At 40.7% G+C, this 280,172-nt stretch overlaps 20 protein-coding genes, 1 long non-coding RNA gene and 2 other non-coding genes across 26 annotated transcripts; 10 read left to right on the top strand and 13 right to left on the bottom strand.

Annotated features, from left to right (window-relative positions):
• Nucleotides 1–6,027: 6,027 nt before the first annotated feature.
• trnaw-cca (transfer RNA tryptophan (anticodon CCA)) lies at nt 6,028–6,099 on the bottom strand. The gene has a single exon. It is a non-coding gene; the product is annotated as a tRNA-Trp (tRNA).
• Nucleotides 6,100–10,840: 4,741 nt separating this feature from the next.
• On the top strand, nt 10,841–17,622 carry LOC139295786 (uncharacterized). Its single transcript, XR_011598429.1, has 2 exons — nt 10,841–11,020; nt 17,080–17,622. It is a non-coding gene; the product is annotated as an uncharacterized lncRNA (long non-coding RNA).
• Nucleotides 17,623–20,704: 3,082 nt separating this feature from the next.
• Nucleotides 20,705–21,550, top strand: LOC139295442 (trafficking regulator of GLUT4 1-like). The gene is made up of 3 exons (XM_070917635.1): nt 20,705–21,106; nt 21,276–21,411; nt 21,537–21,550. Exons 1-3 carry the CDS (start codon nt 20,705–20,707, stop codon nt 21,548–21,550), a joined length of 552 nt encoding a protein of 183 aa, XP_070773736.1.
• Nucleotides 21,551–22,521: 971 nt separating this feature from the next.
• LOC139295241 (Golgi SNAP receptor complex member 1-like) lies at nt 22,522–32,345 on the bottom strand. The gene is made up of 9 exons (XM_070917389.1): nt 32,303–32,345; nt 31,353–31,470; nt 30,819–30,894; nt 30,269–30,376; nt 30,015–30,106; nt 28,172–28,246; nt 23,623–23,652; nt 23,322–23,404; nt 22,522–22,991 (listed from the first exon to the last, which is right to left on the bottom strand). Exons 1-9 carry the CDS (start codon nt 32,343–32,345, stop codon nt 22,867–22,869), a joined length of 750 nt encoding a protein of 249 aa, XP_070773490.1. The 3' UTR covers nt 22,522–22,866.
• A 2,103-nt stretch (nt 32,346–34,448) lies between these two features.
• Nucleotides 34,449–35,649, bottom strand: LOC139295076 (beta-crystallin A1-like). Its single transcript, XM_070917156.1, has 5 exons — nt 35,550–35,649; nt 35,254–35,372; nt 35,015–35,156; nt 34,774–34,916; nt 34,449–34,596 (listed from the first exon to the last, which is right to left on the bottom strand). The coding sequence occupies exons 1-5, from the start codon at nt 35,586–35,588 to the stop codon at nt 34,449–34,451; spliced, it is 591 nt and encodes a 196-aa protein (XP_070773257.1). The 5' UTR covers nt 35,589–35,649.
• Nucleotides 35,650–40,573: 4,924 nt separating this feature from the next.
• Nucleotides 40,574–55,682, top strand: unc119a2 (unc-119 lipid binding chaperone a2). Its single transcript, XM_070917555.1, has 5 exons — nt 40,574–40,832; nt 53,086–53,199; nt 54,231–54,330; nt 54,474–54,646; nt 55,570–55,682. Exons 1-5 carry the CDS (start codon nt 40,574–40,576, stop codon nt 55,680–55,682), a joined length of 759 nt encoding a protein of 252 aa, XP_070773656.1.
• Nucleotides 55,683–60,084: 4,402 nt separating this feature from the next.
• On the bottom strand, nt 60,085–69,874 carry LOC139294915 (solute carrier family 13 member 2-like). Its single transcript, XM_070916909.1, has 12 exons — nt 69,773–69,874; nt 67,766–67,894; nt 67,117–67,253; nt 65,679–65,935; nt 65,407–65,584; nt 65,170–65,292; nt 63,484–63,693; nt 62,777–62,874; nt 62,467–62,582; nt 61,366–61,527; nt 61,135–61,272; nt 60,085–60,216 (listed from the first exon to the last, which is right to left on the bottom strand). Exons 1-12 carry the CDS (start codon nt 69,872–69,874, stop codon nt 60,085–60,087), a joined length of 1,782 nt encoding a protein of 593 aa, XP_070773010.1.
• Nucleotides 69,875–73,198: 3,324 nt separating this feature from the next.
• vtnb (vitronectin b) lies at nt 73,199–76,902 on the top strand. Its single transcript, XM_070917828.1, has 8 exons — nt 73,199–73,262; nt 74,328–74,444; nt 74,549–74,791; nt 75,045–75,184; nt 75,607–75,763; nt 76,020–76,178; nt 76,288–76,617; nt 76,766–76,902. The coding sequence occupies exons 1-8, from the start codon at nt 73,199–73,201 to the stop codon at nt 76,900–76,902; spliced, it is 1,347 nt and encodes a 448-aa protein (XP_070773929.1).
• A 1,250-nt stretch (nt 76,903–78,152) lies between these two features.
• trnat-agu (transfer RNA threonine (anticodon AGU)) lies at nt 78,153–78,226 on the bottom strand. Its single transcript has one exon. It is a non-coding gene; the product is annotated as a tRNA-Thr (tRNA).
• Nucleotides 78,227–86,476: 8,250 nt separating this feature from the next.
• aldh3a2b (aldehyde dehydrogenase 3 family, member A2b) lies at nt 86,477–97,749 on the top strand. Its single transcript, XM_070917133.1, has 11 exons — nt 86,477–86,519; nt 88,087–88,249; nt 88,842–89,073; nt 92,440–92,525; nt 93,139–93,347; nt 93,483–93,600; nt 93,879–94,020; nt 94,184–94,350; nt 94,461–94,560; nt 95,408–95,646; nt 96,969–97,749. Exons 2-11 carry the CDS (start codon nt 88,088–88,090, stop codon nt 96,981–96,983), a joined length of 1,470 nt encoding a protein of 489 aa, XP_070773234.1. The 5' UTR covers nt 86,477–86,519; nt 88,087; the 3' UTR covers nt 96,984–97,749.
• A 665-nt stretch (nt 97,750–98,414) lies between these two features.
• Nucleotides 98,415–103,786, top strand: ca4c (carbonic anhydrase IV c). The gene is made up of 8 exons (XM_070918099.1): nt 98,415–98,568; nt 102,011–102,058; nt 102,195–102,359; nt 102,483–102,628; nt 102,776–102,868; nt 102,956–103,022; nt 103,155–103,318; nt 103,598–103,786. The coding sequence occupies exons 1-8, from the start codon at nt 98,415–98,417 to the stop codon at nt 103,784–103,786; spliced, it is 1,026 nt and encodes a 341-aa protein (XP_070774200.1).
• Nucleotides 103,787–105,574: 1,788 nt separating this feature from the next.
• Nucleotides 105,575–111,611, bottom strand: asl (argininosuccinate lyase). Of its 2 annotated transcripts, none has more exons than XM_070917152.1 (16): nt 111,368–111,611; nt 111,035–111,229; nt 110,404–110,487; nt 110,004–110,060; nt 109,768–109,865; nt 109,592–109,669; nt 109,403–109,480; nt 109,262–109,314; nt 109,062–109,124; nt 108,805–108,919; nt 108,233–108,317; nt 107,692–107,751; nt 107,497–107,580; nt 106,654–106,734; nt 106,097–106,203; nt 105,575–105,942 (listed from the first exon to the last, which is right to left on the bottom strand). In XM_070917152.1, the coding sequence occupies exons 1-16, from the start codon at nt 111,380–111,382 to the stop codon at nt 105,792–105,794; spliced, it is 1,404 nt and encodes a 467-aa protein (XP_070773253.1). In that variant the 5' UTR covers nt 111,383–111,611; the 3' UTR covers nt 105,575–105,791. The 2 variants fall into 2 exon arrangements, with proteins under 2 accessions (XP_070773253.1, XP_070773254.1); XM_070917153.1 differs by having other exon boundaries at nt 110,004–110,057.
• A 743-nt stretch (nt 111,612–112,354) lies between these two features.
• On the top strand, nt 112,355–116,617 carry LOC139295619 (serine protease FAM111A-like). Of its 2 annotated transcripts, none has more exons than XM_070917834.1 (4): nt 112,355–112,423; nt 113,111–113,224; nt 113,381–113,443; nt 113,795–116,617. In XM_070917834.1, exons 2-4 carry the CDS (start codon nt 113,171–113,173, stop codon nt 115,700–115,702), a joined length of 2,025 nt encoding a protein of 674 aa, XP_070773935.1. In that variant the 5' UTR covers nt 112,355–112,423; nt 113,111–113,170; the 3' UTR covers nt 115,703–116,617. The 2 variants fall into 2 exon arrangements, with proteins under 2 accessions (XP_070773935.1, XP_070773936.1); XM_070917835.1 differs by having other exon boundaries at nt 112,408–112,423; nt 113,385–113,443.
• Nucleotides 116,618–117,669: 1,052 nt separating this feature from the next.
• crcp (calcitonin gene-related peptide-receptor component protein) lies at nt 117,670–121,106 on the top strand. Its single transcript, XM_070917722.1, has 6 exons — nt 117,670–117,687; nt 118,239–118,275; nt 118,387–118,485; nt 118,602–118,696; nt 118,818–118,875; nt 120,303–121,106. Exons 1-6 carry the CDS (start codon nt 117,680–117,682, stop codon nt 120,447–120,449), a joined length of 444 nt encoding a protein of 147 aa, XP_070773823.1. The 5' UTR covers nt 117,670–117,679; the 3' UTR covers nt 120,450–121,106.
• Nucleotides 121,107–126,736: 5,630 nt separating this feature from the next.
• LOC139295560 (protein-tyrosine sulfotransferase 1-like) lies at nt 126,737–132,221 on the top strand. Its single transcript, XM_070917764.1, has 5 exons — nt 126,737–127,144; nt 127,442–127,600; nt 127,766–128,019; nt 130,266–130,467; nt 131,691–132,221. The coding sequence occupies exons 1-5, from the start codon at nt 126,737–126,739 to the stop codon at nt 131,724–131,726; spliced, it is 1,059 nt and encodes a 352-aa protein (XP_070773865.1). The 3' UTR covers nt 131,727–132,221.
• Nucleotides 132,222–132,984: 763 nt separating this feature from the next.
• On the bottom strand, nt 132,985–138,078 carry LOC139295168 (pinopsin-like). Its single transcript, XM_070917291.1, has 5 exons — nt 137,736–138,078; nt 135,523–135,691; nt 134,765–134,936; nt 134,451–134,684; nt 132,985–133,143 (listed from the first exon to the last, which is right to left on the bottom strand). The coding sequence occupies exons 1-5, from the start codon at nt 138,076–138,078 to the stop codon at nt 132,985–132,987; spliced, it is 1,077 nt and encodes a 358-aa protein (XP_070773392.1).
• Nucleotides 138,079–142,412: 4,334 nt separating this feature from the next.
• On the bottom strand, nt 142,413–147,875 carry htatsf1 (HIV-1 Tat specific factor 1). The gene is made up of 10 exons (XM_070917794.1): nt 147,699–147,875; nt 146,888–147,052; nt 146,302–146,545; nt 146,019–146,066; nt 145,737–145,891; nt 144,312–144,475; nt 144,054–144,150; nt 143,864–143,953; nt 143,617–143,754; nt 142,413–142,814 (listed from the first exon to the last, which is right to left on the bottom strand). The coding sequence occupies exons 2-10, from the start codon at nt 147,050–147,052 to the stop codon at nt 142,575–142,577; spliced, it is 1,341 nt and encodes a 446-aa protein (XP_070773895.1). The 5' UTR covers nt 147,699–147,875; the 3' UTR covers nt 142,413–142,574.
• Nucleotides 147,876–148,114: 239 nt separating this feature from the next.
• LOC139295441 (stanniocalcin-2-like) lies at nt 148,115–159,778 on the top strand. Its single transcript, XM_070917634.1, has 7 exons — nt 148,115–148,307; nt 148,576–148,700; nt 149,808–150,018; nt 155,194–155,272; nt 156,994–157,136; nt 158,537–158,748; nt 159,445–159,778. Exons 1-7 carry the CDS (start codon nt 148,173–148,175, stop codon nt 159,776–159,778), a joined length of 1,239 nt encoding a protein of 412 aa, XP_070773735.1. The 5' UTR covers nt 148,115–148,172.
• A 620-nt stretch (nt 159,779–160,398) lies between these two features.
• Nucleotides 160,399–164,276, bottom strand: bnip1b (BCL2 interacting protein 1b). Of its 2 annotated transcripts, XM_070917487.1 has the most exons (6): nt 164,178–164,276; nt 163,487–163,579; nt 163,298–163,389; nt 162,938–163,045; nt 161,850–161,968; nt 160,399–161,654 (listed from the first exon to the last, which is right to left on the bottom strand). In XM_070917487.1, exons 1-6 carry the CDS (start codon nt 164,259–164,261, stop codon nt 161,458–161,460), a joined length of 693 nt encoding a protein of 230 aa, XP_070773588.1. In that variant the 5' UTR covers nt 164,262–164,276; the 3' UTR covers nt 160,399–161,457. The 2 variants fall into 2 exon arrangements, with proteins under 2 accessions (XP_070773588.1, XP_070773587.1); XM_070917486.1 differs by lacking the exon at nt 162,938–163,045 and having other exon boundaries at nt 164,178–164,261.
• A 12,149-nt stretch (nt 164,277–176,425) lies between these two features.
• Nucleotides 176,426–186,709, bottom strand: crebrf (creb3 regulatory factor). The gene is made up of 9 exons (XM_070917571.1): nt 186,638–186,709; nt 185,270–185,395; nt 182,845–183,020; nt 179,182–180,335; nt 178,829–179,026; nt 177,651–177,840; nt 177,375–177,448; nt 176,969–177,088; nt 176,426–176,729 (listed from the first exon to the last, which is right to left on the bottom strand). The coding sequence occupies exons 1-9, from the start codon at nt 186,644–186,646 to the stop codon at nt 176,611–176,613; spliced, it is 2,166 nt and encodes a 721-aa protein (XP_070773672.1). The 5' UTR covers nt 186,647–186,709; the 3' UTR covers nt 176,426–176,610.
• A 15,587-nt stretch (nt 186,710–202,296) lies between these two features.
• Nucleotides 202,297–207,988, bottom strand: LOC139295646 (prenylcysteine oxidase-like). Its single transcript, XM_070917865.1, has 7 exons — nt 207,880–207,988; nt 206,272–206,478; nt 205,501–205,675; nt 204,424–204,635; nt 203,900–204,040; nt 203,073–203,484; nt 202,297–202,546 (listed from the first exon to the last, which is right to left on the bottom strand). Exons 1-7 carry the CDS (start codon nt 207,986–207,988, stop codon nt 202,297–202,299), a joined length of 1,506 nt encoding a protein of 501 aa, XP_070773966.1.
• A 647-nt stretch (nt 207,989–208,635) lies between these two features.
• Nucleotides 208,636–222,245, bottom strand: tcerg1b (transcription elongation regulator 1b (CA150)). The gene is made up of 20 exons (XM_070916787.1): nt 222,214–222,245; nt 220,798–221,029; nt 219,075–219,227; nt 218,354–218,636; nt 218,014–218,256; nt 214,869–215,069; nt 214,524–214,627; nt 214,151–214,239; nt 213,756–213,916; nt 213,385–213,466; nt 213,081–213,216; nt 212,902–212,991; nt 212,677–212,795; nt 212,244–212,394; nt 211,843–212,007; nt 211,131–211,313; nt 210,559–210,738; nt 210,257–210,340; nt 209,975–210,075; nt 208,636–209,431 (listed from the first exon to the last, which is right to left on the bottom strand). The coding sequence occupies exons 2-20, from the start codon at nt 221,026–221,028 to the stop codon at nt 209,230–209,232; spliced, it is 2,958 nt and encodes a 985-aa protein (XP_070772888.1). The 5' UTR covers nt 221,029; nt 222,214–222,245; the 3' UTR covers nt 208,636–209,229.
• A 5,059-nt stretch (nt 222,246–227,304) lies between these two features.
• On the bottom strand, nt 227,305–240,023 carry LOC139295399 (clathrin interactor 1-like). The gene is made up of 12 exons (XM_070917593.1): nt 239,983–240,023; nt 235,656–235,760; nt 233,669–233,765; nt 233,002–233,110; nt 232,623–232,820; nt 231,612–231,780; nt 231,091–231,307; nt 230,931–231,006; nt 230,727–230,804; nt 228,957–229,279; nt 228,349–228,532; nt 227,305–227,663 (listed from the first exon to the last, which is right to left on the bottom strand). Exons 1-12 carry the CDS (start codon nt 240,021–240,023, stop codon nt 227,305–227,307), a joined length of 1,956 nt encoding a protein of 651 aa, XP_070773694.1.
• Nucleotides 240,024–280,172: the final 40,149 nt, after the last annotated feature.

The following is a 280,172-nucleotide window of genomic DNA, read 5'->3' as shown; positions in this document are numbered from 1 at the left end:
CTTAATATTTTTTATTATTTCAGTAGATTTCATTTTATTATTATTATGGCTTTATGTCTCCGGGGGTATTTCAGTAACAGTCCAGAGACATGACATTTAAGATGCCTCAGTATGTTCTCTGCTGTTAATATTTAAAAGGCGGTGGATGGGGCTGCTGGAAAAACACAAGTGACCTTAATGCCCACTGCGGCCGTGTACGTGGCCCGGTCAGTGAGTCGGAGGGGGGTTTAGGAGAACAGAGGGGGAGTGTTCAGCTCTTTGAAGCAGAGATGCTGAAATAGGCAACGGTAACAAAACACACCAACAGGGAACAATAGGCCTTTCGACAAACAGCACACAAAGGCAGCGTGACAAAACCCTCACAAAAGAAATGCTGTGTTTTCCTCTCGTTCTCCCTTCTGCCTCTCTGCTGGTGTATCACTGTCTTTACCTCACACCTCTCTCTTTCCACCTCCACATTTACTCCTCGCTTCACTCTCAGCGCCCTTCCTGTCAACAGCACGCCTCAGTTCGCTGAATCCAGGGTTCAACTGGTGCAGACTTTTCAAGGCCAGTACCAGTTATGATATTTTAGGGTTGAAGGTGCCAGTGGTTTATATTTTGTACTGATGTCGTATGTAAAATATTTGAAACTTTAAACTTTTTTTCCAAATATATCTTTGCGTAGCGCAAGTTTAACAATATTTAGATCATGATCAGCATTTAAATTCTAAATACTTCACACCCTTTTTAATAGGGGTGGCAGATGTGGATAAAATCTTCTTCATGGTATATATAGTTTTATATTTTCAGGATAATCAATCCCAAAATCATTCATGGAAAAACTAACCAGACAGGAAACTCTTATTTATTGACTAATAGAGCAAATTCAATACCTGACAAATCTTAACGTAAGTTAAAAAACAATATTTATATAGATCCAGATAATCACAATATTTTATATTGTCTACTGGTATATATTGTCATACATACTTAATTAAACTGTTATGCTCACAGATCATTAAGGATAGCCTTCGACTCTCGAGGCTAATAGTAAAATAATTTCCATCTTTCTGCTTCTGCTACTAGCAGAAAGCAACACTGACTGCGCTGATAGTCCTGCAACCTCACATCTCTGGGAGAATTGCATTTACAGCATTTTACTGTCAAGTGACAGCTCCAAATTTAAAAGTATCTACCAGGAACAGCTTTATCCTTTGCACCCGAACACATTGTTACAGCGAGTAATTCAGCATATCATGAATTCTAGGAAAGAAAAAAATGATCAGTTTTGTTCTCCTGAGGATTTTAAGTGAAAGAGCTACGATGCTGAATATAAGTCCTCTTGTTAGTAACAGCTTTGTTATAAATGCAAAGTGAACCCTGATGCCCAGGGAGAAACAACAGGGATGTACTTGTTAAACTTTTTGTCTTGTGTTTCACTTCGTTCATGCATAAAAGAAAAAATCTCAGGCACAACAGCACTGTCTCTTTTGCATTCATTGACTTGTCAGTGTTGGAGCATCTGATTCACTCTGGGAATACATGACTTCTCTGCCATCTATCGTCCAGCAGCGGTGGTGTTTGTAAAATTTACTTCAGCACAGACAGGAACAACAAACTGCAAATAATCTGTCCCACAATAAGTTTTCTCACTAATAGATTAGATACGATTAGATTTGAAATCTATGACTACATTTGAATAATAGCTTAGATTATTGCACAAAAGAGGCAAACTACATCAATTACATTAAAACTGAAGTAACACTGAAAAATCTTATTAACACACCACTGCTACCTACCATTCAGTCAGGAGTTCAGGCTGCATATAGAGATTCTAGTCTTTTTGAAGATTTACTTTTCATTTGCCTTTTATAGTAAACAATATAAAGAAGCAAGAAATATGTAGACAGAGAGAAGAGTATATCCCTGGCTGGATTCAGGACTTTGTACATTAGAACAGCCAATATGTTCAACATTTTATTAGATAGTTTTACAGCACAGTAGCACATTGTTACAGTAACATTTCAAGTTTAATTAAACAAATCCACTCACTCTGGTGGATGGCTTTATGGGAAAAGAAAAGAAAAAATAAACAGAAAACTGCTGTAAAACCTGTATTTTGTTCTTACATTGTAGTGGTGAAACAAAAGTGTCATGTGATTCCTCATCTATTTAACCCTCCTCTACCTCAATGACCTGTGGACATGCAGATGAAAGGGGGGTTCAGTGGAATTATCCTGATTGGGTTTCAGTCCTGAAAGATCAACTTTGGGTCTTTTCTGGAAGTGTTACATAATTCAGAAGCACAAGAGAAACCGTGCAGATCCTCTATTAAGTTTTCAACAGGCAGCAGGACGACGTCCTGTCCTCATCCACTGACAGTCGCAGAACTGTGGACACATATTTTGTACCTGACAAAGAAAGCATTTCTACCGGGTGCTTTAAAGCAGTGGTTCCCAATCTGAGGGGTTACTATATGATTAAGAAGATAGGACAGCAGAAAAACATATATCTGCTACACCAAATTATATGTGACTTTCTTGTAATCTTTGCTTTGTGAATTACTAGATAATTTTACTTTTAATAATTATTCAGTAAAACAAAGAAAAGAAAAGTTACTCTTTGGTTAAACTAGTGACAACCATTGCACAAATGCAACCTGTGAAGAGGGGTCTCAAGCAGACATTGCATCGTTTTAAGGGGTCACAAGCTAAAAAGGTTGGGAACCACTGCTTTAAAGGGTACTGAATTGGCAACATGCTCAGTTTCTCTTCAGTCCGACGTCTTAGCGGCGCCCAAGGACCTTCACTCTGTGCCTCACAGTGAATTTGTTTTAATCTGTGAACAAATAAAGCCTGAGATGCCTAACAGCATACACCTCTCATTTGCTTCTTTAATGCTTCAAAAGCAGGAATGATGCAGCCTCCTGTTGGTCAGATTCAGTCAAAGCCTTTCTCTCTTTGCTTCTCTTTCTGTCTCAATGCATCCTGGGTTTCTTTTACCAGAACCTCTCTGTGTGCGATGTAACGCTGCCGCCTGTTGGCCCTGTACAGCTGCAGCCTCTTCTCCTCAGCCTGGGGGTCCTCCAGCGCTCCCTCCCACCTCAGGCTCTCCCTGGCCTGGGCGCTGAGCTCTGCCAAGTACCCCTGCGCCGGAGCTCCACTTCCACTTCCGCTTCTTTTGTTCGTCGGTGAATCCTTGGGGTGTTTTCCGCTCCTCCGGCCGCTGCCAGCGAGCCTCTCTCCGTCCGTCTTACTGGTAGCTCTAAGCTTGGGCAGCTGGCCTTGAGGCTGACCCAGACTCTGTGGGGGCAGCAGGGACACCGGCAAGGTTTCAGGAGGCAGAGATGCAGCCTGAGGTTTCTCTGCATGGAGGCAACATAAACATGTAGGCGCACCAAACAAAGCTGAGGGTTTAGATTACTAATGACTCCCTCTGGAGTTGGAGGGCTAATGGCTTAGTTTACAGTAATGAGCTGTAATAGGCCGGTGATGGGAAGTGACACTGGAGACCTATTCTCTAATGACCTATTCAACCCTGCAGGGAAGCCTTTACCTCCACCACATGATCCTCATACTTGTATTTACATTGTGTACATTTACTGTGACCTTCCTTTGAACTGCCAAAGCAGTGAGACATTAGGGTCACTTCAGATAATTTTCATTCTTCAGCTCTGCAGCATGACTAATTATAAATGCAGTGCTGTGAGTGATATTTGGGAGCTTTCAGGCTTTTCATTATGTGACAGTTAACATGAGAATACTTTCTGTATTCGTTGGCAACGTTTCCTCCATCAGGAATTCGAGAGGATCTGCTTTTAATAAGAAATGTGGCACAATAATTTAATTTCCTTTACTGTAACAAATCCCAATCCTGCATTTTTGTGCGGGGAATGCATGAGGATTTCATTTCTCCAGATTCCAAGCTGGTTTGTCTTGTCATGTCGTTGGCAGCGGACTCTTGACATGGAATACATGTTAATAAATAATAAACAGAATTTAGAGCTTTAAGACTGCATGAACCAGTAAATGTGCTCTTTTATAGCTTATAGCAAATGCATGGGCTCCTCATAAAGTGCCCTGGGGGTTTAAGGCGCAGACCATGAAACACAATGTCCTCAGTTTGAGTCCACAACCCTAACCTTAACAGTAACATGTCTATAACGTATTGATAATGAATGATGTCAATGACCATGATGGAACAGTAAGCAGGCCTGTTATATGCATTTCAACCTCCTTTATAATACTGTAGTATAATACCATGAAAAATGCTATTCCTGCATTCAAATCTTTCCTTTTACAGACGATTGAAATGTCCTTTTGCAGGCTTTGAAAAGTTAATTTTGAAGAATGGCCTGTTTCAGTGGCTAATTATTGTTGATGCAGTACTGTGTTGATGGTCCAGGTTCATACTTGGTTAAGCCATGCTGTTGCATATTTTAAACTTGTTCAAGCATCATGTTTTTTATTTGAGTTGCATAGTATGTATTGCATGTATAATTTTAATCTGAACACTAACTACTCTGCTAGGGATATACATTACAATATTACTCCCTGAAAGTACAAATGAAAATAGTTTAAAGAAGTGCCATTTAGGACAGCAAATAATGATAATTTTTATTATTGATAGATCTATGTCAGAAAATAATGGAAAATTGTTTACATTTCACTAGTGGTGGAATTTACTCAAACACAGTACTCCAGTATGGTTTTAAGGTACTTGTACTTTACAGACTGCTTCACTACACTTCAGAGGCAATTACTGAGCTTTTTATTCCACTACATTTATTTGACAGCTGTGATTAAATTGTACATACAAAACCTATTCTGAGTTGATAAAATATGATGCATTATTACAGATTAAACTACCCAACAGTGACTGAAGTAGTTAGAATTAGCACCACCACAACCAAAAACAACAGTAACATGCTGTTACACATTAATGCATCAGTAATAATTAAAACTATAATATAATGTAACACTGACCGTGGCCATTTTCCTACACAATGAGTACTTTTACTTTTGAAACTATGAGTTTTAACACAACTTTGAATGCAGGACTTTTACTTGTGTTACTCTTACATTGTGGTATTGCTACTTGCACTTAGAAGTAAGAATGGATCTGAATATTTCTTCCACCACTAAACAGTGTATTTACCTGTATTTTCTGGAGGAGTGGTGGAAGCAGTGGTTTTCTTTCTTTTGTTCTTCTTCTTTCTCTTCTTGTCAGAGCTCCGGGATGGCTGGAGCACCTTACAGCTCTTGTCCTCTGGCATGATGTAGTCTTGGCACACACGGTGCGGATGAATAGGTCTGTGCAGGCTAAACAAGTTAAGACGCTTGTGCCTAAGGATAAAATGCGTCTCAGATGAATCCTCTCACTTACTGCAACACCCTTAAATTGGCACATTTACACTGACGGTAAAACAACTGTAAACTGCACAGAGACCTGGAAATCTTCGTTTACTCCCTAGTAGTAGGGCTGTACAGCGAGTATCGGCGGCTGTTGTTGCCCTCCAGTCCTGAGACAAGCTGCTTTATCGTTCGTGGTCTAAAACGCGTTTGTATAATCCACAAAAAGGCAGAAAAAGGGTGGGAAAGGCGGGATGCTACATTGCTACCTTTGATATTTCGTATTTGTTCCGGGACACGCTTTTCCACAATCACGCTTCACCGCCTTGTTGCCAAGTGACGCGTCTCCATGGCAACAGGACACACTTTGTGTAAGTGTACAGACGGGTAACTCTCACTGTTGTGAGAAAATGTCTAATTTGGTCAACATTTCGAGAAACTAAATCGTTTTCTTAACAGTTTCATAAATTCACGAAGGTTCATAAAAGTGTGAAGAAGTCAACTCAGTGTGCAAACTCTTCAGACAATCCACGAACTGTTTGTATCAGTTGGGATGCTTCGTATGTTATCGTATGTGTTTTGGCAAAGAAAGACGGTTATACCAGTGGATTGAGCAAATGTTGTAGGTTTGTACATTATCCGCAGTGTTGTGCAATCTAAGCGTAATATTTTCCCCCTTTCCACGGCAAATAAATGACCCCGACGTGATTTGAACACGCAACCTTCTGATCTGGAGTCAGACGCGCTACCGTTGCGCCACGAGGTCGACAAACGTGTCTCTCTGACCTGACCTTACAATAACTAGGACAGGTGTGAGCTAATTAAATACAATATCTGAAGAAACTAAAGTGAATGTCAATGACAATTTTCACAGCTATGGAATACTTTGAATATATCTACAGAATAACATAGCACTACTCCAATTACAGTCACTGCTTAACAACAAACAGCAAATGTACTGTTTTTATCTCTACTTTACCAAATGATCTCATTAGTCGCAACAGGATTTATGACATTGTTGGACTTGGACTAATATAATCCTTTTGCATCTATTTCTACAAATTGTTACCCATTATTTATTTGTATTTTGTCATTTGGAGTCTATATATCTTCTATAATTTCTGGTTGTCTTGTTGGTGAGCTTGATCTCGGTTGGGGACTGTTGCTGTTGTGGGACTGTAAAGCCCCTTGACACTTTACATAAATATGTATATGTGAAACTGTGCTATACACAAGACGTGACTGTCAGCAGTAATTGGGGCTAAATAATAAGTGATCTTTACTTCTGGGACAGCTGGACAGATACTGAAGCCCTCTGGTTGACAGAAAACGAATTTGATCAATGCAAACATAAAATTTCAACTATATGCTTCATGTTGTCGCAGTGAAATGAAATCTCAGCACAAGTGAGAGCACATGATCATCAGATGAAACCAGAGCAGTGTGAGTTTGTTGGTCTAAGCTATTTTAAGCCCTTGGATAAATTTGGGCAATGGTCCTTCAGTCATTGTTGAGTTCTTTGAGTGAGCTGGACAGAGGTAGCTGGCCTTGAGCTGAAGCCACGGTAATAAAGAACAAGGAAGAGATGATTGTCAGTGCACACGTGAAAGATTATAATAATAATTATAATTATAAATTTAGTGAGTCTTGGTGGTCTGCAAAGGTTTAAAGTGAGAGTATGTCACATACAAAAGAAGAAATAATACACTCTTCCTTTGCAAATGAAGATAGACTCACAAGCTACAAAATGCACCATAGCTCAATTCAATACACTCAGAGGTTTTACAGCCTTTGCTAAGGTCAGATAGATATTGTGTAACTGACATCACAGAGTCAGTTTACTGACTTTATGACTCTTCTCTACTTGTGCTACTGTTACACTTGGCCCTTGTAGCCATAGTGGCAGCTGTTTAGCAAAACTTCCATAGTCTAACTTTAAACCATATTCAAAGCTGCAATTACTTCTGATTCTTTGGCCACTTGGGGGGAAACAAGCTGTAAATACAACATTCACATATTATAACCTTTTAACAGTTGCTAATTTGCACATCCAGTAGATATACAGAGCAACTCAAGCATTCATTTGAGACATGTTTCTGGCCAGTTGATGAATTTAAGTCCAATATTCACTTTTAGCTCTGTTGTTGATTTCTACCAACTCCTGAAGGAAATATATGGCTGCTAATTGCTCCTATAAGTTCCACAGCTAGTCACTAACTGTGTCGGCATGCTGTGTGGCGCTGAGCAGGTAGGGTAGAGTGGGGGGCCGGAAACCAAAACAATGAGCCGAAACTCGCTAGACTCTGTAGAGAGATCTCTGATTCTCTGTGGGTTTGTACACAAGAAGTCATGTGATCCATGGTTAACATTAAAATATTGATTATAGCAGCTTAACAGGCAATTTCAAGGCAAATATGTTCCTACCCTCATTTTAGAAACTGTTGCTTTATCTGTTTAATCTGTTTAATCTCTGGAAACTGAAGTATCTTTATTAGTCTTATTACTATTTTTATTTCTGTATCAAAAGAAACTTTATGGGCTTGGTACCATTATATGATGGCTGTGTGTTTTTTTTATATTATCTTTATTATATATATGTATTATCTTTATCCATTATATATTATTATTATTATCATTACAAGTTATTATCTTGCACGCACAAGATAAAAACTTTAGGGTCTCTGTACTAATGTATATTTACTGATGTTCAAGGAACTTATTTGTGAAACCATGTCCTTTTAAATGGCTGCATGGAGATTTCATATGTCACCTCTGACAACATCCACAGCATGCAGCCTGGTATTTCCCAGGGAGTTTCCATCCTATTCCTGTCCCACAGAGTCCAGTTCCCCACAGGTTCCTCAGTACTGTACAGGCATCACATGCATGTCCACACAGAAACAAACACACACATGTTGAACTGGTTAAGTGGGCAGCACCAAGTATTACACACACTGTAACCTTTCTAATAATTACTAGGTAACTAAACTTGGATGGTATGTTTCTGTCTGCTATTTAACCATACGCCCACCACTGCTAAGAATAGGCTCGCTCTCTGAGCTCAAACTAGTCTGTCCTGCTTCTGCATTCCCCCACATATCTGAGCTCTTCCAGTAAGAACTACAGGAAGAAAGAGGATAAATCATAATGCTGAGTCAGAGACGACACGCAACATTTATCCATGCAGAAGTGACAAAGTTCACAGTCAGATGCAGACAGGTGTTTTTTTTTAAAAGAGTTGGCTGTCAGGATATCACAAGGACAAATTTCACGTTTGTACAGGTGAAATGGATCATGTATGGCCAACACAGAGCACATGTAGCTTCGACAGCTGAACTTGTTTAAATTTTCACACAACCTTCGACCCACTATTGACTCTCCAAGGTCACGTGTTTTTATGTGTTGTTAACCTTGCCCCTGCTCACGTCCTGTTCTGATGAGCTTGCAAGTCACGGACAGCAGGTGGGGGAAGATGTGACTTGCACGCTTTCTCCATCTGGTGCGCGGGCATCGTTCTACAAACAGATCTTGGGTTGCAATACTGGCATCTGCTCGCAAGACTGTTTTCAACAACAGCTCAGCCGCTTTTTACAAACACGCCACATAAGACTTTGTTTGGAGGGGAATTGCACACAAAACGCCCTAGAATTTTCAATCCAATCACGATTTACATAAGTGGGTTTAACCTTACTGGTATACCTGCAGGCACTCTGGAGACATACAGCAGTTGGTGCACACAGTTTTCAGAGAGCAATTAGATCATCTCACATAGTGAAGCAGGTCATTCTGTAACAGATGTAGAGTACAGCTTGTTCTTTGGGCTGTTAATGCTATATAAATATTAAACCCTAACAAATCAACCACCAACTGTTTGACTGGTGAGCTCATAACAAAAGATTTCCAAATAGGCACATGACGAGAGGTAACGAGCTACTCATACCAAAACACTGTGAGCAATATGATGAACTGGCTTTCCTTTATTTTCAATACTGATCCTAAAGAACGTTGCCTATTAGTGTTATACTGATGATCACTGATTCATAACGACTTCCACCTCCACAAACGCCTAAAAAAGGACATTGTGGCTGAATCAGTAGGCAGTGAAGGTTACAGGTTGCCAGCTAGCAATGAGCAACTTTGGAGAGATTAACATTTCAACAGAAACAGCATCATATCCGTGTGTTGGGAGTTCACTATGAAGTCTCATGGGAAGCGTGGTAATTCTCAAAGAAGTTTGCCAACGTTGAAATCAGACGTGGTTTTTGCTTAATCATATTCCAAATCTGGTCACAGTCACAGTAAATCTACCTTTAGTAATATATTCTGTGAAACTAACCTACAAAAAAAAGGAAGGAGTAGACATGGGAATGAGACAGCGGTTTTTAGTCTTGTGAGGATTTGGTGCGTGTGCTCACTGTGTCAGGTGACAGTGAGCAAGCAGCTTCTCAAAGTGCAGCAACCTTAAAGCTGCAGAGTGACAAGCCCAGGTTCACAGGAGAGAGACAGAAAGAAAGGAGACCGGCCTCACAGTCCTTGCTGTGTGAGCGCCTGTGTGCGTCAGTGTTGAGAGAGTAACAGAGCTCATCTTGACTCGTGTGCTGTCTCAACACAGCTCAACTTTTGTGCAATTAGTTGCGGGTTCAAAGTGAAACCTCAACGGCTGCTTTGTCATAAAATTCCGACACAGAGGGCCTCGAGATAAAATTATAGAACAGGACTCACCTTAAAGCGAGGCTGTGTAACTTTTAAAAGAAGAAATAAGACAGTCTCAGTTCAGCTCATGAGCAATAAAGCGCACCATTGCTCTGTTAAGTATACTCAGTGATTCTGTAGCTAAACTGCCTTACTTGGTCCAGTGTGACCAGTAGCTAATGGTGGCTAATGTTAGCTTTTGTGGAAGTTCTTTGTTGGCGCTACTGTTACACTACTTTTTAGCATGTTAGACATTTCAATAATCTTGTTTTACTTTTATATATGAAACATTTCAATAATAGGCCTATAAGATAAAAACATTAATAATAATAATAATAATAATAAAAAAAAACAGACAAGACATTTTGGAAATAAACAGTGTGCCTGCATTAACACAAAGATAAAAGATTGTTTTTAAAGATAAGAAGGCAGACATGTTGCTGTACTTCCTGAGCTCCGAGGCTGCTGCTAATAAAACTTCCTTTACCTTTTTGTGTGTGTGAATTATTACAAACAGGTCGACCTGCTGCCTCGTGGGCTGCATAAAGTAGACCTGCGTGTACACGTCAGATCCGCGCAGATCCTGACGTCCGACTCTCGTGGCTTCTACGTCATTACGCTGCCAGCTGATCGGAGTGGGAAGCCGGGTGTGTGTCTGACTTGGGTGTGTGTGTGTGTGTGAGAGAGAGAGAGAGAGAGAGAGAGAGAGAGAGAGAGAGAGAGAGAGGACTGGGGCAGGAGTTGTGTAAAAGGGGCTGAAGTCCTGCGCTGCGTCCTCCACTGCTGCTGCTGGAAAGTAGGCTCACCACCAGATCTATTATCGCTGCCAAACCGTTTTATATCGTGGACGTAAAACAAACAAACAGGCAGACAACGACACACCCCGGTGGAGATCCAGGACTCGGCCGAGCGGGGTGGGCGAGGCGGCCTGAACTCCGCTGCTGGACCCGTTCAGATGTGTTGGCCGCGCAGGAGCGACCCGGCCAGCGGTCAAGGTGGGGCGTAGCACTGGCTGCGAGGCTGTCTGTGCGTTTCTGCTGGCTAAATGCTTGTTCCTGTCAGCCTGATTTAGCCCGTGGCGGCTTCATGACCCAGTTTGCGTTGAAACGGCAACCGGGGAGGCGTCCTTAACGCGACTTTATTCAAGTAAAAGAAAAAATTCACCTCTGCAGGTCTGATTGCTGCTTTACAGCCGCAGGTTTCTGCACGATTTCGGCGTCGTCAGATTGTCGAGAATATATATTTGCTGTTATAGGAGTTCTGGCTGAAGGCCTGTCTGTGTGTCATTTAGATCACATCGTCCAGGCCCACTGACACAGGGGAGCTGAGAGGAAATTTGACCACAAGCTCCTGCAAACATTTAATCAACATTTAGATGATTGACACAGTGAGATTATTAAAAGCATTTGCACATGCATTTATTTTACAAAGGCTGATAGCAGCTAAAGGGCTGGATGAAATGTGCTTAAAAGTCTAAATGAATACAGAAGGGAACAGAAAAGCCAGCAAAGGTGCCCAGACAGCTTGTTGTCAGTGCGAAAAGATTTACAGATTTGTTTTCACACTGTATTTTAATCTATTACGCATCATGACTACCACATTTAGAAAATCAGGAAACTTGGTGCTCAGGCCTCTAGAGAATTCATTTATAAGTCATTTGTAAGCACTTAACTGCCAAATGTTGGATTTCTAGGCGATAGCAAGCTGTTGCAAGTTGCAAGTCTGCATTTATATAACCCAGACTTGTCAAAAAGAAGTGTCAGCATTCATATAGCCCTTTGAAATGTGCTGAGTTCATAATAGGCCAAGGAAAAAGCCTGTGCTCAAGTAGGGGATAGGTGAAAATCAGGAAGATAACTAAGGGCCGAGTCATTCTTCAGAAATGCGGTGACACCAGCGGACATCTGGCAGATCCTCCTTCAAATGAAAGATAAGTTTATAAACGTGAGTATGTTACTGTAGATGTTTGTAAGGACCAGTAACACATTCTTAAAGTATTAGTAGGCCTCTCTGTCCAGCTTAATGCTCTGGAGTCTCAACTCGTATATATCTTTATAATCTTTTACACTTTTATAAAACATTTTAAAAGCAAAGTGCAGTAATGTACGAGGTGTCTGTCTCTGGGGTGAACAGTTGGGAGAGGGGGGGTTCTTACTGTAGTGTATGTTACATCGATGGAGGCTGTCTTACATAATTGTACAGCCAGAGTTCAGTGCACCGGCGGTAGGAATGCGCAATGGGCTGTGTCACGAGCTGCATTTGTGCCATTGCAACCCGAAGCGTGACATAAGCCACCCTGTCAATGAGGATCACATGGCAATAACAGGGTGTCAGTTAAAAAGCAACTCATCTTGTGTTGCCAACATGTGTTGTTTGCCCTGCATCCAGGCAAAAGAAGCCCCCCCCCCCCCTCCTGCTCTGTGCTGTTTTATTGCCTACATTTGCAGAAGTGAAGCCATCTTGCTCAACTTGGGTTACACCCTTCATTCCTATTGCGTGCCTTGTCAAGGGAGGATGGGGCAAGAAGGGATGTGTTATGTAGGTTCATTTAGAAAGAAAGAATCCAGTTCTTTCAAACAAAATGGCACAGACTGCCTGAGGACTGGCTTACAGGCCTCATGCAGTGCATTACCATCTCCCAGGATGTCATGAATTCAGACTGGCATTCAGATACTCCTCTTAGCTAGTGAAGCAACCTACATGCCCTCTACATGTAGCGATCTCAGGGTTAAAGTCAGATAGCCTTTAAAGTCCAGCAAACAGCCAGCAGCAGAGCATAAGAAGAGGCTCTCTGATCAGTGTGTTGCCAAAGCCGCCGCCCTTTCCCTGTCTTTGTCCCCATTCCCAGTCTAAAATGATCAGTCTATATTACAGACTACAATCTGGGGCAGTAAACACTCTTCAACTGGGCCACACCCACGGCAGAGGAATGTACCTGAACTGATATATGTAATGTAACATTTAATTATCGTGTGATTCCAATCACAGAGCTGCAGCAGCAGCACGCGAATCTGCAACTCTGTCATGTTCATGTGATAATTCTGCAGTTCTTGTGTCGTTTCAATGGTTCCCAGTCAGACCGATGATTGAGGTATCTTATCTCGTCTCCTCGTGTGGTATTCTCGCATAATAGCACGACCCTAAACATGGAAAAGGTCAAATGAGTGGGCTCGTAGCACGGAGAGAGGTCTGTCTCTCCATCGTATGCCCTTTCTTTTTGTTTTTCTTCAGCAGAAGTGTGCTGCTCCTACCTGTTCACATCTCATCCGTCTTTTATTAGTTATCTTTTCCGTGGTACACAAGCTCTCCTGGATAAATACATTCAAACTCCGCTTGTCTTGCAGCTAAGGCTCGATAAGACAATCTCCTTAAGAGTAAAAATTTCAATAATTCCTCCTTGCATTGAATATGGTTCATTCGCAACCCTCCTGTTTACACACCATAATTCGTTTTTCTCTCTGACACGCACATCCTGCCCGTTCAACTCCAGTGTGTCTTTCCTCTTTCTTATCCTCCCCGCCGTGGCAGAGAACGCACGTCCACAGTCCCAGATAAGCTCAGTCTTTTGTGCATTAGACTGTGTGTTATCTCTTTTTACAGTGTTGCCCCATGTATAAAAGCCTGTCTCAAGGCCCTCCACACTGGCTGTCACGTGGCTCTGTCTGACTCCCTCGCTCGGATACAGCCAAGACAGAAAGAAAGAGAAGGAGAAGGAAGAGGTACGAGGTGTGGAGAAAATACAACGAAGAAGGAAAAGGCAGAAGGGAGGTGAGGGTGAACCCGACAGTGAAGCCACGTCCGCCTCGCCCAGTTCAGACCAGATGCAGACGAGTCGATGTAGAGGAGATGGGTGAAGGACAGAGGGATGGAAAAGAAGGAGGGAAGAGACTGTGCGAGCCCACAGCAGCTGGATGGAATTTCTAACATACGCAGCTGGAATGTCAGGAATGCAGGACAGTCTGATCTGACCGAGAGAGAGAGGGTGGAGAGGACAAACTAGTCAGGGGAGAGAGAAGAAGAAGAAGAGATACGGGAAAGAGTGGCACAGCAAAAGAGCGAAAGAGTCTGGGGAATCAACACTGCCCGTATTGTGGACATAAAGATACAGAGTCACTGTTTGTGGAGGGACTGGCACGCTATGGAACAAATAACTAATTCAGTTTCAGTTTGAGGTTGTGGCAGCCATAGTCAAAAGTTATGACTGTCAGTGGTCCTGTGTGTGGCCCGAGGACTTGTACTGTACGTCCTCCTCTCTCTGTGCCTTCATTCAGACTAACGCTGGCAGGCCTGCGTGGGGGAGGAGGGTGGTGGTTCACTTTATGATACTGACGTGACAAATGATGGCCTTTTTTAGCTAAAATCCTAGTTTTTTGCAATGTACTCTGCAAAAAGTTACGTCGATTCAGTCTTGCTGCCGTTTTTATTAGTCATGCTAGTGGCGTGTCTCACAGGATGGAAATGTCGTTCAGTCAGTTTGTCGTGACTGTAATATCTCAACAACTGTTGGACGGATTGCCATGAAAGTTGGTGTACACATGAATAATAATAACTTTCATGATCCCTCAACTTTTCATCTAGCGCCATCATCAGGTTGAAATTTTGTTCACTACTTTGGTTTGTGACCAAAAACCTATAAAACTAATGACATTCCCATCAGCCTCAGCTGTACTTTGTGTTTAGTGCTAATTAGCAAATGTTAGCATGCTAACACACTTAACAAATAGTGAACATGCCAAACATTATACCTCCTAAACATCAGCATGTTAGCATTGTCATTGTGAGTGTGTTAGCATGCTGACATTAGCATATAGTTCACAGAAGCGAGAGCATGTCTGTAGACTCTAGTCTTGTTTCCTGCTGGCCAACAGTGGTACTGCAACAATTAAAAAACGTTTAAAATACCTCTGTAGCACAAAAGAGCGTTTCCCCCATAGACTGCTACTATAAAAGAAACTGATGACCGGACATTTTTAGTGGCATGGAAGGTAATTTATTACTATTTGTAAAACGTTTCAAGAGTCTAGGAAAGCCATAACATCTTGATGTGAAGTTCATGAGATGATACAACATCACACATGGTGCATTGGGCCACAAACAGTCGAAGCAAACCAGGAAGAGAGAACATTTTTAGTTTAAGTGCCAATGAATGTCTCATTTTAAATATACAAACTTAACTATTTATAAAAATATAAACATGGGGTGTGGAGGTGAGCTGCATCAGTGGTGTAAAGCAGCAAAAAAAAGTGAAACAAACCAAATACTGGAGATGTGGAGCCTATGAGAGAGAGAGCAGTGCTGGTTTAAATAGGCCTGGTAGATGTACGAGCCTCAGCTCTGACTGCAGACTCCTGAAAGAGAGGAGAGGTGAAAATATCCGCCATTTTGGAGTCCAGTTACATAGAGTTACAGTCACATGACTCTCATGACTTTAAAACTTATGTGACTTTGATTTGATTGGAGAGCAAGTGTAAATCTGGCTCAGCACTGGCAGACTTCCTTTAGTGGTTTAAAAAAAGATAGGTGTGATAGATTTGATTATGGATACTTTTTTCAGTGTAGTCAGTCACAAGCCAGAACAAGCCTCTGCATGCTGACTCACCCACTTCAAAAAGATTCTGACATTTGTCATGTAGACAAATTTATCAGGAGGTGGAAGTGTACAACCTCTGTATTTTCCATATTGATCACATGTCTGAATGGAAATGACTCTCTTGCCCTCTCAGGATGATGCTGAAGTAAAATCCAAACTAAGTGTGAGACAAAACGATCTCTCCCTGCAGCGGTGTCTGTAAAATTTTCATTAGTCCATGTTATCCCCCGCTGTGCACAGTCTGCAGGCTACAGGACGCTCAAATACCTGAGATTATTCTGGTTCTCTTTACTGCAGGAATGTGCAGCATGTGTTACTCATCGTCAACCAGAGAAGTGGAGCATGTCCTCAATATCTCAAGATCACCGCAAGATTACATTCTTTGAAGAAAAACACAGACCTGCTTTAGCTTTACATGTGTTCATCTTCAAGTGGCCAGTTTTCAGTTTTTTCACGGTATGTTTAAACTCAGTGTGCCTCACCGCTGACCGTCAACCAAGCTAGAGGAAACGTCAGGTGATCACTAAAGTCAGATTCAAGATTCTTCTGGGAAAACCATGAATGTTCGTACAAAATTTCATTGCAATCTATCCAGCAGTTGTTGAGATATTTCAGTCCGGAACAACCGACTTTGCCATCTCGCTGCTAGCATGGCTATTATACATGTAGTGGCTTTAATTTAGACACAATTAATCTTATCTATATTTAACTATCTTGTGTGAACATGTCAGTTTTAATTTGGAGAGAGCTGCCTGGCTACAGCATTTATTGACAGGACTACTGAACACACCCCACACTCCAGGTTAAGCTGTTATCTGAAGTAAGCTACTCCATTCTACTAGCCAATAGAAGCTACTCTACTTGTTACTTACATGTAAACTTTCAAGTTAGTCAGACAAAGTGTGTTTTGAAACAGCTGGAAGACCCTCGTCAACGCGTTGAGAACATAGATCAGGTGTGGCAACAGGTTTTCTCTCTGGGAAAACTCCTGAACATTCATTTTATTAATTAAGACTTCAAAAACAAACATTTCTTTGGACTTCTGAAAGGATTCCAAGATCTCATGTAGAGGCTGTCTACTCCTCTTCATCGCCTCTCGCTCAGGCTTCGTAACCACGGTAACTGACAAAAAAAAATTGTTTTTTTCCAGAGACTGTGATTTTGAGCATCAAAACTAAGAGTTTCTTGCTGGCACCGTGTAACGTGTGCAGAGGCAGCGTTGAGCTGCTGATGCATGTATCCCTCCTGGTAATCTGACGCATGATCTTTTGTGCATCTCTCCAGTCATTCTTATATATCGGCTCATTTCACCCACTTACTCACAGCTGATCGCACACACTGTGGCTCGACTGCACCCACTTACTGTACGTGTGTGACTGGCTGCGGGCCACGTCATACCCACGCTACTGGAGTTTAGAGGGGAAGTTAAACCATCTCTTCTTCTCTCTCTCTCTCTCTCTGCAGGAATATGTGCACCTAAAGCAGACGAAAGGAAGGAGAAGAAGGAGTCGCCATTTGTGCCTTTTTAAACCGGGCTGTCTGTCACTCCAGGCTGTCTGGGTCGAACTCTCACGCTGGCTGGCTGACTCCCAGCACTCCCCTCACCCTTGGCCCCAAATGGCTGACACACAGCAGTTCTTCACTGGCAAGCTTTATGTTCCTGTACACATGCTAAAGCTGCCAGCTGAAGAACTGCTCTGGTCAGCCCTGCCCCGGATGACTCAAGAAGAGGAAGCGGATGGAGGGAGGGGAGGGGGGTTGATGGGAAGAGGACGGAGGAAGACGGTGTTTCACACGCTTAGTAGTCAGACTGGACTTTAATAACCTGCCAGATTTGAGCCACCGTTGTTTATATTCCTGCGTTAATCACATGTAAAATATATTTCACTTCACGCATGTTTGTTTATTTTGTGGTCACACGTTGACTTTTTCCTCACAAAAACCTGCTTAGATTTATTTCTGTGATGTGGTTGTTTTTTTTTTCTCACAATAAAGGACAAAACATTGTCTCAGACTCAAGGTTTATTGTTGTGGACAAAACTGCACGCTATGGACAATAAAACGCATACCAGCATTGAAGGCTCTCTCGTCCAAAAATAACAACACACACACACATACACACACACACACACACATTGAGGCACACAATAGATGTATGAGAAAATGTGTCACACTCATCCCTTTTAACTTCTAAGTCTCTGGTGATCCCATTTAAAGAGGAACAAGAAAGAGTAAATTAAGATGCTCTTTCGAAGTCAAATGGCCTCAGATATGCAATAACTTCCTGGTCTTTGCTCTTTTAAATCGCCACATTAACAAGTCAACAAGCTGACATTTAATCTGGACTCTATGAGTCCATTTAGATTGTTGTTACACATAAGATGTGAAACCAGAGGGAGAGAAAAAAAACATACTTAATGTCTGTTCTTTGGGGCCTAAAAGCATCACCAGCTGCTTCAAGGGATTCCTTCACAAACTACAAACTTTCACATCACGTTCAAAGGGGACAAAATCACAAGATTATCAAACTGAGGGAGGTACTGAGATAACTGAATGTAAAATAACTGACCAATATTCACAGCAATGCTTATTACTGTAAGCTGAATGGTTAAATAAGAGAAACATTTAAGGTCAATCAATGAAGCCAATCAATTTAAAAAATAGCCCAATCATCATACTTGTCAAATTAAATAATTTTTTGAGTGGCCCTCCTGGCTGAATAGATACTGGTATGAATATTGTTTTACGCCGATCATTAGGAAATTTCAAAGATAAGATAGGAAGATAAGGAAGTGTTGCACTTAAAAAACACAACTTCAGGGTCTTGGTGCAATTTCCCCAAAACCACCACTAGATGGCGTTATAATATCTGCAAAACTAAATAACTGTTACTGAGGGCGTGAGAGAGCCCGTCAAGGGAAATAAAGTCAGACTGGATCATTGCCTGTGTTGAGGTGAATTCTCAGTTGATTGGATTTTTTTCATGAATGAAACGTTGGCTTATCCAAATTAATTAAAAGTGTATCCAGGATAAGATACGATAAAATAAGAGAAATAAGATAAGATAATAATAATTACAAGTACATAAAATAAGAAATAAGAATAGAAATAAAAAGAGAAACTATACAAGAGCAATTAAACTCAACAATACAAGGCAACTACTAGTGCAGTACCATCTCAAGCACAGTGATATGTAATATACCATCTACTATACACCAGAATACTATACAATATGATTAATTATACTGAATCATACCCTAACCCTTAATATGATGTAGTGCATTATGTGATAAAACAGTACAACATAATATAGTATAATATAGTATGGGATATATAATATAATATATAAGGTGAAATATAGTCATATAGTATCAAATAATATATATCAGCAATATAGCATATAACATATAATAATAATTATATAATATAATGTATCATACAATAAATATTGTCTCATATATAATACATATTACATGTATTTGGTGTACAAAGGCTGTGTCTTTTAGTCTTTTTAAAATAGGGGGGAAAGGGATGATATTCAACTCTCAAACCAAGTTTCCTGATTGATCCAGTGAGACTGAGAGTGTGTGTGTGTGAGGTCTTCACAGTTATTTAATGAATTAATTAGCAGCCGATAGTTCCAGTTCATTGATCTTACAGCTCACATTTATTTCAGTATGAACTGTTTGACTTCATGTACTGTTGGGTAGTTAATCTACAATGATGCATCAGATTTCCCAGTGGTGGAATGTAACTAAGTACATTTACTCAGGTACTAAAGTACAAATTTGAGGTACACTTTTTATGTCACTTTATATTCCTACTTGATTACATTAAACAGGGAAATATTGTACTTTTTACTCCACAACATTTAGTTACTAATTAGTTTACAGATTAAGATTTTACAAAACATATGATGCGTTTATTTTAAACTATTCACAGTATATTTTCGTGCATTATGAGTACTTTTATGTTTGATACTCTAAGTAGATTACGTAACACTGACATTTCCAATGCATTTTAGTTGAAATGGGGAAATTGAGTATTTTCATATTGCAGTACCGCTACTTTTACTGAAGAAAAGGATCTGGATTTTTCCTCCACCACTGCTATTGTCTAAACTGATAATATGTTTTGTAAACAAAATCAATAATCAACAACTAAGGCGGTCAAATAATTGTAGTAGAGTAAAAAGTAGAATAATTTCCACTGAAACGAAGTGGAGAAGTACAAAGATATAAAAGTACAAGTAAAATGTACTTATGCAGTTCATAGTTCCACCACTGCTGATGGGTGTTTATAGCCAGATATGTGATGGGCCTAATTTCAATTAACCAACGTTTTTATAAACAGGCAGGAAGATTTAGAAAGTTTTATGTGGCACCTTGTAAAGCTTGAATACTGAGACAGACAGTTAAGTTCCTGCTGTAATATGGCACAACATAACTTTACAGGAGGACCTGAGTCAGCAGGGCGTGCTTGTGTTGAGAGGCTCGAGCTCAGTGTCCATCCACACACACACACACACACACACACACACACACACACACACACACACACACACACACACACACACACACACACACACACACACCCTGTGCGGCGTCCTACGTGCTGATCCAGCTGATGCCGCCGTGCGTAAATGGAAAGCTTTTACGCACCGCGCGTATTCACTTCAAAAGAGGTTTAATTGTTGTTTTTGCATTGTCACACGCCTCGCCCGGTGCATAAGTAGGCCTCAGACACTGGGGATGTGCTGTGGAGATGTAAGGGATGCGGTAATACCTCACTACATTATAGAGGGGGGGTAAAAGGCAAGGCGTGCGTCCGGACGCTCACCGCCAACTAAACGCAAGAGGGACTCAGACATCAATAACATCTCGCTCATCAATAAGACATTTTGATGGAGTTAGACTGCTTAATTAAATAGGTTGCATTGACTTGGTATTAGGCTCTCTGAATTTATAATATCTGATCTAATGACCCCCAATGGAGAACATCTGAAGGAAGACTTTTCAGCATCTCCATCCAAAGGAAAGCGGCTCGGTCAGACACAGAATAAGACTTGGAGGCTTCTTATCTTTCAGTGATGGCTATCAACACTGATGCTGCCTTCGGGAAAAGCGCCCTCGGCGAGAGGGAAGTTTCCAACCCCACCGACTTCCAAGACACGGAGAAGCTGCTGAGCACCGCGACCACCGAGCCCACCGGGCAGAGCAACATCAAGCCGTCCGACTCCTTCTCCCTCAACATCAGGGGGAGCGTCCGGTCCCTGGATGCGGAGCAGAACGGACACAGATCACCGCTGAAGTCGGGCTCCATCGGGCAGCTGGCGGCCCCACCCAAGTCCTTGTCCCGGCTCAGCCTGGGCCCGCTGCCCTCCCCGGTCCCGCCCGGATCCGTGCCCCCGAATTACCTCTGGCTCGCCGTGTTGTCCTGCTTCTGCCCCGCCGTGCCGCTCAACATATGCGCCTTGTGGTATGCAAATGTGGTGAGTGTTACATTTATTTACAGCTTTAACTTTCTTTATAATAACACAGTGTAGATGCTTGGGTTTATTCTTATTCTAAGCTTAGTCTTGTCAAACAGGTGTTTTGTTTCTATGTTGCATTTAAATAAGTGATTGTTGATCACCTCCTTCCCCTTCCTTCCCCCATTAGTCGAGGTCTGTTCTCCATACAGGAGATATTGAAGGAGCAAGGAAGTACGGGCGTCTGTCTATGCTGCTCAGCTGTCTGGCAATGCTGCTGGGTGTGGCTGTCATCATCTTCATAGTGTTAACAATAGGTATGGAAGAAAGATGGAAAACACACACACACACACACACACACACACACACACACAGACACACACACACACACACACACACACAAGGCTCGGTGTAAAGCTGTATATGTTCATTTCTCTTTTCTGTCTCTCAGAGTTACAGCCGTAAACGGAGGGACAGAGGGAGTCTCCTTTAAATTCATCTGAGCTCAAATTTGCACAGAAGACAGAGGAGGAGGAGGAAAAATGTTGTTTTGAAGATGAAAAAGCACAAAATTGTTGAGTTGAAAACAAGCTGAAGAGACTCTTAACGTACTGCTTTTTTTTCTGCTATGGACGAGAAAAAAAGGAAAGAAGTCACAAGAAGCCGTTTCTCTTTTTCTGGCAACACTCATGCCCAATAACCCCACAAAAACTCAGGAAGCAAAGGAAGGAAAATGTCGGCTGCACACATGTTGTTGTGTCGGATCATCAGACAGCACATTCTGTGGAGAAAGTGTAAACTACTCATAGTCCAAACTAGCGGTGCACTGAAGTACACACCTGCCTGACACACAGACAATTGAATGGCACTACATTTTGCTTATTAAAAACAAACAAATCATGTAGCATCGTTAGATAAGAGGATGTCCTAAAGACTAAAGAAGACAACACATACCATCATCATCACCAAATAAAAAACAAACACACAAGTAAGATTTGTACGTGAAGACTCAGTGCACCTCTAGTCTGTTATGCCACCACTGCCTGCCCTGTTTCTCTTTACATTTGCAACAAATTACGGACTTTTGTGGCTGTGGGAAGATGTATAAACTGATTTCATACACCGTTTACATCAAGTTTAAAACTCATGTGTTGTTTATCACAACAACAACCTGCTGCAGTCATAGTGTGATGTCTTGCTTTGCGTGCTACTATGATAAACTGAACAGATACTTGTTCGGACTCTACTGAACTGCCTGGATCTCTGCACCTCATTACGTTTACGATATACTGCAAGATATGAATGGGGTTGTTCTCCCTGTATGCATTGTTCTTGGCACTCTGATGTTGATGTTTATACATTTATACTGTATGACTGGTTTACTGTGCCATAGTTCTGCATGAAATAAACTTGAATGAGCATGACGAACTTGAAAGTGAGTTCAACACCTTTATTTTATCAGGCACGGTAGATACTATATAAAGAAGTACGACATCAACAGTACACAATCCCAATAAAATATTACTTCATACATTTATTAAGAGTTAAAATCGCAACAGGATATAAGCATCAATATAGAAATCCCAAGATGGAAATTATATCATGATTCAAAAATAAATAAACTCTCCAATCTGAGAGTTGAAACCCTTTCACTTTAATAAAGAAATCCTTTCCTTACTGTGAAGTAACTGAGTAAATTACAAAGGAACATATGAAAACATAAAAAACTGGTCTGAGTTACAACGAATATTGTTTTAACGGTCAGTCAGTTGACCAGTGCATCAGTGGAAAGTGTAGAGCAACAGGAGTATAGTGCAGACGCCAATCACCCCGCCTAGAATTAAAGAGTCCCGCCTCTTGCGCAAATTGATTTTCTGGATGAGACTGTTGATGGCGGGGAAACGATCTGAGGGGCGGGGAAGTGTGGTGAAGGAAAAATAATTAAGAAGGGTTTTCCTGCCATGCAGTGAGTAAGAGACAGAAAGCATCAGGGAAAATACATCAGCAGGAAAAAGACTAAATGGAGCCTAATGGTGTAGTCCACTGTCTGCCATACCAGCTTTCACTGTAAGTGAGGTTGTGTTATTCCTGCTGTATGTCGATATGTTAGTTCAGCACAGATGCACCTGAGACAAATTTGTGCAAATGTACTGCACATGTAAAACTGACATTCTAATTTTAACACAGAGAAAATAAAAGGAGGTCAAATGATTAAAGTGATAAAAAAAAAGGATACTGGCCAGAGTCGTGACCCTGGTTTGAATGGACTTCAACATCCCACGCTGAAATGTGATGTTCTCTTTGGTAGCCATGGCGATGCTGAAGGGAGAGAAACCATGAGGGATTAGTGGCAGGAACAGATGCATATAGCCCTCTTTACAGCATCACATTAAGGTGGTTTTAATGTTTCAGCTGAGGAGACAAAAAGTAGAGGGGTATGATGGTCCGTTTTAATAGACCTGAATGTGCTGCATTTGCTTATGATGTGTGTGTGTGTGTTGAGTGAATAAGAGTTAAAGGAGAGATGAGAGACTTACGTTATTGCATTGTCAATAAGACTATCTGAGCTGTGGACACAAAACGGAAAAAAAGAAGAGAAAAGTCAGATCAACTCAAGTGAAATACCATCATATACAAAGATTTAAACCACCTGAAATCTTTTTAAAAGTACCATAATTTAATGAATGGTTTGCTGCCCATCGTTTAGCACTTTTAGCAGTTGATATAATTTCAAACATACTGTATATATTTCCTGGTTTAAGAGTCATGAAATAACACTAGAGTACTCAGGGAAAGCCCGTGCCATGAAACCACACAGCTCTTTGGGTCTATTATCATAAAAGGAGCACTTCCTATGATTCCTGCGAGACGGGAGAGAAAGTGCTGGTTAATGGAGGATTTTTGGGGATCTGATTGGTCAAATCCAACCGCCATCGTAACAGAAACCAATTCATGTCCATAACATAACCGCTCCGAACAAACACACACACACACACACACACACACACACACACACACACACACACACACACACACACACACACACACACACACACACACACACACACACACACACACACACACACACACACACACACACACACGTACACACATTTCAGGATGGTAAGCTGATCTCTGTGTTATTTGTTTTATGTGCAAAACAGACACATAGATGGACGACACTCAGCCTGAACACACACAGATGAGTTTACATCAGCCGCCATTAGCTGCTGAGATAAGTGACGGACAGAAAAATGAAGCATTCAGTACAGAGCTGAGCAGAGCATATAAGGGCAGCACCATGCATCCTGGCGGACTCCACTGGAGACCAAAAATCAATACTGCGCTTTATACTTCCTCCATCTCTTCGTCCACCTCTTCCTCCATCTATCTACTGCTGTCTTCTGCCTTTTCTCTCTATTCTTCATTAGCTGGCCACAGGCGAGGCAGCTTCTTGCTTTTGTTTATGTTCTTTCTTTGTTCTTTCTTTACTTAGTTACTGTCTTTCTATGTGAAACTACTTTCTTACATATAAAACTACACAAAGCAGTGTCATCACTGGTTTGTAAACCCAGTTTGTATGGCCCTGCTTGGTTTCATGGTGACATTATGGCAACAGTTCAAAGTTTAAAGCTTCAAAAGTCAAATCGAATATAAGTTGTACAGTGCTACAGTCTGAGAATGACAGTCTGCTTCAAATTAAACACTACAATAAGTGAGGCAGCAGAATGACATGTAGGCTGGACCTGCAGTGACGTGCATGGTTAAAAGCTGAGTGGCACTGAATGTTTTAAATGTTTAAATGAGACATTGTGCCACGGAAGGGTCCATTTAAAGGAAACACTTCTGGTTTGTTGTGGCTGAGAGGCTGAACAACAATTAGTTATAATTAGGGTTATTTACAGTCAGTCATAGAGCTAATGGCTCACTGTGAAACACACCAGGACTGTCTGCCACAACACAAATACCACAAAGCCACACAAATAATTACAAAACTAATAACTCTCAAATAATTGTACAATTGTACAACAATACCACTACAAGAGAAGCTTCCAGTGACAAAAGTAAGAAAATACTACTTTTCTTTGTGGAAAGAAATCTATAACATTCAAACCACAGAACTAAATCCCAGCATGTCACAAACAATCATTTTCCCAAGAAATTGCTAAGTATACCTCTTCTGGCAGAGCTACAAAGAGGTGGTTTCAGTATTTTGGTAAATGTGTTGATGTAGCACTGTTAAACAAACACTCTCTCCCCCTTTTATATTCTGTGGAAAGGAGGTGATTAAACAATTTGGCAAAGCATAGCACTGTTTCTTCATATAAACCTCACAGCACAGGTCAACCATCTCAGGCACACACACACACACAACACAGCATGTCGGAGTGTCGAAAAGCATCTAATCTATGGCTGCAAACATACTAAAAGTTGGTGGTTTATTTTTGATTGATGTTAGAGAGATAATTACAAATATACATATCTGAGCGTGATTCACTTTCTGTACTTAATTTCCTGGTATTTTAACATGACCAATCGCAGCCAAGTCCAATATTGACAATGTCAGTAATGGTACTGTTCATAAGAACTCAGGATTAATAGGTGCATTCTGAAAGTGTTGCTTATGGGTTGAGATGCAAGACTTTTACTTGTAGTGAAGTATTTTCACAGTGTGGTATCAGTACTTTTACTTCATTAAAGTGTCTGAATACCTCTTCCACCACTGGTGACAATGTGAAACAGTCCTACATTAGAAACATTATAGCCACACAGTAGTAAAAAGCGTGCAGCTTTTCTTCTTCCTCTCTGGTTTATCTGTCTACATTTCACCATGACTCAGCTAAAAATCGCTCAGCTAAAAATGATGTCTTATACTGGAAATGTCTTATGACACAATAATAATAAATATTAAATTCATGCTTTGAAATCAGCAAAGATCCTTGTGAGTCATCAGTTTAAATATTAATCTCACATATCCCCTTCAGATTCAGTTTTATTGGAACAAAACACCTGTTGACCATATTCGGGTTCCTCCTCTTAAATCCTGAACACGCATGTGCAGGACACTTATAAAGGCAAACTCCTCCATTCAACAGGCTCACCTCAAAACACAGGACAAACACCTGAAACCAGTGGTAAGATAAAGACCGCATGTGTTTCTTTTTAAATTATTTTTTAAACCAAGGGAATATTGGTGATAACAATACCTGCGTGTGACTAAACTTTTCTGTCAGGTTGTCTTGACTGTTTCATTAAATCTCTTTCTCTCACAACTGCTCTCACATCAGTTCCTGGTTCTCTGGGAGACATTGCTGGCGTCAATACAGGACACATTGGATCAGGGAACACCTATCAAGGTGAGTTATTCCTTCTATAGCTGGTATGAATAGTCTATTTTCATTCATCATTCTTATTCTTAGCTGAGATTGGCTTCAGCCCCCCGTGACCCTGAGAAGGATAAGTGGATACAGAAAATGGATGGATGGATGGATTCTTATTGTTGTCTCAATCCTCATATTTCAACAGGGGAACAGGAAGGTAAAGCACTCCTTGGCAACATTACTAATGTTAGTGCTGCTGATAAGCCAGGATCCATTGGTTCAAGGAATCACTATGCCATGGGATGAGGTAAGAAGTCAGAGATTTCACAGTATCAGATGTGTGCATATGACATGTTTACCTGTTCATTTTTCATGTGAACGCATTATTGTAAAACTATATCATCTGAATTTTCTCATCAATTCTTTTCTACTCTCCTCGTCTTTCTCCCTTTTAGGAAATGGCCCTCCAACAGACAACTCCTCCAAAAATGATTTTACTTTTGCTTCACTATGTCATATGATTGAAATGTCTTTCAACAAGGTTTTCACATATGTTAAATTCATGATTTCAAATTGGCAAAAATGACTGTCATTCATTACTTGAATGTAAAAGTGAAAATAAACTCAACCTGCTGTGATACTGTCTTTGGTGGATTTACCTGAGGGATACTCAGTGCCTTGAAATGCATGCATGTGCACTTATAAAAGCAGAGTCAACAACAAGTTCACCTCATAACACAGGACAAACAACTGAAACCAGTGGTAAGATAAAGACTGCATGCGTTTCTTTTTTAAAATGTATTATATACTGAGGCTTACACTTTGTGCTAAAATAAAATAATTCAAGAGAGAAACAAGTGTAAAGCATTTTGTTTGAAAACACCAAATGCGGGAATATATATTGGAAGAATGGTGTCCATCTCTCCAGCAGAGTTTACAGACTTGAAGTATGTACAACACAGAGCACTGCAGTTGTTCTGGAGACTCGTGGTGGCCCTTAATACCTTACTAAGACACCTAAAGACTAGAGATGTCCCGAGCCGATCCTCTTTTCATTCTGATGATCAAATTGCTAAGCTGTTCCACAACTCATTGGGAACATGCTGCTGCGAGCAGCTGTATTTCACTTGATGTCTTCTGCTTTATTGTCACCATATCCCCTGTTTTATGCTCTTTGATGTTTGTTAATCTCCCTGAGTGCAGTCATGAGAAAGTGCTAGAGAAATATAATATCAGCCACAAGGAAACATGATTAACAACATATGCATATGTCCATGTATACACAACCACTGGCATATATAGTCATGTTTCACACCACACTAAACACTCAGTCACCTTAACCAGGTAACCCAACGTCTTCCTCAACAAATTTCAAATTCCGGTATTAGAACAAAATCTACGTTGTCTAGGTTTCATTTTAATATTAGGATTACAGGTACACTGTTTTATGTAAATCACTGTCAGTATGGACTCAGATACCAAATGATAGAATAAAACAGAAAACTACATACAAGCTACAACTCCCCTTGGGAGTTCATTGTGAGAATTTTTGAGGGCAATATGTCACAGAGCATAAACTTCAAACATGAAATTCAAACAATCAAATAAAATGGCGAAGGGTAAAGACGATGCACTACGTAGTAAATAGGGAGGGATTTCGGATGTATCCCTGCGCCTTCTTAAAAACACAAATATTAACTTCCGGCAGTTCTGTTTCAGTTTCTGTTTCTAAGTGATAAATTGTTTTTTTTATGAATTTTCTTACTTTCTGAGATGTTCATGTTCTTTCAGGAAGAGCTCGGTCCTTCTGTTATTCACTCCTGAGCTGCTCTTGTAGGACCTGAGTAAGAAAACAGAAGAGAGAGAAACATCAAATGATGGGGAATCGGACTGACAAATGGTAATTTTTTGCCTTTAATTGACAGAGACAGTAGAGATTCAGACAGGAAATGTGGGGTGAGAGAGGGGCTTGTAACAAAGGACTAGGACTAGAATCAAACCGAGGACACGTCATTACCACATGGCCATCGGACGCTTCAATGAAGCCAAATTTATATAACAAGACTAAGAGTCTACAGCCATGCAGGTCAGTACTGAGGCATAGGCTCACAATGACAATGCTAACAGGCGGATGTTAAGTAGGGGATCAGTCAGGGGAAAAGTCCAGGTATCATTAGGATTGATCTTCTGGGGCAAACAACATTTCTTTTCATACAAATATGTATGAATTCCCCACAAGATCTGACTCTGTTTGGTGGTGCAAACAATATAGTTTAACTTCTTCATTTTTGTTTGGTTGCTTCATGCAAACCTAAAGCAACACCATGATAAAAAAACTCACCCTATTAACTGATGCCTGGATGCTGATTATGTACTTCCTGTGTTAAGGCTTTTAAGTGATTCGCTCTGCTTAACCCACAACTCTGTCCTGCATCTCTTATTTACACCATCTCCTCCCTATTTGGACTGATCATCAATTCATCAACCATTACCTCTTCTGTTGCCCCTCTCTCTTCACTGTTCCTCCACACTTCTCTATGGGAATAATTACAATTCGCTCTCATTATTTATGTAATCAGTCAACATCAGATCAGGACAATGTCTCTCCCTCTTTCTCTCGCTGTCTGACTGTCTTGCTCTCCATCTCCTTCCCTGATAAAGCATTTCTCTGTATCAGACAGGCCAGATGTAACCATTCTCCCTCAGCTTCGACTGAATGAAAGCCTTGCGGTTTGATTTACTGTAGAAGGCACTTAGGAAAGATATCCCCAGAGACAGAGAGAGATACACACAGAGAAGGATACAGACACAGAAAGAGAGAGAGAGACAGAGATACAGACAGACAGAGAGAGAGAGAGAGAGAGAGAGAGAGAGAGAGAGAGGGAGAGGGAGATTGGCTAATAAGAGGAGGAGCCTTATATTAGAGGATGAAACATCATAGAAGGAATGGAGACAATTAAAGGGGGGGGGAATTCAGCAACAAACTGGACATTTCTGCCTCCTCCTGGTTAAGGATAACATAGCAAAAGTCCACAAAGGAGGAGGAGGAGGAGGAGGAGGGGAAGGAAGAGAAAGAAAGAGAAGGGAAGGAAAGATGAAAATATAAGAAATGGTATAGAAAAGAAACAGGGAAGTAAAGATAGACTGTGCCAACATAATGCAGACTTAAGAGAGTTGATTTATTTAGTACTGCGCTTCCATAAAGTTGGGGGACTTACGAGAGACTGATTTTAAAAAAGAAGAAAGAAAAAGAAAAATATTATATATTTCCAGAGCTTTTCCTGGGTGAATCATTTTAAACAACATATGTATTGCATTTAGAGCTGAAATTACCAATTGATTATTTGATTGACAGAAAATGCAACAATTTTGATTATCAATTAATAGTTTAAGTAATTTTATCTGCAAAAATGCCAAAATATTCACTGGTAGAGGAACAGATCCATTAAAGGCCTTACAGGTCAGAAGAAGGATTTTGAAATGAGCCCTTGCTTGTTTTGGTAGCCCATGCAAAGACATCAGGGAAAACCATAAGAGGAATACGTTGCATTTGCTATAAATATACAATGTATTTTATTGTCGAGAGATGTATGAAGCTGCTCACTTACTCAATGTCTCTGTGAACAGAACCTAGAAGGTCCTCTCGCTCTCGCAGGCTGAAGAAGTTGCTTTTGGTTTTGTGGAACTCATGAGTATAGTCCTACAAGATAAAACATTATGAAAAGTCAACAAGACATGATGATACTGACAGAATGACAATGGGAACACACTTCTTCAAAATATGGAAAATACTTGAGATGACTTTCATGAGGAGCTGAAACACTTTTCAAGTAATACAAGAGAGTGAAGTAACTGTATGTACCTGTAAAATGTCTCTGTGTCTCTGTAAGGTGTGCATCAATGCTGCGTTGTGTGACGAAGCTCCCGGCGTGTTTGTGTATTCTGCCATTTTGTCATTGACTGCTGTAAGCTGCAAAAAAAAAAGATACAATTGATATCAAGTAGCCAAAAAACTATGATTTTTGGGGGGTGTAAGTGATCTTAAAACAACTCAGGAGAATTTGAATAACTTACAAGAACAAGATTATAATTTAGAATATCAGACAACGATAAAATTATTTTTAAAGTAAAGCATGAATGCATTACAATAAGCATAAACTGCAATGTTAATAGTCTGTACAACCAGTAAAATAAAAAGTATTTCTCCAAGCATATATAAACCCAGGATGACACAATCAGATTTGGTTGGCATCTCACTTTTTTTTCTACTGGAGAAGGCCAATTAGAAATCCCTTTGATATTTTTGGCATTACATCACCTGTGCTTTGCTTCAACAGCTGCTACTGAAGGGAACCCTGAAACCCCTTCAACTATGGCTGTTAGCGACCATACATGTGTGATATTTGACTTACATTGGCCAACAGCTGCTCCAGCTCAGTAGTCATGGCCACGAGCATATTGTCTTGAGGTGAGCCAACAGAATCAGACCTTATTTAAGAATAAAACAGGGAAAGGATGTTACAAGTTCAAGCTCATTTTTTTCTCATTCCAACTATAAAAATACATTTTAATGTCAGACAAAAAATAATAAGTGTACACACTAGTGCAGGGAAACCTGAAATTTCAACACCGATTTCTATATTGCATGAAGATAAAAATATTCTATCAGAGTGGCCGGTGCTCAAAATAGTAAACACTGCCTTCCTGATATTCTGTTTCCAGATTAATGGCCAACAAATGAAATTGCTAATTTTTATTAAATAAAAAATATCAAAATAAACAATTAAGCACTGCCATCGCATTTAAAGATTTTACACAGATTCTGAAACCACAAATACAATTCATTTAGGCCAGATGAGTTCATACAGGTTTGTAAATTGTATATCCAAGGTAAGGTCCAAGGTACATCCACATTGTTAAAGTGAAATGAGGAGTGAGCTGCTGACCTGCTGTCTCTTGTCCGCTGGTCCCGGTTGCTGCTGCTGTAGCTGGTGCAGAGCTTACTGAAGGAGACCAGCTTGAGGTCCAGCTCATTCTCCAGTTGTCTGGCCTGTTTACGCAAATCTGAGTGAAGAAGAAAAAACATTCAAGACAAACATTTCAGTATAGAATAATACGTTTTATATCTGATATCTGGAAAACTAAAATCATAAAAAAGAGGCAACAAAAAGCAGACACGCTAGAAGTCTTCATATAGACATCAAATCATAAAAGACAACCCACAGACTGATCTGGCCCAGATGTGGCTTCAAGATTGCACTGTTGGCATTCGGTTGGCAATGTCATAAGGCATACAGGCCAAACATGGCATAGTTTGATGAAGATGGCAAACAAGTCATTGGCTGATATAAAATTACATCATTTGAGCCACATTGTTATAACCAAAGGGAGTCTCTCACATTTCTGTAATAATCTTTTTTTTTTGGTTTTAAATAAAACAAAACAACGATTTAAGATATTCACATTATCTTTATGTTACTGTTAACGCTGCTAGACCTTCGGTTGTATAAAACTTTTAATGCTGTTGCTTTGTTATACTTCTTTCCATTTCTCCTGCAAACAGGTAGCAGGGGGTCAAACAACCAAATTAAGTCCGGTTAAACACACCTCTTTACAATTTCAGTCAGATGGAGGGAGAACACTTAAGCTAGCAGTATGACCGTTAATAAGTGACAACTGCTGATAACTTTTCAAGTTCGACGTTAATGGCTAACAAGCTAACGTTAACAGGTTAGCTTCGAACCAGCTGAAGACATCTCCTATACAGACTGCGTAAAGTTTATTAACGTGACGTATCATGGACAATGTTAAATGTGTTTGATCTGACTCGACGAAGAACAATAAAATATGTACAAATAGACAATTGTTTTAAATTAGATGCCGTAACATCATTTACCTTCCCAGTAGTTGCTGCTGGTTGCCATGTTTGTTGTTGACATGTCATCAACAGCCGTCAAGAAGAAGCCACTGTCGCAATATTCATTCGACGCAGAGCGGCCCCTAGTGGTTTCCGGCCGCAAGTGTACCACTTAACTGAATCAAATCAATAACTCAGCGAGGACATTTCACTCATTATTATTATCCCGAGGGCTGAAATGTGAAACACGATAGCAGAGGCCAAATAGGCTTATTGCTTAATGATTTAAGTACACTCATCGCTGGACAAACGGTTTTGAATTGTTTTCCCAGATGTAGCGTCTTGATGATGACGACTGTTCTTCTGCTTAAGTAGTAAAAATACCTAAATGAAATAGGCCTAGCCCATTACTGCATTCAAACCTACACACAGATGTCAAAGAAGAGCAGTATTATTCGTAAAATCTATTTAAAGTATCAAAAGTCAGTGTTATAGCTATTATTATATGATATTACTTGGTTATGGTTCTTTCGTGTTGTTGGTGGTTGAATTGGAGCTAATTGAACTACATTATATTCTCTTGTAGTTTAATCTATTACAATGCATTATATAAGTTCATCATATGTTTTTACGTGACATCTTAATCTTTAAAGTACCTTTAGCTGTTAGATAAAGTAAGTGGAGTAAAAAGAACAAATTTCCCTCTGAAGGATTAAGCAGCATGACATGGAAACACTCAAGTGAAGAGCAAGTGACAAGTGAGAAGTGTGCTAAAATAAGTAAATGTACCTGGGTGCTTTCCACTACTGGCAGGCCTATTATTAAAAGGTTATCACAGCATTCTTCTATCATAAATTTTCAGCTAAGATCAAAGTGAATTAGTTTGGGAAAATAGCAAGTAAATGAAAAGGCATGTCAGCTTATATGAAGGTGGATCAAATTGAAATCTTGCTTCTTGATAACAAAATAATTCTGATACAGTCTACTGTACATACAGCCAGTTATGCATTGATTTTAATTCAGTTTTCAGTCAATTGCCCCTTTATGCAAATTATAAAAACTCTACTATAGATCTGGATTCTGGATCTTTTCCATCAATAGGTAGGATGGCGAGGCAGACTGAGACTTATTCATCCATTTTAGTTCATTCCCCTTAAAAAACTCTGTTTAAACGAATTTATTAATTTTAAACTGGTAGTTAAGGTGTTACAGTGTATCAGCACAGTTTGTGAGGGTATTTAACCCCATAATGTCAGTTTTCTTCCCTTTAATTTCCCCTTAACAAGCTTTAAGGTTATTAAATCATCCAGTTCCACATTGTTAAACAGTATCTTATATATTCGGTATCAACTCTTCATGAACTTTGCAGAAATCTTCAATACTTTTATACACATTTCCCCAAAATTCAGCCTGACATATTTGTTATTTTTGGAAACTTTGAGACCTCCACTGATTAAACTTAAGTTCTTTGGATTTCTGTGTGAATTCTCATCCATACCTTCCCCTTTTGCCCCATAGGATTCACCTAATAAGTTCATGTTTCGAAGGTTGATTATTATAATTTGAGCTGTTTGCTGCTCACCGGTGGTGTCAAAGTGTCAATAGAGAAAGACAAGACACAGATGTGATTGACGTACATGTCACTCGTATTGTGAATTTCTCTGTTTCTTTGCTCATTCTCTTTATTCATCGTCTTGAACATAGGCAATCATGGATATCACAGTAACAGCAGGACTGGTGATCATGTTGATGTAGAAGACAATGACGATGATGATGATGCCATCGATGGTGGAGATGAAAAAGAGCAAAAACGTAGAGGTGTTTTCACCGTTCTGCAGCCAACCTCGGCAGATGAGGCCTCTCTTTCACACTGATTCAGCTTTTTCTCTCAATTCTGTCATTCCTGTTTTCTGTCTTTCTTACATCTTTCCTTTCTTTTGTGATGTTTCTTTAAAAAAAAGTGCTGTGAACAACTGACACCAGTAAGCACCTGAACTCCAGCCCAGGATCCTGCTTAGGCTAGCCGGACCAATGGAGCCGGGGAGATGGAGGTTGGGGGAGAGGAGGAAGAGAAGGAGGGATGGAAGTGCAGGAGGAGGGAGAGGAGGAGGAGGAGGGGTTGGAGGAGGAGGAGGAGGGGGTGGAGGAGGAGGAGATAAGGAAGTGTGAAGGAAGCGCTCCCCTCTTAGTGCTGGATCCTCCTGACGGACTGAATCTGGGGAGTCTGGGAGTGGGAGCCAAACTCACGGTAACACTTGTACTCTCCTCCGCGACAGTCACACTCCATGATGTACTGGTGGCCACGGTAACCAGGGTACTGGTAGCACACGAAGCTGCAGGAATACACAAGAAAATGCTAATTAAATAAATGCATACACTTAAATAAAATAGTTTAAAATAGTGAAGTAAGTGGCTGAAGATGCCTAAAGCAGATTCCCGTGCAGTATTTCCAGCCAGCTGAAGGTGTGTAAAGCTTCGGTGTACATCTAGCATCATGATGTTGGACTTACGCTCCACTCTGAATGTGCATGGATCCGACCTCATTGTTCATCCAGCCCATGGCCTGCAGAGAGGGGTAGTCATCACACAGCTCGAACTGACGACCCATCATGTTCTCCATCTCAAAGATGGTCATGCGGGAATCCTTGTGGCTCTGTACAAAGGAGGAGAAAGAAGGTTTAGCACAACTTGAGATGAAGCTCAGCCTAAAGTGAACTAAGGGAACTTTACTCTGTTGTATGTTAAACCTACAGCACAGCAGATGGGCCTGAAGGAGATCATCCTCTCGATGCGGTAGGAGTTGCTGCCACTGTAGGCTTCAAAGCGAGGGTAGTCTCCCTTCTCCAGGACAAACTGCTGGCCGCAGAAGCTGGAGTGCTCGTAGCCCACCCAGCTGCAAGCAGAAAGTTTAAAAAAATAAAGTCAGAAACCAAGAAAATATCAGAATCTAAAGAAGAAGTTGCTCCATTTTAAGATCTCTGGATACGTACGCGCCACACTCAACCTTCAGGGAGCGGATGTTCTCCATCCCGCACTCCATGATGTTCTGGCAGCTGGCGGTGAACTCCATACGCCTGCCCTGGAAGTACTCCTGATCGTACACAGTGATCTGTAAAACACAAAAGGATGAATGAAGGTGAGTCTAGTACAACTGAGTATAAAAGTCAGCCCACACAAAAATACATAGCAATTGAAACACTACTGTGCCTAATCATGCATTGAAACTTGTAGCTGCTCCCTGTGCTGTTGGGTAATGTAGTGTTATGCATGTCCGCCCTATGCTTACCTTCCAAGGGCCCATGGGCATAGGGTTTGTCTGAGCCATTTTGTCCTTGTTTTCAGTAGTACCTGCAGGGAAATAAACAGACAGTCAAGGCCGGGATGGAAGAAAACACTAAAAACAAACCTGTGTAAGAGTTAAACACCGTCTTACTCTCTTGTATCTAAATAATCACCTGACCTTCACTCTGTCTGTTACTCTGGGTGGCATTTTAGCTTTCTCTAAGTCCCACTGTGTTGCACCCTTGACTCCCAGGTTTCGCACAGGAGACTACATCATAAACCTATAACCTCAAGCCTCCTATTTCCTTTTCTTGGTTTGTTTTAACCCTGTTTTAAAATGACTCCCGTATTAGCAGTAAAGGTAATAAATAAGCTTTACTCATCAGAGACCCTCAATACATCATGTCCTTAGATTGGGAAACTGTACTGTATTGTTAACTATAGTTTGACCTACCCAAACTGGTGAGCTGTGTGTCGCAGTGTTCCACTGAATGGTCTGCAGAGACGGTGTGTATGGGGGTATATATACACCCATGGGTGCCAGGGGCCGGGGGGCAAGCAGGCCTGGACTCATGTCAGCACTTTGCTTTGGACTCCATTGTTTTGTTGTGTGAGCCACAGAGGGGTTAACACACAGAGACACATGGTGATTCATGCAAACACAAAGAGGGCACACGGCTAAACTCCATTACCTACGCCTCTGTGGTAAATCTATATGTTGGGGAAAAAACCTGGGTAGCTTTCCCCACCAGTGTGTAGATCTATTATCAAATACGCCTATGTGAAACTGCAGTTCAGTGATATAACACTTTATGTTGCTGTTTTGATTTATTTTGAAAGTAAAGTCCAGGATTCAGTCTCATGTAGGATTGTTGGAAGCTTTTTTTTAGTAATCTAATTACACTCACAGCATGTTTTAAAGCGATATTGTGATTTATTAGATTAGAAAACTTCACACACGATTCACAGTCTTGTGTCACATTTTAATGTTAGTTTAAAGAGGTAAATTCTCCATAAGACACTTTTCAGGCACCCGTGGAAAGTTTGTTGCAAAAACTCAAAATAAAGGATATACACTATGCTAATCAGTCAGTAATCAGTTAGTTACATGTACTCAGCCAATCACATGCCTGACACTCAATGTAATAAATATATTTGAACATTTTATATTGTTTTACTTCTGTTTTTACTGTGTAGTACACTGTGTTTGTGGTGGGATAGAGGTTTTATTTTCTTAGTTTTTTATGTTTGTATTGTAAAACATCATCGTTTGTTCCTGCTCATTAAAACATGTGCAGCACGTGTATCAGACATCATCATTTTGTCTGTCAGGACTCAGATCAATTGTTTGTCTCCACCCTGTGTTGGCTCATACCAAGTTTCATGACGGCTGAACAAAGTGGATCGATGACATTAACACGGGATTTGAAATAGGAAGATGGCGGCCATGTTGGAGATCTAATCAGGCTGTTTTATTGATCATTAAAAACAGTCTCTTTGCAAAAGAGTCGAAGCTGAGTTGAATTTAAACAAAATTCAAATGGCTGCAGTCCATCATGATGGTCTGGTGGGTTTCCAGAGATATACTCTCTTTCTCTGTGAACACCAGCAGAGTTAAAACATGGCGCTGCATTTGTCCTGTTTTGACTTTGTGGTTTAAATGTGAGTTGTGAATGAAAGTACCTGTTGCTATTTTTGGAAAACCTGTAGTGCTTGTGAATAAATCAACAATGAAGGTTAGCAGGGGGCAATGGCACCGCTTGAAAGGCCTCATTGGCAGGACTGGCAGTGCTTTGGCATCGACTAGTGAGCTGTAATTGGCAGCTTCACTTTCAGGTGGCAGCGTGAGTGGATTATTATTACACAAGGAAAATATTGTGGACAATGTATGAAAGAAGAGGGAGCCAAAGTCGAGCTGTTCATTACCTTTTATACTTTTGATTGAGCTCATCAAACAAAGCACACAAGCATCTTTTAAACAAACTGTTTTTGTTGCAGCCATTTCAAGTTCTAATTTAATTCATTCCATTCTGAATTAAAAGGTGTGTTTTACAGTATTTTACAGTGCTCTTCATTGTGTCGTTAAAATGAGCATGCTTAGAGCGAACATAACAGAGAGAGCAGCTGGTAGGTACATAACTGACACCCTCCTCTCTCCTCTAGCTGCACTGAACAATAAACATTTAGGAATGGCTTACTGAGGTCAGCACATTGCCCAGACTCTCTGTCTGTGTGTGTGTGCGTGCATGTAATTCCCTGATTGTGTCTCCAACAAAGAGAGAAAGACACACACACACACACACACACACACACATACGTGAACATATTACAAATAATAACACAATAAAAATATTTTTGTGAGCACATTCCTGACCAACATGGATTTGTTCAGATCAGAATGTGAGACATGACAGGCATATATGTCTCGTCTGTGTGTGTGTGTGTGTGTGTGTGTGTGTGTGTGTGTGTGTGTGTGGTGTGTGTGTGTGTGTGTTTCTGCTGATGGTAGCAGCAGCAGCTCAGACATGACAAAGGGATGCGCAAACTCAGCAGGCCGATGTGAAGAGCCCACAGTGACCATATAGCCGCCTCTCAGTGTGCACATACAGATGTCACACACACACACACACACACACACACACACACACACACATACACACACACATAACAAAACCTCGGTTTCTTCTATACATGTTTAACAGATCACCCAGCAGCACATACAGACACACACACACACACACACACACAGCAATTTACAAAGAAATAAGCTAAAACGTACAAATCTGTCTTGACATCTGTTTGGAAAATAGCCATCCTTAACACTAAAATGTTTTACAAGCAGGACTTTGTGAACTTGAGAATTGAATATTGATGTTTGGAAGTAATTTTATTCCTCCCTGTTGAACTTTAGTGCCTCTTCTAAGCCAGAAGAACCTGTAACAACTCTGCAGGTGATATTGGTCAGTATATGAACCAAAACAACATAGTCACTTCTTATTTTAATTGAATGACATTGCACATTCAGGGTCAGGGGCACCCATCAAAAGCTAGTGTAGTAATAAAAATCCTACTTATTTCTTCCTCAGCTACCCAAAAAAGGACAAAACAAAGTTAGAAACTGGTTTTGCAGTAAATGCAGACTGCCTCTAGGGTGCAACATTTCCACATAAACCCTGAGTTTCTAGGTCTTTTCATGATGATTAATTTAGGGAATCGTCACACTCTAGACAACCTCTGACCCTGCTCATTGACCTGAAATCACCATATACTCTGAATATTTATGTCTTTGTTGTTGTGGCTGCTGTTAACTGCAGTTACAGTTGGTTTGGCACTGTTATCACCACTCAGTGTGTGAGCTGTGATGGACAGTCATGTGTGACTGAGATCTCCATTGAGTCATGCAGACACTTTCCACGCATCAGTAGAGAGTGAAAGAACGACAGAAATAGGATAAAAAAAACCTCACAGAGTTGTTTTCATTCTGCTTTCTCCTCAGCTTCTCCAACTGGGTTACAATGATCTGATGATGCCTGTTTGTTTTTTCTTCAATGCAGCAGGCGCAGTGCAGTTATGATTGTTTCCAGCATGAGACAACAGCTGTAAATGTAAAGTCTGGATAAAATGCAGCTGATTTGAGCTGAGTTTAAAACTGCATATTTGCTGTATGAGGATGCAGATGTAGCTTAGACTAACAACCCTTCATTTTAGGGGGGTAATTGCACAACAAGCAGTGGTGGAGAAGTATTAAACACAGTATTTGGGTACTTAGTTACTTTCCAGAAGTACACAAATTGGCATATAAGAGACAAAATAAGTGTACTTCAGTACTATGTATACAGTGTGATTTAAATGATTTGTTTTTATCTTATTTCATTATTGATTATGAAGGGCAATAAAGTCACTGAACCTCAGAGGGGATAAAAGGGACTGGAGCACCCTGATTTATCTGGAGCCTTTAATTGTGCAAACAGACTAATGTTTCGTGTCTTGTCAGATTCAAAATGGACAATGACAAAAGGTAAACACACCTATAGTCTAGAACTAGAAATGTATTACACTTGATGGATGCAGTACTTGTATTTTTGTACTTCTATCTTTGTAACTTTAAGACAAATCTGTGCTCTGTTGTGTCTGATGTGATTGTAGTGCATGGGGTGTGGCAACTCCCCCTTGGAGTCATTATCCAATAGATTTAAAATCCAGTTCAACCAATTATCCAATGATAATTGTACACCTGTTCTAGGTTGGTTATATATGCGTTTACTTCATGTCCTTGCTCATTTTGACTCTGGACACGGCGCAGTAGGGTCGAAACTTCTATTTTCATAATTAAGGGTTCAAGTCAATCAGTGTGCTCCAGTCCCTTTTATTCCCTCTGAAGTTTGCTGCCCTGCCCACAAGTGCTGTTTGGTTTATACACAGGCCTAATGGTGATATTTAATTGAGTTTTCCGCTGTGTTTAGGGCCCTTAACCTAAATAGAAAACACACAATGAAAATATTAAGGGTGTTTAATTAATCGGCAGTTTTGTCATCTTGATTGCTGCGCGCATTCGTCGGTTGTAGCGCAGATTGCGCGCAGAGGCACCAGCCGCTTCCTATCAGCCGCACAGGGTGCTGCGGAGGGCTGCCGCTGAGACCCCCCCCCCCCCCCCCCCTCCTCCCTCCTCGACAGCAACGGCCATCTGCCGCCTCTTTTTCAATTTCAAACCCAGCAGATTATTTCCGACAGACTTGGCTTCACTTGACACGACCGGAATATCGTCTGGGAGAGCAGCTGCGCAGAGAAGCAGCAGAAAGCAGCCCGCTCTCCGCATATTGCGCTCAGCCCACGGGAGCCGGGGTCGTTTGCATGCAACCCGTCTGCGGAGACAGACTGCAGACTCATAAAGACGAAGCGGATTTGAATTAAGCACCGGATAACGGACAGCAACTGTGCATCCTTTGGTGAGGGAGGGAGGGGGAGAGGGAGGCAACTGTTTTGTATCTTGGAAGCCCTGGGTTAGGAGAGAGGGAGGAGGAGCGGAGAATGAGCTATTCTTGTACCAGCAGAGGCAACAGCCAGGACCCATCAAGCGCTAAGAAGCCTGCCGGCAATAATCCAGGCAGAGACACCGGAGGCGCAGACAGCAGCAGTAAGGGCAGTCCGAAGCAAACGGCGGCGATGAAAGTGAAGAAAGGCTGCAACTCTACCGACGTGGGAGTCCCGGTGACCACGGAGGAGGACCTGCTCGGCAGCACGGTGATCACTCCGGAGGATGTTCTGGGTTTGCAGAAGATCACAGAGAGTAAGTTCCCCGCTGCTGTGTCCGTTGTTGAGTGTCAAAAAGGAGGACAAAGGTGCTGAAATGTTACAGCTCCTCTGTGAGTCATGTATCACGTCATTACCGTGTCCCCTTATTTCTGTAATGTATAGCCTGCAGGCCCCATTCAAACACATGATAATGCATCATTGGTGATTGTTGCCCACCTGTCTGCAGATGTGCATGAAAGCTCCTCTGTTGGCGTCTTAGTAGCCCTGTGACCTGTGCAGGCGAGGTGTCAGCCTACCGGGAGGTTAAGGTTAGCACGCAATCATGGAGGTGGATGAGTGATGTTTAAAAACACCATGTGTGTGCAGTTTAAGTGCAACAAGACTTGGTGGGAGCAGTGAAAGAATCCCCAAATGCAGATGACATGCGTGACTTGCATTGTATCCTCTTAAATTACATCATCCCTTGAGTAGCATGTTCTCACTTCAGGGTGATCTTATTTGACTTGAAAGGTGCAGAGTGAGGTGCTGGGGTGACTGAGGGGTCACCCTTCAAAACAGCCTGTAAGCTTCCTTTGCACAGTTCACATTTAGTTCAGCACTGAGGTTTTCACCTTTCTCTTCATTCCTCTCCAGAGGATTAAAACACCCAGGCATTATGTTCATGTGTGTAGCTGCTCAACTGTTTGTAATCCTAAATTGTGTGGGGTTGTTTTTTTTATAGATATCTAAATTACCTCTTAGTGGAACTGTTGTTGAAATGTTGTAGCTTGAGTTTACGAGTTAATTCTGCAGTCAGGTAGCTTGGGATTCAAAACTATCAAACTAACTAACAGAGTCAGGTAAGAGTGGTGTTGTATCAGCAGTAGAAGTATTCAGTGCTTTTACTACAGTACAAGTAGCAATACCACAATGTTCAAATACTCCATTACAAGTAAAAGTCTTGCAAAAGTAAAAGAACAATAGTAAGTAAAACAAAAGTATTTGTTATGCAGACAAACAGTCTGCCCTAGTGATTGGTATATTGTTATATTATTGCTTTATTGATGCATTCATGTGTAAGTAGCATTTTGAGCTGGAGTTAATTTTAACTACATTATATGGCGTTGTTTGGTAGTTTTATCTGTAACAGTGGGCCATATTACAGTAGCTGATCATTTGTTTTGTTTTGTGAAATCTTAATTTGAAAAGTAACTAAAACTGTCAAATGAATGTGGTAAAGTAAAACAACAATAACTTTCAGTAACATCAACAACACATGGAAGCACTCAAGTAAAGTACAAGTACCTCACATTTGCATTTAAGTACAGTACTTGAGTAAATGTACGTTTGCAGTACTCCACTGTATTGTGTTATACTTTATGTCAGAGAAAAGATTTGCAGATTAGAGATCTAACATTCAAATTGTTGGTCTTTTTTAGTTACGAGACACCATAGTGATTTCCAAAGTAGTGTTTATACCCTCTTTAAACACAAGTAGAGCTGCTTATTCACTGATAAACAAACCAATTTGATGTATATATTCATGGCAGAGGGGCCTTTTGTGACATCTGATTACCATATTTGCTGTTGTATATTCATAATGTCTCAACGACAAAAAGGCTGCTGATTACGTGGCGCACCACTTAATGCAGTTGCTTTTTTAATTATGTTACACCTCTAAATCTCAAACAAGCCTCTTATAGAGAAACACAGAGGAGAGTTGGCAGCCAGGAAGCTCTTATGTGCACAAGAACACCCACATCTATCTACCAACTCAGGTCTTAAACTAGTAGTTAGCTAACAGGTGGCCGGCAGGGCATTTGACTATTTAAAGGCCAGTGTAATACCTTACTTACACAACACGGTTACATTAGCCGTTACGAGAGATACTGACTGAGACAACATGCAAACACTGTCGGATTGTCTCCAAGCTACTGAAGTTTAAAAAAATTAATTAATTAATTAAGTTTGGGGCATTGGGCACAAATTCACATTTTTCTTTATTTCTACATGTACTGATGGTCATGTACCTTTTCATGAACATACTTCCACATGAGACTGTGAGATGCAATGACGACACAATGAGCGCTTGTCTTTTTTTAGGATACCTTCCCTCAAGTCATGTTTTTCACATTTCTCATGCTTTTTTCCTTTTATTTTGCATTACGTTTTCATGCAGCTCAAGATAATACAGGAAGTTTATGTTGTGATGAGGAACGAGATCTTGCTTGTCCAGTCCAGCATAATCACAGCTTACTGAGAAGAGGAAGAGCTCTGGGAACATCCTTTGGCTCGGCTCGTCCTTCCTCTTTTGCTGACAGTCGGCGTAAAGTCTGGTAGCTTTTTAAAATTTTCCTTTCACCAGTCAGTCATAAGGAACTGGAGTATAACTGCAGTTGTGTTTTGACTTGATAGCACACATGTTCGAGTGTCTATGGTTGTTGTTGGTGATCCCCATGAGTGAGTCTATGTGGGGATCGTTGTCCAGCTGCACTGCGACGTGTACGGGAGCATCGTAATGATTCTGTCTCCCACGCTGGACCCTATTATGGTCTTGGAAACTCTTACTTTCCTACCTCGCAGCGTCATCGCTGGAGGCAAGAGGTGGCATGTGTGAATCACCACAGCAACGTGGATACACGCTTGAATCACTACGGCAACGTGAAGCATCTCCCTGCGGTTACAGCCAGCGGAGCGTGCATGCTCTGTTCTCCCACACACTTCCTCCTCTACTTTCTTTCCTCCCCTCTGCTCCTGTGTTTAACAGTGTAGTTGTGCTGTCACATGATGGGTTACATAGACAGATACATATGTACACACACACTCACACTCGCTTGGCAGCGTTTCTGGCGGTCAAACAAAGCAGGAAACAACCTGAGCTCTCTCCTGAGAAGACACTGAAGCCCTTCTGTTGTTTTGTGACTCGTCTGTCTGTTTTTTTCCCTGCTGCTGCTACTCATCCTCAAGTGGCTGAAATTGATTCCCATGGCAAGGCATGATACACAATCGACAACACTCAGCACAGCTCAGCCAGACTTGACAACAGTCCTGAGTCAAAACGTTTCTTTGTTTTACTCAGCGCAGATGTCTCACAGGAGAGGAACCTTCACTGTGTGTTTGATAAATTCTCAGAAAAGGGATTTTCAAATAGCCATAATCAAAGCAAGCTGCTAAGATTGATCATGATTTGCATCGACCAGAACAGGCTTTCTGCTCAGTTGACTGATCTGATCCAAACTTATGTTCTTAACTGAATCTTAATCTGTCGTGTCAGTGCGGAGCTCATCACAACCCTCAGAGCTACAAGAGAGGCTCCGCTGCTTGTTTCTATGCAGCTAACAGTTTGTGTCAGTATGGTTGTTTTGTTCAGAGTAACCACTTGTTTTATGTAGAGCTGAAACGATTAGTCAATTAATCGATTAGCTGATCGACAGTCTGGCTGATGTATAAAATGTCACAAAATTATCATCATCACAATTTTCCACAGCCCAAGGTGACATCTTAAAGTGTCTTTTGTCCGACCAATTGTCCAAATCCCGCAGATATTCAGTTTACGGTTATAAAGCAGAGAAGAGCAGAAATGTTTGGCTTTTTTATGTCATTATGTTTTGCGGGTTGTCTGTCCGTTGGTCCCGCTCTTGTGAACTCGAGGATGAACTGATTTAGAATTTGGCAGACAAAGGTCAAAGGTCAAGGTCACTGTGACCTCACAAAACATGTTTTAGGCCATAACTTAAGAACTGATGACCATATAGTTGGTCAGACAACCTTTTTAACTCAAAGGTCAAAGGGCACTGTGACCTCAAAATTACCTTGACAAATAAGTTTTTGGCCATAACTCAAGAATCAATGAGGTAATTATGAAAGTTATTAGTTAATACTTATTCAACACCATGATTTAGGAACAGATGGGGAGATTGTGACCATATTTCTCTGTTGGTCGGACACTGAGAAGGTGACACTTTTGACTCAAATAGGTTTTTAGCCAGAATTTAAGAATGAATTGGGCGATTCAAGATTTCACACACATGCTGACTGCGGCGACACAATGAGTAAACAATAATTAGCACGGTACGGGCATCCCTCCATCTCGTCCATTCTGCCAATACATCTATGATAAGTTGAAGTCATAACCACAATAATAAGTGTTTAAACATGTTTTGTCTACTTTGAGTACTTTTGATTTAACTGCCAGTTAGTTTTAGCGAGTTTAACTTATTGAGGGTAAAGCATTAGCTTTGTTGCTATGGTTTACGGGTTTAACAGACGCCTTCAAGCCAATCAGAAACAAGTATATTCTGTAGCCACAGTACATATTTTAACTGGTGCTTTAACTCAATTTCGGAAATAGAAATTTAGCTCACAACCAGAACTTTGGTCAGTGTTGAGCTAAATTCAGACAGTCTAAGGACAACCAGCAAGTAATAAATATGCTGTCACTGTCAGTCGTACTCATGAACAGCAGCAGTTTCACAGCTTTAAATGACATTTCCTGAACACGACTCTGTGAACCTGTCCGAGACCTGCGAGGTCTTTGGTGCGAAAACTAAACAACCAAGTGATGATCTGTGAGAATAAACTGTTTTACAGCCCACGAGGTCTGTTAAGCACCCAGAGCTCAAATAACCCACTTAGGCCTGCAGTCCTGTTGGCTTGTACTGCTTCAGCAGTGTGCTGGTGCAGATCTGGTGCATTTAAAAGCTCTGTGCTGTGAAGTTAAATGGGGTAGCAGGTGATGAAACTTCATTTGCTTGTCAAGATCATCATAAGCTGCCACAGATGGGTCATATAATTAGGGAAGGCCCAACACAGACATCATCTATCTTTCATTCAAAGACAAACAAGAACAACTCAATTTCAGAGCCGGCTTTTTCTCCCAAATGTGTTTAAACGTGATATTTTTTAACCTTTCTTGACATTGAATGAAGGCAAACTGAAAGTTATGTATAATTAAGTCTGATGTCTAACTGCTGAAAGCTGCATCCATATCTAGAGTCCAACAATGAACCTCCACCAAACCAAATCTGCTCTCACATCTCCCCATCAGCTCTTCTTTTCGCTGCCCCTCATTTTTAAAGCAATATTATTTAAAACCCATTTTTACCACAGCACTGTTACCATGATGCTGTGGTCATCAACAGGCGAAATCAGGTCAGTAAGGCAGCGACGAGATGCGTCCCTCCTCTACGCCTGCATGCTATCAAACTTCATCACAGTTCAGATTGCAGAGGAGAGGAAATTGTTACATATCAAGTCTGTTTTATATTGAGCTGAATTTAAGCGAAAAACAAACAAACCAAAAAAGTTGTGTTACTGAAAACACAAGTTTTCTATAAATGTCTAAATGTTCACACAAATAATCTAATATGCTTAGACAAAATACACTAATTTGCACCATGGGACCAGGCATCATTTATACTTATCAAAGTAGACCTTTTTGTCTGTTAATAATTCCTAAATATAGTTAACTTGTTGCTTTCAAGTCAAGAGTTTGGGTGTTTAGATATTGAAATTGACTTTACTTATTTAACAGTTATCCAGGTGCATCGCCATTCAAATGCATCAAAAAGTGCAACAAATGCGATGCTGTTCATATCGCCAGTACAGCTAATTTTCTATACCTTCAACATGTTGATCCAAAAAAACATTAAAGTTGATGAACGATCTCCTGCATTTTTTAATCTGCAGGATGTTTTTTGCTCCTTCCTTCCTCTGGCTTACAAACTAATAAAAAAGTTATGATGATGTGGTGTTTTAGGACATCTCGCTCCTGTAATTTGGCATATTTCATGTTGAAACGGGATGTTCGCCCCCTTGCTGCTTTAGCCCTGCCCTCTCCCTCCAGTGATTAGTAGGATTTTCCGTCGTACAAGAAACTAAACCGGATAAGTCCAAGCGAGCTGTGTCGGGCCTAACTGCCTTCCTCCTCCCACCTAACTGGTAGATCCCCCTCCCCTTTACCAAAACATATTGTCATCATTGTGTTTTACTGTAATATCCTGCAAGTGGCAGCAAATTACAGCCCTGACTGTCGCTGTGAGGTGAGCGAGAGGGCAGGAGACTAAATGTGTGGTTTCCATGCCAACAGGACGGAGGGCTCCATGAAGTGGCACAGGTCCAGCAGTATAGATAGGAGCTGGCTGTATTATATATAGTAGGGACGCACTCACTGAGCTGAAGGGAAGCCTATAGCTCATGGGGGATAAATGTTCGTGCCACGCCACGCCGGCAAAAATAACCTGAAACAAACCTGAGAGTGGTGGGTGTTAACCGCTATACTGAAACACAAACACACAATGGGCTTCATGCGAGAACATTTTCGTATTCTTATCCTAAATCTCTTACTTTTTCCTGGGAGGGTTTCACCAAACTCTCTTCCGTGCCCAAACTAGGGCTGAGTGATTGGACGAATATATCTGCGATTTTTGAGTCCATCACTAGTTTACTATCATCACTATATTTTTTTGGACAATTTTTGTCATTTTATTTGCTAATTGAATGGTCTGCCTCCTCCAGAATTTGACTCTGTAAGTATTTAACCTGTAAAGTGCAATTCAAAGAGTGTACGAGTAGGAACTGGCGTCTTTACAGCTTATTGCTAAGCAAAGATCTGAAGGTGATTTATTTTGTTTAATTGAAGAAGAGTAGCCTATAGGCTGTAATGTTTCAGTAAAATTAGATTTTCACATTAAAGGCTCCAGATGTCAGAGGATAAGGTGAAGGCAAATTTAATCAAACAGAATAAGTCGGGACTGCGTGAATATATCAGCAATCGCTGGTTCAGAAAATTTAAACACATCACCCAACCCTAACCGAAACGTTTTGTAAATTGCTCGCTTCAACCTGATGAATGTTCATGAGATTGAATCTTTAGGATAGTCGATGCCTTTAACTGCTATGTACGGCTACCTGTGCCGCTCCATTTGTGGGCAAGTTTTCTTAAATCACTCGTACTTCTGAACTAATCGGTTCGTACAAGGTCCTTTGTGTTCAATCACACTCATCTATCCCTGGAGCTAATCTTAGAGGATTACTGGTTAAAATGTTCTCATCTTTGCTGCAGCACTACGTCCCACCTCACCTCTGTCACATGACATGACTGTTGTCAGATGACCGATATATTTAGGCTGACGTTGTTTGCACATACCGCTGCACAATTATGCCTAAAATGATTCAATCATTAGGATTATTTGTATATATATTATTTTTTTAATGCATTTGAACATTTTAAGGCCAATCATTTTCAGTTTTTGCCAATTTTCACAGAAACATCTATTGGTTTAAATAGATTTCACTCAGAGTTATGTCCCCGGGCATCCAAACATTGTTTCCTGCTGAAATAGGTTAAAATTTCCTATTGTGATGAGCAGCTCAGAAAAGGCTTCTGGTAATAGAAAGAGAGGACGTTAAGTCTGATTTTGATGCAGATTTTTGTATTATGGATTTTAATGAACGAGTTTTCAGTTTTGGTTTAATAAACCAAAAACGATGAGCACTAATCATTTTAAACTGGCTTAAAAACTGCCTTTATATTCACATTGTACACCATTGAGATTCCTATGTGATTTAAATGTGTATCCTCCTTGCAGGGAGGTGAAAACTAGTAACTGCGGAAACTTCCAGGGAGGACGGACCCACCAATCTGCAGCTCAAGTGGGACAGACTGAACTTGATCCCATTATCAGTGTCAGCTGTAATTTTCGCCTGCATGCATGTTGTGTTTATAAGCCTTTAATATGGTTTCATGTGGCTGTGATCTTAAACCGTCGAACTGGAAGGTTCCTGAGATCTGTCCCGTCCCAGCGTTATCTGGGTGAACCGCTAAAACAAGCTCAGAACTGTTTATTTTGGCTGAATCTAGGTCACATGGTACAGTATGTGTTGAACTGTGGACCTGACCTAGTCTGCTTGTAAACTGGTGCTTTTTGCCACAAATGCGATGAGCGGACAGGAAGGATGTCAGCTGAAAGATGATAGAAAAACTCATGACCACTCTCACTCTGTGCGTGTGCGTGTGTGTGTGCGTGTGTGTGTGTGTGTGCTGCTCTTTCAGTTCATTTTGGTAAATCAGCTCTTTATAAACTACCTTGCAGCAGCTTTTAGGGTCTATTTCAAATGGTCACAAAGTGTGGTGGCATCATTGGCTTTGTCATTAATGTATTTTGTTAAAGTTGTAAGATTTCAGTCCTGGTTGATTTGGCAAACGCCCGTGGTTACTGACATTACTGACAAACGGTCATTTTAATAAAGAATCAGTCTTTTTCCATTGTGCCATCAGCAACTGTGATCTGATTTCATGCTGCACTAGTAGTTCGTCTGTGCATCCCTTGTGCTAAGGAAGGCAATTTGAATGAGGAAGGGCGGACTCCACCACCACTAACAATTAAAACTACTATAGAAAGAGATTACTGAAACTCTAAACATTAAATTGCCATTGCGGACCAGGGCCCAAACAGCCTCTCTTTCCATACGCAGTCATTACAAAAGAAATATCTGTTAAATGTGGAAAATATGTTTTTTTGCTTCTTCCCAGGTGCACATCTGTAAAGCAATAAAACATTTTACTCAACATTGCACACAGTCAAACCATTCAGTTCAAATAAAAATTAAAAGGTCACAAAGAGTCATATCGTTGTGTTGTTTTCATGTGTGGACACAGGCACCAAAATATCACCAGAATACATTTGACTACACATTAGACATGAATAAGATCTGGATGTAGATACGTTTGTCCAGTGATGAGGACGGGAACTCTGAAGTCGTTGCAGGATTTTGTTAAAATCTGCTGGTGTTGAAGTGGTTTGCAGATGAGCTTCCTGTTTTCAGCTTTCTGGATCAGTTAACACTCACAGCTCAGCTTTGACTTCTCAGTGTGTTGCGTCAGTCAGCTCGGACTGCGGTGACCAGACACTTCACTGCATGCTTTGAATTCACAAAGGTTGCCTTTTGGTTGAGTCAGTCCTACACACACACACACACACACACACACACACACCCAGAGAAAGCTTGCTCTGTCTGGAGGTGTTTACTATCACACCGCAGAAGACTGACAATGATAAACTGGAGTCTGTTCATGGCCTCATTAGCTTCTAGCAGCAAGTTGACCTCAGATGGCTCTCTGTGGGTGTGTGTGCGCGAGGGTGTATGACCTGAGGTAACAGACTGCATGTAATTTACTACACCTCAGGTTTTCTGAGGCGAAGTGAGAGCACGCACACACAACAAACTCTCATTCAAACTCATTGTCCACATGGGACTTCATTAGGAGGCTCAAAGGTAACTATTAGCACTAGGTTAGCAAAAGGACGAGGACAACACCAGCTGTGGTACAGTGTACATGTGCAGTGTACATGTGCGCACGCGCACACACACACACACACACACACACACACACACACACACACACACACACACACACACACACACACACACACTAATGCAGAACTGTTATTAATGTTCCCACTCCTTGCAGGCATATATGTTGTATGTTTTTTAATCAAAATGTTGCTGCTGTGGGTGTTTGTTTCGTGTGTGTGTGTGTGTGTGAGAATCTTCAGGTGTTGTACAGCAGTAGACGCAGCGCTGTATGCCGAGCTGATGTGTTTAGAAGAGCCGACCTCAGCATTCAGGCTGACAGAGGAGCAAAGGCATCACAGCGTCGCAACGAATCAGATCAGCTCCGTCAGGAACACACTCGGCCCGTACAGTAACTGGAGTCGACAACACGCTGTGACTTCGGGGTGTACGCTTCTACTTCGGGCGTGCTCCAGCATGAATACATTAAACATGAAAAATAACATGCAGGGAGCATTGTAAATAATCCTCCAGGGGGATTTAATGTAGAAATAAACACCACACAGGAAGCAAAAAGAAATCTGCAGAGTCGAAGCAGGAGGAGGCCGAGCTCTGAGTCAGGCTCCAGCTTGGAAACACTGTGACTAAAAACACTTTCAACCTGAATGGTCCTGACCTACATATTATCTCATTTACAGTTCACATTTAGGAACACTGTTGAACTACTAAACTACTACTAAAGGTGCACATTCTTGATACGTTTACTGATATCCAATCATAGTTAAAATACCTACATGTTTCTGTAGTTTCCAGCAGCATTTGTACCTGTAATGTAAGCATTGTATTAGCTGGAGGAGATGAGCACAAATTGTTGTTTGATTAGAGCGTTGGCATATTTATAATTCTGTTTATTCACATTAGAACCGTCATTTGTGTCCCAGTGTTAATGACCTTTTCATGTTGATTCAAAAAGTTAGTAATTCATTGTTGATCATCTTTCTGATGTTATGATGGTATATTGATTGAGATATCACCGTCAATGATTGTTAGCAGGCACATGAGATGAATTAATGATACGGGAGCTGTGAATAACATCAGGCGTGCATGATGGTCGTGTGTAATGACAGCTGTTCTGGCAACTGCGCTTCTCCTTTGACGCTCTTTCCATTAAAAGATGATTGATGATGATTTTGTAAAACAAATCCGTTCAAAAATCTGACAAAAAGAATATGTATGCATATATCTGCATATAGTTTTAGTCATGAACCTACACAGTTCTATGCATCTGGCCCATGGTGCCTTCCAGATGTGCTGCATCAGTGTGACATCACAGCGGTCCCTCCAATCTCTCCCTACACAAACACTAATCTACCTAACTAAAAGTCATATCCACTGTCGCACTGGCCCCTCAAGTACGATAAGTCAGATACAGACTTAATCAATTTAACATTGGCAAACATTTGAATAGAAATAGGAAAAACAAGACATGCTGGAAATTCACAGTTGGGAGCTGATGTAACATCTGGAAACATGCTGTGTTTTTTTTATTGGGAAGCTGCTGCTGTCGATGTGTCATAAAGAACAGCTGGTGGGTTGATTGGCCGGTCAGAACAGCCATCATTAGCGATTCAATTATCCCTCTGTGTACTGACGTGTACTGTCCATGTCTCCACCGCTTTACTGTTGTCTCTGAGCAGACAGATGTGTCTTATTGTCAGCAGGCACAGAGGACACACTGCGTGTCACAAGAACGTGTCCATCAAGAGAAACAGGCAGAGACAACTGCAGATCTGTTAACATCACAAGAGAAGGAAAAACAGACACTGAGCTAACAGATGGACGTGGCACGTAATCGCACACATTTACTGTTTCTCTCGTGGCTGCTCAGACCTGCAGCGATCCACTCTCAAAGCCCTGAAACAATGTTATCCCAAATGTATTTTTAATTCATTTTTCATCGCCCAACATCACGTGAGCTTTGTGGCTGCCGGTGTGAGGCGAGGGAGCCACCGTGGAGATGATGGAGAGATGTTGCAGTTACACCTGCCGAACAGCGGCATCATCGGATCAGGCAGGAAGCAGGAAGTGTCTGCTCTGCTGGGGAACGCTAATAAGCAGTGACACTGCCTGGTGAGGGCAGGAGGGATTAGAGGAATAAAAATAACTCTCTTTCTTACTGTGTGTGTGTGTGTGTGTGTGTGTGTGTCGTTGTATTTGTGAGGAAATGGCTCCTCTAACACAGTTTTTCATTAAGACTCAAAAATCAACTTAAAATGGTCAAAAGGAGCTTTTTAATACATTAGCCAGCTGTCCAAAAGTTGAAAATGGTTTCAAACAGCAGTAAACTGTATTGAATTTATATTATTATTTGAGTATTTTTTTGATTGCTGCAGAGTTGTTTTGGTTTTTGGGAATGTGAATGTTGAGATGAGAGCATATTTTCATTTAAAAATAACATCAATCGTCAGTATAGCTACTTCTTGAGTATTTATATTGTTGTTAGTGGGGTTCACTCTCAGTGTTGTCTGTTCATGGAGACGACTGAATGAAAGGTAGCTCCTGAGATTACAGCTTCCTGACTGCGGAGCAACTAGTGCTTAAAAGAATAAATTATCTTTGTTTGCAGCTGTTTTTATTTTTCTTTTCTCAATGTTAAACTGAGAAACATTAAAACCTTAATTTATTTGGAGTACTAATTTCCGTGATATAATATCTTCGCAAAATATGTTCATTAATAAAGAAGGTAAACATTTAATAGCAGTCAAGTGGGGGATTTTTAATATTGCATTAATAAAAAGTAACTGAATCTGCCTGTTAGCGCGGGGATTCGTTATTGGTGCCAATACCATTCCAATACGAGTTTCAGTACTTTTACTTTTACAGTACTTTTTTGATACCTTTTAGAAATCTAAACATATTTTAAAGCTTTTTTTCTTTTACCAAAATATGTCAAACTGCTCAGTGCATCAGTGTTCAATCTCTGTAACTCTCCGTTCTCTTTCACTCTCTCTCAGATTATCTGTGCAGCCCAGACGAGAACATTTACAACATCGACTTCACCAGGTTCAAGATCCGAGACATGGAGACCGGCACAGTGCTGTTTGAAATCACCAAACCTCCATCCACAGGTGAACTACTCTATGGATTTCTTTAATTTAACCTTTAATTACTTGAACACACTATAAAGCAGCTTCATACTTGTAGGCTGCACAAGTCTTTTAAACAAATCCATTAACCTTCAGAAACATTGAGATTTATTATTGGTAATTTATTGTAAGTCTATAAAATGTAGGAAAAAAAGATCCCCATCATGGCGTTGAAAGGAATGTCTAAAAACTGCTTGATCACTCTAATAAGCAGCCAAACGACACTGAAGTATTGGTAACACTTTACTTTAATAAATGGTTTATAACACACTGTAATGTAGTTAGAAGCAGATATAAGGAAGTCGGTAGTTTATTTTTATTGTAGTTTGCACTATTGATTCGGCTGAGTTACCTTCTCACCATCAATGTCAGCAATTGGTTGCAGCAGCTCATGGATGAAATTAAGGTGCTTAAAAACTGACTGCCATTATTTGCATAAAAAAATCAAACTCATAACTCAGTTAAATCTGAACACACAGACCTCATACACACGTTCTAAGATTCAGTGTGACTTATACTTTCTGGTGATATCGTTATTTCAGATAATAATTTGCTGGGACATCATAGACAAGAGACGCTCCTTGAAAGTTTTCTTTTGTGTCGAAGTAATCCAGTGATAGTTGTTTGTACATCCATGGATACATTGCGAGGAACTGCTAATTGCTAATTTGGCATACAGACACATAAAGGCTAAAAAAACAAAAACTGGGCTCAAGTTGTAGCAAGAGGCCTGTAAATACAAGACTGGTTATCCCACATGCTTCAACAATGTTTAGTTCAGTTAGGAAAACAAATCGGTGCTTGTTCTCTCCCAAACAAATGCATATTTTTTATTACTTGGTAGTAAACATGAGCTGGAATATAAACCTGTTTATTCTGATTGTCTGGGTTGTTTGATATTTAATTTGTTGTCAGCCAACCACAGACAAGCCAAGGGGAAATGTTCCATGTCTGAAAATATTTCTATTTCATTTTATTCTGTTCTGTTTCATACGAACTGATCCTTGCTGTAGACAAAGCAGGGGAGAAGAGGGACGTTGACCCAAACGCCGGCCGATTTGTCCGTTACCAGTTCACCCCCGCTTTTCTCCAACTGCGGCAAGTTGGAGCCACGTAAGTGAGAACGTGTGTGAATCTTTATTTACAAGGAAGCGTGTACCAACGGACTGATGGCTGCATCCTCTGTCTGTCTCTCTCCGTGATTTCTCTGTCTCACTCACCTTCTTCTTTCTGTCTGTCTGTCTTTGTCCCTCCAGGGTGGAGTTCACTGTCGGAGACATGCCGATAGAAAACTTCAGGATGATCGAGAGACATTATTTCAGAGAGAAGTTGCTGAAGAGTTTTGACTTTGAGTTCGGCTTCTGCATGCCCAGCAGCAAGAACACCTGTGAGCACATCTACGAATTCCCACCTCTGTCTGAGGACAGCAGTAAGTCCACACATACACATACACACACACACACACACACACACACACACACACACACACACACACACACACACACACACACACACTAGAAAACAGTTTGGCGGTCCTGTGACAGCGTGCTTATATACTTATAATGCTGTTGAAATTCGTTTTTCAATTACTTCTTTTGTTGGACCGACAGTCCAAAACCCAAAGAAAAGCAAGCAAATGCTCACATTTGAGAAGCTGTAATGAGGGATTGTTTGGCATTTTCCTTGACAAATATACGAAAACATTTAGTCAGTTGTCAAAATATTTCTCAATTAATTTTTTTTGTGTCGACTCATCAATTAATCAACTTATCGTTGCAGCACTGATTATGTATACTGTACAGGGAAGTTAGATCCAAGACACAGGCTCCACATTAAAGTGTGGTGTGATATGTGTTTAGATGTATCTGAGGACAAATGTCTGGATTTTTTGTTGATGGAGTTTCTTTAGGTGGCGCTGTTTTCTTTGTCTGTTCAGTCATGCACATCACTTCCTGTGCACCAGAACATTTTCCTGGGAAATACAGTACTACCTGTATGATTACTCTTTCAACTTTGAGAACACACACATAGTGAGGTGCAGGCCAGCTTAAGTACATGTCACTATCTTGCCTTCGTCAGGTTGGTGACTGAGTCTTTTTTTTTTCTTACTTTCTTTATATGCAGTCCATCAATTACAAATACAAAACATCATCATAACACAATGACATCTTAGTTCAGCATGTTAGCATGCTAACACTTGCTAATTAGCATTAATTCAAAGCTGAGGCGGATGGGAATGTTATTAGTTTGCAAATATTTTGTCATTTATGTTGGGACCCCTAGGGGGGGTCCTGACCCCCAGGTTGGGACTGAGTGCTCTAACAGCAGTGATGTGTTTGTATCTGCTCACAGTCAGAGAGATGGTCCTGCACCCGTATGAGACACAGTCCGACAGCTTCTACTTTGTGGACAATAAACTGGTGATGCACAACAAGGCGGACTACTCGTACAACGGCGGGACGTAGAGACGACACAGCGACACGAGAGACATGTGGATGGACCTGAGGGACGATCAGAGAACACTGGTGGGGTTCACATCCTGTCAATCCCGTCGTCTCCCCCTCTCTCTCGCTCTCTCTCTCTTTCTCTCTCTCTCTCTCTCTTTCTCTCTCTGTCTCTGTCTTTTTCTATCTCTTTCTCCGGGTGAGACAATGCCATTCAGAAAACTCCCCCACACAGATGTGTCAGCTGCGGTGTGTGTGTGTGTGTGTGTGTGTGTGTGTGTGTGTGTGTGTGTGTGTGTGTGTGTGTGTGTGTGTGTGTGTAAGCAAGTTTGTCAAAGCTTGAAAGAAAGACACACACTCACACACATGGACACACAGTTCACAGCTTGGTGTGGCGTCACTATAACAAAGTGTGTCTATAACGTGATAAACCAGCAAGAAAGCAACTTCTTATATATCAGATGGTTTTTGCTCTCTAGCTACGTCATGAAGTGAAAAAAAGGAAACAACTCATCAAATATTTATAGAAATTACTTTTTTCCATTCCTGTACATGTTAGGCTTTAGGTCTTACATCTAAAAACGTGTGTTTTTAGGACTTGAATAACAGTTTTTGGGGAAATTATTTCTCAGATTCAGTGAGTATGTGTGTATATCTTTTTGGAGTGTGTGTGTTTCTGTACTTGGTATGATTGTCTGTCTGTGTCTGTAAGTATGTCAGTTTGAAGCATGATTACTGGTCTGGTAAAAAAAAGAATTATGTTAATTTAAATGTCAGTAATGTGGCCATCTGGTTTGCAAAGGTCAAATAGATTTCCAAAACCTGTTAGAACATTTTCTACACCGAAGGCCGTAGTTAGTCATTTTAAATTGATCAGACCTATTTCCTGCTTCCTTATCCCTTTGTTCCTTATTTATTTCTCGAGTCATGTGACCTGTATTATCCGTAGGGTGTGTGTGTTTATTCTCCTTTCTCAAAGCACAACATCTCTACCGAGCCAACAATTAGGAAACTTGTAGATGAGCTGATCTGATATGACCATAAATGTACTCCGTGTACCAACTGTACTTTTCCAGCCTCATGTTGCTTTGTTTAGGTGATAAAGAAGTTGTTAAAAACTTTGTTGTAAAGTTGTACCTACTGTATGTGTCCAAGTTAAAGGTTTGCTGTTTGGAAACTCTTCATAAGAGAAGAAAAGGAAAGCTTGGATTTGTAAATGTTGATATTTTTCAGTCAGAAGATTGGGGAATGTAGCAGAAGTCACCCTTAAATCTCATGTATTTCTTTGTGTGTAATCCATAGTTTCTGTTTCTGTGGCAGTCCTTATAATGTCTCTTATGCCCATTTTCTCTTTCTTTGTGTTTCTCTTTTACCAAATTTCTGCCTCTCATACATTTCTATAACATTGTTTTCACTCTGACACATTCCAGTGAGTTAGGACCTGCGTGTGTTGATCTCTTGTTATTTGAGGGCATTTTTTTTACACAGACCACACAGAGAATCAGTTACTGAATGGATTTAGGATGCCTCTAAACTGTAAGATGCAGACTTCGATTTCTCTCTGTCCTTCCTGAGACACAACCTGACTCAAATAGTATCCAAATACTTTTTTTCTTTTCTGAATATCTGCACATACTGTCTGATTGAAAGTCACTTCAGTTTCTGTGTTTGGTGACTTTAGTGGTTCTACTTTAATTGCAGTTAGCGCCACCTATCTGATACAGTGTGTGTTCGAACAAACGCTGCAAATACTAGTCGAGCCAGGTCTGTGAAGAACTGTAGAAGACTTGAATGCACCTGTTGTGTGTTCAGATTAACACAAGAGCAGCGTGGAAAGTGATTCAGATTGTCAGATTGACTCAAAGTGATTAGAATCGGGATGACTTTGTTTTTGGGGGCCTGCACAAGTTGCTGATTGTGAGTTACAGGGAATAAAGGGGGAGAGACAAAATAGCAACTGTGCTAAAAGTGGTGAAATGGACAGGAGGGGACTCAAGCAGAGATAAAAACAGATTGACTTGAATGTTATGTCAAAAATATAATGCAGATATGTAGAACAGATTTATTTATGACCGACTCATGTACAAATTATTTTGAACTGATGTAAAGTTTTTGACAATTCAAACGTTGGTGCGATTGAACAAAAGTAAGATAAATAAAGATTTACGGGACTTTTTGAAATATCAGTGTCTCGACTGTTAATATCGTGGGTGTCAAGTTGAATGAAAGAGAGAGCACACACTTTGTTCACACAATGATGCTTTATTTTCAGCATACAAATGTCTGTAATGTGGAAAAAGACACATTTCTCTGCTGCGATGTTCTTTCTGTCTTCTACGTTTTCAGTTTATTACATTCAACCGTAATAACCTCAATAGATACTGACCTTCACTATGATCGTATCCTGTTGGCAGCTTCTTATCTCAAAGTTATCCTTCAACCAACCTTTTCATCTGTTCTCACTGTACACGATAACAGTAACACCTTCCTGCTATTGATTTGTGCATTTTCCTGAATGCTGAAGGACATTTTTCAGTGTCACCTGCACTTTGTGTACACACCCCCCTAATTCCTGGAAAGGATCTGTTTGACAGGAATAGTTTGACATTTTGGGAAATACGCTTGCTGTCTTGCTGAGAGTTAGATGAGAAGATTGATACTACTCTCATGCCTGTCCGTTTAGTGTGAAGCTGGCACCAGAAGATGGCTCATTTAGCTTAGTATAAAGACAGGACACAGGGGAACACAGCTAGCCTGGCTCTGTCTGAAGGTAAAAAGAAATGACCTACCAGCGCCTTTAAAACGTACTAATTAATCATTTATACCTCCTAAGTGTAAAATGTCACGTTTTGGTTTACAAGGGGTTATGTGCGGGGCTATTTCTTGGCATGGCAACGACAACACTCCAGTCCCTGCACCCGGTCAAGAAATATTCCAGTACATAACATTACACTTGTGTTTTTGTACAGATGAAACAAACAACATATAAACTGTTAATTAGTGGGCTATAGAGCAAGGCAAGCCATTTCCCCTTGTTTCCATTCTTTATGCTAAGCTATGCTAACCAGCTGCTGGCTGTAGTTTCATATTTACCGTACAAGTATCGATCTTCTCTGCAAGAAAACAAATAAGCGCAATGTCTACTATTATTATTATTTAATAACTTTCACATGTATTCATCTAAGGAGCGTCTTTCCAATTTGCCACTTTGATGTTTACAAATTACAAGATAAGAAATACTTGTTCATGGTAAAAACAGTGTGGTAAAAACACTGCTAAAACATTACATATGCAACAATGAAACAGACTTAAGGTCCAACAAAAGGACCACAGTAATAAATTAAATTAACTGATACAATTAATTGAATTTCAGCTCATTTACATATTGTCTATAAACACAACATCACTCAGAATAATCACATTAAACAATCACTCAAACACAGTGTACTGCAGCTTTGCATCATCTGTGAGTGATAAATAGATTAATAAGATGTCATCACATTCAGGGAAATGTGTACAAGGGAATGACCTCAGTTTTTTCTAATGAACACATCGTTTCTGGGGGTTTTCTGTCACTGCAGTGACACAAGGAAGTACTGAACACTAACAGAGGAGAGGCTGTTTGATAATAGAGCAAATAATCAGATAGCGCTTCAAGTTTATCTCGGTTTAAGTTGTAAATCCATGACTGTTTTCTGGTGTTATAGTATTAGGTTTGTTTATAATTCAAACATTGATATGTGGTAGTGCACCACTGCTGAGTGAAACTGGGTCCAAATGGTATTTTATTTTGGATCAGGTTCATCTTTAAACTTTATTTGCTTTAACACATTTACTGTAAACAAATATTCATTTACTTCCCTTCTGTCTCTTCTCCTTCTATAATATTCAAAGTGGCTTTCTCTTCTTTCCTTTAAAGGCCCTGAAAACAGTTTTTTGTCAATCAGCTTCTTACTAGTGATCGGATCCTACATGGACACACGTTTTCTTCCAACATTTGAACAGTTTTGGATATATCACTGGAGAGATTTCTTTATTTGTGTGTGTGTTTGTGCTCTTTTCACTGGTTTGAAGTGGGCGGGACTCAGTCAGTAAAAGGTGATGTCACGTACTTCTGTGCACCAATCAGGACTGAACAACATTTGAATCATAATCTGATGACAGTTGGTGGGTCGTTACTGTCACTGTCAATCAAATCTGATCAAACCACACCCACATAATCCTGATGAGGCAGATAGGCTGAGTTTTTGACTGTTAAACTTAATAAATAATACCTCAAGATGTTTTTCAAACTTTGTTTGTTGCTTATTTAGTCATAATTATATATTATAGAGTAATACTTAACATCTGAAGACAAGTTTTCAGGGACTTTAAACACCAGTTGTGTATCATTCCCTCTCTCCATCCCTTTGTCCTCCCTCACTCAAGGTTGGGCATGTGTAGTGTTGGCCCACTGAGGGAAGGTGCCCATGTCAAACATGACGTATCCCCAGGTGTTGATGCCTAAATTAATGCTCAAAATCCCAATGATGTTCAGCATGAAGCCAGCTTTCACCTGGAGGAACAGACAGTTGCATTCTGATCAGTACACAGCATGAGCAAAAAAAAACAGGTCTTGAAACATCTTAAAAAGCAATGAATTTAGGATATACACCTATAAACTGGGAGTGGGATTGTTGCGACAGTGGGTTGTGTGCACAGGACCGTTTCAGTCAGCGCCATCAGACCTATAGCAAACAACTTCACTACTGCTAGCTACAGTAGCTAAGAAGCTCGTCATCTCATAATGGGCAAGTGTTGGTTCTAGCAAAAAACATGAATGAACTCAAATTAATTAATAATTTTCACTAATAATCCATCCATTTTCTGATGCTTTTACAGGCTCCGGTCGGGTCAATTAAATCAATTGCATCTAAATAATTGTTAAATACTGCTGGGAAGTACTTAAAAAGGTGATATGATAATAAATAATTCTAGACCATATCGTCCCTACAGGTTTTCCATCATACTTTCATACTTTGACTGGTATGAAACAGGTATTAAATAGAATTCAACGTGGTATTAAAAAGGACTTAGAGTCTTAAATTTAACTTGGTGAACCCTGCAGAAACCCTGAAAAACACAGATTATATCTCGCATACAAGAGTGGATCTTTTCATTAGTAATGTGACAATTTATTGATCTGCATCTAGAAATTCTCTTTTTAATTAAGATGCATTTAAACACATTTAAAAGTAGGGCATGTATTTATCAAACAGCTAAAAGTGACATTTTGGACTTAAAAGTAAGTAAAAAGTTCCTGTTGTAAAGGCCACTTCCTCCTACCTCAACAAAGACACAACCCTTTGTTTATTATCTTCTTTTCTATTTGATCCAAGAATCATGGGTGCAACCATACTTCATCTCTAAAACTTGCTCACATGACTGATACTTAATTCTTATATTATGGACTGCATATTTGTGTGAATCTCACCATGTCGATGACTTTGAGTTTTCCAAACGAGAAGGCGATGGCGTTGGGTGGTGTGGCCACAGGCAGCATGAAGGCCAGAGAGGCAGCGATGGTGCAGGGCAGCATCACATACAGCGGGTGTATCTTAATAGCTGTGGCCTAAGAAAACATGAAAACAAAATATAGTTAAATACATGGAGACGCTGTGTGTTAACGCCAGCATGTGTGTATGGACGTCCGGGTTCTGTTTACCATTGAGGCCAGTATGGGCAGGAACAGGGTGGTGGTGGCTGTGTTGCTGGAGCACTCTGTGAATGTCGCCACCAGCAGGCTGAGCAGCAACGAGATGGCATAGGAGGGAATTTTCTCCAGAGGTGCCAAACTCTCTCCCAACCACTTGGACAGACCTGACTCCTGTAAACACATATTTCAAGCAGAAATGTTGATCTTTTTCTAAAGAAAAATGGATGGATTGCCAAAAAATTTGATACAGACATTCATGTTCACCAGAGGATTAATTCTACTGACTTTGATGATGATCTCTACCAACTCCTGAGGGAAATATCCGTCTCTTTAGCTGCTAAATGCTCCCCCATGTTCACCAACTAATTGCTGAGTCTGTCTGTGGATTGGTGCTGAGTTTTTAGAGCTTTTTTGCTGAATCCCTGCAGGGGGACATTTCCTCGGCTGTAGTTTGTGTTTAGCGCTAATTAGCAAATGTTAGCATGCTAACCTGCTAAACTAAGATAGTGAACATGGTAAACCTGGGTCAGCATGTTAGCATTGTCAATGTGAGCATGTTAGCATGCTGAGATTAGCATTTAGCTCAAAGCAGAGCTGTGCCTCAAACAGCAGCTAGTGTGAAAAGGTTTGTTTTAGTGGGACCCAATTTTAGCTCACTCACATGATTATTAATTTGGTAACATCATGCTACATGGTCAATGCTGTGAAGTCTCTGCACTGCATATGACATTTTATTTTATATTTTCTGTTGTTGTTAGTTGTTTTTTTTTTGGTCTTTTAACTACTATAGTTCCTTTATAAACTACCTAATATAAATGTGAGGCTCCAATTTTTCAATTGCTATAGATTCATCTATCAAATATTTTATATGTTTATTATATGTTATTATACCAAAAGCCCAATGTGATATCTTAAAATTGAAAAAGGGTATTCAATTTACAATCACATTTGAAAAGCTGTAACCAGAAACATTTTTACTTGTTAAAAAACAAGTGATTGATAATCAAAACTAGCATTTGCTAACTGATACGTCAACAAATCCTTTCAGCACAATATAAAAAGGAACATTAAGTCTTGAAAGGTTAAAACACAGTGTTCATGGGTGTTTACCTCACTGCCGGCAGCCAGAGCGAAGCCTCCTCCCAGCAGCAGGATGATGTTCCAGGGCATTCGCTCGTGGACCACCTGCCAGTTCAGCAGAGTGGAGGGAGCCATCACCATCTTACCTGTGAGACCCAGATGAAGAGTGAACATGAAACAGTAATTAGTTTGAAAGAGCAGTGTCATATCCGCTGGGTAATGATCACCCAGTGTTCCAATGAGCTGAAATTTAGGTCACACGAACATCATTAAGGCATTGTATTATCAGGGATTCTTTTCTCTGTAAAAGTGATTAGTAGGATTAAAATCAACATTTCACCTTCGTCGGAACCGTAGCCTCCACACTTGGGCAGCTCGGAGGGGATGACGAACAAGAGCATCGATATTAAGATAGCGACGGTTCCATCTGACACAAACCTGAGAGACACAAGATAACATTGTTCGACATTTTGTTGTTTAAATATGTTGCTGCCATGTTAGTCCGTCTCTCAGCACTCCCTGACCTCCTCAACCCGTCTGTAGCGCTCTGCCCAAAGCCTGCAAGACATAACTCTTTACAAAAGGATCACAAATACATAGTTTCATCTCTAAAAAGAGCAAATAATTTCATAAAACAGCTGTGCACTGTATATTTAGTAAATGTTACTCAAGCAGGAGTGAATGGTGTATTTGTTGGGGACTTTATTCAGCTGCAGTTTTCATGGTCCTGTAAATATTTACAGCAGCAGGACAGTGTTTGTGGGATTGACCCAAAATAAACTACAGTGGCCATGTCCATCATTATTAAGAAACATGTCACCCAGTGCGACGGTGTGTCTCACTGATGTGTTTCTAATAGTTTATAATACTGTAGGTCTTTGACACAGAGGAATAAGTTATATCAGGCTTTGGCTAAACAGACAGTAGTTACTACGATCAGTTCATTGCGGTTCTGCTTTTTGTTGACAATAAGAAAAACATATAATATATCATCATATCTCCTTTAAAGTCATGCCAGAAAAAGTAAAGACAAAGTGAGAGACTCACGGTCCCTCCTTATTGAAGAGCACTGTTGCCCAGCCGTCTATGAAGCCCGGCTCCCTGGTGAACCATAGGAGCACCAGCAGGACAAAGATGGCGAGCACCGCCCCCTCAGCAAACTTCATGCGCCCCAGCTTATTGTACTCCGCCTTCATCACAGCATACGCCTCCTTATCTCTCTCGGATTTCATGCCGCAGCCAAATGACTGCTTCAGGCTGAGGAGTACAAAGTGCAAAGATGCTGCAGTTTCTCTATTGAAAAGTGTTAATTCGTAACTAAATCAATGACTTTCTTCACCATTTCCTCAAATACTGAAAAATATGAGTCATGTTGAAGCATATAAAAATGAAGTCTTGACAAAATGGCACAGTTTGTGGCTACTTGCCCCTGTACCTACAAGTCTTATTACCTGGGGATAAAAGCTGTCTTTAAAACAAGAAGTGTGCGTCTTGATGCAGCGATATCACTTACCTGATAGCAGCAGCAAAACTAAATGGTAGCTTGGGTTTGACCCTGATAGTGGCCTGTGCTCTTTTACAGCACTTTGTACCATAAATTTCATCCAGCAGCTTTTCCTGCCTTTAAGTGTCAGCACAATGATAACATGTGCAAAATCAGTAAAGCTGGTATACTTAGCATTATAATGAAACACAGATTACTGGTAACATAATAGATCACCACAGATATGTGACTTGTCATTGTAAGAAACGCACAGGTGTTACTAATAACACTAACGATGGCTCTGTTCTATTCAAGTGTCCCAGTGAGCCAGCATGCACAATACCAGGACCCTGAAACTGAATGGAACAGCTGTTCTTCTTAACACAAAGGAAATAAAGTACATGTGAATCATTTCACTTTCTTTACTTAAAAGGAACAGTTTTAGGTATTAAGGCACATTTAGGGAAATATGCTCAGGTGAGCAGATTGATAACACTTTCATGTATACCCAGCAGCTGGTTAGCTTAGCTTAGCACAAACATTGGAAACGGGGGGAAACAGCTTGCCTGGCTCTGTCCAATTATAACAAAATCCACCCACAAGCGTCTCTAATTAACACGTTATATCTCGTTTCTTTAATCCATGCAAAATAAACGAGGTGTAAAAACAACAATTTGCTGTTTTAGGGTTATTTGTGTCAGACTAGTCCTTAGCTGGGACCAGCTTCTAGGTAACAAAGGTTCTGGTCCCAGCCAAAAAATAGTCTGGTACAAACAACGTAACGTGTTAATTAGAAAGCTTCAGAGGTGCTGGTAGGTGAAATTTGTTGTCTTCAGACAGAGCCAGGCTAGCTGTTCCCCTCTGTTTCCAGTCTTTGTGCTAAGCTAGGCTAACAGCCTGCTGGCCGTAGCTTCATATTTAATGGATCTTCTCATCTAGAACACAAATAAGCATATTTCCCAAAACGAAGACTTTTGTAATGTTTGTTTCTAGTATGAATGCAGCTTCTACTTTAAAGAGTCAGTTCACCCAAAACATAAAAATAATCCCTAGTCCCTAGTCCCCTTGAGCCACACAAATAGTTTCAGTTTTATTTGCGATAGAGGTTTTAAAGTACCTGCCACCCCACCACAATGGAGGTGAATTTAATGTGTTCAACATTAAACATGATGCTGAGGGTGAGAAAAACATAATTTTCATAGCTCACAGAAGCATCTTTGGCTGACTAGACTAGGCTGAAGTTGCCTTACTTGAAGCCCAGGAACATGAACTGGAGCCAGAGCCAGGTCAACACCAGCATGATCACCATGTTGGGAAAAGCAAAGCCGAACCAGCTGGCAAAGTTGATCACATCACCATTCCCAGGGAAGAGCCTTCACAAAAGATAAGAAAGATGAAGAGACGAGAGGTAGGAAAAGGGGTACAAACAGGACAATCAGCTGTTACATATCTGGAATAATATTCTCCTGTGTTTTTTAAAGCCTTACTTGTCGATTTGACCCTTAAGGATGAGGTTAGGGGTTGTGCCAGTGAGCGTAGCCGTGCCTCCGATGCTGGCAGAATAGCACACACTCAGACTCATCCCTTTGGTCAGGAGCTCGTACTTGGCCTCCATTGCTTTTCTCCTGGACTCCTGCAGTGACTCTGGACTCCACTCATGTTCATCTGGAGCCAAAGACATTCATTAAGCTCAAGTTTTTGGGCATGTTACTGTCTAGAAGAGTGTAAACTAATCTATCGAACAGACATTTTTACTTACACACTCTGTCCTCCACCTGAGACTTGGTGTCTGGCTGTTTCTCGCCTGTCTTTTGCTCTTTAGTTTGTCTGATCTCGAGCTCAAACGCATGGTTGTCCTCGGCTGCAGCCTGGAAATCTCGTAAATCCGCCCGGGCCTCTGTGGCTTTCAGCTGCTCCAGCACAGCCTGGGCGATGGGCAGCATCATGGCTGTGGTGGCGGTGTTGCTGATCCACATGGACAGGAAGGACGAGACGATCATGAAGCCCATCATTAACCTGTGTGAAAGGGTAGTGAATATGAGGATGGCGATCAGTAGAACAGTACAGTAAGTAGTGGGGATCAGATCTTAGGCATTTTTAGTTAGAACATGTGTCCTTTTATGTGCTTTACAACATCATCTGTTTGAATGAAGTATAAAGCAAAATTACTGTATCATCGTAATAAAATGGTATAACTGAATTATTTCACCCAAATGTTATATTATATTTCACTCAAATTATTCAATCATCATGTTGTTTTTGATTTTGATTTATCTTTTTTTTTGGAAATGTGAGTCTTGAAGCCTCAGGTACGGTGGCCCTGAAAGCTCAATGAACTGCAACTTAAGAGAACGCCTGCAGATAGACAAAAAACAAGCAAATGAAGAAAACATCTTCACAAATTTGACAAAAAGAAAAATGCTACAAACTCAACCCAACACAGAAACATGCTGCAAAAACAGAAAACACAACCAAACACAGAACACAAAGAAAATTAGTTACAAGACAACAGTTTCCAAGGGACACTAAAATGTGATGGGCACTCTCATGAACACTGAAAAATGAGCTACAGCTTTTTAGTTTTGACAATCTGTGTGATTAAGATACAGATGCAGATATTTGCTGTTAATCAAGCGCTAGTCTTTTGCCAATGACTAGCTTATCTATTCATATAATGGTACATAACATCTGAATCATGCAATCAGAATGTTAAACTAAAAACTAAAAAAAACTTGGTTAGATTTTAAGTTAAACTGTTTTGTAACTCATTTCCTTTGTGTTCTGTGTTGTCAAATCGATGAAGCTGTTTTCTTCATTTGCTTTTGTTTTGTATATTAAGTTTGAGCTCTCAGGTCCACCGTACCCAATGTAAGATTCAATGACTTGTTAAGATGTATGTTTTTTTTTTGTAGTTGATGCTTCTGGTTGTTGTGGAGGAATCACTCATAAATGGCCGACAGTGTAAATTCATAGAATAGTATCATCCTGAAGAGACACAAAGACAGTTTTATACCATGAAAAGTGCTGAATGGAAGATTTGTGTAATCAATTGAGCATTTTTTTGACACGTATTGTTACTGTTAATAAATCTGAGAACGTGAGCAAGTCAAGACGATAAAGATCCTTGCAGGCAATGTTGAGCATTTAGTCACAGCTTTCTTTGTACACAGGTGAGCTGCATCACAAGGCTTTCTTACAGGGACGGACGAACACCAACCAGCAGCAAAACTCGGAGAGCAATGCGCTTATGAAGGTTCCACTGCTCCACTGCGATGGCCACCAACAGGCCACCCATGAACAGCATGTTAGAGTCTTTCAGATACTCAATGCTGACCTGAAACAGATCACACGGAGAGCAGAAGAATCAAAAACATGCACAAGCAGGTTTCTGAGCTGCTGTAGTAACCTGTGAACCTGCTGTCCCTCACAGAGGTAATGTATCATCCAATTTGTTTTATGAGCAATAAAAGGAAAACACTGGGATCAGCAGGTTTGTACAGATACAACACGTCCTAAAAAGAGCTGACTGAAAGGTCAAATCAACACTGGTCCAGTTCTGCTGGTGTCCTTTGGCTGTTCTCTAGCTGATCCTGATCTCTGACTTCCTGGTCTTGGGGGCCAAGCAAAGACAAATATGAGGTTGTAGTGAGGAAAGGCACCTGGAAGTTGCTTTAAAATCTCAAATATGTTTTTCCACACAACAGTGCAGCTAAATCTGTTCATCAGTTGAGTCAGGGAGACTACACAGCATGTCCAGCTGCATGGAGATGTCAGAGGTATCTCTAAAGTACAGGTACATAAAAGCTGGCACATAATGAAGCACAGAAGTGTAAATAAGGGCCGTACCACTCCAGCCTCCATGATGCCCATCATAGGGAAGAGGACGACTGGCAGTAGGGCAGTCACAGCCAGAGGCATACACTCTGTACACCAGTACAGAGCCATGAGGATGATAGCATAACCACATCTCGCTTGCTGTAAACACACACACATACATTGGTCAGGGTAAAGTCTCTAAATGAGAAGTGCCAAACATCACATCGTTAGTGGAGCATTTTGTCATTTTACATCTGAAATATGCTGAGATGTGAAAATATACTTAGATACAGACGTAGTCACACACAGAAGAAGAGACAGACACACACTTACAGTAAAGTACACGCAGCATTTCAGCTTTCATGTTCTTTGTCTTATCTCCAGCCTCTCTTTAAAAGGCTATAAGACTTTACACATGCAGATAGCAGTAAACCGTGATAATAAAACAAACAGTTTGTCGTGCTCTTGTCTCACAAGATAACTCTTTATGGGCTTTCAGTAAAATCCCTTTTCACAAAGACTGTTTAAACTCCCCGACACAAAACTTTCCACTGCCACACAGACGAGACTTCACTCAACTCAGCAGGATGAGTGAGAGTGCCTTAAAACATTAAGATAAAGAAAGTGTTAAGCAATAACAAACCACAAGTACAACATGCTTTATTATCCTGTGCAGTTTTAACAGCATCAAATGCATCATATTTTCATTTTGAGTTACATTTAAAAAAAGCCTTATCTGAAAGGAATTACAAAAAGGCATATTTCCCCGAAATGTCAAACTATTCCTTTAATGATTATTATTATCATTATTAAGTCATTTTCAGTCCACCAAACTAGGTGCATACATATGTTATAGAATATATTCATAGTTTTCCTGCAGTGAAAAATACTGAAGTTCATCTTTATGTGTCTTTATTGGCACTGTAAGTCTCTGTGTTGAAGCAAGAGGATTCAAATGTGGCTTAATCAATTGTACATTGTGCACCTTTACTTCACCTTTTGTTGCTCATCCCTCATGAATGTAAATTATCCTTTTAACAGTAAGTTCAAAACTGAAGATCAAATGCAAATAAGCAAATCAATAACCTACGTCACAGGGTTTAGAAAGTGACTGTGTTGCTAGTGATCGTGTTAGGAATTTGGCCCTGGAGACACACTTTATCTTTCTTTCAGATTAAGTGTTTTACATTGGAGAGCTGATGAGTGATAAGTGCAGCGGACATTCAGTGGCCACACAACAAGCTACGGAGTAAATGCATTAATGCAGTGTTAGGTAATGTTAGGCTCTGATGTACTGTAGATCCCTTTGTCACTCTGAAGGTTTATGCTGTCCTTTACAGACTGAGAAACTTTTATGGCTGCAAGCGACCACATTTCACATAGAATCCACTTCCATTCAAATATAAATCTGCATTTCTAGAAGTGAAAAACTGTCTGATATCCCTTTCATTTTGTGGTATTAAGTGTCCGTTTTATGGTTTAGATTTAAAGCCATAATGTGTTAATAATATGTGATTGTAGCATATTTCAAATAATTGTTTTTGTTGGTAAAAACTTGACTTACACAACATCAAACACTTTGTCTCAAGTGTGGCATTTACTGTATTTTACCAATTGAGCCACGGACACATGCACAGAAACATTCATTGAAATTTCAGAGATAGATTACTCATTGCAACTACGAAACCACTGGAAACTGTCAGAAGTTACATCGTTTCTTTATTTGTACCGTACTCTCTGGAAGGAAAGTCAGCAGAATAATTGAAGAGCTGGTACTCAAAGGATATCAAATCATCACGACAAATATTTGATGTGCCACATGAACAAATAGGAGAGTATTAGCAAAATGAATGAGTGCAGTTGTTTCCAGAATGTGTCTCTGTACATGAAGAAGGACAGAAGTAGGAAAACAAAGACTACAAATAACTTTAGCCACCGTCAAATTACAAATGTCACCTATTTTAGACTCTGGAAAACACTTGTGGTGTGTTAAAATGTTACCTCCATGCACACACACACACACACACACACACTCACCGATGTGGGGCTGATGAGTGGCAGCGGAAGGAGTGCGAGCGGAGTGACAAAGATAATGATGTAGTTTCTGTGGTACCACAGCCACTTCAACCAACTACCCATGATTCTCCTGTAGAGGTGACAAGAGTCCCAGGTAAACAGCTGATCAAGACAAACACTCAGTGGTCCGTGTAAAGAAATAACAGGTTAAAATGAAGCTACACACCGAGGTCAGGTGAGCTAACGGTAAAGCAGAGATGTGCTCCACAGAGAACCACTGAGGTAATGAGACTAATATGACTGGAAAACTACTCTTTCTACCTCTTGTGGCATATCAAACATTAACTCAATGCCAAAGAGATCCCAATCCTTGACAGAGAGACAGATGAAGCTATTGGGAAAGAGAGGAAGGTAACAGCAAAGGTAGAGCGAGGTGGAGGGACGGACAGATGAGGAGAAAGATAACCAAACAATAGACAGGTTTATCATCTGAAGGAGCGCAGGTTTAACCAAAGGTCAAGCTGAGCTGAAAGAAAGGAATATGTACGTGTGGCCACTTAGAGTCTGCTACAAGGTGTGGTTAGAAAATACATTTTCCATATCCTCCATTAGTACTCGTCTTTCCAAAGTATTAGAGTGTTTCAGACATATTTCAATTAAAACAAAAAATAATTAAGTGAGTTAAATGACCTTATAAAATGCGGAGAAATCACCTAAAACTATTGAATATCAGTATTATATGGCATAAATATTATATTTAGGCCTCACAAGTGATCTATCAAACAATGGGCGCTTTACTGATGTTTTCTTTTTTTTCCTAATTTTTTTCCAAACACAGGAAGTTATTTCTGTAGTATACTTATTTATTTATTTTATTATACTGAACATACATTGTGGGAAATAACTATTAATGTTATTTATAAAGCATGGGATGGCTCAGTATAAGTCAACATTTCAACAACAACAAAAAATGGAGGGAGGACACCCGGCTGAATTCAAGACGAATAAGACTGTGCTGCACACAGTGTTAGTGCAGATTTTATGACGGACGCTGTTACAGAGCACCATCTATAATGAAAAGCTCAAAGGTTTGGTGATCATTGAGTTCTGAAATCCGGCCTCCTATTGGTCGTAAGTAGAGCAGCTGATCTGTTCATCAACTGGATTAATATTTGACATGAAAAATAGGCATGCCAATAAAAAACTATGCTTATTAAAATCGGTACAATCCATCACTCATTATAGTTGCAATCAGCATGGAGGAAACACAGTAAAGACGCCATACCCAATCAGCACTCATTAATATGAATCAATATTGAAAGTGCCTCCAACACACTAAATGTGTTCTGTTAGGCTTTCACCACACTCCATCATACATACTGACATTATAAAGATTATTATTAACTTAAAGCAGCAGCAATGTTACATGTGAAATTCAGTTTGCTCATCATTAGGAGGTACTTCTCAGTCAGTGAGAAGAGTTGGATAATAACAATCTTCTGTGGCTCTAGAGGAAGCTTTCTAAAGTCTAAAGAAGTGGACATTTACCCGTCAGGGAGAGTCTGATGAAAGACAATACTGAGTGGTGTTATGGGAAATGTAGAGAAATGTTGTCTTTGGAGTTTGAACCACAGGGACTAAATTTCAGGATATTCTTTCTCGACTCTTTCACTTCTGAGTCTCCCAACTTTATAGAAGTGCAATACTAAATTAGTGGAGTAGAAGAAACCTTTCAGCTTTATGGGTGGGTTGTGCTCGCCAAAATGAACTTTTAAACTCTGTTAAATCATGATTTATACTAAAATCCTGTTGCACGAAAGCTGGCTTATTTGTGCCATATTCAATTTTTTTTTTTAATTAAACACTAATTCACCTGAAGCTCATCCTAAACTCAAATGTTACTCATAATAAACTCCAGGAGGCTGTTTTCTGTCAGGCCTGCCTATCAAACAGGCCTCAGATCAGGTCCTGGAGTTATCTAAACAATCTATACTACACCAGAAGAAGAAAATAATCAACAAGCAGGCCTATACTCTGCTGCTAAATCTCAAAATAAATAAATATAGATATAATATAATCACCACGACTCTGTGGATTATACAACACTTATCAGACATTTCTATGCTCTGTGTTCCTCTGAGTGATTTTATCAGTGGTCTTATTAATTTACAGTTATTGGAGATATGGCAGCGACCCAAGTCAACTGATACAAGCTCCACAGAGAACCAGAGTCCACCGGCCCCTAATAATCTGTCCTCCAGGTTTCACTGCTCTTCATAAAAGACAAATACATTTTTAAACACCACGGATGTCCTTCATAGTTTGGACTGGTACTACAGGGCCAAACATGCTTCAGTGTAGAGAAAAGCTAAAATACCAACGCTCTTTGACTGAGACATTTTTCTTTCAATAAAAAAACAAGATCTTTTAATGTTTAACAGAGTGACGAGGAAGTAGATTAGATTTAGATTTAGATTTATTGTCCCAGAGGGAGATTTTTGTTTTCACAGCCAGTACAACACAGAAACACACACAGCAACATATGGATAGATAGAAACACATAAAATCTCTATGTATACATTCATACGTGAGCAATAATATAACTTTAATCTGTCCGCAGGCTCAAGCTGTCCGTCTCTCCATGGTGCTGAATCCCATCATTAACTATCTGTTGTCCAGAATATAAAGCCAGGTACTCACCAGATTTTAAAAATATCCTACATTTTTCTTCTTGCATCTCTTTTTGTAATATTCCACTGTCGTTATCAGGGTTTAATTTGGAAGAAGGGATTGTGTTTGCTTAAGGGTTGTTTTTTTACACCAGAGATCAATAGAGGAAAAAGACTGCCCTGGTTGCACAATGTTTGAACTCAGACACCCTCTCACTCGACCAGAGGTCACATATACAATATATATATCACCGTTATGAGTGATAGCGTAATAACGCACTTCTGCAGTTTTTAATCTGGTTTGTAGTCATGCATTTTAACTATTTTCCTAATTAAGAAGCATTCAGCGAAACAGACCATCAATACAAGATTTATTCTAATTACCAGTCTTGTTCATCTAAGAAATGAAATAACCAACAAGCTGATGTTGGGTGTTTTGCAAGATAACTGGAAAGTCAGCGGTTATATTCTGTGGCTTAAAGTGATGTTCATGTTATGGATGATGTTTCTAGGACAGACAGGACAGAGATCAGCCATCACAGTTTAATGATTATCGCAGCAGAGTGCTGACCAATCAGGATAGCAGACGCCTGGGGGTCAACAGCTTCTGAAAAATATCTATTGATCATGTGCACACGATGCTGTACCCCAAAGTGGGGCACTCAAACTCATCTGACTGGAGTTCACTGACATAAACAGGCAGAAAAGTGCACGGCTCCCTTCTGAATTAAAATGACACATTTTTAGTTTAAAAGAGGGATATTTTCTGTGAGTCGCCATGAAGCCAGCAGTGGCTTTGCTGGGCCTCGTCCTCCTGCTGGACGCCACCTTTGCTGCTGAAGGTGAGTCTTCCAGTTTATCTTGCTCTAATGTGACTTTTCTTTTGTGCTCCACAGCTCGGGAAATATTATTATATTATACAGGCATGTTGAAATCAATACAGACAATAAATATTAATAGTAAAATACTTGTTACACGTGTTGTTTATGTATGTACATTACACAGGAATGACATTTTTGACATATAAAATGTATTATTATTAGTAATTATTAGTAACATGATGTATTTTCAAGTGTTTTACCTTTAAAGTAATGAATGTATTTACCTTACAGTGTATCCGAACAAACGAACGATGTGACATACTTTGTATTTATTCTTAATGGAAAATGGCAGCTTTTTAGTGTCCGAGTTTTTCACACGTTGATTCAGTGTGGTTTTACTTTAAAAGCAGCTGTGTGTGCTGCTGCCTCACAAAGAAGCACACACACGTATACACACAAAAAAAGATTCTGTATTTTGAAGTATATCAAGTATATCGAGTTATGATGAAACTGGTGCATGAAATGTGTGCAAGTACGTTTTCCATTTTACTGCATTTACTTGATAACTGTAGTAACTATTTACTTTTCATATTAAAATTTTAAAGTTTAAAGATTAAACCAGTGGTTTCCAACCTTTGCGCCTAGTGACCCCTTATAAAAGAAAGTTGGGTCTAGTTTTTATGAGTTGATAGCAGTTCCACCAAAAAGACATTTCCCTTTAAACTTGCTTACAAGGTTTCATTTAAATGACAGTTTGAAGCCAAAAGAGGTCAAATTATCAAATATTTCAACAACAAAAAGCAAAGATTAGAGAAGAGTCCAGATAATTAAAACAGATTTATGTAGCAGAACCTTGTTTTTCTCCTCTGTCTCCATTAATCATCTCAACTTCTGTACTTTTACCTAAGTGGAAATTTAAATGCAGTACTTTTACTTGTAATGAAGTATTTTACATTGCTACCAACATACTTGTACTTAAGTAAAACATCTGAGAACTTCTCCCTCCACTGGTTACTAAATGGTAAAGTCTGCACTATATCGATGCATGTCATTTCACATTGAACCAAACAAACTGTGTTTCCACAGAGTCCTGTGTGAGTCGCTGTGGCTCTTTCGACCCGCAGAGGAAATGTCAGTGTGACTCCATGTGTGTGTACTATGGAAGCTGCTGTGGGGATTTTGACGTCATGTGCCCTAAAAAAAGTCAGTACAGTAGTAAAATATTACTATTTCAGTAAACAATGAAAATTACTAATTTCCGCCGAAACATTTTCATGTGACCAAACTTTCCTCTGCTCCGCCCTCAGTTGCTCGTGGTGACACCTTCGAGGAAACAGAGGATGTAACAGAAGCAGCGACGACTCTTAACGAGAACGCTACAACTCTCACACCAACTTTCAACACAGTTGCAGCAACCACCTCTGCCTCTCCTCCACCCACCACCACACAAGGGCCCGCACCGCCTGTGGACACTGACGCAGCGCCCTGCAGTGGTCGACCTTTTGATGCTTTTCTGCAGCTGAAGAATGGGTCGATCTATGCGTTCAGGGGTAAACCTGGTCATCTTATGTTTCCCGCCTTTCTCTGCTGTTGGTTTTGGTGAATACTTTGGTGACTCTGTGGTCACATGGTCACTCAAATCTGGTCATCAGTGCACCCAACTGGACAAAACTATGAAGGCTGTGCATTTTATTTGATATTTAGTTTTCTGTGTTGATACTTTATGGATTATCCTGGTGAAATAACTTGAATTGAGTCTCTTATGGTGTAAAACACTGATCCAAAGCCTGCTTTTCCCACAAGGTGAATATTTTTTCGAATTGGATGACAAGTCCATACTTCCTGGTTACCCCAAACTCATCCAGGATGTGTGGGGAATCTCTGGACCCATTGACGCTGCATTCACACGCATCAACTGCCAGGGAAAATCCTACATCTTTAAGGTAGAAACCTCTATCTCTCTAGAGTCTGGGAGTGTTTTTGTCAAGCTGTAGGTGGAGATTCCCAGTGTCTTATGAAAAGGCTACTTTTTTTGTATATACTCTATGGATTGTGCCTAAAGTTCCTAAACTTTTTTGATGCTATTTCTACTGTGCAATAGACCGGGCTAGTACTTTTTGGAAACTAGTTCACCTTCATTCTGCAAATAACACATGATTCCAGTGAAGTCTCAATTGGTTGAGATACAATAATATAGTAATCCTTTCTCAATTACTTTGTCTCATGCCCAGGGTCTAATGAAGAAATAATGTTCTGTTGTATAATTTTCGATAAAGTAGACTTACATTCAATAATAGAGATGTTCATGCTCACAAGCACTTGACTTTCTCTCACAGCTTTTGGCTTTGTATCTCTTCTCCCTCAGGGGAACAAGTACTGGAGGTTTGAAGGCGATGTCTTGGATGGGGACTACCCCCGGGACATTTCCATCGGCTTTGATGGCATACCAGATGACGTTGACGCCGCGTTTGCCATACCAGCTCCAAGTCACCGTGGCAAAGAGAAAGCCTACTTTTTCAAAGGTATTTTTGCAGAGATGTGTGATATTTTTCAGTATTCAAAAGCTTCTTTTGTATATAGTAAATTGTGATGCAAATACTTACTTTATGTACTTTTACTTAAATCAAATTTTGAATGCAGGACTTTTAATGATGGCAGGACCCTGTAGATGCAGCAGATCATCCATTTTATTATTTACACCTGTGTTTTTTCCTACTGTGACATGTCAAGATGTCTTCAGTGAAAAGAAAGCCCATGTGTGTGTGTTTCTTTCTACAGGGGACAAGTATTACCAGTATGAGTTCAAGCACCAGCCGTCCCATGAGGAGTGTGTCCGCATGAGCACGTCTTCCCCGTCTGTGCTGTTCACACGATACACTGACCTCTTCTGCGATCAGACATGGGAGGATTTCTTCACAGAGCTCTTTGGAAGCTCCTGTAAGGCTCAGCTGTGTTTGTGTATTTACATGTGTGTGTGTGTGTGTTTCCAATCTGCATCTTAGACAGTTAATGAGTCCCATCTATTTTCTCCTTTGTCCTCATTCAGTCAGCGGCCACCACGCGGGCCCTCGTTTCACCAGCCGGGACTGGCAGGGCATCAGGCCTCCTGTAGATGCTGCCATGGTGGGACGAGTGTACCTCAGTCCCAAGCCCACGCCATCCTCCCCTCCGCCAGCGAGGAGGCGTAGCAGTCGGAGGAGGAGGCCCAGCAAGAAGCGTGGACAGCCAAGAAGGCCAAGTCGCCACATGCTGTTTGATGATTTGTGGGGTTATGATGACTGGTTTGACTACAGCGACTACAGTGACATCTTTGATGAGGGCACCACACAGGAGTACAAAAGCACCCCTGTTCAAAATGTGTATTTCTTCAAGAGAGGTATGAATACATGGAGTCATTTTGATCCCACATGGCTGTGTTTCAACAGAACAGAAAACAGAGACAAAAACAATTACAAGAATGAAAAAGATTCTTCCTCCTTTAACGTCTTTTGGTTTGTATGTTTCTTTTCTTTTCATGATGGCAGATAAATACTACAGAGTGGACCTGCAGACAAAACGTGTCGACTCCGCCAGACCTCCTTACCCACGATCCATTGCAAAATACTGGCTGGGATGCAAGCTCGAAGACACACCTGATGCATCGAGGGCAGAGAAGAGATAGGCCTGCTGGCTAAGTCTGTAGTTTGCAGGAAATAGAGAGAAATTCACTCTGTGATTTAAACACATTCCTTTGTGACAAGTCTTAAAGTAATTACAATATGAACTCATAATAGCTTCTGTTATTTTTGTTGTTAAAGCATGCTAAATACTTCCTCTAATGTCTCCTCTATATTTAAGTGGATAGGCTGGAATTCTGCATGATTTAATAAATTTGAGATTTCAGTTTCACACACACACACACACACACACACACACTAACCCTACCTGGCTAGCCATCACAACTACATGCCTAACCTTAACACTGACTCTACCCTTTACCTTAACCAAATTCTGACTTTAACCCTGAAATCTCTCAAACAGCCAGCAATCTATGGTACAGACCAACGTGTCGTCACAAAAAAATGTTTTGTCATTTTGAAGGTCTAAAGCTCAGATTTGTTTTCACAAATGGTGTTACCGGTAGCCTACATGTAAGTGATTATTCTCTAACACACAACTGTACATGCACACACTGGCCTCTATGTGTTCATCTGCACCCTTACAACAATAAAAGATTGTAGCACTGTGACCCTGTGCTGACACCACCTCTCAGTTGTTCTCTTGGTGAAGAGGTGCGCCCTCTGCTGGACAAAAGACAGCAAGGGAGGACACCACACAAAAATATCTGTATATCACTTTACATCTGTCTTAATAAGTAACATCATTTATAGGCTTCACAGGCTAACACTATTTTGTGTTTGCATTCATGCAACACTTTTATTTTAAAGTGACTGGTGCATTTATCCTGCCTAAACACAAGCCACAATATACTCAGGCAAAAAAAGTCTCATGTTTTGCTTTTTCCTATTTACTAATATACATTCATGGACTTGTTAATGGAGATTGTTTGTTTTATTTGGGGTCTTTTGTGGCATTTACGTTTTATTTATGTTTGATTTTTGCAAAAAGGTTTTTTTTTGTGAAATAGCTCGAGTGATGTTCACAGTTTAGAGTGTCATCGATGACTTCCCCCTAAACACGCATTAGTTTAACTGTAACGTAATAATTACATGGAACATATTATCATCTCTTTCGTAATGTGTCAATACCTTTGCGATACAAACATGACATCACTTCCGGTTTCCAGTGTAAAAGATATTCCCTTATGTTGACACAGTTAGAAGTAAACAAAGTGCTGTAATAGTGTACGCAAACATGGCTACGTCGTCTGGTAACTATACTGTACACACGATTTACTCAAACAACGACAAAAGGCACCGCTGGGATTCGAACCCAGGATCTCCTGTTTACTAGACAGGCGCTTTAACCAACTAAGCCACGGCGCCACGTGACGACGAGGCCGGCAGCAGACAATTTGAACGAAACTCACACAACGATAGAATATAAAATAAAATTTGTTTTATTCGTAATGCCCATGTAATATTCTACAATAATTAAATAACTAGGCCATATCTGAATAGTTCTATACAATTTACTCACATGCCCTTTCTTCAGCGTAATTTCACCATAAATACTCTATTATAGCCTACTAAGCCTATTTACAATGTGGTCTTAAATATGTAACTTTCTTCCAAACAAGTTGCCCATCTTATTTTGTCAGTCAACCCAAGAGATAATCAATCATTGCTGCAGAAATGTCCAAATCCGACAGATTGAAGTTGCCCAGGTCCTGAAAGCACAGATCGGACAGGTCGCCCATGGACTCGTCAGTGCTGGAGAAGTCCAGACTCTGGTTACTCTCCTTGGGTGCAGGATGTTCGACTACAGCGCAGCGGCTACCCACAGGCTGGGATCCCTGTGCATCACCGAGGAAAGTCTCAAAGTCCTCAGTCAAATCCCATTCACTGAGCCCACTGTGCGGAAACACACCATGGCAGTAATCAGTAAAGTCTGGGGTTTGGAAGTAATGGTCTTCTTGGGGAACTCCTGAGAGACCCGGTCCTAGCGGGGAGCAGGATGCTTGGTCGGCGGCGACAGGAGATGTGGGTGGGGGCAGAGACATGGCCTGACTCCCCAGGATGGTTGAGAGCCTGGTGGACTGAGGTAAACTCGGAGCAGGGTAGCCTGGGGGGGACGGTAGGCTGGGAGTATGTGGGAAAGAATGAGCCAAGTGGGGGAATGGGGGACTGGGAGTTGGAGTGTAGGAGAACTGCGGATGAGGGTGGTCTGCGGAGGGTTTGGGGGCCTCTCTGGTTGGCTTCTTGCTCTTGAAATGGCGTGCGCGTCGATTTTGAAACCAGACCTGTTGAAAAGAATGAACTGTGGTTACTTTTTAAGGAACACTGCAGGGACACACAGGTATGCACGGGAAGTCTATGAAGCACGTGTCATACCTGGATTTTAGACTCCGGTAGCCCAGTTATGGAGGCAAGAGACTCCTTCATTTTAATGTCCGGGTACTGTGTGACAGAGAAGGCCCTCTCCAGCTCGCTGAGCTGCGCCTTGCTGAAAGTCGTGCGCTTCCGGCGGCGCTGGGTGTCCGAGCGCGTCCTGTGGGGAGCTTCATGATGCACTGCAGGGAGAGGACAAAGTGTTACAGCAACTTCCCTGACCTCTACATTAGAATTAAACCCACAAATACAGAAATGGTGTAGAAAAGATGGTGGACTAGACTAAAAGCTTTAAACTTAACTTTACAGACATTTAAGCAAAATAAATAAAGAGAGCATGCTTTGTTATTGTGTCCGTGACACCGTTTGGAGCAAGTCTTTACAAAAATAAAGGTATTCAGTCACTCACCTCTGCTGGAGTCCCGTGCGTAATCGTTGTTGTTGTTCATATCCAGACATGAAGAGGACCAGTGGTGTCCCGAGTAAAACGTGTTCATCTCAGAAACATTAAAATCCAAACCGAAAGCCATTCTCCACTATTAAGTTCACACGCTGAGCAAAAGAGAGTATGTTTCCTCAAGTCTCTCCTCGACACTGGCGAACATGCAGGATTCCTGAGGGTTTTATACTTTGCTTGACAGACACAAAACGACCCCCCCCCCCCCCGATCCCACCCTCTTGCACATCTCAGTGGATATTGCCTTACAAACGCGTGCCTTTGATGTGTTACACACCTATTAACGGCTGTCCGGCTAATAGGTGTCTGTTTGATCCCCGATGACCCATTAATGTGCCCGTTTAGCTTTTTCCTATCCTGCAGGATGTGTCAGGTCACACACAACACCGAGGACTTCTGGTAACTCCCTGCATCTAAAATAATTTGTTGCCTAAAAACTTTTCTAAAACAGCTCACACCAGTGGGTAAATGGTAGAATGCTAAATTACAACATGTTTGTGCAATTTATAAGTATATGTTTAGTTCTAGACGCACGGGGTCTGGATGAAATATAAATATTTCTTTGTATTGCTCTGTATAATCATTCTAAAAACTGAAAGAATAGGCTACATTTGGACTCGGTTACACATAACATGGCAGGTAAAGCAACACTCACACTTCAGTCTGTGGCACATCCTCTCCTCCACAGCTCGCTGCCTCCTGGTGTGTGGATAGTGGAAGTGTATTGAAGAAGCTGCCGGAGTGTGAGGCTTCAGTCAGCTATAATGTGTCGAGGTGACAAATCGGGCTACTTTTTCTCCTTCCTGGTCGGTTGCGTTTCCACCGATCGAGACATCAAAACACCGGATAACGCACAGTCCAATGCACAGCCAGTTCCCAGGCTAGTGCCAGACTCACAGTGTATGGGCCACTTGAATTTAAATTTCCAAACATAAGGCAGGCTCAGAGAGATACAAACTAAGACAGGCTTAAACATGTATTGCACTGAAATGTGTCCAAGTGGTGTTTTGCTTTAAAGGTTGTTTCAAATAACTATAATGAAATGTCATAGATTTTGTCAATAGAGATTCTCTCTTGTCAGGTATTCCTACGGAGAGCACGTGATGTAAGAAATTATTTCGGAGCCATATAGCGAAGAGCCAGGAGCTCACTGAAGATGAGACATTAACCTTGATGACTGGCTCAAAGGAACAGTGAAGTAGTCCACATTGACTCCTACTCCCATGAACAATGGACCATTAAGATCATAACCCAAACTACTGCTGGCCGTCACATGACTTACATTAAGACAATATATCGATTCCAAAAGTAGATGGCCTGTCGAAACCGGGTCACATGCTGCCAGAGCCAATTGACACCTGTGATTTCTGTGTCCCCGGACACTGAAGAGCTTTATTTTGTCAAACAGAAACATGGAGGCAATATCTTACAGTTTATATGACTCTTCCCCAGCCTCAAACCTGAGTGAGTACTCACCTCTGTAGCGTTTGGTATTTTTTAGAGATTGTAATGTATTATTTGTGATTATTGTTGTATGCTTATTTAGGTGACCTAGTTTATTCTAAAGGCGTGTATAAAGTCAATAATCTACAGAATTTGTTGCTTATTGAGGCACAAGGAGAGTGGGGGATGAAAAGAAGCCACTAGGTGGCAGCATTAGACCGTCTATCTATCTATCTATCTATCTATCTATCTATCTATCTATCTATCTATCTATCTATCTATCTATCTATCTATGACTGATGGAAGTCAAAATGTAATTTTGGTATGTCATTAATTTTTTCCCAAATTGTAAATGTGACATCATAGGCTGACTTACATGTTTGATTTACTTTATAAACATTCTATTGTAAACATTTGTTTTATTTACCTTCCAAGTAGATAAAATTCGAAATAATTTCAAATATGAATAAGACATTCTCCTCACTAGCCTGCCTTTTACATAAATATTCATTCAGTGAATATTAATAAATACATAAAGAAATAAATGAGGCTCAACCTTCCAGAAAGCTCCTGCAATATGAAAACAGGCTATGAAACATTACTTTAGCTATGGCGTAAAAACATAAAATGTTTGTTTAATGTGCATATTGTATTTGAATAGTGATTGACTGTGCAGCCCGGTATTATAAGAATATGATAGTCCTGCACAAGCTACACAGGTACAGTGTGGCAAAGCTGAATGTACAAATGGGTGACATATGAAAGAAGATAAAAACAAATAAAATGATGGAGAAATATAACAAATGCAGATGCTCTATGAATCTTATGCTATGGCTTTTACAGTCTCACCTATGGGAGATTTTGGAGCAACGTGTTAAATAACGCTCTCCTCCACCATCATCACAATATGAAATGAGGGAATATCTTTTGAAAGAATGATGTCCATCCCTCCCACAGAGCTCTGAGATTTGGAGAATCTATGCCAAGGAGCACTGAAAAATTTCTGGAGGCTCATGCTGGCTGAACACCTTTAAGAGACTTTATGTTGTTTTTTCCTATAGTTAGTCACCCATGTATTTATGTGTCCAATGGTGGTGAAACGCAACAAATAGCCCACTGTTTGCCTATGGGTTAATATGCATTTCTTTGCCAAATTAGAGTAATTATTTGTTGTTTTAAAATACTTTTTTAGTTGAATTTGAATGAGATTATTAACTCTATTACTCAAATGCTTAAATTACAAATAGACAAAATGACCAGTTTCAGACATTTCTCCTTTTCTACTCACACTCGTTCCTCGTTCAACTGTATTCCTGACCTGTCCATAAAAAAACCTCACAATACACAAACTGTCCTCTTCTCTGTGTCTGAATGCTTCAGATTATACCTCACAAACTCAGGTGTGCACACAGAGAAACGCTGGTCTTCTGTGTCCACACTCAACTCTTAAGAAATCAGGATTGACACTCAGGTGTGAATGACGCTGTGCCCTCCTCTCCCTCACCTACGTCCTCGCTCCTTCCCTCACAATACACAAACACCATTCCTCAGCCCGCTGTTTGATGTGGAAACTCCATCCACATTTCCTGTCAACCTGAGAGATTTTTGGGCCTAATCCATGTGCTGCATGGCTGAGGTGAGGGGGTTACTCCTCGCCCCGTGTCCCGCGCTGTAAAAGCCTTTCTGGATCTGAGAAATAGAAGCTGAGTGTGATTCCAGCTCGGCTGTGGATAAAAGAACGTCAGACTCTGTAGGGAAGGAAAGGAAAGCAGGAGACGCGATTTAGTGCAGCTATAGTTACAAAATAAATATATTACGGCTCAGGAGGAATGTTGAGGACAAGAAACTGAAACATTCTGTCAGCAGTACTGCTACTGATCTCGCAGGTCAGTGTGACTTCAGCTGGACTGCAGAGCAGAAAGCCCATGAAGAGAATTGTGGTTTTAGGCTGAGTCATTTGTTGTTCAATCCAATGTATTCATTGCACAAAACGTCAGACGTCTGGGTGACTCTTTGTGAAAAGTTGTCACTGTCAGCTTTCTGTACATTCAAATATAATGCTGTCTCATTCAAAACGCTGAAGACTGAATCCAGTACAGTCCATTGCATAAACTTGCGATGTATTAAGATGGTTGAAATAAACATTTTACATTAAGTTTGATATTATTTAAGCAAAGGCTTTATAAATACAATGACATTTAAAGCCTGGAGGGAGTCTACTTTTTATTCACAGAAAGTTTGACCAGACTGAAAACTCAAAGAGATCTGACTCAGATCAACTTGTTTCTAATCAGTAATGTAATTCTCAAGAATGAGATGTGCATACTGTGTGTTTGGTGTTATGTTTATATTTTCCTGTTGAGCTGTGTGTATTTGCATGGAGGCCCATCTGCACACATGTGCTGCAAACTATCATAGGCTATATACTGTATGCCGTGGTATATGGCAGAGGTCGACTCTATGTCTTGTCTCTATAAATATAAACATAAAAAAAACTCCCCTTGACTTGTTTTATTTTGGATTTTAGCATTGCTTCAAAGGGACTTGGACCAGGCCGGGTGGATGACGGGATATCATTCCTGAACAAGAATATAATTCCAGGATTTCCAGGAAAATCAGACTGGATCATTATGTCAGAGGGTATCACATGGTGCTGAGATTTAAAGCTTATGTGTGACTGCTGGCATTTGATAAAAGAGGGATACTTCCACAACAGAGAATTGAATAAATAGAGTAGATTATATAATTACTGATTATGATGTTATTATTACTACTCTTTTAAGTAAATAGCTGCTAATATATTATGATATAATTACTTAGATATGACTTTTACATATTTTTTTAATTGTAAGTAAACTATTCTGCAATAGGACCATGTCAATTTCTGATATCTGAATACATAAAAAGGTTATATATAACTGTCTTATGTAGCCCCAAAAATGGTTCTTAAAACCTTGTACTTGTAATTCTTCTTTTAGTTCTTTCCTTGCTGATGTTTGTCAGTTTAAGTCCGGCAGGACAACCCATTATCCTGCACATTACCTGTATAATACCTACATAACTGAAACAAGTCCCTGAGAAACTTTTTAGGGTTTGTTGGGTAATCATGCAGTGTGGTCCGTCCAGGTCCAGTTTGGAAACCCTTTTGCTATATGGAACCACAGTCTAACAGGATGAGACCTCCTGCTTCTGGCTGCAGGTCACAGTTTAACCTTCTGGTGCACCGGTTTAGTTTATGTCTAGCAGCCTTTGCCTCCAAACGTGGCACAGATATGTGACACACACAACAAAACTAGACCAAGAGTCTGCAGCCATGCAAGCGACCCTGTGAAGGTGTACCTGGGCACAGCAGTGCTTTTAGCTAATTGCTCATGTCAAAGGGCTAACATGCTCAATGACAATGCTAATGTGCTGAAATGCTTAATAAGGTATAATGTTTGCCATGTTAAACTTCACCATCTTATTTCAGCGTGTTAGCACACTAACATTTGGAATGACATTGGTTTTGCAAGTATTTCAGAATCAGAATTTTATTGGCCAAGTACTTTGTACGTGTACATATACAAGGAATTTGACTCTGGTTTTAAGTTGCTCTCAGTGTAGCCTATTTACACACAGTTCCAAGAACAATTTGAAGGACGATAGAAATAGACATACAGCTAAAAACAAGGACAACTAAGCTGAACAAAGAAAGGTAAAAATAAACATAGACCTATTATATAAGATAAAATAAGATAATCCTTTATGAATCCCTCAGTGGGGAAATTTGCATTGCATCCAGCAGCATACAGGATAGTGCAATAGAGACATGAGTAGAAAATCAAGATATAATAAATAAAAACAATAAAGACTGTCATAAAAAAGCTGCTAAAACTAAAAAACAACTGTAATTTACAAATGTACAAATTCAAGGAACATACATACATACAGATAAGTGGGAAAAAATAGGTGCATATGAATATATATAAAAATCAAAAATGACCAAAAACATACAATGTCTATATACAAGGCAAGTATTTCTGTAAATTGTAAACAATACAAATAGTGCAAAGAAATAAATATTGAATAGATATATATGAAGTGGGTGGTTATGTTTAGTATGTCTATAAAGTGATTTATATTATTATGACAGTGATGTATGATATGTACATGTTAAAAACAGTGTGTATTATAAACTGTAAACATAATTTCATTATATCATCTCACGGACCCCGTTGACACATGCCGGCAAGAATTATCTCCGGTCTTCTAAAAACTATACTGACAGGATATATTTTTAATATTTTTTAAGACAGCTCTGGTGGAGCTCAGGATTTATCAGGAGGACGGCTGCTTTACTCCATAAAAATGTCCCTGTATGAACCTGGACTGTGTGTGTAAGACCGTTTGGATGTGTAGAACACAGAACATTAATCAACATTAGATCCTGACCGATCCTGTCAGCGTGTCCGGACCTTTAAATAATCAATGAAGTTAAGCTGCTGTACCTGGTGCGTAAATGCGCACAGCGTCTCTCATCGTTTCTGCCGCGGTGAGATCGCAGCATTTAATAAAGTGAAAAAACAACAACACATTCACTGCCAAATGTGTATGTATTTCCCTGCACAGTCAAGAATGGAAAATCAAGGTGCTTCTCATTGAAATGATATCGTTTACTTGATGGAATAGAGTGTAAGGACGCAGCTTTCTTTAAATTCTGCTGCTTTGTGTTTTTTCATGAACTGACCGGTACTGAATCCACAGTGGCTGTAGGCTATAATGAATGCACGAGGGATATGTCGCATGTGCGATTTCTGACACTAACACTGTGTCTGGATGCATGTTTAGTTGCCACTTTCTGCAACAAAATATAACTAACAGTGGCTGTGGAGCCAATGCGCCTGCATGTAGCTTAAAAGACACTTTTTGTCTGTACTGTTGTGTGCGGCGTTTACACACTGCTGCTCGGTTGGATAGGCAGTGTTTTACTGTTGTTGCCTTTGTGATGCAGAACGTTGCAAAGTAAACTGGTCGCTTGTGTTTCATGTAGTCTACGTCTGTTCTTTTTTCTTCTTCTAACTTTTCTTACATTTTTCAGGGAAAAGATGGCCCACCCACTTTTGTATTGGCAAACCCAAAATCGATTCTGCCTACGCCACGGATGGGGAGATATTTCATGCTGGACAAAAAGTGGTGGACCAACTGGCAAACAATTGGCATCTACGTAGCCACGATGCTAGCAGTGGCTACAAGCTAATCTGTTGGCAATTTGGTCCTGCCCCTGCGGGGGTGTGACCTAACAGGGAGGAAGAGCCGTGTTTCTCTGCCGCTATCATTACTCAGCATCGCTGTCTCACCGTTCACACCGAGGGGAATCTCAAGACATTAACCACAACCGAAATAAATCAGGTAGGAACGAAGGAAAATCAACGTGTGCAATTGTGGAAAGGTCGAGAAACGAACTGCTAAACAATATTTGTAAAGAAAAACAGCCCTGTTTGTTATAAGAATAACAATCCACCCGTGTGACAGATTAGGAAGACATTGTGTGAAAACTAGAATAGTTAAGGTTCATTTACAAATGTATATAATCGTCTGCTACCAAGCATACCGTTAAGTAAGTTAGCCTAGGATCTACCGGACATCATTCGGTTTGTTGTACCTGTGTGTAAACGGTCACTGTGCAACGGTCGTGTCTCATTCATAACTGCGCCTTCTACTCTGACCCTGTAGACAAATATTTCATGGAGGTTTCCTATTTCAACACATTCACGGTTTTCTATAAACACCGCAGACAACAAACAGGCTGCCGTAGGGCGGGGGGTCATTTAAACTGCATCACCGTTGCCAGATCAATAAAGAAAGTTTACTAAGCTTAGATGAACCGGTTCGCTTCAAACACTGCGTCCGGTGGTTTAACTGCTTTTATGAAACAGTAATGTACATTTGGATTTAGTGGAGTAAGTATACAGATCACAACCACAATGTAAAAATACCATAACAACATTGAAAATGTTACTTAAAAGTGTGTAAGTATAATCAGGAAAATGTACTCAAAGTATCAAAAGTAAAAGTACTCAATGCAGAAAAATGGCCCCTGTGACTGCAATACTTTTATATGTTATATCATTAGATTATTATTACTCATGTATTAATAACATCAGGATTTTACTGTTGTAGGTGGAGCTCATTTGTAACTGTTTTGTATCGGACTGCAACTACTGATTATTTTCATTATGGATTAATCTGCTCATTGTTTTCTCCATTTATCGATTGATTGTTTGGTTTGTATAACTTAGAAAGAAAATAGTGAGAAATCCCATCGCAATTACCCAGAGCCCAAAGTGACTGGAGGAGCCTAAATGCAATTTATTGATATAGGTTAAAAAAAAAAAGTAAGTGATAACTTAAGTTCATTTAAAAACAGTAAAACTACAGTAATTTAAGTTAATTGATTTAGAAGGAATTAGAAAGACTCTTTACAGGTATTTTCAGTTCATATGTGCAATAATGTAATTATTAACCCATTTAAATTGTTTGTGGATTATTTAAAGTGGATGAAAATGTCATTTATGTGATATTTGTAATGTTTGAAAGTGGGTAACTGTTTGGTGCTTTCAAGTAACTACGCACCTTTAATTGCTTAATTGATGCTCCCTTGAGGGGGGAGGGGTGGGGTAACCTGAGGGGTCAGTCAGGCAGGCGGAGAGTGGAGCCACACTGTTTTTTGACCTGGTTTGTTGGAAATGTCACTATCTGTAACCAGCTGGATGAGTTCCTCAAAACAAGAATTACTAATATATTCATACCAGACTGGTGTAACACTGGTGTAATTCTTTGGAAGTGAACCAAAACTGAAGTATGTGGCCTGTAGCCAATCACATGACAATTAAACAGCTGTAGTACACAGTGTACTACAAAAGAATACTTTCACACAAGAAATCAAAATCAGTCTTTTTTATCTTTTTTTCCCCAGGATGTCCCGGGAGCAGCAGGCAGTGGCTCGTGCCAGGAAAGCCTTTGAAACAGGCAGGTCCAGATGTTTAGAGTACCGGATCTACCAGCTGAAGAACCTACAGAAGTTATTCACTGAAAGGCATAAAGAGATTTCAGATGCCATTAAGAAAGATCTCAATAAGGTGAGTAGTGAGGGCCTCGTGGCCCTAATTTAATACCGATACCAGGTCTCAAACAAGCTTGACAGTCTGCGTCTGTTCTCGGACAAAACAAAGGCTGGGAATAAAACTAATAAGAGTCAGTTCTGAGTCTGTTGGTTCAGACCTTTGGATTTCTTAGTTTAACAAGTTAATTTTATTATTTCCACTATTGTCCCTGGTGTTTACACAGTTCACCAATCTTTATCAAGACAAAGACTGGCATTCAATGTCTAACATTATATAATAGAAAATATGAACTAAATAACTAGAAAACTGAATCATATGAACAAATAGTTGATAAAAAAGCTGAAGAAGTCAGAAGTATCACAGACACCCCAAAAGTAAATCACAAACGAAACAAGTTAAAGATGCAAATATTAATGAAGTAGAAGGTAGATTATAAAACATATTAAGATCTCCACAAAGGAAGGGATTAAAGGTGACAGTAACATTAATTTGGAACACCAGGTGGAGTCAAGCTCAGAAATTTGGGTTTGCAAGAAAACACAGCGAAAAAAGACCAAAAAAGAGCATCAGCTACAAACAAGTCCAATGTCATTGTCTACATCCCCAGAGCGAGGTGGGGACCCAGCTGTACGAGACTCTGGGTCTGGAGGGAGAGATCAGCCTGGCCATCCGGAAGCTGAAGGAGTGGGCGGCCCCTCGGCCCGTGGAAAAGAACCTGCTGACCCTCTCGGACACAGTCTACATTAAGCCAGAGCCGCTGGGAGTGGTGCTTATAATCGGGGCCTGGAACTACCCCTGGGCTGTCACCATCCAGCCGCTCATTGGGGCCATCGCCGCTGGTACTGTAGCATGTTGTGTATGTATGTGTGTGTGTGTGTGTGTGTGGGGGGGGGGGGGGGGGGGGCTGGGCTGGGTGAAAGGGCGGTGTGTGCATCTACATGTGTGTGATATATAACGAGGTCAGCATTCACATATCCCCCTGTGATGAACTTTGGGGTGGGATCTACCTGCACAATATCTCAGACGCCACTGGTTCAGTTTTGAAACATTGATGCAAGACTTGTCCATGTAGCAAATCCCACCGAAAGATGGTCTGACACTTGACTGATGATTTCCAATTTATAACAAATCTCAAAAACCACTGTAAGAGCTGGTTACAGAACACAAAACAACAAATACAGCATGTCAGTCACCTTTCCATACGTTTTTAGATTATTACAACCTAGCACACATTAAGCTAACACTAAGTTAAATAAACAAACGGTTAAGAAGACTTATTACAGTTCAAAATTAATTCAAAACACAAACAACCTTTGAATATCACCATATTATAACAGACACTAACCTTGTGCCTCTTCGGGGGGGTGCTAATACATCAAACTTTTCACTCGAAGTGCCTTAATTTTGCCTTGGCGGAACTTCCTGTACATTTTCAAAATAAAAGCCCTTTTACACCAAACAGGAAGTAAGACAATATGTGCTTACACAGGCAAGAATATGTAATAAAAGCAACTAAAATATTAACTGGGCTATCTTTTTTCTAGGGCTAAAACATAAAGTGGGTTATTTACAGTCCACACAAGCAATTTTCAATATTACACAAAACAACATAAGTTGTCACAATGTAGAATGTCTGGAAGATGTAAAAGAGTTTGCTGTGCGCAATATCACGCACATGCTTAGAAGCACCATAAAGCTCATATCTGTTAATCAGTTAACAAACATGCAGAAACCACTACAACTCTGTCTCATTTTTGGAGGCAGTGTGTATATTTACTTATTTCTTATTCTTTTATTGTTCAGTCATGTTCAGTTTCCTTGTCTCGTGATCGTAACCTCTCCAGTTCCTTTTTTAACCAGGCATTACCAAACATTATTTTCGCTCTGTCAGCTTGTGATGGTCAAAGGCCACTCTGGTGCACTCTGTACTTCCAGATTGGCAATAGATTCAGAATTAATGAGTGTCCCATGTGTGTCAATTGTCACATGCAGGCGATCGTGTATTTTTTGTATCCTTATGCGTGCATTTTGGTGTGCTTGCACGTGTGAACATACATGCCTCAACTCTGTGCGTTGCCCCTATCACCGATGGCTCAAAAGACAAGCTTAATCTGAGTGAATCACTCAGCTCCAAGATAATGAGTGAACTCATGAATAATTCATTCCTGTCTCAAAAGCAGCCCTTAAATGGCCACCCTGCGCTTGTATAGAGGCTCTAAATCAAGTGTTTTGGCTCGGGTCTGATCACTCTGTGATGCAAACCTCATGGTGGAGTGTTTGTTTGTGACTGTTTAGCATGACACTGCAGTATTTACATCTTTTGTTTATTACTTTTCCTCAGTGATAGTTTTACATATTAGTGCTAGGAGAGCTGCTACAGGTAGACATCTCATTTGCATTTAGATAAAACCTGTTTAAACTCAAACACATTGCTGGAGGACTTAAATGAGTCCCGTCAGGCTGCAGCCCATGCAGTAAGTGTTTGCACAACAAGGACTTTATCCTTTGCTCCAGTATTATCAGATCTTACACCAACAGTCATATCACAAGTCACAGGGTCACAAGTCTTTTCTCTTGATTTGTTGGCTGAAATCAAACTCAAAGTGTAGGTCAAAGGCAGCTGTCCACACCTTCACCAGACAAAAGTATTTAGATTTAGCAAATGTAATGATTTTAAATATAGACACTTGCTGTATAAACCAGGTCCTGAAAGCAGTGAAGCAAAATCAATTTATTTGAATGAATAAAACACTACCTGAGTTTATTCAGGTGGCATGGTGAAAAGGTTTATGAGAGTTGAGAGCAGAGAAAAGCAGAATGTAACTTCTGATAATGTTGGCCAGTTGTAGCATTTGTTTGATAACCAATCAACAACAGGACAAAGAGGCACTGTGAGTGCACAAGTTAATTTTTTCTTCACAAGTAGCACTTCCTTATCAGACAGTCTGAAATAGCAAAGTATGGAAATGTTGTCTGATATGTTATGAATTGACAATTCATTTTCAAGTAAAATGCTGTAATTTCAGCAAAACTAAACTGATAGATCTCAGCAAAGCAGATAGCCATAAACAACTGACGTAATCCGCTGCAATAAGTAGGCAATACATATGCCCCCATAGAAAAAGAACCCTCGTATATACACTACATGTATCTAGCTGGTGAACATAGTGGAGCATTTAACAGCTAAAGAGCCAGATGTTTCCCTCGGGTGTTGGTAGGGACCAAAAGCAGAGCTAAAAGAGGGTGAATATTAGACTTTAGATATTCATCAGGTGGCCATGTAACATGACTCCAGCTGAATGCTAATGGTGCTAGATGTGTAAATAAGAAACTGTTTGCTAACAAGTTCACCATATCAACTTAAAAGGTGATGATGTGTCAATGCGTTCACAGCTAGTTTCCGCTGCCACCAAGTGGTCAAAGTTATTGCAGGTTTAAATGAAGGTATAGTGGAAGAAAACAAGACTATGGGAAACAAGTGAGTGACAACTGGTAATTTTAGAGGAAAGGAGAAATAAACGAGACTTTTAAGAGTTTTACTTTTAAGTGTTACCAAATATTCTGAACTCAAGGCTCACTTACTAGCAGTCAACTTTATTTCAAAGCTTTTTTCGGTAAATGGAACTTGCGCAGGTGTCATCACATGACATAAAGACAGAGGTCACGTGATAACAGGAAGTTGTATACCAATGGGAGAATGTGATTACAATTATGTTATTCAATTATATATATTAGTCTGCATGACAAAACAGATTATGTAACAGCTAATGCATGAAAAACTGAACTTTAGGATGGAGGCTGAAGCGACACATGACACCTTTATTGAAGGCCAATTTTAGGCTTTCATTTTACACACATGATTTCCGACAGTTGCAAGACTTGTCCAGATGTTTCCCCCATATTTGTCATTAGCAACACTAAAATATCACAAAAGTATCATAAAAGACTAAGCTTTTCCATTAATAATTAGTTTTTTTGCACACTATTATTTATAGATATACAAATGGTGAATGTAGAGCATGCCTACTACTCCCTATGAGACCACACTACTGCCATGAACAGAAGCACATTTCATGTTAGATTTGTGCTGACTCACTGGAAACTGGACAAACAGAATCAAAGATATGTATATAATAGTTTTGTACTTCATGAACCATGTCTTTCTCTCTTGTAAAATCTGCTGCTCTTGTCATTTACCTGTCCAGGTAATGCTGCTGTGGTCAAACCCTCTGAGGTCTGTGTTCACACTGCAAAGGTCATGGAGGACCTGCTGCCACTTTACATCGACAAAGTAAGAATGGGTCTCATAACATCCACATGATACGTATCTGAGGATTCATGGAAGTGAAACAAGACATTGTTATTGTTCATGAAATGTAAGAATACTGTTGTTTCTTAAGCAGATACATAACTGACACTGAACAGGCAAAAAAAGTCTTTGCAGGGTTGAACATTTTAACCCTCCCCGCTCACCAAATGAGGATAATAACGGCAGCCTTCAGTTCCAGAAAGATTAACATTCTTGACATTTACACTTTCTCAAACAGGATTAGTTCTTCTCTCAACAAAAACACAGATTTAGGGCCGTGTAGTCCACATTACATTTGCTTTTTTCTGCTGGCTCCATGTGTACTGACACAGTATATCAGGCAAACCTTGCATACAAAGGTTCATAACAGGTAACGTGTTTAATTGGCTCTTTTAATGTCCAAATAAACAGCAACCAGTTTCATTTTCATCTCTATGCAGGTTATCTACAAAACCAAAAAATAACCAAACAAAATTGTAATAAAATGCATATCACAAGACTTAACTAAAACTGCCTCTGTGCTACAAAGACATGTAACACGTTGCTTCAGTAACTACACAAACTGAATGTGTGTTTCTACCCTGTGTGTCTGTAGGAGCTGTACCCTGTAGTAACCGGAGGAGTGCCAGAGACCCAGGAGCTGCTGCGCCAGAGGTTTGACCACATCTTCTACACCGGCAACAGCGTGGTGGGCAAAGTGATCATGGAGGCTGCTGCCAAACACCTGACACCTGTCACCCTGGAGCTGGGCGGCAAGAGCCCCTGCTACATTGACAAGAACTGCGACATAAGCATAGCCTGCAGGTCAGAACAACGACTGAATGTGGTTTGGATTAATGTTTTTTCTCAATTTATTTCTTTAACACACAATCCAGTCTCTATTGTACTGTAGCTGTTCCTTCCTGAGACCCACCTGTTAACACTTCCTTGACTTTGTAGGCGTGTCGCCTGGGGAAAATACACTAACTGTGGTCAGACTTGCATCGCCCCAGACTACATCCTTTGTGAGCCCAGCATCCAGGACCGGGTCATCGAAGAAGTCAAGAAGTCCATTAAGGTACTGAAGACCTGAAAACACACTAAGGAGAAGTCATGATCCATTTATTCCATTGTAAACTTAAAAAACAGGTGGTAGGAGAGACCTGTCTCCTAATAAGCACAACTGGGGAGATTCTGGCGGTGGTTTATGCAACCACTCTCCAATACTCTTGACTTCTTGTTTCAGAATCAGAATCAGAATCAGATTCTGATTCAAAAAACTGGAGAAACAAAAGAAGAATCCCACATAGATTTACAAGATTATTTGTGTAGTTATGAGATTGTTTCCTCTGGCAGGAGTTTTACACAGACAACCCAAAGTCCTGCCCTGACTATGGACGCATCATCAACCAGCGCCACTTCAAGAGGATAATGACCATGTTGGTAGACAGCACCATCGCTGTAGGAGGAGATAATGATGAGTCAGACTGCTACATAGGTAATCCTTCTGACAGCCACAAACTCGTCACATAAAAATCAATCAGGACTACCTGAGTAGAGTTTAGTGGGAGCTTTTTTGTGGTTTTCATACAGGCAATTACACAAATTGACAAACTATAAAAACATGCATGTGATAAATAGTGTTTCTGTGTTGTTTTTAGCTCCCACAGTTCTGCGTGACGTGAAGCCAGAGGCGAAGGTGATGCAGGAGGAGATATTTGGACCTCTGCTTCCTATCTTGACGGTCAGCGGCCTGGATGAAGCCATCAAGTTTATCAATAAGGGAGAAAAGCCCCTGGCTCTGTACGTCTTCACGCCAGATAACAAGGTATCTAACTGCTGTTAACTACACAGCAGAGTAGTTAACAGATGCAGGCCTCTACATGTACAGTATGTAGATTCAGACTCATGGGCATAACGTGAATCTTCTCTCTGAAGGTGGTAAAGAGAATGACAGACGAGACCTCCAGCGGAGGACTGCTGGCCAACGACTGTCTTGTGCACTTTTCCGTCAGCTCTCTTCCTTTCGGAGGAGTGGGTGAGTACACACAGCGGCGATTCTTTCAGAAATTGTACTTCAAACAAGAGTTCACTTAACTCTCTCTGTGGCTTATTCACTCTTTGGTGAACTCACCTCTTCACTCACTCAGTACTACTTTCTACTACTTCTGCTACTACTCTTTAAAGGGGCAGGTGTTCAAATGAGTAACTGGGAACATAGCAAAGGATTATGTAGGCCTTGCAGAGTGGCATAGGGTGCCCTCGAGTGTGACATTATGGCAAAAATAAACTGTCCCATTAGGGCACAAACATACCAGGTTGAATAAAGGTTTGAAGGTTCCCTGTGCACAGTGTTAAAGCCCAATAAATACATGTATACAGTGCTTCACTGATAAACCATGTCTTAAAGAATGCTTAACTTTAGACCGATTTCACACCTTTCAGACATCTGGTACTGGTTTTCATTTATTTCAATTTTATATGAAAATCTTGCAAAGACTTGAACTTGCTGGAGATAATGAATCCATCACAGTGAACATATGTTTTATAGTTTTGTTATTTGTCAGTGTTCAGTGTTACCATCATGTGTTAATCCAACTGTTTTGAAACCTCTTCCTTGTTGGTGTGTTCAAGACAATCCTGACATTAGAGATTTTAGAGTTGACAGTCAAATGAGCCTGAGTAACCTCTGTAATACAAGAAACCAGATTTGATCGTTCTTTCACTTGACTTCTTGTCTGTTTTAAGGTTGATACAGCAGTAATTAACATTTTTTTATTACCTGAGTGAGACTGTGCTCAGCGTTATTTGCTGATTGCGTTGATTTAAAGCCATCAAACTAGAGGCCAATATGTCAAACCATCTCCCTGTGTTATCACATACAGGAAACAGTGGTATGGGTTGCTACCACGGCAAGTTCAGCTTTGACCAGCTGAGCCACCTGCGTAGTTGTCTCATCAAACAACTGAATATGGAGGGGGTGAACAGCATGCGGTACCCGCCTCACACACCCAAGAAGCTGGGCTGGGCACGCTTCTTCATCCTGAAGACCGTAAACCTGGGCTGGATTGGGCGGATGGTGCTCTTAGCCGTCCTGGCTGTGGTGGCTGCTGTTGTGCTGCAGGTGAGTCACAGAGGAGGAGAGAAGCACCACTACAAAGTGCCGAACAGACAAAAGCATGTTTGCATTGTGTGTCATGGGGAAGCAAAGCTGGAAGAAAAACCAAGCATCAGTTTTGAGATAACTGGAAAGCTTTGAATGCCAGTAATCAACTACTTGTCCATTTTGCAGATTCTAAGTGCTCCTGGTTTAATTTCAGTGGTGGCCTGTACCCAAGTATATTTACTCAAGTACCGTACTTAAGACAAATTTGAGGTACTTTTTTTTTGAGTATTTCCATTTTATGCTACTTAATATTTCTACTCCACTACATGTCAGAGGCAAATATTGTTGTTTTTACTCCACTACATTTGTCTGATAGATTTCAGTATGTCATACCCTTCCTGTCCAGTGAAAACCATGTATCTCCAAATATGGTGATTTTTAATTAGATTTTTTTCTGATAAACTGAAGAATGAGGTGTTCCTTTATTGATTGAGATAATTTTCCTACTTCTTCAACTAAATTAACCATTTAAAACCTTCCTTGGATTAGCTGGAAAACGCATCGTCACAAAGCTGAAAACAGAGCTGTTTTCCTGCAGAATGAGTACTTTTACTTTTGATACTTTACTGATAACACATTTTGAGGATAATACTTACATACTTTTACTTAAGGTTTTGAATGCAGGGCTTTTACTTTTAGTGGAGTATTTTCACAACGTGGTATTACTACTTTTACATTACCACTGTATAATTTATGAATCCATAAAAACATGGGAAGGACAGCCCTCCCTTCCTAATCAACCAACACTGATTACAAAACCCAGGAAATTGTTGTTTATTGAAGGTAAACAAGAAAGATGACAAGCAGCCAATTACTGCATAAAATGTAGGTGTGGCCTATTTTTTGCAGCCTGTAAACAAAAATGTACATATCCTTAAAGGTAGAATGCACTTTTTACCTCACAATACATTAACAAAACTTATTTTAATCGTTTGGGAGCATTTTGAAACTGTGAAACTAACCTTGTAATTTTTGTTTACACCACCTTGCCTTCTCCTCTTTTACTGGTACATTGTCCCCTTTTGTGGCACGTTTCCACCACCAAAAATATGCATAACCATTTCCTACAGCTGGCAGAAATGCACCTCTGCACTTGAGCACGACACAGGGTGGGTCCCTGTCCTGTTTGTATTAATACACAGCTCTACAGCACCACCACTGGGCAGAAACGTCACAGTTTACCTTTGAGATGCTTGTCAATCATTTTGCAAGCAGTGTGAATTCAGAGGAAGAGAGAGATTAAAGAGAAGTGATTAACTGAAGGATATATTTTATTTCAGAATTATCTCCTTTGAAGACATCCCGCAGCTTCCCAGACAACAAGTCTGTAATGTCCTTGACTCTGAGGACCAGAGAGAAGAGCAGCATGAACGTCCTCCCATTTCATCAACAAGTTTCTGTATAAATCAGATCAACATCAGGGAATGTTCTCAGTGTTGCCTTAATCCATTTTACATTTCAATAACGGTGTCCGAAGTTTCATGTAGCTCATGTAGAAAGCATCTTATTTTCATGAAGGTAATTTTTTAACCCTTTCGATTAAATACACTTTATGCTATGATATACAATATAATGCTGTGATTTTGCAATGAAGTAACCAAATGTGTAAAGCTACCATACGACATTCAGTATGATGTCAGTTGTTTTTTTTTTCATTTTACTGTGATATGAAGACTAAGGAACTAAATTTGTTTTAGTAAAATTTAACTAACCTGCATATTCTTAATGAAACAGTTTTTATTGTGTAGGAGTTACCTTCAGTTTGTTTTGTGTCCATTTCATTTCAATGACGGATCAGCCATTAACTTGACGTTCTGCTTGAAGGTACTTCATCATTTCTGTCCAGTGTTAGTTTGTTATTTTTTCAGTGTGGGCCTGACCGCTGTCAGAGTCCTCTTTTAGGTGACTGTAGCCTGTTTGTATCATTTTCCCAAAACACCAGATGCCTGTAACAAATTTAAGCAACCTTAATTTTTAAACAAAAATAATTGCTAAATGTTTTTTTGTTTTTTTTCATCATACCTCAAGTTTTAAGGACTTGTAACTAATAGGTGAATACATGTGCATGTATTTCTATATTAGATTAATATTCAAATAAATATATTTCTACATGTATCAGTTAATGATTTGATAATTGTATTTCCTGGGCCGTGAAACTGACTCACATAACGCAGTTAATGTTATTCGTTACACCTTTTCCTAATGTAGCCTCGAGCAGTTGGTATCAAGCAGAGATGAGCAGAGAGCTACAGAGGTCTGGTAAACTCACTTATTTCCAACTCCACACCTCCAGATCTTTTCCATTTTCAAACTTGTAGTCTTCAGCACCAACCAACGCTGACTCAAGTGACATCACATGAGGCAATTTATCAGACTTCACACAGCTTCATTTGGAGCCACAGAAACGGAGACTTTGATGTGTAAAAGTGGAGTTCCCTTTTGATTTAGTAAGTAAGTAATCTTTCCATTGTGAATGCACTAAACATTCAAAACCTGGTTTGAACTTGCATGTGTGGGACTGTGACACAGCTTTTAGTCTGATGAAGGAGGCAAAGGCTGCTTCTATTTAGGTTCAACACAAAGGAAACTAACTGGAAATAACACCACAGTATCTGAGAATTTGTCACCAGGTGTCTGACTTTCCTCGTTCAGACACCTGACAACTCTCTCTTTGTTGTACACACACACACACACACACACACATACACACACCTTTTGTCACACTCATGACCGTCTCCCTCCCACCTTCAAATGCAGCTCAGAGTCAGTATGTGAAGGCAGCTGAAATTAGTCTGTCAGGATCTCGTCTGGTCTCTGTGCTGATCATGGATTTTTCTGTCTACCTCCTGACTCTGCTATCTCTCCTCTCTCAGTGCACAGGTAGGACACATACACATACACACACGTACACACACACACACACACACACACACACACAAACTTACAGTACTAGTACTTAAAACTGCATACAAAAAGCTATGTATGCTTGGGTTCAGTTTGGCCTAGTTTACACCTTGCCCACAAATTCTTTTAATTTAATTTTAAATAACTTGACAAATTATTATTTCAGATGAACATTAAAAGTATTATGTTGGAGCTGAAAATATTGCAGTATTTCGTTAAGATAAATTACAGTTACTTCAAAAAACTTTTACAGCTAGAGAACTTAATTAAAGGCAGTAATACTCCTGGGGTAAGAGAGGGATCACAAGATAATTAATGGTTGAAAAGCAGGAAGAACATCTCTGCAACACAAAGGTGCATATTCTTACTGAATTTTCTCTTTCCATGTAAATTACTGGCTACTTTTTCTTCCCTCGGGACAATTCAAACAAAACAAGGACAACATTAGTTTTTGGTCACTGGTCACAACCGGTAGACACATACAATCAGTGATGATGTGTTTCAAGTAGGGCTGCAACTAACAATTATTTTCATTACTAATTAATAATCTGCTGATTATTATCTCAATAAATCGATTAACCTTTGGTCCATAAAACATCTGAAATTTTTAAAAAATACCTTTGAATGCCAGAGAAAGAAATTTAGAGCTCAACGTGACAAATGTCTGGTCCAAAACCCCAAAACATTTAATTTTTTATAATGTAAGACAAGCAAAAGCTTCCAGTTCTCCTAATTTATTATTGTACTTACTTAAACTTAAACGTACTTAAAAGATTAATCAAAATAGTTGCTGATTCATTTTCTGTCTATCAATTAATCGGTTAATCTTTCTTTAAAGTTTCAAGTAGACGTTTTAAAGTCATTTGGTCACAATTCACAAGAGTCACATGAGAAGAGTCATGAAGTCAGCAAACTGACTCACAGTTTCACAGCAATATGGATCTAAAGTTTGCTAATATCAGCTAACATTAGCCAACACAAGCTACTGGTCATACCAGACCACATAATGCTGTAGCAGTAAACTGAATTGAGCGACAGTGTTTTCTATTTCTCATGAGTTCAAATGATTGTTTGTAAGAGGGAGAATATGTTATTTCTTCTGTCAAAACTTACATTGTGTCTCTTTAAAGGCTAAAGAGGTTGGGAACCGCTGATTCAAGCAATTAATTTGTCTTTGATGCTGGTTTGTCATGTAATCAAAAAGGAAAGGAAAGGAAAAGAAAATGAATTTTAGAAATGAAAAATGCTGCACTTACAGTGGATTGTCTTAAGTTTGACTTTTCTGTACTGCTCAGTTTGGCACAGGTGTTTGAGCCAGGTGGAGCAAAGCCAACCTCCACCTGTGCATTGTTCTCAGTTGGTGAGAACTGTTGTCCCCTTTCAAAGAACGGCATTGTGGGAGGCAGCGGGGTTAATCTGTGTTCCTATATTAGCTAAATGGTTCTCTATAGTGCCTTTCATTCCCACCGCGGAGTCAGACACTGGAGTTTCATTCACATCAGCAACACAATACACGACCACAGCACAAGACTAAATGACTTCATCAGCACCTGTTGGATGGACGCGTTTAACGCAGCGGCGCAGAGGCAGTTAAGGAGTTGGATAAAGGTTTTCTGAGCCAGCGAGTCACTTCACACTGAACACAATCAGTGCAATCACAACCACACAACAACTCGCTTGTCTGAAAGACTAAAACTCTGTCTGTATCCCTTTAACTACAACTCACTGTGTTTGGTTTAGATGCAATAACTGGAATCAATAAAGGACAATGGCTTTTACTTGAACTAATTGGACGCCTTATTACAAGTGAAGTCTCTCCATTTATATTTTAAATGTCATATAAGTCAAAAATGGCATTTTAGCTTCCACTGTGATCATTGATTTAACAGGCATTATGATCACAGCTGTCATCTTTATCATATGCAGGCCTGTGTCTATTTTAACAGTGCAAATCAACATCTGATTGGCTAATGGCATTGGCTTTTTGAATGCTAATTGTGAGAAACAAGGAAAAATCTATTCCTAATGCTCCTAATGTTATGTACCAAGAGGCTTATATTATACAAACATTTGTTGTTAACAGTTTTTCTCCAACGATCTGACGCACTTCTGCCATCTTCAGTGATGAAAATTTCAAAATCCATTCAACTTTTGATGATTGTAGTTACATTACACAGAAAGCATGGTCTGCAGAGTCTTTCAGAGTCTTCTGCTCACAATATTCTCAGTCTTGTTCCCAAAGAGAAACGTATTTCTGTTGTTTCAACTGTTTGAAAATATGTAAACATATAAAACCTTTGAAGTCACACGTAAAGGGACACGCCGGGTGAGTTACCTGCTGTTTGCCCTGAAAATTGTAGCACAGAAAATAGGAAATGTAGCTTAGGAGTTTTACCAAACAAATCTAAGAAAATCAATGTTCTCCATTCCTCAATAAAAGTGAGACATTTTTTGTACATTTATAAGTATTTCTATCTAAGATGTCTGACCAGGGAGGATTTTACAATAGGTGTGATGTGGTCAGATGTAAATGACATGACATGAAAAACAGGACAGAAATGCAGTGTTTACTTCTAGTCTCAGTTTTGTTTATCGTCATTAAATGACTACAACTTGTGATTTGATGTGTAGAAGGTTGTTTTTCATTTTGCTTGTTGTTGTCCTTTTAGACACCAGGATGTGATTTTGTTGTTTGTGCATTTGCTGTTTTGCAAATGAGAACACGCTTTTTGTGGCATTTTGAAATAATAATAATTGAAAGAAATCCCCACAAAAGAACATGTTATAGATAATGGATAACATTTTTGTGTATTTAGCCTATTGTCACTACAATAGCTCTCTAGCTAGTTAAATTAAAGCAGTCTTTGTGGTTTCTTTTTAACCCTACATATAAAAAGTGGTCTCGTGTGGAAAATGCCTCGTCCCATCATCCTTTCCAGTGTTTGTGTAACCTCCAGTTGAACTGCGTCGAGCTCAGCACTGTGACTGCATGTAACAGCGGCTCAGGAGGTCACAGAGTCCTGTGACTGTAATACATCATTAATTTGTCATTGCTGACCATTGTGTGTCATGTTTTGTTTATATAAGCGCTATCAGAGAATGTATATTTAACTGATGAGCACAAGAAGGGCAACTGAAGGATGGGATTAGTAATGTGAGAATTAATAATTATCTTGGCTTATGCATGTCTGTGTGTGTGTGTGTTTTACCCGCTCTGATTTCTCAAGCTGCAGAGCACAAACACATTAGCAGATCAGCTAGTAAGATTGCTGACTGAGAAAAAAAAACCCACTGTGGTAAATAGAGCGTGAAAGTAAGAAGAATTAATACTTATTTATTAACTGGAGAAAGCCGTCTTGTACGAGGTATATTGTACAAATATACTGTGTCTGAACTGAGGACTGTGCTTTCTCTCCAGCTCAGTGGTGTTACCAGAGCCAGTACTCCTGTGATGACACATGCAGAGGTAAGACCTGGTGGAGAGAAACTTTTTAAGAGACAAATCCATGAATGGAAAGAACACACTTGACATATCCATCACAAGCCTGCTTGTAAGAAGAACAAGTGACGATGTTGTTGCTGTTGCTGTTTGTGTTGTTTAGACCCTAACCACTGGGCAGTTCAGTTTCCCAGCTGTGGAGGATTACGGCAATCACCAATTAACATTGTCACCAGCAAAGTGCACGTGAACAGCGCCCTGCCGCCCTTCGACTTTATCGGTCACACCAACACTATCAACATTACAGTGGAAAACAAAGGACACTCTGGTAATGCAGAGCCCACTTTATTGTTCTCTTCCCCTACAGATACATTTTTTTTGCCAGATGTTGAACACCTCTGGTTTGTTAATATACATCTGTATTAAGAGACTCTCTCTCTCTTCCCTACAGCTCACTTTGTTCTGCCGCAGTCAGTCCGACTGACCGGAGGAGCCCTGCCTGGTCACTACAGAGCCGCCCAGTTTCACTTCCACTGGGGAGGCAATGGGAGACCAGGATCAGAGCACACCATTGACGGAGAGAGGTTCCCCATGGAGGTACGTCACAAAGGCGCCAACATATCATTTGTTGCTATGGAAACAAAAGTCTTGTTTTTCAAAAATATTGTTTGTTAACAAAGGGGTCAGCATGCACTCCATACTATACATATACTACAACTCATTTAGCTGTGTTCTGGTTTCCAGCTGCATATAGTTCACATCAAGGAGCCGTACGGCTCCCTGGCAGAGGCAGAACATGATATGGCGGGGATAGCTCTGCTTGCCTTCCTGTTTGAGGTAATACCTTAAGATGTATTCATCTTCAAATTTCAATTAAAGACTATTTAGGCTCGTGCCATTATGTTGATGGTGTCTTCCTCTCAGGAAACAACAGACGATCATCCTCATTTGGACACAGTAATAACTGCTTTGGGCCGAGTACAAAACAATGGTATGAGCTTGGTTACTTAAATGTGAAGAACACAAAAGTATGACATAATGAACATTTTTATAGTATTAGGGCCGTTAGCCTTAGCCTTAACTTTGCTTCCAAACATTTCCCCTCCCTTGTTTCTGTGTTAAGGCAGCAGCACAGTTATCCCAAACTTTCGACTCAGTGACATCATCCCATCAGCGAAGGAGCTCCACAGTTACTATCGCTATGTGGGCTCCATGACCACTCCAGGATGTGAACAGGCAGTTGCCTGGACGATGTTTCACAGGACCCTGTCCATCAGCAGTCGACAGGTGAGCTACTATAGATTGAAGGCTCTGGGTCAGCACACTGGTAACAAACTAATTCTGGTTGTATTTCCTCAACCAGGAAGCCATTAAACTGCACCATCTTGAATCTTCAAACTGACGTTTGACATAGAATATAGATACAGGCTGGCCTTTTGAAGCCCTTTAAATGATTCATTAAATTACTTCTACATAACTTAAGAGATGTTATATCCCAATGCAAAATAAAACTTTTCTTAATAGATTTCCCTGTATAAACGTCCCTTCACCTCCTCTCCACTCCAGCTGGATGCAATAGCTCAGCAGTGTCGATTCTGGACGGGACAGCCCATGACTGACATCTTCAGACCTACGCAGCCTCTGGACGGCAGAGTTGTGTACAGGTCCAAGGCGAGTGCAGCTCAGTCGAGTGTGATCCACTTGTGGTTCGGTGTTTTCTCAGTTGTGCTCGGGACAATGCGTCTGATATACTGACTCAGCACATGAAAACACCTGATTTATCGACAAAAGCTACTGTATGTATTAAGGCAACTTTTACCTGTGTGATAGTGAAACAACAAACTGATTACGTTTATTCATTAGAAATGTTAACTGCATTTGCACATAAACTATGGCCCACTAAATTCCTCATGATTGCTGTGACAGTGAGATAAGTTAGTACGAGAAGTGAATGTTACTTTTTTTTGCTGTTGTTTTTTTCCCACAACCGTGAAGTGAGCCGGCTCTGTACGGGAGGCGGTGAGAAATGTTCACTTTCTTGTAACACCTTGACACATTTGTTTTGTTTAAGTGTTGGTACATTTATTCACACTTAATGCTCACTCACTTTCTACATTTATTTTAGAATATTAATTAAACTACCAGAGATGAAAGTGGTATTTTTGACCACGCTAGCAGCTCTAGGGATGGCAATGTTGGTCTGTTGGTCCACCACTTTGGTCCAGATTGAAATATCTTAACAACTATTGGATGGATTGCCATTTAGTTTAGTACAGACATTCATGGTTCCCAGAGGATGAAGCCTAGTGACTTTGGTGACCTCCTGATTTGTCCTCTAGCGCCACCATGTTGTTCACATTTGTGGTTTTGAGTGAAATATCTCAACAACTACTGGACGGTTGGCCCTGAAATTTTTGTACATACACTCATGTCTTCCTGAGGATGAATTGTTATCACTTTCCTTTTAATGTAGCACCATCATCAGGTCAAAATTTCAATTTGTCCCACACTTTTGTTTATGACCAATGAATGACTTGAATGAATGACATCAGCCTCTGCTACACGTTGTGTTAGCTAATGTTAGCATGCTAACATGCTAAACTATGGTGAACATGGTAAACATCATACCTGCTAAACATCAGCATGTAAACATTGTCATTGTGAGCATGTTAGCATGCTGACATTAGCATTTAGCTCAAAGTGTCTAAGAGCAGCCTCACACAGCAGTTAGCATGGCTGTAGACTTGTAGTCTTGTTGCTACTTGTGGACCTCTTCAAACAATCAAATAGTGATACTGCCTCTGTAATCATCATTTCTGAATGAGTCAAGCTCACCTGTGAATAGCACATGTGAGTTTTAATATCCTACAGCATGTAAGGAGTGGATCTGTACTTGAGCAGGCCTTTAACTTTCCGATATTTGTTGTCATTAGGAGTCAATATTTTATATTCGCTCAGTAGGGCTTTATATTAACTCCAGTCTGCTTTTCCTTAAATGTGTTTTTCAGTAAGTGTGATGAATAAAAAAGTGTAGAATTAGGGGTTTACAATACATTTTTTTTTTCTTTCTCACAGTTACAAGCTGGAGGACTTTCTTCTTTAGTTGTCATTGATCTCTGTACTGTTGCTCAGACAACTGAACGTATTCTTTATTATGCTTATTCCTGATTCCTGCTCTTTAAGTGCTCAATGCAATGCTTTGTATATAACCAACATTTATGAAATTAAAATGGGGGAGAAATGTGCCACCAGAATTTATTTTAACTCTTGTAGGATTACCAATGAGACTTAAATAATTTTACATTAGGAATGCTCCGATTGGGCTCTTTAGGGATAATACCAATTGTTGATTTCATGCCAATAAAATCTTATCACTGGTTTCTGTTTCATAAGCATTTTTATGGAAAGTTTCTGTATATATCACCATTACATTCACTAGCCAACTAGAACACCACAAATATTTTACTGTTATAGCTGTAACTTTGAGCAGACACGTAATGTTAGTCAGTAAATCAGTCAGACTTAATGGATCAGGCTGTAACACACTGTTTGAGTAACATTTATTTATTTTGTCACCTAAAGGTCATTTGTAACACTATGATCCCTGAATAATCAGCAGAAACATCCCTGGATGTTTGAAAGGCAATGTGGTTTTCAAGTCACGAAAAAGGTATTTGACCTCAGTTTGACATTTCATACTTCATCATCTAAATTGTGGCAGTAAACCTGATTTAGAGTTTTAAAAGGTCAAAGGTCAAGATCAGGAAGTCACTGCCTGTTTCTTAACCCAGTTCCTCAGGTGTTCCACCTGTGCAGCAACACTACTCTTAGCTGTGCCTCCAGAGGTGCTGTACTGCTCCACACTGCTCCTGTAGTCCCACACCGAGGATACGTCACTTCCAAACAGAGGGCTGAAATGACAGAACAGATACAGAGAAGAGAAAGAGAGAGGACATTTAGAAAATGACTACTACTACTAATCCTGTTCCATGAAACAATTATGTTAAAGGAGTTTTTTGGCTTTTAGGATTTGTTTGTGTGTGTGAATGAGAAGAAAACAGTCACCTAAAAGCACTCAGGTCGTCTACAGTGAGTTGACTCAGGAGAATGTTTTTGGATTCAGCTGCGAACACAGCTTTACCAGAGATACCATGGGCCTCTCTGAAGGGCACCTGCAACACAGAATAACACAGGGTGACGATGTAACACGCAAATACATGGAACAAATATTTTTGCTATTGTCTTTATTATAGCTATGTCACATATAAAGTATTTTTTTCATCCATCTGTTGTCTGTTCTCTGTGGTTCTGTCAAAGAAATTAAAAATATTTTTTTTTTTTTAAAAAGAACTGAACCAGATAGAAAATGCACATTATGTGTGTGTGGACAGCTGAAGCAGATGTTAATAATTGCAATAATTAATGAGACAATAAAAATGCCATAACTGATAGTTATGTACCAGCCTGCATTACTGTCCCTCTTGATTTATTGTATATAAGAAGAATAAGAAAATTCACATTACACTATTTGATTAAACAAACTCACTTTTACTTTCTTTTGAATCAAATCTCGTTATAATACAATTTACATTTAGATGGAAAGGTACCTAAACACCACTCACCCCCTTCCTCACAAGGTAGTAGGCCAAGTCAGTGGCCAACATGTCTGGACTGAGGGCCGCTTCCATCACGCTCTGGTTAATCTGAAACACACAGGAGAAACAAAACAAAATCATTGTCATTTTGTCTTTTCTATTTTGTTCTAAAACAGTATTTATTCATTTTAGCAATTTACAGTGTAACAAAAGCACATTTTAAACATTTTAATCCACAGATCAAAAAACAATCAGTTACAGTGTAAATGCATCAGTGTTTGTCCTCAAACTGTGTCATTACCTATTTAGGCAGCAAGACACAAAGGGCTGCTAAATAATATTCTGCCTTTCCCTCTTTCCTCTTACCACAGTCACATGAACAACTTGCAACCTTCTCTTAGGTATGTGTACAACTGAGGAAAATGTGGAACCTCGTGGAAATGTTGCATCTACTATCAGCTTGTATACACTCTAACTCAATCAACATCAGTGCAACCAATTAAAACTTTCTCCTCTTTAAAAGTTTGTTTTAAAAGAATTCCCATGCTGCTTTGCACAGGAGGAACATAACAAAGCTGCCTAAAACCTCTAACATTAATTGCAAGATCAGAAAATATTGTGCACAGTGTTGTGAAATTCTACATACAAGATAGTGCAGATGGATATAGTTCACTTTAGACAGTTTTACACATTTTGTACACAACCTTCTTTGGTGTAGCAAAAAGAAAGAGGACACGTTTTTATACAAAATAAAGGCAAGCAGTCACAATTTCAGAGTTTAAAAGTTTGATCTGCGACCACATCATACCCATGAGACCAAGCAGTGTATTATTTCTTTCTAAATAATTAAAAGTGACTTAAATCTCTGACCTTGAGAGTTGACATGACTCCAGTTGTCACCTGAAGCACAGCATGAACAGTATCATAACAGTCAAACATGGCCTCCTTATCCTCCTGAAGAAGGATGACAAGGACAAAGACAAAGACAAAAAGGTTACAGGAGGAAATATCCAGAAAAAAAGTCCTTCTCCTGAAGAGAAAGCACACAAAGACACACTTTCACACCTGCAGGTCTTTGTTGTAGGTGCTGGGCAGGCCCTTCAGTGTCATCATGAACCCTGCACACTGAAATACAGACAAAAAGTTAATGAGTCATACAAATCACAAAAGGAAGCAGTTAAGTGTGTCAAAGCACAGCAAGTCTTAATGTGCTGCTCTGCTTCTGAAAGGTAAAAAGGTTCAAAACCTGACTTTTACACTTTGGGCTGCCAAGCTAATTAATTCTGCAGAAAAACTAGTGATAGCTTCAAGGTTGTCAAAGTTTTCCAGAGGAAAGCTTCTAGTAGATGTTCTGCAGTACATGCACTCACATATCTAACATTTTCTAACATATCAATCCTCTTCTAATAAGTAAAAGAGAAAACCTTGTGTTCTCATGCCTTTGCTGTAAGATATCACCATTTAATTTCACAGACATATTAAAGAGCCATTTCAGCATCACTTGTTTTTTTAACATCATCTGACCAGAACAGGCTCGAGACACGGCATTAACTGGCAAAGTAAACAGATGATTTAACAGAAGTGTATCTTTAGTCTGAGGTCTTACGCTGCCGAAGACATGACCTGCTTTACTCCTGATCAGCTCCAGACTGTCAGCATTCTTCTTCTGGGGCATCAGACTGCTGCCTGTGCTACACACACACACACACACACACACACACACACACACACAAGTATATGTGAGACGAAACCAGGGATATACAAAAGTGGTGAAAATGGAGGTAAATACATGCTTCCACTGGACAATAAATGACTGGGCTTAATGAAAAGTACAGCCGTTCATAGCAGTAACACCAGCTCTAAGATTTAAAATGAACCTCACAGACTGACAGCTGAGAAGGACAACTTCAGTGACAGCAATGACTGTAGTTTGAATTTATTTTCGTTAAAATGACAAGACTTTATCAGCAAGTACAGAATCCATATAGCTTAAACACCAGTTACGTGTGAACAGAAATATCAATGGAACAAAACCTCTATGCAAAAAATACATTGCAATATATTTTATGTTAAGACCTGCCTTAAATATTATTGACTATATATTAATGAACTGCTGTAAGGCACACATGGAGCTTCGCAAACAGTAATTTAGGATCACATAATGAAGCACAAACTGACCTGTAGGCATCAGAGAGAGCGATGAAGGAGAACTCTTTTGTGCTGTACAGCATCAGGTCCTCAGCCATCTTACTGAGGTGGGTCAAACACAACGAAGCCCAGAACAAGAACTCCACTAAAGAAACAAACACACATGCAAACATGAAAAGAATGAGAAACTTAGAGAGCACTAACAGAAAAAAGGCTATTTATTTTTAATGTATTTTCATTGTTCATATCCATTTCTGACAGCTGACTGACATTTATGATTTACATACCAACAAAGTCCCTTTGGCCCGTGGCATCCATGCTGTTTAGACTGATGCCATCAAACTCCAACTCTACAGATCCAGACAAAGGGATATAGTTTCAGTGTTTAAAAATACATATTTCATAAATAAACAAGACACAGGTGAAATGTAGCTGTAACAAAAGTGCTCTCAAACTCTTCTGACAGGACAGTAATAAGTAGCCTGACCTTTCTGCAGCAGCTCCCTGTCGATGTCAAATGGTGTTCCAGCGATGGCACCACTGAAAACGACAGGATTCATTCTTATTAACTGATCATGTCTGTGGTTGAAAATCATTGTCAGACAGCGAGTGTGAATTCACGGCATACCTGCCAAGAGGTAACACATTAACTCTTTTCTTGATCTCCTGAAGCCGGTCCACATCTCTGCTCAGAGCAACAGCGTGACTGAGGGGGCGAGAGGTGAAAGAGAAATAAGAGGCTGACGTGAACAATACACCATCTAATATTAAATAAAGAGAGACGTGCAATCTAGGTTTTGCTTTATAAAAGGGTCACCTTAGGATCCAGTGGCTCCATCTGATTGGCTGAGCTCTCTGCATGTGGGTGTAACCAGGAAACAGGACATCAATTTCTCTGAGGTTCAGGAAGAGGTGACACCACAGGGCAACTTAAAAAAAAAAAAAGGCACAGTCACAAGTAGATATGCGTGTACCAGTGTGTATCTGTCTTACGCTGCTGCCCGCTCCACCATCGTAGATGTCAGCTGTAGGGCATTGTCTGTCAGGGTTGAGATGGCATCCCGCAGCCACAGCCTCATGTCAGTGACGACCTGGTCAACCCAAACCCAAACCCAAACAGCACACGTCACATGATACTTTATCAGCTAGTCCTTACAATGAACTAATACATAATCTGCAACTCCAAATAGTGATTCAGTCATTACAATTTTAATATTGTAAAGACAAACCTGGTCGTTTCTGCTCCTGCCAGTGTGCAGCTTCCCTGCAGGTGCACCAATCAGCTCCTGAAAAGACAGGCAGCAAAAGGACTATAACAGCTCTCATCACATATTAAGTGATATGCCAGCTTAGTCTGGCAAGTTTGGAGAGTAAGATAATGACACTTTAAGTTAACACATAATGCCTCTGGCCAAAATGTAAAATAGATTTTGAATTATGTTTCCAGATAATACATAGCCACCATTAATTAAAGAATAATTACAACCTGGGTCATATTTTCATAGCTTTGGCAGTAATACAATGTTACCACAACCAATAGAAATAATGAACTGATTATTATATCATTATGTGAAATACTATTTTACTCACTTCTGGAGAGTTACGAGGGGCAAACAAGCTCTAACTCACCTTTAGCCTGCGCTCATTGGCAGTATGAATGTCTTCATCTCCTAGTTTGATCACAAAAACACCTGTGGACCACTCTTTATATATCTGCAGGATAAAAAAAGACTGTCACTGAGCAGGCTAAATAAATACGGTGCAACATAATAGTTTTAAATTTTGAAAATATAAGTGTGCATCCAAGATCACCAGATAAACAGCAACTTTTAGCAGTTGCACCTAGCATACACATGGACTAGGCAGCATTAGCCATATTGTTATGTTGGTTATCACGTCAAGTTTGTGTTTCTGTGTTGTATTGGTTGCCTAATTCAGCGTGCATTGCCAGAGCAAAACATCAGGGTGGAGAGGGCAGCCTGAAAACTGGTCTGACTGTGGGAGTGAAAGAACTATTGGAGCTTTTTTTGGCAGCTGACATCTGTCACATGATGAAAGCATTGTTCACCACACAACACTCAGCAGGGAGGAATTCTGCGCCATGGCACATTTCCAGTTGTCATCTATCAACTGCAGGGCATCTCAGCACATACACCCATGCGGCAGGAGTGTATTTCCTGGCAGGCAAGTGTGGGAGAACTGCGATCAGAAAGCTCACAATCATACAGTCTACTAATTTGCAGCTGTGTGTTGAGTTCACCTGATCCAGCCCGTGTAAAATCTGGTTCATTTCATCCGTGGTGACCAGCTCTGCCTTTTCCAGAGCTTTCACGTAAGCCTTGCTCCCTCGGATGTCAGCATCCCACATCCTCTGGTCATAAGCGATGGATGCATTGAACTTCGCCATGATAGGATCAGTCTCTCCCACGAAACGACCTCCCCACAGTTTGCTTCCCTAATGGACAGAGGGACAGCAATGCGTGTGACGTTAGCTACAACACATTTTGACAGCTTGTTTTCGGGTCCACCTGGGTGTTAAAACAACACGTGGATGCCGGTGGTCGAGATTCATAAGGCGAAACGTAAACCTTACCTCTGTGTTGGCCATGTTAATCAACGATGGGTGTTCGTAGCGGTGTTGGTTGATGGGATCTTGGCATGTGGCGAGAGCGAGGCAGCGTTCACTGAAGCCGTCTGGAGCGTATCACTTTAAAAGACGTCACCGAAGACGCTCGACGCTTCATTTCATGTCACGTAATCCGTAACTGACAAGGGAAGGTTCCGGTCCCGAACACCGTCGGGAAGAAACGAAGCTACTCGCCTCTCCCTATCCAGCCCTCAACTATTGGGTGTCACCATGAAAGAAGTTTCACGTTTCCAACAGAGCCGTAGCCTGTATTTGTTGTCCGTCGCCCACTGTGCCACCCCTCCGGCCATGTCACACTAACTTACGCCCTAAAGAGGAGGGGCGTCAAAACCTGAACACTGTCTGAGAGCGACAGAAAAAAAGGTGTTTACTGAATATTGTACACAAGTCAGAGTGGAATATTTTTCTGTCTTAAGCTACTGTGCAAAAAATGGGTTTCCTGGCAATGGGTACGTGTTTACAGGTAGCCATGTCGGTTGGGGAAAAATATTTTTTGTAAAAACCTCAAAAACAGTTTCATAAATTTAATCACAAATGGTTAAAGGGGAGGTTTAATTTGGCACCAGCTGAACGTTACCAACAGCTAGATAACATTACCTGTTTTCAGATGTGTGAAAGTAATAATAATAATAATAATAATAATAAAAATAACACCAGATATATGAATTGAATCAACCATGTTTAAAGAAGTAATAAGTAAAAAGTAAAAACAAAAAGCTTTAGCTGTAGTATTGATTGCTAATTAGAGAAATACGTGATAGGGCATCATGCCAATTTTTAGTCAAATCACCTTTTACTATTTTGTTGTAATCTAATATTCTGTCGGGCATTTGTATAGTTCTTTATTTGGTTGTATTTTATACCTTCCTTGTATTCGTTTACATTAGATTGTTTAAGTTTCGTTTTGTGTTACTAACTTACGCCCTAAAGAGGTGGGGCGTCAAAACCTGAACACTGTCTGAGAGCGAACCTTCAAAGTTGAGTTCTGTGGACAAGTCTTAGGTAAGTAAGACGGGCTCTGTCTTGACTAAAGATAAAATAGCAGGATTAGCTATAGTCCTTATTGAGTCTTGTAACAGAATATTATCAATAACTAGATACCTTTTTTTAGAGACTGCCGTTGATTGCTATGTACATTGTAAGTTACAGCAAGAACATGAATATGACAACAAAAAAAAAAAGGTGTTTACTGAATATTGTACACAAGTCAGAGTGGAATATTTTTCTGTGTTAAACTACTGTACAAAAAATGGGTTTCCTGGCAATGGGTACGTGTTTACAGGTAGCCATGTCGGTTGGGGAAAAATATTTTTTGTAAAAAAAATACATGATAGGGCATCATGCCAATTTTAAGTCAAATCACCTTTTACTATTTTGTTGTAATCTAATATTCTGTCGGGCATTTGTATAGTTCTTTATTTGGTTGTATTTTATACCTTCCTTGTATTAATTTACATTAGATTGTTTAAGTTTCGTTTTGTGGCATTAGAGTGACGAAGAATGTGTCCCACCGATAAAAGAGGTGCTCAAACATGTTGTTAGATAAAGAGGTGGCGTCATGCCACACCCTGGTATGCATGAAATGAGGAATGGCCACCTAACATTTGTGATATGAATACACTAAATGATGATGCGATGTGTACTGTAAGTCATTATAAATGAATCCTATTTCTTTGCCTTTTCTTGTAGGTAAGATACTACACCTCCTTTCAGCAGAGTTAAAACTCAGCTGGAAACATCGCATTAAAAATGGGACCTAAGTTGAATACCAAAAATAATGGACCAATGGACAAAGTTGTCAAGGTACAGATTTTCAGATTTATATGAGTTTGGCAATTTCATCTAGCTCTGCATCTCTTATCAAGGAAATAAAGAAGAAAAACATTAACGTGTTAAAAGTCTTAAGCATACATTCTGTAATACATTGCTATTAATAACATTTCTGTCTGTTATCTCAAGGAAGAAACAGACAACCAGGATGGGGAAAATAGTCAACCTCCTAATTCACAACCTGTTGCAGAGGTTTGTCATATTTTAGTTTATATCTATGTTGGCAAATAATCATTGATAGTATATACAGAGACTTATTTTTCTTGTCTAATGTTTTAATTTAACAACATCTTGTTTTTTCTTTAATTTAATTTTAGGAGCACATGTTAAAAATTGAGTTAGTATGTGTTTTCATTTAACATCAGCCATGTTTTTGAGATGATATGACAATGTTTAAGTGTTGGCTGTCTGTATGTGTCAGGCCTGTGATAAATTGGCTTTATTGGTTTAATTGGTTCAAGAGTGGTATTGTTTACGGTAACGGAATAGAAATGGTTGTATTGTAATTAAATTAAATGAAACTTGATTGTGTTTCATTCCCAGGGAGTGGAGCCACATGCAACCCATTCTTTCATGTGGCAGTGGGATGACAAGAAACCCACAACTATTACCTGCAATAAAGCAAGAACTGTTGAGGATCTTCTGAAGACAAGTTCACAGTTTAGAGAAATTGCAGAAAAGAACAAAAACAAAGAGCTTGTTATTATAAAAGAAGGGAAAGCTATCAGTTCACACTTTCCATGCAGCTTAATTAAGAATGAACTTCTGAAAGTCAAGTATGTTAAAGCTGTAGACAAATTGGTTAGTGGTTCTGTTCATCCCCCAAAAAAGAAGCGATCTGGCGAGCTTGTGATGTTTCATGTGATGATGAAGGGCGATGACAATGTAGTAAAAATCATGAGAAACCTAGAATTAGAAAAATACACTCTAATGACTGTTTATGCATACAAAGGGGAAAAAGTGAAGAAAGCTCTGAAAGGAGATGGTCGTTTACAGGATAAAGTATTCACAAAGAACTGCGCACTCTGTAACACAGACACTGACGTAAAAACTGAAATGTCCAGTCTTGTTGAAGATCTTGATGGTAAAAGTTTCAAGATCATACTGCTCAATAAGTCTAGTCCACCAGAAAGTCAGCCGAGCAGTCTTGATGATGCTGACGTGATGCAAAATGAATCTCAGAGAGCTGACTCTGATGTAGACCAAGATCCTCCACAGCAATCCAGCACAACTGAGTCAGTGAATGACAACAACCCAAAAGAAGAACCAAAGCTAAATAATAATATGGCACTGGGAACAATAGTATGTGAAATGCCTAATTCAGAAACGATGCAGCGTCACCTGTCTTCACAGTTTAAAGATTTGTTGAAAGGGATGAAAACTCATGAAGGGTCTAAGCTTTCTCATATCCAGAATCTCTTCCGTGTGGAGTATGGAAAGAGTGTTGAGACATGCATGGAAGTGAAAACAATGAAGAAACTGATGGATCTCAGTAATTCTGTTTGCCAGGTGAGAATAAATGAGAGACCAGGCGGAAGTGGCTTTCTCCTATTTGACAAGTTTGTCCTCACAAATGGCCACGTTGTCAGTAAGATTTATGATCTGAGTACAGGGCAGCTTAATGAGAAGGTCACTGTCCATTTCTCTCATGAAAGTCTGGACCAGACAGAAGGAGCAGAAGTGGAAGAGGTCGCTGGCTTTGAACACTACCTTGATGTGTCACAGCACGAGCATGACTGGGCTTTGTTAAAGCTCGGTGCTGATCAGAAATTGCCTGATGGTCTGTTATCACAATTTGGATTCCTTCCCCCAAGTGGTGGGATTTGCATTATGGGGCATCCTGATGGTGGTGTGAAAAAGATAGACCCATGCTTGATTATTCCAACTGATAACCGCAACCAGGTTGTGGAGAAGCAACACCATGAAAATCCAAAGCACGTTTGGGTGGAAGGCAGTGAACACAGTCTCCCACCCAAGCCCATTCAGTTGGTTACTCACTGTTTCTTTGAGGAGGTGGCAAAATTTGTTGAACAAAGGAGGCAGGTTCTAACTTACGAGACTTGTTTTTATTTTGGTTCATCTGGCTCTCCTGTCTTTGATGACCACTGCAATGTTGTTGCAATGCACACAGGGGGATATGTCTACTACAATGCAAGAGGTCAAAGACAGAGTGTCATAGAGTTTGGCCATCCTTTGTCCGTCATTATCGAACACATCATTGTCCAGATAGTGGAAAAAGGAAAGTTTAATGTGTTGAAGGATTACCTTGCTTGCAGTTACAAACATCAGCAAAAGATGAAGACCAGTTTGAAGAAACTGGTTGAGAGCAGAAATCTCACTGCATTTAAAGATGCAGTCAACAATTCAGTGGTCACAAATGACGAGAGTTTGAAGGCGTTTTTTGAATTCCTCTGTCAGAGAGAGGAACCTGTCCCAATGGACCTTGATTGAGTGTACACAGATAGTTACAAAGATAACTGCTGACAAACGATAGAGGGAGAGCAGTTTCAGCCGTGAGCAACAAAGGCTGTCATGTTTTCATATATCAGGATACTTTCATTGTTAAACATGTAACGGATTGGTGGAAAGATCTCATACAAAACTTTGTGTTTTCATTGTTTTAAGTAACCATAACCATAATAATATCATGTTGTCAATAGTCATTTGCAAATGTTTTGTTCATACTTTATTTTGTATAATTTTTGTTTTGTCACTATCAAATCACTTCTGAAAGCTATCCATAATAGATATTTGTGTTTTGGGGTTCTGTGCTTGCTCGTAGCTGGGTAATACACCCAGCATCATATTTATGACCAAACTGATAAATAAACCAGCCAATATTATGGCCCAAAATTATCTTCTGACAGATATATCAGTACAGCAATGCCAAAGATACAGTATGTTTGGAGCAGTATCTCCATTACATAGTTTGTCCACCAGAGAGCACTGACTGTGAAGTGTCTGGTTCAGTACATACCTTGTCCACAATTGTTGAAAAGTAACTTTGAAGGAATCCTTATCAGAAATGTTTGTTTATCTTTATAAAGATTTTTTTTAAACTATCAATATCAGCTTCAAAAATCCATTATCAGTGAGGCTCTAACTTTACCTGTTTATCTCTGTTTTTAAGAAAATCACCTTTGAGATTTTGATTTCATCTTATTTTTTTAAGAAATGTATTACATTTAAAAGCAATTATACAATATTGGATATTGCAATATTCTGTCATACTGAATTGTGTTGATAGCACCGTCTTGGGATCTTACCTAGTTACATTAGATCATAATAAAAAAAAACATCTCTTTGTTTTAACAAATTAAGAATGATTTATCGATATTCAATAAAGTGATTTCTTACATATTTGAATTTTGATTGTGTTTTTTATGTATTCTTTTCTCTCATCAAAAGCATAAATGTATGAGGTCAAAGGTCAAATTCTCAGTTCAACTCACTGAGAATCTGTCACCTTTAATATCTCTGACACTCATTTTCTGCACTTAATGAAATACAATTGATACCTGGTGGATTTTCTCATTTTATTTGTAAGTCATCACGCAATGCGGGAACACATCTCCATAGAACTTACAGTAGATTGAGGTAAATGGTTTGTGCCATACAGAAATTATGGTTGATCATGATGCGCTAGTTTTTACAGCAAAATTGCATTTGGTCAGCAGACAGAAGCATTTAGAAACAAATGGGTCACCTGAAAAAAAGATTGAAAACCACTGATGAAAGGGACTTTGCGGTGTAAACAGTTCAAATAACATCAGCAGTTGTCATCCGATGTTCAGTTCTCTGAGCTACTGAAAGTTCAGCCAACCAGTGGACTTTCATCTGTTATTGACAGATGTGAGACAAACAAGCAATCAAAACTATCAAAAGATGCCAAAAAAGAAATGAATTTTATCTATTTGTAAAGTTCCCAACAAGCCTCACCTTTTCTCTTCTTGAAACTTTATTATCTGACGTTAGTTCATTGATCAAGCAGAGTTTGACAGCATAGATAAATGGACAATAGTGGCACTAACTGGACATAATGTCTTCATTCTGTGTACAGTATCATTAAGTGTATTGTTACATAGCAATGTTCTTTGAGTCGTGAATACATGTCACACCCTGAAATACAGGATTTCTTTATTTGTCTTTTGACTAGACTCGTTCTGTCTCTCTTCCTCCATGTTTGTGCTTTTCTGCTGTTACTCGTACTGAATATTGAGTGCTTGGGTGCAGATCCCGGGGGTGGGGGGAGGCATGAAGTAAAAAAATTAAAGATAAGGCTGCAGAAAGCGAAGACAATGAGGACTTTTTTTAATTAAAAAAAATTCACAACACTAAAGTCAGCTTGCTGCCACCGGAACGTTTGATCCGGTCCACGTTTTCCACACGGGCACATTTGCAACGGACCAAAGCTAAGTACCTGGCGAAATGGAAGTGTAAGATTTTTTATTTCATTTATAATTCAGATATTTGTATACACTGAGTTTGCTAACTGGCTGCTGTGTATTATTTATTTGAACTGTAGCCAGATGTTGATGTTAAAAGGTACAACAGCTACGTCTTTGTCACAGTTTCCGGTTAATTTATTGATCAGGCTGTGGGAAACGGAGTGTAGTGACACAACTGGTTTAACACATTTTCAAGCCTCTCTGATTACAATTGAAAAACACTGAATTGTAATCTGTGAATAAACAATTAATAAGACAATAAATATCTATTCTAAAAGTCAGTTAAAACATTGGATGCTGTCGTCTGTTTATTTCATTTGAATATTTGGTCAGGTGCTACACACAGACCCACACAACACTGGAGCAGCTTTCAATACAACACTTAGCCATTTTGTTTTAATGCTATGCATAAGATTGAATAATACACTCAAAGCTCCAAAATCTAAATTGACACAATGTATATTTAGTAGTATATATGTATGTATATTTTCCAAAGTTCAAGAAAGAAGTTTAAACGTGACTTATTTTCTTCTTTTCAGGAAAAACGCTAACGCTGCAATGCTCAGTAACTATGAGGTAAGGTAATGTGTTATGTCTCACTGTTTTACATTAAATCTTCTACTGTCCAGTCAAGGGATGAAAATAATTTAGTGTCACTTTATATTTGTCTGCCTGTATGTTTGTCAGGTGTTCAAACTCCTGACAGACCTGAAGGAACAGAGGAAGGACAGCGGGAAGAACAAACACAGCACCGGGCAGCAGAACCTCAACACCATCATGTATGAGGTCGGCACACATCCTCTTCTTCTCCTCAATGACTTAAACCTGCTCTAGGAGTCTGTTGTGGCACATTTACACTTTTACAACAGTGTGCCCACAGTTTCATTTGCATTTGTACATAGACGCTGAAGCACCTGTCAAAGACGCCCTGCAGCAGGCAGAGTCCAGAGATCGTCAAAGATTTCCTCACCATCATGATGCCTCACAAACTCACAAAGTCAGTGAGATCTCACAACGGCACATTCTTGTTTTTATTTGGAATTTATAGATTATATACAATGCACAGTATTTGTTTGTACTGGACACCATAGACTCACTGATATTTGTTCCCCTATCAGGGCAGAAAAACTGCAGCTACTGAACCACCGGCCACAGACAGCAGTGGAAATTCAGCTAGTGAGTGTCACCAATTACCATTATTACATGTTGCCTCTCTTTATTTCTTATTCGCTACTGGTGTACATTTCCATGATTGTTTCATTTATTGTGGTAGAAACAAGCCAGTGTGTCATTTACAAAGACTCATCAACACATCCCACAAAAAGTCCAAAACTGACAATGAACTGACTCTACTAAGAAGTATTGTCTGTATAAAACAACACATCAGTGAGCCTCACTGTTGCACTGGGTGACATGTTCCTTCATTACGATGAACATTGGCCGTAGAGTTTACTTTGAGTCAATCATACACGTCCTGCTGCTGGAAATACTCATTAGAGCACCAAATGTGTATTAATCTGCAGATGAAAGTAGTCCCCAACAAATGCAAGATATTTACTCCTGTTTCAATAATATTTCCTAAAAACTACAATGCCCAGTGTTTAGTAAATTACTGAAATTATATGTTTTTGAAGATTTCAGTCTTTAGTAGGAATGAATGGTTTTGGGGTTGAGTGCCACAGACAGGATAGGAAAGCATTGAGAAACAGACGAGTAAATTGATATTTTTATGGGATTTTTTGACAACAACAAAAATAATAAATAAATATTGAATAACTAAATAATTACATAACACCAGCCTTGTCCTTTAAGACTGTGTAAAAAATCCATGTAGTTACAACTCATAGGCCAAGTTTTATCTTTGAGTTTGTGGAGCCATTTCTGCCCTGCACATGACTCCATTGATCCCATTATAGATGGGAAATCACTGTCAAAATCACTCATTGGTGGGACACTTGAAATGTCTGATGCTCTCATGGAGATGCAACTCACAATACAACATGACACGTACAGCTTGTACACCCAGGCCATATAGCATTTGGGGGTTTTCAGACATCCAGTCCATCACCAGGAACATCAATAAACTGCAGTGGTACACATGGAAAAATAAAATGGCCCTGCAGCAATCTGGACTCACTCAGATGCAAAGCATATTTCCATAGCTAGAAACTGACCTCAGACCGGCCGGGTTGGTAAACACAAACATGCTGTGTCTTATTGAATGATATCATGTTACACAAGTTCTGTTTTTTAGTTAGCTCTTGCTGTTGTTTGAATCTGCCAACATCCTGAGTTACAAAACCACTTATGCTGTTACATTGTGTGGAAAACAAATCCTGAGTAAAGAGCATAGCAAAATGTTTGAGTGCTTAATAACGTGCAGATAAATTGAGGTTCAAAGTTTATTTTTGATCTTGGAAACAGCAGTCGACCAAACAATCTCACCTCAAACTCAAACGGACATTTTTAAATTAAATAAGGCAAAGAAATGCATCAGAAAAATGTTTAAAAACACAATAAAGAAGGAAATAAAATCAGTTAAAGTTGTAATTTGTAATAAGAGACATTGGTGAATATGGCCTTAATTTTCTGTTTGTGTTCAGATGGTGGAAGAGAGTGAAGAGCGGTTATCAGAGCAGCAGATTGAGGAGCTCATCCAGACGGTCTCCGACGCTCTGCCTGGTGACCCCGAGCAGGAAAATGCAGCCCCAGCAGATGCAGAGATGGATGAAGCCGGTGAACAGTCATGACACATTGACCAGGCCAGGAAGGACCCATAGGTGGAAAACTGGAGTGAAGGCTAGAATGAATACAGAACCAGACTGTTTGCTTTTGGGCCTGGGCCATTTTGCATCACTGCTTGAATTGAACAACATGCTGACAGAAGAGATGCACAATGGCTGTCTGGCTGCCTGGCTGAAGCGAAAATGACCTAATTACCTTTTGAAATGCCTCATTAAATGATTCATATTAAGGTGAAGCGTTGAATGATGAATTCATTAATGAATGGAAGAAGATGAGCAGAATGTTTCTGATTTGCATTTATGTGTATACATTCTGCTGGATTCAAATCAAACATGCACACGCTTTCATAAGTACAGGTTTTTGGACAGTGAGTCACAGACGCCTTGTTTTGCATCTGACTGGTCTAATTTGTATTTCACATCAGATAATATTTATGCAGAAACAGGCTGCTATTAACCTGGTACATTTTTGGTTTCTGACTTAATGTTAGTCGTGAGTTTCTATCATGGTGCATGGAAATAAGGGTTTTTGCTGCTGTATGATTTCCCAAGCTGTAATATAAGTCAGTCATGCGTTGGTGCTGCACTAACATAAGGTCAGACAGTATTATTAGAGTGGCTACAGTATGTAATAACAAAGAGAGTAAACAGTTTGGACTAAGAGGTAATTGTTTTCTGTTATTTGTGCTATTTTTTTTTTTTTCAAAACATTCTAATCTTTTCTTTCTGTAACAAAATGAAACATAATACACATGGTCAACAAGCAGGGAAGTTAACTTCTGGTTCACGTGTGGTGCAAAATGACAGACTGTGAAGAACTGGTCCTAAACTATAATCTGAAACAGTCAGACAATGATGATGTCACCTTCAGCTACAGAGAGCACCCTCAATGTATCCTTTCTCTGCATCATCCTGTAGGTCTGTGAATGCAACACCAAGGTAGAAAGGAACCTGTTGGATGACGTGAACATAACGTATTAGCCATTTTGTTTGCTGTAACTTTAGGAGATAGTCTTAGGTCTATAGTGGTAGTAAATAGTTAATCACCCTGGAATAATATTATTGTAGTCATTTAGTTCAGTACACATTATTTTTCACAGAGATAGGTTTCTGTAACCAGTCAGAGAAAACACAGGATATAAACTGCAGACTGATACATGAACCCTCAAACTTTTCAACTCGTGCTTCTGGGATATTCTGAAGTAGCAGAGGAAGGATGTGCTGGTTAGACTTGTGTACCTTTCTGTTTTGAGCTTCCTGTTCGTGTATCACATCAGTTTCCTGTGCGTAGTTAGCACCTTGCCAAGGCAAAATACGAGGCAAAGTGAAAGTAATGGACACTGATTTTGTACCAGCACATCCAGGGTCCCCAAGTGAACCCCGGAAGTGAACACGTCTATGAAACCCCTGGAAGAGTAAATGTCCAGGGCCTCCCATTCCGAAAATTACAGTACAAATAATAGTACATAATAAATGTCCTATGTAACCTACTCATGCACATATTCATACAAACATAAAACTGTACTCATGCATAAAGCTGCTGAATTACACACAATCATTCTATGCAACCTAATTAGCATGGGTGACTCATTTTGTCTAAGAAAAAGGAAAACATAAGTAGTGTAGTTTTTTTCAGAGTGGAGAGGCTGCTTGTCAGACCTTGTCTTTGCAGTCTTAGATCTTTAAAGTTGCCTACTTTTTCCAAGCATAGATAATCAACCGGTCAAAGGAACTGCCAAGGGACCCACAAACCTCAAGGGCCCTGTAAGCTCCCAGCTCCCAGTGTCTTCTGGCATGTGCTAATTTACTTGATTTAAAATCTGTTAGGAAATATGCAATGCACCACTAAAGCAGCTGACATGGTGAAGGCCTGAAGGTGGTTTCTGCTTTATTATCTGATTTTGAGACGCTGTTCTGAAGAGAGTCTCTGGGTTAAAATATAGTTTTAAGACCTTATTTATTTAGTTGTATGCATAGATTTTTCATGTCTAAATTAATGTGTCTTACCATACAGCATAGAAAAACTGTACATGTTGCACAGAGAGGGGGGTGAACAGGGGGTGAATATCAGTCTGGCCATGACTTTTTCAGACTGAGTTCTTAAGAGTTCTTCATACGGCAATAAGGATGTGCTATCTACTTAGTGTTGACTTTGCAGTATCCATTCACTCTGTCTTCTTAATTGCTTTGCCAACTTGCCAAGTTTTATTATCATTTTGCGTAGAGATAAATGGTGTTACCTGTAGTCAACATAAGGGAAACTCATTTATATTCTTAAACAATTATGACGTCAATATTCGTCCTATTTCATATACTTAATTCATTCATTATTGATGTATCTCATTACCTATTCATGGTTTTCAGTGCTGTTATTTGTTGTTATTTGACAGGTTTACCAGTGTAATTTGGTCACATTTGGTCTCACACGGAGGCTGTAATTATCATGAGCATAAAGAGTTACCAAAAACTGATGTACTAATGAAAAGGTGGGAAAATGGAATTAGGCGGGTTTAACCTCAACTAAATCCAACGCTGTGATTAATTTCCCCTGTGGGCTTTACTGAGAGCAAACGAATCGATGAAGTAAAGTAATTCTAGCCTCGAGTGCGAAAAAACCCAAAGCTTGGTTTGTTACTGAGGCGGAATAGCCCTTTAACACCTCCACCAATAGGAATCGCCCAAGCAGACGTGTTTTAGTATGCAGAACGGCCAACGACCAATCAGCGTTCAGTTTTCTCTGCCTGGCTGCGCTCGTGCTTAGTGGATCTTTTTCTCTCCCTCAACGGTAGATACAGCTCGACTTCTCACGGCGCAAAGTTATCGGGAGCCAGCGGTGAAACGTTGTGTAATTGTGTGTTTTTTTAAACCCTAAATGGCGTAGGCATCAGCGCTGTTACCTCCGATAGATTATCCACCAGAGAGAGTAACACCGACGTGTCTGTGTGGATAGAGGAGCTGCTGGTTTCAGCTTTTTGGATCAAGGTTCATGGATTTCGGCAGTTTCACAGACGCTGGTGAGTGAACACCATTTTTAACGGATCAGATATATTTACGATGCCTGTTAGCTACCTACAGACAGGTTTATGCCAGGTGAAGATGGTTAAATAACGCGCTGACGGGCTTCTCTGGCGGTTATGGTGAGCTGTAGGTGGCCGCTGGTCTGTCGCGGTGTGTTGACTGATAGCAGGTCATTCACCTGGTGGCTGCCTGCCTCGGGTGCATATTTGCAGACAAGATGCATCATCAAGCCAGGCCAGATGTTCGCGGCTGCTGGGCCTTAGCTTTGCAGCCGTGGGATAATCCTATTTCTGCACACACATCATTGACTGCGGTGATTGCTTTGACCTGTGTCTACCAATATGCACCTGGTTCACCACATATTTTATGCAAGGCGGCAAAAAAGGCAGCAATTCTTCATGATTAAGCAGCTGCAGTTGAATATGTACCATAAGGACATTTATTTCACTTTTTTTCTGTCATTGCATTGAGAGAGCAAGAATAGCTCATACAAAAATAAAATAACACGGAAAAAAAGAGTAATGAATGAAGACACTAGTTCCAACAGTGGACATGCTCTTGATAGTAATGCATCAACCAGAGTAAAAGGAATATGTAGAAGTTGCTCTCCCACTGAGACTTTCCCTTAAGCAGGAAGTCACTGTCATTGCCCCCTCCTGTGAGGAACAAGGAGGCTTTAGATTTCTTGACAACCTGCTGGTCTAAGATGTCACCAATGTGCACCTGGGCCAGCACAACATTGGTGCAACATAGCAAAAAAGGGGGCAATTGAACATTTAGGTTACTCAGTACATTTCACATTTTTGACACTGAGAGGAAACTGTCATTGCAGTGTAGAATACAGAAAGGAAGAATACCTCATGCAAAAATACATGTACACATGAAACTACTTAAGGGTCATAAATTCAGTGGGGAGCATTCAAGGAAACAGCTTAGACAATGGATGGGCTCATGACTGTAATATATTAATGCTTTAACCCGAGTTCAGGGTAAACGTAGATGTTCTCCTTGTCAGACTTGGCAGGAAGTCTGTGTTCCCTCCTGTGAGGAGTAAGGAGGTGTCACTGGCTTTGGGTTTCCTGATAACCTTCTGCTCAAAGATGTCAGTTTGCTTCCCATGTGATCACCGTTTTCTGCTTATTATAGACTTGTTTGTCGGCGTGTCCCTGATCAGCGAATGAAGTGGCCTTTTCAAGGTCAATCCCCAGATTTGTCAGAGGAGGCATCCACTGCTAGTCCTTTGTAGAAACCACTTAATGAAAAGAAACTCTAGTGGTGTCTAGCCAAGCAGATAGTTTCAGGTTTTATTTACTCAGATTCCAGATATCTGTCGCTGAGGTTTCTGCTTCTGCTCCAGTATAATGAGGGTGAACAGAATTTTGTTTGTGGCGCTCACTGCATTAAAAATGAAGTACAGAAATTCAACAGCAACATCTCTTACTAGAAACTAGACCCTAACCCTTTTCATTGCGTTGATTACCACAAATAAACATTTCACCTTTAATGTAGTGGAGACACAAACATCACAGACAGATATCTCAAAACCTGCCTGGCCAAATAAACCAACTATTTGCATGGTCAGCTAACACCAGAGGTAAGTGAGACAGAGCTGAAACAACTAATCGATTAGTCAATGGACAGAAAGGTAAACTGAATTTGTTTTGGTTTTAGACCGCTGGCCGGACAAAACAAGCTGTTTGAAGACATCAACTTGGGCTTTAGGAAACTGTGATGGGCCTCTGTTTTCCAACATTTTATAGACCAGATGATTAACTCAGAAAATAATTGACAAATTATTCGCTTTTTCGTAATTTGGACGAACCAGCCCTTTAAATTTGCCAAAAGAAAAAAGCAGTAAGGCTCATCTTAAACCACTGGCCTAATTCTCTGCAAACTCCAAGTGGCTTAATCTCTGCATGGAAATGCATTAGAAATACATGTAAAGCTTGTGGATACCACTGGACTTAGCATGGCTTAAGGCAGCACCTAAGTATCCCAGCCAGGCCGTGATGTCCTCATTTCCAGCTGTTTTCCTTTTTTGCTTTGATCATCGTGCTGAATTTTACAGGCCAGCTACTCCAGCCCTGGGAGAGGAGCGTTTCCCACGTGGCATCCAGATGTCAGGCTCCCTGCACATTCAGTCTGAACAAGATAGAAACCAAAATACCTCTGACAAAGGGACACATATTCCATGTTTGCTTACAGCTTCTGTAAGAAGTAAAACTGCTGTTGGAGTTCGTGAATTTGTTGAGTTTCAGAGCTGCTTTAAAAGTAATTTAAACATTGCAGTGAAATCATTGGAGTTGCCGACGTTGGTGTTTAACTGAATTCAGTTCTTTTTGCAAGCTTGTGTGTTTTAGTTCGTCGTGTGAAAATAAGAGGAATTAGAGGCTGTCTTACAATGATGAAACATCATTGCAGAAGAGAAATGGGGAAGTTGCGGGATGGCTCCCTTGGTCAATAGTAATATGATCTTAAACAAATTGCTTTGCGTCTCAGTGTAGCAGAAACTGTCAGTGAGAATAAAAACACGAGGAAGCTGTAATTAGTGGCTCAAGATACACTGCCTGAGAGTGTGTCTGCGTTGCATGCCGCAGTGAGCTTTGATATGGCTTAAGAGTCAGTGGCTCCCTGGAGGAAAAATGCAAAATAGCTTCTTTGGGAACAAAAACTGGATGCATGTCAGCCCCTCTGAAAGTGTTCTTAGCAAACCATCACACCTTGCTTGCTGATAATAGCCCCCTGAGTTACTCATTTATTGGAAATTTATGCTTTTTTTGTTACTGTGCAAGTTGAGAAATCATACTTGGGGCAAGAGATATCACATCTCATGCTGCAGAACGATTCACCAAGCTGGAGAAACAGAAGCATTCTGTGTTTTGTAGTAAGCCATATAAACTGATTCTGGTGCAGATTTTGCTGAGGTGTATGACGTGTTCTTCTTATGTTTTAGGTAGGAGCGATGGATAAGAGGCGTGGCTGGCTCTGGAGCGCAGCAGGCCTGGATCCTGCTCTTCGACACCAGGGCTGAGGAGCTGCAGGAGTGAAGAGTCTCCCCAGGAGACTCTACCCTCCTGGCCTCCGTCAGACTTTCTTCAGCATCACCTCAGCTGTCCTTCTCGCAGTCGTCCAGGCTGTCTGTGTGTAGCTAAGTCTTGAACTCACTGTCGCTTATATTTAAGAAGTAGCTATATTCCAGCAGCCAGTGTCCTCAGGTGCCCCTGAATATTGTTTTACATCCACCTGAATCTGACTCCCAGTCACACCCAGCGACCATGAGGAATACCAGATCAAGCCTTCTGCTGGGCTGTGTGCTCCTCTGCTCCGCTTCCCTGCTCTATCTGGGCATGAGCGGGATAGAGTGCCCTCCAAAAAGCCACCGCTACCGATGGATGGAGCTCAACCTGGGCTCAGCCAATCAGAGCTTATCCCTGACGGAACATTTCCCTGAGGACACGCCCCTCATCTTCATCGGAGGCTTTCCCAGGAGCGGCACCACGCTGATGCGCGTCATGCTGGATGCCCACAATGCTGTGCGGTGCGGGGAAGAGACCCGAGTGATTCCCCGCCTCTTGGCCATGCGGGCCACCTGGAGCCGCTCTGTGAAGGAGAGGATACGACTGGACGAGGCCGGCGTCACTGACCAGGTGTTGGACTCAGCCGTGCGAGCATTCCTGTTAGAGGTGAGCTGGTCGGTGCTTTGTGCAATCTGCTGTGTTGGATTAGGTCCAAAATACGTCTCTGCATCTGTTAATCAGCAAACATGCTCAGGTGTTGAAGGCATGTTTCAGCTGTTTACATACACAGTGATATTAAAAGCTATTGTAAATATGTAAATTAAGATTTTAAGCATTTGTATTTAGCATCTCAATATGAATATTAAAATCTTGGTATTGTGAATATGAAGAAGGAATGGTTTACATGTAACAGCTCAGACATTTCTTGTTGTAATATTCACTGTTTTTACGTATGTGTTCCAGGTGATAGTCGGCCACGGGGAGCCTGCACCTCGCCTTTGCAACAAGGACCCGTTCGCCTTGAAGTCTCTCTCCTATCTGTCACGCATCTTCCCTAAAGCCAAATTTGTGCTCATGCTACGAGACGGACGGGCAACCGTCCACTCCATGATATCACGCAAGGTATGCTGGGTTTCTGTCTCTTATCGGGGCTGCAGGCAGCCAAACCGAAGTTTGTACTGGTGCCGCATTGTGACACAGTGAATTTTCCACTCTGTGTTCACTCTCTGTCGTTCTGTTGTGATAGGTCTCCTGTGTTTATCTTATCTCTCTGCCTCCTTTTTGCAGGTGACCATCTCTGGCTTCGACCTAACCAGCTACAGGGACTGTCTGACCAAGTGGAGCAGCGCGGTCGAGACCATGTTCAGCCAGTGCCAGGCGGCTGGGGAGGCCAGATGTCTGCCCGTCCGCTATGAGCAGCTCGTCCTCCACGCAGAGGAGGAAATGAGGAAGTTGCTTCACTTCCTAGAGCTGCAGTGGGACCCGTCAGTGCTGCACCATGAAGAGCTGATTGGAAAGGCTGGTGGCGTGTCTCTGTCCAAGTGAGTATTTGAAATGTGTGTGCAGTTTTATGTGCTGAGGTTTTCAGATACATATTTTCTGGAAAGGCAAGTTGCTTTAAGTTTTTCAAATGCATGTTGAAATCAAGTTCATTCCCTTCTATTGTGGTGGCAGCAGAAGTTTCAGACACAGATATCTCTAAACCTCAGCACACTAAACTGAAACTATCTGCATGGCTAGATACCCACTAGGGTTAAGTGTGACTCTTCTATTATTCTATTATGTGTGCCAGGATATCTGCAAAATCTGGAAATGTCTGAAATGGCCTTGAATAAATATATATATATATATATATATATATATATATATATATATATATATATATATATATATATATGCACATAGCATTTTTGCCTTTAGTTCAGTTCTAGAGGCCTTGATGTTGGCATTTTATTTAGGTAAGAAATTAAACCAGTCATGCACTTCACTCTCACTCATTTCATATTGGCCTTTGATGGGTCAACAATTATTTAAAATGTGTTATGTTTTGTTTTTATTATAAATTTCTCTAAGAATAAACTAACCAGTGTATAAAGGCTGGTAAATCTTTATACTGTACTGAAGGAAAGAAAAATCAGAGTCAGTACATTTGCTGAGTATGCGGTTGGTTTACAGTTGACATGCATGTGTGATTTGTATTTAAGCTGATTTTAAATAACATAATACATTTGTATGTGCTTCTACATTTGAGTATGACTCACTAGCCTAATTATCAATGATCAAAGATCTATCATTTAATTAGCAGAAATTCCCCTAACTGCCCAACCCTGTCTATTAGTTCAAACATGTTTATTAGGAGGTGCGGTCCATGTAAGTGTTGCATGTAGTGTCTGTGTGTTTAATTCGTCTTAGTTGTTCCTCCTGTGAATTCCCACCCTGCTGGCTTTGAGGAGTGGGTATATTTCAGGATAAAAGGTGTCTTTTTTTCTTTCAGGCTGCTAAAAGGCAGCCGTAATTCTCACAGCTCGCATCTCTCTCTGCCTGCCAGTCAGCTAAACACGTTGATGAGCTGTTGCTCAGGATAACCAGGCTTTGCTTACACCTGTGCTGCTGGTAATGACTGTAAATGATGTCTGCCAACATTATGGTCTAAATGCTCTTTCAAAGCTTTCTCCACTGTTACACATATATAATTGTGTTGGAAAGTACTAAATCTCTTTATTTCACATTACTGTATTTAATAATGTGTGACATTATTAATTATACACAGACAATTTTAAGATATAATCAGCCATAAAACCCAACATGTGTAATATGTGTGCCATCGCAGAATGTAAACTCCACCTCATTTCATTAAACCCTGCAAAGTCCCAGAAATATTACCGACAACATGTGTCTGCATGACACATTATTATTTGTGTATAATGGTGTTGGGTTTTTTTCACTGAAATTGAAATGCAGCACAGGTTGTGAGGCAGATTTGAACACACACAGCACAAGTCATGTATCTGAGCCAACTGAGCCACGAGGACATCAGAGTTTTCATCTGAAGCAGCCAAACCTTTCAAGGTTAAGTAAAGCTTACAGACTTTCCTCAGTAGATGTTTAATTTGTGTTGCTCCACTTACATGTCGTGATTCAAGTGGAGCATCTCTTTGCAGGACAGAAGCTCAAGGGATTTCACTGGAATCTGGCTGCTTCGTACCGTAAAAACCCAAACCTGGCGTGTATTTGAAGGAAATAGGCCACATTCTGTGAGAATTAGCACCCTTATTTTCAATAGTTATGCAACGGTTGGCACTATATTAGTCACACACATGTTTTGTAACCTCCTCAGAAATTAAATCATCACAAAATGTGGCATGTTGTGGTTCTGAATCATGTGTGTACATGCTTACACACACTTGTATTTATTTAGGGTGGACGGGTTGATATGTATGGAAGATTTAAAATGCCTAAATTAAACAAATCAAACAAAGTAATAAAGTGAAATACAATACACATTGTTATATGCATTTCATTTTTATGTAAACAATTATTACTTATGTTTTGATTTTGATAGACTGTTTTTTATTTAATTATAACACAGTGAATGCATACATAAGAATTAAATATATATAACAGTATATATTGTTTTTCTCTCTACTTCTTTGAGTTGTTTTAATTTAGGCATTTTAAATCTTCTACAGGTTTGTTACTTTTTCCTTTCCATATAACTCGTCTATCACACATACACACACACACACACACACACAAGAACTGACTGTGTGTTTGACTCTGTGTGCAGGGTTGAGCGCTCCACAGACCAGGTGATGAAGCCAGTGAACACAGACGCCCTCTCCAAGTGGGTCGGGCACATTCCCTCAGACGTGTTGAGCGACATGGCTGAAATCGCCCCCATGCTGGCTCGTCTGGGCTACGACCCCCACTCCAACCCTCCCGACTACACAAGACCAGAGCCCATGGCGTCTCCGTTCAACTACTCACAGGTGAGGTTACAAAAAACTGATGTGAGGAAGAACAGAATCACAGCTCAGTGTGTTTCAGTTTTTTCTTTAAACGATTTTCACAAAAAAATAGTTGTTTAATCTGACAACAAAAACCCATCATAAATTCCTGGAGTTCAAGGTGACAACTTCAAATTGGGTGTTGCATTTTTGTTCTTGATAAATGACTTAAAAGATTAATTGACTAATAATTAACTGTTTATGTCCCCACGCATCCAAAAATCATTTTTTCTCTTGCAAGAGGAGACTGCTCACCACAGTTTACAGTAACGAAGATCTGTTTGTAAAGACATCTTAGAAAATGAGTCTGCTAGTTGAAAAATGAAGAGGAATTATAAGCTGACAATACACCAGTCCCTCTAAATAGGTAAAAAAAAAAAAAAAACGCAAATGGTATTTTTAAAACATTTTGTCCACTTTTTTAATCAACATAAAGGTTGATAAAATCAAGATAATTTTTTATACAGTAGTAACTGAAACTAATGAGCCATAAAGATACTTTGATGCTAATAATAACATCCTAATAATGGCTAAAAGAAACATAGATAAGAGAAACACTGAGAAAATTGAGACTTGAGATGGATTCATACTTGACCAAAGGGGTTAATGGAAGTCCTGCCGTAGATACCAACAGTGTAGGTTTTGATTTTCTGTTAAGCATCATGTTTCACCCATTTATATCAACCCTACACAACACTAGACAGAAAGATCGTATTAATCAGGCCGTACCGAACTGGAGATATATCCAGGTAACTTCTATTTCACCTTGTCTCATTCCTGCATTATTCGGTTACTGCCATGTGTACATTCAGTCATTGTGGGAGAGTGCAGCTGTCGCTGTTGCTTTGTTAGATGTGTGTTTCTGAGCCTTTCTGCAACTTCCTCAGTGTTGCCTTCACTCTCAACAATCTCCAACGGAAACATATTGGAGAAAACAGAAGCAGCCTAAGCTGACCAATCACAGTTTTTGCGGTCCCCACGTGGTATCTCCATCGCCGTAGCTGATGTAGGTGTACATCAGCTACAGCAGATTTGTGCACAGGCTCCTTAATGTACAACTATATCCAGCTTTAGTCACTTACTGATCTCCAGTCACGCAGATAGTTTCATTGTAGTTGTCAGGATGAATCAAAACTCCTCTTTTCTCTCTCAGCCTTGATAATATTTCCAGTCGTAAGTGAACATTGTGTCTTTTCTTTCCTCAGAGTTTGAGAGCAACAGAGACTCCACACGCCAGTTAAGCGAAAGAGAAGAAAATGCCGAAGAAAACGAAAATGGCCTGTTCCACAATATGGATGCACCTTACACACAGACTTCCAGTACGGCAGTAATTACACCTCACAGGAAAGTGTTCCATGTGTATTTTTGAATTATTCGTAAGACTGTGTGTGGTGTTAACGTCTGTACACGGATGGAGTGTTTAACATACAGACTCATCACGTGGTTCGGGGTTTATATCTCGGCTCTTACATCACATGTGGACGACTGCTTCTCACTCGCCAACATTTCCTCCCTGTTGAACCGACAGTATTACACTGCATTTTAACACGTCCTCTCACCTTGTACCTGAAAGTATTTCAACATGTCTATAAGTTGTTATGATTCACCACAAATGTGAATATGTCATTGGACAAATCTTTCACTTACTGAGAGTTCAGTCAGTGTTCATGAAGCATAATGACTGTATATTTTTGAAGACGTATGTTTATTTTCTTAATAAATTATTTTGGTGTTAGCCGTTCATTCAGGAATCTAAAGTTGTTTATTCTGAATTGAGGCTTTTTAATTGTTGTACATTGTTGAAAATGAATAAAAAGAGCCTAAATGTCACCTTATAATGTAGTTTACGTATTTTGTTCTCTAGTTATTCAGTTGCACACTCCACTCCATCATACTACTTGCATGTTTGACAGCCAGCTGAGCCACAGCGCCCTCTAATGGTGCAAAGACACAACACAAAATAACCTGGTTGCCCTTGTGAGAAAGTTGTTTTTACAGACAAGACAAAAATATTCTGACAAAAACAATTAAACTTCAGTCTTCGTATTTTAGTAGAAATAATGTCCAAAGTAACATGTCATCAAACTCTTTTTTGTGTCTTTAATGTAATTGAGAAATAAAATGTGAGATAAAGTGGGCTGCTGAAGAAAAATATATAATTAAATTATAATTTAAAGTAAACTACAATTGCATGCCCATATGATTAGACCACAAAATGAGCTACTGCTGTTAAAGTTAAACAGTGGACTGAGGTAATACAGTGCAGCTACGCTCAAACATACGTCTGACTGCTGCTGTGAAGCTACATGGAGCAACATGGTCAGATGGATTCATCAACAAAACCGGTCAAACACATATTCCTAGAATAGGAGAACAAAAATAATTCCTGCAGCATAGCTTTTACTTTTTCCTTTGAAATTATCTCAAATACATTGAAAAGAAAATGGAAATGACCTTTGACCTCTATGCTGTATATTGAGCCACTAGCACCAGGACAGGCTACTGCGCCTGCTGCTCCCCAGATGTGAACATGGCAGGTGCTGTGTGGTGTGTTATGGCCTCTGTTGGTGGGTTTGGAGCGTGAGGCAGTGTGCAGCGGACCGGGGTGGGCGGAGCTTCCGAGCTGCACCTGATCATGTACAGGAAACACCTGGAGAACTGAGACACACACACACACACACACACACACACAAACAGAGGAAGTGGAGGCAGCCAAATAAACATGATACAGAGACACGAGCACATTCAGAGCTGCACAAACATGTTAACTGTCTGATCAAGAAGATTTACATTTACGTCCTCTGTGGGTGTTAGTTGTAGGCAAAATGTGCCGTCTAAGGCATAAAAAGTGAAAAGCGTATATAGACAAGGCTGTAATATTATAATAATATTATGGTAATATTCTAGCCTGGTTTCAGACCTCTGAATCACCGACAACATCTTCAGCAGTTCAAATGGGTCTGGTGCTGTGCCCAGTGATTTGCTATTTCAACAATTGGCCAATAAAGAAGAGGAGAAATCTGTCTTAAAACAATACTCACATGCCCATATGTACACTGAAAGAGTTATTGGTCGGTATAATCATTTCTCCTGTCTATACTGGCTGTAAAGAGATCCCTTTTATATTATTAGTGCAACTTCAAGGGAAGAGATGGGGGACAACAGCTACAGTCATAGTTGTATTCAATGAGCATGTGACTATTAAAGGGGAACTCCACAGATTTTACACATCAAAGTCTGTTTACAGGTCTTGGGGAGTGCTACTGCATATGTGAAAAAAGCTGTATAAAGCCTTTTGTGGCTGCCGAGGGAGCTGTGTGAAATCTGATCAATTGCCTTAAGTGATCTCACATGAGTCAGCGTTGGTTGGGGCTGAAACCTACAAGACTGAAAAAAAGAAAAGAAATCTGCAGGTGAGGAGTTAGAAAGAAGTGAGCCCTCTGTAGCGTGCTCCTCATCTCTGCTTGATGCTAGCTGCTTGAGGCTACATTAGCCGCCACTAGCATAACAGACCTGTCAACTGTCAGTGGTCGAGTTGCATTGTGGGCAATGTAGTTGCCTGGTTTTGATAAGGAAGAAGAATGCATGGAATACAAAAGACGATATCTCTGGTTCTGCTGCATTGATTTTGATCCTTTTTTTTTTCTGAGACATTTTTTCCGACAATGTTACAGGAGTGCAATGCTAAATCAGTTTCATCATCTCCTTTAACTAGGATTCTGGTGTGTCAGTGTTGAATTATAATGGTTTTAAAACAGAAAAACATATTTCAATTGAGACTCAGCTGTGTTGAAAAATTTGAAATAAACTGTGGTTTTAGCAAATCAGCTTTGGTGCAGCAGAATCTCAGGATGCATCACAAACTTTTTCCTCCAGTTTGGTTTTGTTTTGTTTGGAGTTGAATAAAAGCATATCTCATTTAGAGGAAGGAAAATTACAGTGTATTTACAGGGGATTGCTGTTACCTGGTTGTTGAGCAACACATAGATAACAGGGTTGAGGACGGTGCTGGTCTTCGCCAGCAGGGAGGGGATTAAACTGGCGGCAGGCGGCACCACACCAGGCCGCCCAAAGGAGGAGAGCATCGCCACAACGCCGTATGGCATCCAGCACAATAGGTAGCCCGTCACCATGGAGACCACCATCAGAAGGACACGACCTTCCCTCCGCTCAGCGGAGGAGCGGTTGATCCTGGTGACCTGGACACACACACACACACACACACTGCTGGAGGATGCTCTGAATCACACCTTACACAGAGGTCAAAGGTCATTCTCACCTGTCTCGCCACCGCTCGTACGGCCAGCAGGATCCTCCCATAGCAGAAGAACATGAGCAGCAGCGGCAGAAGCAGGCAGAAGATGAACAAACAGCTGATGTAGGAGCGAGCTGTGGCCGAGCGCTGGTGCCACTGGACGGAGCAGGTGGTGCCGGGACCCTCCGGCCCGTAGCTGCTCCATAACACACAACATATGCTCTGATTTCATATTTGGCATTATTAAGCTCTAGTTCTGTGTCATGATGTGTTTGATATCTTTCCGTTTTAAATGGTGGCTACGGACCCACTTTCTTTAATTCATTTGTTCACGTTTTTGCTCTCATGTGTCACATGGGGCGCAGGAAAGGAAGGCCCAGGTCTCTCCAACACGCTGTTTTGTCTTCAACAAGAACATTTGAAATTCTGTGCACTGTGATATAATACAGTCGGGTGGTTGTCAAAAAATAAAACATCTAGATAAATACCAATAAGAGTGAAGTTGGTCTACAGCTGAGTTTTTGGTGTGAAGTTACAGTGGGCCTGTTTGTTATTTTGCAGTAATAATTAATCACAACAGCAGGCAGAACATTTGAAGATGACCAAAACTTTGAGGCTCTTTAAACTTGCAGCTATTCTCTTTTAAGGCACTCACTTCTTAATTCTGTTTTTATTGAGTGAATAAACCAGCAAAAATACTTTCCACTCAGTTTCAGCATCATCAGACTAAATAAAGGAATGAATAAGTGATCTAATGAGCAAAATGGTGGGGCAGCGCAGACCTGCTCCAGCCCAGCAGAGGCGGCAGAGTCCAGACCAGCGAGTAGAGCCAGGAGGTGGCGACGGCGAGCCTGGCCCTGCGGTACTGAGAGGAGTCCAGCTGGGAGCTGTGGAGCACCGCAGAGCACCGCTCCAAGGACAGCAGAGAGAGAGACACCAGAGAAACTATACCTGACAGAGAGAGACAGTTAGAGATCAAACTGAACCAATCATCTCTCCATTTATTGGACAAAATCACAATACGTACTTCTACTCCATTACATTTACTTGACTGCTGTATTCACTTTGCAGATTAAGAGTTTACTACTTACTATCGTAACAGTATTCAAAGCAGTTAAAAGTACTTCCACCTCAAGTAGCTGTAACTTTAATATGATGCTTACAAGTTAATGTATCGGTATTAGAAATCCAGTAATATAAAATCACAACTTTTTTCAGCATAATGAGTACTTTCAGTTGGACATTTTGCTGATAATACTTCTGTACTTCAGTAAGATTTTGAATTCAGGACTTTTACTTGTAATAGAGTATTTTCACATTGTTGTATTGGATCTCAGTAGCCTCCTGTACATCTTCTACAAACTAAATGTGACGCTGCCCAAATGTATACGCTGTCATGGAAATCAGGGAGCTGGTGAACTCGTGACTGAAGAAGGACGTCTTACTCAGAAGCATTTATTGAAGCTCAGACGAGGAGAGGAGAGATCAGCAGTACAAGGGAACACAGTGTAATGCCACCCAATTCTGAATTTCATTTCCTGACGAGGAGTATTTAACCCATACCAGACTTCACTACATATCTAAATGTGGCTATTCTTCATGCAGATAAAGATGAGTGAATACTCTAAACACTTACCTACATTAACATAAGTCACATCGTATATAACTTAACATCACATTCAGTGCATATCTTAGAGGAAAAATGGAGACAGTCTATCAATGTGGAGTCTGGGCCCAGACGGCAGCCTATTGCCCTCGACCTTAGTCTCCTCGGCGATGGAGACAGCCTCTTTTTTTTCATTTCAGTAAGTGCAATATATTATGTTCATTGTGTTGCTGTTGTTGCTTGTACAATTTCCCCCCGGGGATCAATAAAGTATTTCTGATTCTGATTCTGGTTCTGTATGTTGTAGGGTTGACCATAGAAATGGGCTTGAATATGGCAACTCCTGAACAACACAACAAGCACAAAAGAATGAAGAGGAAACAAACAAACAAACAAAAACAACAAATAAATATATAACAGATGCAGACAAAAAGTGAAATTACAAAAAACAAACACCCTGTCTCACACTCATGTAGATAACCATCTATTTCACTGAAAGTTATTAATTAATTATTTCATGTCTCAACTCAACTCTTATTTTAAGGTTATGGGGTTAAAGTTTGAGGGAAACATTTATAAACATGCATTAATCTATTACAGATATCTATCTACATGTATTCATATAGATACACACATTTCATATGTTGGCTATGTTTCCTGAACATTCATACAGTTTCAAGGAAATTTCAGATTTTTTTTGGCTACCCAGCAAATATGTTTCTTTGTTTCTTTATTTCTTTATTTTCTCATTTCTTGCATTGGTGAAAAGTAACTAAGTATAATTACTCAAGTACTGTACTTAAGTACAATTTTGAGCTACTTGTACTTTACTTGAGTATTTTCCATTGTCTACTTTATACTTCTACTCCAATTCATTTCAGAGAGAAATATTGTACTTATTACTCCATTACATCTAATAACTTCAGTCACTAGTTACTTTGCAGATTCATATTAATGATACAAAATATAACCAACAACTAAATGATGATGTATAATTATATGCTAAGATAAGTCTTCATTGATCCCTGGGGGGATGTTCACAAGCTACCCAGCACTACATTCATTAATTAAAATCAGCCCCACTTTTACCAGCTGCAACATTTAAGTAGTGAACACATTAATGCTCTGATAATTATAAGCCAGTAATATAGTATATATTATTCTGAAATGCGCCATTCTACACAATGATTTAGTATATTTTAATGCGAATACTTATGTACTTTTACTTGTAACAGCGTATTTCTACACAGCAGTGTAGAAGGCTCTATAAGTAAAATATCTCAGTAGTAATTCTTCCGCTGCTCTCTCCTTATGCGAAGAAATCCTTTAAAAATCCTGGATACAGATTTTCCTTTTAAGCAGGAGTTTCAAATATCCTCGATCCCTCACCGAAAAGCGCGTTGGAGAAACCGTACCACCGGCACCCGTAGGAGCCGGTCAGCCACCTGCCGCTCACGCTGGCCGCGAAGCTGAGGGGAGTCCCGAAGATGCACACGAGCATGTCGCTGGCGCTGATGTTGATGAGCAGGAGGTTCACAGGAGTCTGCAGCCCGGGGAAGCGCGAGAACACCAGGAGCACCAGGAAGTTACCGAGGAAGCCCAGGACCAAGATGACCCCGAGCACAACCGCCGCCGCGGTGTGACCCGCCCTGCTCAGCTCGTCGGAGGCCGGGTCCGACACGGAGCTGTGCCCGGTGCTGAGGTTGTCGCTACGCTGCAGGAGGATCACCATGGCAACCTGGTTATCACTCAATTCAATCAGAGACAGAAGGTGGCCGTCATAAAACAAAGGGGAAAAAAATCCAAACTCCAGCTCAGTGGGGGAGTTCCCACAACCACTGGGTGAGAAAACACATTATTCAGTCCACTGAGTAGAAATACACACCACTAGATGTTTAAATACTCTGGAGGAGTGGATGAAGGGGGTGGGAGAGATGACTTTCTCTTCCTCCCACACACACACACACACACACACACACACACACATATATGCATACCTATGATTTGCTCCCAGTCCATAAACAAGCCTACTCCCACTGTGTTCACATATCAGAAAGGTAATTTATCCGTATCAAAGTGACACCGTTTTAACAGAATAACTGAAATACAAACCTAACAGACCCTGAATGAGAAGGAAACTCTTGCACAAAGAAAGAAAGCCAACAGGAAGAAGTCTGACTTAACTGTAATCAATTAATCCTTTTAGGACATAAACAATTAAGACTAGGGTACAGTAATACTCAACAAAGAAATAAAAACATTATAACACCTATTATACATTGTAACAAATCCCTAAATCACAATTCATTCAGTTTCAATAAAATGAAAAGTGAAAAAACATCTCCAAACCAGTGAGACCAAGGACACACTCCCCCAGAGACACAACGAAAGTCCAACGAAGATGCAGACGCTGACGTTTTGCCGTAGAACATCACTCTATCAGAAACATGTCTTTATTCTGTTCTGTTATTCTACTTTATTCGAGACCAGATTGGGGACCTAAATAACTGAGCCAACATATCAATAATGCAGGCTGTGGTTGACTCAGAGGACGAGCCAAGAACAGAACTCAGCCTGGTAGCATTAACTGATGGGACGCTGAAGACACGAGACTAATGAACAATACCAAGACATTGCTGTTTGTCCACTTTGAGTCAGGAAAACCCTCCTAACAGATATTTACACGCAGAGCAAACCAAGACTCCAAAAGTAAGTTTTAATATTCGAAACATGACATATCAGCCTCTGAAACAGTGTTCAAATCATCATTGTGACACTAAAACTTTCCATTTATTTAAATTAAATCGGCTGCTCTTTATGGCAGAACTGTAACTGTTACTTTGTGTAGGAAAACATTGGATATAATACTGCTTTTAAATAGATTTGCCAAGAAAAACAACAATGAACCGTTAATTGAAAATCTACAATAAAATCCTGTAAATCCTGCAATTAAACATTTGTCATGGTCTTGCAGAATATTTCTCAAGGGAGGTTTGAACGTGAGGGAAACTCTGATCTGACTGTGGGAAAACTCTCAAACTTAAAAACACACACTGTTGGATTCATTTATGGATCCTCAAGTTAAATCAAGACAACATGAGAGCAAATATAAAAGTGTGTGCCTACAGTTTACACTATCTCAGCACAAGAAACCTGGATTTTTCCATCAATGCTGACCTAACTTTCCACCCGCTTATAAGAAACACAACTAAAAGAATATTGCCGACTTCAGACCTTGTCTTTCTTCCGGAGCTGCCTTGTGCTTTTATTACATGTACACTTGACTATTGCAATGCGCTGTTCACCGGTCGCCCCAAAATGTTTATGAATTAGCTACCGCTCATTCAAAACACTGATGTCAGAGTTTTAAGTGGAGCAATCAAAGGGCTCATATCTCTCCTCAAAAACTAAGAAAAAAAGACCTGCAGTTAAGCAACATCAGCTGAGGCTTTTTCAATTACTACCTAGAATCTATTACTGCTCCACTGCCATTTTTCTTTTATGCCATAGTAGCTGGAACAGCTCTAAAGATCGCATTGTTGATCTGTTGGTCCACCACTTTGGTCCAGACTGAAGTATCTCAGCAGCTACTGGATGGATTGCCTTGAAATATTATACGGATATTCATGGTCCCCAGTGTTTTGAGGATTTGAGGCAGGATTCTTCCACTTTAGACATTGATCCATGTCATGCTCTACATGCCACACACACACACACACATGAAACAGATTGCTCATATCTGCTTGTGTTGTCCTTTGTCTCTTGTCGGTAGAGGAAGAATAAGGAACTGAACAGCATCACATGCAGTCACTTCCACCCAGTGAGGCCACCCACACATCCATTGTGCCAGAGTGAAGCCACGTCACCACATTCATCCTCTGTAATTAAAACTGTCGTGGGGGTGGAGAGGCTTCTGTGGGCGCTGATCAGGTGAGTGGACTTTGCTGCCTGCACGTGCAATGACGTGTTTCTCTTTCTGTCCAGGTCATCAGTGATTATTAGAAGCACGTTTCAGTGTTGTTCTCTAAAACTTATTGTTCCAAGGTGATTTTATAGATATATTTTTATGCCTGATTTAATGTGGGATGTATCATGAATTCCTGTTGCTCACCATTAACAAATGATCAGGTCACGATGGCTTTTTGTGATTTGTTAACAGTTAATTAACTTAACTGTTCTGCTTTCAGAGAGGCTGATCAGGTGCATGAAACTAAACTAAGTAAGTGGAATCCAGTTAATTTAGTGGCAATTAATGTATGAGGTATGATTATACTTTGTATTAATAATTTGTATCGCCAAAGTAACTAAAGCTGTCAGATAAATGTAGTGAAGTATAATAGTAGCATAAATTACTCAAGTAAAGTACAAGTACCTCAACATTTTACAAGTACAGTAATCGAGTAAATGTACTAAGTTACTTCCCACCACTGGTCCAGAAGTGACTACAGTATATCTACAGTATATCTGCTGTATATGAGAGCGAGTTTTCATTTCAATTAATCCATGAACAAAGCCCCAATTATTCAGGATTTAGGTATTGTACAAAAATCATGGCCACCATCATGCAACCACCATAATTGTGTATTGCTACGCATATTTTAATGTAGATCCACATGTAGAATAAAATATTTATTGTTATAATAACAAAATTAGAGGACTGTGCAGCCTTGGCAGATGTGTGCAGTGTTTTTCAGTGTGGGCGTTTTATTCAAATAAACAGAGGTTTGTGTATGCCAACCATTATTTTGAATAAAAGCTGAAAATTGAATGAAATCTCCAATCATCACTCAAGATCTGAGTCAAAAACATATTTCTGCAAGTCCATCCTCTCCATGACAAAGTTGGAGTTGGAGGAGGAGTTTAAGAGGGTGGATAGAGTTGGGATGAAAAGGAGGGTTGAGGTGGTGAAGGGCAAGAAAGGAGAGGACGGATGGGAGGGGGGAAAGCTGGGTGGGAGATGTGGAGTAAGAGGAGGGGAGGAGATGAGATGGTGGGGTGGGGGGGGGTTAGGAACAGAGAAAGGATGTTACTCCTCTCTCTTCTCCAAATCTTTCCTCTCCTTTTTCTTTCTTCTCTCCTCCTTTAGTCTCTTTTCAGTCTCCTTCTTTTCCATCTTCGCCTTCTCTTTGTCCATTTTTGAGGCGAGCTCCCGAAAAGACAGACAATTCAGTATTTTCTCTTACAAAGACTAAATATGAAACAAACGGTGAGAACCCAACAGGTAATTATTCAAAATGATCAGCTGATAAGACGTACCTGAAGCTCAACATTTTCAGGAGCTTCTTCTCCTCCTCCATCTTGCTCGGCGTGCTGAGCCACTCCCGTTCCTTGGCGAGCCACTTCTCCTCCACCTCTCTGCTGTGTTTCTGCAGCTCCTGTTTTCTTGAAACTCTCCTCCTTCGCTGCCAGCTCACACCTGAGACGATCCTCCTCGAGCTTTGAGTTTTGTTTTCCACTCTGTCTCACTCTGGTGGATCTCCGTCTTTATTGTTTTCATCGTGTCCAGATTTCCCTCTACCAGTGCCATCACTTCATTTACGACACTGGTGATGACATCATTTGTGTGAAATTTTGTAATAATTTGAGAGTGACCTTTGACCACCAAATTCTTATCAGTTTATCCTCGGATGGACGTACGTACAGACTGACAACCCAAAAACAAACCAGCCATGGCATCGCCAGCATGGAGGCATAAAAACCTCAAAATAATCTTAGGCAACAGCAACATTACTGTTGCAACATGCTGAACTGCAAAACACAAAGCCATAATGGTACTGGATCTGATGGGGTGATATAAAAACAAACAATATATATTTAGTTCCTGTTTGCTTTCTGCTTTTAAAAAAAAGTCTGATATACTCCAAGAAGTAAAGAACAAATCAGAGCCAACTGCTGTAAAAACAATTCAAATCCAACACAGTTTCAGTCTCAGTTATCTTTTGCTTGTTCATTCATATTTTAGGGTTATCAGCACAATACTGTAAACAAAGAAATGAAGGGAAGGCGGTGTATTTAAGGAATAACCAGCTTGCCAATTACAATGTAAACCAAAATGATGAAATAGGGTAGACAAAATCATAATTTTATTTTCTACCTTACAAAACAGCTCAAACTGTCCAAATTCCTACTCCTCCTCGCCTGCTCAACACGGAGCTTTGCCACAGTTCACATTCAAGCAGGACAGTCCTAATTGGTTGCCATGGGGACCAAAGACGTGCATGTACGTGTCTAGGCTTCCTCATCATCACTTCCTGCCAGGCTGCTGTCTGTAGAGTCCGCTTCCTGCTCCTGTCGCTGTGGTTCTGTTTTTGGTTGCTGTTCGGGCTCTGATGTGCTGGAGGGCTCTGTGGGTTCTGTGGGGATGGTGGCGCCCTCTGCTGGCTTGGCACTGTTGTTCTGCTGGCCTCCTTCCAGGAAAGTAGACCAACCCTTCAGCCGCTCCTCCCGCTCGCGCGTCGTCTCTTCCACCTGCAGAAACAGAATTAATATGAAGGATGTCATAATATTTCAAATATCACGTGACTTGTTTGGAAGAGTGATGTTGTGTTTAACACTCAGGAATGTTTCAGCTAATCTGCTTCATCAAAACTGTGTGGATGTAGTTTGATCAGATTTGATTGAGCTGTTGCAACATTTTGATTAAAATGTATCTACATTTCTATTGGTGCACAGAAGTGCGTGACATCACCCTTTTCCAGCCGAGCCCCACCCACTTCAAACCAGTGAGAAGAGCACAGAAAAAGACACAAATACAGAAATCCGTCATGTGAAATAACCAAAAGTGTTCCAACTTTTAACTTAAAATGTTGTGTTCGTGTAGGGCCCCATCTCTCAGAGTTGGAGGCTGATTGAAAAAAGAGGTTTTCAGGGCCTTTGAAATGTGCAGTCAAGCCGAGATAACCCTGATGACATTTTCTCAGACTTGAGTTCCTCCAGAGCCACAAAACAAATTACACACCTACAGGCTGAGTATTATTCCTAGTGATTTGTAAACTGATCTTAATGTGTAAAACTGGTTGACTTCCCCTTTAAAGACATACGTGATATTTTTGCCACAGCCATAGCCACAGAACCCCACACTGCCCGTTCTCAGTGTTTGTGTGTGCGGACACAAACAAAATGTGTGGCTGAAGGGAAGAGAGGTTGGAACGAGTGTAACCCAAGAGGCTTATAGCTCCAAGTTGTATTCGACATTATTGTGTTCTTTTTATTAGTTTGGCTGAATGAATCTCAAAATAGTTTGGATATTTCTATCTTGCATTTGGTATACCTGATAGTCTGTCGTTCCATCCCACAGCTCAGCAGACAGCTGCCTTCCTCCAAACCAGCGCCCATTGAATGACTGAATGCATGCGTCGGCTTGCTCAGGGTCCTTAAATGCAATCGATGCCACGCCGTCTGGGTGTCTCTGCAGCACAAACACAACCACATACCAGCTTCTTTATTGATGCCACCAACAATAAAATTCAAACCATTCTCCTATGACTCCGAAACTGCACTAATGACATTAAACTCACATCAAAGAGGACGACCTTCTTGACCTCCCCGAACTTCTCACACTCTGTCCGCAGATCCTCACGATACTCATTCAATACCAGCGGGTCTTCCTACGAAGGCCAACACAGAGACCACACTGATTAATACCCCTCAATGGACAAAGTGTGTGTGTGTGTGTGTGTGTGCGCGCATATGTGTGCCTCTCCACACCTCAAAGTCACTGGGATGGAACATGTTCCTAATGATGACAACTTTTTCATGCCTCTTCCTCACTTCTCCTTGCTTTTCTGGCCTCCAGTCCAACTGTCTACAAAGACACAGACAAACAAGCATTTCGTTTTTACATGGGTACCTACTGATGGTGCCTGATTATTTCTCCCCCCTTATCCACTTAAGTGTTTTGGGGAGTTTATCCGTCCATGCAGTGTGGGACTTGAGGGAGGGTTAAGAAAAGGAAGTAGAGTTTACTTCTGTTGCTGCTGCATCTTCTTCCTATAATCTTTGCTCTTCTTCTTCTTCTTGCTGGCGTCATACTGGCCCTTTAGCTCAAACCGTGCTGCTTCCACGTGGAGTCTGTAACCCCTGACCTCTGACTCGTCAATCAGACGCAGAGCCAATGCCACCGACTCCTTCTGCAGGGAATCACAAGCACACACACGTCACTTCACTGGAGTGTAATGCAATACTAACTGTACTGTGTCATTCAAAGCCACAACCACAATGAAAGGTGCAGAGAGTTAACACTGAAGTAACGTCAGACAGGCGACTCCAAATTAATGCTAATGTTGAAACATGTCTTCTATTGCTAACATGTTAGCAATATCAACTTTATTAGGGGATAAGTTTACACAATTATGTTATCTCTTTGAGAGGGAGAACACTGGGCCAACACACAAAATATGCATTTAATTACGCAGTCAAAACTCAACTAAAAATCAGAAAGGACTAAAACAGAGGTCATGTTAATAACTTGCTGCGGACAAACTGATGTTGTGATGCATTCAGTTTAGACGTTCAGTGCTTTTACATGTACGTTACAATTGGCTCCTGCAACAGTTACACACTTCTTACTTCTTAAGATAACACTTCTTAACTTAAATGTAAACAAGAAACTTGGTTACCAAAACTGGGGTAGGAGATTAGAGAAACCTGATTTCCCCAGGTTGGAGCGCCAATTTCTTGGCCATGAATGCAATCAGCTTTTTACCTATGTGCATGGCAAATACTGCAGACAGGGAAAGTAACATCAAGGCAGGTGGTTGAAAGGAGAGATTATTACACTAAGCAATGTGTTTTCGTGTTTGAAATAATTCCACCGAAGGTCTGACTAAAACAAAAACACAATATAGCCTCTAGAAGTCTAGATAAGTTGGTTTCCACTGCTGAACATTTGACTATCTCACTGTTCTGACAGTCTGCTCTGACACACACACACACACAAAGACACACACACACAGACACACGCACACAGACTACAGAAAAGAAAGTCAGGAAGCGGAGTCTTCTATTACTAATACAATTAACAAAAGTAGGCCATGTTTCTAAAATAAGATCAGGGGTTGGGGAGAAATCCGATTACTGACCTGCTGCATGATTTACAGTAAGCGTGTAAATGTTTTCTCTGATTACCTGCGTAACCTGGTTTCTCTGAGTAACCTGATTAATTAGGTGTATGTAAATGTAGTGACTGAGTTAAAGGGTGGATATAGTCCAAAAACAGCCTGACACACAAGTGGTTCTGTTTATACTACATTGGATGTCTTCAAACACGGATGTGTTTACACACGTTTGTCTGCGCGAATGGGCAGATGGCATATTTTCCTGTCAAGCGGACCCTGAACCTGATGTAGAAACTATAAACTAAGCTTTAGGCAAGCAGAAGGACATACTAACCTTGAGATAGCAGCAGAGGCCATCTCCCTTCAGATTCCCTTCTTTATCCTTGTAGAGTTTGACCTTGTACTCTTCAGTGATGGGGTCTCGCATCACAATGCCACACTTGGACATCAACTCAGCAAACTCCTCAGTGCTGATGTCCGGAGGCAGGCCTGAGAAAAAGGAGACCAGGTGAGAAAAATAAGAGAGAGAGAGAGTGACAGATAGGTTAAACAGAGTCAGCTACTCATTGAACAGCTGTCTTCTTGACAATGAGAAAAAAAAGTTAGTGATACCAACCTGACACATAGACGTTCGTGTTTTTATTGTCGTCAATATCAAACCACCCTAAACGCACAAAAAAAGGGAAAAAAGCATTTAGCAAAAGATGCATTAGTACAAACTTAAACTTAGAAATTGTACATATAAATCTTTACGGTAAACAAACAATCACTATTGTAACAGGGAGAAAGGTGGAAACACACATATAACATATCATATACCATCATTTGTTGATTCTTATTTGTGTGTTAGTTACTGCACTGGTTTTCTCTCTCCTCTCTGGTTGTGGCTGTCATTTTACCTGGCTCTGCTTTCCTCTTCTCCCCTTTCTGCTTGGCTTCTTTAGCTTCTTTATCTTCTCTCTCATGCCCGTCTGGGTTCGAGTTCTGGGTGGCATCTCCTGGTTTCTCCTTTTCTGACGGCTTGCTGTCTGGTGCTGGGGCTGCTGGGTCAGTGCTGCTCACTGCAGCGTTGTTTGCGTCTGGTTCTCCTTCCTGAGTGAAGCCATAGTTGGCCTGATAGGCTGCAATGAAGTCCTCTGTTATCTAGAGAAACGAAGCAAACCTACTTAACATTAACATAGAAAAACAGGTTCTGACCAATTTTGTCAAGTTAACACTGTTGTTGCTATGCCACACCTCCTCCGGTCAGAGTAACATAGTATACTGCAGATCGCAATGTCAACCAAACAGGCACAACCCATAATTAATGTAGATAAAATTGAGGCAACATACATTTAAATGCAGAATAATATAGATCCCAAAGACTGCTGCAAATACAACAACAAAAATAGTAGTAATAAAGATCTGAAGCTCAGTCCCTGAAAGACTTTAAAGAACAAATATGATGTGGGAAAACAAAAGATGAGAGGTAAAGAAAGGTCATACTTTAGGGAACCAGGCTTTCTTTTCATGGTCCCAGTCATACACAGTCCCGTCTTCTGGATCAGTGTAGGTGTTGGGGTCAGAGCCACCCTCATTTCTCTGGCCGTAGAGTTCCTGCAGCCGCAGCTGCTCCATAAACTCTTTGTTGTTATCTGGTCCACCGCTCATCTGCAACAAGTACGCGAAATGTCAAATTAACCAGGTCAGCAAGCCATTACATTTCAGCATGTACAAAACAGCTGTTTTATGCAAGTCTTTTACACTGAAGTCGTGTTGATTTGCCATTTCACAGTTTACATTTCAGAAGTTGTAGCAATATGAAGTCTTGCAAAGATTTAGGATGATTTGGTTACTGTCCATCAAACGTCAGAAAATAAAGCAAAGTGCTCATTGATTTAGTAAAAAATGTGTGTGGTTCAACAATAACGGTTGCCAGAGGCCAAAGCATGATAGTAAACGTATACCACTGTCCTAGTCGAGCCAGTGCTCTAAAACAAACAACAAACAACTTTACATGGACTTTTGCCTAAAGAATATTTTAGCCAATCACCGCCCAGTAACAAATGAAAAATGTATCAGCCAGTTGCTTTAATTCATCACATTATTGTTGAGAACTGACAGCTTGACTCAATGTTAGCAAGCTAGTTTGGACAATAAAATCTGCTGTTCACACGGCTACTGTGGTTCAGTTCACATCAAGATAATTTACTCAGGCACAGTTGGTAAAACGTTTGAGGGTCTGTGCTTGTGAGTATTAACTCTGGTAATGTGTTAGTCGATGTTAGCTACCATAGCTAATGTTAGCTAGCGTTACCTTTGAAAACGATAGTCCAGGCAAAGTAAAATCTGGGGGGTGCGAAGGAAACGAAACAGGCTCCCTCCGTCTAAAGACAGAACCACCGAACACACTCAGCCTCTGTATTCTGATAATATAGATAGTGTTTTAAATCAATGTTATTTTAAAACGTTAATCGGCCCGCTAACGATTAGGTTAACCCCCAATCCGCGACGTCAATTGAATGAAATACTTCCGATGTCAGGTTCCGAATGCGCGTGCGTGAACCTGGGACTGAAGCGCTCGTTTTGTAATACAGCTTCTACCTTTTCGCCGAGAGACAGAAGAGACTGTAACGTTTTAACAAAACGAACTATCACTCCGCCCGCAGTTTTTTAAGGACAGACAAATCGACCGCATGTCTTGTAGGAAAACAAGCGCCGACAGCTCAACTAGCTAGCTTCAATGTAGCTAACAGGTAAGTAACTTTGCAAACATTTACTTCGGTTTGACATGGCGGAGGGTAGCGGTCCGGCGAACCTTCCCCCGGGAGACCCGCAGCTGATCGGTATGATCGTGGAGCATCTGAAGAACCGGGGGCTTTTTGACGAGTTCCGTCGGGACTGCCTGGCCGACGTTGATACGAAGGTAGTCAGCTAAAGCTACCTAGGCTACTTCTAAGGTCTAATTTAAGCAAACCAGACACAAAGCTAATGTTAGCCAGTATTGATCGAGCTTCTGATAAAGCTGTAAACCTTTATGCTAATTTAATTGGGATACATTTAGCAGTGTGTTATTTTAATTATCGCTAAACTAAACGTCTTCCTTTCTTGTACAGTATATTGCTCTGTGTGTGCTAACTGTTAATGCTGTATTATAAGCGTGTTTACATCGCTGTCACTGTCATTGCTGCCAGCCTGCATACCAGAACCTGCGACAGAAAGTGGACAACTTTGTCACGTCGCAGCTGAGCACACAGGACTGGAACCCGTCTATCAACAAGAACCAGATGAGGAACGGACTGAGGCAAAGTGTTGTTCAGTGAGTGTTGCCTTCAGTAGTCTTATTACACGTCCTGTGTACACTGTGAGGGAATAACAGTGTAAGATGTACAGATACTTTATGAAGTCAGGCTATTTAATTGTGTTAAACATCAGAAATCATAATTTCCTAGAGCCCAATGTGACGTTTTCAAATGTTTTGTTGTCCAACCAACAGTCCAAAAACCCAAAGATATTCACTTTACAATTATATAAAATTGTAAAGTGAAAAACAGGAAATCCTCATATGGAAGAAGCTGGAGCTAGAGAATGGATTATGTTTTTGCTTGAAAAAATTACCGAAGCAATTCATTGATTTACAAAATAGTTGCTGATTTTCTTTTAATGGACTACTTGATTAATCCACTAATCGTCGCAGGTCTAGTCAAAATCCAAGTAGCACAATCCAAGATATCCTGACTGTTTGTCTCTAATATGTCAGGCCCTAAAGATGCTGGATACTATTATTCCCATTATGCCACTCAACAGTGTCTTTCACTATGTCACCGCATACATTTCATGTTGTATTTGTCCAGTTTCTGACTTGTAAATGTCAGACTGACTGAGACGACTGAGAAACTCATATTTTTTGTAACGCCCCAATATGTGTGATTTGGAGCTTAATAATATGTGGAAAAAGCAAACAAATATGGAGGCCTCAGGTTTTCAGGCTGTTGTTGAAGGTACTTAAACCTGAATTTAATGGATACAATGCTATTATTGTCAATTCATGGGTTGGACAATATGAAGCTATATACCGTGCAACGGTAGAAATGTGTCCTAGGTAGAGACTTTGCAATACCATTTCCACCGCTGGAGCTGCCTCTGCTATGTTTGGGCTGGATTTCAGCTGCCTCGCAAGGTATCATGAGAGTGACAGTTGGTGGCGGTAATGCACCCTAAGCTAGACATCCCCCTCCCCCCGCAGAAGAAGAGAGTGACGACTAACTCTTGATTAGACTTGAAAAGAATTTCAAGAAAGTAATGTTACTTGAGGAATCGTTAAGGCAAATAATAGTACTTGTGGTTGAGTATTTTAGTACTTTTCCCACCCCTGTATCTTCAGCCCTCCCTTTTGTCAGGTGTAACTCCTGTTTATGTTTTTTAGATCAGGTATGCTGGAGTCCGGTGTGGATAGGATCATCACTCAGGTCGTGGACCCCAAGATGAACCACACTTTCCGGCCGCACATAGAAACCGCCATCCATGACTTCCTGTCAGGGGACAGGAAGGAGGAGAACGCCTTGAGTTCTAACTCTGTACCGTCTGAACAGACAGAAACACAGGAGGCCCCGTCTGCTTCTGGCCCCAAAACCCCCTGAGGTCTGTTTTTAAAAACTGAAGGAGTCAAAGGTTCAAGAACGATTTACAAATACAGTGAAGAAATCAGTACTTTGTCTCTTGCTGCAGGTACACATGCTGGTCTTTGCTGGTCTACACATATTGTTGTATGGCTGTGGTAGCCGTTTGAAAGGTGCAGCATCAGACAAGAGGAGGACAAAGAAGAAGAAGAGGAGATTGTTTCCTGCTACCTCTGTTTAACAGACTAGAGTCAGGTTCAAAATGTTCAGCATGAGATGTTGTTTCATTGCCCGTCTGTGCTGCACAAGGCTACTGCTGGAGAAGTTGGACGATGCAGAGTGGTGCGCTCTCACTGCACTGCGCTGCTCTGCCTTTTAGTAAAACATGGTGCAAACCTGGATTATTTTTTTTGATTTTTTTTTGTTTCTGGCTTTTTTTTATGTGCGATATCCAACAGATTTTTATTTTGGGAAGTTGTATATTGTGTAATGCAGATTTCTCACTCACACTGTTTTTGTGTTTAGACATTTTCCACTAATGTTGACTATCGTGCAGTTTCCTTCTAACTCACTGGAGGTATAAACAAGGTGTCTGCAGGTTCTTGATCAGTCTCAAATTGAATTATTAAAAGACATGTTTGTAAATACATCTTAATCTTTCATCACACCATGTCCGGTTTCCTTTTGGTGTATGTAGTATTGATTGTGCATCCTATCTGCTTTACTAAACACAGTTGACATCATGTTCCTCTCTGTCTTCTTTTTCTTCTTCTGCCCATTTGTAGTTTCTGTGCTTTTGTTAGTAAAAAATACTCTGATGTACAGTATATGAAGCTGTTGGAAAAGTCTGTAAGCCACACAATCACTTCTTTCCTCTGTGATGGCAATAACGTTCTCTGTCTCCCCATGATTATAAAACAGCACCACCAGGTGGGGTAGTAGGTCATATACAGGTGCTGTCTGCATATTAGAGACAGGATAATAACTATTACTATATGAGGTACACAACTTAAAGTAATGAATGAGCTGCACTGAGTGATGACTGATATTTTGCATGAGGGGTGAAGTACACTTCACCTACTTGTGTTCATCCTGTATCGTAATATACATCAACCCGGCAGAGACTTGCATAATGGTTTCAAAAGACATTTTTATATAATGTGCATCATGAATATCCAATAGTATAATAATAGACTAAAGCCATATGTAGTGTCCCTGTCGCAGGGATGGCCAGTTTTGTTTATGATTTCTTGACGGGATCAAAGGCAAAACTCAGCTGTTTGTAGATAAAACCCTGTCGCTCTCGAAGCCTCGATAAATCTGTCAGTTTTGAGTGTTTGTGTGTGTGTGTCATCACAGCTTGTGTAACTTTATTGATTTACCTACTTGTTTTTGGCAGGAGACTGACCCACACGTTAACACAAATATGTGTGTCAGAGTGTGTGTGTGTATAAATGTGTTGCTCTTTGTTCGTCCGTGTGTTTGTGTGAAGTTAGATACGCTGCAAGTATCGGACTGAACAAATTAAATTGGCGGATTGTTTTTTTAGATAAGATTTATTGTCATTGCACAGAGAACAAGTACTGAGACGACATACAGTATGAACATGTGCAGCGGTTACTGCAGGTATAAAATATACAGTGCAGGTGTAAATCATGCTAATAGGACATTATATACAGAATAAACAGCTGAATATGAAAATGAATACTGTGTATACACTTTACATCTGATGGAATAGACAGTAGTATAAATATGAATGCACTATAGGTCAGATATATATAGTATTTGTAGGTTTGAATAATCTTTATTGCCCATTTAAACATCAATTAATGAAATACCGAGATATCAATGAATAAAATGCTTAAGTGACACACGTGGTCCTCTATATCTGTTCAGCTAAAGCACAAAAACAATCGTATTTTCCTATTTAAACCTAGTAGTGCATCAAAACATTTGTCAACAGCAGCATGTCTTCACAAAAAGAAAGTCCTGGTGACGCTGATAATCTCACTGTTTTAGTGAAGAAATCACTATGATGCCGCTATTTTTCAAACAAATGAAATCACACATACCTCCATTGTGTTAGAGGCAAATATATTAAAACCTCAGCACATAAGAACTTAAGTATCTGCATGTGGTTTGTGTGACCCACCATATAGAACCATGCAAAAACCAGCATGTTCGGCATCCTGTAGTGAACTGAAAACATGAGAGCAGAACAGGTAACTGATAAACCCAGAGTTTATGAAGGTTATGGTAATGCTTCCTCCTCAGATACTTGTGAGTTTGATCTATATGCATACACACACAGAGGCAGACATGTTGTTCACGACATGAGGGTCTTGCATGTGTACGTACTGTTTGCAGAGTGGTGTCTATGTGCATTAGTGTGTGTGTGTGTGTGTTTGGTGTCGGGGTGAAGGGTCATTGTGTGGGTGGTCATCAGGGGTTGTGTGAGGGAAGCTGTGGGATGTTGTTTTGAAGCAGGATGAGACAGACAAGTCGGGGGCGGGAAAAAAAGTCCTCCAACAAAAGTCCAAACATTAGCCCCCGTAAGAGTATGTCTTCCCCAACTGGGCCCCTGCATGGACACATACATAAACACACCCTGTCTTTCTACCTTGACCTCTCACTACAACACACACACACTTTGTTCTCAACCACGTTCACTGAAGGATGCAGAGGTATATAAACCCGAGGAGGCAGGGGAGCAAGGAGCGAGAGGTTTGTTTGACTCGCATGGAGACGCTGCTGTCATGTGTGTGTCACATGACTGTGGCCGGTCCCCCTGTGGATGTCAAGGGTCAGAGGTCAAGGCCGTTATGAGACAAAACACACAACTAAGCTGCAAAGATTTGAACGTATCGTAAAGGAAAAAAAACAAAGCTGAACTCACCTTGGACTCACAAACATGTCTCAAGTTGCATTTAGAGAAACAACAGACATCATTAGAACTGCCTTGGAGATATATATTCATATAACACTGCTTGATGTCACTGTTCTCACAAATTGACTGAAACAGTTACAGCGACCAAATAAGGTGTCATTACTGATCTCAAAGTACAAAGTAGTCGGCTCTTTTTTTTTGTTTCCTATCGCCTACAATTTTAAAAAGTTGGTGTATTTACTGGAGCCATGACAGTTTTGATTTTATCTGCTGAGGTTTTGAGCTTTCTGCTTCCACCCCAATACAGTGGAGGTGAATTCAGGTGAACTCTCTGAATTCAGTGGCATGTTTTAAAAAGTGGATGACCGCACACAAAGCTTTTTTCATTTCGACTGTTCAACCAAAGTATCAGATGCAGCCTTATATAAAAACGTACATGGCCAGAGTTAAAGTGACGCCATCAGAAATAATTATTCAGCATTTTAAAAAGTTGAACTATACATCAACATATATAAACATTTTGACTGGAGACATACAGAAACTAGACCACTTAGAGCATGTTCCAAAAAATGTTAGCAGTCCTAACTCGTCACAACCTCTGCATGTGTGTGTGTCTTGTCTAGGTGTAATTAATGGTTTTATTAGTAATTTATAATAATTTAATAATGCTTTATAGAGCAGTTATAAGGCATTAATAAGAGCAGGTGTTCATCCTTTCCCTGTGGTAATAATTCAGTTATAACTGTTGGTGATAAATTAATAAATGCTCGTGGGTTTCTCACCATTGAGTGTGCAGTTATAAATGTTAAGAAGTCATTGATAAAGGGCTGCAGTTGTAAGTGTTAATAAGTGGTTAATAAATAGATTTTGGTCCAGATTTGTCTCATTCACGCTAGAGGCGTTAATATGTCAACAACAGGGCGTATTAGATGGGTGAAAGTTATTACAGACAGTCATGGTCCTCAGAGGATGAGTCCGACTGACCCTGGTGACCCCCTTAACTTGTCCTCTAACGTCACCATGAGGTTCATATTTGTGGTTGAGTTAAATATCTCAACAACGGATGGATTGCCATGAGATGTGATCCACACATTCATGGTGCCCAGAGGATGAATGGTAATCACTTTTCAACTAGCGCCATCATCAGGTCAGATTTTTAATTTGTTCGATACTTATTATCAGTGACATTCCCAACAGCCTCAGCTGTACTTTGTATTTAGTGCTAATGTTAGCATGCTAATACGCTAAACTCCTCTTAAACAGACACATTTCAGCAAGGCCATTGTGAGCATGTTAGCATTTAGATCTAAGCACCGCTGTAGCCTTGTTTAGAAATAATTTCTCACAACCTGGCAACCCAACGTTTCTTATTATTAATGGCTTTTTATCTATAAAGCGTTAAATTATTTATTAGCCATCAATAAAGCCATTAGTTACAACTTACAAACCCTTTATAAACGGTGCCTTATTAGAGAGCGGCGCTGGATATTTTGTATAAGAATATATTTATATAAACATGTCAGACAGACTTGATGTGAGAAATGTCAGTTTACAGGAATGTAGCACTCACAATTTGTAAAACCTGACCCTCTTCACTCCTGCTGTCTCTCTCAGTCCGGGTGCTTCTGATACGTTCCTCACTGCACGTCTCCCTGCCAAGAAAGCAGCTGCTAACACTCACACACACACACACACACACACACACACACACACACGGCTGGCTGGCGAGTTAATTGAGTGTGGATGCCTTGAGTGGTTGACCTTCAAGTGGCCCCGCAGACTCCAGAGGAGCAGGAAGACGTTATAAGAGCATTTCTACTTTATGAATGTGGGATTTACTTTTCATGGCCGATTCTCCCTCCACGTGTCCCTCTGTCTCCATCTCTCGCGCCTCCATTCATCATCCAGTTGTGATCTATTGGACGATAAAAAACAAAACTCAACCGGATCGAAACCCGATCATCAATCAATCCTTATTCAGACACAACAAATGCATGCACACTGCTACTGTGGCTCCTCTTCTTCTCTCATCAATGATCAGCTCCGGGGTGGTTGCGCGTCCACAGGGCCGCGCTGTGATTGGCTGAGACTCACATGAACGCGCAGCTCTCGCGCAGCTTTATATATTTTAGCCTTCATGCCGCGGCCAGTCTGCACGCTGGAAACTCCTCTGCAAGGCCGCGCTCCTGCTGCTGCAACCCATAAAACAAACAAATAAGACAAAAAATATAATAAAAGACACAAAGCTTCGGTTAGTCTCAGGCATGCGGGCGAACTTGTTTTTTCTGCTCCTGGCCTGTCATCAGGTGCTGACCGTGGATCCGCATGATGTCCAGGAGAAACAAGTGAGCCAGACCAAAAGACGCCTCTCTCTGCAGAGCACAGGTGAGCTCTGACAGCAGGTGTGTTGCTGCCTTTAACTATCTCCCCTTGTGTCGGCCTGCACGGCGCACTGCGTCCAGACAATTCTCACTGCTCCTGTTACTGTTACAAAATACTGAATTCAAAGCCCGTGCAGTCTCTGCAGGACGGGTTTTCATGGTGTGACTAAAAGTGCTTGTTGGCATTGAAAAGTTTCAGAAGCTTTGTTTTTTTTTTTTTAAATATGCGAATATATAAATATATTGCAGTTTTGTTACAGTAAGTCTGCTGCTTTAGTGTGCACTCTGCAGTAAAGTGAAGTGAGTTAAAGTGACCATGTGGCACCTCATGGTATTATTTTTATCTTATGTAGCCTATAGTGGCCTTTCATTGCATCTTTAAAATAATGCCCACCCACCCCCAGGATAGTTTACATTCTGTGCAGCCTATATCTGTTTAAACTATATCATAGAGCCGGGCGGTATAGCGCGCCTCTCCTCTTGCTCTCCTGCTCTGTTGGAGGCTGTAATTCAATGCGCAGCTCCGGCGGCTCGATCCAGTCCAAGCACATTCCCTCCGTACCAGCAGGGCGGTGCATGACGGAACCCCCGCACCGGGAGCTGACCTGCAAGGCTGCACAACATCAACAGATAGTGTGGGCCTGCAACAGCAAGAACAACAACATGATAACAATCCGTGGTGGAGGAAGTATTCAGCTCCTTTACAGAAGTAAAAGTACTAATACCACACTGTAAAAATACTCTGTTACAAGTAAAAGTCCTGCATTTAAAATCTTAAGTGTAAGTAAAAGTATGTAAGTATAATCAGGGAAATGTACTTCAAGTATTAAAAGTAAAAGTACTCAATAGAAAAATGTCCCCTGTGACTGTTGGACTATGTATCAATAGATTATTGTTACTCATGCATTATTGTAAAAGCAGGATTTTACTGTTGTAGTTGGATCTAATGGTAACTATTTTGTATAGGACTGCAATTAATGATTATTTTCTCCATTAATTGATTGATTGTTTGGTTTGTAAAAATCCTGAAAATGATGAAAAATGCCGTACCACTTACCCAGAGCCCAAAGTGACAGCTTCATGATGCCTGTCTTGTCAGACCAACAGTCTAAACTTTCTAAGATTATTAAAACGATTAAAACGAAAAGCAGCAAATCCTGACATTCGTGAAGCTGGAACCATGAACATCATAGTTTATAAGCTCTTTGTATCTTTTGTATGCAGAAATCTTAATTTGTAACGTAACTAAAGCTGTACAATTAATGATGATTAGTCAATAGTAGTTAATGATTAACTAAAGAATCCCAACAAAAGGTGATCTGTTTCATGTAGCCTATATTCTCAGGTACAGTGAAGAGAACTAAAATCTCTTCTCCAAACATTATTTTTATTTAAGATGAGTATAAATTAACATTTGAACAACCGGGAAGTCGCTCCTACATTTCAAACACTTATCAAACTGAAATTAAACATTGCTTTCTGCAAAGTGGAAGCATTGTTTGTCCATCACTGATGTTGGACAGTTTCAGCTTCATCCCGTCATCCTTCTGAACACTGCAGTGTAGCTTGTGTGATAGGAAAGAGCATTGAACTCACAACTGTCTAAAATACATGGCGAGGCCTCTTTAAGGTATAACAGAATACGGCACAGTGGCATGTAAGATTTGGGAGACACACTGGCTGTAGGGAAAGTTAATACTGATCTTTGTTTTCTGTCTTTCTCAGCGGAGATTCAGAGTTGCCTGGTGAGTTCAGGGGATGTCGGCTGTGGGACGTTTCAGTGTTTCAACAACAACTCCTGTGAAATCCAAGGGCTGCATCACATCTGCCTCACTCTGCTGCACAACGCTGGCCGCTACGACTCACAGGTGGGGAGCAAAAAAAAAACCTTTCAAAAGCAATTTTGTTTGCCATTAGGCCTCTTTTGCACTAACCTGCACTGTCTTGAACCCACGTCCAACAGCAACTACAGGCGCGCTGAGATAAGACATATTTGGATACATGTTTTTATTTCATTTAATCCCTTCAGTCATTACAGTCATTTGTGAGGAATGTTTGTTGTATAAGGAGCAGTGTATAGTTATGCATGGCAGCACTGGTCACAGAACAAACTGAGAAGGGAACTGAAATGAGAGAGGGAACAGCTTGTCTACTTTACTAGAATAGAAGTGCATGAGAGAGTGATGCAGGTCTAATGTGTCTCCAGTATGAACAGGCGCCATGGATGATGTTCAGTAAGGATCTGTGAGGGACTGTGTACTGGATATATATGATGCGATATAATAAGATCCTGAAATGCAAATGTCATGGCCATGGAAAGTGCTTATCTCTGCTATGTTGGGAGGCGTCTGTTAAATGTGTATCCTTGGTAAACTGCGAGTCACCATGGCAACATTTCTGATGCTTCAAAGCAGCTATAATCAATATGTTCACAATAACAAAATCAAAAGAGTGTCATGGGGTCATTCGTAGTGATGAACCTACAGAGAATTATCTGAATCTGCAGCTCCTGTTGGCTTTATAGCGAATTTCAGCTCATAGTTTAGCTCTCCGGCTTTACTGTATTCGGTTCACTCTCGCCGCTAAAAACCCACACAGTTAGCCACCAGCTGGTGAACATAGTGGAGCATTTAGCAGCTAAAGAGCCTGATATTTCCCTCAGGAGTTGGTAGGGACCAAAAACAGAGCTAAAAGAGAGGGAATTGGCCGTAGAGCTGATAAGTCCTAGTACTATACTATAAGTATGATAAGGAAAAATGTAAGGTCAAGGATATTTGGTATAAATAGGACTATTTCCTTCTAATGTAACCATACTTAGTATTTTCAAACGGTATGTTTTCACTTTTAACGTTAGAGAGAAAGGGCTGAGTATCACTCTTACTACAGACCCATGCACACAACTATGGCATGTGGAGAAATCCAAAGCCTGCCTAGTTACGGCTGCTAAGCTAAGACTGGACTCCATATGAATGCTAATTTTGCTCTGTGTCTGCTAGATGTGTAAATAGGTAACTATTAACTAACAAGTTAAAGCTGCGATGTTAGAAGTATGTGTTTCTCAGCTTGTTGTGGAGTTCTTCTGCCCCCAAGTGGTAAAAAAAAACAAACATTAAAGGAGAGATACTATTTAAAGTCTTCTTAAATCAGGGCCAGAATCAGGAAGTAGACACACATCCAAGGTCAGATTTGACGTGTGATATATGTGATTGCTCAGCAGCTTTGCTTACCGAGCTATCAGAAATGTCCCACTGATTCCTCCTCCTCCCAGGGCAAGTCATCTGTGAAGGATGCGTTGCGCTGCATGGCGCTGGGTCTGCGGCAGCGCTTCAGCTGTGTGAGCCGCCGCTGCTCAGCGGTAAAAGAGATGGTGTTCTCGCTCCAGAGAGAGTGCTACTCCAAACACCAGCTCTGCCTGGCGCTACGGGACCACATGGACACTATGGGCAACCTGGTCCAGTTCCACCTGATGTTTCCCCCAGGGTGAGACACATATGATGACTTAGGTTACTTTTGGGTACATTACATAGATTTACATCCATTTCCTGGAAACTTACCGTAACCATAACCACTACTTGCCTAGCCTTAACCTAACCTGAACCACTGACCCAAAAATGTTGATAAGCATGTGTCCCCAAAGGTAGGCTAAGTCAGAAACACACAAACGCATATAACAAATAATCAAAAAAGTCGAAACAAAGAGTGAAACCATCCTCTGTGAAAGATGCCAACGGCTGCAACTGTGCGAAATATGCCATCAGTCACTACGTGGAAAGCTACTTTACTTTAGCAAACTTTACAGTTAGTCTGCTGACTTTATGACTCTCCCCTACTTGGGTTACTGTTATAGTACATTTTAGCATTTCACAGATAAATATTTAAATGGTTTTATCACCGTGTGTTGTTTCCTGCTTGTAGGCCGACTGGCTTTTATCACAGAGGAGATTTTTAACATGTCACAGTAGGTAAATATTACAATTAATGATGGCTGAATTCCATTTGGCTGCTTCAGTTTCAGAATCCTGGTATTGTGCATGCTGGCTCACTGGGACACTTGAACAGAACCATTGTTAATGTTATTAGTAACATTAACAATGGTGCCTTTCACTCGATAGAAGTCAGGTCGCCTAATGTCACGATGTCGTAGTCATTCTGTCTTGTGTGTGCGTGTCCCACCAGGCCGTACGTGGAGCTAATGAACTTCCTGTTGAAGTGCGGGGACGACGTCAGGTTGTGGGTCGGCCGGCGGTTGCGCGAGCAGTGCCAGCAACACTGGGGGGCGCTGTGCAGCAACTTCGGCAGCACCTGCTCTCTCAGCCTATCGGACGGTTCGCAGCACACCACCGCCCCACCGCCATCACCCACCTCGTCCTGGCCTTTCACTGCTCAAGGAGCCCTGCAGCAGCCAACCACAGCCGCCAGACTAGAGGACAGGAGCGGGCTCAGTCAGATCGACAACGCAACCGAATCTGGTCTCCCCGCGACTGAGAAATCCAATGTTACTGCTTCATAAACAGTCAGGCGACTCACAGAGGTGCAGACAGGGTACACAAAGATATAAAGATCATGCACTTATTTCTATCATAATAGTAGTAGAATGAGTAAAAGTAGTGGTAGTAGTTTTATTATTCAGTGTAGTATTACTGGCGAAAGTAATGCAACATAACTTATTTAATCTGTTGGGTATTTGTGCTATATTAATATTTTTCTTTACATCTGACTTTGAACAAGGATGAAAACCAATTATCTACCTCACTTCAACATCACAGTAAAGAGTCAGACACAGTGTCTGTGTCCTTCAGCAAAGGGCACGGACACACACACACACACACACACACACACACACACACACACAAGTAAACACTACAGGGAATTTGTCTCTAGCTCAAGTGCAGCTGATGGCTCAAAGTCAGAGTATTCTACCTATTTAAGTTTGTTTTTGTATTTATGAGGATTGTTATATTATGCACCGTATAGTTGACACACTATCAAACGTTATCTTGTAGACAGTCAGGGTGCAGTCTGCAGGAAGAGAAGCACTCTTTGGTTATAAACGTGTTATAAATATGTATTTTTAATGTTCTACTTGAACGATCACATTTCATACAGACCCCAGGTTTCAAGCTGTGTTTTGTAAGTTTTTATTTAAATTAATCTAAAAATACATGTAAGCATTTTGATTGAAACTGAATAAACTACAATGATGTCACTGGACAGAGAGAAGTGTGTTAATTAAATCAGGTCACACACATTCACAATGTGAACACAGTCTGCTGGTGATAAATGTTTGGTATCCTGCCATCTACTGGCCCATCTGTGGCAATGCTGCACAACAACGTATCCCTCAATATGTTGCAGACAGTAGACTTTATTCAAGAAAACAGACCTTCTGTTCAACATTCACACAGTCTCTGACTCAACACGGCAGACGCCCTTCACAGGATCAGTAAGTAAATTGGGATTTCTGAGGTCTGGGCGTCTGACTGGAAGGAAGAAAGGCACAAGACGAACTCGTCAGTAACTGTAACAACAGCATCTTTAGAATAGCCATCCAGAGCAGACCAACAACAAGTAAACAGAAGGAGGGTTGATGCATAACATGGCCTTGAGCCTGGTTAGTTCTGAATGCCAGATGAAGTATGAAGACCTCAGTATGCTTCAAAGCGCTTTTCTTAAACAGTGACAGCCATTTCATTCAGCAGTCACAGTCGCTCAAAAGCCACAGAGTTCTTAGACAGAAGAGGGTGTAGCAGCCAGGAGGAGGTTACGACAGCAGGCTTTTTGCCCCGGCGGCCATTTGCACAAAGTATCAAAACTTTTTCCTTCAGACACGGTTGAACGAGATGTCGTACGACCAAGTTAGTTTGAAGCATGCGGAGGCTTTAAACCTATCGCTGTTGTTGCATGAAACCTCATAATGCCAGTTTACTCTTTTTACTTGAAGGATTCCTCCATAAGTTGATGTCCCTTCTTACCCATTTTATAAACTATATTGCATATTGTTCAAGCTAAAAACGAGGGTGCTAAGCAACATGAAACGTTTTCACTTGACACCGCCTCTATGTGTGGCAGTCCAGTCTCAGTCTCCATGTAGTCCATGCTTCCACTCCATGTGGTAACTTTCTGCTGAGTAAAATAAAAACAATCCTCCGGGATGCTTTAAGGAACAGCAGTGAACTAGCAGCCGGCCGGCTAAATGAAGGGGAAGAGACGTTTCTTAAGGATGTAGAGGACGGTGGCGAAGAAGAGGGCTAGAGCCAGGAAGATGAGCAGCTTGTCTGTCAGCTCCCGCCGGTTGTACTTGAGGATCAGTTTCCTGCCCAGGTGGATGGTTCCTGTCATGTTTTTAAACTCCTCGTTGGTTTCCTGCACCGTCCTGGAGGAGGTGGCTGTGGTGAGGAGGAGGAGAAGTATTTAAGGTTTAAGAGGGAAGAAGATGGGTTAGGAAATGATGGGAAATTTTCACAGTGAAAAACTTGTTGTAAATTGGATTTACCTTGTGTACACAAACTACAACTAAACAACTGACAATGACAAAAGTACACAAACACACAGGACAAAGTAGAGTTGTTTTTTTTTTTTACCCAGGGTGCCGATGGTGTCCTCAGTCTGCTTCACCTGTTCAGACATCATCCTGCTGATAGACATCAGACTCTCTGTGATGTTGCTACTGGTTTCCACTAGACACTCTTTGGTCGCCTTCCTGAGACAAAAACGTGGGAAAAAAATGGAAGTTTGTCCAAGAAATCTGTGTTCCTTCTGGAATAGCATCTGTTCCGAGCATCCTCTGTCTACCAGCGGAGCAAAGCCGCAACTATTTCTTTCATTTTTGATTAATCTATTTTATGTATCATTTAATCATTTGATCTGTTAAAAGTAAAAAAGTAATGTCGCATCACAAATGACCAGAAACCAAAGTGAGATCTTAAAATCACAGAAAGCCCCATTCGGACAGGATTAATATTACAGGGGGAGGTGGGTAACAAAACTTCTTAATGACAGTTGTCGTTCTGGACGACATTTTAACCACTGGAAAATTACTGGAGCTGGTTCTGTAACAGACGCTATAATGATATAATAGAGACTGGTAACCGCAACAGTGTTAAATACATGTAGCTCACTACACATAGAATCAGTTTGGCTATATAAAAGGTAGAGCAGCCAGGACTGAATCACCTGTAACATGACATTACAGCAGCCCATCTGATGAGCTTCCACTCACGTCTTGGTCCCTTAAAGTGTTTTTTCTTTTTCCTTCATGGTTCGAGCCAACTTATGTGAACAAAATCTCTTTCTGCTTCTTCAGTTATCACAGTGCGCTGAGCTGATGAAACTCAGCAACAGTAAACGCAGCTCTACTGTATGTGTATGTGACATAAACTTAAAAAGAGTCTCTCCAGACTGGATATAGATTACCGGAAGAGAGTTTGCCAAAAAGGTAATTGGGGCTGTTGTAAGTTCTGGGATGGAGGGTGAAAAATCCCAGACATGCACTACGGACTGGATTAAAATCCCTGACTGGCGCAGGTAATATTGAAATCCCTCGAGATGAATAAATCCCATCTGAATGGAGTTTAGGCTGAACAAAAGCATATCACCTGCTATATTCAATCCACAATGGTAAGACGCTGATTGACTCATCATTTCAGAGCCTTAACAGAATTGCACTAACCTCTGTCTGGTGCTCTGGTTTTCTCCTCCACGCAGCAGCTCCTCCTTCTCCGTGTTGTCTATGGCTAATTTACATGCCAGGTTAGCTTTCCTCCACGCTGTCTGGTTACTGGAATCAACAGGAAAAATCAACTTTGAGAACTGTAGATTCTGTTTTAGTTTTCTTCATCTCATCTGGTCTGTTGCGTCTGAATCTGTTTTGTGTGCACGTTTAACCCCATCAATCCCAATTTACTACTTATCTTCCTCTCAAAAGTCTTACACTTGGACTGAACGCTGGCATTTCAGTGGGATCGATAAAGTCAATGATTCAAGGGGGAAATTAAGCTAATTTTTCATGTCTGTGTGTACGTCAACACACCTCTGCATTTGCCTTCGCTGGCTCTCCGTCTCTGCCTGGATGGCCAGTCCATCCGACTCTCTGTCCTGCTCTCTGGCCATCTGCTCCAGATCCTGACAACAACACACCATAGTCAAATAAAACAGTTTGGATTTTAAAGCAAGAAATCTGTCAGGTGCAACACAGTATGCATGTGATCTTAGGCCTGACCTGTATTCTGAGTCTGAGCTTGCTGAACTTCTCTTTGACCTGAGAGTTGAGCTCCATGAGAGTTGACTGAGGCCCGGGGCAATCCCTGATGTCCTGCAGGTAACACACACACACACACACAAGTACTCATGATTATACAATGTTGATGAAGATCTACCTTTAGGGACCGTCTGAACAAAAGTAACGCTAAAACTAACTAAATTAAAATTTGGGGGGGGGGGGGGGGGGTACAGCTTGACTAAATAATTCAAATATATATATCAAATAAATAAAATACATTGTTATATGTATGTAGTCTGGTGGTGACCCATGCTCACATGCAGAGAGGTACTGAAGAGCAGGACTGATGACTATTCAATTAATCATTTTAAGTTAATATCGATGTTTCACATCTGTAAAGGCCTGACGCAGACATCGAGTAAATAAAACCGTTAGCAGTGATTGAAAAAAGTAAAGTTAAACAAGGTTATTAACATTACAATAAGAAACCGTCAGTTTCCTCTATCTTTCTGTCTCTTTTTAACCGTCTCTAACTGTTAGCTAACGTTAGCTAACGTTAGCTTCACTCTTGTGTGCGACCATCTTTCAGACCGGTTGTGTGATGATGCCTTCACGAACACCTCAACAACCGATCCCAGCACGAGCAAAAGAACATACATCAACAGACAAACCACGCACTTTCACTTCTTACCTGAATGAGAGCCTTAATTTCTAGGTCATATTTAATAATTTCTTGTCCACAAATTCGGACGTGGACATCCGCAGCAGACGCCATATTTGTTTTTGTACGGCAAGCTGGAGGCCCAAAAGACAACGTGCTCTGCTGAAGGCGAAGCAATACATGTGACGGGGAATGCAAGTCCATTTAAACAGTTAAACAAATACCTTATTCTGTTAATGTATGACAGAATAATTAACAAATATATGATGAAAAATAGAATAAAAGCTCACCTCAATATGTCTTTTCCTGTTCTCAAAATATATTGTTTTATATGGAAAAAATCACAAAAAAATAAATGAAATCAAGCCAAGAAACTTTTTTCCCCACAAACCTTTTCCTGAAATGTCAGAAACAGTATATTTTCTGATTTCTGCAAGCAATAAATCAGCTTAATTCCACCCTCTGCCTGCTGCTAGTGCTATTAAAACCAACAACTGCTACTTCTACGCCTACCAACTAACTTTAAGACTTTAATTTAACGCCTTTCTACTTACCTCCCTTCACAGAGGTCAGATGTCAGATCACCTAGAAATGACACATTACTTATATAGTATGTTGGTATATACAATATGGACTGCTTGAAGAATGTCTGAACATTGACTCATGGTAAAAGGTACATAAAGGTACACTGGGGAAAAATAGGAACTGAGCTAACAAATGTCACATGTCAAGTTTTTCCATGAGTGTATGAAAATTGTCTACAATGCAGGTGTGATTCCACAAACATATGTTATGGGTATGTCCAAAACTGGAGGATTACTTAAGGTACTTCTGCATTGGCTTCAGCCTCTGGCCATGTTGCTGCTTTGTTTTTAACACCCTCTGTATTTGATGTCGTCCTGCAGGATGTCTGGTGATATTCTGTATTACACCAGAGACCCAAACCAACAGTGAACTGGTCCTACTAACTACGGTCTGTTTAGCCAAAGCTGGATATATCTTTGTCTGCTAAAATGTCAGTGCCCAGTTTTAGGAAACTATTAAGCCTTTTTAAGAAATGAAACTATATAGATGTGACCTGTTTTTAAAGAGTTATGTTTTCAGTAGAAATGAATGGACTTGGGGCTGACTGCTACAGACTGAGAGGCAGACAGTATTGAGAAACTGACTTACACATTGTTGTGTAAGCTAACCAACCCGCGGCTGTGGCCTTTTCCACATTGCTTGCTCGGCAGCCGATTCTCCTTAGATGGATAAAGACTCTGCCATCATCTCATAAGCACTGGTTCGAGGAGGTAATGGCACACCACTCAAGGCTCAGTCGGAGACTTTGATAACATTTGGAAACCAGTTTTGTCTTATTTTCAAAACTGGATAAAGCATGTGTATCATACATTAACAGGTATATTCTCCTCCCTGCAATGTTGTCCCTCCTTTATACCTGTGATACAATTTCATTAGAATAGACGTACGCATATGTTAAAGTTTATATGCGTGAGGAAAGAACCTGTGAACCTTTTTTGTTGAGTTATACTATGAAAATTCAATAAAAACATTTGTATAAATCAATATGTACACTTGGGCCTTCATTTCAGTAATCCACAAAGTGCACACAGTTCACCAGTTAAACATACAAGAGTCAGGATGGGGTGCTAATGGTTTTATTATTTTGATATTAAAATCAATAAACATAATCAGACTATTGTGGTTACAAGCAGAGCTGCGGTACCAACTCCCGGCTGATACAACAGAGAAAGAACGATTTAAAAAATAAGAAAAAGAAAGAAAAAAGAGAGGCACAATAACACAACAGAGATTCAGGGCAGGTGTCCGCAGGATGTCGAGCAGCCAGAGACAAAAACTGTCAGAAGCTCTGAAACAGAATGAGTTGTTACAGTACAAACCAAAAAATCTTTTCAATTTCCATGCCTGTGCATAAAGCCACCCACTGTGCCTCCAACAAAAAATACAATGTAAAACAAAAAGAAAACATTAAAACAAAAGTATAAACCCAGCACGACATTTATTACACAACATAAATATAACAACTGTCAAGATATTGTATTCGAACAGGCATATATGTGAACTACAAATATAGACGTCATTGCTAAAGAGAGGATCAAGTTAGTTTCAGCAGGATACACTTTCTGCAGGTTTTGCTTCTTTATGAAATTATAATCACCAAGAGATCTATTATAGAGCACTTAGCAATGAAGTACAGCCTTCCTACTGAGACTGGGGAGAGGAACACACACAGGACTAACTACAGAAAGATCCCATGCTGTTGATCTAATCAAATAAGTTACCATACAAGACCAGAAGCATCAGAACAATGGCATGTAGTCGTGGAGCTCAGGGTGACCGATACCTCCCACATCCTCTACATGTTTTGGACTTGTATGGATTTCCTATAAAATCTTACTGTCTGTCGTTATTATCAAAACTGAAAAAGAAACAAAACAGATGCTTTAGGATAAACATTTTCTTATTGTTAAATGTCTCTCGCTCCATGCGTTTTTTTGGCAAGTCTGGAGGGAGATGTAAATCATTGCAGTGTTGGATGAGTTGGACGTGTGTAGATATGGAAAAGGGGGTTTTGTTTTTATCAACTAGGGTGGGTTGCTGTCATTTGCTTTAATAAGATCAGTCTGCAGAAGAGGAAATTAACTCCCCCCTCATCATTCATTGCAGAGGAGGGTGAGGGGTCTCTGCCCACCAGCCTTTAGTGACCCCTGGCTAATCTCAGGGATTCCCTGACGAGACAACTGCGAACCAAAGCCCTTCTGGAAAAAAAAAAAAAAAAAGAATAAGAAAAAAAAAGCACCCAAAAGGAGCGAAACATCTCTGGTGCAGTGGTGAAGTTTCCCACAAAACTGATCAAATTTAGTAATTTTCCCCACCAAAGTCAGAGAGAGCAGGCGAGCCGACTCCGAGGCTGTAGAGCACCCGAACCTCGGTCCAGAGTTGTGACAAAAGAAGGGTTGTGTCAAGGTGAGGTTCTCTACGCGGACTCCATGAGCCTGTTTTAGGCCTCTACCGCCCCTTCGGACTGCGTCACGTCAAACCTCCAATGACAGAACGCTTCATGGGCTTCACAGACAACGATTCCTCAGAGTCACAATGAAACTGCAGATCTGAGAGCATCTCACTTCCTTTGACTTTAGGGCATTAGGGCAGAACGTCATGCAGACAAGTAAGAAAAGGCAAGAACAGATAAATATCTGAAGCCACTACGTGCCGTACTTTTATGTGACTATACTGTCTTTCAAATTACTCTGATGACATACTGTAAGTTTTGTTCATGGAAGTTCAAAAATGTTTTGTTTATGGACAAATCTGGTGAAAATCGGTGCAGTCTATTTGTTGCTTTCAGCAAATGAACCTCAGACAAAAATGTGTTCAGGTTGTAAATATCTCCGTCCACGCTAAGGAAAATGACTAAATCCCTTGTTCATCTTTCTCTGTGTGTGCATCACAGCCACCAACTGGAGTCTCCGCTGGTTTCCATGGCAGCCTCACAGCGACAACAGGACTCCAGGAAGTCACTGGCCCGTGCCAAGAAACAGTCCAGCACATAATTTCTTTACTTTTATTTATTTTTTACCAATGAAACCAATTAGATATAATGTGTTTATTAGTGAGCTTTAGACTTTTTGGACAGAGCCAGGCTAGCGTTTTCCCCCCGTTTCCAGTCATTGTGCTAAGCTAAGCTAAGCGGCTGCTGGCTGTAGCTTCATCTCATAATGTATTAGCACAAGTAGCATGGCTCATTTACATAATAGCATATTTTGCAAATGTCAAAAAGTCTTTTGTTTTAGTTATATTTAGCTATCTATTTATTTGGGGTATTTATCTAAATGAATGTATCTACTGATTTATTTATTTGTGTGTAAATGTTTTTTTTTTACTGATTTATTAGATCTATTTAATTTATAATGTCTCTTACTAATCTGTGCTTTACAATCTGATCTACTTCTTGATGGATTCTTTACTGTCTAATTAATACATTAATAAATGATTGTCTTCATAACCAGTGGCAGGATTGTACAAACATCTTATTTATGGTACACGATGAGGTAATCTTAAAGATAAACAATGAGAAAAGCATTTTGTAGTTATAGTCAAATATTCGTATATAATTTCAGTTTCATTGTGACTTTGATTCATGTCTGTGACTCCTGGTAAAGCCTGCTTCAGTGGAAAAGCTATAAAGTTTAGTTTCAACAAATTGTCTCTGTTACATGTTAATTTACAGGAAGAAACAAATAAATATCAAAGAAATGGTATGAACACAGGGATCAGGGATAAAAGGCAATAAAATATAATTTAGGAAAAACAAATTCAAACGTGCAACATTTGACAGAGTCAGAGCATAAATATTAAACCATAATATTAATTAAAAAAAAAAAAAAGGTTTTAACATACAAGCGGCCATATAAAGATACAACATTCATGATCTTTCTGGATCCTGGACGACAAGAGTCTCCCTCTGTGTTCCAGACAAAAAAAAAAATCTAACAGGAAGTAGAACAACAGGAAAAGCTCCACCAGACACTCGCGTCTGTCTGTATGATCCTGCTGAGGAAGACTAGTCTACATTCATCAGCAAAGCAGCAGCAGCAGAGTTATACCTCGCTATGTCAGCATACAGCAGTGCAGCAGTCAGAAACACGAGACTGACCAGAGTCATCAACAGAAGGAATAATATGGCTAATACAGCTTTTTAACACAGCCATGTTAGCACCCAGCCACAGACAGATTAGCACCACAGTTTACCTCCATGCTCAGTTTGTCGCTTCATTCGCAACCTGCGACTCAGTGTCAACACTGACTTCAAGGAGGGTCTGGCACTTCATAATAGCAAAGTTAAGAAACGGAAAGTTCTGTTTTATGCTTTTTTGTTTTGTTTTTTTGTTTTTCTTTCTCGAAAAAGTTCTCAAGAGGCAACAACACATGTCGAAACCACAGAAGAAAAGAATGCGATGTAACTGACTATAGGTAAAAAGCAGGCCCAAGTCTCCCGCTGCCTCAGACACAGTGGAAGTTTGCTCTTCTCTACACGGACACACCAGCGGTGATAGCAGCAGCAGCCAATACAGAAAACACAATAACGTGGCGTAGTGGGCAGAGAAAGAGTTAAAAACAGAACCAGGTTTCCCAAAACGACATCGATTTAGTTAACAAGTTGTCTTTTACGCTCTTCTTCAGTAATACTTTAAAAAGGGAAATCCTACACAGAGTTAGCAGCTCTTATCTGCAGTTAAAGGCTGATTATTATACAAAACGTATTGATTTGGGGTTAAAATGAGGTTTTTCATTTCATTTGTGTACTTCAAGTTTAGGTTTTGGGAAACCCAGCCCCTTGTTTCTGTAGGGAAACCCCCTCCAGACTGACAGAAGGTGCAGATTTGTGTTCTCATATATTTGATTAAGGCACCTGGTTCAGCAGGCATCATATTCAAAGTAATGTTTTGTTTTTTTTCTCCTTGTATATGTAAAAACCAAGTGCAAGGTGAGTAACACAGTTGGTTTTCTGACTGTCAAAGGAAAAAAGGTGTGAAAAACAAAAAAACAGGGTGTGTGGTAATAATATGCTGTAATTGTGTCAAGGACACTCTAAACCAAAATCTAAAGTCTCTTTGTGCTCATTCAATAGCAGCAAGTATGAAATCATTCAACTGAGTTAGTGAACTTAGTGACGGTGGAGACGCTTTCTGATGATCGGCCAAATTATTTTCCAATCTGCGAAGAACTCCAGACGTCACTTGATTCTCTCAGTGCTATGCAGGGAACCGGCATGCAGAAACATCATTCCCACTGCATTGTTTTTTTTTGTTACAGAGTACATTTCTCTATGTTTCTAATTTACACAGGGAAAAATATGGAGGGTAGAAAGCATACAGCCTCTGAAGATGAGGTGTTTTTACAAGCGACATGAGTTTCAAACAAGACAGGAAACATTTGAAATGCCTCGATAGAAAACTCAAAGCCAGACTCTGAGATGTGACATCACAGCCAGCAGGAGGTGAAGTCATTTCCAGCATTTTTCACAAACCAAATGTTTTGAGACAAGAATATTAGGTAACACTTATCTTACAGATCTGTAATTTCCTAATAACCTCCTGAGAAGTTTCTTGGAAAAAACTACTGTAGGTATTTTGATGCTAATTATAGAGAAGATCCTTGAAAGAACTGCTCTGTTACAGCCACAACAAGCTGTGAACACAACATTGATATATTTTAATTTATAAAGTAGTTGTGGTGAACATGTTAGCTAACATTGGCATTCATCTGGAGCTGTGTTTCTGGCCACCTGGTGAAAGTAAATTCAATATTTACTGTACTTTAAGCTCAGTTTTTTGGTCTCAGCTCCTGAGGAAAATATCTCTCTAGCTGCTAAATGCCGCACTGTGATCAGCAGCTAGCAGCTAACTTTTTCTGGGCTGACGCTGACTTGGACAGTGAGACTGAACTGAAACAGTTAAGCTGCAGACCGTGAAACCGCTCAGTAGAGCCGAGTCTATTAAATTCTCTATGGGTTCATTACTATTTACACGTTGTAAATGTATTAGTTTTATACAGAAATATTGATTAGTGCAGCTTTAAAGTCAATATTCATTCAAAAAGTATTTTTATTCTATATGTTGATTATGTCCCATATTTTTGAGATGTTCAGCTGACCTGCTTTGCACAGACTAAAACCGGAATTGATTAACTGGAAGTGTATCAATTAAACAGCGTCTCTATTGTCCCTGTTAACAAATCACAAATCATTTCAAGGAAACTTCTTAGAAATTATTCGAAAATTACAGAAACAATAATAAAATAAAGCATTACAGAATATTTCCTTTGGAGCTTGTTCTTGAATGCACAATGTTGCATTTTATTATTATTTTCTAGTGTTAACATTATAAAGGAAATTCCACTTGCTATTCAAATCAACAAAAACAGCCTAATACACCAAAATATGTGTATTTCAGTTCTGGTGAATATTTTGCACCTCTCGAATGGAACAAAGTTCCTCCAAGACTTTGGGCAGTGGTATCAAATCCAGGAGTCTGACTTTTACAAAAGAAATAATGGTATGCTTAACAATAATGATCATACAGGCCATTAATACAGAAATTGCCATTCTGTTGTTTAGAGCAAGAATCAGCGTGAGTCTTCCTCTGATTGGTCCAACAGAGACAGTTCAAATCAAGGGAAATGATTGGGGGGGGGGGGGGGGCGGGGTCTGGTCTGATGACAGTTATTAAGAACAATAATCACATGGACAGTGTTTATTTGTGAGTAAATCTGACTACAGATGCCATTTTATTTCTTGGATTATTTCTTGACTTAATGAAAAGTAATCAGCACCATGTGACGAACCGCAGTTGGATCACGGCAGGAAGTCAAATCCTTTCGTGAGAGGAAAATGTTGTAGGTTGTGTTTGTTTGAATACCGATTTGGAGAAAGAGGAAAAACTTTGTGAATTCTTGTGAGTGTGAAATCTGTTGGCCTTTTTTTTCAGTTCATGTAGAGAGCATTGCACTATATTGATTGACATTGATAATTCATAACACACACACACACACGCACGCACACACACACACACACACACAAAATATTTTGTACAGAGTAAAGAATGGCGACAATAATTGGAATACATAAATATATTTTCTTTTGATTTTATATGTCATCACATATGTCAGATAGAAGAACGATATTACCCTGATTTGCTAAAGAAGAGCTTTATGGATCCACTTAGCATTTATTGGACAAGAGTAGCACAAAGTTACACACTCTATTAGCTTAACAGTTGACTGTATAGGATTTATGTCATCAGAAATAAAAAGAATAAGGAATAGTTTTACTGGCGTGGATTTTCACTCGTTTCCTTGACTGTTAAAATGCCACAGAGTCTCCTGGTTTGAATGTAAAGTTGCACAGCTTGCACCTATCATGTTAAATGTAAAAACCTGTGAGGACTCTTTCTTGAACCAGCCTCGTGATCGACAACAAAACACACACACGCTTCTCTTGTCAGCCACACTGCTGAGCCCGTCTCTACTGTCTGTCAACCAGCGGCCCGTTAACCACTGTTGACCCCCTACCAGACTTGGGCAAAATTATAGCTGAAAAAAATGCTTCAAATAGTGTCCCCAAAGGATACAACTGAGCACAAGTAGTTCAAAAGTTTGAAGCCATTTTTCAGATATATTTCAACACGTCTGCTGCTTCAGTCAAGGTTGTTTTGAGCCAATCAGGCTGAATGGTTTTGTTATTGTTGTTGTTGTTGTTGTTGTTGTTGACGACCGTATATTGGCGGAACAATGTCATAAACCTCGGGCACACCCCTTGGCCACTGACATGTCTGCCAAGTTATTATTTTTGTGTAAGTGAAAAGTTATTTAAGAAGGCAATAAGTGTCCGGATTGAGTCTCCATTTGTAATTGGCTTGCCATACAGTACAGTGATATAGTAACTTCCCCCAAGGCGGCCCGGAACAGCATCTTTCAAACAGGCTCTTCCCGGCCGCCCCAGGCTAAACCTCTCCTCATTAAGTCACAAGTAGAAATCAGTTTACAAATGATAACAATATAGCTCTCTGGAGAAATGTGTCTACACTGTACATCACCCTGAAGAGGAAGCCAAAGCAGAATCAGTTTTTCCATAGGAAACCTCTACTGAAGGCAAATGAATCATGACGCCACGGGGGTCAGCATCAGGATCAATGTAGGGGCCCTGGAATCAAAACCCTCTTTTTTTTTCTTTTTTTTTTAAGACCACAAACACACAATCCACACAGTCCCTGAACAGGAAATAGACCTATCCTCAAGACACTGGGCTTCCCAAAGCCAAGCAATGATACGCTCTCATACATCACCTCATATCATTACATGGCTCCAGAAACATGTAGGTCTAACCCTCGTCAGACCATACACCAATTCCTTGCTAGTTTATAGACCTAGCCAAGTAAGGTAATAGACCTATCCTAGCAAGTAGTCGTCAAGTACACTTGCAGCATTCACACCAGGCCTTTTAGCAGCAAATGGAAGAAAAAAATGCTTTTCTTTTTGTTTGTTTTTTTTTTTTTCCTTTTTTGGACAAAGTGCTTTTGTTTTCAAACATATAAGATAGAGTATTCTATACATATATCTAACATTTAGAAGATACATATTAACTTATAGTCTATTTACAAAAATGAATCACTACTAAGAAAATAGCTATGATGGACGGTAGGGGAGAGCAAGTCATTAGGCTACAACTAGACTAAGAAGTCAAATAAGAATCATGGATACTCATCATTCTAGTTTCAAAAAAGCACCATTTCTCCCTTTTTAGACAGAACGGAAAACAGTAAAAATATATATATACTGTATGTAGCACTAGCTGTTATTCAATCTCACGATACAGAAAGACCACAGCCTCAGCCAAACAACTGAGTTACTTCTGGCCGAATTTTGAAATTCCTGGGAATGGCAGCATTTCCTCTGAGGAGGCAGCAGGGAGGCAAGCGTACAGGCATCATGCATTTTTACACGTTGGACTCGGTGCCAATATGTGGCCTGGACATTGTAACTCTGCGTGTTTTGGTGAACAAAGTTATTTTGACCGGTCAGGAAGGATGTAAGCTGAGGGCCAACAACAAGGCCAGGCAGATAAAATTCAGCAATGCAACCTCAAAAGGGCAGCAATGTCAATCCCAGGAAATGCAAAATTCTTCAAAGACTTCATGGCTAAAGAGGGACTGCGTGTGAGAGTCTAAATGACAGTGCTGAATCCAGATCAATCTGGGACAGACTCAAATGACAACACTCCAGCTGGTTCCTCATCTGCCCTCACATCTCCATGCTGTTGTCCTCTGAGTTTCTTGCTTTCCTGGACACGTCCCTGTCCTCGCTAAAGACAGAATGTCCTCGTTCTCTTTATAGACCATTCAAACTAGACCATGGCTTCGCTGCATTGTGTTTTAAATAAATCCAGTCCTGATTCTCTGTATTTCACTCAACCGGCAAAGGAGACCGGAGGGGTCAATTGTCGGTGTATTTATCAAACTATCAGACTGACTGGCTGCTCTTTGAGACCTTTTTCCTCTTTTCCTCCACATCTCCTTCTCTCCACTTGGGAGGATGTGACCAAAGCTAGCAGGCAGCTAAAGTACAAAAATATAACACAAACTTTTTTTTTTTTTTTGGTTTTTGTGTTTTTTCCTCTAACTTTCTTGACGCAAGGACAGGCTTTAGAAATGTGTCATGCTTAAAAATGAATCAATTGTCATGAAAAGTGGCATTTTACCATTGAAATATATATATATATACATATATATATATATGTATATATATATATATACATATATATACATATGTCATTAATGTTTCTATATACAGTACTTTAAAACACAATTCAGTTAATATTTTGTTGATGAACTAGACCTCATCTACATACAGAAATCAAACAAGTGATACAGGAACAAAACATTTTGGTTATTGTTGGTGACATTTTGACAAACAAGTAAAAACGTAACATAGCTTATCTACTAGCGCTCTTGGGTTTTGTCCTAGATAGCGCCATTAACACAAATAGCATGTGGAGGGAGGAATCAGTTCAGGAATGAAGTGCTTGCTAAGCAACAAATCTACTGGAGAAGCCCACAGATGGGGTCATTTTTAGATAAAAAAAAAATGAATGAATGTTCCTTTTCTGTACAGAATTGGACCCAAGCTAATTTCACAGTTCTATGAAGATCCCTGACCCTCCCACATTTCTTACATTCAATACGGCGTCAGGTAAGCTGTGCAAAACCTTACTTTAACTGGCTGGTCGCCATTTCGTTGCATGTGTCTTTGGTACAAAAAACAATCAAAATATAGTGTGCAAATATCTTTTTTTTGTAACTCTAAACGAAAATATCTGTTAACCCCCCCTCCCCGATCCCTAAAGACAAGAGTACCAAAAACCAAAAGTAATCTATTGCAGAGCCCTCCTATATACACAGACTCTGTGGCATCACGCAACGAGAGCTTCCATTTTCTTTTATGTACATTCAGAATATCTTTAGACAACTGAAATACACCACAAACCCCACAGGCGTCTCCCTCCTCGCACTCACTAACATTCTCCCTCAGTGTAAAGTAGTCCTCTCCTTGGCTGGACCTCAGGGAGTTCTGACCAATCACCTCTTCTCATTCAGTCCCTCTCTCTCACACACACACACACACAACCACACACACACACACACACTCACTCACTCACTCACTCACTCACTCACTCAGACTTACAGAAACACACACATACATACACAAGGCACAATGAATAGAACTCTGATCAAACACTAGTATGAACACACCAAACTGTTAGCCTGGTCATCTCTACTGTACAAAAAGGGGAGCCAGTGCTGTTTTTCACTGGGAGACACTTTTATATACAGTTTCCTAGAGGAGATGGATCACTGCTTATGTCATCTTCATCACCACCATCATCTTCCTCACAATCTGCTCCCATGCTGGCAAAAATGCCCGTTTCACCCAGTCCAGTTATAACCAGCACAAGGCCAAAAAAGCACCAAAACTACATGCACTTCCTCTCCACATGGTCAACTGCCTCCTGTTGTTTAAGTTAACATTGTCAAAATTAGCCATTAAGCTTCCTCCTGCCTGCCGCAAACGTCAACCCAGCAGGACGCCTAACGCTTAATTGTCAAAATTTAACTCCTACATTTTAACAACAGCAGACCTGATTGGCAAACAGGGGATGGCATGAACATATTTAGGCCTTCAATACAAAATATTTTCTGCCACCCCGTAACGCCTTGGAGTGCACTGCCATTTTTCTCTGCAGCTGTCTTGGCAACCAAAGCTGTTTTCATCAAAGTACTTTACTGAGTAGGTCAATTTAACATCCTGGAGTTAATTTTTGATGCCATGTGAGGTGAACCTCTTGTAGGAAATGATAACTGGAACTTTTTTCAACCTCTGATGGTGTCTGACGTGTAACAATTCTTCCTCTGTCATTACAACCTCAAACAAATTGTCTGAAAGTATTCCAGTGGTTGCACTCGTGTGACTGTCTCTGTCTCAGCCCCTGGAAGCAGTCCTTCAACAGAACCGACCCTACACAATGCTATGTTAAACACATCTAATAATCACCAGTGGATTTAGGACGTGCTATTAGCTATACACCTAACCATCCCTTGCTTTTATAGGCGCTTTTCCCAACAGATGCTCACGATGGGTTGGGAGACAGTGACGCACTGACTCTGCGCACACTGTGCAGAGACAGAAAGCTAGGGTGTATGCCATACAGGTGCATGGCTAAAACAAGCACACATACGTACACACAGGGAGTGGTATGTGTGTTTGTGTGACTAACAATGTGTATGTACTCTGGGTTGGAGGGGCATGCAGAGGGGAGCATAGTTACAATGGGACAGCACGGTGGTAATATTTAGTCCACTCCTCTCAGTGGACCGCGGTTTGTCTAGATTTTGGAGGTGGGGACTCGCAGGCCGACCAGACCGCCGGTGGGATCGCCGCGTCCTGTGTTCTCCAAGATCTTGTTGACGAAGTCTGAAGTCTGCCCAGCGACAGGTGGTGACACTGAATGCACAGACCCCACAAAGACTCATTCAGAAATGTTGTCTCAAACAACTATACACAATGAGACTTTTTGTATAGCATTAATTTCTGACAGCAATTCTTTTTCCTCTAAAAATCTTTTCTATGTACTACATATCTAACCAAACTATAAGACACTGATGCTAGTCATTTCAATTAAATATAATCTTTCATGAGGTACTTTAATAAAAATATGTAGTAAATGACTCTTCAATTCTCACCAAGAGTCTCCTGGATGAGATGCTCCATAGTGTCATTCATGTTGGTTGGACGCGGAGAAGAGTCCTCCACTCGGGCCACGATCTCCTCCTTGATGGCATTGATCACAAACAGCAGCCGATCTACAGGAAGACACACAAACAATCGTTGACTCAGAGGCGTGAACGCAAAATATTGATTAGAAATAGGGGATTTTAACAAAAACATCAAAACATTTGTTGGTGACAGGACTTCAAGTCCTCATCTTGTAATTTTCACTGATCAGACAGTCAATTCTAAATGTGACAAATCTTAAAAATAGATAGATACAGGTAAGTAAAATACAATACATAATATAATAGATTATTATTAATAGATTTAGAGTAAAACAAATGGACACAGATGTTGATGAACTGTAACAAAACGTACCGTACTCTGTGCTGAGTCCCCAGAGCTTCACCTTGTTTGCTTCATACTGGGCCTTCTTCTTTAAACGACAGGCTCTACAATAAACAACAGATGAGTTTACTACAGGAAAGAGGACCTTTCTTATCAAACACTGGGAAACATGCAGCTCCCAAATCAGGATCTTGATTACAACTATACTGTCAACTACACAGTGTTCTACATGTTCTAAAATGTTTAATAATTGATATACTGTGGAGGTCAGTGTGTGTACGTACTGTATACGCCTGCATGTTTTACCTGGATGCCAGCTTGTTCTTCTCCTTGCGGGACCGTGGTCGCGCAGTCAGTGGCAGCTCGCTGACGGGGGTCAAATCGCTGATCACCTTGTTCAGTTTGCGGAGCTCGGTGCCGATCTGCAGCAGCTTGCGCGGATTGGGAGTCAGGTCTTCCACGTCTGTGCGGCGAGACTTCTTCAGCATGTATTTTCCTTTACGACAGCCAACAAAAAGAAGACGTTCGAGAGGACTCTCACATCAAATGTAATGTTTCAGCATTGTGTGTGTGTGTGTGTGTGTGTGTGTGTAAGAAATGGTGGTTTCGCTGGTCATCTACAGCTCAATAAGGAGGAGTGCAGCACTGACGCTGCCAAAAGTTGGGATGATCAACTTCCAAAAACTCTTCCCCTCTTTTTCATGTTTATTTTTCACTGTTTCACTTAATATCTTTAAGAGCATTTAGAGCATTTTCTCATTGCTGTCAGCAGCAAACAGATTTTAAACTGTTCATTAACTATTCTCATTTCAGCCGGTAACAAAGAAAATTATCCCTGTGTGTTGGACGCAACCCCTTAGTTACGATTGAAGTTTTAAATGCCACAAGCTTTTAGTGCTTTTTCTTCTTAAAAACCGATACTAAATGATCAAATGCAATGTGAGTCATCTTCTACATATGAAAACAAAATTCATTTTCAAATTAAAGGATTAAACATATACATGAATGCATGAGAAATGCTTTGCTGCCTGTGATTTAATTTATTTTTTTTATTTTTTTTTAAAGGTGCAGGAATGCCTGCCTTTTATGTGAGAAATGAGACATGCTCCTTTTATTTATTTAATAATTCCAATGTGATCGCTTAAACTGCAGTATCACTGCAACATGCTGTGCACAGCTGCTGTTGTGGAAAATCCAAACCGTCACAGTCCTTCTGAAAGACTCTTGCACTACGGTCTCCAAAAAAAGGCAAATATGATACGTTTCATGCATTTATGTGATCGAGGCAGTGAAATCAAATGTCAAAAATACAAGAAAGATTGTTTCATTTTGTATCAAATAAAGAGTTTCCTTAGAAGAATCTCATAAAGCTTTTGACTTCTTTAGCAGGTTTTAAAGCAATGCTTATATCCTACAACGCCAGCTTGTGTTAATATTTTGCTCTAGTGCACAGTTTATATATATATGTGTTTATGTATGTTTACCATGGAGAGGCCCGTTCTTCTGGTACAAGTTGCTAGGCAGCGTGTGTCTGTCCCACTCAGACGGCTTCAGCATACGTTCCTGTTTGGAGGGGGTGAGCTGCTCGCTGTACTCCCAGAAGTAGCGGCGCTTGCCTCTCTTCCGGCTGGAGACTCCTGCTGTCAGGCCTTTAATGTCCTCCATCAGCTCCATGTCACAGCCTGGTGGAGGTGGGAGAGAGCGCAGGAGGAGAAGAGGGAGGAAATGAGAGCAACCGAAAGACAGAAGAGGAATATCAAAAGGGGAGCATGGACGAGTAATAATTGATAATGACAATGACGAGTGATCAGTTACACATGTGGTGACGGGTTGCTACCTGGCTCAGAGAAGGCGTCACTCATATCATCATCCTTGTCTGCTTCGTAGTCTTCATCCTCCTCCTCATCTTCCTCCTCCTCATTCTCAGACAGCTCGTGCTCGCTGCCGAAACCCTCATCGTGGTCTTCGTCATCTAGCTCCAGTCCATCACCATCCTCCTCTTCCGCCTCCTCCTCGTCTTCCTCCTCCTCGTCCTCCTCCAGCAGGGAGTGGGCTCTGCTGGCCAGTCTGCTGCGGGTCAGGAACAGAGAGTAGTTGTGTTCCTCCTCCTTGCTTTTCTCTGTGCCCTCGACAACCAGAACGCCACCGCCGCTAGCTCCCGCCACGCTATCGCCGCCGCTGACCAGCCCAGAGGTGCTTCCCTCCAGGGCCTGGCTCGCCTCTACCAGCTGAGGCATGGTGGCAGACCAGCCTACAGGTATCTCTCTCTTCACTGTCCCCTCTGCCCTCCTCTCAAAGCTTGTCAGGCTGCCAGAGCCTCCGGCTGCAGCACCAGGAAGTCCCACCAAGATGATGCTTGCTGAAGTGGAGGCCTTCTCATCTTGGGGCTGAGAGAGAGGTAGAGGGGGATCTGACCTCTCAAAATCCGTCTGGGAGGGCTTGTCGGGCTGGGTTTTAGGCACAGCACTCACACGGACTTTAGCCTTCTGCACAAAGTCAGAGCCGTAAGAAGTTGGGGCTGCCATCTTGGTTCCCCGCCCCTGGATCTTGGTTTGAGCTTGGCCGTGGTCCTGGGTGAGACTGATATGGTTCTGGGTCTTGGCCATAGTCTCAGTGCTGGAGGGGACAGGTCTGGTAGCTTTTTGGGAGCCTTCGGGAAAGTCTGGGAGAAGGCTGCGGGAAGGATGGGAAGAGGATGTGGAGATTGGGGTGGGGCGTGCAGAGCCGGCACCTGGTCCTTGGCCAGGGACCAGGGGTCTCTTACTGTGACAGGGAAACTGGGACGGCGGAGGCTGGAGGGCAGGCATGGTCAGGTCAGCAGGGGGGTAGAGCGCCTCACATACAGGCTGCGAATCCTCGCTGTTGAGCTGAGCTAGAGTTGGGGTTCGACCAATCACTTCCTCGTCCTGGTAGGGACTAGAGAAGTCATCCAATCCAAGGAAATCCACCTCTTTGGTGCCCCAGATGTCACAGCTGGCCAGCCGTGTGTATCTGCCAAGCACAAAGACATGCAGTCCTATCAACAGTGAAAGCTTTCATTTCCTTGTTATTATATATAACCTTGAAATTGTAACTGTTTCCTGCTTTTGGTCTAAATATGAATTTGTATGAAAAAAAGCCAGAATATGTATGAATGATGTGTAAAAGTTGGTAAATCAATAAAGAGAAGATGTGATAAAGACTGATGGAAACAAATTCAACATTTTCTCTGCTTACACAATCTTCTTCAGAATATTTGCAGAGCATTTGTTGATGCAAGTGAACATTTCCCCCTATTTTCTTTTGCATGTTTGAAATTCACAAAAAAGAAGATATGGATGTAAACAGAGCTGCATTAGATGATTAGTCTGTAGATGACGATTAGTTGATAGACAGAAATGTAATCTGTAACAATTTTTCAAGACAAAATACCCCAAAACATCATGAGGATTTGCTTTTCCTCTTTTTTTATATCATTATAAAGTGAATATATTTGGGAAAAACAAGATATCTGAAGATGTCACCTTGGACTCTGAGAAACTGATGGGCATTTTCCTTCATTATTAAAATAAACCAAACGAATAGGCTAATTGATTAATGGACGACGCATTTGTAAACATATCTTCACACTGAACAAGACACTAATTTCTAAGGAAAGGTCTGTTTACTAACAGTCGTGCATTTGCCATGTTAGCTATTAGCTGTAGCTAGCTAACAACACACACTGACTCCATGTGTGTACTCTTCTTCCACTTGTCTCTTCTTGTAAGTTCATGATGCAGAATCACAGAGTGTTAAGTTGAAACATTTCAAGCCTGAATGAGGCATCTGTTTCATTTATGCTTTGCGTTCAGTTTATGCCTTTTAACTTACAGTTAAACCTCTTCATACCACAACATACAAACAGATCCAAGAAGCAAACAGAGAGCTCAGAGGCTGTCTTAGCAGTACATCTGGTAGTTACAGGTTTGACACCCACACAGACACTGCTTTAATCTCTTTATGATGGGGGAAGCTTGCCAGATGAAGAAAACTGCTGTTTGGTAAAAGCACAGTAAGGAGCAAAGGTACACACAGACAGAATATGACTTCTACTGACCCAGAAATACAATCCACAACACATCAGAGCTACCAACCAGCAGCATGGGACTAAGCTGGACCATCAAGGTTGTAAAAGAATGACTCATTAGCCAAAAGACACAGCACTTTCCTCTGTTTGGCTTAAACGTGACCTCAATCAACACTGTTAGCAGCAGATTCCCCAAACCCTGCAACAGCCAGCACTATTCCACCTCAGTGTTAATCATCTTCAGACTTCAGTGTTGTCTGCCCTCAGCAGCTCGCAACATCAGAGGAAAGAGCACTCAAACTATTTTGGCAGCAAAGCATCACGATAGCTGCAGGACAGACGGAGCATCACCTGCGATCTCAGGAGACTGCGGCAGCCAGCTGCTTTGTTGTTTACTGGCCTCTTAAACCACTCCCTGCCTTCCAGCAAAACCACTACCTGCTTCAAATCATCCACTGTCAGCCTGTCTGGGTCAGACCATGGTGACATGCCTCGACGATTACCTGTCAGAACTCTTCTGCTATTAAAACCTTTGGGCACCTGTCCTATCACATAACGTTCACAGACTGACTTCTCATCTGCTTACAGTAAAAATCAAGACATCCTGAGATCCGACATGATGCAGGAAACCACTGAGTACAACCTCCTCTATGCCAGGACCCTCTTTACTGACTTCAGCTGGTACTGAAACAGTTAGTTGATCAAAAATAAATAAATAATCAATCAATTCTGTAAATCAATTCATTATTTTATCAAGCAAAAATGCCAAACGGTTGCTTTTTCCAGCTTCTCAAATACCAGGATTTGCTTTGTTTTATATCATCGTTAATTTATACTTCTGGGCTTTTGACTGTTGGTCGGACAAAACAAGCAGTTTGAAGACAATCTTGGTCTCTGGGAATTTACGGTGGGCATTTTGCTGACTAAAAAGATTTATTGCAAAAAATGTACAGATTAATCAATAATAAATATAACTGTTGGTGGCAGCCCTACAATCAGCTAAATGTGTCACAAATTGTGACAAACATTTTTTTTATTTAAAAAAATAGTAACTTCTCAGTAACTTCTTTAAACAGCGGTGCCCTTAAGTTTTATCAAATGCTATTTGAGCAAGAGAAAATAGTGCGTTTGTGAATTTTAGCTGCACTGCACTTGTTGATGTAATGATTATTTATGGCAGCAGGACGCTTCTTTCTCAGAGTGATTTGCTGCCCATTGAAAACAGAAAAGTCTACACTAAATGCAACCTCCTGCAGTAATTGCACAATCCATTAATTGGTAATGTTATACACAGTTCTGGGCAATGCAAGCCACCTTCATCTTCAGAAAGTTTGAGGAGAGGTGAAATGCAGTTTCTTTAAATTCATCAGTATGTTTTATGTCTTATTTACTTGCTGTTGTTTTTAACTTGATCTAAAATAAGCAACAGCACATAAATAAATGATCCAGTACCTGGTGAGGTCTTCCCAGTAGGAGTCCCACTGTTCGAACGCTGAACTGCTGTAGACTGTCTCACATTCGCCCAGGCTCATGAGCTGATCCATACAGCCCTCCACCTCCTTGCCTCCATCCCCGACCCCCACCATGCTGTCCCCACAGGGGCTCTGCTGGTGGGTCATGTCTCGGTCCTGCAGAGAGGAGGAAAATATGGTAGATGCGTCAAGCAGGTGGTGGGTTAGAAGATTCTATTTCAATTCTATTTGGTTTACTCTTTGTTGGTAGAGCTGTAGTATATTTGGAGGATTTAACTATACTACATCACAATACATACTGTAGGGTGGAGGCGGATTGAATTCATATTGCTCACCTAGTGGCAGCCAAAGGCAACAGCGGCCACCTCCGTGCACTGTAAAGCTAAGTCGTCCTGGTCATCATCACAGTATGTTTAAATCATTTGATTTTAACTTTTATTTTCATTTTACTGTCACTGATATTGTCATAAGGACATTTTGGCCGAGATAAATTCACTATGAATTCATATCAGCATATGGCTGGTAGGTGAATGACGATTGAGCTGTGTGTTTCTGGCAAAACACATTAGTGGGGTGAGTCCGGTCGTCAATGTCAGAACCTTCTATGTCTTTACAGGACAGATAGAGAAGGTCACAAAATATTAAAATAAGTTGTTTTATTTTAAATATAGTTTACAGAATCCATTAACATAACTTAATACCTGTCCACAGAGAAAACTAAATGGAGGGTTGAAGATGACAGATCATCCCACACACGCATCATCCCATTAATGTGTTACTATGGTGCAAGAAATTGAGAGCACGGCAGTGATTCACTATTGTTTAGACTACAGCGGACAGTAAATTGAGGTAGACACCTGCAGCTGACAGAGTGAGTGGTGACAGGTGAGCCGTCTGTTTAAAAGCTGCCTCACTCGCCTGTGAGCCAGGCAAATGTCACATGGCTGCTAAACGATTAGACACGGGCCTCTCTGGTTTAAATGCCACGCTGGCAGCTGAGCTGACAGCATGCAAATGTTTATTTACAGTTTTTCAATGGAACTGAAATTCATACAATTCTCACTCTTAGTATTATTATGACAAAAAGACACTGTAAAAGTTGAGGGAATCAAAAGTATTTTATCAAACAAATGACTGGAAGTATTGATTTGAGTGAAAGAGGAGTTTTCCTCTGTAAAAATGTCTGATACTCTACTGACATGAATGAGGGCTGCAAGGGACTTTCCATTTACTTTCACTCTAAAAATGATCAATTTACATGCAGTTTGCTGTGAAGAAGATTTATTGTCGTCCCTGCAGACATTTTGGTTTGTCACAGTAAACAAAACACAGATGGCTTCATTTTATTAAAGTGTCCCAGTAAACCAAAATATCTTCTGTTTTGCATTCAAACCTAATTGCTTTCCTGTTTAATTTTAAACGTTGCAAAGTTTGTGTAAAATCTTTGACCTGCAATATATGTTTTTGTAATCCTTTACTTATTTTAACTTAAACAAGTTAAAACATGAACAAAATCAGATGATCACTGTGCCACTTACTGTCCTTTGAATTAGAATCTCTCTGGTGTTTGTTGGCAGCTTGTGTGCTGTGTACCATGTAACCTAATATTGTTGTTTGATACGGGTGGGGACACTCGTGCCGAACTGAACCGTGAGCAACTGTGACCACTCAAGCCGCGCTGACACGGTGCGAGTGTTTTTCCACTGCACAACATGGCAAGGTAAAAGAAGCTGTTTACCTTGATGATGCGTTGGAGGTGTGCTGAATCTCGCAAACCACACTGGGAGTCTGTCATGTGCAGCCCTTTATATAACCTCTCACTGGGGCTGTTTCTGTTTGTGCTATTAAAAACTGCAATATTTAAACCTGATCTGCTAACAAAATAGCTCAGAATATATCCATATCTTGTTGTGTAGACTGGTTTTAGCAAGGCTAACGAAGCTCCGCTAACTCCATATACTAATTGCACTTCCTATTGGTGCTTCTCAATATAAGGCTATCGGTGGTTTGCCAGTGGAGAGCTTTTAATGTGAAGTGGCAGCAGGAAATGTTCGGTTAGCATCAGCACAAACTTCACACAGATCCGAAACGACTGAAAGCGATAAGTAAACAGTACAATAAAGCTCATATCTGACAGTACGAACAAGAAGTGAAAATAAACTCCAAAGTACAGAGAACTACTAGAAAGTTACAAAAGTACTGAGAGAGTTTTGACGTAAGCTACAGTTAAGTAGTATGAGAAGCATTTTTTACATTTTACATAAAAAGCCTAGGAATCCCTGAAAGCAATGTTAGCACTTAACAATATTCCACATGCCTAGAGTTATTAACTGTGCCTATGCTTTTATATTAGACAAAAAAATTCTCTGTTATCTGATTGTGTGTGTGTGTATACAGCCACTCACCAGTTCGTACATGAAATCTGGGTCAGAGCTGGTGGCGAGCAGGTCAGTGCTGGTCAGGGCCTGGTCAGCAAACGAGTAGTTCTGAAAGGCGTCCCCAAAGGGCGGCTCCATCCCACTGACGCTGGGCTGCAACACAACAGGGAATAAACAATAGTGGACGTCATCATCACCAAAACCAAACAAGTTCTTCTTTTGTCTTTCTTTGTCATCCTTTCTATCTGCTCCATCTCACTCCAGTTCGGCTATGACAGTAACTATGACATAAGTCATAGCTGTTACAATGCCAGCAAATGTTAGCAGCTGACAACTAGTTAGACTCATAATTTCTGGTTGAGGTATGAAATATAGCCCAACCAATACTGGAATCGATATTTGTGGGTTAATATATATATAAAAATATCCAATAACAATATATCACATCCCCTTGATTAATTGTGACCAAGGTGCATACTGAGCAGGACATTTACTACCTCAAACCTAGCGCGGCATTTCTGTACTGCAGTGTCTTGTTACTAATCGCCCGACATAAACATTGATACGATATATCTGCAATAATAGTATTTACAGTTATATACAGTAGTATGTGTCTCCATAGGGACCACCACGATGCCACGCTTGTTCACGACAGTATCTTAAAATTTTGCAAAGATGGCAACAGGAACGAGGCAGATTACACTATCAATTATTAAAATGATATGACAAGGAAGCTAAAGGAGTCAGTGAGCTGGCACAACCACAAAATAGCTGCAATCATAACTAACAGCACATCTTGATGTAAGGGTTAGCTGAGTAATTGTCTTTTATGTCACTGAAGTATCTTATATGAATGATAATGTGATAAACACAAAGAGCAAAAAGGAAAGAAGAGCAGCATTATTTGAACACTTAATGGGCCGAGATCATCTTTCGCCTGAAGCTGATTGTGTAATGTTTGTATTAATTCAGCACCACAGAGAATTAAAAAACGTGAATCCAAAATGATGTTCAGACACAACACTGCGTCATTTCCTACATATTTTAGAAGGATCCAGAGTCCACATATTCCTTCACTAACTCATTCACTGTTGACCCATCTGGCCCCAGCAGCTGTTTGGATGCAGTGTCTACAGACGTCACACTAAACCAGGGTCAGCCACCTTCAACACTGCTGAACTGTGTTTCACATCTCAAATACTGTCTCCCTGTCTGCGTCGGGTCAGTTAAGTTTTGAGATATATACTTTAATTCCTGTGGGTGTAAAATTAGAAGGCCATCTTTGTATTTATGAGGATTTAACAACGTTATGGTTTTTCATACTGTTTCAGACATTTTGGTTTCCAAAACCATCCAGGCCGGTGTAGGAGGACATCCCTCTGTCGTCTCTCTTACCTGAGGCATTGCCAGACAGTTGCTCCAGTGGGGGGGAACCTCTGGGTCTCCTGTCCAGTCCCAGTGGTGTGACGTTGTCTGATCAGCACAATAAATTACTTCTAAAGGAGACGATCGCAGAGTGCTGGCGGATGCAGCCTGCAAGGCTGGGGGGGGAGGGGGAGGGGGGGGGTCAGTAACTGGGCTCAACCTGGTCTGGTCTATTGTGGTCTGGTGTGGGTCTCTGTATGCTTCAGGTCTGTGGTACAAACAGAGAGAGTGCACAGAGCAGAAGTATAAGAATCAAAAGAGGCGGAAACAAAGAAAGAACCCACCAATAACGCGCAGGTATATTTTAACCACAGCTGCTGTTTCTCTCACAGCAACCTGCAAGAGGATGAACTGTGAGATATCAACAGGTTTGCAAACAAAGCAAGACAGACGGAACTAAACTGCAATTTAATATTCAATAAAATGGCAAATTAAAAAAAAGCAAGCATGACATGAAGGACTGTGAAATCCACTAGGGCTGAATCCATCAAACGATTGAGAGAAAATTATGCAGAAACAAATTAGATTAATTTTAAGACAAAAAAAACGAATTACTGGTTCCAGTCTTTCTAAGTCTTCTACAATAGTAAACTGAATATATTTGGGTATGGACTGTTGGTTGGACATAAAAAGTCATTTAAATATGTCAAAACAAAAGCTGTGTGATGAACAAGCGATTAATTGAGAAAATAATCTATGAAAATAATTGTTTGTTGCAGCCCTAAAATCCACTATTAAACCTGCAATAGTTTATTTTTTGGCCACTTGGAGGCAGCAGAAACAAACTGTGAAAACAACATATCGTCACCTTTCAAGTTCCTATGGCTAACGTGTTAGCAAACAGTTGCTTATTTACACATCCAACATTTACAGCGCAACATTATTATTCATTTGAAGTCATGTTTGTTTCTTCCTGAAGAATGTAACTCCAATATTCACTCTCTTTTAGCTCTGTTTTTGATTTCCATCATATCTGGCTCTTTAGCTGCTAAATGCCCCACAATGTTCACCAGCTAGTCCGTCTGCTGTTTGATGCTGAGCAGGTAGTGTACAGTGGGTTTTTAGAGCCTTTTCTCTTAAAAACGCTGGCTGCCACAGCCGAAAACGACGCTATGAGATCGGTGAGAGTGAACCAAAAGAGTAAAGTGTCGAGCCAGACAGCTAAACAATGAGCTGAAACTCACTATAAAGCTCCATAAAGCCGAAGGGAGCTGCAGATTCAGGTGATAATTCTCTGTAGGTTCATCAATACCAGCGGAAAAGGTGTTGATATGGTTGAAAAAGATAAGCTGTTGGAGCTAGCAGGCAGCATTTTATGAGTTGAGACTTAAACCTTTTCATCAAACACTTAATTGTCATTATTTATTATCAATGTCCTTTCATTCACTGCCAGCCGTGCAGCGTGCCTCCTCCTCCTCTGCTGCTTGTATTATCTCACCATGCAGCTGCATAAACAAGTGTGTAAACAATCAATATTTTCCACCTTCTCTTAAACTGGGCAGACACTCAAGAAGTCCTCAGGTCAAAAAAGCTAATTCATCACTAAGACCTCTTCACTGAAAAAGGAAGTGAATTTCAGTTGCTACGTCGCTTATGAACTTCAGATGCTAACTGGTGACTTTTCTGGTAAAGTCAAGTGTGAATGAAACTGAAATGAAGTAGAATTCCCCTTTAGGTTTTTAAAAATACCCCTTTCTCCATGTGCCAGTCCTACTCAACTAAACCAGGCCTTTGTTTGTCACATAAATAGCTTCTGTGTCTTTAAAGGAACACATCATGGGAAACCATGTCCCAGTGCTTCTAAAAAAGCCGAACTGTTACCTCCAGACCTCCCTCTGTTTACTAATAACTGCTGGATGGGAGGCTTCAGTCTCCTTCTCTAGAGCTGGATCTAGGATGGTAAAGTCAACACAGCACTGGGCCACGCTCTTCTATCTTGATATCATCTTTCCTCCTCTGTCCCGCTTGTTCACTTAAGCCCTTAATATACTCTGATGTTCTGGGGCCTGTATCATGAAGTAAGATTGTTGGGTTAGCCAGCTATCTTCAGGCCTGACTAAGGCTTTCGGGTATCACAAAGCTGGCTCACTTCGAATCGGGGTAGAGCATCATGGTAACTTACGCTGCACGGCTGACCTGCACAAGGGCATTTTAAAGGGAAATTGTGGCATTTTAAACCTGGGAACTATGACTGCAACGTGCAAAGTGTGGCAGACATATGTACGAGATGTACGAGATTTAAAGACAAGACATTGTAAGCAATGTACCTGATGCACTAAACCCTTCAGTAGAGTTTTATAAATCCAAGTTTGGTCTCTGGGTCCTGACCCGACACCCCATATTGGTGAAAAACAACAATACATCATGTGATTGGCTTGTAATGAATAACTTACATACATAAATGCACTCAAAGCTGGATAGGAAAACCCAGAGTTTACTGTTTCATGATACCTGTTATCAGGGATCACCAATGTTAAGCTCAATGAAGCCAGACAAAGTTGAACTAGCTTCACGATACAGGACCCTAATGGTCTTCTGAAAACCATCTTATCAGATTATTGGAGAAGGTGCGACGAGTCTCACAGACTGGCCATAAAAATAGGAATCAGTCAGAAAATTATAAAAATGTCCGACCCGTGTTTCGCAGAGCCGAGGTGACGTCTTCAAATATTTGTTTTTCCTAACCAACCTCCAAAACCCAAACAATATAAAACAGAAACAGGCATCAAATATTCACAATCATGATGGTATAACTAAAGGAATGACTTTAAACATAAATCAATTATCAAAATAGTTCCAGATTATTATTCTGTAGATCGACTAATTGATTAATGGACTTATCGTTTCAGCTCTAATAAGAAGAATTAGTGTATAAATATTTGTCCGCACTAAAATGACTTGCACGATGCTCTTTATCGTCCTTTTGTCCAATCAACACACCGAAACAGCAAGTCCATTAGCAAAGAGCCCAAAGCGTACAGCAGCTCTCTGTCTACCCAGTAGCTGCCGGAAGTTGTTGTGAGAATAAGCTTCTGAGAAATTTGTGGTGCACTCCTATCCCTGCCCCCATCATATGTTCGGAAAGCACCCACTTTTCCGAACCCAACCCATCCTCACCTTCGCTGAGAGCGCATCTCACTTCTAAGTCAAGCGTACATCAAGCTTAACCTTAACTTCATTTTTATTCATCACTTTGCCCCCTCTCCTTGTTTCGTTCTATGCTTGTTTGTCGTTCTCTCACTTTCCTGCAACACATTGACTGATCTTTGGTCCCTTCGCTGCTTTTGCATATCAAATAAATGAGAATCTGCATGGAGACATGACCCCTGCAGTGAGCAGCTGACACACAATCGTACACCAACGGTGGACGACATCACTTCCTCTCACTGGGTGCTGACTGACTCAAGTGAACTTCTCACCCCTGTGCTCTGTCTCTGTGTATACACACTTTGAGACAGGAAGTGGAAGAAAACACATTGGTACACACAATTAGTACAACAGCGATTGTAAAGCAACACCTTTACAAACATCAAAGCACATGCAAGCGCACAAGTCTATGCACATAAATACGCATGTACACACATACTCGCTTAATGACCAACAGTATATTTGAAAGACCAGCTTCTGAAAAACAAATTGTGATCATTATCATATCTCAAATGTGGACTTCCTTCCTGGTCGGCTGTGACTGGTTTCACTTGCAGCAGAAGCAGAATGAAGAAACATATGGCCCGAACACAACAATAACACTAGCATTGATCTGGACTCTCTGCTATCACAGAAGGAAACAGAAAGCCTGTGTTCACAAGCAGGGATCTTATAAACATGCAGAAAACGAGTCACAATGCTCCTCACTTCTCCAGGCAAAGCTGCACCGAATATTTTCCAGTCGCAGAATTTAATATAATCCAATTCACTGCTCAGTAGCTGACACAGGCTGTGATGTAGAGCCGGATATTTATGACAGGGCCTGACAGGCCCCAAAAGACTACAGCTGAATTTCTCTCTCGGGCTTTGGTCATACTCAGTTCAATGATAATAAACTGCCAGTATTACATCTTTTCTTTGAGCCCTTGTACTTTGGGATTTCGCTTGGTTTAGGGTCACAGCAACCTAACCTGTGGGCTTCGGTTAAGGTTCTTGTACAGGGTTCAACATTTCAGCTTTTCTCCAGGCTTTAAAGGTTTTCTTTGTTCTTTCTAAGGCTATGACATACAGAGAAACTAGAGTAACGTTCGCTAAAGAAAGATAACTGATGATGACAGTGGTTGTTCAACAGGACAGAATTTTTGCAGCATCATGTTTACATCTAAGATGTGCATAGGGGGAAGACATTTTTAGTTGAGTCTGAAACAAGGGCAGCCCAGGTACCAAAATACTACCCTCACTTGCAGTAATTTGATTGACTTTTGATTACGCTGTTATGATGTACTGTGTGCTGCATCCCTGCTGCAGCTCACATGTTGGATATATCAATCGTCTCTTTACACAATTTAAAAATTGTGATTTGTTTTTTTATAGCATCCCATGACAACTAACTTTGACATGTGGGGTCACAATACAGCCTCTCTCTACAAATGTATGGTTTCCTGTGTCGATGTCAGGTTCACACATGCAGCTGTCTACAATTAGCTCAAAATTCACTCGTACAACAGCTCTTTCTCCTTTGTTTCTGAACATTAAAAATGAGTATTGTTGCAGTACTGTCTGTCATTTATCAAAACTTATAAACATATTATTATTAATCTGGCTTTTTTTGGTAGCTTTCCATACAAAGTGAGCATTTTAAGAACTTACTTTGGGCTCTTCCAAACTGTCATTTGCACACAGAAAAAAATCAATAGTTATAAAAGCAATGATTGCATGCCTAAATATATAGCTTAATAAAAGACACATGGCTGTAAACATCATTCCCCTGTGCTGCGCTCAACTCATTGCTCCACTATCATGCAAACAGCTCACATTCTCCGCCTCACAACATTGGACGGGATCCAAGTAGGCCAATCAGCAGTGTCTTATTTGGAATGAGTTACCTACCGATACCAGTCAGTCCCCAATCCCTGCATAGATAACAAGCAGGAGATGCCAGCTTGTTTACTAAAAAAGGACATTTGAGAGAATCTCTGCAAACATCATGAAAGGTCATTAATCCACAAGTCCTAAATGTGTGTGTACAGCATGGCAACGGACATACAAATATGGACACTCACTAACAGCCAATTGTGCGAAAGGTTGGGACTACGCAAAATAGTTTTGCCTTATGTAATGCATAACAGAATAAAATGCCTCACTGGATGGAACATCAATGTGAGCATTTTTTATGTGACTTTGCATTTACCACATCGCAATATATATGTATTTATATCACGATACTGATACTACTACTTGACAGATGACTTGAAGAGATGACAAGAGGTATCACAGAATGGGTGTATGGTTAGAGGTCATGGGTAGAGAGACCAGCCCTCTCAGTCACCAAGATGCACTAACAAGTGCAAGTTCTTTCTTCGGTTCACTGGGCAGCCTTTGCACCAGAATCCTGCATAATAAATGGCTCTTAAGACAGCAAATTCATTGCTCTAATCTGGCCATTTGGGGTTGCATTCAGGTGCACATTTCAAAAAATACACGCTAAACATAATTTGATAGGTTTATTATTGTGTTTTCTTACTTGCAAGTGTTTTGGCTGATCGATTACCTCAATTTTACTAAATTCAACAGCTTAGACCCATGAGTATCCATGTGTTCAGTATTTGAGAAACAACTACCAAGTATATGTCACAAAGGATAAGTATTCTTCTCTTCAGCTGTCTAGTTCTAGTCCACAGCAGCTCTGTAACACAACTAAGCACCTACAGGAGGATTACTGTAAGCCAGTAGGTCCCAAACTGGGGTATGTCCCCCCAAGAGACATTGCAGTGGGAGCGCGCAGGAAAAAAAGTGGAGTTAAAACTTTAAGCTTTAAGTTTAATCGACCTTTTTCACATTTCTGGAACGGAACCATCGTTAATGATATTTGCTCCACTAGTGCTTTTCCTTGTATGACAGGTCAAAATGTGAACAGGGTCAATTGTTGACCATCAAGGTTATTAAGATTCAGCGTTCAAAGATTTACTCAGAAAGCAAAACAACATGTTAAGTTAAAGTGCAAGTAAAACTTCAGTTGTGATGCTCATCAAGGAAACACATCAGTCAAATCTAAAATATGATGAAGCATATCAGCATTTCATGTGAATGAGAATCATGTTCTTGATCATGTTATTTCAATAAGATTCAACAAGGCTCCTTTTGTTATCCCTCAGTATTGTAACCAGCATACATTTTTTTGGTTTCCACGTGACAGAAAAAAGTTTGGGATCGTCTGCTGTACACACACAGCAGCACGGGGTTGCACTGTTAACAAAGAATAAATAAATACTTGGCAAATAGTTTTTAAAAAAATATCTTGATGAGCTGACTTGACATATGAGTTGTACCAGCACATGTGTTTATGGTACACAAATGTTTTCCTTCCTCTGTTACAAAGAGACAGGAATGGATGACCAGCTCTAGTACAGACACTGCAACTGCTGATGAAAGCACAATGAGCTTTGTGGTTTCCCAAAACCGTATATAAACCACCACAATGCCAGTAGAAAAACACACACGACACAATAGGCACGAAACAGTAGTAGAAGTTGAAAATATACGTATATGTATATATACATATAAGTATTTTGACTGAATCTTCTTCTAAAGTTACATCCTGACATCTCTTTGTGATGGATTCACTTGTTTAGGAGGCACAGTCTGAGAGCACAAACATCTGTATTTCAACATCATCATCATCACCATCTAACAGGAAGGTATAGATTACAAATCACCTATTACGAACACCAAGAAAGCCATAAATGTCACCTGTATCTCCACAGTCTCTGCACTCATCACAGATCCTCAGCAAAGCAAAACAAAACCTCAATCTAACTACATTGTGCCAACACCCACGTAATCCGTGTTCCCTATTGGTCGAGCGGAGATGACGTCCCGCCTCCAAGCGTGCATTACTGGCTCCCACGACTGTCAATCTCCGGAGCTGCTTCATAATAAACAGCCCGTTTCAATCTAGGTTGAGGCAGAAGATAAACAAGTTGGAGGCCTACATGCCCGTGGCCTAGATAGCTATATTTAAAAGATATTTAAAGTAAAATCTACCACCTACCACAAAAACTAAACACAACATATGATTATACGTCAGTCCGTAACATTTTTTATGTTTATACCGAAGAAGAAACACCAATTCAAACGTTTATCTGCCAAACTCGGTTATACCACACTAAACATCAGGCTGTTTGGGTGAAAATCCAAACTACTCTATCATCGAAAGAAATCGTTACTTAAGAGATGTCCTCGGTGGAAACATAAGTCTGATTCGGGTGTATTATTTACCTTAGATCATATGGAAATTTCTGGATGTGTCGAGCTTTTCTCCAGCAGCAGTGGATGTGTTGTGTGTTGGGGGGCGTGTACCTACAGACAGCTCAAGCTGCCTGCAAAAAAGTCAGCGTTGGGCATTTCACGGGCACACTGAGGCTTTTCCTACCAGAAACACAGATCCGTGCAGTTTAATAAGCTTCTACTAGACATATCAATGGTACCTCAAATAGCTGTAAGTATATTGCAAGAGGTGCAGTATGATTTTGATAGTTTAAAAGTAGAGTACAAGCCAATCTTCTTACATAAGTGCAGCTTTTTTACCATCCTGACCCCGAGTCAGACATGTAACCCCACTTCTGAAGAGACTGGCCAATTAACTGTACGAAGACACATTCAACAAAATCAGCAGGGTGCTATTTTGGACAGGTTTAGCGATGAGTGACATTTGACAGTGACCGAAATGTATCTCATCTCATCATAAAGCGTTAGCTAGCGACATTTCTGTACGTAAACACAAATCTGCACGAGCTCGATGAACTGCAATGCACAGTAAGCGATACGTTAACCGTATTACTTGCTCCAAACGGTGTATTTTAATGCGGAACTAACGAGTCTTGCTTCCTTTTCACCCGCAGCTCACCGTCAGTATGGCCTCCGTCCGCCCCCTTCCTCATCCCAGCTGAAGCCCGATACACAACAACAACCTGCCGTTAGCTTCAAAGCTAATCCTCCGCCGCGGCGAAAACAACGACAAACTGCTCAGCAAAGTTCTACCAAAACGGACCAAAAACGGTCTTACTCACTTTTAGGACGCCCACGCATACGTATCGCTTCGTGTCGGTCCCCCTGTTGGAGATAAGGCCCCCTTTTCAATGGAGTCCACACGCTGTTACAGCTCTCTCGGGTTTGTTTTGTTTTTCTTCTTCCTGACGGGTTCCTGGAAAGCGCGTGACTACCCCACCACGTGGTGCGCAGCTGGGCCAATAGGAGCAGAGTCCGAGACTGGATGAAAACATTTGTGTAACATTTCTCTCAATACTGCAATATTGTAGTAGAGAGTCATAGCCTCACCTCTAATCGATAAGGAGTTTATAGTTATATTATCAGGGCCGGAGCCAGGATTTTGGAAACACTGTGGGCACCAGTCCAAGACCCCCCCATCTACTTTAGAAATTTTAGACCAAACACCACAAAGAAAGTCTCAAAAAGGTTTTAATTTGTGATATGAGTTTGCTATTCAGTTATGATTTCTGTAAATTGTATTTCCCTACATGGAGGTATAAATGCAGTTTCAATGCCTTTTCCACTCTTCCATGACTACAATTCTGTGGAAATACAAAATCATCATTTGTATAACTTTATTGCATATTTAAACACTTAAAGGTACCCTGTGGAGTTTTTGACCACAAGTAGCGCCCTAGAGCAGTGTTTTTTTGCGAGTTGGTCCCCTTTTTGTTTGTTCTCATGCACAAGGACACACATTTCTGTCAATGTTTTCACACCAGTAACTTTAGTTATAACATTATGATAACATTTTTCTTTACTATGATGTAAAATATTGCAGGGATGTAACTAGACTGTACTGGTTTCCAGGGTGAGGATAGGGTGCAATCAGGCACAACGAGCACAGGAGATGAATCCTCTTCACAGTTTATTGAAAGGGCTGAACAGCGATGATGATAAGGTGATGTAAGATGACTGGTTGTATCTGAATAAGAAGAGAACGGACATGCCACGTGAGTAACTAACAACATCAAATCAACATGCAAAGCTGTGGTCAAAATCACACAGGAATAAACGTAATTAGCAAAGTTCTGTATGTCACCCTGTTTTTCTCTGTCTGTCTCTGTTTCTATCATTGTTGTATCTGTAAAGTCACTATTCAGTGTTTTGTTTCTGCACCAATAAAAAAACAAAGGTGGCATTCATTGATTACATGTCTCCATAACATGTAATATTCAATCCTACCAGTGGAAAACTGTGAAAAGATAAGTTAAGAGCAATCAACTCCCCAATTCCTATAAAATGACACAGTAAAAATAAATTCTTTAGGGGGCTTTTGCCAAGTTTGACAACATAGATAAAGACCAGTTACAAATAAATGAATCAAATCAAATCAATTATTTGAAAAATAGTACTAGTCTGAGTTTAGTCTGAGTTGAAGCTTTTAGAGAAAGAAAGGTCACAGAGAAAGCGAGAGACACTGGAACATCATTATTCTTTCTGTTTCAGTTTTACTCCGGAGAAATACATGAACGTTGATACAGTACTGGCTCTGAAAGCTGCCTTGTTTCAGTCCAAACAGCCACAGCGGAGCTGGTGAACAATGTAACATCACAAGATGCTGGGAAACTTCCAGAGTAACGCTCCTCTAAAACTATCATTTGAGGCAAGGAAAAGGAGTAAACTATCTGTCTGTCTGTCTATCTACAGTATCTGCCTGTGGAGGGCAGTGTCTTGTGCGGTCACTCAGGTCCGTTGAAGCTGGCGGCAGCTTGAAGCTTCAGGCCTTCGCTGTATTGAACTAACAGTCACAGATCACAGACGCCAAACGGCCGGCAGAGAGCTCTGCCAAGAGTGGGACATCAGATGAGGATGGGATGAAATATGGAGTGTGTGTGTGTGTGAGTTCTGGGGAATTTGTGAGCTTCTCCACGTGACTTATGTGGAGTCTAGGTTCATCCTGGTAAATGTTTGCAGACTTTCTATGCATTCATTTATGTCTTTGTTTAGCACCGTTTAAACTGTCCTTACTCCACATACACAAGTCTGGCCAATTATAACAAAGAAACCCACAAGAAAAATGACACAAGTGCCTGTAAAAATTAATTAATCTTTAGTGATAATCACTCAAAATATTACAATGGAACAGTTCAAGGTTGAAGAAAATATTGTTTCACTCTTTAACACAAATAAAACAGAAAGAAATTAAGAAATAAAATTATAATACAGAGTATTTACATGCAGAATTACTTTATTCTAACTCATTTTTGTGCCTTTTTCATTGAACGTCTATGTATGCCTGTAAATCACAATCAATATTAATAATTCAAAGTTTCAAGAAGAAAAAATCAAAAATAAATTGATGGTTTACAGACAGAAATGAGATATTGTATGAAAGCCCCACATTCGAGCAAGCAGATAGATCCCCAAAGTATCTACCACCGATACGAACTCTTGCTTTGAGTAGCGTCAATACTCAATACCAAAAAAATGGATCCATCACATGTTAGACCACATCCTGGGTGCATGAACACTCTTCTTAGTGCTGCAATATTTGCATCTCTGCTGATGTTGTGTGCATGCGCTCAGTGATCGCCTCTTCAGTTTGCATACAGCATGTTTTATTCACCATTAAAAACTGTCTTGTGTTTAAACATGTATGTGATTAAGTAATTAACAGAGGGTAGTAAAAAGAAGTGCCTCATGTTTGGCAAATGATTGGGTGATAATTAAAATACATTCAGAAGTTGCCTGTTAATAATGCATTCTTGTTGTTTTACTTACATGATAGCACATTAGCTGCTTTTAACAATAAAAAGTATATCGGTATTGATATCAGTGATCCTGGTATTACTTGATATTTGATTTAAACCAAATTTTGTGGTGTTGCCCACATCATCACTTCCAACTTTTCTCAGCTTGTCCCTACATGATATATAAATAAAGTTATGTTATTATAAATGAAACACGCTCAGTGTATTCACTGATGACTAGACAGACATCTTAAAGGGGTCAGATAACCAACAGAAAAGGTCCAAAATTGAGATATCTTGATGTTTGGTCCCTCCGCTGACTCATGCTTCAAAAGCACTGGATCCTACATTTCCCACAATGCAACTCATTAGCATCTCTCATCAGAAACTCTCTGTCTGCTAAATCTTATGAAATCCATGAACACAGTTTACATTACAAACCCCAATAACATCACTAGAACTAGAAATTAGCTTTTGACATTTAACAGTATAAAATAGATGTAACAAAATAATCTAATTCCACCACATTTCAAGGTCTTCATTCGGCAAATGGAGCTGGCTCTGATGTCATCGTGTCACCTAAATGAGGTACTTTGGTCACATGATAACAGGCAAACCTCGTCTTTTTTCAAGGATTGAATGTGAATGAATGTGCGGTTGTGGGTGAAAGCTCGGAAAGCCAGTAAGTGAGCCTTTTGAGTTTAGATTCTTTGTTTCACATCATCCCGGTTGTTTTCTCAGACTTCAGACTGCCTCCTCCAGAGTCACAGACAACATTATACTAGAGTTTCACTGGCTGAGGTCTCCTTGTGACGAGTAAACTGAGCTTCCCCTTTAAAATGTTGTTTATGTCGCTTCTGATGGTTTTAAAGCTACTTAATATGAAGTAGAAAAGTCTTTCTTGATCTTGTTTCAGGAAGCAGGTTCATCGGGTTATCTGGATTTTACTTTAGTCTTTAAACCTGCTTTGTGAAAAAGGTTTAAGATCTCTGCGGCATTGAAACAAAAAGCAGCCTTTTTTAAAAGGAGCACAAGTGACCCATGTTGCACCAAATTGCATCACGTTTGAGTCTTGGGACACTTTGTTTCGAATGTTCCCTTTTGATTCCATTATCAGCATTGTGATTGTGTTCTTGCTGCTAGGAAGCCAGGAAGGAGGAGACACAGGGCCCATTATGCACCACATTATAGTAAACAGACAGCCGCGGTGACGCTTTGTTGAAGGCCTCTGTTGTAGGTTTTCATTTCCTTGAAAGTTTTACACCCTTGATTATGAATAAAGTATCATCCTGGAATTGCTCAATTTCAAATACTTGAAATACAGGAGGTCCCCTGGAAAATACAGAATATATTTTGTTTTAAATCTTCACGGTCCATGGTCCGGTGAACTTCATTTTGTGTCTTTGACATGACATAGTTTGCCATCTGGAGGACAGTTGTAGGGTGATTTTCTCGAGATATGGCCACTTCTTCAGGGTCAGGGCATAAAGGATTCAAAGAAAAAATGAAAAAAACAAATAAATAATTCAGTGTATAAATACGAACTTTTGCTGCCAGGCAGATTTAAAAGTCTCAAAGTTGGAGCCTTGTATGAAAACTTACATCACAGTGACAAAGCCACAGCTTGTTGTCAGTTAAACTGCACAAATCTGATTTATACACCAACATTTTTAAATTATCCATTGCAACAACTGTGGCAGGAGTTTCCGGGCAGAGTCAACCACATACACTAGACACCCCGTTAGTGTCGTATCACTTAATAATTTCCCCAAATCTTCCCATTCCAGAAGAGGAAAATTTAACTCCAAATGACTGTGCACCAGCAGAATAACATCAAGCGAAAAAATAGATTTTGTACATTTTCTTCTATGCAATTATTAATAGACAGGAAATAAACCTGAATGCCCGGGGTAAATCAGAGGCTGGACTTTTTAAACATTCATGGCAAACCATCCAATTCTTTTATTCTATCAACAGTCAGAATAATTAATGCACATCATTCATTATAAACAGCTGCATTATTTTGTTTAACAGGAAGATTAAATATGTTGAGACATGCTGTATTTAGCAGGAAGTCTGTAGAGCGACTGTAGTTAGATGTCACGTGGAATCTGTTGTATGACAAAATTATTGGTTTACCTACTTTTAATTGCATCTCAGTCTTCTTCAGTGGATGGAGTTTGCTCAGTTTGTCCGTCCATGACAACAGAGACTTAGAGACATTTCTACTCTGAAATTCTCAGATGGTTTCATTTGAACTGCTTGAGGTCCAAAGAGATAAAATCATCCAATATTTCACAAAAAATGTTGCATGTTGTTTTATCGTCTGTCCTCTCATCATGACCATTAGGAGAGGGTTTAACCCCTTGGTTAGGAAACACTGGACTGAACTATCTAACTGTATATAAAGTGGTTTAACGAGCTCCTCGACAAGCCACAACAGTAACATGCTGCTTACACATTGATGCATCAGTTTGAATAATCCAATAATGTCATATATGATAATATATCAGTCACAGGGGATATTTTACGGCAGAGTACTTTCACTTTGATACATTTTGCTGATAATACATCTGTACTTAGTAGGATGAAGGACTTTTACTTGTAATGGGAGTATTTTCACTTGTATTGGTACAAGCACGAAAGTTCATTCTGATCTTGAAAATTTCCGTTTGACAAAACAACCTCACCTCAATGTCCACTATTTTTTTCTCTCTCCAGAACTCTCAACTGCATCTCAAAGTCTTCATCAGTGGATCAGGTTTGTTCTTGTCATGGGGATAGGTGACTTGGGGACTTCTTGTTGGCTTAGACGTTGAGCATGAAAGTTCAATCTCGTCCTTTGACAAAACAATCCCAACTCAAGGTGTACTTACTAGGCTTTTCAGGAACTTTAGGCCATATCGCACTGTTTCAATCATGCTTAACTTTTAAGCCAACGCAGACAAGAAGTCCGCAAGGTGCTATGGGTGGAATCATGTCAACAGCTCCATCTCCAAGACAACTGAGGAAACTCCATCTGATGATGAAGACTGTGTGATACAGCGGAAAGACACGAAAAAGCCAGTAAATGGAAGTTGAATGACAAGATGGTTCCATAATGCTCATTTGTGCGTATTTGTATTTGTTTTACAGCAAATCAAAAAGTTGGCTGTTCAGAACCAAAAATAAACAGCCTTCATTTCAGCTCAACCGATCGTTTCAGACGCCTTCATGGGGTTTTGAAACAATTTCATCAGATTAAAGGGATGTGCCGTTTTTCTCAACACATGACACCATCACATTATCCATCAACTGAAGCCCTTTGGAGTCACAAGGTTCTCAGTTGACAAGGAAATCCACTTCAGTCCAAATCCACTGTCATAAATTAGAAAAGAATAAAACAAGGAATTTCTCGTAATCAACAGTCAATGGTTTCATCAAACCATCTTTTTAGCACTTTGCCATTTCTGGAAGTGAATGTCCACCTCTATCTTCATGTGTGTTTTTCTAAGATTACAGCGCTTATTAAAAATACAGGGATCTCATCAAGGCTTGAGAGAAAAGGGAAGAAAAGTGTCATCATCCCCACCAGCAGCAGCTCCACAGATCTGTCCTCTGCTTTTTATTTGGTCCAGTGTGAAAGCTTGTTGGCTCCACTCCCCCAAAAAAATTCTTTCCACTGGATTATGCAACAAAAGCAGCAGGAAGGGGAGATAATGAAATAGTCTGATGAAAGGGGCAATAGAGCACATCACCAGTGGTCACTACCATGAGTCACTGAAAAGTCCACTAACAGGCCTTAAATGTATATACAGTAATAGCAGGGCGGCAATTGTTTTCGATTATATGACAGAAGGCAGGTTTATGCGCCTGAGGGCAGAGTTAAATCAGCGACTGCACTGATCTGTCTCATATCTCACAGCTGTTACAGTGCAGACAAACGCAGCCACTTCTAAGTGTCTCATTCATGCTCTTGATACTGATTCCATGAGAGTCAAAGTGTTTTCTTGACTTGGACACAGGATAATTTATTTACACAACGCAGTACCTTAGACCTTAGACTGGGACCCTAACCCTAACCCTAACCGTTCATTCGCACCACCAGCAACTCTCCTAACAGTCCGTTCACTTTCTACTAAGACAAATATCAGCTGGTGTTTTTCCCATGGTTGCTTGGTTTCCCCATTTCTTGGCAAAGAAAGGCTGCCTGCAGCTTAATTTTTGGATGAAGCCACTAATTAATATTAGCAATCAATCCTCAACCATTACTGTAAAATGTCTCGTATATCTGCAATGTCACTGGCACAGAGAACGAAGCAATCAGCAAAATCTATTGCCTTTGGACAATAGTGCAGGACTTCAGACTTCAGTCGTCTTTAGTGGTGAGAATAAAAGAGTTTTAGACTCGATGTGACTTTGATACTTCCTTGTTTTTTTGTTTAGGATAAGGCAGGGTCAGATTATAACATATTTATCATTGATTTGGTGCATTAGATGTATGTAGTAACATATTACTTGCATGTGTCTCTAAATGTACTTTGCCACTGTAGCAGTAGTCTAGTACCCTAATATAGACATTTTCTGGCTCAAAATTCAGCAGGAGATATGCTCGATGTGTAGTTAAGACTTTGAACGTATGCACATCAGCTTTTGATGCTTTAAGAGTGACAGTTACCCGGAAACCCCTCCTCTGCTTCCCTACATAAACACTTTTAGGAGTAACTTGCTGAAGTATGGTTTGGCTTTCAGTTGACCGGGTCATAGTTCAGTCTTGATCCTGTGCATCAGATCTTTCTGGTCCACCATGTCCGTCTGTCTGTTCCAGCGGTGGTAAGCCAGCAGGGCGATGTTCTTGGCCGCCACTGAGCTCATCTCCATGGCACTGCCGGCCAACTCAATGCCATTAAGGTAGTAGAGATTGGGGTGGAGCTCAACAGGCGGCAGTCCCTGGCTGCTGCCGTAACAAGGGTAGGCCTGCCACTCTGTCACCTGCACTGAGTAGTACGACCTGAGGGATACAGTAAAGGAGCAAAGTTGTTATTCTGACTTTAAAAATGTCTTATTATAATAGAGCATTGTCATCAAGTTTGATAACTGTTGCATGGCTGTTGTTGGATGAGTAAACATCAGCTTTTTAGCCACACTAGCGGCGTTGCTCTATACATAGCAATGTTGGTCGGTCGGTCGGTCGACCACTTTGGTCCAGATTGAAATATCTCAACAACTATTACATACATGATGATGCATTCTACTGACTTTGGTGATCTCCTGACTTTTCCTTTAGCGCTACCATGAGGTTGTAATTTTTTATTGACATACATTGACAAATATTTGATGAATTTCCATTCAAGTCCCCCTCAGGATGAATTGTAACAACTCTGGTGACCCCTTAACTTTTCATGTAGTGCCAAATGACGAGAGACATCATGAGAAGATAAATTATGCAGTAATGAAAATAATAGTTAGTTGCAGCCCTAGTCTAAATAATACTTATGACGATTACTTAGCCAGGAGCCATGATGCAAGTGGCTGACCTGAAGAGTGTTTTGAGCTGAGCCTTGTCCAGAGGTTGTGGCGAAAACACTTTATAGACTCCGGCCTCTTGTGGCTGCTTACGCCGGAAGCCCGTCGATATGTTGACAGGACAAACGCTAGCCACGCTGTTGAAAAACACATCAGGCGTCTCAGTCGTCAAGACGCTGGCGAAGGGGAACAGGCGGGGGTCCGGGAAACCAAAGAAAGAAGTGTTCAGGTAACCATGGACAATGGTTGCTACAGTGCTGTGATAGTTGCCAGGGAGCTGGTCAAAGGGAGGGGTGAAACCTTGGAACTGAACTCCAGACCTGACACTGGCCTGGAGCGGCGTCGCCAACACTACAATGTCATACAGCTCTGATCCCGTCCCTGCTGCGGTGGTGAAGCTCAGCTGGTACTGGGGCAGCTCCCCTGCAGGGAAAACACACAAAATCAGTGTCAACTCCGTACAACACGATTAAGATTCAAATCCATATCAGTCAGTCCACTGGTATCTACTCTCAGATATAATCTAGAAACTTCTAGCACATTTCTCATGCTTCAAGATGTCCGTGCCAACAGACACGTGTTGAAGCACTAGAATGATACATATGTATTTCTATGACAGGAGAAAAGGCGAAACATAACGTGTAGCTATTATAAATGGGCAATTCTCAGAAGGTGACACTAAATGCAAGTTCCAGGTGCTTTCACGGGTTGCTGGTAGTGCTGTCAACCATGATGGTCAATGCATGACAACAAGGACAACTACAACCTAACAACAATAGCCACCATTTTACTTTACAGCTTGACATGATCCCATTCAGCCACCATCAGGGTAAAGTACCTGAGTAGACTGGGGAGATGGAGTTGACTTGTGCTTGCAGCAGGTTAGCGTTGGCCATCTTCAGCAGGCCTGAGCACACCAGCTTGTTGCCTCCTTCCACCGCCCACAGGTTGTTCTGGGCACCAGCTAAAGACACAGCGCCTGTAAAACACACACACACACACACACACACACACACTTACTCACAACAAACAGTGCCAAGTGCTATAAACCAATTATCAGCTGCCCACACACTTTCCTGTTCTCTCGCTCCCAGAGGCCACCCCCTCCTCTCACCTCGCTTTCCTCTCTCCTCTTCCTCTCTACCTCCCGCTCCTCCCTTCCTCGTCTCCTGTATCCCTTTTCTTTTCCTTCCCTCTTCCTTTCTCTCTTGACCTACATCAGCAGGGACGTAGATGTTCAGCTCATAACTGGCCCTAATTTCAGCACCACAGCCTTCCTCTTCCCTGTCTCTTTCCTACTCATCATCTCCTCGCGCCCCTCTTCTTCTTCTTCTACTGCTCATTTCTTCACACTCATCTGACCTACAAAGGCGGGGATGCTGACGTTCTGTCCGTAGTTGACCCTCATGACGGGTGCGATGACCTCGTCGATGAAGCGCTGCGACACACCCAGCTCCAGCAGCGAATCAGAGAGCGGCCTCCGGGTCATGTTGATGAAGCCACTCCCCCCGAGAGAGTCCAGCAGTTCCTCCACCGAGCTGAAGGCATAGCCGTGGGCCTGGTACTTGTAGATCCTATATTATACATGCACACACCCAACACATGGTTAATTATTAATTATAGTAGTCAATCAGTAGACAGATTTATAAATGGACATACTATATTCATCTTTTTTTCTCATTCCTATCTGAAAGTTGGGATTATCACAACTGTCCATAACAAAAAAAAAGGCTGAGAAACAGACGGAGGGATACACAGGCACACTGTTGCTGAGTTAGAGAGAAGGCAAGAAAGACAAAATGATGCAGAGATAAATCATTTCCTGACGGAGGAAATAGAGGTTGGAGAATGGTGATGGCAACGGTGTGTGATTTTGTGCACCACCTGATATCTGAAACAGGACCAGCTGATTGAAAACATCTATTCTGTTGTTTTAAACGGTATTATTTTGTTGTTGGAGGATGAAGAGAACTGAATGCTCATTACAGTGGCACTTCTGGATGGTTGTCGGTAACCATACAGATCTCATGCTTGGAAAGTCACACACTGAGTCGAGGTTTTGCAGTGATTACGGCTGCAGGCTCAGCACAGGCTTTACTCATTGACTGCAGCACTGGGAGGCAGTGTTGTACATTCATTCTATACCTGAAGTAATTGTTTTTACAGTCTCTGATTCACTTGAGTGAAAACAATGGTAGCAAGAAGAAGGTTTAAACCGGAAGTGGATTTGCTGGATCACTATGCAAATTTGTTTGGCATCACTATCAAGTAAAACTGCTGACACCAGAAACAGGTGGGAGAAAATCTGAAGCAGACCAATCACGTATCTACAACAGCAGCATAGATCAGGGTTCAGCTACATCCTGTAAAGTACCCCAGCATGCCAAGCAGCTGCCATGAGACTAAACAGCATGAAGGGCATGAATATTTCTGGCGTACCTCATGAATTTCTCCATAATTTCCTCCACCCACATCTGCAGGCGTATGAAGCTGATGCCGTAGCGCCACCACAGCCGGAACAGGTCTAGCAGGTACCAGTCCGTCTCCTCCAGAATCACCTCCTCACCGTTAAACACCGCCGTCTTACCCGCCACGCTGCGACGATACTTTAAACCTTGAGGGGCGGACACGGGACGACACAAAGACACACACACACACACACAGGGAGGAATTTAACATTGAGGATGTTTTGAAGGAATGTGTCTCTAGAAGTGGTCAGGTAAAATGTACCTGTCCATTTTTACTGAGGAAATCATAATGGACAGAAAATGTTCCCTTCGTGTTTAAAAAACTGTGATTTAACATTGATATACTTCTTTCTCTCTGAAACTTGGACTTAAATATCTACCTAAAATGCACCATAACATGTGAACAGTCATGTGGTCTGATTACGTAGGCAGAGCACTCAATACTGGATGCAGAACCACAATGATTTGTCTTCCAGTTAGAGAGCCACACATGTGGCGCTGCTTATTAAACTCGAACCATCAGCCTTTCTTGACTGATGACCCCTCTTCCTGTTCAGCTTACATCTGCTGGAGGCACAAAATTAATCTGATCAAGTTACATACTTATCTTCATTGCTGTTGTATTCTATAAAAAAACATAGCTAATTTCTACCAGGAAACTAATTTTCTTAGCTTGTAACGCTGAACAGATGTTTGCAGGTTCCACTTGGGTGTCGTGTGTGCGTGTGCTGTGTAAACTAACCCAGCTGTTTGACAAACTCCTGCATGTGGAGGTTGAGGGAGTGAATGATGGAACCTCCAGACTCGTAGTCATTATGATTGACGGTCACAGTGGCAAGACGACCTCCGATATCACCCTTCTCAAACACATCCACCTGGACCTCAGGGCCAAAGTGCTGCCGCAGGAAGTTGGCTGTGGCGCTGCCTCCTATCCCTGCCCCGACGATTGCTGGAGAGGATCGGAGCCAACGACAGAGAGGAAAGTGTGAAATCAGAGTGTGGTTTGGCAGTAAAATGTGTTATAAAACGAACGACCATCAATCATACCTAAATACTTAGATTATTGTGTGCCATCCAGGTGTTTAAATACATGGCTTGACTACAAATGGATGTAGAAATGGATGAAGAAATAAAGTAATCATAATTGAGTGAATAAAAAGAGAAAAAATTGTTTCCTGCTATTTTGCAGCTTTTACTGGTCAGTCATTGTACCTACAGCTGGACAGAGGAATGTAGATGAGAAACAATGGTGCCTTTGATGGGAGTGTTGGGGTAATGTTGTAGTGGGAAGTAGACAGAGCCGCTGGTTCTGGGAGTATTTTTTCCCCCACTGGAAATTTTCATTGCAGGGTTTACCTTTAACAGTGTATCCAATATCGAATCACGGAAGTCTCCTACTTCCTCTTCCTCCAGCCTTCCATATTTACTTATGATTCATCGATGAACACAAAATGAATTTACAACTACTTTGATGATCAATTAAGAACATTCCCTTGCTTCAGCCTCTCAAATATCGTATATCATTGTCTACTTAATATCCTGGACTGTTGGTTGGACAAGATAATGAAACTAATTGTTAGATGTAGCCTTAGTACAAAATTGTTGCACATTTCAGCACAGATTTTTAACCGTACCTTGATAACTGCATTGCCCTTTGGTTACTTTAGGACTTGACCTGACTTTAGGTTGCTACACAAACAATCTTGCACCTTTGTCAAAATGAAGGTCAATCAAAAAAGCTTTAAGGAGTTGCAGAGTGTACATGTACTGATGGTGCAAAACGAGAGGATTTCATACCATGCCATACCTATGAAAAAGCTTTAACTGTGAACCATGTAAGACTCTTTATGGGTGGGTATGTGTTGGTGGGCTGTGAACAGGTGGACTCAGATGTTGGCAGTGAAAACAGGGTTGTGTGAGCCTGAGAGGAAAGAGGAGGGGGCCTTGGCCTCACAGGGCCCAGAAATTCTAGCTGACTGCCTTTAAAACACATTGCCATGTGGTTTTATCTTTATTACATGGATACTATCTTTGTATAAATGAGACAACACTGGAAGCCTCTAATAAAATAGAAAAAATAAGTAACATCACTTCCAACTTAGCTTATAAAATATTAGCTACCTAACCACCTGCATATGTAGCTACAGGAGCCCACATGAATACGTGTATATCTAATACGCTAACCTACAGGAATCTGCTAATTAAATGTCTGCTCATTAAAACAGGACACCCCTGTTAGCGAATTAACTGTATACATTATTTTCTCTCAGTCAGACCAGCTTGTAACCCTCTGGCTAACATTAGCTAAATTCAACGGAGAGCTATGATGATTTAACGCTGTTTTTCTTGCCTATTTTAGACGGAGGAGCTCCGTCGACATGAGCGGATCCCGCCGGGTCTCCGACAGCCGACCATGCTGACATCACGACGACGAACAGCGGGAGCAGAGAGCCGCCCATAGCGGCAACAGAGGAGAGATCACCGGGAAGAGAGGAGGCGAGCTGGTGCAGTGCAGCGACCGTTAGCAACGTTAGCTACGTTAGCGTCTCTCTTTCTTTTTCCTTTACACGGACAGTATGTTCACAACAAAGCAATATATGCAATATATGTCGGTTGACTCTGTCGCTGTAAATTGATATGGTTGCGTTTTAAGTGGGTTCGGGATACTGCACAAAAGATGGCTTGATAACGGTCACGATGATGCAGATCAGTTCACCAATGGACAGTCGTTTACATTCACGTCCGGCAACATCACGTGATCGGAAAGACTGGCTTGTTTCGACCAATCACCGCCGTCTGAGCAGGTCCGCGGCAGATAATGAGTCCATGTACTTTATACACTGCCGCAACTGTTTTATTAACACAGCATTGAAATATTGTAGCCAAACACATTGACTAATGAGCACTTTTTAAATGTTTTCACAATTGTATTGTTCTCCACAAACAACACAAGTCACCCTCAGTGGAAACAGTGAGGGGTTTATGTTAGGGTTATTTTCTCCATGACTACACTTTTATGTAAATATTATGGAGGAAGCTCTGATCCAGTACAACTAAAGTGTATGTGAAATGTTAATGTACAAAGAAAAATCCACAGGACAAAATATTGAAAAACAGTGGAAGTTGCTTTTATTTCATTCAACAGAGAAACTGCTGCGACATCGGAGTAAACCACTGAGCAGAAACTAACATTCACACTGAGCCGCTGAAACAATGACTGGCACAGTGGAGCAGTAAGGCTTAAGGACGCCTCAGACACATGCGCGCACACACACTCACTCATGCATGCACGCACGCACGCACGCACCACACACAGCCGCATTCTCACACACACTCAACTTCATTTACATCAACTATCTTACACCCCTGTGGCTGCTCGGGCAGCAGCCTTATCACTATCCCTCTAATGTGATCAGTCAGAGGTGAGGGGTCAAGGGTCACCTTGAGATTAGGTAACCTCTGTTCCCCGCTGTTGCCTTAAATGCAGGGCTATTTCAGGGCTAGGAGGCGACATAACACAGAGACCTTAACCGTTCATCTCTATGGTACATCTCTAAGCAACATGACCCCCAGCAATAACACTGCTAGGCCAGCCGTGGGCCTGGAAGGCGGGGTTCAGGGGGTGTTGGGGGCGGTCATGCTCTGGCCAAAGGGAGGGCAAGGAAGAGAAGGGCACCGGCCGAGAAGATGATGGGTTTGGTCACTTGGTAGAGCGTCGGGTGGGCTCAGAGGCGGTGGGGGGAGGTGGTGGCCCACGGCGGTCTAGGTCTTCGATGTAGAACATGATGAGCTTCCTGCGCTCCTCGGGTACACACTCCAGAACGAGGTACCGCTTGTCGTTCTGAAGGATCTTTTCCACATCCTTCAGATGCTGCTCTGACTCCTGGATCAGCTTTCTCGACCTGGGGGAAGATTTAAGTACCACAGCTGCCGTTCAGATTTTGGTTTCTACTGTCAGATTTTCCTTGCAATAAAATCTCTTCATAACTCAAATATGTTGACGGTCAAGAGTTTAAAAACATATCTCAGACAGTCTCTAAGGGACACCAGATGTGTGTCAAATGTATCACCATCAAATCCTGAGAATCTACATATCTGCAACTTCTCTCGACTCAAATGCTACTTGTCAATGAATTTTCCAATCATTTACCAAAGTTATTAAATCCCCAAAAATGAAAATAAGGGCAGATTTCATCCATTTTATGTATACTTTTCAAATGTTTGTCTCACATTCTGCTTAAAATAGTGGAAAATTAACTGAACCTGTATCTGAAGGAGTGGGAAAATAATGGACTATGACAAGTGGAGTTGCTTGTAGATACTTTGCATGCAATTGTATCAGATTATGTATAGTGAATATATGTGCATCAAAACAATGTGTAGTATTTTTAATGTTTAATTGTTTTGATTGTGCCTATCTAGTATGTCACAGAGAGTATACAGACCTGTATGTGATGAACTTTGTCTCCTTGAGCAGGGTCCTGAAGTCAGCTTTGGCTGTGATGTACTTGTCTTTGATGTAGTCTTCAAACTCCCGCTGTCTCTTCTACGAACACAGATTTACACATCAGACACCAAGGGTTGGTTTCTTGCAGTGTAACTACAGTATGTCTTAACCCATCACTAAAGTCACAAAACTCCTGTAAATTAGATTAATAATCTTCTATCATTTTAGAATCATACAAGCAAAATAACATAGGCAGGAGTTTACTCATTAAAAGTCTTACTCTGTCACTGGAGGAGAACTTAATACAGCGTGGGTCCTCCTTGATAACCTTCTTCACCTCCTTCCATGAGGTCGTCAGAGTGATCTACAACAAACAAAAAAATCTGTCAATAAGCTTATAAAATGAAGCAAGTCGATCAAAATAATTGATAAAGCACATAAGTAGAGTTGTTTTCCTTCTAGCCACACTGGTTATATGTGCCCATGTGTAAAAGCAAATGGAGACAACATGAATCTCTTTTTACAGACTGGAAACTTTTCCTGTTGTTGTCACCTTCGTAACTTCATGTTTTTACTTCTCACCATGCTGGTCTCGTCCAGCAGCTGCCTGAAATGTTCTTTCTTCTTCTTGGCCAGTGCTTCTACGTGTTCATTAAACAGCTTCTCCTTCTCCTCTCTCTCCAGCAGTGACGCTGACTCCCAGCGATGGTCCTTCCGCAGGTTACGACGAGTGTCTGACCACGTTGCATCTGAAGACCGTACCTGAGGAATGAATAAACAAACAACAAATTAAGAGGAAATATCATTTAATGCTCCATGGGTTCAGAGTACCACTTAGTCTTGTGCTCCCACCAACATACATTTGTCAAATGTTCAGAAAGTGCTCTTAAACATCCTATGATTATCCCTGTAGTCACAATCGTGGCTGTAAAATCTGATTTGTGTCTGCCGGGGAAAAACAGACATACAACTATGCCTTGTCCGAATGGCTTGAATCAGTTGTTACTTGTTACCCCATTTTACATATCAAATCTTGTGAAAAGTGACGCAAATAGATTAGGACTTGATGAAAATTCTAACATGATGCATTTGCTTTATCACATTACAGAGAGTTTCATGGGGAAATAAAGAAATAAAGCTGCAGAGCATCTCACCATGTCAGACATGAGAGCTTTGAAATGCTGGATGGCCTCCTCCCTCTTGTGCTGCTCCCTTTCTCGGTCAATCTCTTTGGTCTGTTCTGATCGGGCCTTCTGCACCTCCCGCTCCCTCTCTCTGAGACTGGCCTCGATGCGAGCCTGACGCTCCAACTCTCGCTCCTTATCGATGTCCACGTTCTGTGGAGGATGAAACGCGTGGTCTGCGTCAGTTTCATTTGTTATGTGATGCCGACAATGAGGACTATGCTCGAAATCAGAGCTGTAAATCAGGGTTGGTTAGTTAGTAGCAACAAAGTTATCAATGGGCTGGAATGAACCTTACTTAATGCTTCTCCTGATCTTTAATGTAAATCAATCACAAGAACTGCACACACATGCACATTAGTTACGTACACATCCATGGTTTATTTATACTAGGGATGTTGATTCTCATGTTTTACACACGAGTAGTTGTGTAATATACTCAATTCCACAATGAGTAATCGCATGGAGAAGAAATCTACCATATTGGCCTGTACATTAGACAACCCTGATAATAAGACATAAATCATGAAAAACTTTCATTAAACATAGAAATGTACGAAGGTAGAAAGCAATGTTCAGTTCAACACTGAACAACAACTTCACAGCTACTCTCACGCAGATCAGATATCACTAGCACATACATGTTGACGCCGTCATCTTTCATACAGAGAACTGCTCCTACCTTGGCTTGTTTTTCCATGTACTGTTTGAAAAGTTCTTCTCTGAGTGCAGAGCTCTCCACAGCCTTGTAACGTGAATCAGTCTCTAGCCTTTCTTTCACTTTGCTCCACCGCTGGCCTCCCTCTATGTGCTGCTCACTTAGGAGATCAAAGAAGTCTTGCTTCACCTGGGAGCAAACACACACACATATCATAGTTATTTAGAAATCTGTCCAATAGCCATGGTCAGCAGGAGAGCAGGACCCCTGCTGATGGTAGAACCTCACTAACTTGCTCTAAGGCACATCATCAGGGAATAAAACCCTGCAGAGGTCTCGACTCGTGGTCAATTGACCTAAAAAAAACACCACAATCTTGTTCTAGAGAAAGATACTGATCACAGTTATTTGATTGTGAGTGATACCTTCTCTCCTCTGGACTTGGAGTCCTCTTTCTCTCTCTTCCTCATAGCGGTGATGAATTCAATGAAGATAGCCTCCCTGTCCTTCATCTTCTCTATGGTCTTAAATCGCGGATCTCGGCCGTGCTTCACTGCAAATTCACTAAACGTTGTTCTGTGAAAAAAAACATTGCAGTTTCAACTTTTTACAAAGTGAAGTGAACACTTACGAAATCATGAAATAGTCTCTTCATATTAATTCAATTATTAATATTGCGAGTAAAGGCCCAAATCGAGAAAGGGATTGTAAAATAATCTGTTCTCTTTTACTTTGCTCATAAAGAAAACAACAAAAGCCTATTGACACAATATAGAATCTTGTGTTTCAAGCCAAAGATATTGAGCTTTTAAACACTAATCACCGACTACCAGTAGAACAGCAGCCCTGTCTCTTTACCTCGCTGTGAGCTTCGCCTCCTCCATCATCCTCCTGAACTCGTCTTTGGCCTGCATCAGTTTGTTCTTCTTCTCCTTCCTCTCCTCCTCTGCTCGCGTCTTCACATACTGATCAAACACCTAAAGTGGACATGATCACTTTACTATGACTTATTGATTTTTAAAAAAGACCAGCACATGGCACAAAACAGTGAGAGAGAGGAACACATGAGAAAGGAAATTTAACCTGTTTCCTCTCTTTTGGGTTGAGCAGAAGGTAACGTGGGTCAAAAACAATCTTATGAAGCTCCTTGTCCCAAGTCGAGAATGCAGACACCTACATGTAAGACAGACAACACTGGCATTAGACACACAGCTATGCTTAGTTTTTAAAATATATAGTAACTTAAATAAAATTTGTGTTACCCCTCTCTCCAGCAGCATTTCTCTGAACTGGGTCATCCGGGCCTCTAGCGGCACTATAGCTCGTTCTCTGGCAGCTCTGAGCTCTGCCTCCATGGCTGCTTCCTTCTCCGAGTCAGCTTCCTTCACCTCCTCCTTCCTGTGAGGGCGAAACCACAAAGGTCAGGACAGAATTACAAATGAGAAGGGAGAGACGAAATAGAAAATTGACAAGAAGATAGACAACATATTTTTTAAAGAGATATGATGACTCCTTAAAGTTTTGTAGTACTAGAGCACTAAGTAAAGGGAGACGTGCATGACTTACTTCCTCTTTTTGGCTTTGGTTGGCTCCTCATCCTGATTCTCTTCAGTAGCAATAGTCAATTCAGGCTCCTCCTTATTGACACCTGTGCACAGACACACAGACACAAAATAAATACAACACACTGTAGCTTACAGCATCTAAGAGTGATAGCGCCAGTCTTATGATTGTGATTTTTGTTTACATCTGGATCACAGACTGTGCCCTTAACATAAAACATAAAAATGCCGTTCTCAGTATAAAAATCATTGGTGCACCTGCGTTTCTTCGGGCAGTGGTTTTGTGACTGTGAACATGCAATTACTTCAAGTCATCAGCGCTACTAAACAAGCAATTAGCTTAAATCTCATTATTGTGAACGCGTTTGTCCACACCTGTCTTCTTGCCGTCCTCCAGGCCTCTCTTGTGCGGCGGCTCTTGGATGTGTTTGTCAACATCAGCTCGACCAACCAGCTCCTCGGGTCGGTCCCACATGGACAGCCGCGTTGTCGGGTTGTAAAAGAACACACGATCGTCGCCCGTCCATACCACACACCTGATAAGACATACACACCCGCACACACACACACACACACACACACACACACACACACACACACACACACACACACACACACACACACACACACACACACACACACACACACACACACACACACACACACACACACACACACACAGAGATTAGAAGAGAGAAAAATAATGCATTAGATTAACTGCATTAAAGTGGAGTGGACAGATAGTGTGGGCAGTGATGTGGTGTGTGTACCATGGCGTGCCAGGGATAGGGTTGGTGGCTATAGGCCTGGCTTTCTGAGCTGCTTTTTCCTCCTCTGTCATCTCTTCTTCTTTAGGCTCCTTGATAAAGATAATCAGTTCTCTTCATTACTATTACATTCATACTGTTTAACTATATCATCTTGATTTTTTATGATTTATTTGCCTTTAATTGAATATAATTATGTATACTATGTGAAGTATTCATATTGCACAGTGTATAGCATTTCTTGCATTCTGAAATATTATAAATAATGTAACCCTTTTACAACATGCTTTGACAATACTATACTTAATTATTGTCATAACAACAAAGCACATTTGAAATTTAAAATGTGAGACAGGTAATTCTACTGTTAACATACCTCCTTCTCATTAGTGTTTTCAGCTTTGTTGTCTTCATCCTCCATCTCCATTGCCTCAGCTTCCTCCTGGGCCAGACGCTCTTTGAGCTTTTCTGCTTCTTTTTCTGAAGACAGAGAGGAGAAAAAAGGCACCCACACATAAACTGTGAGATAACTAAAAGTGGTGTAGAAGTAGTGTAGTCAGCAAATGCAGCTTGCCAGGCCAGGTCAGGTCAGTTTCCATCAATGCTTTATGAAGGCTGCGCATAAACCTGCTAATTATCAGTCATAACAAGTGCCACTGGTAAATCTTGTCAAGGACCGACAAAGCTTGTGTGTTTATGTGTATCAGTCAGCAGTACCTACCTTTCTCCACCAGGGCCTGTGGTTTCTCCCAGGTGGACTCCAGTGTTCGGTTGTTGTAGTAGTACGTTTTCCCATCAGCTGTTTTGTACTCTGACCACTCGGGGAGCTGCAATGATCCGGCCATGGAGGCAGGGGCTGCTGAGAGAGCCAGCTGTGGGTGCATCATGGAGACTAAAGGCGGGCCCATGCCAGGAAGCATGCCTGTCATTATTCAAAGAGGAAAGTGACAGACCATGATTGAGAGAGTCATCTTTGTGTCTGAGCCACTAATAGTAGTTACAGGGGACTATACTCTAGAAAAGGCATTAATTTAAACATCAATTTTCCCATTTGTAATCAAATACATGTATTAGCAAAACCAGAGACAGAGAGCTCCACATTAAGAGTGATTCACTGCAACTTAAAAGGGACTGTCCCTGCAAGTATCTAGAAGAGTAGATTATTAATAATATTAATAATAATGAGTGAGTGAATCAAACAAAAAAGAATATTTGTGTATATGCGGAAAAAACTGCTCGAGTCTAAGGAAGCCTTCAAGAAACATAATAGATTGACAACAAACACAGACACAGACCACATACAAAGCAGTAACCACACACACACACGCACACACACACACATACACCAAAAGAAAACAGCAACATGACCACAACATGTAGCCCTGACTGTTCTACTACTGAATCACTACCAGGCAACAGCAGCTAGCATTATGGGAATTGTCCTAACAGAGATGGTCTCTGTCTCAACTTGTTCACAGTCGCCAACCACACACCTCAAAATGACTGATCCTAACCATCAACAACTTGGCCCAATCTAACAATTTAGATGCTAATTTTCAAGTGTCCTCTCATTTACCAAAGCAAAACAATTTGTCTTACACTGTACCTACCAATTCCTGAGGACAACGCGAAAACAAAGTGCATTCATAATTTAGTGAATGCTAAATACTTTGAATATTTTTGTTTTAACTGTCCAGTAAAACATCTTAAAAATATGCTGGTGATGAAGTGTGTATTGTATGCCTTGCAGAGTAAATACAGTAAACTGAACATGGGAAGTCTGTAAGTAACTTCACAAATGAGTTTAAACGAGCCTTAAAAACAATCAAGCTGTATGTTCTGCTTCTGTCTGTTGGAATGGAGGAATTTTCACTACTGTACACCAGATGGATCACAGCATTCATCACCATGCCTGTGTTTGAGGGTTCCCATATATACACCATATGACTCATGTAGACATCATTCACTACCATGCCATCTACTGTAGATCTGAGAGGCGAGCGGCTGGGTGTTTACCGTTGGCGCTGGGGCCTGCCTTTACACATGGCGCACCTACTATCTGCATCATTGCTACACCTGCAAGAACAACGGACAAGCAAGCATCTGGTTGAACACAGCATGACACTAGACATCAGCTACCATGGTGTATAAGAGTTTGTGTGTGAGGCCCCACTCAGACAAACACACACCCAGATTTTGGATTTCGCATCAATGTCATGTTACAACAGTTACTCAGTCTCTGTTGACGTTTATGTGACTGTGATGTATTTAGAGATGTTAGGAATTAGCACAGTGTGCATTGGGATTACAAATTACAATTTATTTGGAAGCCATTACTACAATTATGCGAAGAAAGGAAAATGTAAAAAAGCACCTCTGAAAGAGTGAATGCATAATGTTGGAACACCACAAAGCTCAAAGTCAATCGGGAAGCTCTCAGTCTGATATTTGACAGCTGAATAACCATCAGCCCTAATCTAGACCTAGCCCCATCTGATTGTAATTCTGATTGTGCAAAACACCTCGTCCAAAACTAACACAATAAACGCAGAAAATTAACTACCCGAATGAGATTTCTTTGATCAAATTATGTAAAAATGAGGAACAGAGAGAAATAATAAGGAATCAAAGAAGACGCATAACAGAGGAGTAGAGAAAAGCAACAGAAATACCTTGGAAGCAAACACAGAGGACTAACAGGAGTATTTACATTAGTCTACATTTAAATTTAAGCCAGTGCACTCAAGACTTGTTGTGTGACCCGTAAAGAAAACGCTGCCTTACAAATCTGTGCTGACTGAACTAACTAGAGTTATCCATGACCAGAAGATATCTAGTGGAAAGTCTTTTAGAGACACTTTGACATTTACATGTATAACCTCTCTATTGCACGAAATAATCCTACCCTCCTGTGGTGTTCCAATGACAGCTAGAGTTGGAGTCGTTGGCCCCCCTCAGTTTTTGTTATTAGACCCATAATACTGAGTCAGATTTTCTACAGAGACTGTAAACTAAATGTCAGTTGTCACAAAACATTTATACAGATATACTTTCTACTTGGGATGCCCCAATCGGAGTCCTTTAATATAGATATCTGCAGATACAGAGTCTGATCCAAATCTCATATTCATACAGCAGTAGGAGACGCTATGTTGATCAAATATGTACCTGACATAGTGAAATAACACCGTATTTTTTAAGCTCTTTAATCCAAATACCAAAGGTTTTGGGTTCAAAACTATTAAATTGATGCAAATTATTGGTCTGATATGAATGAAAGTTTAACTGGGAGACGCGATCAGCTAGAGTGAAGACATATCACTTGTTGAAACTACAGAAATGCAGTCCACTCGCAACAGTAAAGTGGAGTTTCTTCCCCCATAAATGATCTTTGGCTGAGTACAGACACACAAACCCGACAAGTTTCATTTTGTTTTGTCATCAAGTTACTCTCAGAATTACTGTTAATCAGTGATCCCTGATATGATCTGCTGCTGGCAATAATTATCATTTTAACCAGCTAAAGTGACGGTCCGTGCTGGCTAAAAATGAGAAGCTGCTACCTGAATGTTTTGCACACTTCTGCCCTTTGCTAATGAGAAAGAGAGAGTTAGAGTTGGACTTAAGCGAATCTGTATATTTTGCCAACCTGGATGTCAGAATTCAGTATCAGTCTTACCAGTAAATTCAAATTCTGTTGTTGCTAAAAGGTTTGTCAACTCTACCAGCTACATGGGCAGCAAATCTACCATCATATAGATGTCCTCTTGTGTTCTACAGACATATATATACACATATATAAACAACTGGTTTGTAGCATAGTGACAGCAGCTAGATATTGTGGCTGGTTAGTTTCTTGCTCTTACCTGGTAGAGGGATGTGCATGCCCGGCAAGGGCACCCTGAAAGGTGGCACCATGACAGGGGGGAAGGCAGGTAAGGCTGCGGTGGGCTGGGCCACACTGTGAGGCAGGGCTGCAGGCAGCAGTGGCATGGTCTGCACCGCTGTAACAGGTGATGGCATCGTGGAAACAGTTACCACAGTGACTGGAGACACAGCAACAGTTGAGGTCACTGTGGCAACAGGGTTTAGGTCAGCTACAACAGCGCCTTTTGGGAAACAAAAAAAAAACCAAAAATGTATATTTTTTGTTTTGCTTTTGTGTGAGAGCATGTGTATATGCTTGATATAAGACTGTGTACTTACCTGCAATGGTCACAGAGGGGGAGGGGGCGGCTGTGGAGTCTGGACTGGAGGTGAGTGTGCGGGAGGGGGTTGTGGACGGGGCCTGAGTGGGAGAGGCTGCTGCTGCTGTGCTGGCTGTAGTGTTCACACTGCTTGAGCTGGCAGCTACAGTCACCCCCACACTTGCACCCGTCCCGCCGGCCCCCGCTACAAGTAGAGGGTTGAGTTCAGACTGCTGGATGATCTTCACACCATCTGGTTTACTCCACGATGACTCTCTGGTCCTAGCATTGTAGTAATATGCCTGTGGAGGGGATAATAGACAAGAAAACACTTGCAACTTCAGGACAGTACCTAGAATATAAAGCTAGACAACAAATTGAAATTTCCAGTATATAGAAGATGGTGTGTGTGTGTGTATGTGTGTGTGCACGTAGCAGTTTAAATTTCTAGATTTACAGACAATGCTGTTGAAGTGCAAGTGATTAGCCCCATTAGATTTGTTGCGTATCAATTGTTTTACAAAAGTCTAAAATAGGCACAATATTTCACTCTTAGACTAAAAATGCCACACTTCAGACAACCCCTTGTAATACTTACGCTGTCTAAAAGAGGCTGTTGTAAACTGGGACTTAATGGTTGTGCTTTTTTATATTTTAACATACTGATATTTTAAAATGCTGTAAAATCATTTATCAATTTTTATCTTGCTTTCTGTGCTCACATATGACCTCCAGCTTACCTTTCCCTCTGGCGTCTTGTTCTCTACCCAGATCTCCTCAGCAGGGTTGAGTGCAGGGTTTCCAGATGCAGGAACAGGGGGCATCCCAGGAGGAAACAGCATCCCTGGGGGAGGTGGCAGGTTCCCCATGGGAGGGGGAAGGAATGGAGGTCTCTGCAGCAAAAGACAGAGACCCAACATTATATTTTCTGATTGTAAGGAGTAGGGCTAGGAATATAAATTACCCAATTAGAGTCCTCCCTTCTCTGACAAAATGTGACTTCACTGGGTTTAGAAAAGTGGCCAGTCAGATAAGCAGTTGACTATTTAAACTTCTGAAATTCAAATAAGGTTTGCACATCAATATTGTTTCATTCAAGAGAGAATTACACTACATCTAAGAATGAATTAAGAAGAAGGTGGTAGCCAAAGAGATTATAAATCAAAGTCATATTCCTCCTTGATTCTATTTCAAAGAGCTAGCACAGCTGCTATCAAGCCAGAGCGGACCAAAGCTTTCTTTGTGGTCAATTTCTTTGCAGACTCTGCCCACCAGATGGCTGCACCACTTATTGATATGAATTCAAAAAAGAACTGTGGATCACGTCTCTGCTTTTAAGGTATTTAACTAATCATTTTGAACAGAAGACGTAATACCTAGATACCCATCAGTCAACAATGAGGCAAATATCAGTTAGTGTACTGACATCATCCCTGTGGCATTACAATGACTGTGGGAAACCACTACAATAAAAAGGACAGTGAACAAGTAACACCCTTGTCCCCTTTCATAGAGGAGACGCATGTATGACACCGGTCTACTCAACGAGTGTTGGACCCATGCTGTAATTTAAACATTGGTATCATTAAATCAATTTCCAATTCCATCCTTGATAGAAACGCCAATTCACCAAAGCAGCCTCTAACCCGCGTCAAGAGGAGGTATAGATGAAGGTGTACCTATCAGTGAACTCTGAGTACCTAGTATTTTGGCTTCTATGGCCTATTATAATATGTGTAACCTTGTCATGCTTTAATCAATATCAATATGCACTGTGATATTGTTTTACAAACATTTTACAAACAAACAATCTATTGAGAACATGTTGGATACAAAAACAAGATGGGAATGTCTGTTTTACGGCAAATAAATAGACGCAAAACAAGGTGCTTCATGACCGCTGATGCGAAAACCATCTAAAAATGCAATGTTGCCATAAAGCAGTCCTGCTCATTAAATTTTCAGAAGTGGCCTCAATGGCCTATTACACCCAGAGATATTAAAGAGATAGCTACCACAGGAGAAAAGGTACTGCAAAATCTTGAGTCATAGTGATCCACATCACCCAATCATTGCTCAGAATGACGCTTAAAACAGAAATATGATAAATAAGAACTATTGCAGGTTGAACTGACCTGCAGATGAAGAAAACTCTCTGAAGTCAGTCCCCACTATCTCATATGATTTTTCTCTTAATTGGCCAAGGAGAAGCTTTCATACAACATGCATTGAGTGAAGTCACTATTAGACAGCTAGAATTTTCTGACCTGAAGCGTTCACGTTAAAATATTGTTAGTATCTCTTTTGAACAGATGGCTAATACTTCAACAGGCCTCTTTTAGCCTTTATCTGACTCTCTATAAATGCTATGTAGACCTTCACTGCAGGCAAAGTTGAAATAGTTCAGCCCTACACTTGCATAAAGAAAAACTTGCATGTCAAATAAGAATGGGAAACAGTCACCTGTAGATGGGGAGGTCCAATGGGTGGTGGCATGCCTCCTGGTGGTGGGATGGGCGGCATGTTGGGGTCAAAGGGTGGACGTGCAAATGGGGGTCGTGGCGGGGGTCCCCTCATCATCCCAAAAGGAGGTGGCGGTGGCCTAAGGAGTGGTGGTGGGCCTCGTAACACTGGGGTCTGGGTAGGCGCAGGAGCAGGCGCAGGGCCGCGGAACCGCACTGCCTGCTGTGCCATTCTAGCACACAAAATTAATATCAAGTTACAATCAGTGTTCAATAGCAGATCACTAAGCAGTATTAACCCTCTATTATCACCACTTTGATCAAAACTAACATGCTAATTTTCTATCAAACCATTCTACAAAACAGCACATAATTCTAATGCTTGAAAGTAACTGTAACTACAGGTAAGGCTAAGAAATGTAAAAAAGGACTTATCACACTAACCATAGGATGTTTTCCTAAATATTACCATCTCTACTTGGGTGTGGCAAATTTCAAATTGTTATGTTGTTGGCCATAACATCAGAGTGCGAGATAATATGAAGTCTCCTTCAGCTGATATTCTCAAAATCATAAAATCATTCTGGGAGAAATTCGGCTTAGTAATTACTGTATAGTGTTAGTTAAGACACCATCATTGCACTTCACAATATGAAAAAATGTAAGAATATTAACATTGGTACTTGCTTAACAACCCAGACAGATTGATGTTTACTATAGTAGAAGATGCAGTGTAAGCGAGCTGCAGAGATACGTTCTTGAAGACGCATTCACACTGACTTGGATATGTTTTTGCTAAGGAGCCTTTGGGTGTAGTACGTCATGTAGCGCTGAAGTGTTTATTATTCCACATGTTTAAATGTTGAATTCTTCATGGTGAAATCCTGTTGGTCATGTTAGGGTACGTACTTTGATCCTAAATAAATCAAACATTCAATCAGTGAATCTCGTCTAATGCTAACTAAGCTAATAGGGAGCCAGTCCATTCAAAACACTGAATGAACGGAGTTATGTGCCCCTGCTTACTAATGACTGTAGCATCTTAGCTAGCTGGCTATTATCCGTCAACATTTGTACACAGAACGCACACTCAACACAGGAGATGTTTCTGAACACAAACTCGGGCCTGGTGAAGTAGGCAGCCAGGTGAAAGAGGAAAATGTCTGGTTGTGTTTGATCTGACTGCCTGTGTTTACCGCGTGCCACGAGCGGAGAGCAGAGACAAGCCGCTTGGCAACACAGGCTAGTTAGCTAGAAGCTAGTTAGCTAGCGTGGCTACATTCATAAGTAAAACCACAGTTTATCACAACCTCTCGACCAAAAACAGTGCTGCCCAATATCGCATAAAATCTCGGCTTGTGCTTAATAGCACACTGTGCTGGTATTCATTTTAACACCTTATTTGCGATTATCTGACCTGTTGTCGCTGAACCCGATAGTCTCGCTCTCTGTCTGGTCCGCCATTACAGGAAAATGTAACCGCTCTCTTCCTGGAAACGCCCCTAAGTGATTTCTACTTTTCGTATTCGCTACACGTTGACGTCAATCTTGGAGCAGTACGAGCTGTGTGAGCTCTGATTGGATGATGATTTTCTCACAGAGGTTTTGCCAAACATTGATTCGTCCACTTTGGTTCCATTTTTTATGGTGTCTTTGTTCAGTAAATGTGCAGGGTGTTATTGATAATAAATTGGGCTCTAATCACTAGGCTACCACTTTTTGCATACTCCATTAGCTTTTACCACTTCTCTTTATGTTTGCTGTGGTGGTGTTGGTGGCGGTGAAAGGTATTTTGTATACTCTGGGTATTTTGTGTACCCACTGTTGTGAGCAGTGGTGGAAAAATAACTGAATTCCTCTACTTAAAAGTAGTAATAGTATACCACAGTGAGAAAAAAATGTGGATGTCATGTATTCAAAATTGTGTTTGCATACCTAAAAGTCAAATCTATAATAAAATCTGCATGCTATCACCTTAAAAACATAACACTCTCCAAACAAATTTCTGAGCAGCTTCGGCTTGAGACAAAGATGCTGAACATCTATCATGTATGTAGTATCATACAATAGTCAGTGTGTACAAGTGAGTCATCCTGTAAATGTAAAAGTTCGCTCTAGGAATAAAGCAGTCTAGTTCTAGTTTTTGCTTGTCTATGTGATACTGTGGGTTGATAGCAAAAATGAACATTAGCTAGAATCTATCAGTTGTCAGAGTCAACTCATTACTCAGGCTGTGGAAGATGCCTAACCTTGAACGGTTGATCTGGGCTCGGGAGTAGAGGCACATTGGAGGATATGGGCGGAAAAATGGGTGGAGATAGTAGCCCTCTGTGTAGGACGTCTTGGCGGGACATGGGTACATGCTGGGGGCCAGCAATATGGACTGAGCTGGAGGCATGGCCTGTGAGACAAAGATGGAAATGCCAGGGTCCTGTCCTGCCCCCTGTCCTGCTAACTGTCCTACCCACTGTCCTACCCACTGTCCAGCTCCATGTCCTGCCCCTTGTCCTGCCTCCTGTCCCTCTTCCTGTCCTTCCCCCTGTCCTGCCTCCTGCTCGGCTCCGTGTCCAGTCCCCTGTACTGCCCCCTGTCCTTCTCCGTGTCCTGCCACCTGTCCTGCTCCCTGTCCTGCCACCTGTCCTGCGCCCTGCCCTGAGAACAAACACTTTCTACCTTTCTTCTTCCTGGGGCGAAACTCATAATCTGGAAAATCATAATAAACAAAGAGCCAGGGTAAATGAAAGTCAGAGGTTCACAATCCATACCAGAACAGATGCAAACTGAAAATATATCCTACATGTATCTGCACATGAGACACTGCAGTAACCTTGCAGTAAATGTTCATTATCCTTATTATCAGTTGCTGCCATTTAGCTATGTTATTGTCCGTACCAGGGAATTGCTGCTTATGCATGTGTTTCAGTTTTTGAGCCACTTCGTAGTAGGGCCTCTTCTGTTCCTCACTGAGCTTGGACCACTCACTGCCCAGCTGAATACTGATGTCTCTCATGTTGGCTCTGGGGGAGGTTTTGCGCAGGGCATATCGGTGGATGTTAGACCACACCATAAAGGCATTCATCGGCCGTTTAATGTATCCATTCTTGTCTGGGCCTGACTGTATCTGCTTCAGATCTGAGGGAGACATTTGGGGACAGATTTGTTTGCTAGCAGTTATTATTATTATAAGCCCATCAACCTTTTTACTCATTAGCTTATAATTTTGACTTTAATACATCTGAATTTTGACTTACTGCCTGACTTTGTATCTATCTAATTTTTACATAAGTCAAGAATTTTTTACTTTGTGTCTCATAGGCATGACTTCAATTTGAAAATGTTACTTAGAATCTTTCAATTGTGACTTTATAAGTTAAAATTTTGACTACCTTGTAATTTTGACCTAAAAGAACATTTTGACTCTCATAATTTGGATTTTTCAAGAATTTATTTTTATTTTTGTCATTCCAAACATTTCATCTGTATCCATACACATCCCACAGCTATCAGGCCCTATGGGCATATTGTACCTTTCTCTGTTGGCTGGATGGTAAAACAGGAGACTGGACTATCACCTCCGGATCTGAGTGTGGTTTGAGTGAAGTGAACTGGATCTGGGTTCAGAAGTTCTGCAGCTGTGAGCTCCAGCATCTCGGTGATCTGGAGCGGGACAATCAGTTCACCAGATGGAGGCAGCTCCACTGCTCTGAGCCGGGGCCCTGCTGCTGCTGACCGGACTCCGCCATCATCACCACTGCCTCCCTCCTCCGCTGCCACCTCTTCGTAAGGTGGTAGTTTGTTAAAAAGGGTCGATATGGGTGGTAGCTTTCCGTCTCCACATTGATAACTTGCTCCAACAGAGGCCAGGTAATTTCCCGACGTCTTGGACCCATTTCCGGTCCCGTCCAGATGCTTAATCTGGTCCGCGTCTCCGGTTTGGAAGAACTGAGAGGGCGTCGGTGGGTCCTGGCCCGTATTTGTGGTTGGCTTCTTGGTTTCTCGTTTTCTTTTTTGAGGGTGTCTGGCCATTGTCAGGACTGTCGCTGTAGTTTTGGTTTGGGTCCGGGTTTCATTGTTTCATCTGAATTGTGATGAATTAACGTTAAAAACTGACAAAGAACGTTTTTGGACTTTAAAAAGCCTTAACGGTGTTCCATTGGGTCTGAACGTTCCAGCTAGCTATGTAGCTGTTGGCTATTAACGTTCAGCAAAATGGGGTTTTATGACAGAAAATAACATTTATTTAAAACTTTTGCTGCCATTGATGGACTGAAAATATATAGAAATAAATAGGCCTAAATAAATGAATGCTGAGGTCAAGTCCCTTCTGCCCCAGAAAATGTTTACCAGACACCAAAAATAAAGTTTTTATTAATTATGTGAACTGTTTAATTATATTGTCTGTATCCATTTTATTTCCCAACATGATTGTCTAAAAATCACAAAATCTCTAAACGCACTAAATGTCTTGTGGGAAAATAACACGTCCTTTAGTTATTTGATGGTTTAAAAGTTATCAGAATATATGAAATCTGCCTGTAAATGATGCACCAAGTGTTAGCATATAAACTCTTCCCAGAAAGAAATACAGTGGACATGATGACCTCAGTGTCTTCAATGGTAGCAACTATGACCCTGTTCAGGATCAAATGTAATGCAAATATCAGTTAGACCACGACGACAAACTACACAAAAGGACGAAACTGAATGTTAATGTTATAATTTAATTTAATGTCGAATGAAGTACAGAAAATATAGAGTACAATCAAATGAAACTAGCTGTACCGAAAAAAGAAACAAAAACATGATTCCCGTCAACTTAATTATGTTATTAGTAGCTCTCCCATATCAACATAACCTTACAGGTAAACTAATAAAATATTAAACTAATAGCTATGGAATCATCCTTCTGAGAGTAACAAAATAAAGATTTGGTCATTTGGAGTGCAATGCCTCAGAAAATGACAAGAGGCTCTGCTTAGCTGTGTTTGCACATCAAACAGAGAAAACTATACCCATACATAAAGTCACACACACTCATACACTCTTCTCACACAAACAATTCACTCCCAAAACCCTTTAAATTATTCTCAGCTAGCCATAGAAATCATTTAGTAAAACAAATGTATCTAATCCATGTCTAATGTAAAGGTGGCTATTTTGGAGTACGCAGTTTGTGAGGCGCATGAGACCCTCGCTCCAAGAGACCACCAAGTGAGTTGCAGGGTGAAAAATGTTTGCTGGCAAAAATACTTTGTAATTAAAGGTACGTTGCTGGGTCATCCCACAAAAATCTGCGGTGTGCCACTGCCTTAAACATGGAAGAAATTTAGAGGATTGTGATGTTCAGTCTTGTAGATGGTGACCATTGTTTACCCTCTTTCCCACAGCCAGGTGGAAAATACTCTTTAAAAAAACATTATTCTGTACTATCCATACACGGTGTCAGGCTGAAGTAGAATAGACAGAATGGATCTATGTGGATCAGAAAGCAACGTCATGAAGTCAAGTGTCCTACAACAGCATGTCTGAGATAAAGACATACACAGAAATTATCAGTGAATAGCACTCTGAATACAATACTGACTGACCCTTTCATCAGGGATAAATGTGACAGAGGCATCCAAAATGGAAGGTAGTTTATTGTAATATAAAGAGCCCAACAGTATGTTAGGGATATTTGTTCTGAGCTGTCTTTTAAAAAGCAACTAAACTTTAGGTGCCCTACTGTATGTCGTGTTACTGTGAACTGCTAAACGCCTGATAAGAAGAGGAAAGGGGAGACAAAGAAGATTTAATATCCAATTCATCCACCCTCATACGGCTCAAGAATAAGCACGACTCAACGCATACACCCAGCCTGCCCTCTGCTGGAGGACCAGAGTAGTGAATCAGTCTCCTCCAGATACTGTAACTGTTATGTTTGCGCAAGGAGCGAGAGGAAGTAATAGAGTCAGCCCCTGGCAACTATATAATGGCTTAAATTTTGAGATTGAATTTGGTTGAAATTATATAAAACATGTACAATTTCTCAGGCTACAACGCAGAATTAAAGCAGCAATGCCATTTTCCGTGCGAGTTAAACCTACTGATTGAATTCTCTGTGCAGTGACGGAGAAAAAACTTTTTGCAATGAAGGGGGATATACTGTAGTTCAAATATAAAACAGGTAAAGAGGAGGATCCTTTCCCCACAGGAAAGTAATGACTAGAGGCTGTGGGTTGACACCTTCCCTGCTCTTCAGGTGTCTTCTATGTGACGTAATTTCACACATCAGATTACCACTGATGCACCAGTGGGCGCTCCCCCCGACCGCCAAGATCATGGTGAACGATCACTGGTGCCAGCTCGCCAACGAGAGCGGAAACAGAAAGAGAAACATGCAAGTTTGTCTTCAAGTACAGCAGTCCTTCTGTAGTTCACACTCTCATAATGTCACATGCGCGCGCGCGCACACACACACACACACACACACACACACACGCACACACACACACACACTTGAACCCTTTCATTTCCCAAAACTGCCAAAGTTAGCGAAGGCATCTTGTTTGGGTGGAACAATGGCTGGGGTGATGGAGTGCGTGAGGCCCATCCCTACTCCTGGCACTCCCATGCCAGCCATACCACTCATCATCACTGGAGCGGCCATGCCCATATTCATGCTCATGTTCATTCCCATCATGCCTTGGTTTATGGGAACACCCCCTATCCCCACGGTACCCGTGGTCATTGAGGGGGGCATGCCCATCGTCATGGCATTGCCTGCCATCATGGGATTGGCTGGTGGTCTAATGGGTGTCACGTGGGGTGGGGAGCTGAGGTTCAGTCCTCCAAAGTTCTGGGCCAACAGGTTGACGGGAGGCACTCCTGCACAGACACATATGGGCAGGGAGGACTTAATGCACTTTGTTTAACCACTTGAGTTATAGAGCCTTATAACAAGCAATAGGTAGGTCATTTTTGTCAGATAATAACACTAACCAGTCTAATAAAACAATGAATATTCAAATCACTATATTACTTTATTAATTAGATGTGTGCATTTGTGACAACATAAATCCATAACAGGGTTTCTGCCAAGTTAAATTTAAGACTTTTTAAAGACATTTTAATAACACAAAGAATGCAATTGAATACGTGTTTCACGGTCATACCAGCTAAAGTATGAAAGATATCAATAAAATAATATATGGATAATATGGCCTAGAATTATTTACAAAGTCCATAAATTTATGGAAATGTATATGACATTTTTGTCAGTATTTCCCAGCTGTATATATCAATAATTCCTAATAATATCCTTAATTAATCATTAAACATGACCTGGATATGCAGGAGAAAATGGATGGACGCACGGATAAACCAATAAAAAATAGCAAATTAATTTTTTGTTCACACATGAATTTTATATAAGCAAATATTTTATAACTGTATTTATAACTAATTAATGTTGGACTTAAGTTCTAAGTTTTTCAACACCTGCAGACTCCCTACATAATAATGATTTGTTTTCCTTTTTTAAATCCACATGCAGTGTGAAATGCACACACACCTTGTTGCTGGATGATGTTGTTGAGTGTGGGCTGTGTCTTAGTGGGATTGAGGCCTGCTGATAGGAAGTCCAGGCTGATGTTGACGGAGGGGTCAGACCAGGTCGACCCTAACGATCCTTGACCCCCAACACCAACCTTCTGCTGTTGTCCTATAGGCTGCTGAGATGTCATGCCTCCCAAGCTCTGAAATAAATTAAATATATAATATTTTGCACTTTGATAAATACAATTATAATAAGATTATAGTTATGTAAATCATATACAACCGGATGCATTATCCTCACCCCCAGCCCTCCCTCCCTCCCTCAGTTTGGTCCCCCCCAAAGTCTGAGTGAGGATTTTGCCTCTGCTCAAACTGGATTCTAACATTTTATATTTATTGAAAATTGGAAAAAAAAAATCATTCTGTAAGGGTACATTGACATACATTTTTGATTAAGTACCTTTCACATTTTTATTGCACTATTTATTTAGATTATTAATCAGACTAGGTACTACACATTGGAAGCTTCCGCGCTATTCTTTCAGTGAAATTCATTATTTAATTTTTAGGTTTTCTTACCATTTGAGACAAACTAGGCCTTCCTGTGATGTGTACCATACATACCTGTTGAGAGCGAGAAAGGGGCATGGTGGGCATAGCAACAGATGCTCCAGGCGTCGCCCCTCCCAGAGAGAAAGTCATGCTCTGAGAGGCGCTCAGTGTTGTATGTGGATTAGTTAGTTGATGGTTGACTCCACCCATCAGGTCAAAGAGCTCGGCAGAAGGTGGGACGAGGGCGGGATTAGAAGCCGGGGCTGTTGGTGACTGGACGCTGCCAAACAGGTCAGTGACGGGCTGGGAGGGACCAGAACTAGATGAAGCAGGTGGATTGGCCGAGAAGGCATTCCAGTCTCCAAATTCTCCATTTCCATTGGATGATGCAGCAGCTGCCACAAGAGAGTAGTGATAGTTTAGTTGTGATTGTAACATTCATCTTGGATTTTGACAGAAACTGCCCCCCTCCTTCACTGTCAGAATTTTACATTCATTTTCTATATATCCACCATAAAAAAATCTAACTACACTAAGAAACGTATGAAAACATGGCTGTTTTGTCATGGTGGACCTCATCTGAACTTGTTCAAAGAGAGTATATTTCAGCAATTAGGGGTGCTTTCACACCTAACCTGTTGACCTGAACCCTGGCGCGGACCAAACAACCAGAACAAGACCACTTGAAAAGGAGAGTCTTGTAGTCTCTGTATTCGAAACCGCCTACTATAATAGCAGTATGTACTGATTTGGCCAAAATGTATCATGTAGTATGCAAACAAAAGCAAAATATGCAGTATGTCAAAAACACCCGTTTCTGAACAAACTTGAGTTGTGAAATTAGCAACCCAGTTACTGAATCTTCACTCATATTAAATCTACAAGGCCAAATTTAAAAGTTTGTTTCCGACTTTCGTAAGGCAGGGGCTTAATACCTGCATGATTATTACTACCACTTTCCAAAACGGAAGCTGGCTAAGCCTGGCCGGACATACTGCAAAATAAATTGATTTGACAGTTTCATACTGCATACCACTATGAAAAGCAGTATGCTGTATGTACTGCATACTGCATTTGTCGATAGCATGTAGTAGGCGGTTTCGAATACAGCCTTGGTCTGCTTCCCAGCGAACTCTGATGAAGTTTGTTTGTGGTGATTTTTTTTTATTGTGGGTATGTGATTTTAGCATAATCAAAAGCTTAACTACCATTAAACCCATCTGCTGATTGTGAGCTGTTCAGGAAGCAATCTTACAATTGATCTTTATAAGCGATTTATTTATTTATGTAAATCATGTGAGTCCCGGGACTTTCCCTGATCGATCTGACGCTTAAGCGCAGATAAAACTACGGTCTGTTGTGCTTGTATCCTACTCCGTGTACTTTGGCAGTTCATTAAGACCATTCAAAAGTGTGTGACATAGCCATCCCACAGTAATACCTCCCAGAATATTGCTGCACAAAGACTGTACCAGTTTGTCATTATTCAGAACATATGGTCGATTTGCAGTCTAATAATACTAATAATGCTTATAATCAGTTATTTCTTTATGAGCTCTTTGTGACACCAGACAACATTAATATACACATTAGGAGCATTAAAGTGCAGCATGTCCTGCTGTCAGTCACCGGAATTTGATTTCTCCACATGTGCTGATGATGCAGAATGACAGTCGCCAAAACTGTCCAACCAAGTTACCTGTCAGTCTGTATGTTTACGCCTCTTGGTTCATTTGTAAAAAGCCAGTGTGAACACAAACCCAAAATGCAGCAATGTATCATTTTTACAGGTGTGAAAGCACCCTGAGATTACTACAGGAAGAGCTGAGAAAGGAAGTTTACCAGAGGAGGCTGGGAGGCTGGCAGAGGCAGCAGGAGAGGAGAAGTCGGCAAAGCCACCAATGAGGTCTGAACTGCCACCTGGACGGATGGACACGCATGTGTTCATACATACACAACTCAAAACCACGTTCCCAAATTTTAAAACCACCTTCATTTCACCTTAATTTCTTCTTTATCTTTGTGTGTGTAAAACTTTGTAGTTACCTGTGCTCTGATTGGATGAAGGGTCAATCACTAGCAGGTCAGCAAGACCGCCACTGGAAGACTGCCTGACTGTTGACTAAAGACAGAAGTAGAGAGACACGGTGATTAAACATGTACTACTGAAAAAGTCTCACATTTGGAAAAGCATCTGTGTAAGTACCTTCTCCTCTGGGCTGTTGTCTCCAGTGTAGTGGGCTGCAGCACCCAGGTCCAGAGTCTTGCTGCTTGTTGCTCCGCTGCGTTTCCGTGTGGTGGTTGTTGTGGTTTCTGTTGCTTGTGTGATCTGGATGCTCTTCGTTGTGACTGTTTCCTCCTCATCTTTGAACTCAACAGTTTCCTGCCTTCCGTTTCTCGATGTTCGGTCCTCCTCGTTGTCACTTGGCAACCAGACGAAGGATGCATGAGAAGCCGACTTTGCTATTGACGGTTTTGTTAATTTGCAATTATTGTAAGTCTGTTTGTTTTGTGAAGTAATGGATAATCCAATACACAATGGTTTAAAGATTTCAAACACATGACGCATTATTTTATTTTTGTTGAGAAAGAAGCCCACTATGTGCAACCAAGGAAGCGTGTAGTAACTTTAATATACACCCTCTGACCATTTTAAAAGAAGCATTCCTTTAGACGTTTTATAAACGTGCATAAGTGTGCATGTGGACATCGTCCGTATGTACCTACCTGATTCTGTCGGGTGAGTCGTCTCGTTCCTTCTTTCTGAACTTGTTGAGTGTGTCGTCGATGGTGCTTCCTATCTTGTCACTGATCTCTCCGAGCTTCTCACTAAAGGGGAAAGCTCCTCTGCTCTTATCCCAGTCCTCATCCCACTTACTGCGGTCCAACTCATTAGCTGGAGGGAAGACAGAAAAGGACAGAGAGAGACTTTGTTAACTTGTAGTTTCACAGGCATCAACCAAAGGACATATACAGTCTGTCATACTGGTATAAAACTCCTAATTTCAGCGCAGTGCAGCGGCACAATTGATTATCTATAATAAATATTGATTTAATTTTGGATTGATGAATAATTACAATTAAAGTGTAATTACAATAAAAAAAATGTATTATCAAATCAATTAATTTCTGTCAATCTACTAAACGTTTCAGCTTTGAATAATAATCCCTTATCAATAAAGGGCTTGGTAAAAAGCACAACACTGATTAAAAATATATTTTTTGGAAATATTTAAATGAACAGAGATTGGAAATAAGATCTATTTATTGATCTAGTGACTTCAACTTGCTGAAGTGGTGGAACAACGAGCATCTGCAAAGCAGTCCCCTCAAATTTTACTTTACTGGATCAATAAGAGTTTTATTCTAGTGCTGAAGCAATACATCATTTGGCATAAATGTGATCCATAACTGTTTTGACAATTAATTAATCCTTTAATCCATTTATCAATTAAAAACACTTAATGTGAAAATGCTGTTCTGTGTTTCATATCATTGTATGGCATTGAAGACATCTCTTTGGGCTCTTGAGATTTGCTAGTTTCATTTAGACATTTATAGAGTTAGAGATTAATCAACTCATCAATAAACCAATATTTCAAATTCATTGTCAGTACAGGAATGATATCCTTCCTCCAGTGCATTTTAATTCCTATGGGTTTGGATAGCGGAAGTTATATTATCATTTTAATCTACATCTGATTTGAGCTGTTGAAGGAGATATAGTAAATTATTTACCATTCTTAATGCTTCCTCCTCCTCCTCCTCCTCCTCCTCCTCCTCCTCCCATACTGTCAGAGGAGACTCCAATGTATTTATCTTTGTTCTTCTTGGCTTTCTTCCTCTCCTCTCTCAGTCTGTCATCGTCCTGGACGAATTCCACCATCTCCTTCACCTTCTGACGCACATTGATGCCCTGATCCTTTCCATTCTCATCTGGACAGACACAAAAAGACAGAAGACTAAAACCGGAGGACTACATACCCTTTCTATTTTGATCTTTCTGATAGCGTCTAAATTGCACACAAGATATCTCAACTTTACATCAAAATAAAGGAGAAGAAGAAGAAAAAATGTAACCAATTAAGAGGGAGCTCATTTTTATTTAGAGACTCACCAATGAAGTGGTAGTTTTCTAGAGATCGCAGGTCGTAGATGTGTTCTCTGGCACTGGTGACGACTCGTTCGGACCCATTCCTGATCAGATAGGCCAGCAGCAGTAAAGCCTTGCATAGTAAGATAGAGATAAAGAGAGATGGAGTGAGAAACATGATAAGAGAATTAAATATTGGGGGGGTAGTCAGCATCGCTCAGTGAGAAATAATCTCAAAAGTGAAGTGTATTTTTCCTTCCTACATTTTCCCTGCCCTGAGTCATGTCCCCTCTCTTGAACTCAGCCTCTCTAAAAAATCCAAACTCATTCTTCCTTGGCTCTTGCATAATTTATAATCTTTGCAAATCAGTCTTATATCAGTCACATATTCCTCTGAGGACACAAGAATGTAGTTGAGATGTACTGCTCTGATCTTTGCACTATTCATATACAGGATTCAGGGAGGATTAAGGAAGGAAGCAGGAAACTGCTTCAATACAGCAGAGAATAAAACTGATATGCTGCTCCTTCTGAAATCACTGCACCGCACAAGTACGATCACACAGGCGCAAAGAAGCACTGAGACTCAGCTTTAACAAATCCTACAGAACCGAGCTGCACAGCACAACACGACACAGATACAACACCTGGGAAACAACCAAGCCGCCTGCCAACCAGAGTGTAACCATACCTTGTAGACTCGTCTCCAGTTCTTCTTGTTGTCTTTCAGCATCCTTGTCCACAGCATGTTCATCACCTCTGGAAACTGCTCATACATAAAGGTAGATCTGCACACACAATGAAAGATATTGTAGTGCTGGGAAAACCCATGCAGGCAAACCAAAGCAGAATCAGGTCTAGTGAACAGAGCCTGTGGAGAATTAGCCTTATTTGTCTTTAACAGAACTAATTTCTCCTTAATAAAACACCTTGTGTGAATGTGTGTAATGACACAATATAGTTAATCTGCTAGTGCTACCTCAGTGATAACATGCATGCTTTTACTTGCACATCCAGTAACCATGTACAGTGCTGTGAAAAAGTATTTGCCCCCTTCCTGATTTCTTATATTTTTGCATATTTGTCACACTTAAATGTTTCAGATCATCAAACTAATTTTAATATTATACAAAGATAACCCAAGTAAATACAAAATGCAGTTTTTAAATGATGATTTCATTTTATTAAGGGAAAAAAGCTATCCAAACCTACCTGGCCCTACGTGAAAAAGTAATTGCCCCCCTTGTTAAATCATGAATTAACTGTGATTAACCACATTTGGTTGGAAAGCTGAGTTCAATTTCACTAGCCACACCCAGGCCTGATTACTGCCAGACCTGTTGAATCAAGAAATCACCTAAATAGAACCTGTCTGACAAAATGAAGCAAGCTGAAAGATCTCAAAAAGCAAAACATCATGCCGAGGTCTAAAGAAATTCAAGAACAGATGAGAAACAAAGTCATTGACATCTATCAGTCTAGAAAGGGTTACAAAGCCAAGCCAAGGCTTTGGGACTCCAGCGAACCACGGTGAGAGCCATTATCCACAAATGGAGAAAACTTGGAACAGTGGTTCCCAGGGGTGGCCGGCCTACCAAAATTACTCCAAGAGCGCATCGACGACTCATCCAGGAGGTCACAAAAGAACCAAGTACAACATCTAAAGAACTGCAGGACTCACTGGCCTCAGTTAAGGTCAGTGTCCATGATTCAACAATAAGAAAGAGACTGGGAAAAAATGGCATCCATGGGAGAGTTCCGAGGTGAAAACCACTGCTGACCAAAAAGAACACAAAGGCTTGTCTCACATTTGCCAAAAAAACATCCTGATGATCCCCAAGACTTTTGGGAAAATATTCTGTGGACTGACAAGACAAAAGTTGAACTTTTTGGAAGGTGTGCGTCCCGTTACATCTGGTGTAAAAGTAACACAGTATTTCATAAAAAGAACATCATACCAACAGTCAAACATGGTGGTGGTAGTGTGATGGTCTGGGGCTGCTTTGCTGCTTCAGGACCTGGACGACTTGCCGTAACTGATGGAACCATGAATTCTGCTCTTTACCAGAAAATCCTGAAGTAGACTGTCCGGCCATCAGTTAGAGACCTCAAGCTCAAGCGCACTTGGGTTATGCAGCAGGACAATGATCCAAAACACACTAGCAAGTCCACCTCTGAATGGCTTAAAAAAAACAAAATGAAGGTTTTGGAGTGGCCTAGTCAAAGTCCGGACTTAAATCCAATTGAGATGCTGTGGCACGACCTTAAACAGGCCGTTCATGCTCGAAAACCCTCCAATGTGGCTGAATTAAAACAATTCTGCAAACAAGAGTGGGCCAAACTTCCTCCACAGCGATGTAAAAGACTCATTGCCAGTTATCGCAAACGCTTGATTGCAGTCGTTGCCGCCAAGGGTGGCACAACCAGTTATTAGGTCTAGGGGGCAATTACTTTTTCACATAGGGCCAGGTAGGTTTGGATAGCTTTTTTCCCTTAACAAAATGAAATCATCATTTAAAAACTGCATTTTGTATTTACTCTGGTTATCTCTGTCTAATATTAACATTTGTCTGATGATCTGAAACATTTAAGCGTGACAAATATGCAAAAAAATAAGAAATCAGGAAGGGGGCAAATACTTTTTCACAGCACTGTACATGTGTTTGTGTTGCACATACTTGGCTATTTCTCCCATCAGCTGTCCGGAGGGTCCCCAGGGATCGTCATTGGTGGCCTCTCTCACCTTGGACTCGATCTCTGAGTAGTTCATCACCACATTGGTGCTGTTGACGAAAACATGTATTTCTTCATAAATTAGATCCAAATACAGACAATTTAAAACCCGCACATTGACATATTTACACATTAGAACAAAACACAAATACAGTGAGGGCAACTATTAAATGACAAACGATGTCTCGAGCTAGTAGAGCGTCATTATCATATCTAACCTCTACATATCACAGATGTCAACCTGGTGCTACACATGGCAACGCCTAACTCATGTGGCGCACACACACACACACACACACACACACCCACACACACACACGCTTAAAAACGACTGTGGAAAATAGGATTATCACAACAAATGGCTATATTCATGCCTGTGTCATTCACACAACACACAATGAAATAGAGTAAGACAAGGAGAATCTCAGTTCACTGAATAATGAATGGCAGCTTTCTAAAAGCCTGTGTCCTGACCACTGCACCTCAGAGGGCTGACGTGCGTGCACACAGACACACACAAGCATAATGTGTAAGAAAATATTCAGCTGTTCGAGACACAAAGGGAGAAGAGTCAGTGTGTGCATGGGAGTGAGGTGAGCATGGTGTGTATGCGTGTGTGTACACAGCAACGAGGTAAACACAGCCAAACCTCCCCATAAGCAATGTCTGCTTCCTGTCTTCTTTGTTTTTGTGGGCTCACCTGCTGCTGTGTGCTTTTCCTGTGTGTGTTGCATGTCCTGATGGGCATGGCTTGCTCTACAGAGCCCTTTCAAAAAACACAGTGAAAGCACTGCAACTTAAAACACACCTCTCCCTCTCCTTTCCACCACAACTGTTTCTTATCTATTGTTTCTTCAGCCAGTCATTCCTTCCTCCTTCTTCAAACTTCATTTTCTACCCTGTTTTATCTCCTGCTCCTCCCAATTTTCAATCCTATCATCACTTCTTTATTCCACAGCAGTTTCTCTCTTTTCCTACCTTTCCACTCCATCTCTTTCTCCTCGGAGCTCTGCCACCCTGCCAGCTAAAGGAATAAGAGGCATCTGTACATTACAGGAGCTGCCTTTGACTGTGTTATTGTCAGCAGATAAGACAGACGCAGACAGCGAGAGCTCCATAATAGCGTGACTTTTAATCTGCAGGAAAAGCAAAGCTGCCGCTGCCAGCTCTGTTGAGGTAGATCAATAATAGAGGGTATTCATCATGCCCAGCCAGGCACAACCAACAGCTGATGGGAGCTGTTGTCTATTACTCTATCTAAAGCTCTGTTGAACTCTCCGTCTGTGCTACTTCGATATATTCCCTCTTCTTATCTCATTTCTTAGGTCTCTTCCCTCATCTTTCCTTTATGCAACTTTTTTCTTTCTACTTCACCTTTTTCCTTATCACATTTTTGATATAATTGGTCCATTAAAAGGTGGAGCCAAACAGAGAACGCAGTGTCTCAAACTGTGAGCAGACAGTCAAAGTGAAATACGACATTTACATGTTAGCATGCTCACTGTGACTTTTGTTCGCACAATGCTTTTGTTTATAGAACTGAAAATGTAAATGTGGAAATTAAAGATGTAATGTGGAATATAAAAAAATTTCATTGTTGCTTGGATACAATTAAGTACAGTACAGTATACATGCTAATACAGCACCTATACAGTATTTATCTAATAGTAGCCTGCATTTAACCTTGTTTGCAGGATTGCTATCAAAATGCAAGTACGCATGAACAACCCACAGAGAGCTGAAACCTCCAACTCTTAATTACCCACCTCATGTATGAAAACACAGTGAAAGATGAGGATAGAGAAAATATTAACAAAGAACACAACACTAACAGAATGAGATGGTGGCTGGCTGGTATGTTTTGAGTTAGAAAATACATTCCCTCGCCTCTTTATTAAATACACATATACAATCTAATGCAATTTGCCACATATTCTACATTTACGTTTAAATGTAAGTGTAAGTTTATAATGGTTTTAGTTTTAGTTAAAACTTTCCGAGGGGTGTTAATTCAACTATACCATATGTTAATTACTGAGGTTGTAGTTACTGGTGTTGTTGTACTGAACTGCATTATATTGAAATGTGTTTGTTATATTCTGCCACCCCCCCATATTTGTAAATGGGGTGGTAAAAACATTAGAAACACCTCTCAATATAATGCAGTCCAGTTTAACTCTACAGCAAACTAAAACCTCTATAATAAACATTTAGTTAAATTCAACACCTGTCTGACAATGTCAACGAAAACTGAACATTTTCATCATTGTAGTGGTAGAATTTATGGTCGAGCTGTTGGGTTGGATTGCATTAGATTTTACAGGTGTACCTATTAAAGTGACCACTAAGTGTATAATCCAAGGCACAAAATAAAAAAGACTTAATTTGGTTCATCATCAGTACTGTATGCACAAATTACATTCTGATAACAGGCATGTATTCTCCACAGAAAAGTATTTAAAAGAAATTAAGACTGAAATACAAACAAAAAACTTAATGACTTAACTTGCTATAGTAAAAACCTAAAATGTTACAGTAACCTGAACCGAAAATCTGAAAAAGAGAAACCCCAACAAAAAAAGAAACTCTTCTATAGTCGATGGAGGCCCTTCAAAAGTGCAACTCATGTGCTATTAAACTGAACACACTTTTCTCTGGTGTGAGGATGATCACATGAAACAAGGAGATGCACTGATCTGTAACACTATACTCGATATCAGTCCAATACTGGCCAAAGCACTGAATCATATATCTGAGAAAACAAACCATACGATACAAACTAGTTAGTAACAGCTTCTGTGTTATTTGAGGTGGGAAAAGATTCTGATTTATAATGTTATCGCAGATTTGAGGTTGTGGTATTGAAAATGAAAGCCAGTCCCACTTGAAACTTACTGTGACAGCGTTTAAGAGGAGTATATAAAAAGTTGATGGCAGACATACCTCTGACGTACTGGTGAGACTCACTGGTATTTCAAACAGAGCAAGTTATTTGGTTACCCTACAGAAAGAATAGTCTGAGAGCTAATAATGACTCTAATGTACTTAATAAATTCATATACAAATATGTTTTTGGATGAGGCTTGAGATTAGTTTGAACTGAACCTTCACTCCATCCTGTCATTGTATCTGTTTTTCACTTCTCTTATGCTTTTAATGCAATTGTGTTAATGTTGTTCTATGAATCATATGACAGTTTCCTTATACTTAAAAACTGATTTTGTTTTAGCTACCACAAACCTAGCCCTCCTGAGAGTGACATCATCCTCGTAAAAAGTTGCTCCCTTGATGATTAAATAAAAAGGGCCTGCTCCAAGAAGAAGGTTTACTCAGTCATCTCGACTAACTCTGCTGAGTTAAACCAGGAATGAGTCTTTTTGCATCACTGTATCCTCCAAAATGTTGTGTTTGGATTTTACTCAACAAAGTTATTCATATAATTCAGTCTGCCTCTGACAGACAGAACAGGAAGCTGTTGTCCTCCCTCCTCCTGTGTTACAATAAAATTACAATATACAGTATACTGCATTATTCTTGCAACAATAGATAATCACAAACAAGCAAGCATAGTCTATTGTTCAGACAAACAACACGAGTAGTAGTAGGTTGCAACACCAGCATTAGATACTACAGTCTGATCTGTTTGGCTGACAAGCTCTGTTGTCTAACTGTCGGGGACCATGGGGGCATGGGCCTCGTTAGACACTGCGAGACCTGGCCGGTAGCTAATAGGCAGGACATTTACATTCCACATACAATGATCTAAACACTAAGCTTGCGATCATTGTTGCTTAGCTTTCTACTCGGGATATAATGTTAGGTGAATGCAAAGTGGAGGTGGCGGGCATCACCATTGTGGGACAGGGCGTGATTCTGCAGCAGCACCATCAGAACAGTGGGTTTAGCAATGCTAGCGGAATTAGCTAACCGGATAGCTTTCGTGCTGAATCGGAAATAAATTAATTTGCAGTTTGCAATATTGTATTTTTCCTGGCCTGTAAGAACCAGCTTGGAAAAACGTACAATGGAAGACGCCATTGTAAAACACACATTTCTATTTATGCCACACGGATGAAGATTGGCAGCTAGCCAGCTAGTCGGAGCTAACAGCTGAGGGGCTATCGCCGTGACGTCACGGCCTGTATCCTCTCCTCTGTCAGCGATAAAAGCTGCTGATGCTGCCCGGCTAAAGCCGCCTAGCTAGCCGGTTAGCTTAGAAGCCACTTAACGGTTTAGCTAGTGCAAAACATCCACCTGCGTCTCGGTACTCACGCTTTGTCCACCAGCTCTCTGACTTTCCACATATTCAGCATCTCCGCACGGAACTGCGGGCTCGCCGCCTCGATTCTGCGTCGCCCCCGTGTCTCTACGCCCCACAAGACAGAGGTGGTATCCGGTTACCGACGACAACCCCCCCCCCCTACTCCTCGATGATCTCCGGTAGTACAGGCGGCCGCTGCGGTTATCGGACCGGCCCCAGTTGCTACGGAAACGTCTTTCTCTCTCTACGTCACTGAAACGTCGAGATGTGCCCTCGCTGGCTGACTAAATCATATGCGTAGTTAAGAGCAAAGCGCACAGGAAAGGAACTGACGGAGGAACAATGAGGCAACGAAGACGACACAATTGAATCTTTCTTGGTTTCTGTAGGAAGGTTGTTGAGTTCTACAAAACTGCTCCAGGAGCTGACAGTGCCTTACTCAAGGACACTTTTAAAACAGTTGTATGTCCCAGAGTTTGTCTCCATGATGCTCTTAAAGCTTATTTCTAGTATTATAATCAATATAATCAATAAAATAGAGTTTTCAGATATTTTGAGATATTTCAGTGTAGGGTTAGTTCGAATAATTAAAAAAAATCATTGTGGACAGAAAGTATTCCACAGGGGGACAGGTATGGGTGAACCTGACCTGGGTGTCTTATCACCAAGTGTGTGTTTTGTGTGTGATAGTGTAGAGTCAGTGTGTCTGTGCTAGTATCGTACTATTGTGCTCTGTTCTTGAAAGGCTTGCTTTTGTTTGAGGTAGCTTTGGTAAGTGCAGTATGTGTGTGTGTGTGTGTGTGTGTGTGTGTGTTTCTTTTGTGTGTGTTTGTGCGGAAAAATCATTGTTTGTCCTGATTTCTTCATTGTGAGTGGAAGACAGCAGTGTGTCCTCCTAAAGTATGCATCACACTGGGTTGTGTTGTGCGTATTCAACTCCATTCAGTTCACTCTGTGCAAAAGACATATTACACACTTATTTATGTTACATTTTGCTAACACAGCTTGGGTGTCTATAAGACTTTTCTAGTGCAACACTTATTTAGGACAGCTTAGTTTTTATTTTATTTCTTGATATTTAGTCTAAAGCGTCAACAAAAAAAACAAATATTTTTCAAGAGGGGATGAATTTTCAATAACGGCCACCCCACCCCCCAAACTTTGGTAGCATGATATTCAGACTGAATTGCCATTCCTTCTCCGAAAACAAGCAGCTGGCTGCAGAAAATGCTGCTCTGAGGGAGCAGACAGCCAGCGATAAGCTGCTGGATGAAAGGGACAGTTTAGTGTCAACTCTGTTTATGGCCAGAAATTACATGGACAACCTTTTTAAGATGTCAGAGTCCACAAGAGCCAATCAAAAACAGTTTGACACTGAGCGCAAGGAGGTGGACACAAAAATAAAAGAAAAAGAGGAAGAAGTCCGCTCCTTGAAGGAAAGCCTGCCAGCAAATGGCATGAAGAACTAAGAAGGTCAAAAAATCCTGGAATGCAGAGGTCAAGAAAGTTGGTGGTTTGTTAGGCAGGGGGACGTAGCTGCCGAGCTGAAAACTCTGCAGCAGGACTGTGAGAAGAAGGTGAGCCAGGTCATCCAGGAAAAGGATGACGTGATCACCAATGTCAGAACAGAAATGATAACACTGATAGTGGAAAATCTCTCCAAGATGAAAACAATAAAGACGGAGATCCACCAGAGTGAGACAGAGTGTAAAACAAAACACAAAGCTCTGGAGGATCGTCTCAGGTGTGAGCTGGCAGTGAAGGAGGAGAGTTTCAAGAAAACAGGAGCTGCAGAACCACAGCCGAGAGATGGAGGAGAAGTGGCTCGCCAAGGAACGGGCGGCTCAACAAGGCGAGCAAGATGGAGGAGGAGAGGAAGCTCCTGATAATATTGAGCTTCAGGTACGTTACATCAGCTGATCATTTTGATTTGAATGATAACCTGTTGGATTCTCACAGTTTGTTTCACATTTAGTCTTTAGAAAAAACTTAAAATATTTATATGCTGTCTTTGTCTTTTCAGGAGCTCGCCTCAAAAACAGACGGAGATTGAAGAGGAAGAAGAAATAAAAGACGGAGAGGAAAGATACGGAGAAGAGAGAGGAGTAACCTCCTTTCTCTGTTCCTAACCCCCCCCCCAACATCCCATCTCCTCCTACCCTCTTGCCCCACATCTCCCACCCAACTTTCCCCCCTCCCATCCTTCCTCTCCTTCTTTGACCTTCACCCTCTCAACCCTCCTATCATCCCAACTCTATCCACCCTCTTACCCCTTTACCCCTCCTCATATTATCCATCCATCCAGCCTCTCCTTCCCCTCCCTCCTTCTCTCTCTCCTCTTCCAGGGCAGCACAGGGGTTCAGTGATGATCACACCTTAAATAAACACAATTAAATGTTAACCATATATGCCCGTGAATATAGTCTTATTATAAATACCCTCGCTATCATAACAACCTGACAGAAAAGGTTTCAGATATTAACCTCATCTTCTTCCTTTCATACAGCCGGAAATACCGCCCTCCAGTGACTAAAGTTTAGTACTGTTTGCACAGCTTTTGGAGTTGTTCAACTTCTTAATGAAAAGCAGTGGTGGAAAGTAACTAACATTTACTCAAGAACTGTACAATTTTGAGGTACTTGTACTTTACTCATATCAACATTTGATGCTACTTTATACTTCTAGTAGAAAGGAATTTTGCAGTTTTTACTCCATTACATGCTTTTCAGTGGGAGGATGAGCTTGAAGAATTATGTACTTGAATCAGATCTTGAGTGAAGATTGGAGATTTCATTCAATTTTTTACTTTTATTCCAAATAGTGGTTGGTATACATGAACCTGAATGATGAAAACACAATTTTATTGAACAAAACTAGAGCACACACCACCACAAGAAAACACTTGGGAAGCACATGTATCCGCCACGGCTGCACAATCCTCCAATTTTGTTATTTTCACAACCGAAAAATATAAAGATTTGTTTTTTTTTCTGCGTCTGGATCTATATCAAAATACTGAAAACATTTTAATTTCAGAGTTATGGGCATTTAAATGAATCCTGCTGCCATACGTAGATGTGTGCAAATATTTGGTTGCAACTACACAGTGTGCTCAGTTATGACAAATTTATGTTAAATCAGCCAAACCTACAAGAATCTTTTACCAGCAAAACTGGTGTTGTTATTGATCTCTAATTTTGAGTTTTCGCATAGATTTATTCTTGTTTTCATTGTCTTACAACACTGAATCACTGTGAATGTTTTACACTGATCAACAGAAAAGATCTGAATACGTCTTTCACCACTGTGTCATCCCTAAAACATATCTCCATGAGAAATGATGAGATGACCTCACAGTAGAGGTATTCATGGCTGTAGTGACAAAGTTGTTTGCACATTAGAACTCCCTGTTAATGACATAAAACGTAGTGTTTTGTGTAATGTCTGCACTCTACGCTGCCTCCCCACTAGAGAGCAGTGTAATCCTGCTGTTGCCTCTACTGGCTGGTGAAACGTCTCATATACAGTAGATACAGAATCATAGTCTTCTTACTTTCTTTCTTTCTTTCCTCAAAGTTTTGAAGCCTTTAAAAATACAAAATATTTTCACAGTTTCAAAAAGATAAAATGCAGTTTCCCTGACTCCTGCCACCTTGCTGTCAGATTGAAGCATGCTCACTAATATGGCTTGCAGACAGCGGTGAAAAATAAATATAAAGTATATTTCCTGTACTTAAGTGCAATTTTGAGGCAGTTGTACTTTACTTTTTATTTCCATTTCATGCTACTTTTTCTTCCCACTGGAGGCAACTATTTTTATTTATGTATTTTTATATATCGTTTATTTGATACTTAAGTTACTTAGATTCAGATTCATTACTGCAGATTCAGATTATTTATACAAAATATGATAAAAAAATAAATGTATCTAATCTTCTTCTCGTAACAGTATTTCTACACGGTGGTATTGCCACTTTTACTTTAACTTCTTCCACCACTGCTTGCAGAGTATTGCCATTACAAATTAATTTGAACCGATTTTAATGTGAAAAGTGATTTGTGTCATTTAACTTGTGTAGTTTCTTTGGAAATACCTTTCAGGTTGGAGTAAAATACAGCACACATCTTGTTATTAATCAATAATATCCTTAAGTGTTATTCAGTCTTATAGTCACTGAGAAGCTATAGCACTCGGTAAACTTTGTGCATGCATTTGTATTTGCAGTTGTGCTGTCTGTAACTGAATGTGCTGCTGCAGTCTCAGCCAGGTCTCCCTTGTAAATGAGATCCCTAATCCCAGTGGGACCGACCTGGATAAACAAAGCCTTAAAACACCCACAAAGCAATGTAATGTACAAATGGGTGTACGAGATACAGAGAGTTCAGCCAGGCCAAGAACACAATACTTGATTTTGAACACTGTGTTCTCTGTTTTCCAGTAAACTACGACTGCAACACAGTTAATGCAACGCTATTGTATGAGTCAACAAGGAGGTGAAGACAGAGAAAGATATGGGATAGGAGCAGAGGCAGAGGAGGAAATGGACAGAGCATGTGAAGGCAGGGACTGTGTGTGTGTGTGCTCTGTTCCCTGGAGTCCACCCTGGAGATCGCTTGGGAAAAAGACCTCTAGGTCTGCCTGAGGTCTGACTTGCAGCCAAGAAAAGCAAGACTAAAATAGTGAGAGAGAGAGAGAGAGAGAGAGAGAGAGAGAGAGAGAGAGAAAGAGAGGGAGACTTTAAATCTGAGAATCAAAGACGTGGGCATGGAGAGAGAGAGATGGAAGATGGAGAGGGCGTGAGAGGAAGGAGGAGCCAAAGAGATGGACAAAGAGCTTTGTATCTGAGGAGAAAATGTATGGAAAATAAAAACATTCACATGGTGTCACACACACACACACACACAGTGCTGATTGGAACCATATGCTGACAGACAGAGAGAATAATGGGAAACTGTGAATTGTTTGATTTGTTTTCCCTCTGTGTTGTGTTGGGATGGGGAGTGGGTGAGATGGCGGGGGTGGAAGGCGTCCGTGACTGTAGATGATGATCAGCCATGGGAAATTCCTGTGAGTAGATGTGTCCGCCACGCTGCATAGACAGGTCCGGTCCATTAACAGTATGCACAAGAGGAGGGGGGGACTTCCACTGTGTGAACTAGGAACTTGAGCGGTGGGGTGCCCAAAAAGTCATGTACTGAGTACAAATGGTGGTTATGATACTGAATGATCACAAGCCAAAACTACTGCTGACCAATCAAGTTATTTCTCTGTATCTCTCTCTCTCTCTCTTTTCCCACACACACATAAATAACACAAGTTCACTGATCCTGTGCGACAGACCCCAAAAACAGCTGTTTTTAATGGCCAGATTCAATTAACTATTTAATAGAACACAGGGAAAATAAATCAACACCTGTGTAGTTGGCATCAGCGAGGACAAAGACGTCCCAAAGACACACAAGATAAACATACTTGCATCTGTCAAGGAAAACACACAACCATACACACAAACATAAACAGTGGGTGACATGGATCACAGCCTTATGATGCAATTAAAAGAGTTAAGCTCTTAAGAGAGCATGGGAAAGGTGTCTAGCATTTTTCTTTTTTCCTTTCCTTTCAGAGTCTCGGGGCAGCAGTGTGACTGATGACCCGGGACAGGCTGAAGACAAGCACCTGTGCATGACAGCAAACATGCAATAAGAGCCAACGAATGTTTCAGAGATAGAGAAAGGATGTTTTTGGCCAGTTACACTTATTCCTAATAACAGAAAAATGCAAAGAGGGTAAAGTAGAGGAAGAAGGGTGGGGGGAAGCAAGTGAGTGGGAGAAAAGAGGGAGGTGAAGGAAAAGTGAGGCTGATTTGCTGCAGATGCTTCAGTCTACTGGGAAAATGACATAAGGTTGATCTTTTATGGAAATGGGTGTGTTTATATTGGTGTGTGGGTTACTGAAAAAGACTTTGTTTCGCACATTTAAAACAAAGTTTTAAGTTTAACCAGCTGCAGGGGACAGCAGTAGCTCAATGGCTACAGAAGGGAGTCTGCAATCACGAGGTGGTTTGAATTTTGAACGGGACAAAGAAGGTTTTAGGACGGGAGAACAGATGAAGGCGCGTTCCCTTCACCCTTGCCCTTGAGCAAGGCAGTCTAGACTCTTCATCATCATTCTTGTTTTAGTCTTGTAGTATTTTAAACATTTTCAGTTATACACAGCTGCAGAGCATGACAGCAGATTGGTTGAATGTTTTATTTTAAATGCAAAGAACTGCATACACCCCAGCTTCTACATACATACAGGTAGCACTTTATTATCATGAAACTCAAGATGAAACTCGACCCTGGACCCACATAATGAATATGCGCATAAAACAGGTGGCTTAATGATCAATGACGGGTTGCATTGATCAAACTGATATTTAAACGAAATTTATATTTCTGGAGCCACAGTCATTTGGAATTTACTGGGACTGCCAACAAGCCCAAGATGTCCGCAAAACTGGCTAAAATGCGTTTTATTGAGAGGATATCTCAAATAATTAAGAAGGCAGGTAAAGGTAAAAAAGAAAAGCAAAACCTGGAATTTTTCTGGATGTGCATGTTGTCAACCATTTTGTTTTAGCCCAGAAAAGAGCCATGTGAATGTTTAGAGTCATAACCACATCCCTCTCTCTCCTTTGCTATGTATTCTCCCATGAGAAGTGTGGTGCTATATCCTGTGTGTCTGATGTTGTGTCCTGTTTTTACACGGAAACTATGACTCTGACACACACACACACACACACACACACACACACACACACACGCACACACATTCTTGTTTTTGCCACTTAGGAGGACATTGTATTGCATTAATCCCCTGGAGACATAAACATAAAAAAAACACGTCTTAACCCTGAAGTTTAATGGTTTACTTTATGGGGACCAGCTTTTTGTCCCCAAATGGGAGGTAAGTCCCCATAATGTGACTGTGTGAAGAGAGTCCCCACAATGTGATTAATACAAGTCAGACACACATAATCTGCACACTTTCACTTGGACAAGACAAATAGTGCGTTTATAGTTTTCCTCTGGGTCCATCCATCGGCCTCTCTTAAAACATGGCCTATTCCATAAATTTAATGGGCTGTATTTTAATTAATATTTTCCTCATCAAGTCAGTATTAAATACAACCAGAGAGCGAATCCAAGAGCTGTAACCATTTGGCATTGGATATTTGAACACTACAACAGTGTCTCTGTTTCTCCTGTGAGTTGGAATCATAACTCTGACTCTCATTATGTCTCCTCTGCTTTAACAATACGCCTCAGGCCCTCGGCTGTTATTTTAAATCTTTGCTAATTGTCGGACTTTGGCTTGGTTCCTTTCCATCACCTTATGAAATCCAGCTCATGCAATTAATGTGTAGTGTGTTCTCTGCATGTGTGTACGCGGGGAGTTTTACTGGCTGGCGATATCAATGTATCCAGGGCATGCTTGTGTAAATAGAGTGAAGTCACATACAGGGATCGTTTCCACTTTCTTTTACATGAATAATATTATTGTAAACTATCTGTGACCTAACCTTTTCAGCTATAACTTTCCTGCTGACTAAAAACACATGTGGCCGGTTTGGTGAAGGCTGGCCGCCGCTCAGGCACTGGGTTACTGATTGATGACCTCACGGCTCCCCGGTGTGAAAGTGGCAGATTAGAGTATCTCTGGGTGCTCGTAAAGTTGAAGTTTGTGCTGTATTTTAGCTTCTAGTCATGAAAACGATGCCATGATTTTCCCCCCTAGGAGTTTAGTTTTTCATAACTGATAATTAGGTTTTAGGCATTTACGTATTTATCTTCCACTGGTGTTTGTTTTTGCCAAGTTGCCCTTTAATTTGGACACACTAAGTGAACATATGAAGATGTTGTGTGTGTGTGTGTGTATGTGTGTGTGTGTGTGTGTGTGGACAATGGATGGGAGTGTATGTGTGAATGTTATGCAAAAAGGATATCTTGTCTTCAAAAAGCAAAAAGAGTTTGCGAGGGAAAGGGGGGAAAGTGTGTGTGTGTGTGTGTGTGTGTGCGCATGTGAAGTGATGGTGGTGGTGGGTGAGGGCCTGATTTGAAGGTCGGACAGGAAATGCCTGTGCAGATGGAAGAGTAATGCAGACACACTGAGAACGGTATACAGGAAACAGCCTACTCTGCAGCTGTGTGTGTGTATTTATATGTGTGATAGCAGCAGCACATCATATTCAGGAGAGGCAATAAATGAATGGAGTAAAAGTCAACAGAACAAGGTGGCATGATACACCACTACCACTGACGATGTCAGGCACTCCATCTCTCCCTTTCTCTCCTAACCTGATGTATCTATGAAAGACTGGAGGAGAGTTCGGTGCTGCGATTCAACACCGTAGCTGAGTCTCTCATCACTGACTAGGTCACACAACACATAAAACCCACACAATTCTCACAAAAATATTCACTGCACAAAAATGTAATAAACATTTTAAAGGGTAGTCAGAGAACTAAAGCAGTGGTTCCCAACCTGGGGGTCGAGTTGAATCTGAGGGGCTGTGAATTTATTTCTGGGTAGGAAAAAATAAATTCTGCAATACAAAGTTAGGCTTTTATTTGTTTGGATTAAGGGGTCACAAACAAAAGAGGTTGGAAAACCACCACTATGTCCTCGCTTGGCAAAATTATCAGGTAGGTCCTTTTTTTAGCCATGCTAGCAGCGTGGCTTTGTGGTTGGCAGTGTTGGTCGATCAGGCCGCCACTTTTGTCTGGACTAAAATATCTCAACAACTATTACTTGGATTGCCATGAAAACATTCATGGCCTCCAGAGGATACATTGCATGACTTTTGTGATCCAAATGACCTTTCCTCCTGCGCCACCAGCAGGTCAAAGTTGTTAAATATCTTGTGAAATAGTTTGGCGTCTACTGGTTGAATTGGCACAAAATTTTGCATTCAATTCCCTCACAGAGTCGAAAACAGCCCTGTGTTAAAACAGCACAGGGGGCTGCATTGGTGGGTGTGTTGTTTAAGGTACCAGTGAGACATGATATACAATCCAGTTGGACTAACAGATTAATGCGTTTTAAAGGCTCATCAGATGCCTTGCCGAATGGCGTTGCGTTGTTTTGCCAGAGCCCCCAGCATTGGCAAGCCTGCTGTGCCGATGGATTGGCTGCATTCAAATGAATGAATGTGGCTCTCTTGATTGATTTTTATTCTCCGGTGTAGATTTCTATAAGCTTTTCAGGCTATCGTTCAACCTTGTTCTGTTTTGCACATTTGCTATCTTTTTCCACGAGGTCATACTAGTTGCCCTTTTTGTACACCAGCAGATCCTTGTCACTTTATTCCCAGCACTTTCAGACATGACTATTTTCAACAACTCATAGCTGACATCCCAGAGCACATTAGGTCACTATGTCCTCGCTATTGTCACCAACCCCTCTTGCTGCTGCCCACTATAACATCTTTTCAGCTCTCATTGCGTACATCTAACATGCTGTGTATACTGCCTGTGCTCTGTGTGGGGTCAGCACCAGTTCAATACATCACAAAGCCATCATTCACCCATATATGTTGGTGAAAAAAAGTTTATATATGTTACAGAATATTAAATGTCACAACATGGATTCAAATTCTGGCACATGTTGACCCTGTGGGGCTTTCTCTTACTTCTGTTTCCTGTCTGTCTATGTATGTAATAGACCCGATTCAAACCCGGGCCACTCATGCAGGAAACCATACATCTACCAGTGGGACAAAGGGGAATTCCCCCCTCCCCAGTTAAAGATATTCAGAGAGAGTAGCAATGTTTAGTTAGAAAACACATTAGTGGTGTTCATAGTTAATAGATTTTCACATAAATTGACTAATTAACAGATCTAAACATCTAGTTTGTATATTTGTGCTCCCGTCGACATTTAAACCATGTCAAATTTTACTTGTTTCGATGTCTGTACTGTTAACTGTCTGTTAAAATGATCATAATCATAATATAGTAAAAAAACAACAACACTTTTGTAAATGCAACACACTATTAGACAAAAGAGAACTGCTTGTTCTAATAAACTTATATTTTAAAAAAAATGACTTTTTGGATCCTAATTTAACTTTAATTTCATGATTTGAGGAGTGAATTTAAGGGCACACTCACTCACACACACACAGACACACAAACCTTCCTTCACTCGGTCACTGCTTTGATTGACAGACAGACAGGTAAACCACAGGGCATTCCAAGGCTGCTCAGGTGTGTGTGTGTGTGTGTGTGTGTGTGTGTGTGTGTGTGTGTGTGTTGTAGCCTCATCACTATTCATCAGGCTCCGCTCTGTATTTGCGTCTCATCTGCATACTGGTCCAACAGGGAACAGATTAGCATTAGAGAGAGAGAAAAAGATGGAGGGAAGTAGAATCACTTTAATTTTTAACAAGATGATATGAAGGAGACACAAAGACCCAAGTACCACTGGTGCTGCTGCTGACACAGCCAGGAGAGAGGGAGAAAAGAGAGGGCCGGGTGGGGTGTGATGTGTGTGTGTGAGTGTGTATTTGCATGGGGGGTGGGGGGGTGGTTGGGGTTGCGGGTAAGACAGCTACACCGAGAGGTATCAATCATAAGAGAATGAGGGTTGTGGAAATGGAAATAAACAGTGGATCTGTGTTTTCCAAATGAAAATAACATTAAAGACGATCCTGTGTTAATGTTGCATATTGATCTCTCTGTCTCTCCACCTCGCTCATTCACCGTGTGTGTTTGTAGGAACTCAGCTGAACTCACACATCAATCGTTCATAAATAAATAAGTGGGATAAACAATGTACCACAGTCACAATGGAGTCAATATCTCATTAGTGGACTGCACACAAGCAGACACGCACACACACACACACACACACACACACACACACACACACATACACAATTTCCATGATTTTCCACAAAATAACACTTATTGTAAAAAGCACTGTAACTCATCAACTTTGTTCACTGCATGAGTTTTATTCGACCTTCATATTTTATCTGAGTAAGAAACTAATATTTCCACAAGCGTAGATGTCTAACATGTTTCTGTGTTCATGTTTATATACTACTAACTTACATTTTGCAGTGAAATGAAATTGCTTTCTGGATTATGTTACCTGCTTTTTCAGTGTGGGTGCTACATTAATGTACTGCACAGTAGTTTTATGAGGTGGTCACGTTAACAAAGAAAACACATCCTGTCTTGTGCTTTTGTCACTTTTGACTATTTAAATTTTTTACGAAGACCTCAATCTTTCTCTAACCACAAGCGAGTGCCTAAATATAACCATAAAAAAGGTTCAATCAAGCTTTATTCACTACGAGCGGACAAAAATATGACAACTAATGAAATATGTTGTCAGTGAACATTTTGCGATACATTCAGTATCAACATTTTGGGATTTGGCAGATACGTTCATTTAAAACATTTCCTCAGTATGTTGAAAACATAATCTGGACGGTGCTAAGCTTCATACATAAATACATTTAAAGCTGAGTTTTCAGGTGATACTGCATGCATGGGTTAGCAAAATGAGAAAACAAGACATTTGGACACCCTGCCCACACTGTAGCCTGTAAAGATAAATGAAAACCCAATTTCCTCAACTTCTGTAAACTCTGAAACATGCAATATAAACCTCATGCTATCTTCAACTTAGTAAAAACACAAACCTCTGACCTGTCACACTACCACAGTTCTCCTGCAGCAGGTAAACCTCTTGGGTTTATGTGATGTGCATGTTCATGTTTCCATCACGAGAACATCAGGCCCGTAGTGTGTTCGCATCAGTGCCTTGAATATAATTAATACCCTCCTCTGTCTTTCTCCTCTGATCTGTAGTTTTGGCTCACACCCTCCCTCTATCCTTCACTGTCACACCGTCCCTGCCTTTCCCTTGTGATCCTCACACACCTTGATCTGTTACTCCCTCACTGTTACCTGTACTCCACATTCAAACCTTTTATCTATATAATGTGTTTTTCTTTTTTTCCCTCTCGTTCTCTCCCTTTATATCATTTAACTCCCTCACTTCCTTGTGGTCCTTTTATCTCTTTGCTTTCAGCCCGCTTCTACACTCTAAACATACTAAAGTGAATAGTTTACTTGCTACAAAACTGAGCTGGATTGTGGTGAAATAAAGCCAGTCCAAGCTCAGGTCTTGGACTGGCTCACTGTCTGTCTGAGACAAACAACTTAGCACATTTTCTTGACCAACTATTGGCTTTACTGTAACAGTCCAGAAAACAGTAGTGTGGCACTGTTTTTGTAGTACAAATGTTCACAATCTGATTTGTCTGTAAATGTACGTTGCATCCCTGCAATGTTGGGTTGAGAACTGGTGACTACGAAGGCCATTGATTCACATCCTTTTCAGACTCAAACTCCTCATGCCCATATAGAAACATCTGTATTTATTAATATTTATTAATACTTGTTTTATTTAAATTTTTTATTTCGTACATGGTTGTAGTTCTGCAGACAGTTTTTGCTACAGTCTGTCAAACATCACATTATTTTGTATTTAGAAAATACAATTGTGTCATGGAACAATCGTGACTTGAAATTGCAGCTAATTTTAAAGCGTATATAATTGCTATTATTACAGTGTATCAAATGACAATGTGAAAGCTGAATGATAAAAAAAATATATTTTTTTTTACAAAGGTTTTTGTTTTAAGTATGAGAAGAGTTATATTATATTACATTATATTATATATAATGCATAACAGTGGAACAGAGTTAATCGCTTTAAAGTTGCTCTAATCAATATTTTTTTATTTTAACAACGGATCAGATTAATTTGTGCAATGTGGAAGGGGTCGCTTGTACTTGATGAACCTACAGAGAATTATCACCTGAATCTGCAGCTCCCTTGGGCTTTATAGTGAGGTTCAGCTCATTGTTTATCTGTTCGGCCCACAACTTCACTGTTTTGGTTCACTCTAAAAAAGCTCTAAAAACCCACTGTACACAACCTGCTCAGCACCAAACAGCAGACAGACACAGTTAGCGACTAGCTGGTGAACACAGAGGAACATTTAGCAGCTTAACATCCAGTTTTCCTCAGGAGTTGGTAGAGACCAAAAACAGAGCTAAAAGAGAGTGAATATTGGACTTGCATTCATCACGTGGCCAGAAACACGACTCCTTATTAATGATAATGTTGCTCCATAACTGCTGGATGTGTAAATAAGCAACTGTTTGCTAATAAGTTCAACATATCAACTCAAAAGCAACAAAATCTGTTATTACAGGTGTAAGGTTTGTTATTTTAGAAACTTTTATGTTTAGCTCCATTATCCCAGTTGATCCTACAAATGTTTTTTGTTATTTATGGAATTCATTAAATAGCTGATGTTGACTCAAAGTCTCTACAGGTCAGAATACTATAGAAATATGAGAAATGAATTACATCTCTAAAATCGAAAACCACTAAAATTTCCCTTGAGTAACTGCTGTTTGTCTGAGTTTCTGGAAATATTTTCTCTGGTTTTCTTAAATTCCTCTATCCTCTCACACTCTCATTAGAGTGCAATATAATACAGTTGCCAGTATAAGAAGTGATGTGTTTGACTGCAGTTCAGTTTTGGACAAGTTCAGCTTTGATGTTGAGCTTGACAGCTTTTCATCCACCCCTTCTTCATTACATTCTCAATCTTTTATCCACCTTTCCATATATCAGTCAATACTCCCTTTGGGCCCCTTGATGATGATCGGGCCCCACTGTTCCCTAATCGACCCCCCTTCTCTCTCCCTCTCCCTCCGTCCCTCTGGGCCCCTTGGCTTCATTTCTGCCCCCACTGTAGTGCCATTCCTAAAGTGTCGAGGCTCCCTGAGGACGTGGACTGGATGGTGGTCCCTCAGGGGGCTGGCACTGGCATCATCCTCATCTCACGTGCGTGCGCACACACACACACACACACACACTTTTACTCTCCTCTTCAGACAGCAGTGGTCTCAGCGGGGCTGCCCTGGAGTGTCACTGCAGCATGCTGGGTACCTGAGAAGCCAATGATACCAGGGCAAGGCCAGAATGTTAAGTGGTGTGTATGTGTGTGTGTATGTGTGTGTGTGTGTGTGTGTGTGTGTGTGTGTGTGTGTGTGTTGCCTGAGTAGGGTCAAAATGTTAAGTGGTAGATTAATCAGTAGTAATTGTGTGTATGGTCCATTAAGGCAAGGGCTGGCTGACAGACAAGGGTGAGTTAGAGAGAGAGAGAAAAAAAGCGATGGATCTGTGTATATATTTATATATATCTATATATATATGAACGTGTGTGTGCGCTGACCGAGAAGAGAAGTGAAACTGGTAGAAATAGCATTTTAACTGTACAATCCTTTCTACGGCGCTCTATACTCCATATCTTTTTATAAATCCCTGTTCTTGTTTGCTTTTCGTGCACCCCCATCATCAATCTTCCTCTCTTTTTTAGAAATTCATCCATCTGTGCCCAGAGCTGTTGCGAAGTTGCTCTCCTACTTTTAGAAGCAGTGAGTTACGGTAACGGTCACCACTGGAAAAACAAGGCCGCTTTCTGCTATCTGTCTCACTCCTGCAGACACACACACACACACACACACACACACACACACACACACACTACACCTTTCCCCCAATGATCTCTGCTGGCTGATTTGGTATTCCAGTGCTGTTGCGAGCCCAGCAGGCCTAAAGCTCTCTTTGTATTGTTTTATTACCCAGGGGCTAGGCCTTGCCACACACACACACACACACACACACACACACACACACACACACACACACACACACACACATGCACGCACACATACACTTTCAAGCAGCACAGATAGCATACAAGTGCAAAGCAGGATTAGCATATTAGCGTATTAGTATCCTGTCTGTCAATTGGCTCTGTCTGGTTTTCTTTCTCTCACATGCTGTCAGAATGGAGAGGAAGAGTTTCATGAGGAGGAGGAGGAGGAGGGGGAGGCAGAGGAGGGAGGGAGAGAAGGAGAAATGGAGGGAGATAAGGAGAAAAGTGAGGAAAGGGAGGAGGGGGAGGAGGAGGAGGAGGAGGAGGAGGAGGAAGAGAAGAAGTAGGTGGAGGGCTGTTCACTCCTCTCCAATAGACAGATGGTAGTCTGACTCCTACTGAGTTGTCAACTGGCCAAGAGAGAGAGGGAGAGGCAGACAGAAAGGGATTGAGAGGAAGAGAGGGAGAGAGATGAACCTTTCCTCTACTTTTTCATCTCCTCTTTCAACCTCTCACTCACTTTTGCTGCCAGCTTCAACTCTTTTTACCCCTCTCTCTCCTTCCACCCTCTTTCTCTCAGCCGGCCATCAATCTCCCCATTCGCATCTCTGTTTTTGTCGCTCATCCGTCACAGGCTACTATTTTTCATCTGTACTTTGTCTCCTTCTTCTCTATGTGTGCATCCATCTCTCCCTCTCTCTATGAATCTCTCTCTCTACTCCGCTCCAGGAGGAAGTCAGCTGGCCAAGTTTGGATATATGTAACAGAGAAAGAGAGACAGAGAGACACTGGGTTATACAGTCCAGCCCTGGTTTTAAAAGTGGGAGAGTAACTGAAACTCACTGACTTAAGTTCACAATTTATGTAGCTGCATTTGTAAGTTAGTGACAAGACATTGGTCACGCAGGTGGTGGAAAGTGACCAATACATTTACTTAGGTACTTAAGTACAATTTTGAGGTGCTTAATTATTGCCATTATTGCTACTTGAGAACAATTCAAAAGGGAGATATTGTACTTTTTACTCCACTACATTTATTTGACAGCTGTTTCTAGTTGTCAGATTAACATTTCATATTGAAAATCATATAATAAACTTTAAAATAAAATGCATTGTTAAAGATTAAATAAGTGGCTCCCAATATTTTTGGCTTGTGACTTCTTACAAAAAAAGAAGTGTTGGGGCCCACTGTAAGGTTTCAGATGTGTATGAGACATTTTCCCTCTAAACCAGATCGTTTAATTTAAATATTTGTTCAAGGCACAACAAGGTAACATTATCCAATATTTCACAAAAAAAGATTAGAGAAAAGTCCAAAAAATGAATTGAAATCTTTGTAGCAGAACTTATTTTTTTTCTTCTTTTGTACCGCATTAATTATCTCATGACCCCTCAGATTTATCTTGTGACCCATAGGAGAGGGTCCGACCCCTAGGTTGGAAACCAGTGGCCTGAACTATCTAACTGTATATAAAGTCGTTGAAACTAGCTCCACCTCGACCAGCGACAAGAGGAAAATACTGAAATAGTGGCAGCAGTCTAATATTGTCGTGTTTTTCTACAGAATAAGTACATTTACTTTGATACTGTAAGTACATTTTGCTGATAATACTTATGTAGGATTTTGAATGCAGACTTTTATTTGTAATGTTGTACTTACTTTATTTTTACATGAATGTTTTAATACTTTGACTTAAGTAAAGGATCTGAATACTTCTTCCACTTCGGCAGGTCTCCCAGAGGTAAAAGTCATCACCTTCTTCATATTTGTCATATCAAATAAATCTCACCTGGTCAAGACATTAAAATTATTAATTACAGCGTCTTTATTTGAGATAAGACCTGACCAAAGACCCTGGCTGGATGACTTGAGAGTTGCTTTGTGTATAAGGATATATGGTGCCATGATCTGTCTAGCACAACAGGGGGCAGTATGGTTCTGTCCATCACCTCCTTCAGCCTTCCGAAATACTCTTAGACAGCACTTTAAATACAATGAAATAGAATAGGACAGGACTCGTGTGCTTAGTTTAAGGCCACTCTGTATGATCTTTACAGCTGCAGAAGAATCTCAATAAAGACTGATGGACTTTAATTAAAAAAGTGTAGAGATTTGTTTGGAAACTTTAAAGTTCAACCCCACTTGGACAGGGTTAAAGGACAACACTGCTCTCAATTTTCCATCTTTTTTTGTCATGTTGAAAATTTCAACTCTGCAGTTTAGCAGTTAGGTGCAAAGACGGGGGGAAAAAGGAGCAGTGGGCTTGTTATCAGAGATCAAGTGGAGCTCCTTTTTTATACCTTTTTCGCTCAGCTTCCTTCTGTATCAAAAAGGGAACGATTACTTCCGAATAACAAAGGGAAATTTGGGCCAACAAAAGATCAATCTTAATTATGATTCAGTGTTTTTCCATTGCAGTGGAAAAATGACTCAGGGGTCAGAAATGGTAAAGGTTTGAGCCAGTTTTGTAGTAACATGCACTTGAGTGAGTTTGTAATGGTTTTAATTAAAAGATAATCATCTTTGTTTATATTAATGGGATTGGCTGAAGACCGTAAATGCTGTGATTAATCCATAAACACACGTTTGAGTGGATTTACCAGTGACACAAGGCTGTAATTCAAATGGCAATATGTGATGATACATTTCAAGAAAATAGCAACAGAAAAAAACTGTTAAAGCACTAATTAGTCCTGAAATGTTGATGAACTTCTAACAAAACGTGATCTTTTATGTTCTGAAAAACATTCCTTTGTGGAGGTAAACTCTTCTGACATATCAGAGTGTTGAACGCTATATGTTATTTACACTAAAACCCATCATATCAATGCTAGTGGTGTCTCTCTCCCTCGAGAAAATAGAACTGACAGTTTTTGATGCTAATATTACCCCATATGAACATAAATCCTTGTATCCATCGTATCTGTGTTTGTATTCATTAGCGCTTGCTGTTGGAGCTTCATCAGAACTAAAAAGGCAGTTTGTTTTGTAGAAACACAAGAGGTTTTTGTAACTCCCTGGCTGTGCGTTTCGCTCTGTTTGTGTTAATATGATTTTGCGCATTTGTCAGCCTGGTATGGTAGCTGTGTGTGTGTGTGTCTGTCTCCGCATGTGTGTGTGTGAACAAATTTTTGTCTGTGTGATGTACTGATGAGAAACACTAAAATGACAGCCGTGAGCTCTGTAATGACAGTGTGAGACTTCTGTCACTTTTCAAACAAATTTGTTTGGAGTGTGTGTGCGCTTGTGTATATGTGTGTGTGTGTGTGTGTGTGTGTGTGTGTGTGGGGGTGGTGGTGTGTGTGTGTCTGTGTGGGGGGGTTTACACACATGTATATATGGGTGTATGTGTATTTCGATGTGTGTGTGCTCTGTCATTTATTTGTCATCTGCCAAGTAAGACAGAGTATCTTTCATCCTTTTCCTCTCATCTCATCCCTGATAGAGAACGTAGTTGTGTTTATACGCACACACACACACACACACACACACACACACACACACACACACATGCACACAGACTGACACACAAACACACAGACGATGGTTGTTTGTCTCAAAATGAGCCCATAATTATACTGCTTGTTTATACTTTGTCTCCGAACAGAATGCTACAAAGTGTTGAATCCTGTTTTGTTTTTGCAGAACAAAAATAGTTTGCTTTGTCTCCCTGTAATGATGCTCCACATCACTGTCACACATTACAGTGTAACAGCACAGCAGAGTGAAAGTGTGTGTGTGTGTGTGTGTGTGTGTGTGTGTGTGTGTAACATGCATGTTATTTAAACAGAGGTTTTCACTGTATGTTTGTAACATGTGTGCGTGTGTGCGCTTCCAGCAGTGCTGAGGTGAAGTGAGGAAGTTGCCATGGCACTAATCACTGTGGATGCAGAAGACTGTGGTTACTCACCTCACTCACCCCCGAGTATGTTAACATATCAGAGGTGTTTCCAGCTTTTTCTCACTCTGCTTGTCTCCTGAATTTTACAATACCTGCCATACAACTCTGCAGTCTCAAGTCAAAGGTAGCAAACTGAGCTAAATGAGAACAAATGACCTGAAGTGACAAAATATCTGAATATGAATTTAGAGAATGGAATATTCTTTTTTATAGAATAAAAGCGAACAGGTTAGAAACCTTCTCAAAGTCCGAGTCAAGTCTCAAGGCACAGGTACCCAGTGTGTGAAGTGTAACAGCTCAGACTGACTGATCTCACAACTAACCAGGAACTCGAAGGATAAGTGAACATTTTTTTAACTCAAGCCTAAACATTTTCAACTCATGCAAACACACCTTTGCCTCAATTCCCACTGCCCAGAGCGAGTTCACGTCCTCTCGCTTGTGTCTTAGCGGTGACTTTTTATGCTGTATGCCACTTCTAAAATTGGCTGGACACACTTTAAATCGGTCAAACTGCTCAAGCTAGACTTGAGTCAAAATTATGTGAATCACAGAACATATTTCTGTCGGTAGAAAAACTGGCAGAAAACAGATTTGTGAGCAGATTAAGAAGCTGAACTATTCTAACCAAAGGCTAATTTCTGTATCACTGAGCACACAGACATCATCAACGTGCCCCTGTCAGATCGATTACAGCCAGTGTTACATGCTAACACTTTAGCTACTGTATGCTGAATGACTACAATACATACAATGATTTCAACAAGGAAAAAAAAATTAAATTGAGTACGCTAATTAACCACCAGTTTTGTCACTTTAAGGTCAGTGATCACTTTGGATAAGTCACCTACTCTCACTCAACACGCAGCACTCAATGCTAAAGTGTTAGCATGGAGCACTTGAGCGAAGTATCTACAAAAGACTTGGGTTCATCTAACGGTGGTTAACTCTCCATGTTTTCTGTTTGTTCAGCTACAGAAGAGTGTTGATATACATCTCTTAACACCTGTGGTATTCAGGTGTGTGTGCGTCAGGAGCTCTCTGTGGTCTGCTTGTGGTAGATTCCATCCACTCGCATACATATTCATAACAGGAAATGGGAACGATGCCCAAATATGGAAGAATGCGGCTAACATGAACAAGGCAATGTCGTGGTTATGAAGCCAAGATGTTGGCATGGACGAGTTGACGCACAAATACGCACATCTTTAACACTACTCATTGCTGTTACAAAACTTAAATTGATTTTCAATCAAAGGGGGAACCTAGCTGCACCAGGAAGAATGTGACCTTAGATGTTTGCACTTTTCTTTCTTCCCTCCATCTCTCTCTCTCTCTCTGTTTTCTACCCTCAGGCTACCTTCTGGCTGTCCCCTGAGGCATCATGGTTAAATGTGTATCTGCTGGGCAAGTTGTGGCTTGTTTGTGTGTGTGTTTTTTTTTTGTGAGTGAGTGTGTCTTGGGACTAATGAGTGTGTCAGCAGTTGTGGACCTATAGACCATAGGGACGGCAAAAAGAGGGCGTGGGAAGAAGATGAGTGAGAGTGGCAGGTGTGTGTATGTACTCCTGTGTATAGATAGATAGATAGATAGATAGATAGATAGATAACAGATAGTTAGATAAGAGCACAGAGAGACAGGAGGGTGCATCTATAAATACTATCCATCACTTAATTACATGTTGTGTGTTTTGAGAACAGACTCCTGATGCAACCAGCCGTAACCGGTACAATGGACAGCAGCCCAGTTTTGCAACATCCCAACTAATGGTGGGATACGGTGCAGAGAAGCCGCTCCCTCGTCAGTATTCAGGGGCAAATTTCCCTCGAGGGCCATCAAAATGCAGCATGGGACGACAGATGGGGGGGAGCAGTATACTTTCCCAAGTTTGGTGGAGTGAAACACAAGAGGCATGACAGGAGAGAAGATTGTGGCTGGTGACATTCTTTGTTTTTGGCATCCATATGTCTAATCTTTTAATTTAAGGTAGACACGAAAGGGCTGGACTATAACTCAATGTTATTGGCTTTTGGTTTGGTTGTATTGTGAGGATATGATCATATTGTGTTACCGTTTTACGAAGTTATGTTGTTCGGCTGAATGATTCCATGTAATAATTAACAAAATGTTTTAAATATGTGAAGAGTTTTATCTGATGTAATGCATAACAGTGGAACAGAGTTAATGGCTTTAAAGCTGCACTAATCAATATCTTTATGTCAACAATGGGTCAATTGAATATATTTAATATGAAAGGGGTTGCTTGTAGTGATAAAGCCATCAGTCAACTCTGAGCTTTTTAGCGTCTTTCAGCCCATTGTTTTGGTTTTATGGCCCACAACTTTACTGGTTGACTCCAACAGCAGGCAGCTGTTTAATAGAAAAGCTCTAAAAACCTACTGTACATTACCTGCTCAGCACCAAACAGCAGACAAACACAGTCAGCAACACACTGGTGAACACAGTGGAGCATTTAGCAGCTAAAGAGCCAGACATTTCCCTTAGGAGTTGGGCTGAAAGAGAGTGAATATTGAACTTACATTTGCCAGGTGCCAAGAAACACGACTCTAAATAAATGCTTATGTTGCTCCGTGTCCGCTGGATGTGTAAATAAGCAACTGTTTCCTAACATGTTCGGCACATCAACTTTATGAGGTGATAATATGTCAGTAATCTTGCACATATTTGCCATACTGTGAATTATACAGTATGCTGATATTGGGATACTATTGTGATGTTGATTTCAGCCCTACTTGTTCCTCTCTCAACAAGAGTGATTCGAGAGATGGTTCATCTCTGTGTATCTCTTACAGCTAATCTGGGAAAAAGTTTCTATCTTCCACGACACAATTACACTGATTGCCTCCTCTCCTCTCCTCTCCTCTCCAGTGTGTTAAGTCCTCCCTCTACATGATGGGATTGTTGGTGAAGTTGTAAAAGAACGATGACGGTAGAACTGACAGAAATAAGTCAGAATGATGGAGGGATGTTTTCAGAGCAGGAAAGAGACATCAGTCTTTGTACACTATGAATAGACCTCTGCAGCTGTCCTGTCCTCTCACTCAGTAACACACACAGACACACACACTGTGTCTCTCTCTCTCTCTCTCTCTCTCTCTCTCTCTCTCTCTCTCACACACACACACACACACACACACACATATGCACAGGCTTGTCCTGGGTGGCCACAAATGAGCGGCTGCAGCTGCCCCTAAGCTTTGCCCAGGACCTGGTCTTAGCCCCAAGCCGCTCTCCAAGTTCAACAGTATGACTTACCAATCATTCCCTCCAGGCCACAGACTGATGGACGCTTTATGGAAACCATTAGACCACTGTGTTTAAGCCTCTGTGTGTCTGTGTGGATGTGGTATGTTTGCACTTAGCAGTATACTGGAAGAAAAAAGGTCAAAGGATTAAGACTGTCAGTCTGAGACCAGTTGGTTTTATGATCTACAGTGAAGTATGAATGAAGAAAGCATATTATGGTCACTGCAGTGACTCTAAATCTCCTGACATCTTCCTTTATTTATCGATAAAATTAATATTGTTCATGAACTCTTTGAGCATGGTGTTTTCAACTTTGAACAGAAGCACTGAGATTTTAAAGGTACATTTTTCTTATTGCCAACTCCATGAAAAGACCAAAACCAATGCTGTTGCCAAAGCTGGTTATATCTTATTCATCTGTACCATAGAGCTCCATTGTTGTCCAAAAACGATTAAAAACACATCAGTGCACCTGGTGACATGTTTCTTCACTGTAACATACATATTTGTAAATATGTATAAAGAATAAATGGACTTAGGGCTGAGAGCCATAGACAGGGAGGAAGTCAGAGAGTCAGTCAGCAACCTTTTAGCTTGGTTGCTAACGGGACAATAACTTCACACAGTTTATTCAAAAAGAGGTTTATAAAACTGGGTGGTCCAACACAGCTAATAAGATACAATCATTTTCTTCATTCTCTCATTCTCGGCACGGACTGTGGTGATTCCATTGATTTTGTAGTGAAATTTTGGCATTTTAAAAGCCGGTGTCACCAGGCCTTAATGCTACCAAATCACAGTGACAGTCATCTTGGTTTTCATTGTCAAAGAAGAATTCTTGGAAAAAGATTTGAATCCCCAAAGCTGCTCAAACCTCTTCTACTGCTACCAGTAATTCTACTTAATAAATGAACTGAAAGGCTCTCAGACCTGAACAATAATAAATAATGGAGTTTCAGTTCTGTGGGAATGGACCAGAAAACAGACCCCCCCCCCCTCCATTAATTGGTTATTGTCACTCATTACAGGCTTCATAATAAGTGCAAGAGAGGCCCTCGAGATAAGGCCGTGTCCTGTAATCCCGAGACCAAACCTGGCAACCCAGATCGTTATCATACCTGACCTTGCCGCCCTGATAAATATCACAGCCATTACACACAACTGCTGCTCAATTAGAGCTGCGCACAAACACAGTCATGCAGGGCTCTGTAACACATGTTCAGATACACACACACACACACACACACACACACACACACACTATTGCCTTTACCCCACAGGACAGTCTGTCATTCTGTCTCTATTTCTCTCTCACACTTTAACACACACACACACACATACACACACACACACACACACACACACTCACACACACTAACACACACACTCCCGTTCTCCCCCATGACTACAGTACACCTGACTCATGGGTGGCAGCTCTGTTTCACTGTGTTGTAGCTGTTGTCAGTTTAGTTGAGGTTAACACAACACTGTAAATTACTACAACATGTAGTGCTTTGTATGATAACACTGGATGGACTAGACTGCGTGTCACTTTCCAATTACAAGCAATCAAATAACAAAAACATAAGTAGCTGTCAAGTTGTAGTTGCAGTGTTTTGGGGGGGACATCCTGACAATCCTGACAATCTTTAGCTTCAAACATTGACTGTAAGATCTCATGAGGGAGTGTGTGTGTGTGTGTACATTTGTTTGTGCATGAATGTATGTTATACGGGGGAGGGTGGTGGGGGGGACTGGAGATGTGAAAATTGATTTTGTTAAAAAACTTAATTGCTTTTCACACGCCTCTGACAAAGAATGAATCACACACTGTTTGATATGAAAGCTGAAATGTCAACATTTGTGAATGTTTATAATCGCCTCCGATAATCAGTGATTAAATCTTTGAAGATAAACTTCCTTTAACAGCTGCCAACAGACAACTCAGATTTGCAAAACCATCCTTTCCCACCACTCACAAAAGCACATTCATTATCTAATCATCTTCTCAAAGTCTGCATTTTCTGTTCCGAGTGAAAACAGGGAATTTAAAGCTGCCACATCAGTGCACTGAGGGTAGAGATATATCTTTCTGTCGCCCAAATAACAAAACATTTGGTTGAATATACACCCAACTTTATTTATTTTAATGTCCCTCTTCAAACTGCAACCATAACATTTTGATTTGGAATCGGTGCTCTATCTTTATTAGTATCTCAAAAATAATACATTGAAGAGATCCCAGATTACCAGCAACATCTAGTCAACAGTGACTTGTCCAGAGGCGTGTAGTGAGAGTCCATCAGATTTTGTGGAAATAATGTTTTTGAGATGCTACTGACCTGCTGACAGAAAATGTCCAAGGTGGAGGCAATAAGTCATTACCATATTGATTTGGAGAAACTGATATACACTAATTACCATAAACCATGACTACTGAAAGGTGGTATCAACATCTACACTAAGACCATGTCCTTAGTAAGTTGGCTAAACTAAGATTTCTCTTCAATTTGGCCAAAAAACCCAGGGATTTTCTGAATGGGAAAAATGATGTATGTATGTGGACAGACATGGTTGGGTGCTGTGTGGCAGTAATGTGCGTTGATGAGCATAATTCTGTTGTTTGCCAATCGGTAGAGGAGGAAGGTGAAGGAAAAATGTAGCCCTTTTTCCTGGCATTAAAGTGTGGTGGTTGTTTGGCATTCAAGTGTGGATCAAGACAGTCATAAAAAGATCATATTACATGTAAACTGCATTTTCAGGTTAATCCTCCTTAGTGTGCATGACTTACTTATGAGTTACTGTTTTTCCAGTGCAAACAGCTGATAGTTGCTTTCTATCTGTCATGATAACGAATTTAGTTTCAGGCTGATATGAGCTGAAACACTGTTGCTGCCGTGGTTCTGTTGTTTGGGTTACCGTATGGGAGATGAGTGTTTGAACCGCGACAGGAGTACAGAGTCACAACAGGAAGCTCTGACAAGCTTTGTGACTGGGTCCAGTTACAATTAGTCCTCCAGCAAGGACACATGTGCATGCAAACACTCTTTCACACACACACACACACACACACACACACACACACACACACACACACACACACACACACATACAAGAAAAACAGCTGGATCATGTCTCTGATGGTGGAAGAATAGCTGTGTATTAGGCCAGGTGTATGTTATCTTATGTGTGAGATTATGTCCAGTGTCTCTCTCACTCAAATGAAATGGTGTTTTCATCACAACAGTTGCTGTGACCACCACCTAACCTGACAGAGTTGACCATTTACTCTGTATCATCACACACACACACACACACACACACACACACACACACATAGCCTCGACCTATCATCAGCCCCCCCCTCCGAAGATGACCTCTGAAGTCTGCAGAGTGTGTTTGTGTGCACCACATGTGTCTGCTGCTACTGACAAACTAGAGACAAGTGATGACTGAGATTATGCAGGGCTGTGACTGGTGGACAGAAGCCCCCCCCCCCCACCACCACCACCACCACACTCTAATAATTTTTATTTATTGTCACATGTGTCAAACTCCAACCATCTGCCGCCACAGAAGGCTGTAACATTCTATAAAACATTTTTACAAATACTTTCAAACCCCAAAGAAGCCATATATATTTTTTGTCCTGCTGCTCTTACACTCTCTGCCAACCTGTTTGACTCCCCCCCGCTTCTTTCCCCCCTGTTTTATGTTCTCCTCATTCCTCTGGATTTGCTCTGTCCCCCTCCGTCTTGCTGTTGATTGAAGGAGAACTGACAGAGTTAACCAGAGTTTTACTGCCTGCTTCCTTCTCGCCCACCTTCCTCCTTCTCCATCGTCCCTCCAAAGTTTTCCAGAGAAAACAGAACCTGATGGGGTTTACGACCCGATTACTGCCTGAACACACTGCCGGCTACTCCCCTACAGCGCCCACAAACACACACACACACACACTCACACAGAGTCTCAGCAGTGGGCGCTGGTATGGGGGAGAGACTCACATGTTTACCTGCCATCTCACATTAGCAATACCCCAAACGACTGCTCACACTCTGGAGAAAGGCTAACTATTCCAGCTCCAAACAGCAGCGAGGCTATTTGTGTCTGAGGAGTGGGCTTGTAATAAATATCAGTCCATTAAAGAAACATAGCTTTCTGTGCCTGGGAGCTGTTTAAGTAAACTTAGACATGACTATGTTTCTGTAAATTCACACAACAACACCAGCGGCTATAAAAAAACAAAAATCTGGGAACAACTAGATGTAAAAATAGTGGACCAATGAGGTGAAATCATTAAGGGCAGTTTCCTGCGTTCCTGGCGGGCTGAATGGCATCAGACAACTTGTCAACACACTATCACATGACCGCTCACCTGCCTCTCTGAGCAGCTAACTGTCGCCCTGGGAACAGGCCCCTCCCACAGGCCCCTCCCACAGGGGGAATAAGTAATTTTCATTTAGGAGCCAATCCTTGAAGACGAAAATAGCATCAAAAAGCATTTTAAACATTTTTGTTTGTATGTGTTCATATTTTGCAAAAGTTGGTTTGTTTAGCAGCCCTTCTGAAAGTTTGTATCTTGGTTTATAATTGTTTTTCCATAGACACACCATTTTTCAGCATTTTTAAGTCACCAGCTAAGTAGCTACCAGTCAAATCAGACACAGGATACTCAGGCTGTTTCAACTGTTCATCTGAAGAACATTTTTCTGTTAGACACATTCAATAATTAACATGATTTGTATACTCCTAACCTGGGGGTCGTGACCCCCTCATGGGCAGGCAAAATAATTCTGAGGGGTCGCACAATGAAAGCAGAAAAAAAAAATGTTGATTTTTTTTTACACTTTTTCTAATCATTGCTTTTTTCTTCTTTACCTCTTCAGACCTGTAAAATGTATTTTAATTAAACTTAAATTGAACTGCTCACAACCAGCAGACATTGCTTCGTTTTGAGGGATCACATGCCAAAAAGGTTGGGAACCAAGACTACACTACACCTTTACAAAGTATATGGTATAATCAAAAGAATCCTACACTTTCTGGCTGGAATCTGGTCCTTGGAGATGTTAAAAAACACTGGTCCTCCCAAAAGGGAATAAATGATGTTGGGAGTCTTTCAGTTGCCAGGCAGCATTGTTTCCTTGGATATTATTGGGCTCAATGATGTCACACAAGTCAAAAGTTGGAAATTCCCAGCTGGTACATCGGAATCACGACCGCTTTGTGTTCCAGAGGTCCCACTTGGAGAAACACAGCAACCTCAAACATGTTTGTTTACATGGTTTCTTTCCACATTTGTCAGCTAACATTTCAATGACATATGGAAAGTTATGTTAGCTATGTACCATACAATGCTAAATATACAATTCAACTTTAATAAATAAATATACAAATCAACTTATATAAATAAGTATATGTTTCAACTTAACTTATGTTTCAAAGACAAGTGTTAAAAAGATCTTGCAGTTGGAAAAGGTATGATAAACATATTAAAAGTAATTATGTACTGCGTTTAAGATCATATGCCACAGTGTTGACATAGCTTTAGACTTAAACAGCAATTTCATTGAAATCTCCCATGGAGCAGGCTAGTGAAGTCATCAAGGGAAAGGTTTTCAGCAGAGATGATTGGCCAGCTGTCAGGAGCAGTCTGCCTGGGCTCCTCTATCTGCACCGCAGTTCCCATGAGCACCTTCTGCTGTCATCAGCGGGTGTTGGGTGGCACCTGTGACCTGTTGATGATTTAGACATCAGAAGTAGACATATGCCAACAATATACAACACATATTCACAAGCACCGGCATACACCACACCCCCGCAACACACACTCTCCTTCTCTTTTATAAACACACACACACACACACACACGCACACACACACACACACACACATTTACATTAAAACAGCTACAGAAACATTAAGAGATTATTGGAAAAAGCTCTAATATCAAAATCGTCAAAAGTACATTTAATAGATTTAGAAGACAAATGGAAGTGACAAACAAAGAAACACACGCTCAAACACACTTCACATGCAGGTATAGACACACACACATGCGCGCACATACAGACTATACACACATCTAGTTGGTGGTGGATTAGTGTGCATCCTGATGCTGTGCTACAGTGGCTCTCTGTGCCTGACAGTAATGTAATAAAACTACCAGCTCACTCCCACACAAACCTGCCTGTGCAGCAAAGCACTGTGGGTATAGTCACCACAGCATCCCAAGAGACGCAACGTGAAACTGCTGAAAATGGTCTCCTCTGCCTGTGTGCTCACACACGAACACACACACACACACACACACTGCACTTGCTCACACAGAGAAAAAAGAGAGCGGAAACCTTTATGAATAAACAGATGAGAGTCCATTAGTTGTAATGTTATTATCCAGCTCTCTGAACTGTGACCTCGCTGAGGGTGTGTGTTTATGTGAGCAACACGGACTGAGAGTGATAGATAGTTTAGAAACCTATTTTAGTAGCCAAGAATATTTCTTTAAGGGATCCTTTTTCCAAAGCAACACATTAGCCCTTTAACCTTTTTCTAGGATGGCCATGTCGGTCACATCTCACCACCTAGTTACCATCTTACCCAACACGTTGTCAGAGCTGTGTTTTTAGCTCATGAGCAATGTTCACCTGTTTTTTTTGTTACTTATTTTGTTTTTTTTAAACTGACCCTGAAACTGAAGCAGCTAAATGAAATTCAGCCATTGTTGATTTTATTATTTACACCTGTGATATTCCTTTTGGCAACATGTCAAAATGTCTTTAGTTAAAAAAAACCTTTTTTATATTAATATGAAAATCAGCTTTACTCCCCTTTACTTTTATCATTGGCCAGTAAGAAAGGAAACAAACTAACATGCTACTCAAAATCTTCAGAGATACTGCAGCTCAACAAGAGATCAGTTATGTTTTCATTCAATTGTTGCACAAATTTCAAGCTAATTTCTGAAATTTTGCCCAAATGAAATGTGAATCAATGTATGTTTCTATTAACTACACTGCGAATATAATCAAGAAGAGGACATGACAAGATTACATAACTGAAACATTTGGTTATTACACTTTAAATCACAGTAACTACATGATGTTATTATCAATATAATTATTTTGACTGTACTTCCATCCTTGTTTGGTTTGTTTTATGCATGTATTATGTTAAGTTCTGTACGTCACCCTGTTCTTCTTTGAAGTCTCGCTGTTCAATTTCAAATAATTCTTATCCTGCAGGAGTGACTGTCATTGTTTTTCAAATTATAGCAATCTAATCACGTGTCTCTTTGAAATAAAACGACAACACTTATACATAACTACAATAAATACAGTAATTTGCCACTCAAATAGGTCCATGCAACCTTTTTTTATTTGCAGGTATCTGATGTTAACGAGCTGCACGGAAACCTTCAACATCCTTGTTCTCAGTGTTGCTCCCTCGAGTGGAGAGGCTGGTGTTTGTTGGGGTTAATGATAATTAAGCCAATGAACATGAAAATGAAGATCCTCTGATCTGTGTGTGTGTGTGTGTGAGAGAGAGAGAGTGTGAGAAAGGCAGAGAGAGAGAGAGAGAGGGAGAGAGAGAGAGAGAGAGAGAGAGGGTGTGTGTGTCAATGTAGTGCTGAGAAGAGAACTAAAGGGCCATTTATAGCTGTCACACACTGACAACCATTACCCATGCATTTACAGTGCTCTCAGCACATACTGTCAGGAAGACTCTGCACACACACACACATACACACACACAGAAACACACACTCCCCACTCTACCTGACAGAGCCTAATTATCGACACCTCTCCCTGTCGGATGAAACAAAAAACTGCTCTATTTTCAGACTGATGGAGTCTGATGTCTCCCTGTCGTTTTCTTCTTCTTCTCCCCCTCTCAGCGTCTTTTGTCGTCTCTGCGCGCCGCCTCGCCCGCCGCCCACCCCCTTATCCCACGTTTGATTCGCGACTCGTTAAATAAGACTCAAATTAAAACAGACAATGAGGAAAGTTTCCCCCTCACAGCCACTTTCATTTGTTGTGATTGTTATTCAGAGTCATGGATGGCAGCGTGCCTGTGTGTGTGTGTGTGTGTGTTTGTGTTCAGAGTGGAAATGGCAGCCAAAGTGCCATCTTGTCTTTGAGGCCTGCTTCATTAGTTGTCAAACAGAAGAGCCGTGCTCACCCCTGGCCCACTATCCTGTGTGTGTGTGTGTGTGCCTATATTGCGTGGGTGTGTGGGATCAAGTGGAGCCTCTGTAGCTCTGCAGAATTTGTTTTATGGGAGGTCAATTCATCTTATCCAAGCTCTGATTCATTATTTGTCCCTCTGGCCTGATGCAACCAACACCACAATAATGACATATCATGTGTGTGCGTGTTTGTGTGTGTGTGTTTGTGTGTAGAATGACAATACATTTCTCCGGGACATTTCTGTGCTGTGTGTTCACTTTTTAGATGGAAGAGGAATGCATTGAATAAACTGACTTAACCAACCGTATAACCAGCACACAAAACAGCAATGTTCACCAGTGTGTGTGTGTGTGTGTGTGTGTGTGTGTGTGTGTCTGTTGGCACTCTCTGGTGAGTAGATCACATTTCAGAACATTCCAGAGCCATGTAAACATTTATACACAAGCAAAGAAAACCACTCACATGCACTCGCACACATGCACACAAACAGACGCACACATCCTTCATAACTCCCTGAATGCTTCGTAAATAAATCAGTCAGTGCAAAGAGCCAAGCGTTCACACATTGAGGTGGAATTCTCTTTACGTCGAGTCTGTATGGAGGCAGGTAGGATGAGAGGAAGAGGAAGTGATCAGAGCTCTCAGTTCATTCTTCCAAAAGACTCTGTTTGCCTTTCATCTCCCCTGAGCAACACAGACTTCCTGGTACTCCACTTCAGGTGACTTCACTCTAAATAAAATCTCTTCAAAATTTAAGATTTTTCTCTTTTGTCACTAGACGTTTGTTAAGGTTTGTTCAAATACAACTCGATTTATTCACCATGTCTGCGTTTGCGTGACAACTCAGACTCTCACCCTCGTTCATGGATAAGAGTCACACAGCCTCAAAAGGTGAAGACATGTCTTTACCACCTGGAGCGAAGTGTGTTTGTTCCTGTCCAGTTGTGTCTTTCCATTGACTACGTATGAAATCATGAGACTGTCCTCCCAAGAACAGCAAGTTCCCCGAAACGGCATATGTTTACTTTCTAGTGCCAAAGCCCTCTAGTGTGCCTATTGTTGTAACTGTAGAGATAAAGTCCACATACAGAGGAGGTCGAGATCGATATGTGGGTCAACAAAACATCAGACTGACAAATATGGGAGATCACTCTTCACTTCCTGTTTCCAACTGACAGTCTCCCTTAACCTAACCATGTTGTGTTTATGAGTAAACAAAACTCAAAATGTTGAACTATTCCTTTAAAATCTGGGGCAGATTTCAGGAGTTTTTTTTCTCTCACAATCTCTTTGTATTTTATTCTGTATGCATCAGAGTTGTAGTAAAAAATGCTAATTGCAGTGCGTTGAGTAAATGTGACTTGCAAATTGTAAATTCATTAATTTCCTGACATTGTTGTGACTGTAACCTGTACCAACAATAATACATGGTCTTTACAACTGACATTCACACTGACACTTTCACTATTTGAAGTACAGATGTTTAAATTGCTCATTTATTTATTTAGTTTAGTCCAACTGGGAACAGAATTTTGACACATTTCACATCAACAACGCACTACCAGGATTACATCGCTAGATAGTCCTGTGACTCAGCTTTGTGTCTTCAGCAACACAGATCTCAACACATTTCCTCAGCACTGTTTTTAAAAGTACTGAGTAAACACACCAGAAAGACCACAGGTTGTTTTGGACTTTGTATTTTGGGAGAAAAGTTTGGGTCTTTCCCACTGATGTCAGCGCAGTGACACTTTTCTTGGAGCCGTTTGAGGAACCGAATCTTGATGCACTTCCACACTGGCTTCAACATTTGGCTCCTGGTGGTAACTGCTCGCTCTAATCTCATTGTTAAACTTAAACCCCTATTTACCAAGCATAAACTGGCCTCTGGAAGAAGTGCGGACTGACCAAAGTTACATCACTTTGCAAAAATGTCATTACGTGAAAGGCCTGAGACTGGTTCTTACAAGGATAGAAGAACAACACACACACACACACACACACACACACACACACACACACACACACACACACACACTCACACACACAGAGTCCAAATGCTGCTCCTGCCCTGTATGACTTTCCATTCCATTCATCACCTCTCCTCTCTGGTCCCACGCTGCTCTGCTGAAGTAAATAAATAAACAGAGGGAGTGAGGATGTATGTAGAAGAGGAAGGTGATGGGAGGGCTATTGGGGGAGGTGTTAGCTCAATCATTCATCAGCTCATGTATCAGATGCCCTTCCTATTTATCTCACTCTGCAGGGCGCTGAGGGAGATGTGTTTTTCCGGACTATCTTCTCCTCTCTGGCTCTGCTTCTCTGTTGATGCTTACATCTCCATCTTTATCCCCTCCATCCCTCTGTACTCGCTCCTCTGAGGATGGATGAAGGTGAGTGTGCAGCCAGGAACTCAGCGCATCGATCACTGCAGCATTGGCAGGGCTGACCGGTGAGCATTTCTGTGAGTGATGCCACTAGGAGGCTCCACTCAGGATTCACCCAGGAGGGCTGATCTCAGACCGGCGAGGATGAGGCCGGTAGCTGGCTGGACTTCTCAGAAAGTTTTTGCCTATCTTCATCTGCAAAACAGCTACTGGATATGACTTCCACTCCTTGCATTGAGCCCTGAATTGCACACTGAGGGGCTTCTCAGTTGAGATAGCTGTTGAGATTTTTCACTCTGGACCAAAGTGGTGGACTGACTGACCGACATCGGCTAAACATAGAGCGGTAGCATGTTTGAGATATTCTTTAAATGAAGGTTTGCAATGAGATTGCGTTGGAAAAAGGTATTTAGATAATGAATCAACACCTTTAATCCCAGTATGTGTAGACGGCTGCTGAATCCTGAAAAGCAAAACACAAGTATCAGGACGGAGCAGGAGAGAATGGTCATTAGTCATTGTTTTCAGCTCTGTGTTTAATATGATTCAGCCACATATTATCACCCAGGAGTTACAAGACATACGTGTTCCAAATTCACTTTGTTTATTATTTTCTTTCTTTCTAGACTCATAATGTACCACTTTTTAATTTACGCTTCTTTGGATGATCAGTTGAACCAAGCAGCATATATTACATGGCTCATTTCAGCTTGTTTACAGGTAAACTACACAGAGTGAGGTCTGTGTACTTACAGACACGCTAGGTTTACATTCAGAGTGCTTGCAGCCCTCAATCCATTATGTGTAATTATGTAATCTGTGTGTGTAATGGTGTATGGGCTGGCTTGTGTGTCCCGGTGTGAATGTATATGTGTGTACAGATCACTGGCATGTTTAATGCACTTTAGGTTACAGTTTTGTTCAAATGTTTCAGAGGGATGTGAGATAATAGATGAAAACTGTGTCTCATCACACTTCTTTTGTCTCAATCTTTTCTTTCTATATCATTTTCTTCCTCTGTCTCTTGTACTCAGCAGGGTACCTTTTCTATCACACACACACACACACACACACACACACACACACACACATACACACACACTTGGTAATGAAGTAGGTAATGTAGACCAGCTCTCTCTCAAATACAACACAATTACAACAGATTACACAGCAATGGCTTCCACATGGTTCACAGAAAGTGGGATTACCACCCTCACAGTGTTCGTCTGTGTGTGTATGTGTGTGTGTGTGTGTGTGTGCGTGTGTGTGTGTGTGTGCGAATGTTGGGTAGGTGGTTTCCTTTGGACCACCACCAACATAGTACACTGGTTTACAACATATATTGAATGGGACAAGGGGTGGAGGGAAGCACTGGGTAAAAGGGTGAGGGGGTGATGGAAGAGAAGGGGAAAGGGAATTAGGGAAGAGGTGGTTGTATAAGAGGACTGGAGGGGCGTTGTGGGTCTTTGTGCATCTGTGTGTGTGTGTGCGGGGTTATATAATAGAATTGAAGTCTCCTAGGATATTTAAAACACAAGACAAGCTTTTCTCAATTGTTGTAAACGCTGCTAAAATAGGGTGACCATATTTTCAAACCCCCAAACCGGGACCCTGAAGTGCACTCATTCGTGCACGTGCTTATGCATGCACTATAGGCCTTTTCTCATCAGGATGGGGGACAATTATTTTAGCGCTTAGCACACCTACTGAACACACCTTTCACCAACATGGACGTCTTGAAGGCAGCATTTTTGTTGCCGGGTACTTTACGAAGGAAAGAGTAAGCATACTTTAGAAAAGACCGACTTTCTCTTCGGCATGACAGCTAACTATTAGCATACTGACGCTTGCCTATGATTCAAAGCCTAGCAACAATCTTGACAACGACACTTGTGGTGAAAACCGGTACAATTTGGCAGTGAATGTTGAAAACCGGGACATTTTAGTATTTTATAGATATTTGTCAGGGCTCAGGACACCCACCTTGAAACCATGACAATCCCAGACAAATCGTCTGGTCACTGTATGCTAAAATTACTTAATGCTAAAATGCTATTTGTGTTGTGCATCAAATTCTGCCAATTGCTTTAGAATTACAATGCCAATGATTGTGTTGGGAAAAATTCACAACTGGAGTCTGCACTTCTTCTTCAGCATGCACATCAGCCCCAAGAAAGGTGCCAGACAATCACAGCCGACTGCAGGTGCTGCTCAGAAACGCTGGAAGTGAGGCCAATGCAACACCTTGAAAAGCTGCTCCTGCACTGCAAACGTGGGTGATCCTGTGCTCTGACATCCTGTCGCTGTATGTACTGCGCGTGCTGGGCAAAAATATCTCTGTCTGCCTGTTGATCGATGTGAAAATCATTCTGAAAGACAGACACAGGAGGCAAATTATTTTACATGATCTGCCAGAGAGGAGATTGCAGCATATTCCATTAATGTAAGCCATGTGATGGACGACGTACCCGAAACACTTTGCAGTACCAGGAGTACATGCATTTTTAGCATGGCTGTCTGCTGGCAGTCGTACTTCCACGCTCAATTTACAAGACCACAAATGTACAGCATGTGCTCAGTTTAAGTTTATTTTTACAAAAAAAGTGTGAGGAACAACAGATGATATTAAAAACGATATGTACATTGAAAAAAGACTTAGTCATATGTCATTATATGCACTCTATATCTACACACAAACATTTCAAGCTTCCATTCCTACATTAATGACGCCAGTTATAAATTAAAGATTACAGTCTGAACCAGCAAAATGTAAAACACAGGAGACGCTGTCATTCATGTATTATGTGTAGGTTGTCAGTCTTTACGTTTTTGTGGAATGAGTATATTTTCAGTGCATATCTCAGGTCAGCAAGCAGACCCTTCCCTCACCTCAAAACTAAATGCAATTTCAGCAGATTGTGATTGTGTCTTGCATGTGTGGAAGACCTGAGAATCACAGCTGTTCAGCATGTCAGACATACTGAATATTGTAGAGTAAGGCCACTGCAGCAAGCAGATGAAGGCATTTAAGAGCTGCAGTAATGTGGGTAGATTGGAACGTGGTTGCAACATTTTGAACAAGCTTTTATTGGTCAGTATTTCTCCCTGGTAGACTAGAAAACATGTTATTACAGTTTTATGGTTGGCCAATGAAAGAAATCATCTGGCAAAATGAAACGGAAATTCTTATTTTGTAACCTGTACATAGTACTAAATATTTGAGTATATTGTCAACATTAGCAAAGCACAAGAAAACTAATAGGTGATAGGTTTGCGGTGTAGAGAGGAGGAGGAGAAGTTAGATGAGGTGAGAGGAGAGTAAATGTCTGCGGTGCACCTGGACAGGTGAATGATGGATTAACCCTTCAACCAACCGCAGGAGAGCAGCCTCCATCAATCCATCAACGAAGACAGCAAACCACCAATCACACTGCAGGGTGGAGAGCTGGATATTCACGCACAAACACACTTCTATACATACAAGCCGTGCGAGTCCACCAAGACGAAAGCGTGTGGACTCGGAGTAAACGAAACCTCAGACTCCTGAGATGAACTCAGATGGTTTCACGCTCCTTTTTTCTTCTCCGTGACAAACAAACAGACATTTCTCAGCTCATTTTTCTTGTGTTTTCCCTGCCACATTCCCAGGCTGTCCCACTGTAATGCCAATGTTTTCAGTAGAGTAACATATCAGAACTAACCCAAACCAGAACCCAACGCTGCGGCTGCAACCGCAGGAGTAAAACAATGTAAGACTCCAGGGACACCTACAACTCCAGGAGGCATATGACCCCTCTGTCTGAGCCAGATTTTATTTTATTTTGTCTCCCTGTTTCTCCCAGTGTCTCTGCTCTCACAGTCTGTCTTTCTTTACCTCCTGCTCCTCTCTGGTGGTGATGTGTGGTAGACCTCAAACTATTGTGTTGCAAATGTGAAAGTTTTCGTAAATAGACCCTGGTCTATTCTATTTATGGGAGACGGACAGGCCGCAGCATGTTTTCTATGAAGGCTTCAGGTTTTTCCTACATGTATATTACATTTACATCTGTTTTTTTTATATTGGGAGCAGCATTTATCTCTAGAGCTTTCTCTATTTTTGTTAACCAGCGACTGGAGCTTCTTAAAATAACATGTACTGTAGTTTAATGTTGTGCCGTCAGAAGAACTGTGAAGGAAACTTCCAGTTCACTACAACTTGTATCTTGTTTTTCGTAGTTTTTGCCATCAGTCATATTAGTAAAAGCAAATGAAGTGTAAAAAAGACATTTTAGGGGATTTAGATAATCTTGTTATAAACTGTCTGATCTTCTAATCACTCATGTTTTCTTTCCAGTTGGACTTAAATGTCACTGTGTTCTCAGATCTCAGCAGTAATGAGTGTGATGTTTATTATAGTCAGCGGTAGAAACATTCACATAAGTAAAGTACCTAAACCTGGAATAACTACTTTCTGGCCTTCCTGCAGGAACAAGTTGTCAACACAACATTGACATATTATCACCTTTTAAGTTGATGTGGCGAAGTTGTTAGCAAACATTTGATTATTTACACATCCAGCAGTTATGGAGCAACGTTAGCATTCATCTGGAGTCGTATTTGTGGCCATCTGACGAATGTAAGTCCTATATTCACCAACTTTTAGGTCCTTATTTGGTCTCTACCAACTCCTTAGGGACATATCTGGCTCGTAAAGTAAATGGCTGCATTTATAATTTTTGCCTCCCATTCACACATGGAGCTTAGATTACCCTTTTTATATACTCTTGGGTGGTTTAATTTACTGTTGTATATGACCATTATAGGTTTATAATGTTTAAAAATCTTAATCTGTGTCTAGTAGCTGCGCAGTAGTTGCCAAGTAAATGTAGTACAATATTTCTTTGTCAATCAGAGTGAAAGTATAAAGTAGCATAAGAGTACATGTACTGAAAACAGACTCATGGTATAATAGTGTGCTGTGTGCCTTTTTTTCAGTAAAGCAAGTTGATTGTTGAAATTGTTGACTTTGGAGCTCAGACCATCACTAATCTGTAATAGATGTTTCATACATGAATCAGGTAAAATATCAGTTTAAAACACAGTCAGTGGAGGACTTGGAGGTCAGCGACAGACTCACCCTGGCTTCTCAGGTTTCTGTTGTCATATTTCTGGGAATTTGATGCAATGTTTTGGAAACCGAGCTGCAGTCAGGCAGGGTGGATCTCAGTTTTAAGTGTGATTGTGTGTGTGTGCGCGTGTGTGTGTGCGACAGTTTATGTGTCTTCTGTCTACACCAACTCTGTTCAGCCAGAGATGATTGTGTCATTACAGCATCCAGGGCGTGAGAGCTGTCCTAGTCTCTGTCAGTCATGCACTGTGTTCTCACTCCTCACTCTTCTGATGTCATTTGGGAGTGGATTGATGGGCGGAGGGGGCTTATGAGAAAGACACACAGTTGTGTAAAAGCACACACACACACACACACACACACACAAATATTTGGTGGGGTGTTAATAGTGAATTATGGGTTTTTAATGCCTAACACTGTGGCAGATCCAGAGAGAAAAGTCAGGCCAACTAGCCGTTAATCAAACCATTTCACTTTATGTGTGTCTGTGCGTGTCCCTTCTGATGCTCGTGTCTACACAAAACAATTCACAGCAGGCGTCAGATGCAAATGCATGCAAGCACACAATCATAAACACAAACAGCATGTGAGAAACGGAGATGAAAGACATGAGAAGAGAAGTTGCGAGAATGAGGGAGAGAAAGTCAGAGAATGTGGGGGGGGGGGGGTAGAAGAAAAGGTAAAGATAAACAGAGAGAGAAAGCAATGTAGAGAAAGGATAATGGCTTCCATATGAGAATGTCAGAGCTTTTTCCTGCTTGCTTCTTGGTGTAATCATATCAGCAGTCCGGCCGTTTCCAACCTTCATAAATGTGAAGTATGCAGCGAGTTTTAGGATCCAACTTCCTTTACATAAACACCCCTTAGAAAAACAACCCAGTTGGACGCGAGTGAGTAAGAGAGTGTGTGTGTCCACTCCTGTGTGTGAGAGAGAGAGTTTGCATACAGTATGGCTCACACATATATTTGTGTACGTGGCGTTGTGGACTTGAGTGTGTCGACTTATAGTACAAGTGCATTTGTGTGTGTGTGTGTGCAGATTAGGAGGTGATGAGTGAAGTGAGTTAAAGCACTCGTGTCAGCCATAAAATGTGTGTTGAGAGTTCAGTTACTCCTGTGCTGCCGAGATTTAGAGATTCATAAACACGATGGTTTAGATATATCTGTCCTTAATGTTTTTGCCACAACTTTATGCAGTGATATGAGAAAAAAGACCGGACATCTGCCTCTAAAGTTCAGTTCTTACCTGGATTGTAGCTCTGAAAACCAGACATAAAAAACTTGTCTCATGTGTCACCATTTGGCATCCCTAACAGCCATGTTGTCCTCTGGAAAAAAGGTTGAACCTCAACTTTATAATACCTGGTAGATTTCTCTGTAATGTAAAGAGATTATGTGTCCTCATTAAGACAAAGGATAAGATGGTTGTTAGTGTAATTACTTTCCAGAGTTGTAAAGTCCTTCCTCATGTTATTATGGACCGCTGTGCAGTCTGATAAGCCTTCAAAGTCATTACTCAACCCGGCCTGGATTTCATTGTCTCACCAATACCTCAATCGACACGCAGCTCTTTGGTTTCTTTAGACACAGGGCTGTTTCTTTTTTGTTTTTGGAAAAGTGGCTATGAGTCAGGTGTTTTGACTTATTCTTGCAGATCAGACGTCTGCTCAGGTTGGAGGTGAGTGGAGCTACGCTGGGAAATAGATGATGCCTCCAAACTTCATGTGCTAATAAAACCCATAACAGTCAATCAAGCACATCAGGCAACATAAGTGAAAACACCTGTGCAGGGCAATCACACTTTAATATATCCCCTCATTACTAGAAGATTTATATCAATCTCCTGCTTTGGTGCAGAGCTGCAGTTAGGATGTGGTTAGCCTAGCTTAGCATAAAGACTAGAAGCAGGGGGAAACAGCTAGCCTATAAAGCTCACTAATTAACACATTATATCTTGTTTGTTTAATCTGTATGCAACCAGAAATGTGACAATTTGTGGTCTCCTCTGGCCTGTGCTTAATAAAGCAAATACAATAAGTGTATTTCCCAAAAGGTTGAGCAATTTCTTAAAGTGTCTTTTTGGCCGCATGTAACTTACATGGAGAGTTCTCTGGTTTTTGTCATAAATACATTCCTGAAAGAAACTGGCTGCAATACCACCAGCAGCATACTTCGACTTCCTCCTAGTTTTCCTGAAGGTAAGACCGTCTCACTCTATCTCTGGTGGAAGAGATAAAACTGGGAAGTCTGTTGGACCATTGCATTGAAAACAGTAGAGTTATAAAGTTATAAAAAAGACTGTTTTGTTTTTATTCAAACAATTTAACTGAAGCATTGCTGAGAAAAGAAAAAAAACATTTTTTATACAAGATGTTGCATTAGAAAGAGGCTGTGGGGTCTGCTAGACTGCAGCTCTGCATCGAAGGGTTAAAGTCCATGGCAGCTGATGAACTATTGATAACTGTTCGATCCTTGGTGGTGTGTTTCTGTGTTTACTGCAGCAGGAGAGCAGCAGGAGATAAAACCACGCACAGTGCTCTGTGTTACACACTCGAGCCACGGTTCTCTGAAAAAGGCTCCCAGGGGTCGCGGAGGGGGTCAGCGGAGGCTG

The sequence above is a fragment of the Enoplosus armatus genome, chromosome 13, assembly GCF_043641665.1.
Source record: "Enoplosus armatus isolate fEnoArm2 chromosome 13, fEnoArm2.hap1, whole genome shotgun sequence".
NCBI classification, from domain to species: Eukaryota; Metazoa; Chordata; class Actinopteri; order Centrarchiformes; family Enoplosidae; genus Enoplosus; species Enoplosus armatus.
This window is presented reverse-complemented; position numbering and strand designations above follow the sequence as displayed.

What these genes read in the sequence shown, in the direction of transcription:
- LOC139295646 (XM_070917865.1), bottom strand. Translation starts at nt 207,988, where the DNA reads ATGGGCGGCTCTCTGCTCCCGCTGTTCGTCGTCGTGATGTCAGCATGG. An exon ending in AGCTCCTCCGTCTAAAATAG is followed by an intron (nt 206,479 to 207,879) that starts GCAAGAAAAACA and finishes GATCCTCTCCAG; the next exon opens with CAATCGTCGGGGCAGGGATA. An exon ending in ATTATGGAGAAATTCATGAG is followed by an intron (nt 204,636 to 205,500) that starts GTACGCCAGAAA and finishes TGTATAATATAG; the next exon opens with GATCTACAAGTACCAGGCCC.
- unc119a2 (XM_070917555.1), top strand. Translation starts at nt 40,574, where the DNA reads ATGAGCTATTCTTGTACCAGCAGAGGCAACAGCCAGGACCCATCAAGC. An exon ending in CACCAAACCTCCATCCACAG is followed by an intron (nt 53,200 to 54,230) that starts GTGAACTACTCT and finishes TCCTTGCTGTAG; the next exon opens with ACAAAGCAGGGGAGAAGAGG. An exon ending in ACCTCTGTCTGAGGACAGCA is followed by an intron (nt 54,647 to 55,569) that starts GTAAGTCCACAC and finishes ATCTGCTCACAG; the next exon opens with TCAGAGAGATGGTCCTGCAC.
- crcp (XM_070917722.1), top strand. An exon ending in TCAACACCATCATGTATGAG is followed by an intron (nt 118,486 to 118,601) that starts GTCGGCACACAT and finishes ATTTGTACATAG; the next exon opens with ACGCTGAAGCACCTGTCAAA. An exon ending in ATGCCTCACAAACTCACAAA is followed by an intron (nt 118,697 to 118,817) that starts GTCAGTGAGATC and finishes TTCCCCTATCAG; the next exon opens with GGCAGAAAAACTGCAGCTAC.
- LOC139295399 (XM_070917593.1), bottom strand. Translation starts at nt 240,023, where the DNA reads ATGCTGAATATGTGGAAAGTCAGAGAGCTGGTGGACAAAGC. An exon ending in GACTCACCCGACAGAATCAG is followed by an intron (nt 231,308 to 231,611) that starts GTAGGTACATAC and finishes CTGGTTGCCAAG; the next exon opens with TGACAACGAGGAGGACCGAA. An exon ending in ACAACAGCCCAGAGGAGAAG is followed by an intron (nt 231,007 to 231,090) that starts GTACTTACACAG and finishes TTCTGTCTTTAG; the next exon opens with TCAACAGTCAGGCAGTCTTC.
- asl (XM_070917152.1), bottom strand. An exon ending in AATGTGTTACCTCTTGGCAG is followed by an intron (nt 109,315 to 109,402) that starts GTATGCCGTGAA and finishes TGTCGTTTTCAG; the next exon opens with TGGTGCCATCGCTGGAACAC. An exon ending in GAGTCATGTCAACTCTCAAG is followed by an intron (nt 106,735 to 107,496) that starts GTCAGAGATTTA and finishes TGTGTGTTTCAG; the next exon opens with ATTAACCAGAGCGTGATGGA.
- ca4c (XM_070918099.1), top strand. Translation starts at nt 98,415, where the DNA reads ATGACCGTCTCCCTCCCACCTTCAAATGCAGCTCAGAGTCAGTATGTG. An exon ending in CTGTGATGACACATGCAGAG is followed by an intron (nt 102,059 to 102,194) that starts GTAAGACCTGGT and finishes TGTGTTGTTTAG; the next exon opens with ACCCTAACCACTGGGCAGTT. An exon ending in GGAAAACAAAGGACACTCTG is followed by an intron (nt 102,360 to 102,482) that starts GTAATGCAGAGC and finishes TCTTCCCTACAG; the next exon opens with CTCACTTTGTTCTGCCGCAG.
- LOC139295441 (XM_070917634.1), top strand. Translation starts at nt 148,173, where the DNA reads ATGGCGGAGGGTAGCGGTCCGGCGAACCTTCCCCCGGGAGACCCGCAG. An exon ending in TGGCCGACGTTGATACGAAG is followed by an intron (nt 148,308 to 148,575) that starts GTAGTCAGCTAA and finishes CATTGCTGCCAG; the next exon opens with CCTGCATACCAGAACCTGCG. An exon ending in CTGGCCGCTACGACTCACAG is followed by an intron (nt 157,137 to 158,536) that starts GTGGGGAGCAAA and finishes TCCTCCTCCCAG; the next exon opens with GGCAAGTCATCTGTGAAGGA.
- bnip1b (XM_070917487.1), bottom strand. Translation starts at nt 164,261, where the DNA reads ATGGCGTCTGCTGCGGATGTCCACGTCCGAATTTGTGGACAAGAAATT. An exon ending in CAGCGAAGGCAAATGCAGAG is followed by an intron (nt 163,046 to 163,297) that starts GTGTGTTGACGT and finishes TGTTGATTCCAG; the next exon opens with TAACCAGACAGCGTGGAGGA. An exon ending in GGACACCATCGGCACCCTGG is followed by an intron (nt 161,655 to 161,849) that starts GTAAAAAAAAAA and finishes TCCTCACCACAG; the next exon opens with CCACCTCCTCCAGGACGGTG.
- LOC139295168 (XM_070917291.1), bottom strand. Translation starts at nt 138,078, where the DNA reads ATGGTGATCCTCCTGCAGCGTAGCGACAACCTCAGCACCGGGCACAGC. An exon ending in TTTCTCCAACGCGCTTTTCG is followed by an intron (nt 135,692 to 137,735) that starts GTGAGGGATCGA and finishes TCTCTCTGTCAG; the next exon opens with GTATAGTTTCTCTGGTGTCT. An exon ending in ATGTGTTGCTCAACAACCAG is followed by an intron (nt 133,144 to 134,450) that starts GTAACAGCAATC and finishes TGTGTGTCTCAG; the next exon opens with TTCTCCAGGTGTTTCCTGTA.
- LOC139294915 (XM_070916909.1), bottom strand. Translation starts at nt 69,874, where the DNA reads ATGGGTAGTTGGTTGAAGTGGCTGTGGTACCACAGAAACTACATCATT. An exon ending in GCATCATGGAGGCTGGAGTG is followed by an intron (nt 67,254 to 67,765) that starts GTACGGCCCTTA and finishes GATCTGTTTCAG; the next exon opens with GTCAGCATTGAGTATCTGAA. An exon ending in GTTGGTGTTCGTCCGTCCCT is followed by an intron (nt 65,936 to 67,116) that starts GTAAGAAAGCCT and finishes CCTTTCACACAG; the next exon opens with GTTAATGATGGGCTTCATGA.
- htatsf1 (XM_070917794.1), bottom strand. Translation starts at nt 147,052, where the DNA reads ATGAGCGGTGGACCAGATAACAACAAAGAGTTTATGGAGCAGCTGCGG. An exon ending in AGAAAGCCTGGTTCCCTAAA is followed by an intron (nt 146,546 to 146,887) that starts GTATGACCTTTC and finishes TCGTTTCTCTAG; the next exon opens with ATAACAGAGGACTTCATTGC. An exon ending in GAAGAGGAAAGCAGAGCCAG is followed by an intron (nt 146,067 to 146,301) that starts GTAAAATGACAG and finishes TTGTGCGTTTAG; the next exon opens with GGTGGTTTGATATTGACGAC.
- LOC139295076 (XM_070917156.1), bottom strand. Translation starts at nt 35,588, where the DNA reads ATGGCTCAGACAAACCCTATGCCCATGGGCCCTTGGAAG. An exon ending in TCAGGCCCATCTGCTGTGCT is followed by an intron (nt 34,917 to 35,014) that starts GTAGGTTTAACA and finishes TCCTTTGTACAG; the next exon opens with AGCCACAAGGATTCCCGCAT. An exon ending in ATGCACATTCAGAGTGGAGC is followed by an intron (nt 34,597 to 34,773) that starts GTAAGTCCAACA and finishes GTATTCCTGCAG; the next exon opens with CTTCGTGTGCTACCAGTACC.
- LOC139295442 (XM_070917635.1), top strand. Translation starts at nt 20,705, where the DNA reads ATGGCTATCAACACTGATGCTGCCTTCGGGAAAAGCGCCCTCGGCGAG. An exon ending in CCTTGTGGTATGCAAATGTG is followed by an intron (nt 21,107 to 21,275) that starts GTGAGTGTTACA and finishes TTCCCCCATTAG; the next exon opens with TCGAGGTCTGTTCTCCATAC.
- aldh3a2b (XM_070917133.1), top strand. Translation starts at nt 88,088, where the DNA reads ATGTCCCGGGAGCAGCAGGCAGTGGCTCGTGCCAGGAAAGCCTTTGAA. An exon ending in TGCCACTTTACATCGACAAA is followed by an intron (nt 92,526 to 93,138) that starts GTAAGAATGGGT and finishes GTGTGTCTGTAG; the next exon opens with GAGCTGTACCCTGTAGTAAC. An exon ending in AAGTCAAGAAGTCCATTAAG is followed by an intron (nt 93,601 to 93,878) that starts GTACTGAAGACC and finishes TTCCTCTGGCAG; the next exon opens with GAGTTTTACACAGACAACCC.
- LOC139295619 (XM_070917834.1), top strand. Translation starts at nt 113,171, where the DNA reads ATGGGACCTAAGTTGAATACCAAAAATAATGGACCAATGGACAAAGTT. An exon ending in CAATGGACAAAGTTGTCAAG is followed by an intron (nt 113,225 to 113,380) that starts GTACAGATTTTC and finishes TGTTATCTCAAG; the next exon opens with GAAGAAACAGACAACCAGGA. An exon ending in ATTCACAACCTGTTGCAGAG is followed by an intron (nt 113,444 to 113,794) that starts GTTTGTCATATT and finishes TTTCATTCCCAG; the next exon opens with GGAGTGGAGCCACATGCAAC.
- tcerg1b (XM_070916787.1), bottom strand. Translation starts at nt 221,028, where the DNA reads ATGGCACAGCAGGCAGTGCGGTTCCGCGGCCCTGCGCCTGCTCCTGCG. An exon ending in AAGCTCTCATGTCTGACATG is followed by an intron (nt 210,739 to 211,130) that starts GTGAGATGCTCT and finishes TTCATTCCTCAG; the next exon opens with GTACGGTCTTCAGATGCAAC. An exon ending in AGTTCTCCTCCAGTGACAGA is followed by an intron (nt 210,076 to 210,256) that starts GTAAGACTTTTA and finishes CTGTGTTCGTAG; the next exon opens with AAGAGACAGCGGGAGTTTGA.
- LOC139295241 (XM_070917389.1), bottom strand. Translation starts at nt 32,345, where the DNA reads ATGTCAACAACAAACATGGCAACCAGCAGCAACTACTGGGAAG. An exon ending in GACACAGAGACATTTTACAG is followed by an intron (nt 30,107 to 30,268) that starts GTACATACAGTT and finishes TTTATCTTGTAG; the next exon opens with GACTATACTCATGAGTTCCA. An exon ending in CTTATTGACAATGCAATAAC is followed by an intron (nt 23,405 to 23,622) that starts GTAAGTCTCTCA and finishes CTCTCCCTTCAG; the next exon opens with CATCGCCATGGCTACCAAAG.
- LOC139295560 (XM_070917764.1), top strand. Translation starts at nt 126,737, where the DNA reads ATGAGGAATACCAGATCAAGCCTTCTGCTGGGCTGTGTGCTCCTCTGC. An exon ending in ACTCCATGATATCACGCAAG is followed by an intron (nt 127,601 to 127,765) that starts GTATGCTGGGTT and finishes TCCTTTTTGCAG; the next exon opens with GTGACCATCTCTGGCTTCGA. An exon ending in CTCCGTTCAACTACTCACAG is followed by an intron (nt 130,468 to 131,690) that starts GTGAGGTTACAA and finishes TTCTTTCCTCAG; the next exon opens with AGTTTGAGAGCAACAGAGAC.
- vtnb (XM_070917828.1), top strand. Translation starts at nt 73,199, where the DNA reads ATGAAGCCAGCAGTGGCTTTGCTGGGCCTCGTCCTCCTGCTGGACGCC. An exon ending in GAAAATCCTACATCTTTAAG is followed by an intron (nt 75,185 to 75,606) that starts GTAGAAACCTCT and finishes CTTCTCCCTCAG; the next exon opens with GGGAACAAGTACTGGAGGTT. An exon ending in TGTGTATTTCTTCAAGAGAG is followed by an intron (nt 76,618 to 76,765) that starts GTATGAATACAT and finishes TCATGATGGCAG; the next exon opens with ATAAATACTACAGAGTGGAC.
- crebrf (XM_070917571.1), bottom strand. An exon ending in CAGATTTCATGTACGAACTG is followed by an intron (nt 183,021 to 185,269) that starts GTGAGTGGCTGT and finishes TCCTCTCTGCAG; the next exon opens with GACCGAGACATGACCCACCA. An exon ending in TACTGGGAAGACCTCACCAG is followed by an intron (nt 180,336 to 182,844) that starts GTACTGGATCAT and finishes TGTGCTTGGCAG; the next exon opens with ATACACACGGCTGGCCAGCT.